The following is a 288,358-nucleotide window of genomic DNA, read 5'->3' as shown; positions in this document are numbered from 1 at the left end:
GACAGAAGCGCAGGTGGACTGGGTACTGGGAGTGTGTGAAGGCACAATGACCATAGGTCTTGGTGCAGGCATTGGCTGAAGTGTGATGTTGGCAGGGGCAACGTCAGTTTGATGGACCAGGACCGACACTGTCCCGGCTGGGAGACTCAGAGCTGGGGTGGATAGAGCTGCAGCTGCCCCTGCAGCCTCCCCACCCTGCCTACTTGGGGCAGCAGATGACATCGCTGCCCCAGATCCATGTGGCCTGGTGACACCAACTTGCACCGACACACGTGGCTTAGACTTGTTGACCTGGAAGTCAGTCTGGGAGTCATCCTGTGCCGGCTCAGGAGCCACAATGGGCTGGTCCACCAAGGGCTGAGCTGGGATGGTGTCAGCCACGTTTCCCTCAACCCTGGGGTGGGCATGGGTGTCCCTGATTGGTCCTCCACACATGGGGGTCTAGGGGTACCCTGCAAATCCTGGCCACGTCCCCTACCGCGCCCACCACGCTCACCTTTTAGAGGTCGGCCACCTTTGCCTCCCTTACCGATAGGTCGCCTCCCAACCATGGCACTGATGTTGGTGTGCGTATGGGAGTTGCAGTAAACAATTGTCCTGGGCAATTGGGGGTGAAAGGGGTAGGGTACTAGATGGAATTCGTACCCTAGTGCTCTAGCAAGGCTGTCTGTGACCCCTGGGGGAAGATGACGGGTCACGCAACGCACAGGCACCCCAAAAACAAAAAGTAACGTGCATGCAACCCTTCGTAGACCATGTGCGTGGAAAAATGAACCCGCACTACGCTGTGGCACCCAGAAACACAAAAACAAGCATACGCGTGTTACACGCAGCCTACAATGACCTCTGAAGGGGTACGCGACACACGGGGCAGGCAGAGTTGGTAAATGCGTGCACGACTCACCGTCTGCCTGGAAAAAGAGCGTGAAAAAACGCATGTGTGCGCATAGGCAACACCCCCGCCAAAAGAAGAGCTGTACGCTGTCTGAGGAGACAGGACAAAAGAAGAAGTGAACGCTGTTTGAGGAAACAGGCCCAAAAAAATAAAGAACGCTGTCAGAGGTAACAGGGAGTACGAACTTGAAACGCTGTGAAGTAATCGCGTGTGAACCGACAAGAAGTACAGAATTCACCCACTCGCTCTCCACGAAAAGCACGTACAAGGGAATGGGGTCCTACACGTACCTTTTAAAGCGGCCCACACGTACAGTGTCACTTACGCGTGTACGCGCTAAGGCCCTTTCCTCCAATTACACGAGCTGACACTCGGACGTGCAGTTTTTGGACGTGTACGATGAACATGCACCTGTGTTGATAGAAACGCCCGTGCGCGTCACTTACGCGCGTAGGCCCTTTCCTCGGATTACACGCATCCACATGCAGACGTGCAGTTTTTTCACGCACGCTGAACCACTATGCGCACGTTACGAGGGAAACGCCTGCGCGAGTCACGTCACAGAAGCGCATACGCGCTAAGGGACTTTGGTCCAATGAAACCACGTACGTGTGCTGACACGCTTATGCGCGAAGGGCCTTTCCTCGAATTACACGCTGACGTGCAAGATTTTCACGTGCCAAATCACTCCGTATCAAGCTGGCCACGCAACAACACACGGAAGACCACGCTCCTGCCCAGAAGGCCGAATTACTGCCCCTCAGATCCCCGAGCACTCTCCCACCTGCCATCTGCTGCTGCATGACTGCCTGTTGCCCACGTGCTCTGCTATTTGCTGCTTGCCCGTCAGCCAGGGGTGCAGTTGCTGTGACCACCCCTGCTGGAACCGAAGACTCCCGACTGGGATACCATCGCTCCACAGCCCAGCCCCAGGACCCAGTTGCCCACCCACTCCTGCCTCTGGGGTTGCCATGTCGGGCACAACACCATCTGGCACCACTGGCAACCCCCAGCCAGAGAGGCAGAGGGCCACCAGCTTCAGTGCCAGGGAAGTTGGTGTCCTGGTGGAGCAAGTCCTGGGGCAGTATGATGCCCTCTTTGGAAGTTTGCGCGCCGACAATGAAGGACTGACCAGGATCTGGATGGACATTGTGACTGCCATCAACGCGGAGGGGGTGGCAGTCCACGACTTACAACATGTCAAGAAGCGCTGGGAGGACTTCAGGTCCAGGACCCTCAACAAGGCCCGGCGCCTCTTGAAGGCAGCAGATGCCAAGGGGCGCTGGGGCCACCTGTCCGACCACCAGATGAGGGTCCTGGAACACATATGCCCAGTGATCCACGTCCAGGTCCTTGAGAGGCAGACCCATCTGGAGTCGAGCAGTAAGTGTACATGCATACTGATTGGACGCTGTGCGTGTGGTGGTGTGCCAGTAGTGTGCAGGTTGCACATGTGTTTTCGTAGGGCCATGTAGGGATGTGTATGAACAGGGCGTGAGGCTGCCACATGTGAGTCCTCTTAGGTGTGAGACACATCGATGGTGTATGTGTTGGTAAGCATGCTGTGCAAATGCAGGTGTGGGAGCACACATGTTTGCATTTATGTGTATGTACATTGGCATGGTTGTGGTGTCACACATGGATGGTGGTTCCTGCTGCATGTATCGGCACTGTGTACATGTGCATGTGTGTGTATTTGACAAGTGTGCAACTGTGATGCAACATGGATGCACGTGACACTGATATGTAGAAGGCTGAATGCCAGATGTGACATGTATGGTGATCGCATCATTGCGACAGTTGGAGGAGATGTAGACATGCATGTAAGTGTGGTGGCGTGTGTGCATGTCTAGTGCACTCCCTGTGTTTCATGTGATGTCAGCCTCACCTTCGGCTGTTAATGCTGTTGTATGTGTATGGATGTTGCTGCCTGGTGCAATATTGCTGTGGAAATGCTCATGTGTGTGAGTTGAAATGACATGTGTGTCGTGGAGTGTGATGCCATGTCTGAAGGTTGACACTGCCACTCATGTGCAACTGTCATGTGTGTATCAGTCCATTGTACAGTGCCCTGATGTCTGTGTTTTATCTCTCCCTGCCTGCAGCGTCAACTGATGAAGAGGGCGGAGAGGGTGATGTGGAGCACAGCGGCAGGGATTGCACCACCAGCCGGAGACGCAAGGCCCAGCTCCCCTCCCAGATTGTCATCTCGTCGGGGAATGAGGAGTCTGGTGCAGCGTCCCAGGCCGCAGCTGCCAAGGGTAGGTCCAAGAGGCAGAGGTTGGAGGTGGACTCCTCGGCAGCAGAAGGGGCAGCTGAGACCCCACAGGGTCCAATGGAGGAAGATGGCATGGAGTCATCCAGGTTGGTGGGGGGTTTGGTGGAGGAGGATGCCGCGGAAGGGACACACACGGGGTCTGGAGGTGGGGATTCCACTGGTGCTAGTGGTGCAGTGCAGGGGCAGGGACAGGAGGCAGCACAGGCAGCCGCAGAGGTGCCTGTGTGTAATCCTGTCCCTGATCCTGTCACTGCATCATCTGGCACCAGCAGGGATGCCTACGTCCAGACCCGTTTTCAGGGAGGGGATGAGCGCACAACAACTGGCCTTCCTCTCCCTGCGGACGTGGCTATCTGGGACTGTGTTGAGCCTGTCCTGGCTGGGATAGCGTTGCATCAACGGGGCATGCGAGATGACCTGCAGTCTTTTCGTGGAGAGACTGCACGTCGTCTTGCATGCCTCTTTGACCACGTTGACCTACTGGGACGGGTCACAGGTGCTGGATTCCTCCGTGTTCTGGACCTTCGTGCGAACCCCCCTCACCTGACCCCCCTACGCGCCAGTCGTCCTCCATGCTATCTTCCCACCCATGTATCACCTGGGTACCCTGTGGAGCTGCCCCTGACCCAGCAGCCAGACTGGTGGAAGACACATCCCTGCCACAGTCGGGAGTCGGACGTCCAGCAGGGGTGACCACCACGACAACTGCACCCCAGCCAGAGGAGGACGTGCAGGCAGCAAGAGCCGGGGCGCAGGCACAGCAGCAGCAACATGGTGGGAGCAATGATGGCTCGGGGCCTTCAACATCGGAGGGGCAGGCATCGGCCATAGGGCAGGAGGACCCCGGATTTCAAGTGTCTTTCGTGTGGCAGCAGTTGGGCCACGCCATAGATGCGGAGCAGCAGAGGGCGGAAGAGGCACGGCTCACAATGGTCAGGGCGGAGAACTCCATGCGGAGGGCCCTGAGGCGGGCCAAGTGCCTCGAGGCAATTCGCAGGGAGTTGGACATGTCGTCATCCATGCAAAACCTCGGGCCATGGAAGAGGACCGCCTCAAGGACATTGAGCGGGAGTTCGATGATGCCCTGGCCCGGGTCATCAAAATGTGAGCCGTCGGACTAGCCGCCCGCTGCCATTGTAAATAGTTAGATAGTGTTAGGTTTCCTTTCTGTTTTTGTTTATTTTGGGCCGCTTGGACAATGCACCACATTTTTGTATATAGTTCTTTATTAGGTAGTGTTTTTTGTAGGTTTCATTTCATTTGTTGGGCTCATGGACCCTGGATTGGTGATTTGTATATAGTTCAACAGTGGATGTTTCTCGTTTTTATTTTTATTTCACCATGGTGCAATGGATTTCATATATTTTTTTTCCCTTGGATTTGCTTGGTTGGACTGATACTTTGGACAAATTTTCATTTGGATTTCTTTGGATTCTGAATTCATATTTTTTATTTATTTCCGGACATGCTGCATTTTATTTCTTATTCCCATTATTGAGTGTTTTTTCATTACATTCATGTTGTGTTCAATATATTTTTCTTTCATACTTCGATGTGTGCTATTCTCTCATTGGTTTCATGCATGTCATGATATGGGTTTTCACATTCACTTGCACCCATTGTGTGTGTGTGATGGACATATGTTCATGTACATACTTGCCATTCAGGTTGTATCATGTAATGTCCATTTCTCTGTGGGTGGATGCAATACTTGGTTGGGTCTTTGGGCTGGGGTGGCGTGGGGTGTGATGTGGGTGGCCATGAGGCCCATGATTGAGGATCGTCATGACGTGGGTGCTGGGGGACATGTGTGGGACATGAGTGGGGGTCTGCTGGCAGGTGCCCCTGACCGCTGGGGGTTGGGGGTGCTGGGGGAGATGAGTGGGGGCCTGCTGGCAGGTGCCCCTGACTGCTGGGGGGTGGGGGTGCTGGGGGACATGTGTGGGACATGAGTGGGGCCCTGCAAGCAGGCGCGCCTGACTGTTGGGGGGTGGGGGTGCTGGGGGACATGAGTGGGGGCCTGCTGGCAGGTGCCCCTGACTGCTGGGGGGGTGAGGGTTCTGGGGGACATGTGTGGGACATGAGTGGGGGCCTGCTGGCAGGTGCCCCTGACTGCTGGGGGGTGGGGGTGCTGGAGGACATGAGTGGGGGCCTGCTGGCAGGTGACCCTGACTGCTGGGGGTGGGGGTGCTGGGGAACATGAGTTGGTGACCACTAGTGCAAGGTGACATGTGGCTTGGCTGGGGTGCATGCCCATGGTGGATGGGCTGCCTGTGGGACATGACCAGGGGTGCAAGGTATTCCCCTGTGGTGTGGGCTGCCTGCAGGGGCCGTGGAGGGTGTAGAGGGAACACCTGGGAGGACCCACACTGCCAATTCACGTGTAGGACTCCCCGCGCACCCCCGAAAATCACGTACCCCACTCTGACAGCAAAATCGTGTGAGAAACTTCCCGCGCACCCCAGGAATACACGTACCCCACTCGCACAGGGCCTATCGCGTGTGAAACTTCCCGTGCACCCCAGGAATACACGTACCCCACTAGCACAGGGCATTTCGCTTGTGAAACTTCCTGCGCACCCCAGGAATACACGTACCCCGCTCCAATTGCGTGTGAAACTTCCCACGCACCTCAGGAATACACGTACCCCACTCGCACAGGGCCTATCGCGTGTGAAACTTCCCACGCACCCCAGGAATACACGTACCCCACTCGCACAGGGCATTTCGCTTGTGAAACTTCCCACGCACCCCAGGAATACACGTGCCCCGCTCGCACAGGGCATTTCACGTGTGTAACTTCCCGCGCACCCCCGAAATACACGTACCCCGCTCCAATCACATGTGAAACTTCCCGCACACCCCAGGAATACACGTACCCCACTTGCACAGGGCATTTCGCGTGTGAAACTTCCCGCGCACCCCTGAAATACACGTACCCTTCTCCAATCACGTGTGAAACTTCCCGCGCACCCCAGGAATACACGTACCCCACTCGCACAGGGCCTATCGTGTGTGAAACTTCCCGCGCACCCCAGGAATACATGTACCCCACTCGCACAGGGCATTTCGCTTGTGAAACTTCCCGCGCACCCCAGGAATACACGTACCCCACTCGCACAGGGCATTTCGCTTGTGAAACTTCCCGCGTACCCAAGGAATGCGCGTTCCCCACTTGCACAGGGCATTTCGCGTGTGAAACTTCCCACGCACCCCCGAAATACACGTACCCCGCTCCAATCGCGTGTGAAACTTCCCACGCACCCCAGGAATACACATACCCCACTCACACAGGGCATTTCGCGTGTGAAACTTCCCGCGCACCCCCGAAATATACGTACCCCTCTCCAATCGCGTCTGAAACTTCCCGCGCACCCCAGGAATACACGTACCCCACTCGCACAGGGCCTATCGCGTGTGAAACTTCCCGCGCACCCCAGGAATACACGTACCCCACTCGCACAGGGCCTATCGCGTGTGAAACTTCCTGTGCACCCCAGGAATACACGTACCCCACTCGCACAGGGCATTTCGCGTGTGAAACTTCCAGCAAACCCCTGTTATACACATACCCCGCTCCAATCGCGTGTGACACTCCCCGTGCAGCGGGGTATGTGTATTCGGAGGGGTGCGCGGGGAGTTTTACAGGAGTTTTCGTGGAAATGGATTTTAGCGCACGCACTGGTGCATAAATTCGCAGGCGCACACCGTGCGCCAGCCGCGTACGCCACTTGTGCGCTGAATTCTATGAATTACCCCCCATATCTTAAAAAAGGCTTCTTATTTATGGTGTCCACCGATAGTTATGAGCCACTTTGACGTACAATTGAAAGGGAGGTTTTTCATCTACTGGAACTGGACAATATTTACTCGATGGAAAAAATATAATCGAGACGGGTTAGATTGCAAAGTATAAATACAACATGCATGGCTCTTATTTCTTGGTTGACTGATAATAATCAGAATATTTTCTATGCATTCCAATGCTTCAATTTGGGGGAATCCTAGTCTTCAATTGGCAAACAATTCTTTATATTGGAGTAGCTGGATTGTTAAAGGTGTTTTAAGGATTGAGGGCATTGTACAGGATGGACAGGTGATTCCCTTTTTGGAAATAAGGAGAAAGTTTTGATTGGATAAGAAGGAGCTGATTAGGTATAACGAGATTAGGGCACTTCTCTATCAAGGGCTAGGAATGTTATCAGATCCTTTGGAAATTGAACCGGTTTTATGTAAAGTGTTGAAATCATTTCCACGTGCAGTATCTACTTATGTTAACTTAATGCCTCCAGAGGAAGTTGTTGTTAAGTCTTGGGATAGATTGAAGGAGAAATGGGGAAGTGAATTACAATGCCCGATTTTGGAAAATAAATGGGAGAAAATACTGTAGACTGGTCACAGGAGTAAATTAGATTTGAATTTATGTCTAGTTCATCAGAATATTCTGGGTGATCTGTATTGGACACCTGTGCGTATGCATGAATTTGGTCTCCTAGATCATGAGGTATGTTGGGGTGTGAGAGAGAGAGGGGGGACTATGGTTCACATGATGTGGAATTGTTTGAGAACAATAGGTTTTTGGGGGGATGTATTAGATAGGATAGATGCAGTATTGTCTATTACTTTTCCTAGAACACCCTTGTCAACAATACTTTTGTCGGATAGAGGAAGATGTGTGACTGCTAGAAGGTATATATGCTGGGTTAATAAAGCTTTATTAGTGGCAGTGAATTAAATTCTACAATTTTGGAAGACTAGGAAAAAGACACTGGTTGGAAGATTGGGTCAATGATGTGCAATTGTTATCAGATTTTGCAAAAATATATGTATTATGGGATAAATCAGGAAGAATCTTATTTGGATATATGGCCATCTTTCATTGATTTTTATGGTGCATAATATTGAATTTGGTGATTATTAACGGTTATCTGCTTATTCATGTGGGTTATGATGAATATTAGGCATGCTGAATGAGGGATATGTGTATGTTTTATGAGGTATTTGTCCTGTGTGTTAGGTATTTGTCTTTGTGTGTTTTTTCTTTTTTTTCCTGTCTTACTCTTTTTCTTGCCCTTTTTATGTTGTTCTCCCTCTTTCTCTTGGTTTTAGATTTTATGTGTGCTTGCCAATTGTATATAGAGGGTGTATAACAATGGGTATAGATATTTTTGTTAACCTACTCACTGGATATTTATTCTTTTTTGGTAATTTCTTGTTTCACTTATTGATGATTCTGTAAATTCTGTAAATATTACAGTTAAGTTTCTTGAATATTATTGCCTGTTGTTGATCTTGTTACATGTTCTGTTGGAAAATATAATTAAAATATGCACAAAAAAAAAGAATCAGGATACGAACGAGGTGACATTGTGATTGAACTTTTCTTTATTCTATATCACCAGAAAAACCTATACTGTCCCTGACTTTAAAATCCCCATCCTCTTTAACGAAACATGTAAAACTGTGCTAGTTTAGGATGTCTGTTACAAACACGGAAGTCCTCCATCCAGAATTCTAACATTACCGGAGTTCTGTCTCTACCATTGTAAAGGATACACATACACCCAACAAGGGTACAGTTGTGCCTTGGCCCTGAGCAAATGACTGGTGGTTGGCTTCTGATCCCCAACCTGGTGTGTCTTTCTCAATATGTGCTTCTCTCCCTTGTGTGTAGTCTGAGCCGGTAGGCTGACTGATTCTCCCAGCTTATTTTGTATATACTGTTCACATCAGTCCCATAAATGTCTCTTATCTTCGGTCTCATGGTGAAACATATGGACTGTGTTTCCCCACTCTAACTGGTCTCCTGGTAGTCTTTCTCCAAAGAAAGATCTAGGTGTTCTCACCCGCTTGGTCATTCTTGGTCATTGTCCCACCTCGGGTTTTAGTTCCATTTACCCCACCTTGGAGTCTGGTTTCTATCACCCTGCCTTGGGGTCTCTGGTCTCTCATCCTGCCTTAGGGTTGTGTTTCTCTTACTATGCCTTGGGGTCTCAGGTCTATCACCCAGCCATAGGTTTTGGTTTCTCTCTCCTGGCCTTTGGGTCTCTAGTTTCTCAATCTGCCTTGGGGGTTTCATTTCTCTTACCCAGCCTTGTGGTCTCGGGTCTTTCACCCCGCCTTGGGGTTTGGATTCTCTCACCCCACCTTGGGGTCTTTGGCCTCTCACCCTGCACTACAGTTAATTTCTCTTACCCCGCCTTGAGGTCTCAGGTCTCTCAGTCTGCATTGTGGTTTTATTGGGCCTCTTCGCCCCTCTCCCGGTTCCCTGAAGCCACCACATACCTCTTTCCTTGGGCGGTTTGGGAGTTTAGCCCTGTGTCACCAACACTTTGGCTCTCTTCAGATCTTGTTGAACCCACAAAGCTTGCCCTTTCCCATGTCAAGGTTTCTGTGCGACCCTGGTGCTACCATGTTGCTATGCTGGTTCTCCGCTTCTCCAGTGGTGGCTGTTTTGCATGGCTCCTGTGGGCTGGGCATTTCCGGCTCCTGAACTGGTAGGACTGTAAATATTCCACGGGCTGGCTCAGCCATGGTTCCCTTCACCAGGTCTGGTGTACGTTCTTCCTCTTCATGCACCTCCTCCAACTGAGAGTTTCCTGTGCTTCTCTGGCTCTAGGCGGGGCTTTTCTTCTCTTGCATCTCAATGATCATTGGCTCTTTATCTCTTCCTCTGTGAGGTGGTGGCCCGTTCTTGCATTCTCTAGTTCTAGGTGAGTCCTGTGCACACAGAGGATCAGATACCATACTAGCAGTCTTACAGGAAGTTTTAAGTCATCGCACAATTTAAGACCCAACAAAAACATTGCGATCTTGAGAATAGGGAGGATTATTGATATTATGAGGATATTTCCCTGTCCTCTAGGGGGTATTAAGTTTAGTGAACTCATCTCCCTAGTCCCAAAAGGGGTAGATATCCCTTGGCGAGAAGGGACGAATACTCTGAATTTGTCACATGGTATAAAAATAATGTTCGTGCTGGCTGTGCCCCTAAAGGTCCATGCTGACTTCACAAATATATGCCTGTATTCCCACATAAGATCATACTCCCGTTGTTATTTCCCATAATGCTGTTAAAAAATGCTACGTTTCTGAAAGAAATCATGTCCATTCTGTCTGCACCAACGTAGGCCAGTATGTCTGCATAAGAACACTTACCATGTTATCTTTGCTAATAATGCCAGTAACAAAATATAACGGCAAATAAAGTAAACACCAGTGTAAGCCATTATAGCCATCTCAGAACATTGTGCTGGCTTTGCTATAATGTCAGTACAAAATGCAATGCCACTATATGAAAACACATCCATACTGCCTACACCATCACTATGGTGGTGTAACCACGCATTATGTTGTCTTTGATAATATTGCCAGTAACATGTAAGGCCATACAGAGAACACATATAGGCTAACATGGCCACATCAGAACCCATTGTGTTGGCTTTGCAATAATGTCAGTAAAACATACTATACCACTGTATGAAAACATGGTTATACTGTTGCACAAATGTAGGCCAGTAGGCCCACGTAAGACTATTAACTCAAAATGCCAGTAAAACATGCCATGCCACTGTAAGGAAACGCCCATGCTGGATGCCCCAAAGCAATACCCCCATCCACCCTCTCCTCATGTAAGAACACTCATACAGTTGACTTTGCTCAGAATACCAGGAAGAAATGCACTGCTAACAACAGAAAACACCAGTCAAGGCCAGAATGGCTATCTCAGAACACATTGCGGTTTTCTGGTAGGAACGCCCTCGGTGACCTTGGTGACTGTAGTAAAAATGGTGGAAAATTCAAATGGGTTTAGTTTAGGAGATGCGTGTGTGCATTTTGCCTGTCTACGAATTAGGTGGCTGGCTAGGCTCGACTAAGCAGCCCAAAGAGAGGCCAGGCACTTGGGTGGGTGCTGTTGGTGGTTTGCAATAGATTGCTATCGTATAGAGAGTCGATGTGTGGGCAGCTATAGCGAGTTCCTTTCGGATGGTAATCGCTGTATGCTAGTGGCAGAGGTGTTGAGGTAAATTAGGTGTTTCAGTTTGGACGGCTATGTGTGTTGCTAAACTGGATGTGCTTAGCTATGGCAGTATTGTGCAGTGGATGGTTGCATGGCCGTGCCTGCGGCCTGAGTCCACGCTAGTGGTGTGTATATGTACCATATGCTTGGAAGTTATTCGGCTGGAGGTTTCACGTTATAATAGGAAGACAGCTTAACAGGCCACACTTATATTTGGGATTCCTGTATAGTGGGAGAGAGGCCTAGATTTCACGCTGCAATAGGTTTTACAAAATAATATGCTGGGATGGGGGCTATACCTAGATTTGAGAACCCTGTACAATGGGAGAGAGACCTAAGTTTCACAATGCAGTTTCAGTACAAGAGTATAGTGGGCGAGAGGCCCAAGTTTCACAATGCAGTTTGAGTATACAAGAGTATAGTGGGAGAGAGGCCTAAGTTTCACAATGCAGTTTGAGTACAAGAGTATAGTGGGCGAGAGGCCCAAGTTTCACGATGCAGTTTGAGTACAATATTACAAGAGACAACACACCTAGATTTGAGAATCGTGCACAGTGGGAGAGCGGCCCAAGTTTTACAATGAAGTTTGAGTACAAGAGTATAGTGGGAGAGAGGCCTAAGTTTCACAATGCAGTTTGAGTACAATATTACAAGAGACAACACACTCAGATTTGAGAGTCCTGTACAGTAGGAGATAGGTCTAAGCTTCACAGCGCAGTTTGAGTACAAGAGTATAGTGGGAGAGAGGCCTAAGCTTCACAATGCAGTTTGAGTACAAGAGTATAGTGGGAGAGAGGCCTAAATTTCACAATACAGTATGAATACAAGAGTATGGTGGGAGAGGGGCCTAAGTTTCACAATGCAGTTTGAGTACAAGAGTATAGTGGAAGAGAGGCCTAAGCTTCACAACGCAGTTTGAGTACAAAAGTAGAGTGGAAGAGAGGTCTAAGTCTCACAATGCAGTTTGAGTACAAGAGTATAGTGGGCGAAAGGCCAATGTTTCACAATACAGTTTGAATACAAGAGTATGGTGGGAGAGAGGCCTAAGTTTCACAATGCAGTTTAAGTACAAGAGTATAGTGGACGAGAGGCCTAAGTTTCACAATGCAGTTTGAGTACAATATTACAAGACACAACACACCTAGATTTGAGAATCCTGTATAGTGGGAGCGAGGCCTAAGTTTTACAATGCATTTTGAGTACAAGAGTATAGTGAGAGAGAGGCCAAAGTTTCACAATGCAGTTTGAGTACAAGAGTATAGTGGGGGAGAGGCCCAAGTTTCACAATGCAGTTTGAGTACAGGATTACAGTGCAGCATTTGCTAACATTTCCAATTCTGTCTGAGTGAGGCATTTACCAACATTTCCAAATCTATTTAAGTGTGACTTTTGCCAACATTTATAATTCTGTTTGGGTGTGACGCAGAAAAAGTGGTGTATTAACCATATATAAAGACAGAGGCTATGTCTAGATTTGAAAGTCCTGTATAGTGGGAGAGATGCCTAGGTTTCACAATGCAGCAGGTTTCAGGATATAGTACAGTAGGTTTAGTTTACAGCAGACACAGAGGGTTTGATATATCCATACTTGATAGTAAAGTTATAATGAGCGATTGCTAGTGTTGAGTGTTCCCTAAGAGAGTGATGCAGTTGACATTCGCCTGGCAAGCTATGTTCCGAGGTAAAGTAATGTAGAGAGGCAGGGCTTTCTGGAGTAGAGTAATTGCTCTACTCCCCAGTCATGCCACACTCACTTTGGTGGTTGCTGCTGGTTGACAGCTGGTCGCTGGCTTCACTGGCTTCCCCTGCTGACACCGGCAGACACACATTGGAGCCGCCAATGTATTGGCCACCCTTTGGCTTGCGCCGCTTAGCCACAGGGGCTTCCGGGCAGACGGCTGCCCAGATCTGGTCCAGGATAAGGAAGGATTTGGGCAATAAGGGCCAGGGGGAGGGCGCGGGAGGCGGGACATGGAAAGGGCAAGCTGCGACGAGGCTGGGAAGCCCACAAGGGACCCGATATAAACTGGGCGCAATGATGATATAAATGGGGGTTAGGGGGTCACAAGCACACGCTCACCTGTTAGCCAAGATGGGGAATGGCACAGGGAGTGGATGTGCTGTGGGTTAAGCCAACAACAACACACCAGATGGATTTAGCCAATAAGGGCCAAGGGGAGGGCGCGGGAGGCAGGAGAAGGAAAGGGCAAGCTGGGAAGCCTGCAAGGGGCCCGATATAAGCTGGGGCACCATGATCGTACAAACAGAGGCGTAGCCAGGATTGTGTAACAAGTGGGTCCTGAAGCTTATGTAGTTGGGCCCACCACAGTGACATTAACATCTGTAAATACCTACACAGTGCTGCTGAGTGGGCATTAACAGATTTTGTGTGGGCCTTGCCTGCTCAGGCCCTATCCTGCCTACGCCTCTGCGTACAAATGGGGGGCAGGTGGTCACAAGCACACGCTCACCTGTAAGCCAAGATGGGAAATGGCACAGGGAGCGAATGTGCTGTGGGTTAAGCCAGCAACAACACACCAGAAGGATTTGGTCAATACGGGCCAGGGGGGAGGGCGCGGGAGGTGGTACAAGGAAAGGGCAAGCTGCGGTGAGGCTGGGAAGCCCGTGAGGGACCCGATATTAGCTGGGGTGCCATGATTGTACAAATGGGGGGGGTCACAAGCACACGCTCCCCTGTAAGCCGAGATGGGAAATGCTGAGTGAAAATGCAAGTGTAAAATTACTTTTAAGCTTTCATGTTCCTCTCCAGCTCATTGTCCTGTGAGGCGCAGGTGGACAGCAGAGCAGAGATAGCATCTCCGCTTTGCTTTCCTTTTCTATTTTAGGTGAGCACTTAATTTTACATCTGCATGAGGTTTTAATGCAGGCATAAAACAAATGGATTCCAATGGAAAAAGCCTCAAATTAGCATGTGCTAATGTGCAAGCAGATTCTATTGGAATCCATCAAAGATAGCCAACTGCAAAGCATATTTCCAAGCAGTGATTTATTTCTCTCAAAATAGACAATAAAAATGAACAGTAAAGGCGATTTCACCTTGTTTTACTCTTCACATTTACAAGCCACATGAAAGTGTTTAACACTGCATGTAGGGGACTACGAACATATACGTGTAAATGTGTGTGGTCCCCTGCATGCAATTAGCATATGTGTTAAAATGACCCCCCACTGTGTTAGATTTCCCATAATGCCAGTAAAACATACCATGCCACTGTAAGAGAACACGTCCATATTGACTACACTACCAGTGTAGGCCAATATACACGCAGAACACTAATGATGTTGTCTTCCCTAATAACGCCAGTAAAACATAATGTGCCACAGAAAGAGAACATGGCCGGTCAAATAGCACAGCGAGTAGAGCACTCGCTTTGGTGTCCCTGCAGAGCCTGCTGAGGCAGGTTGCAACCCTGGCAGGGCCAAACTCAGCCTTTCATCTTTTCGGGGTCGATCCATTAGCACCACACACCATGGGTGTGTGGCGCTCAGATACCTGAGGGTTTGTAGTGCTATATAAATGCTAAATTATTATTATTATTATGGCCACATTACCAATGTAAGCCAGTATGCCTGCTTAAGAACACGCAACATGTTGGCTTTGTTAACTCTTCCCCCTCCTCCCAGCCCTCACCTCACCAATCAGGTCTCCGTCTCTCTCCCTCTGCCATATGGGCCTCATTACACGTTGTGCGGTAAAATCCCCAAATTACCAGATTACATGGAGCCCTTAACGTGTCCGCCCTCGCAGGAGGGAACTAATAGCGTACCATTACGAGTACGCGGACACGAGCATTTCCGATAATGCCCCTGCTGCCTTGCCGCTAAACTCCCCCAAAAGTCACTTACCGTCTTCCTCGACAGTGCAGATAGCAACTCCGCCTTGACGCAGCATGCAAATAGCGGTGACCGCTAATAACGGTGACCGTTAAATACCGGAACCGGAAAAAGCGTCATCGCACAGGAACGGGAAAGAGCACGGCGGCCATCTTTAAAAACACAATCCATTGCTATCCTCTGCCCCCTGCACCTGTTTGTGTTACCTTGCTGTCTGAGATCCATTGCAACACCGTAACCATGCCCAAGGCACTTAAAAAAACCACAGACTGCCAGCGGAAGGAAAAGTTCTCTACTGAGGAGTTACTCATGCTGACTCAGACCTTATCGGACAATGCTGCAGTGGTCTTCGCAAATGACATGCGGTGGGAGACCCTCCTTAAGAAAAAGGCTATCTGGGCCGAAGTGGCAATGAAAGTGAGTGCTGCGGGCAGCAGCACGCGCACTGTTACTGAGTGCAGGAAAAGATGGGATGACCTGAGACTCCGGGTCAGAATGATCCTGGCAGAGAATCATAAGACTGCCACCGCTGGCAGATCTGGGTGGCTAATCAAGTTAAAGGAGTGGGAGGAGACATGCGCCAACCTCATCGGAGTCGAATGTATTGAGGGAGTTAGGAGGATGGAGCATGGCGTGGCAGACACTTCTGATGGAGTTAAGTGCACTGATGCAAGCATGCAATGTGAATGTACAGGTCCCCACAAATGTCAGCCCTGGATCACCTCATGGATGGCCAAACATCCACACATGCATCCCACCCTGCCCATGTCAGTGCCAGACCCAAACACACACACATGCACACATCAACAGAGCCAGGTGCCACACACAGCACTGCATGGATGAGCCACTGAAATGACACATCACCTGCATCCTTCACAATGAAGTCCAAATGGCCCCAACTGAATTCATGATGTAACCTGCATTGAGTACATTGAACCATAACCAATGACATCCCCTTCTTGTCCCCGACAGGGTCACATACAGACAGTGAGGAAGCATCCCAGGCACCCCCTGTGCAGAAGAAAAAAAGGCCGCAGCCCAGCGAGGACGCCCCAACGACATCAAGGGGAAAAGGCTCAAGGCTCCATTTGCACCGTTCAAAACATCGTTTGAGCGCCACTGCCAGTGCCACGCCAAACCCTACTGCCCCGCCTCTGGAGGTTCACTCCCTCCCCCCAATCACAGCCACCGAGGGTCCACCCTCAGCTGCAGCCAGTTCGGCAGGAGAGGCGGCAGCCATTGCCCCATTGCCTGTTGTGGATGAGCCTACAGATCTCGACCTGGCCATGCACACCCCAAGCCCTGCTGGAACCCCAGAGCCATCACCCCAACACACACCTGGCTCCAACGTCACTGGTGACGAGACCATGGAGGCCTTCAGTAGCCCCCCCAGAGCCTACATCTGTACACCGGCCAGCATCAGAATGCGCAGCAGCCACACCCCCACAGCCCGACACTGCCCCTGCCCTGGCCAGCATCATCCAGCGGCAACAGGCTCTCACTGTGCTGGTTGGTCAGCATGTCGAGGAGGCTGCCCGTCTCAGGGCGGAGCTCGGGGAAACATCCAGGCACTCCAGGGAGGGGATGGAGTCGTGCACAGACAGGCTGTGTGGGGAGCTCATACGCGTCCGGGAGGTGCTCACACGCATTTCGGATGCAATGGAGGGCCAACTCCCACCACCACCAGCACCAGGACAGTCTGCCACCTCTTCGTCCACCAGTTCGCGGCAGACAAGCCCACTCAGACGCTCTGCACGCACCACCAGGTGCACCTCCAGTCAGCCCCCAAATGCTGGTCCTGCCAATGACCAATAGGGTGTGAATGTCCATTCCCCTGTGTGCATGCCTGGACGCAAACATTATTGGAGACTCATGAGGGACAGTTGTGGGGGGTGGGGGGAAGGGTGTGATGGGACAGTTGTGGGGGTGGGAGGAAGGGTGTGATGGGATAGTTGTGGGGGCTGGGGGGAAGGGTGTGATGGGACAGTTGTGGGGGGTGGGGGGAAGGGTGGTGGGATGATTGGGGACTTGCACATTTTTCTGTTTCAGTTCATAAATACACTGTTGTTTGAGCAAAACACAGGCCTGGACTCCTTCATTGTGTATGTGCCATTTATTGACGCCAAGGTCCATTGTGAGCTAGCAAACAGACACCAGTGCATCACCAGCCATATACAGGTGACAGTACGAGTACATGTTACTCAGAAGATTTGGTTGATCAAATGCTGTCTCACAGCACGTCCCTCCTGGCTATCCCCTCTTGCATGACCTGCATCCCCTTCACCTCCATCCTCATCCCCATCATCATCCTCATCAGGTGCCTCCATTTCAACGTCAGGGGGCAGTGGCACATTCCGTCTGATACACATATTGTGCAGCATGACACATGCCATGGTGATCTTCGCCAACTTATCATGGCCATACAGGAGAGCGCCACCAGACCTGCTAATGCACCTAAACCGTGACTTAAAAAGTCCAAAAGTCTGCTCGATCACGAGGCGGGTACGGGTATGTGCACGATTGTATTCTTCTTCGTGCCTGTTCTGTGGGTTCCGTACAGGTGTGAGGAGCCACCTCTTCAGGGGATAGCCGGCATCACCTATATGGGGGAAGGAATGGGGTCCTGTTACTTTTCAACACAAGTGTGGCCTGTTCATATCACATACTTTGACCTATCATTGGGATTCATGTACACAATCAACTGCATAAAAGAAAATGGTCTGTGTACCTGCTTTGTGCAAAGGTGAGCGCAAGCCTGCAAGTAGACATGCCCCATTGATGCCTCTAACAGTAATTGACATGTTCTTGGTGAGGCCAGGTCATAGATGTCCCTGTGGCCAAGCACATTTGGTACCACACTGGTGGTGTGCTGTCCTTCCAACATTGCTGTTGCCATGCTGAGAGGCATCACTTCAGTGGTGCCATGGGATTGTGGTTCATTGCCATGGCTAGGGGGTATCCCTTCGCATGCATCGAAGGGCACAATGCATTGTTGATGTTGTGCTGTAGGAATGCTGCATGACTATGTTGACGGCATGGATGACATTTGTGTATTTCGTGGTGTGGAGTGTCGTGCAATGTGGATGAGGATTGATGTTTGATGTTACTAGAATTGGATTGTCAGCTGTGTTGTGTAGCATATACTTGCATGTCCGTTCATCTCAAGTACGTTGCTGCCCTCCCAGATGGACATTTGTGTACATCTGTATGTGCATTTGGGCGACGGACTACAGGCTACACCCAGTTGGAGTATCTATCTACCCCACCCCCCGAATGCACCCCCAGTTGGAGTATCTATCTATCCCCCCCAATCACACTGCCATGTGCTTGGCCTGCTACTCACCAAGTAGCCACGAACGTTGTCCCATTTGTCGCTCCATGTAGCGGGGGATAGTTGAGTTCCGCAAGACCATGGAATCATGGGTAGATCCTGGAAATCGGGCACAGCAATGTGTGATTATCTTGTTGGCGTCACATACCATTTGGACATTGATGGAGTGGAATTGCTTCCTGTTTCGGTATACTACTTCATTGTGATGTGGGACGACCAATTCCACATGTGTACAGTCGATGGCCCCAATGCAACTTGGGATGCCTGCCAGTGAATAGAAGCCAACTTTGGTGTTTGCAATCTCCTGGGCAGTCCGTGGCATGGATATGTGTTCGGGTGCATGCTTCAGGAGGGCATCGAGTACCTGGTTCAGTATGCGTGAGATTGCATCTGCCCCACTGTATGCTGGTAGGTTCCTGTGGCCAGGAAGTTGAGCACTGTCACCACCTTGAGTAGAGGGGGATGGCAGTTCTGATGTCTATGAGGCTCACACTGTCGTTGTGTATCATGTCCACGATGCTGGTGATGGTGTCCCGGTCCAGACGGTACAGGGTGTGTATCTGCTCAGGTGTTAGGTTAAATGAACTGGCTCTGATCCGGGGAATTGGTGGGTGCCTCTGTGGTATGATTAGGTGGCGTGGTGGTGCTTGCTGTCCCTGTCTAGCCCTCCTCCTCCTCCTGCCTCTCCTCTGTGTTGCCTGTTGTTGTAGCAGCAGCGCTGCAATCAGGTCCTCCAGGCCATGTAATGCAGCCAGTATTGGAACCACCTTGGTGTGGGAAGGGGTGTGGTGTGCTTCTTTTGAGCAGCCACAGTCTCCATTGCCTCCACCTGTGCTGATTTTGGCCACCTGTGGCAGGTGTTAACACTGCTTAGTTCTTTTAACGGGTGGTTCGCGATGGCGGTATTAGCGCCATGCCGGTAAGGGGTTTTGGGGGATTTACCATGCCGCTATTGCCATGTGCACTTGCCTTGTGATGGTGTGCTATTAGCGGCATGTCGTTATTTACGGGATGGCGGGTCGCACGCACGCGGACTGACCGCTATTAGTGGCACCGTACTTAGCGGTGCCGCTAATGGCGGTGAGCCGGGTCGTAATCCGCATGGGCATTTAATGTTACCGGTATTCCATTACCGGTAACGTTAAATCCCTACCGCCATCCGTGTAATGAGGCCCTATGTGTGAGCTGGCAATGTGGTGGGCCCCCACCCATTTACATAGTGGTGGTACCTTTTCCCACCATTTACCCTCTAGTCCCACTCCCACCCCAACGTGCCCACACACATCTTACATGCAAGATACACTTACACGCGATTTAACACCTTCACACAAGCATAAAGATCCCCTCATTATATACACACACGCTTGTTTTGTACACTTGCCTGCAATATGCATAGTGAGGCAGAAGGCATGTGCCTTTAGCGAGTGTGCACCGGCAAGTGGACTTACGCTATTGGCACAGAGATGAGAGGGTGGTGGCCCCTCAATTGCGTTACTTTCGCCTTTTGCTCACAGGTCTTTGGCTCCAATTGGAAGGAAGAAAAATCCCATAATGCGCAGTGTGCTCGTGGCCTTGCAAATACCACTTACATTAGGAGGTACTGGCAGACAGGAGCAGCACATTTCTATGCAACACATGTGAGATACATGTTCACCTAATTAAAGGGGAAGAGCGCTCTTCCGCCACCCGCACATAGGCCACCACGGTTTATAATGTGTGGCGATCCAGAACGAACTGCATCTAGAGGCAGATCTTGAAAAGGTGAAAGGGTAAAAGGTGGTAACATCTTAGTACAGCATCAGAATAAAACAAGAAATAACAAAATCAGCAAACAAGAAAAGTTTTTCAAGGCTTTCAGAAATGTTAATAGGAAAGGAAGGTTATGGGTATATCTAGGCAAGGCATTCCAGTCAGATGAACAGCGATCTCGAATCTTAAGACCCCTCTAGTCTTACAACCAGTCTTGTGGATGGTGAATAACTTCTTATTGTGTAACCCTAGGAACTGATTAGGCTGATTAGATCTTCTTAACCAGGCACGAGGGGATAATCCAGAGCAATGCACTTTTAAACTTAGAACATTATTTTAAACGGTATACTTTGATGCACTGGCAGCCAATGAGTGGCTTGCCGATAGCTGGAAACAGAATGGACGTGGGGCAGCCCATGAATGAGGGGAACTCCAGCATTTTGAAGGGATTGCAACCTGTCATGTTGGAACTCTGGACTGCCAACATTTTAGGCTTTAGATAATCAAGTTTGAAGTTAATTCTAGATTTCAACACCCACAGCAAACTCTCCTTTTGGTGAGCAAGAATCCATCCAAGTTGTTGGAGCTTGAGAAATGAACCTTTCACCCCCTCCCCTACCTGTAGATTGAAACTAAGGTCACCGTCCCATTGGACGCGCAAGTTTGGTCGAATCATAGTGGAGCTATTTTGGACCCAGCAACCAAACTTCCTTTTTTAGAAGGGTTTAGTTGCAGAAGATCATGAGCCTACATCGTCTGTTGGAGAGGACGATTTGACATAAACTTGTGCATTGCCCACATAAGAATGATTTCACATGCTACATACAGAACTTCCCAAAAAGAAAGAAAAGACAACGGATATGAATTTTTAAAGGTGGAAGGGACAACTCTGTGAACCCCAAAATCATCACGGACAGAACCAGATAAGAGATGTCCCGGTTTCACTTGCTATGTTCTGTCAGAGCGAGAAGACCACAACCATGCCACTATGACGATCCACTATGAGATCGTGACGCCATGTTCTACTGTATGATATACTGTCGGGAAGTCCAGCATCACCAGAGCTGCACCCCGGGACACAGTTAAATAATTCCCATGTGCACAACTAGATAGATTGGAACTAGATATTAACTAATGTTTAAACAACTACTCTTAAAGAATATAGCCTGGACAAAGCCCAAATAAATGGGCGAAACATTAGCCCGTGCTTGCTAATCAGTTTATGTGGGATTTTCTTAAAGGTCTTCACAATTAGGTACATGTGTGAGAGGCCTTTTGAGGTACACTCCTCTGATTAATCGATCTTTTCTGATGGTCTTAGATAATCTGAGTTTTTGAATGTGACCAGTGATTTCACATTATTTTGATGGAAACCATGTCATGTATGGGAACAACTGTCTTCAAGGATTATAAAATCATTTTCTGAAATCCTCAGCAATTGGTTTGGTCTGGATTTCTTTTTCTTAATATTTAACCTAGATTCTGACCATCTTGTGCACCCCCCATCCATTTATTGCACTGTGATTATTATTAGACATTTTTACTTAAAGAATTGTCAGATTCTTGCTAGCAATGTTTTCTTCTGTGACCTGCACAACATTTGTTTGCTCCCAAACAAGACAGCGCTATTAAAATATATAATAAAATAAAAATAATGAGGACCATAAACACATGGATACTGCAGTGGCACCTTCCAAACAAATGCACACATCCCACACTCACACTCAGTGAGTCAAACACATACATGCATGCCAACACTCACTGACACACATGCACACACTATAACAGAGCGCACTGTGGTGACAACACCAGTCAATGGAGAATGATGACCTCTGGTAGCCCAGAGGATTAATCTCTTTTGATCTTCAGAGGTAAGAGTGTATTTACTATGCAACAATTATTGTCCTTATTTTGTAAGTGTGCTACACAAGATCTATTCCTGTTTTGTCCTATTATATTTAATATTTAGCCCTTTTCCAGTCATCCACATCTTTTTCCCCTGAAGGAGGACTCTCAATAAGGGTCTGAAACATATAGAGGCTTTTTTCTGCACTATATAAGGAGCCAATTTCTTTTTAGAAAACTAAGATTGCAAATATTACTGCTCTTTCACACACTCCTGAGATTTATACGTTTTCAGTTTTATGATATTATATTGTGTTATCTGTTTGTCATTGGTGTGTTTATTAACTATGTTATTATTATGTATCTTTTGCACTATCTTGGACTTCTTTAACTGTCTATATGTAATTATATCTACTATGTTTAGGTTGTCCAGATTTCTTTATTAATAACTCATTACTCAGGAGAAAGGGTGAAGGTATGTGACAAGGCCTTGTCAAAATGGGGTCAGGATCCCTCCTCAGCTGGGGCTCGGAAGTCTACCAGGTTAATGCCAGAGCCAGTCCTACTCCTGAGGTGGATGGTGGCAGCAGAGAGGCACCCAATTCCCCCACCCCTTTCTGCCTACTTGTTTCTGTGCAGAATAATATCTCCTGCCTTGCATCTGAATTAATATGCCCGCCAGACTTCTCTTTCTGTTTCAGATGCAGAGCCCAAATAAAGAGAAGAGCATAGGAGAACATTGAGAGGTGAGGAGAAAAGCCAGGAAGATCTGAAGCAGCTGCCTCCAATACCAGTGATGCGTGTGTGTAGGAAATACAGTGTAAGGTGTGAATGTGAAAAGCATGTGAAAGGAGGGTGACAGAATTTCAGAGAGGTGGAACAGTAGTGTGTTAGGAGTGGTATAGTGGGAGGAGGAGTGGTATTAGGTGGAGGAGTAGTAGTAGTGGGAGGAAGAGTGATAGTAGGAGGAAGAGTGGTGGTAGTGGGAGGAGGAGTGGTAGTAGTGGAGGAGGAGTAGTAGGAGGAGAAGGAGCAATACAAGTAGGAGGAGAGTAGTGGAGTGGAAGGAATATTAGAATTGGGAAGGAGTGGCAGCAATAGTGGAAAGAAGGAGGTGTAGCAATGCGGGTAGTAGAGCAGGAGGGAAGAGAACCAGTCAACACAGAGCAGCCATACACTGTGGTGCTGCATTGCTTTATACCCAGAGTGTAATTCCATGGACATATGGTGAGGCCTCTTGTAAATAGGTAAAGACTCTTAGGCAGAAGGTGTCATGGTCAGTGCAGTGAAGCCAACTGCACTGACTCCCCAAGGACTCAACTGTGAGTATGTCAAGTGATCTGCATGTTACAAGGTGCATACAATAAACACCTTACAACCAATCTAGCATCCTGTGTTGATTGGGCCATCACATAGTTGGCAATGAGGACCAGTGACAAACTCAAGCAGCAACCATGAAAGGTGCCACGCCGCTTCAGGCTTTCCTCTAGTCCCCGGGCAGACCTATCATTCCCTGACAACAGTGCGAGCCATTATTCACCACTTACTTGGAGGATTTGGGAGGTACCAGATTTTCGGCAGCCAGGAAGAAAGCCATGGTACTCATTGCAATGGGTGCTGAAGGAGAAAGAATCATTGCATGCCTGTAGACGGAGCCTGCTGTGAGTCATGGGGACGACATGTACAAAGAGGCAGTTTTTCGCATCATAAAGCGTTTCTCTATCAAAGAAAATGTGGTCATACACAGGCTCAAATTCTATATTAGGAAGAAAGAAAGCAGTGAGCCTGTTGATGATTATATTACCCGCATGAGAGAGCTGGCGGCCCTGTGCACATTTGGGGACAATGCAGAGCAAGTAATATCTGGCATGTTGATAGTACACACCAATTCCTGCAACGTTCAGGACAAATTTATCCAGAAGAAGGAGCTTGACCTGGACAAGGCAATTCAGATAGCAAGAGCCGAGTTAGAGACGTTGATAAGATGCAAGGAAATGCGCGGATCCGCTCCAGCCCCCGAAATGGCGGCCGTCTAATGAAGAGACGCAGCGACAGACAGTCTCAACACTCCACCAAAGACAAGGGACCCAAGTGGAGAGAGCCTCAGAAATGCTAACGTTGCACCAGCACTTAGCGAGTGATAAGGACTGCCCCGCAAGGAACAGCGAGTGCTCCAAATGCAAGAGATTTGGTCACGTTGTCGTTGCCTGCACGTGGAGGGAAAAGAAAGTCACATACATCGAGGGTGACAGAAGTACGAGTGATGAGGATGATGCAGAAGACAGTCCCACAGTGATCATGGTGAACTCGACTTGCACCAAAAGAGAGAAACCTCACTGCATTGTGAAAATAGATGGTAATGAAACCTGGATAATGGCCGACTCAGGGTCAGATCTGACCATTCTCCCCATACAGACCTAAAAAAACATGGTGAGACGTAATTTGGTAGCGATCAGAAGCAGCAGGCACAAGCCCACAGTCTTTGGACAGACACACTATGACAAAAGTTTATTTCTCGACCGAGGTCCCGCAGTGCTGGGATGAGATGATCAGCATTAATTGGGTATTCGGTTGAACCCCAGCACTGATGAACAAGTGCTGTTGATCTCCTCAAAAGGAGCGTTGAACCTACAAAATGGCTTTACCATGTTGTTCTCTGAAGCGCCAGGGAAGATAAAGAACTATGTCCACAAAATTTGGCTGAAGCCGCACTCTGTCTCAGTGAAGCACAAAGTCAGGCCCGTCCCAGCAACGGCGAGGTTGGCACTATAGTCTCAACTCAGTAAAATGGTTGAAGAGGGCACAATTGAGACAGTTGAATCTTCAGAATGGCTAAGTACTTTTGTCCTCATCAAAAATACATCTTCAAATAACTTAAAAGTGTGCATAGACCCTCAATTTGGAAGTAGTCACTGACAGTTTTCCATTGCCAAGCATTAATGAAATAATTCTGATGATGAAAGAAGCAAAAATCTTTTCCAAGCTGGACATGCACGATGCTTACTATCAGATAGACCTGCATAAAACTTCACATCCCCTTACAGCATTCATCACGCATTTCGGCACATACCAATATACTTGTATGACCTTCAGGTTGTAGTCAGCCGCATCCAGAGAATGATGAACTCCCTGCTCCATGGCATCGACAATGTGTCCGATTTGCAGGATGATATCCTGGTGTATGCCAAAGACGTGAAGACCCATGACGGGGCACTGCGACAAGTCCTGAACAAGCTCCAACACGCATGAGTCTGCCTGCACTATGAAAAATGTGCGTTTGGAGCGAGTGAAGTAGAGTACCTGGGCTACCGCGTCTCAAAGGAAGGGGTTAGCCCTAATAAAGACCTCTTGCAGGCTATTGTTGATGCCCCGGGCCGGCCTCGAAGGATTAACTTTTCTCATTCCTGGGACTTGTGTAATACTACGCAAAATTTGTACCAATATTCTCTGAGATGATGTCCCTGCTGAGGGAGCTTCTAAGGAAAGGGGTGGAATACACATGAGATGCACAACAAGCGGCTGCACTCAACGAGGTCAAGAGGAGAATTCTGCATGACCCATGTTTGAAACCTTTCAACCCTGAACCCTGAACAGGAGACCTATGTGATGACGGATGCCAGAGCCTATGGGCTGGGTACCACCCTCACCCAAAGACAAGGAGACACAGAGAACATAGTCGCCTTTGCGTCCAAAGCACTGTCCAATTCAGACACAAATTATTCCACGCTCGAGAAAGAAATGTTTATGTGTGCCTGGGCCATGGAACACTTCAGGTCATATGTCTGGGGCACCAAGTTCCAGCTAGACACCGACCACAAGCCCTTAGTGCACATGCTCAGTCCTAGAGGGACGAATACTGTAACACCACAACTGGCAAGAATCACAGCAAAACTACAAATAAACACTTATGAAATCACACACATCACTGGCTCGAAGAACGCCCAAGCGGACTACATGTCCAGAGTACTCAATCGCAAAATCCCAGGCACAACGTTCCTTGAAGACGATTGCATCGTGGCATCTATTGGGGACCTAAGAGACAGGGGATTCATGGAAATGAGTGAGTCCCATTAGCAGGAAGAAATGAGGCAAGATGTTTCCCTGAGCAGATTAGCAGAGTGGGCCAGCACTGGTTGGCCCAGCAAGAGAGCAGTCCCTGAAGGCCTATGGCCGTATTGGCTTGTCAACGAGGAACTTGTAGAAATGGATTGCCTAGTGATGAGAGGGGATCAGGTAATTCCCTCAGAGGCATGCAGAAGGTCATATTATGTAGAGAACATGCTGGTCACTTGGGCAGCAACATGCCACAACGCACAGTGAGGGATGCCTAATGGTGGCCTGGCATGGACCAAGAAGTAAGGACAATGATTGAGAGGTGCCACAAATGTGCTAACAGTGACAAAAGATTAAAAGTGAGACAAGCACCCATGATCCCCACAGAAATTCCCTGAAGGGTGTGGCACACAAAAGGGCTGGATTTAATAGGGCTGCTGGAGGGAATGTTGAATGACAACAATTATGGAGTGGTCATGGTGGACTATCAGCCCAAGTGGGTGGAGATAGAATTCATACTGGATATCACCACTGCCACAGTCATCTGACGTAGTCAATGCAGTCTTTCAAAGAGAGGGGTTGCCCAAGGAAATTGTGATGGACAATGTCCAGTTAGTCCCAAGAGACATGGAACATTTTCTCAAGAAGCCCAACATCCAGCAATTGAGAGCGAGTCTTTACTACCACGCAGCTAACGGGCTGGTGGAAAGAGCCAACCAGTTTGTCAAAGGATCCCTACAACTAGCGAGTTTTACAGGGATGAAACCCTATCAGGTAGTCAAAGAGGCAGTGGTAGCACACTGACTGACCCCCAATGCCATCACGGGCGTCTTGCCGTTTCAGATGTCAAGGGGGAGATGGGCTGCATCCATGTTGGTACCCCAGTGGCTACACAAAGTTAGGCAGGACAACGGCATTGACATGAGTGAAATAGTGTGGAGAATACAGAAGAGCAAGGACGTCATGAAAGCACTGAGTGACGCGCACAGAGCCGTACATCACACAGAAGTCAATGAAGGGGATCTAGTAAAAATACCACTGCCCCACAAGGACACCACAACTGGCTCCAAGTATGGCCAGGCCATCGAAGTTACCTGGAAAGGCGCAAATCACGTGGATACCAGCGACGGGCAGAGGTGGAATCTGAAAAGGGTGGCCATGTACAAGAAAAAAACTAGGACAACTCGCACCTCTAAGGGAGTCGGAGAAGCCAACGAATCATGGGAATCAACCGATGGTCTGCAGCAACAATGGTCGGAAGAGAGGGAAGAAGAGAACCTAAGTGAGAGTGTCATGATGAGCCCTGCACCCTCAGTGAGTGAGCAACACCAAGAAACAACCCAACCATCCAAGGCTCAGGAGAAACATCAGACATGAACACTCCGACCCCTAAAGCAGCGATAGGCCAGAATCTACACCAACGAGAAAAGAGAAGACCAACCAAATACACAGGCTTTGTAAATGGATTAAAACAAAGCTGTTCTAACAAAAGGTGTATGAGGACTCGTCCAGTGAGATCTTGTAGCCACGAGATCTCATGAGGTTACGCGCAGCAAGCACGCACAGAGCCGGAGAGTAGGTAGTTGCGGAGCAGACTGCCAGGGCAACGGTCGTGCCCCAGCGCTCCTCCTGAGGTGGGGCCCTACTCCCACTGAGCAGCCATACCCCCTGGCGCTGCATTGCTTTATCCCCAGAGCGTAATTCCATGGCCATATGATGAGGCCTCATTGGAGTTCTTGTAAATAGGTAAACTCTTGTAAATAGGTGACTCTTAGGCAGAAGGCATCATGGTCAGTGCAGTGAAGCCAACTGCACTGACTCCCCAAGGACTCAGCTGTGAGTATGTCAAGTGCTCTGCACGTTACAAGGTGCATGCAATAAACACCTTATAACCAATCTAGCGTCCTGTGTTGATTGGGCCACCACTGTGGAGGCAGGAGAAAGTAGGAGTAAAATATCATAGGAAGGGGAAGGTGGTGGGAGCAGACAGGGGTGAAGGAGGTAGTATAGAAGGGAGAGATATGCATGGTTGTCAGTGGAACCAGATGAATCTTACCAAGTAGTTGTAAGGTACAACCCATAATTTTCCAATCAGAACACTCACATCTGGTGAACGTGCGGAAGGTTACACAGTCCCTAAGGGGCTTACAGAGCCTGCTTTCAGGGAACCAGCATCAGACTAACTTAGGTATTAGACAGTCGGGGCGAGAATAAGTAGAACTAAACAGGGGCTACAAAGGCCTTGGTTAGTGGGGAGGTCCACGGAGAGGTGAGAGAGAGAGGTATGCAATGGGGCCTGCAAAAACGTAAAGACAAATCCTGGAACTGTCATTGAGACTGGGTGTGTTTTCTGTGCTATCTGTGTCACTGCACATTGTGTTCTTAGAGAGTTATTTGCTAACACTGGTCATACCTATCCTGGAAGAACTTCAGAATTGAGGAGAATGTCTCAAAACAACGGGGAGATATTATTTTCAGGGATGAAAATACTGCCAGCTTCTATCACTCACGTTAATGGTGGATGTGCTTATGGACTGTTAGATGACGCAGGTTAACTCTCTAGACAAGCATGGTGTAGCATTCGAAACATTGTCATCTCATCAGGGGAAAGGGCTCTGTCCCTTTGAGTGGAAACGAAACCTGTGGAAGCTTCTATGCTGCGTGAACAGTCAACTTCAGTAGAAGCAGGAAACACGCATTGCAAAGCAAGAAGAGAATCACTAGTACAACCTCTGTCCTCTCCTGCATTGTCATGAGGATGTCCCAGGTTATCAGGGTAATGGGCAGAACGGTGTACATTAGCCAAATCCATGCCCAAGACCCTTTCTATGGGTATTGTGTGCAGAATATGTTAATGCAGTCTTTCATGGATGATACACACCAACCCATCAATGTAGGGCCAAACTTCCTACATGTATGGGTGAAGATGCATTGAAAGATGGACATGTTTTGATGCAATGGGAAAACTCAGCTCAGGGGGTTCACTTCTGTGTTGTCCATGCTCTCATGCGTATCGCTTGCAATGATAGTATGTGTTTTTTTCAGCCCAGGCTCCATGGAGATTGCTAAATTCTCCAGCCTCCTCGACCTTCTTGCACCCACTCCACCTGTATACCTATGAACATTCTATCATGCTGCCTACTGGCACCAGAACTGCAAAGCTTTGTAGTTAGGGGGAACAGGGTTCTGCACGTGGCAGATAGTTCTCTCCATTTGGAGGACCGGACTGCCTCTATTCGTGACCTGTCAGATTTAGGGTGAACCAGCACAAGACCCTTTTGGGCTGTAGCCACCACTTCAGTTCTGCCCTGAGTGGTAGCTGAACTGGAAGGATAATTTCATATGCCTGAGACTTCGGGTCCCAGGTGCTATGTGACATTAAATAACTAAAGCACCCTTAGAAGTAGTGTGAGTAATGTAGCAAGGCGCAGTGCTGCTTCAAGGGGATAGGTAGGTTTTGTCACAGGAGAATTCGTTGAATTCGAATCCATCCAATTCTTTTAAATGAATTTGTCTGGAAATATATTTGTGGGAGTAGGAAAGGGTAATAATTAAAGGTGAGGGAAAGTGGGGAGGGCTGCTGGGGTCTCCCCAGATATATTTGCGGCCAAATGAAATAAAAGAAAAAAGAAAACGATGGATTCGAATTTGAGGATTTCTCCTCAATGAAATCACATAGAACCGCATAAAGGCTCTACCTGGGTTGCAATATATCCAGCAGGCAGCCGATCTCTACAAGTTGTGATCAGATATTCTCTAGTACAGTTACACTGTAACCCTGTTCTCTAAATGAAGTGAGGCAGATTGATGTAAAGGGGCAGCTCGCGGCATTACTGTCCTGTCACATTGTAGTCGACATATTATAGCCCCACCGCAGGCGTTGCAGGATCCATTTAGATGTTATAAAGTCACATCCTTTTGTATTGCTGCTTGTATAGTACGTATGTCTTCCTGAGATGGCTGCAAAGCACTGTGAGGGCATGAAGAGCAAAGGAGGGAAAAAGAAAGGAAGTGAGGGAAGGGAGACTTTTGTACACTAGGGCGGAAGGAAATAAGATTTTACATCATGTCAGTTGCTTGTTTCGTGCATTTGCCCCCTAATAACTACTTCATGGCACTGCTGAGTGTCGGCCATGAGAGGGCAGTAAGGCGTAGGAGAGACGGAATTAGCAAAAGATTTAACTGTGTGCAATGAGTACACTACGAAAAACATCAACTCTATGTAGGGCCTTTGCGTGGAGACCCTCTGTTTCATCATTGAGTTTAGGGATAAAAGGAAGGCTACAATCAGAAAAGTAGTAGCATTTTTGGTTAAAGAAGGAAGCTCTCTTACAAAAATTGATGGGTGTCCATTGTGCACATGGGAATTATTTAACTATGTCCCAGTGTGCAACTCTGGTGATGCTGGACTTCCCGACAGTATATCATACAGTAGAACATGGCGTCACGATCTCACAGTGCATCGTCATAGCGGCATGGTTGTGGTCTTCTCTCTCTGACAGAACATAGCAAGTGAAACCGGGCATCCCTTATCTGGTTCTGTCCGTGATGATTTTGGGGTTCACAGAGTTCTCCCTTTCACCTTTAAAAATTCATATTCGTCGTCTTTTCTTTCTTTTTGGGAAGTTCTGTATGTAGAATGTGAAATCATTCTTATGTGGACAATGCACAAGTTTATGTCAAATCGTCCTCTCCAACAGACGATGTAGGCTCATGATCTTCTGCAACTAAACCCTTCTAAAAAAGGAAGTTTGGTTGCTGGTTCCAAAACAGCTCCTCTATGATTCGACCAAACTTGCGCGTCCAATGGGACGGTGACCTTAGTTTCAATCTACAGGTAGGAGAGGCGGTGAAAGGTTAATTTCTCAAGCTCCAACAACTTTGATGGATTCTTGCTCACCAAAAGGAGAGTTTGCTGTGGGAGGGGAAATATAGAATTAACTCCAAACTTGATTATCTAAAGCCTAAATTGTTGGCAGTCCAGAGGTCCAACATGACAGGTTGCAATCCCTTCAAAGTGTCCTTAACACTGCAATTAGTACATCCTAATCACACATCTTTCAAATGTCTATCCCACTCATTCATCAACTTTCAAAATATATTCTGTGAAAGAAAAAGAAAAGAGAGACATGATAGTGAGTGCTTATGAGAGATAACTATTAACATATTGCAATCTAAGTTTCAACTAACACTATCTCATTGCATACATCCATAACAAATTACATCAATCTGGAAACCTTCATCTAAGCAGTTGGCCCTGTTATTAGCCTGTGGTACCGGATTACACACTACTGGTCCCCAACTCGACCGGACACTCTCAAAAGCTATATCAGTTTAAAATCAAAGCAATCTTAAGCACTTCTCCCTTTGATATATTTCTTAGACTAGTAAGACAAATTGAAGTTTATTGTGGAGGCCCTGTCTTACCTCACTATTTATATTTAATCGCATCATCGCGTCATTCCGCCATTGTAAATGCTGTGAACTAGTGTGCGGTAAGATCCGCACACAAATCCGAGCAATACATGATCTATTGTGTCCACTTACCCTTAGTTCACAGTCATCATTACTTTTGTTTAAACTTCACTGGTGCCTCAGGTTACATTCAAGGTGTGATTTGGCATCACTTATAAGGCTTTCCCATTGTTCCAATTATCTTTCCAAAAACTGAATGAGACTTGGAGCAGTCCAGATTGCCACTGGGAGGAGCGTCCAAGGAACAGAGTGTACCAAGAGAAGTACTGTTTCTTTCCTACTTTTCTCCTTGTCGGCAAGTCTGGTTTCCAGTCTGGTGATGTTGTTACTGCGAGTTGGCCATGTGTCACCCATGTGTTTAGTTAGGACATCAGATAGACTGGTGGGGGTGTTGTGGTGACATTTCCTAGAGCAGACAATGAGTTATGCCATGATTTAGTCAGTTTCTTAGAGGAAGGTCATGTGATCAGCTGGAAGGTGTCCGAGGATTGCTATGATATACACGACCAGTAAGGCCTCCATCAATGTTCAGAAGTCTTAGAGTGGGAGGAAGAGCTTGATCTGGCAGAGTAGAGAGATCTTATACCAAGCTGTTTCAGCCTTTTTTTGTGATGTATTGTTGCAAGGATATTGTGCCAATTCTCATAATTTTGCACAATGTACTGTGGAAACAGATGTACACGTCTTCTCTAGTGCCCGCCCCCTAACCTCTGTCATATTGGAATAACAGCAAGAGAGTACTGTGTGTGACACCAGGTATCGTCCCAATTCTGCTTTGGAGACACTAGAGACGTTATGCCCTTAGACAACTGTACCGAATGTACCCTTGTACTGATGTGGTGGAAGGATGCCTGCCTACACCACTGGATTTAGAAGAGCTATAAGAAAAGTCAGACCAGAGCAAAGTGATGTCATGAAGAGAAGACACAAGGACATATTGAAACGATATGCAAATACTTGACGGACAAAGATGTAATTGAAGTAATAAGAGAAACACGTATGCAAGGAAGAAGAAATCATATTCATTAAGGAGATAAGTGAGAAGAGGATCAATACATTTATATACGCAGAATCGCAAGGCAGATAAAATATTTATAAGCTTGCGGCAGACATAAATATTATGCAATAAGAGTTGCGATGAAGAAAGAGATGGATGTCAGACTCGTGTTGAGATTGACCAAACTACCTCAGAGACGGACAACGGCTGCAGAGCTGAAAGGCTTGAAAGAACAGCTTTGTGAGAAGACTAAAGAATGCCTATTGGCCTGAGATCAAGGATGCCACATCTTTCTTTTTCTTTTTCAATGAGTTATTCACATATCTATTCACTCTTCGTGTTTGGACTATGTGCCACACATGTTTTTATTTTGCCATGAGCAATACTCTATAGAGCATGGCGCCTTACTATCCACTGGGCTTGGGTGTTCATTTTTGTTCTTCTTCTCTATTTCCAGTTGTTGTATTGATTACTTTACTCACAATCTGTCATTTTTCTTTTGCATTAACCTTGGGATAGGAATTGGAATGTTTTTAGTCATTTTCCAGCCATCTTTGGGTGGCTTTTTAACTTTAATTTCTGCCCCCCTTTTTTCTGTTTGTTTCCCTAGGGGTAATATCTTACACATCTGACCTTTGGTCCTGAGGAAGGCGTTTTCTGTTTAGATCTTCATGCCGGACCTGAACAGCACTGTAAGAAGTGGTTGGCAAGTGTAAATATATAAACTAAGTCGACTCTAGCCATACATTCTCAAACCCTACAAGGAACAATTATTGTTTTTTTTTTTTTCCTGGGCACCCTTGGAATGTACATTGGTGGACTTCCATAACTATAATAGGGTGAAAACTGAGTAATCTTATAATATCTTTTTGACATAGGAGAAGAATTTAAGTCCTGTGATACTCAGAGTTCTTGTTCAAATGGAAAGTCGTTCTTCTTTCATTTGTTTGTTTTTTCGAATTTTTTAGTTCTCATTGTTTTTGTTTCATTTGTTTTCAAATTATTATTGTTTTCTATGGTGCATGATTCATTCAGATGCTGTCAATTTGACTGTAATATGTTATGTATGTAAAGTTGAGCCTGTCTTAAGAAAACTTTGTAAAATGTTATTGAGGCTCATATACAAAAGATTGTTTTATGTTTTTCATTAAATAATGAGAAATATTGTTTCGTTTATGGTTAGATTTCACATCTAGTCAAGTGACAAAATTAAAGCAATGATCTTTTGATAACATAAATGACATGATTACATGCAAATAAGATGTTAATGTATATAGATAGAGAAAACGAGGACACCGTCTGGAATTAGAGAGTAGCATACCCAGACAGGAGTGATCCTTCTCTGAAATAGGTTTGTGCAAATCCTGTCAGGATACCATCTGGAATTAAGGAGTAATATATCCAGACTGTGGTAATCCTTGTTTGGAATAGTTCTGTGCAAAAATTGCCCGTTCTTTGAGGTCAGAGAAAACGAGGTGGGCATCGGTAACGTGTATACCGCATCACCATTAGTTTATACCCTGTGGGGACATTATCTGTTGTTTTTTGTTGAATTATTTCCCCAGTCCTCCACAGAGTAGGGGATTTACCCTCCAGTATATATACATCAAGGAATAATTGCAAGGCACAAGGGGAAGATAGGCTACGCACGCATGACATATTTATCTTAGATTAAGCAAAGAATAAAACATCTGCAAGTGCCAAACATTGAACAATTAAGAACTTAGAAAGCATATGTGAGATGAAACAACCAAGTCTCCAGAGGCCAAGAGGAGTAATAGCACCTAGTATAATTGAATTAAATAGCATCACAAAAGAGGACGAAATTGCCAAAATCGTGGTTTCCTCACACCTAATTCAAGACTCGAAAACAAGACCTATTCATTAGGCTCTAACTGAAGATAGTGATATACCCACACTCCCTTAATATTTCCAGAGAAGAGAACAGTCAGCAAGGTCAACTACAAAGCAGAAGAGTTGGCTTGGGGCTCAACTGATGAGAGATGGTAGGCTAATTGACCAAGTGGGTAGTAGTCTGACGTTATTCCCCGCACCTGGCTTTCGTTTTGCTCACATGCTGCTAACAAGCCGAAAGTTCAAGGTTGGGAGAGTATGGCAATCAATCACTTGAGCCTATGGAGCAATGTACTACAATAGGTGCTTTGAAACACAATGTACCAGATGTATAAGCGCCTTACAAATGCGCAATAAATAATGAAATGAGTACATGTTGCAGAAGCCAATCCGCTGATGTTATTCTGCTATTAATCTGTATTATACGGATTTAGAGGTAGTTTGAGGCGTGCCTACCAGGTATGGAGCAGCCAATTATGTTACTAACACCTAAACGATAAATAGGTATACATGTTCCCTTAAACAATCCCTCCACCTGATAGGTTTTATTATTTGTCACAAAGGATGACATCATAGCTGATGTACATCAAAGTATAAAGCCTTTGTTTAATCAAAATATCGCTTAGAGTGTGAGCTGCAGTTTATTTGCCCACCAGGTTTCCCTACTTTGTTGAGCTGATAATAAAGTACTATTTTCCCATATTCTTTGTGTCAGTCTTGTTATTTGGGTCTGAGATTGTTTATTGGTAATTTAATCTGGCACTTGGAATGCTTCAGGTGCTACTGAACATTTTGGTAGCAGTGCAGATGGTTCTGATCCAGTCTCCTGGGCCCAGGCCTAGAGTCTTGGATGCTTCACATCTTCCACCATTAGCCAGAAGATCCCGAAGTTCCCTGTGGAGAGTGGAGAAAAAGACACAAGTGTGAGGATAAAATTCGTTTCCACTCCCCGCAGGTTGCCTGTGATAAGACGGTAAAGTGGTCGACTGGCGAAGTTGATACCAAGGGACTCAAGCAGAGCAACGGATGTAACTAGAGCATCGAAAGTGGCGTATAAAGAGGAGGGATTGCATTGTAAGTGTAAATATATATAGTAACAGGATTTTTTGGGTTAAAAGAGAGAGAGTCTTACCTCGATTCTTGGTTCCAAGGAGACGGACGGACACGCATTAAACTCTGAGTAGGAGTATTTTATAATGGATTCCTGAGGCAAGGCCAAGATTAAGAATGAGTGTCAAACTCCAAAATGGGGTAAACTTGAGATGAGATACATTTACTGAAGACAGTAAAGGACGGTGATCAGAGAATTCAAAGTGTACATTTGTATGGACTCATACATATGTTAGCATGAAACTTCCATTCTGTTTAAATTAAGAGACATGAAATGATAGTAAGAATCCAGCTTGTTATCAGAGTTTATCAATATCAAGAGTTTGACGTCAATCAGAGGAGGATAAACATTTTAAAAGATAATAATAAATAAAAGAACATTCTTAGAGTATCAATAATCAAAACAGCAAGACAGTAAGAATCGATAAAAGTATAAACAAAAAAGGATACTATTGTGTAGGTTTTCTAATTGGTTAAAATGTGGGTTTTTGATAATGGGTGGTGATTGATGGTGCCTGCCTAAATCGATTATTGTGGTATATTTGATTGAAGTAATAAAATAATAAAACAAACTGATAAGTATTGGCAGTCGAGACCGACTTGTTATCATGGTGGTTAGACCCCTGCTGCACCTATGCAAGACACTACTGAGATACACACCAAAGATTAGGAAGTATCATTCTGAGTTTGTCAAAGGCATGGTTGATGAAATGTCTATGCTGTGGCTTCAAGAAGGTTCATTATTGAGAACAGTATTGCAACACATGACAATACATGTACATGCTGCACATACAGGGAATAAGTTATAGAAAAGGCTAGCCTTTTTAGAGCTATAGAAAATGTATCAGAGCAAGAAGGAAGAACCACCCAAAAAAGAGTGGATTCTTAATCAACATAAAGGTGAGGATGTAACGCCTCCCGTTCCTTTTTCTACTTCTGAAGACAAGAGCACAGATATTCAGAAACAGGAACTTTATCCACTAAAGGAGCTAAAGGCAGTGGCAGGCTATGTGAATCCAACATACAAACCCCCCGCTTATAACAGTGAAGACAACATAGAAGAAAGCAAGATCAGCAAATGTAAATATATGTCAACACGCAATGAATATAAGGAGTGTGAGGAAAGAAGGGATAGACAAATAGAGATAGAGGAAGAAGCTAAGAGGCAGAAAGAAGGAAAGGACAAATCTAAGGAAGTGACAATAGTGTAGAACAGATGGGAGGACAGATATTACTTTAGATGAAAAGGGTATTGATGGAGTTAGAGAAAGGGAAGAAAGAGAGGAATGGGAAAAGAAGGAAATAACAAGAGAGAGAGCATACAAAGAAGAGAAGGAAAAATAGAGGAAATTAAAGGAAGAACGAAGAAGGTATGAGAAACAAAAGAAAGAGATAGAGAGACCAGAGGAGAAGAAACAAGATGAGAAAGAAAAACAAAGATTGAAAGAACATAGGTTGTAAAGAAGGCAAGAGGAAGAAGAGAAAATGGAGATGAGAAGAAGGGAAGAAGAAATGAGAAGGTGTAGGGGGCAAAGGGATGATGAAATAGATCATTTATTTAACAAATGTATAGTGCCGATTGAAGCACAACAATGATGGGAAGAGATGGTCACAACAGCCCCGTAGGGAGCTGCAAGGGATATCGGAATACAGACATGGGCTGATGAGCAGGAGGCAGACGGTATAGGGAAAAGGATTGGGGATTTATATAGGCAAATGAGGGGCAAACATAGTTACAGAACCAAAGGGATTACTGAAGGATCTTTATTGAAGGAAGCAGAAGGCAGATCAGATGATGTAATAGCGGATGAGCATAGTACGCTATCCCCAAGTAGACAGATCTTGATGATGACGAAAGGGATGAAAGCAATATAAGTTGGGGTAGAATTATTTCAGACGAAGAGAGGGCGGAAAACAAAAGGACACGAAGGGAAGGCACATGTGGTTTTTCAATAGACCGCACCCTCACTGAACGTTTTTGGTCCCTAACTTTCCTAGCACCACTGGACCTGGCCTCCTCTGGATCTGCACTCCCTCTCTACAAGAACGCACCTTCCGGCTCTCCAACCGCGTGTGCACCATCATGGCATCCCACCTTCTCTAACTCCGCCAAGTCCGAGCCTGCTTGTGTGCTGGCATTCCATTGCTCTACTTTACTACCTGCCTACACAGGATCCTCTGCTGTTCGTCTTAGTGAGTTTCTTCGCTTTGGCTCCTTTTGGCCCCTGCCATACCTGGCCCGACCTGAGCACTGGCTGACACCGAGGTCTCCTCCCCCTGTGCTCCTGTGCATCAGACGAGCCCACGTTTCTTTGCCTGCAAACGCGCCTCCTTCCCGCTCCGGTCCTGTTTGATCACTTGGACTCAGCGCTGGATCCTTCTGCTGCTCACCTCATTAAGTCTCTTCACTTCGGCTCCCTTTGGCCCCTGCCGTACCTGGCCTGATCGGAGCACCGGCTGGCAGCGAGGCCTCCTGCCCCTTTGCTCCTGCACATCGGGCAAGACCACATTCTTAACCTGGCAAACGCGCCTCCTTCCCCGCTCTGGACCTGTTGAATCACTGGACCCAGCACTGGGTGTGTGCCCGATTTTCACCTTCAGAACTGCATCTGCCTGTCCTGAGCTCTGGCTAACAATGAGGCCTCCTTCTTCTGCAAGCCAGCATTTCGTGCCTGGTGAACGAGACTTCTCCCCCGTTACGGTCCTGCTGGATCACCTGGCTCCAGTCCTGGCGGTGCATCTGAATTCCATTAATTGGCCGGTGCCCTCCTGCCCAACTCCAGTCTGACCACCTGGGCTCCTTGCTGCGGGCACGCACAGTTCTGCGACTTTGCTCACACACCCTCAGCCCTGCACCTTCATCACCGCACAAGACCTACTGTATGCATGAACACCGTGCATCGCCCAGCCCTAGCCTGCTGGTGTCCCAGTCGTCTCCGGCCGGTGTCAGTGTGTACCCTGCCTACTTTGGTTCTTTTTACTAGCCGGTCCGATTGGATTGTTCGGCCCTCCAACTGGACTGCCTAGCTTCCTCCTCCTGGGCTCCAGCACCGGTTGCAAGCACACCTCCTGTACCTCCGAGTACGTATCTCCTACCTTGTCCCAGACCGGTCAGCGTATCACTTCTCTGCTTCCTGCTTAAGCCCTTCTTCCTGCTCTACCTACCGCCCACCATCTGCACTTCCCCTGCATGGACTTTCTGATGGGTGCTTAAGCCTGCCTGGGCTGCAGTGCTGCTCTTCTCACTCCTGACTTCACTGCTGATGCCACACTAACATCCCTGCTGCAAATGAATTCTTTGGGCGCTTAAGCCTGCCTGGGCTGCAGCGCTGCTCTTCTCACCCCGGACTACCACTGCTGATGGCACACTATCTACCCGGCTGCAACTGACTTCTGTGGTCCCTCTCCACCGTGAGTCCACCAGCCTCCTGCAGTCTACCTCATCAATGTTGTGGACTTGCCAGCGTAGTGCTTGGGCCTGGACTGTTTTGCTGCCCCTCTGGCTCTTACTTCCTCCCCTGCTGTCACATCCACGCTCCCTACAGCACCTGGATCTCCGTACGTCCTCTCCATCCTGGGCCTGCCTACTTCCAACTGCCTGCCTCTATACCTGCCTGGCCCTGCCATCCCACCACTTGTGTTCTCCTATCTGACGGCATCCACTGCTGCTTGCACTCCTGCATGTTCTACCACGACCAGTCCCCCTTACCTATTTCTATTCTGTGGCTGCCCCACGCCTCGGCCTACTGGTACTGAGACTCCTCTTAGGAGCCCGCTCCCCACTCTGCTCTTCCTGGCCCTCTCCTCCTTGGACCAGCCCTCCTCCAGTGACCCGCCTTCTCACCTCATTGGGTCCTACTCTGTGTCCAGCTACCTTCCCCTCCTGATGCTTACTTCCTACCCTACGCCACCCTTACCAGTACTGCCTGGCCTGCTTCTTATTTGCCCCTAACTCCACCAGCTCCCTGCCCAACCCTTCCAGCCGCACTTCCTTTCATCCATACCCAACAGCTCCTCAGTCTACAGTCCTCTAGTAACCCTCTAGTTACCTCTCCCCCCCCTTTCCCTTCTCCCCCTTGCCCACAGGGTTTCTTCTCTCCCCTCTCCCCTTCCCTCATTAGCCTCCTTTTACTAGTCCTCCCACCTTTTCCTTGTCTATCCATATCCCCCTCCTCTCTGACATGCGCGTTTCCTTATTCCACTCTCCTCTTTCCCCTCTCTTTTTGCTCTCACCCCCATCTCCTCACCCCTATCTATGGCCCCTTCTCCTATCCTTCTCCCTTATCCTCATGACCATCCCCACGCCCAACCTCTTCCCCCGCTCTAGCCATCCCCCTTCTACTCTTCCACATCGTCCCAACCTCATCTGTCCCCCCATCGTTGAACCCTCCAGCTTCATCAACATCGGCCCTCTGCAAGATCCCTCTGCATCAAGACTGCAGCTGTTCTGGACATGTTCTTGCGACTCAACCTTCAATTCCTCTGTATAACCGAAACCTGGATCCCCCTTCACAACTCGACTGTACCTGCTTCCCTCACCACCTGCTCCTCCTCCTTCTCTCACGTCTCCCGCCCTTCTGGCCATGGCAGCATTATTGGTATACTCTATCACCCTAAAGGTCTCTCTCCCCCCTCTCCAATGCCTCTTCCGGTCTCCCCTTCTTTTGAATACCTGTTCAAATCCTTTACTTCACCTCATGCCATTTCCTTTTTAATTATCTACAGACCTCCCGGTCCTCTCTCCTCCCTCTATGATGACCTTGACCACCTTCTTTCCCTCATTCACCCTACCCCCTCCTCTTATAGTCCTCAGTGACATTAATCTTCACCTCCGCTCTTCCCATCAACCTTCCCCTCTTCTTTCCATCCTTGACTCCTACCTCCTCACTCCCCTCCTTACTTCTCCTACTCAGTCTTCTGCTCCACTCTTCACCTTATCTTCATCTCTTTGTTCTCCTCTTCCCCTGTCTCCACCCTGGCCAACTATCTTTCTGATCATGCCTTACTCTCTTTCTCCCTCTCTCTGCCTCCCCACACTCCCTCCCCTTCCCACATTTCTTTCTCTCAACGTGATCTTCGTAACTTCAGTCCTTGTCTATTTTTTTATTACTGCTCTTCTTCCCTCCCCCCTCTTCCTGATTTCTCTTGTCTCTCAGCTAACAATGCTTTATCCTCCCTGTCCTCCTCTATCTCCTCCAGTCTCGAACAGCTTCATCCCCTCTCCTCTTTCCGGCCTACCTGCAAACCCTCTCAGCCCTGGCTTTCCCCTCACCTCCTGTCTATGCCCTGCCTCCTCTGTTGCCTTGAGCGATGCTGGCTCAAGCACTGCTCACTTTCTAACCAAACTTCCTATTTTTCATACCACTCTACGACTCTCTCACTCTCTCTATGACTCCTGCCTCAGTTTAGCTAAGTGTTCCTACTACTCTAACCTTCTCCAATTCTAATCCTCCCCTCTTCGTCGTATCTTTCAGACCCTATCTCGTCTTCTCTCCCCGCCAACCCCTGACCACTCTACCACTTCTCCCCTCTCCCCTTCTGATTTCGCTGACTTTTTCTCATCCAAAATTCTCTCTTTACGCCAAAATATCCTTCATTCCCCTTCATATTGCTCTCCTCCCCCTTCTCTCACCACCCCTCCTTCTCATCTGTCTTACTTCTCTCCTGTCACTCCTTCTGATGTTTCCCTACTCCTGTCCTAAGCTCACCCTACTGCTGCCCACTCTGATCCCCTTGCCACCCCCTCATTCCTAAGATATACCCTCTTCTCATTCCTTACCTCACCTCCTTCTTCAACATCTGTCTCTCCTCTGCCACCTTCCCTTCCGCCTTTAAACATGCTACCATCATCCCCATTTTGAAAAAGCCTTCTGCTAACCCCCTCCTTGCTTCCAACTTTCGTCCAATCTCTCTTCTACCATTCCTTTCTAAACTTTTTGAACACTTAGTCTACACTCAACTCTCTACCTTCGTATCCAATCTCTCTCTTCTCCCCCTTCTCAATCTGGATTCCGCCCTAAACACTCCACCAAAACTGCCCTCACTATGTTCTTAACTCCCTCCTTACCGCTCGCTACTCCAAGCAATCCTCTGTCCTCGTCCTCCTTGACCTCTCTGCAGCCTTTGATACCGTTGACCACCCCTTACTTCTCAACACTCTTTCTTCCTTTGGTCTCGAAGGCTCTGTTCTCAACTGGTTCTCCTCCTACCTCTCCAACCGTTCTTTTGCTGTCTCTTGGGGTGGTCGTACCTCCCCCACTTTCCCCCTGGACTTCGGCGTTCCTCAAGACTCTGTGCTTGGCCCCTTCCTTTTCTCACTTTACACTTCCCTTCTTGCCCCCAAAATGTTTTCCTTCGGTATCTCTCACCATTTCTATGCTGATGACGACCAGCTTTTCCTCTCCTTCTTTTCTTTCACGCCTGATATTCACCTTAATCTCTCGTCCTGTCTTACTGCAATCAAGAACTGGATGTCATCCCACTTTCTCTCGCTCAACACAGATAAGAAAGAAGTTTTATTCTTTCCCTCCAACACGCTTCTCCCTCACCCTCCTCCTCCTTTCATTCTCTTTCCCCCTACTAATCTCCCCATCTCGGACTCTGCTCGCAATCTAGGCCTCCACCTCGACTCCTCCCTCTCCTTTACCCACCACATTTCTCTTACCTCCTGCACCTGTCGCTATCACCTCCTCAATGTCCGTAAAATCCGTTCCTCCCTCACCTTCCATGCCACCAAATGCTTAATCTCTTCCATCATCTTCTCTCGCCTTTTCTATTGCTCTACTCTCCTCTTTGGCCTCCCCGCCTCACATCTTGCTCCCCTCAAATCCATCTACCACTCTGCCATCTGTACCCTTTGTCTTCTCTCTCCTCACAACTCCATTTCCTCTTCACTTTCTTATCTTGGCTGACTTCCCTTCCATTATCAACTTAAATTTAACTTCCTCTGCCTAGTTTTTAAATCTCTTCATGATCTCGCACCCCCCCACCTTTCCTCTCTCCTTTCGTTCTACGCTCCCTCTCGTTCCCTCCGATCAGCCGATCTCTTCCTATTCACTGGGGGTCATTACGACCCTGGAGGTAGGCATGCCGCTATTTGCGGCATGCCTACCCCCATTCCGGGTACCGGGTCCGGGTTCCAGGAATGGGGAAATACCGGGCCATTCTGACCTTGGAGGGCCCGGTATTTCCTCATTCCAGGAACCCAGACCCTGTACATCCACATTCCCCTTCGAGCCCCCATAGGGCTCAATTGGAATGGGGAGGATACAAATAACGGGCCAGTTAATGACGGGCCTGTTGTTTGCATCCTGGTCTGCTCGCGGGACCCGCTAAGGACGCCTGGTAAAACCAGGCATCCTTAGCGGGTCCCCGAGGAGACCTCGTAATGAGGCGGTAGGGGGTTAACGGGGAGATCAGCTCTACCGGCCCTGTTAACCCCTTACCGCCTTCCGTGTAATGATGCCCACTGTCTCTCTGTTGTGACTTGAGTGTCGTGTAGGCAGAAGAGGCCTCCGTCCCCAAATGCCGCACAGAGAGAACCTAAAGTCACTCTCTGTGCAGCCGTTGAGGCCACAGGCGAAGATGTTCAAGTCCGGGACAGCGAACCTCTGGGACCCCACGCTGCTGCAAGAAAATGCGGATTAAGTACCAAGCAAGAAACAGTAACCACAGTGTTTAGGAAAAACGGAAAGGTCTTACCAATCAGGGTCAAGGAAGAGGTAGTGAACCTAGTGGAGAGGTCCGGGACCCACGTTGACTGAAGTATCCCAAGAGGAGTAGTCCTCAGTTGTTTGCATGTTAGCAGGAGCTGTGGAGCTATGAGGCAAGAGGTCCAAAGAGCCAAGGTGCAAGAGGGAGATCCAGGAGGCAGTCCAATAACAGTCTGTGGTCAAGAGCCGTATATCACTGTGCAAACAAATCCAAAGGGGTAGATCCAAGAAGAGTCCAGTAGAGCAAGCCAGGTCGATTCCGTGAGCGATCCAAAGGTGATCCAAAGGTACGTAACGCCAAACAGGATGCAGAGCACAGCTGTGAAGCAACGAGTACCTGGGTTTCCGGGTTTAAGAACTTGCGCTTCTGATCACGTGATGCGCGGCTGGGTCACGTGATCGGGCAAGAGCATCACGTGACCTTACAGTCCCGCGACGCGGAAGCTCAGTGCTAGCCCTTCGCGATCCTAGGCACCAAGGTAATTGCAAATGAAGAAATGGTCGTAGCCTGACAGCCGTCCTGTTACGGACCAGGCGTGGGTGCGCTCGCAAGGTGTGTGAGAGTCCACGTGAGTCCCGGAGAAGGGGGGAAGAGAGGGAAGGGCGAGACGGGGGATGGGGGAGTGCCTTGGGGACCACATGATGAGGGATCGTGACAGAACCCCCCCCCCAAAGACCCACGACCCCGTGGGAAGGAAGGGTGATCCCGGTGGAAGCGAGCCACCAACCGGGGAGCGTGGACATCAACAGCAGGGACCCAAGAGCGCTCCTCCGGGCCATAACCGACCCAATTAAACCAGATATTGCAAGCGCCCCCTGCAGACCCGGGTGCCAAGGATGGAGGACACCTCGTACTCGTCCGGGGATGCCAAGGACACCGGGGCAGCAGAGGCGCGCAAGCGGGAAGGGGCCGGACACGGTTTGAGAAGGGAGACGTGAAACACAGGGTGGTCCCTCCAAGACCCCGGGAGAACCAGGCGGTACGTGACAGGGTTGATAACCCGGGACACCACATAGGGACCCACAAAAAGGGGCAAAAGTTTCCTGCAACCCACTAACCTCAAGTGACGGGTAGAAAGCGACACCCGGGAACCCACCGAGAAAGCCGGGGCCAACAGCCGCTTCTTGTCTGCCTGGGCCTTCATGGAAGACTGGGCCTCACGGAGATGTAATGCAGTCTGGGCGTGGATAGAGGACAGATCCCTAAGACAGGCACTAGCGGCTGGATTGGTGGAGGCCGCGAGGTCAGGGACTGGTAGCGTGCGGGGATGTTGGCCATAGAGGACATAGAAGGGGGAGAACCCAGTGGATGCATGAACCGCATTGTTGTAGGCGAATTCAGCGTGTCAGAGGGCACGCAACCAAGAGTACTGCTGTTGCAGGATCAAACAGCGGAGATATTGCTCCATGGTCTGGTTCGTCCTTTCGGTCTGACCATCCGTCTCCGGGTGGTAGGCCGAAGAGAACCGGACATCAATAACCATTAATCTGGTTAGAGCGCGCCAGAAGCGAGAAGTGAATTGAGAACCCCAATCAGATATAAGGACAGAGGGCAACCCAAAGAGACAAAAGACAGAATCAAAGAACAGGGTGGCCAGGACGGAAGCGGAGGGGATACCCTTACAGGGGATGAAGCGTGCCATCTTTGAGAAGGAATCCACCACCACCCAAATAGTGTTGTAACCCTGTACCCGAGGAAGTTCTGTAACAAAATCCATCGTTAGTGTATGCCATGGTTTCGGGGGTACTGGTAAAGGGAGAAGCAGGCCTAATGGGCGTCCCCTACGGGTTTTGCATTGTGTACATATGGTGCATGTATTGACGTAGCAATCCACGTCCCTCTTCATGCCCGACCACCAACACCAGCGTTTCAGGAGGGATAACGTACGGCGTTGGCCAGGATGACCATTCACAGGGGCATTGCGCGACCATTCCATGGCCATTTTGCGTGTATCGGCAGTGGGCAAGAATAGGCGGTTCAGCACAAACGGGAGACCATCCTGGAATACCGGATCCCACTCTGATAGTTGGTCGGGATGCAAGGACACCCACTTGCGTACCGCGTCCACTAAGGGCACTGAGGGGGTACATAGATAAATTACCTTAGTGTTGTCTAACATTGTGTCAGGGAATACCGGCAGAGAAACCCCCCCGGGAGAGCGGGACAACGCATCGGCTTTGCCGTGTGCGGAACCAGCCCGATGTCAGATCTGGAAGTCGAATGCCGCGAAGAAAAGATGCCACCTCACCTGTCGACTGTTAAGACATTTCAGGGACGCCAAATCCTGCAGGTTCTGGTGATCAGTGAACACCGTGACTCCATGCTTGGCGCCCAAGAGGTGGTGTCGCCACACGCGGAATGCGTCCATAACCGCTAATAACTCCTTCTCGGTCACGGTGTAGTGTGACTCGGGGGTGGTGAACTTGCGGGAACGGAATGCAACCGGGTGCAGACGACCCGTGGCCTGACATGCTTGGGACAAGACGGCACCAAGAGCGAAGGAGGAGGCGTCGGCTTCCACGATAAAAGGGAGTTCTGAGTCGGGATGCTGAAGGACAGGGGCTGTGGTGAAAGCAGTCTTCAGTGAATCAAAGGCCTTCTGTTGTGTATCAGACCAAAGAAAGGGAACTTTAGGACTGGTTAATGCGGTGAGGGGAGACACGATAGAAGAGAAACCAGAGATGAACCTCCTGTAGAAATTCGCAAAACCCAAAAAGGACTGAAGAGCTTTCAAGTTCGCAGGAATAGGCCAATCCAAAACCGCTTTAACCTTGGAGTAGTTCATGGACAACCCCCCGGGAGTGATACAAAACCTGAGGAAATCAACGTTATCAACGTGGAACAGGCACTTTTCCGGTTTGGCATATAGCGAGTGTTTTTGTAAGCGTGATAACACCTCACGAACGTGGCGCACATGCTCTTCCAGAGACTGAGAAAAGATTAGGATGTCGTCGAGGTAAACCACGACGTAGACATCTAAGATATCACTCAGGATGTCATTCATAAACCTCTGGAAGATCGCCGGGGCATTACACAACCCAAAAGGCATGACTGTATATTCATATAAGCCGTACCGGGTACAGAAAGCGGTTTTCCATTCGTCCCCGGAACGGACGCGGACCAGGTTGTAGGCTCCGCTGAGGTCCAGTTTGGTGAAAATGGTAGCGTGTGTGAGTCGGTCAAGCAAGGGCGTGATGAGGGGAATAGGGTACCGATCCTTCCTCGTGATAGCATTCAGGCATCTATAATCTACACATGGGCGTAGATCGCCTTCCTTTTTCGGCACAAAAAAGATAGGGCTTGCTGCAGGCGAGGTGGATGGTCGTATGTGCCCTAGGCTCAAGGCCTTCCTAATGTACTCCTTGAGAGTCGTTTCCTCGGATGGTGAGAGAGAATAGATCCGCCCTGTGGGAATCACTGTGTCAGGGAGTAGATCGATGGGGCAATCGTACGGGCGATGTGGAGGCAGTGTTTCAGAGGAACCACGATCAAACACAGTCGCATAATCATGGTATACCTGGGGAACGTCTGTCACCACTAACCCGACTACGTGTTCTGATGGTGTTTCTTGCGGATCCTGCATTGTAAGATGAGCTACAGCCTGAGCAGGATTGTTGCTGAGTGCGTCTGTGAGAAGACAGAAATGTTGACAGACGTCCGACTCAAAGTGAACCGAACCCAATTCCCAATCAATGAGGGGGTTATGTTCCTGAAGCCAAGGGATTCCCAGAATGAGCCCAAACTGTGGCATGGTAATAAGATCAAAACTTATGGTCTCCCGGTGTCTGGATTGTATGGTCAATAGCAAAGGGGCTGTTTGTTGTTTTACTGGGCCCGAAATCAAAGAAGAGCCATCTACAGCCTGTACTGGTTCAGGCCTGGTCTTGGTCAAGAGGGGCAGATTTAATAAACGGGTCAAGGAAATGTCGATGAAGTTACCCATTGCCCCTGAGTCGATTATCAGAGTAACAGGATGCGAAACGGACGCTGTGGGCTGTAGAGTGGCTTGTACATGAATGGGCCGGATACGCCCGAAAGAGGGTGTTGGGTTTGGGGTGTACGTGGTATAGCTCGATCCCGTCCCCGGTACTATGATCGAGCTATCTGAAAACCCTGGGGCTTGTGTTTGGGACGGCGTGGGCATTCCTTAACAAAGTGACCTAAGGTGCCACAGTAGTAGCAGGCGTTATTCACCCTCCTACGTTCCCTTTCTAGGGGAGATATCGGGCTCCTGACGCCCCCGATCTGCATGGGTTCTTGGGAGGAGTCAGAGGAAGGAACTGCCGTGTGAGGTGTGGAGGACTGAGCGAAACCTGCTTCCGCTCTTCTTTCGGACCTACGTGCGTCCACCTGGAGTGACAAGTCAACCAGATCCTGGAATGCAGTGGGTAATGAGGGTACTACTGATAAGGCGTCCTTCATGGGATTACTGAGACCCCTATAGAAGACTACTGCCTTCTTGACCTCGAGCCAGGAAGTTTCAGCGGAGAGCTGGTTAAAACGGGTTATGTATTCAATGAGGGAACCCCTATCCTGACACAAATCCAGAAGTTCCAGATCTCGAGACTGGACCTTGTGTCTAGTATCAAAAACCCTGGACATCTCGGTGACGAGGAGATCGAAGTCATATAAGGCCGGGTTGTCGTTCTCCAACAAGGGGTTGGCCCATGCAGCGGCCATCCCAGCCAAATGGGAAAGGGTGAACGCTGCTTTCGTGGTGGAATCTGGGAAAGCCTGAGGTCGGCACAGGAAATGTAACTTGCATTGGTTTAGGAAGGTCCTGAATTTCTTGGGGTCCCCATGGTATCTCTCAGGGGCTGCCAACGGGAACGGAGTAGGTAGTACCATGGGAACGGGGTTCTGAGGTGGGAGAATCGGAGGTGGAACGGGTTGGGAAACAGGGGGTGTGTCTCCAAATTCTGCATCTGGGGGTAAAGGGTGTCTGACACTTTGTATGTTGTCGAGACGTTGATGGATAGCCGTGTTGGCTGCTGCCATATTGGCTCGTAGCACTGTAATGGCTTGGACTATAGCAGTCATGGGGTCTTCAGCGTTCCCCTCCATTGCCTACACGACAATAGGCTTCACAGTCTGTTGTGACTTGAGTGTCGTGTAGGCAGAAGAGGCCTCCGTCCCCAAATGCCGCACAGAGAGAACCTAAAGCCACTCTCTGTGCAGCCGTTGAGGCCCCAGGCGAAGATGTTCAAGTCCGGGACCGCGAACCTCTGGGACCCCACGCTGCTGCAAGAAAATGCGGATTAAGTACCAAGCAAGAAACAGTAACCACAGTGTTTAGGAAAAACGGAAAGGTCTTACCAATCAGGGTCAAGGAAGAGGTAGTGAACCTAGTGGAGAGGTCCGGGACCCACATGGACTGAAGTAACCCAAGAGGAGTAGTCCTCAGTTGTTCGCCTGTTAGCAGGAGCTGTGGAGCTATGAGGCAAGAAGTCCAAAGAGCCAAGGTGCAAGAGGGAGATCCAGGAGGCAGTCCAACAACAGTCCGTGGTCAAGAGCCGTATATCACTGTGCAAACAAATCCAAAGGGGTAGATCCAAGAAGAGTCCAGTAGAGCAAGCCAGGTCGATTCCGTGAGCGATCCAAAGGTGATCCAAAGGTACGTAACGCCAAACAGGATGCAGAGCACAGCTGTGAAGCAACGAGTACCTGGGTTTCCGGGTTTAAGTACTTGCGCTTCTGATCATGTGATGCGCGGTTGGGTCACGTGATCGGGCAAGAGCGTCACGTGACCTTACAGTCCCGCGACGCGGAAGCTCAGTGCTAGCCCTTCGCGATCCTAGGTGCCAAGGTAATTGCCAATGAAGAAATGGCCGTAGCCTGACAGCCGTCCTGTTACGGACCAGTCGCGGGTGCGCTCGCAAGGCGTGTGAGAGTCCACGTGAGTCCCGGAGAAGGGGGGAAGAGAGGGAAGGGCGAGACGGGGGATGGGGGAGTGCCTTGGGGACCACATGATGAGGGATCGTGACACTCTCCACCCCCCTGTGCCCCTTCTTGTTTCCGCTCCTTGCCCCCCTACACTGGAACTCTCAACCTCTCCCTATCCGCTCCATTTCCTCTTACTCCTCTTTCCGATGCTCCTTGAAATCTTATCTTCTCCATTCCCCATCCTGACAACCCTCTTTTTCTTCCCTCTGGCATTCCTCACTACTTCCCTTTTACTTACCTCTCCCTATCCACTTCTCCCCGTCTGATCCTCCTTTTAATCCCCTCTTCTTCATCCCCCATTCTGACTTCCTCTTTACTTCCCTCCCACTCTTCCCCTGCTCTTCTGCTCATTTATTGACTTAGGTAAATTGTTCTACATACTGTTTTTGATAGTCTGTCTCATGTTTTGCAATTATGCTTCTAGTTTATTCTTTTCCAATGTATTCTTTTTGTTATAGTGTAAAACGCTTTGGCGTAAAGCACTACATAAAACATTAATGAATACAAATACAAATACAAATATCCCGATACATCAGACGTGGGTGCAATTATGACAACGAAAATGGGGGAGGACGAAGACCCTGTTGCTTTTATTCAAGTGATTCAAAAATGTTGGTGTCCCAAGATGAAAGAACCGTGGCATAAAACAGTGGCATTATTCTATCATATTTTATGTCAGGGACTGCCCGAGCATGTGCAGTGGCAGATGAAAAAACAGGTAGTGATGGAAGAGAAGCATTGGTCAGAGATACAATTGACTATTGTACACCATTGTCGATTGTTACAAGAGAAGAACAAAAAGAAAGCTGAATGAAGAAAGCAGGAGAAAGCAAAGCTAGCTCTGAATTTTCTTTCAAAATTTGCTATAGAAGGAGCAGTATTGCCAAGTGGTGAAGGTGTGACGATACAAGGTGTACAGCCAGCACAGTCAAGTAATGTAAGGTATTCTATAGATCAAAGTGGGTAAAATTTTGGCCATGAGGTAGAGGGAGTAGACCTAGAAGAGGACCAGGTGGATTTCAAAACTCTCAGGGGAGGAGGAATTAATGGACAACCGCAGCAATGTTGGAATTGTGGAAGGATAGGGCACATGGTCTGAAAAATGTAGAAGCAGAGGGGGCTGCAGCAGAACTAGCATGCTCCAAGAGGGGGGATGGGCTATTTTCCACAGTATAACACAGAACTGCAAGAATATTATGTCCAAGATCACATGCAGAATCAGACATGTGTGCCGCAAATACAGCAAGCACAGCAAGTTCCAATGCATGGACAGCTGCCACAAGGGCACCACAGCAAGCACCTATGCAAACAGAACAAGTGCAAAACCAGCATGTACAGACACAACAAGCAATGGTGCCACAATGGAATACAAACACAGGAGTCCCACAAGCACCCACACCCAGAATTGGGAGTGTGTCCATGGTAGGAGGAAATGCTTTCATGGGTACAGGGTTATATTTATATCCACAACAGAAAAGCCCACAGGGCGACCTGATGTGTTCAGTACTATCAGTGACACCAGACCCTAAGAGGAACCAAAGGTCAGTGTAACAATAGGAGGCAAGACATTTTTGATTCTTGTGCAGGGATTCTCTGGGACTATGGGTTTAGTTCCTTTTACTGATGAGTTACCAATTTCTATAGGCGAACATGATGTGTCTATGCCACTATTGTATACTCGGCAGACACCAGTTAACATATTAGGACCTGATTTGATGACAAAGTTAAATATGCCAATATCTTTTACTGACAAAGGAATAGTGTGTTCCACTCCAGGGATACATTATATGAATGTAAGAGAGTTTATATTAGAATTGTCAGGCCACAAGGCATTACGAGGAGTTCCATTAGATCCAGAAGTATTTTTATATGGAGTAACTGCTTTGTTACTGTGGTTACCCACATTGGTAGGTAAAATAATGAGGATACCTGAACATTTTTTATTCAGGCCAGAAATACCTATGGGTGATGAAGAAGGACAGGTTATTCCATTAAAAGCAGCACTAGTAAGAGAAGAAAGAGTGGTTGTCCATGGGACAGATGATGAGGGAAGAGGATGGATAATAGCTCTTGATGAAGGATATCAATTAACAGATTTGTCAGACAAAGTATTGTTTGGAGATTACTATTAAGATGATGAATTTGTATTTTTCATAAGTCTCACTTATTGGATTAAAGTAGAGAATAGAGAAATACTGCAGAGAATGGCATTGGTAATAAAAAAAGAAAACGTCATTTCCTTAAAGAAGATTTGGAAAAGGTGCCAAGCATCATATGGACCAGCATTCCATATGGTGTGGGCCTATTGAAAGGAGCAGGAGCAGTTCAAATCAAGCTTAAATCTGGAGCCAATTTACCACAAGCAAAGCAGCATCCTATGTCCAGAGAAGCAGATGAAGGTATATTTGAAATAATTTCTGCTTTAGTACGACAGGGAATATTAGTGCCATCAGAATCCCCATGTAACATGGCTGTGTACCCAGTGAGGAAATCAACAGCAGGTTGTGGGGATTTATTCAGGATCTCCATCCATTAAATAACATAGTCGAAGCAGAGTTTCCTCTGGTTATGAATCCAGCTACGATATTATACAATATTCCAGCCACAACTGAATATTTTACCATCATAGCTTCATACCCCTTCATGGAGACTACCAGAATTTGACTTTGTTTTCATATAGAAATCAGCACTGGAAACGTATGAAATGTATGAGACTTCCTCAGGGGTACTGTGAGTCCCCCTTGATCTTTATTAGGGTCCTTCAGATGGACCGTAGAAATGTACAACTCGACAGTGCAATAATTCAGTACATCAATGATATTTTGGTGTGCAGTGAGACAGAAGAAACATGCAGACAGGACTCAGTCCCACTAATGACCATTCTAGCAGAGAAGGGATACAAAGTACACAAGGCGAAGTTACAATATTGCCAGAAAGAGGTCCTGATCATAGGTCAGCTAATCTATCAAGAAGGGAGAAAAGTGACACATGAGAGAGCAGAAGCAATCACGAAGACTCCTAAACCAGAAGCAAACATTTTTAGGCTGATGTAATTATTGCAGGGCCGGGGTTTTTCATTATAGTGCACATATTCAGCCACTTTCAAAAGGATTTAAGGAAGCAAGGGTAGACAAAAATAAGATAACATGAACATATGAGCTGACTGAAGGATTTGAAGAGTTAAAAACAGCAATTTGTGCAGCCTCTGTGTTAGGAATTCCAGATCATAATGAACAGTTTTATTTTCACATTCAAATGGAGAAGTAATGACAACAGTCCTCATGCAGAAAATGACATTAGGACATAGACAAAAGCCATTAGCTGACTATAATGGGATTTTGGACCCGGTAATGAAAGGACATTATCCTTGCGAACAGGCATTAGCTGCTGCTACTTTCACGATTGAAAAATCTGCAAATATTACCATGGGGTGCTCAATGACGTTATTTGTCACACATTTTACTTATTTGCCATTCTAGAGAAGCCCAAAAGTACATTGACTACGCAAAGCGCATCAGGATGTGAGGTAATTATTTTTAACCCAGCAATCATAATTGTAAGAGTAGTGAATCCATTGACATTTATAGCACAACCATTAGGAAAGGAGGACTATACATGATTGCACAATGTATACTGAATTGTATGATGATATTCCCCATGTTAGAGAAAATGCTCTAGGACAGGGGGGCATTTTCTTTATTGGCGGTTCTTCAAACATTGACCAAACAATGGGAGAAAGACATACAGGAAATGCAGTAGTAAAGTTAAATAGGAGTGGTGAATTTGAAGTAGTGACAAGTGCAATACTGCCTCCACATTCTGCAGCACAGGCTGCAGAATTGGTGGCGCCTATCGTTGAACTCCAGAGATATGAGGATGAGGAAGTGACGGTGTACTCTGACTCCGCCCATGTGACATCAACTGAACACACAGGATTTTCACACTGGAAGAGGGGAGGCTTCCTCTGCGCAGATGGCACACCAGTGCAACATGCGTCTCTATTCGATAAACTCATTAAGGCACTAAAGCTCCCATTGCCTATCACAATGGTGAAGTGCGCAGCCCATACTAAGAGGTCAGACATGATTTCTCACAGAAATGAAGCCACAGATGTTGAAGCCAAAAGGGCAGCATATTTCCCAAACATTTCTGATTTCAAAGTAGAAAGTGTTAAGCAAATGTCAGTGCGATGTCTGACGGTAAAAGAAGGTTTTAATATGTTATCCATTGCACAGTTTATTGAATTACAAGGACGAGTCCCAAAAGAAGAGCAAGATTCATGGAAGAGATGAGGGTGTTCTTTATCCCCCACTTAGGCTTTATGGAGACAGGATAGCACTGGGAAGCCAGTTATGCCTCAAGCATTATTGAAGGTGGTGCTGGAGCAGCTTCACTTCCCTGCGCACACGACTAGAGAGAATCTTGCTGCCATGATCGCAGAAGATTGGTTTTCCCCAAACCTATTAGAACATGTGGCACAGTTTATTGAGAATTGCATTGTATGCCAGATATTCACGGCAGGACACAATTTGAGAACAGTCAGAGGAGCAATCCCCAGACCTAATGGTCCTTTTCAGCACCTACATACATATTATCTGAATATGTTGCAAACATGTAATGGATATAGGCATATGTTAGTGGTAGTATGTCCCTTTTCCAAATGGATTGAGGTAGGTCCATGTACACACCCCGATGCCACATGTTCTGCCAAGTTTCTCACACATGAGGTATTTGCTAGATGAAGTGTGTACACAGACCTGCGGTCTGATAATGGACTGCATTTTGTGAATGAGTTATTTGAACAGATTAATCTTTAATTAGTATCAAGTACAAGTTCTCTTCTGCCTATCACCCACAGGTGAATGGTATTTGTGAAAGGTTAAAAGGACTTCTTAACGAAAGGACAGCAAAGATTAAGATCACTACGTGATGTGCACATGCTGAGGTAGCTGTTGACAGCAAGTAGGAATTCCTCACGAACATGTTAATGGCCCACAATCAATGATCCTTAGGTTGTTCTTTCTGGAGTGTGCTCTGCACCCTCTGGAATTGGGGGCTTGAAACCTCTAGCCACCACATAGGAAGGAGTGCTCACTACACACAACTAGACATAGTGGTGTAGAAGAAAACACAAACTAGTACAGCGAGACAGCAAAACAGCATCTGTGGATTCCATTTACCTGTTTGCTTCCACTGCTGATGCCCCTTGCCATCCCCTACTCTTCCAGTAATGCCACCTGAGGGGGGAGTGCAAGATCTTAGCTCCCACCGCTCTATCGAGCTGCCCCTCAGCGGATCCAAGCCTGTGTCTTCCTGCTGTGACTAGAGTAACAATGGCAGAAAGACTTTGGTGCTTCTGGGACAAGTCAGAGAGCCTAAAAAATGAAGACCCTTGGCAGAGTCTCCCGGTGAGGTTGTAATAGATTTGGTGTTGCAGCATATACGTTTCTATCATGAACCATTTATATAGCATGCACTGCAAGCTGTCGTGTCTCTTTGCTCATTCATGCAACACCACTTGTGAGTCATAGTTCTCTCACAGCAAAGTGAAATGTAAGATATATCGCAACAATTCATACCAAACCCATGTCGAGGGCACAGTACTCCAGCAGCACTCTGAAACTATTAAGGTAATGATTTGGCTCAGTATAAAAGCATATTAACATAGCATAGTATATATTATATTATGTCGCGTCACTGCTGTGCACATCTAAAAGACCGCTGGGAGACATCAGAAGCCTCCAATCCCATGGGTCCACTTGACAAAGGACAACAGGAGACATCTACACATCTGCAGAGTGTTTTCCCAATATCCACTCTTAAGCACGTTTCATACGCTGGACTGGAGAGTGTCCACAGTGTGATCTGCTTGTGCACAGTTAGGGCAGGAAATGGGTCGCTACAAGAATGAGCTGCAGAGTAAGCGCTCATCTGGCTCACAAGTCTTGTGCAAGCTGCCTAAATGTTTAATTTCTTAAGAGCTCCATGCAGGAACAGCCCTCAAACATTCCATGGACAAACTTTCCAAATGACTATACTGTAGGGATTTACTGAAATGTTTCTGTTATGGTTAGTATTGGGACACATAAAAAGAACAGAGAGTCCAATTTGCATTACTTGATCAGAGGGGTTTCATGCTGAATTACGATCAGATATTTTAAATGTAAAATCTGATCATTCTTATGTTCCCCAAATGTTCTTTGCTTTTATGCAAAATACCAGGATTAGGTAATCTGAAGCGACAGGGTGCTGCTCCAGTTAAGGTGGAGACTCTGCCCATCAGCCCAGCTCAAAAGGGCATGGAATTCCCGGAGTACATTTGTATCCATTTTTGAATTCTGTGCTTGCAATGTACTTTGCTCGTGCTGTGTGATCTTGCATGGTGTCATCCACTTATGGACTGTGTCGGTTGAGTTTGCCTGTCTGCCGTTTGGCGTGCTCCAAATTTTATCTGTAGTATACGCACGGCTGGATCTTCTTGTGCATAAACTGATTGACTTGGGCAAGCGTTAATCTTCTTCTGCAGGGACCACTTTGTTTTAGTACAGTGGCATTTGCCCAAATGGGTGTGTGTGCTTATGTACAGGCTCGTCTCAGTGGGCCTATCTGTTGCAGAGAGATGCGCCTGACATATGGCTGACTGCTGGAGCACAGCCAGCCTGTTAGAGGGACGAGAATGAAGGTGATATTTTCCCAATTTCTGTATGTTATGTTAAATGCATTGGTAGCGTGCACGTACACCAATAGGCATCTCGGTGCGAGGATAGCACACAGTGATACAAATATGAAACTAGAGAAAGTTTTGAGATGATGACCGAATTGCAGATGATTTTTGGTATGTCTCAAGCTAGCCAGGAGGTCATTCCAAAGCTTACTAGCAGCCACTGAGAAAGCCCGCCCTCCATCCCCACACAGGCGGAATTTGGGAACCACAACCAGACAATCAATGCTGGAACAGGCAGCCCTGCCTGGAATGTAGGGCACACACTTCTGTACAGGAAAGCCCTCCTCTCTTGTGCTCTATTTTGTGGCTGGCGAGATCTGCTCATTCAAAGTATGATCTGCCTGCCCCTGGGGGCACTTAGCTGTGTGTTTACTCAGACAATAGCTAAGATTGCCAGACACACGGCTGACTCTGCACCAGCCTTACTAGCCTCGGGGGCATCGTCTGTAGGTGATAACCATTATTTCACTGTAGCCCAGCCCGCTTCTGGTGCACAGGTGGAGTTGGTTGTGCTCGGGCGCCCCAGCTTCCCAGTAATTGGTAGCAGGCATTGCTCTGTTTGAAGTGGAGGGCGCAGGGGGGCGTATGTGAAATTCCACAGGAGGTTCTGGACACAGTTTCCTCTTGAGTAACCCCCTCCCCGCCCCCTCCTCACTCCACAACTCATATCTTTGCTTCCCGTGCACATTTTGCTCACATATGCCACCAGGCGCAGCTTTCTAGCAATAAGGAGCACGGGATACAATCTAGGCGTGTGTTCGAGGCTACAGACTGAAATAGAAGTTCTCTCGTGCTCTTGACTTGAGACTCCTGAATTTATTCGAGGGTCCCGAACTTCACCCTAAACGGTTCGAAAATTCAGTCAGGTTTCAAGAAGTGAACTGTTGGTTGTTCACCCCCCTCTTAAGGTTCGGGGACCTCTGTTCAAAGCTTTGAAACACTTATTCGAGGCCCTGGGCTATTTACCCAATGCGCCTTGCCCTCCCGCAATGGGAGGTCCCATTTTAATGTCATTGCTGGTACTTCTGGGGTCTGCCTGCTGCTTCATAGGAGGGCACCCGAAGGAGGTGCGCGAGGGGTGCCGGTGTGTGCCCCAGCTGTGCCCGCAGCCCACCGCCTGTCTGGCAGGCCTTGTGCGAGACCGCTGCCACTGCTGCTTGGAGTGTGGCAACGTGGAAGGCCAGGTGTGCGATCTGGAGGGTGGGCAACCCTTCCACGGTCGTTGCGGAGAGAACCTGCTCTGCCAAATGGACCTCGTGGGTCTGGAGCGGGGTGAGGTGCCACAGGCCCGCTGCGTTTGCCGGAACCAGCGTGCCATCTGCGGCTCTGACCATAAAACCTACGCTAACGTGTGTGCCTTCAAGAAAGCGCAGGCAGCACAAGCTGTCGGTGGAACCCGGAACCTCAGCATGGCCGGCAGTGGACCCTGCCGGACAGGTAGGAATGTTACCCCATATATTATGCTGATAGCATTTTCATTAACCTACTGAAACCTATGACTGCTCCCAGTCCCAGTGCACTTTAAGGAAAGCAAAAATGCTACAAAGTGAGCAGGGGCCTAACAAGGCCCAGCATCTTTTTTTGGGGTGGGGGGCTCTGAATGTCACTTTTTAAACGCTGGTGGCGCGTGGGGGCGTTAACCCATTGGCCTGTTGATCTCCGTCCCCTCTTCCGCTATGCACAGGACGCTGAATATATATTACGCCTTCCTTTGGCCCATTGGGTGCATCTTCAGCCCAATTCATGGATGAAATTAGTTGCTAATCCTTGGATGTATGCTTCATCCTTGGTGGCATGTTGGTATCACCTGGCAGGTTTGTTGTGTCCTCTGCCACTCTACGTTTGCTGCTGATGCCACTTCTATGTAATGATTGTTTAAACGCCAGTACCTTGCTCTCCCATGCGAAAAATGTGACAGGCTCTTGCTGTAGCGTCCCATCCCTATCGACACCCCTGTGCTGATTGTCACGGCTGAGTGTCACGGGAGAGTGCTGTCTTCTACCTGAAACCTCCTCCATTTTGGCGGGCTTAATCTCTCCTGAACTAGGGGCTGCCTCTGACACTGAACGTGACGCAAAAGGCAATACAACTTTACTGCCAAGCGTGCATGTGACACGAGTATTTTCCATGCCAGGCACAACGTGTCTGGCTTAGATCGGGGTCTCTCAAGTCCTTCTTTTCCATACAAATATAAAGTTTTGAACACAATTTTCAAAACAATGTTTCCCCCTGTTTTCATAAAATTGTCTTTTCAGTCCAATATCGGTTTCTACATGTAATGTTTATCAAGTTATTTGTGTTCCTCGGTACATGATCAGTCATGCAATATACACATACATCGGCTAAACGGTTGCCTTAGAGGTCAACTAGGCGGGGGCTACTCGGGGTATGCCCAGGCAAGGCCCCAGCTCGGGAGCCCATCTCAGAGACTAGCCCCGGTCCACTTAAAGCCCTGATCATTTGGCTGTTCAGCATCGTTTCAAGGATTGCAAGAACTGCACTATTGGACTGTTTTCTTTCGATAAAGCTGTTGGAACACAGTGAAACACCTGTTGAGGATATATTTTTTTGTATTTTACATTTTTTTTAAGCTCTCACACACCCCTGTTACAGGAATTGTTTGTTTTTTGGATGCGTATTTTTTTTTTTTTTTTGTCTTAGTTGCGTATTTATAACGTGCTTAAACACCCAGAGGTTTCTAAGCGCGTACCCGGGGATCGAACCTGTGTTGCTTCGTGTCGTCTTCCTTCCAAGGCGCGCACGTTGCCGCTGAGCTGTCCTCCTGTTAGACTCCTCAGCCTCAGACAGAGCCATGCTGCCTGGTTTCTGTATGCTTGTTGGAGATGCAGGTCAACACCCTTGTCATGACACTCCCACAGTTCAGATCTCCTTTTACCCGCACTTATCACACTTTGAACATGCATGGTTTTATCAGGACTGCAACAGGGACCTCTACAATCGCCATGACTGTGAAGTGGTTCGAAATGCCAATTCTTTGAGGGGCACGGGATGGGGCGGGGGTGGAGGGGGGGTTTACCTATTGCCCTATCTTCTATGCCCAGCTCTGCAGCTACTTCTCTTGCCTTGTTATAAAGGGGACCTCCCTAGTATGGTGTACGGCAGAGGCGTAGACAGGGTTGGGCCTGAGTGGGCCAGGCCCACCCAAAATCTGTAAATGCCCACTCAGCACCTCTGTGTGGGCTTTTACAGATGTAAATGGCACTGCACTGGGCGCAACTCAGGGTCGGACTGGGACAAGAAATAGGCCCGGACACCCAAAAAAAAGTGGCCCACCCCTGGCCTCAAGAAAGTGTCCCACTCCTCGCCTCAGAAAAGTGGCCCACCCTGCGCCTCAAAAAAGTGGCCCTGAAACCATCATCCATGAATTGCGTCAATTCACGACTTTACAGAAAACCCTACTTTTGGAGGGTTCATGTGTCTGTTACATTACAACACAACTCATAAAATAACATACCTTTGCATAACGTTCTGTGACGGGGTGCACAGCTCCGAGGCACAGGAGTTACATGAACTTACCACCCCAACTGCGGTTTTGGGACCTGCTGCAAGTCGATGCTTATACAGGGTTCCGAACGCCAGCAGGGAAGGAGGGTTAGGCTGACGATGGTTGGATAGGAAGGGGGTGAGCAGGGAAACCGGAATGAGGTTTAGGGAGAGGTTATAGCATTGTTCCTAAGTACACTACGAAAAATATGGTTATGATTTCACTAATATGATATACATTTCATACAAGAATGGATCACCATATGTTAAATTAATATCTGTGTGTATAGATCCAGATTATTAAATTACTGTGAATGCAAGCAGACGTCCAAGGCCAAATGCCATGTTATTGTAAAGCACGCTTTAGCTCTTTTTATAGAACACATATGCATACAATATCACCCAACCTTTGTTGATACTCGTTTATCGACCTCAGAAAGATGGAAGGCTGAGATGGCCTTGGTGGGAGTCAAACCTGCAACCTGCAGATCACACACACATTGCAGCAGCAAGCGCTCAACCCACTGAGCTATCATATCGGCTAAGGTAAAATGAGCAATTATTCTGTAGTGGATACCATTACACTGGTAACTGAGATTTAACAGCAGACCAGATAAGTTCATCTGCAGGTCTGGTGCATATGTGGCCGCATGTCAAGCCAGCGTGCATCTACTTTCAGGCTTCAGAATCAGAGGTTGGCAAAATAGGGAAAGCAGCGCACTCACAGGACATCCCATAATCTGAGCACTCGTTACCTCATACATGCAAACAAACATCCTGAACAGCATGCCAGGCAGGGAGATGGGAAAGATAGACACATTACAACAAAGCATTCATTGTGGCACAATTAACTCAGTGTTTGACCATAGCACATCAAGTGGCCTGGCCACTTGATGTGCTGTGGTCAAATATTTCTACACTGTGCACAAGCTTTTAGGCACAAGGATTTTGTCAAGTGACCGAGGACACTGAGATGGAATGTCTTGTGATGATCGTAACAGAGACAATGGCAGAAAAAAACATGCTATTACTGCAACTTGTGAAAAGCAAAATGCATAGTCTGAAATGGTCCAATCTGTGCTGCGATGACAAAACGTCAAACTTACAAGAGCTGTGGAGCACTGGCCTCTCTGGGAAGTGGGCATATGCCTCCAGGCTCCAAAAGGCAGCTACTGTGGATTGAAGACCGCTGCTTACGAAAAGCAGACAGGAATGAGACCAATTTAGTCGTCAGATATCAGGCATGAACCTCAGTGATATTCAGAAACAGGCTGCTTTCAGCTTCAAAGCACTTTACATGTCAGATACGGTTCCTGCATCTAGCTCCATGATACTCGGGTTATTGACCTAGGTCTGAGGCCCGGGTTACGCAATTGTGAGCACATTTGGATGTGAACCTGCAATTTACCAACTTCATGCATACAGCAGCCACTTAACCCACTGAGCTACTTCCTTCTCAAAGGATTCAACTGTACTGCAGCTTGTATGACAAAGTTCAGAACCCTCAGCATGCAAACACACATAGAGACACATGTGTAGACTTCAAACACCCATCATTAACTGCTCTGGGCATAGCAGAGAAAGTAAAGAGCACAAGCCTTTTTGTGCATTTAGGCACAAGGATGTTGTCAAGTGACCGAGGATACACCGAGATGCAATGTCTTGTGACAATCGTAACAGAGACGATGGCAGAAAAAAAACATGCTATAAGTGCAGCTTGCAAAAAGCAAAATACACAGACTGAAATGGATGCTTACCTCAGCTCTCGGCCAGGCTCCTAGAATCTTTCTGTTTCCGCTGCCAGGCTGCCCAGCCATTCCCTGCTTAAGCTGCACTTGCTGCAGTGTTCTTCACGTGAAAGCTATGTCTGCTCCAGAAGACAAGGCAGCGCCAGGCTGCCCATGTCACCATCCTGGCAAGCTGCTTTCTTCCAGCTACAGACGGCCCTGATGCCAACCTGATGCCAACCTGGGGGGGGCATTCCAACAAAGATCACCATCGGCATTCCGACAAAGGCCAGCAGTTCTTCCATCTCCTACTGCGTGTGCCATGGCCCATTACCAGCAAACTGGCGAAAGCTCCTGGGAGCCTCTGCTCGCTAATGCCTGCCCTCTTCCTTTATAGTAAGATAACTGCCCCACCTTCGTGAAACTCTCTTAACATAAATCACTGCCTCCCCCATTGCTGTCAAGTTCTCACCATGTTTTCATTGCTCTTTCAACCTCTGCAGCCGCATTTTTATTGGCCCGGCGCTGGCGGACCCCAGGCACAACAACAAGTTGCTTTGAACTTTGCAAAGAAGTGCAACAAATCTGTTGCTTCCTGCAAAGTTGAAAGCAACTTAATGTGTGCACTGGCGCCACTTTGCCATGGTCCCAGCCAGGCACAGCCCAGCCCTGCAGGCAGCCTCCAGGCTCCTGCTGCAGTTGTTGCAGTGCGGCGAGTGCTTTTTGCCTTTTTTTTTTCTCCTCACACCGGCCCAGCGTGGGCAGTAACCGGCCCCCAGGCAGGAACATGCCCATTTCTTATCGGCCATGGGCCGATTCGCCGAGGGGCCAATCCATCCCTGACACAACAACATTAGCTTCAAGCCCCACTTGTTAGACAATCCTGGCTACGCCTCTGCTCGTTGTTGGACCAGACTGGGTGGTATCGACCATGGGCCCAAGTTAACAATAGGCCCTGTTGCCGTTACCACCCGATCCAGCCCACCTGCTCGGGTGTTATTGGTATTAACACCACAGATTATTAATGTCCGATGCTGGTAGCAATGTATTTGTTTAAATGAATGTGACATGCGCTATCACCACATCCCGTTCACTCAAACAAATACTCATCTAAAATGGGCGCAATGGAAATGGAAGGCAGGGTTGGATGAGGAGCACCTTTATCATTTCCATGGCGGCCCAGGATGCCAAAGCTGCAGAGCCAGCGGTGCTGTCGCCAGAGGAATTGGGTGAATGGGGTGGGGAGAATTTTAAGGGGGTTGGGTGAAGGAAGGGAGACCAGAGGGAGTGGGAAGGGAAGGGATGGTGGTGGAGAAAATGGCAGTGGTGGGCCCCCTGGTCCGATCTTGCTCAGAGTGCTGGCTTTTTTCATGGAATTCAGCATGTGATCCGAGCAAGCTGATTGGCTGCTATGCCTACACATGTGCTCCTTTTGTTTATTTAATTCCATGATAGTGGACTCTGATTTACAACATTGCGAGATCCAAGCGCAAGATGGTCATTTTACAACTTCCTGTTCTCCCTTTCACTTCGAAAGTCAATATTCCCTATATAAGGAACCCTAAACAACAATTCAGTGCACTAGGTCTCATTTAATGTTGTTGGCACCATGCTCTTGAATGTATGTCCCTTGTTTCCTATTTGTACTGAGTTAGAATAGGATCAGGTGTAGTATGTATTCCTTTTTTTGAGTTTTTCTGGGTTTTTCCTCTGAATTGTTTTCCTGATTATTTTTCTACACATCTTGGGAGAGCAGTTTGCATGCCATAATGCCAGTGTTCCGGCCTTCTTTCACTCTAGCAGTGATTAGGCATAGCTGCCAAGTGCCTACGTGTCATACGTGACAATGTGAGCCACGCATGGCTCTTAACTTTGCATTGTGGGATTTGTAGACCCATTCCTGCAATAGGAAAAACTGAACTACAAGTTGCAGCATGCAATGGGAAAACCAGGCCTGACTCCAAGTGTCACTTGGCAGCTATGCTGAGGCACTGGCTAGTGGGACAGATAGACCACATTTCCCTAAGGGAAAGAAGGAGTTGAAGCAGGCTCCAGTTTCCCCTGCAACTGGCAGTATATTATATGACCGGCTGATCATGTGTTGAGGAATACACATTGTTATTGATAAACATGACATGAAGTAAACCTCTGTTGGACACAGGTCACTATTTTATAATAATGGGAAACTATGATGAAAATAATGCTCAAAATGTGTTATTGATATGGAAAAGAAAGCCTTCTGTGATCCCTATCTTAACCAGACAACATGAGCATGGTATGCCAAAGCCCTCAAACGGGAATGGTGCCAGTGTCCTGCGGTGTAGACTGAGGACTACTAGTGGCACCCGGGTCTGTGTCTCTTTCGCTCTGTATTCTAAGAGGTTGCTCAGGGGATCTGTGTTGCCCTGTGAATCTTGCTGTCCACAATTCTGTGAATCTGCAGAATTTTAAGGGTGTTGTTGCTTTACATCTGTGCAATTTAACAAAGGTTTTTCCAGTGTGTGTCTATACAACTCTGGGCCCCAGCTGAAATCTGCTCAACAGTCCAAAGATCTTCTCCTCCTACTGCACGTTCATGATTCAGCAATCATCAGCAATCATCAGGGAGTCTGATTGGATTCAGGTGTACAGGGTTTAATCCCTCTGGTAAGTACCAGGCTTTAGCAAAAGGGAATTCCGGTATCTGTAGTGTACAACCAGCCAGGATCCAACTCTCCCCCAATTTTCAATGTCAGCGGGGAGAGGGTTGGGTGGAGTTACCAACAGTGTGGCACTCCAAGGTTGGGAATGTGTAGGCCGGGTGCAGTACCTCTGGAGTCCCAGTCTCCAGTTACATGTGCAAACAAAAAGAACGGTGGCAGGGGCGCAACTCTGGGTCCCAGCTGCAATCTGCTCAACAGTCCAAAGTGCACTTTCATGCCTCAGCAATCAGGGAGGCTGAATGGATTCAGGTGTAAGTACCAGGCATTAACAGCAGGGAATTCTGGTATCTGTAGTGTGGAGCCAGCCAGGATCCACCTCTCCCCCAAACTCTGGTGTTTTGTTTTCTTAATAACCCTTTCATTTGATAACCTATTGTACTCAAAATATGCAGTTTGGGGGGAGAGGAGGGCTTGACACACTTTTTGTTTTGAACATTTCATCCAAATCCATCCAGCAAGTCAAAAATTATTAGCAATAGAATTTTGGGGAAAAATGGCTGCTTTTTAATTTCTGAAAATCCTGTTAGCCTCTCTGCTGCAAAGCACCATCGGAGATATTATTATAATTGTGGAAGAAGGGGACTCCCCCTTCTCCAGCAAATATTTTGTAAAACTACTGGATGCAATAACCCCAGAGTCCCCACACAACCCCCAGAAATCCACGTCCGATTCCGTCCAGTGGTTTTGACTGTGCGCTTGAGCAAAAATTTGACTTTTTCCTTATGGCTTTTTTATTTTTTAATGTCTCTGTCTTAAAATGTCCAATCTGGGAGTGCCTGTGAGTACAATTTTATTTGCAACATTTCAGCCAAATCTGTAATAGGAGTCAAAGGTTATTAGCAATTCATGTTTCGGGTTTCCTATGGAATTCAATACTAAACTTGTTCTTGATGTTCTACTGTTTACTTTTTTTGATTTCTATTATTGTTGATTGTATTATATGGAAAATGTTATAAGCAAATTTGTAAAAAAGAATACTCAACTATATTGTGGCTACCGCCGCACCATCATATATTTTGGAGTGTTTGCTGAATTGCTGCTTAGGTTGCTCCTGTTATCACCTAACATAACAAATGTTTATGTAGAGCACACTTTCACCCCAGAGGGGCATCTTGGCACTATTGACAGATAAAAGATGTTTATTGTTACCCAACTTAATGGAACTTGACAGGTGAATGTCTGAGTGGACCTGCCTGGATTCAAACCTGTCACTATGAAGTCAAGCACCGGACCCTCTAGTGGAAGCATTAGTCCCCTGAGCCACAGACTCAGCTTGTTTTGTGTTGACTTCACAACTCTCCTGAGAGTATATATACAAAAGGTCTCGGAACCCTTCTACCAAGAACAAACACAACCAAATGACCTGTTCTCTGGGTAGGTTCTCACTGGGGAGGATCTACAACCACGTTTTAGCTCACTGTACCCAGAGATGTTTTTATGGGAGGGCAGAAGGGGCACTTGACCAGGGCCCCCAACTTGATGGGGGGCCCCACAAGGCTGCCTGATCTGAAGTAGTAAGATTTCATTGTTCACCAGTCTTAAATAGTACACGTCAGGATATTTTATGGGGTGCTGCTGAGGCTCTAAACCCATTGCCTTTCTGTTTTGACAAGTGCATTCTGCCTCGATCAAGTCATCATGTAATGCTTTCTGTGTTCACTGTGGTATACATAGTTTGTGTGTTCCTTACTGCACAACTCTGTAGCATTCTTTCCTTCCTGTGGAAATTATGTTGATCATGTGCAATAGGTAACAGTGAAAAGCATAGTGATGAATTGACTGCCACAATGGTTCAGAAGTTAGCTCAGTGTGTGAAGCACCCACTGCAGAAATATGTGTTCATATGCAAAATTAGAATATCACATTCCAGCAAGGCTGGCTGAGCCTTTCCTGTGTCTGAAGTTTATAAACCTGCCTGCATATGTACTTGGTTTTGCAGAACATCTGCTATTATCAGCAATGTACATGCACCAGATAGGGGTTGCTATAAAAACTAACTTATCATGCGTGTGATGAAGGTCTAGAAATTGGTTTGTTCAGATGGGGTGTTGTAAAACCTAGGCAATTGCCTCCAACAATGGCATAAACTGTTAATCCAAGAGGTGAATAAGTATCCAAATTCAAGACTATGGAACAAAGGCGTTCATACTTGTATCCTGGATCTGCCAGCAGACAATACAGTGATCCTGGTCAAATCCTCTACTATATCATTCATTACTGTGCTGTAGTCTGTGAGGTTTGCCGGTATCATTTAGCCCATTACTTGATCTTTCTTTTTATGTAGGCCATTTGGGTGGAATTGGTTGGTAGAGAGAAGAGAGCGGACTACATGTTCCAGGCCTCAGGCAAGCATATTTGAAGGAGTCTGTTGTTTGACACAAAAAAATGGTTTGCTTTTTGGTAAAAGTCAAAGGTTTTTATGCACGTTTATAGATGACAATGCCAAAAGCCATTGTTTTGGAAGTATTTAAAGCTTTAAAATACAAAAGACAAACCCAGATTAAATGTGTTAAATCAGATATATTGTTATGTTGGTTCGTATATACCTCCCTTGATGATGGAAAGAATGAAGCTAGAATCATTCCCATTTTGCATAACACCCTTTCTATAATATTTTGTTTAAAAATGGTCATGTTTGGTAATGTGATTTGTGTACTTTCCAAGTCCGTTTTTATAAAAGTAGATTGTTTTAGTTCATGGTAAGAACTGGAAAAGAAAGTGTTCAAATTCAGAAATTTCAGAGTTGGCACAAATCCCAGTTTCACCCCTTCACCTCTTAACCAATGTGTGATGCTGGGCATTTCATTTCATCTTGCATTGCCTAACCTCCCAATATTACCAGTCCCTAAACCTTTCAAAATTGTCAGCCCTTCCAAGTGATTTCCTTCTCATGGTATGATCTTCATAAAAACCTTATTCATGGTTTCACTGTGTAATAGTGAGCATATTCATATCACACACCACAGGCATTTGTTCCTTTGTTATATAATGGCAACACTATTTGAAGACCATATCCCACTTCTAATCTCAGTCTGTCTGGATAAAGACACCTTCTTGGTAGCTTCTCATCTGCCTCCACTATTCATGCTACGGTATGTGTCGCGTTCTCCTTCCTTCCACTTGGCGGTCTCTATCCATGCATGAGCACTTTTGCATTCTGTGAGGCAGCTAATGTGAGTTCTCTGTCTATTATGGGTTACATGTACCTTTTACATACTACATGCTGCATGCCTTCCTGGATGGTATTGATAAAAAGTATCCTGTATGTACTAGAACAGTAACCTCTTCCTAGACTGCTAATGTTGGTCTTCAAATGCTACTTGTTTATCATTCTGATTAGAGCAAGAATGAAGTTGGCAAGGGGACTTAAGGGGAGTAAACATGCGTATTATGCTGCAAGATAGCATATTAACTTATAGGTTGTGAGCGCGATGGGTGGGGGGCGTGACGAGTATTCTTGATCCCATAATTCCTTTGGTTTGGTGGAGGGGGGGCCCAAAGATGTCTGTGCCCAGGGCCCCAAAAGTGCTTAAGATGCCCCTGACTGTACCTTTCACAGAGGACAAATATCCATTTGCATATCAGTGTGGCCCCACCCACTTGGGTTGTCCAGCACCGAAATACTAAGCAATTCAACTCTGAACAAGAATAACAACAGCAACCCCAGACACATGCTTCGGCCTAGTCGGGCCTCACCAGTGAGGTGAAGCTGTGCCTCTCTAAGAACAGTGAGCAATGCGTCCACATCTGGATTACCCTGGGTAACTTGGGGTGAAACCCCAAGTCCCTAAACATATACACAAAGGTCTGGGAGACACCCTAACTGAGAATGGCCACTGCCAATTAACCTGTTCCCTGGGTAGGTTCCCACTTGGAAGGGTCTATAACCACGATTTAGCTCACTGTCCTTTCCCAGAGGATAAATATTAATTTGCATATCAGTCTGGTCCCACCCACTTGGTCAGTTCAGCACCTAAATGCTAGGCCATTCAACTTTGAACAAGAGTACCAACAGCAACTCCAGACATGTCCTTTGGCCTAGTTGGGCTTCACCAGTGAGGTGAAGCTGTGCCTCTCTAAGCACAGTGAGCAAGGGGTCCACATCTGGATGACCCTGGGTAACTTAGGGTGAAACCCCAAGCACATAATCATATATACAAAAGGTCTGGGAGACCCCCTAACCGAGAACGGACACTGCCAATTAACTTGTTCCCCGGGTAGGTTCCCACTTTGAAGGGTCTACAACCACGTTTTAGCTCACTGTATCTTTCACAGAGGAGAAATATTCATTTGCACATCAGTCTGGTCCCACCATTTGGTCAGCCCAGAATCTAAATGCTAGGCAATTCAACTCTGAACAAGAATACCAACAGCAACCCCAGACACGTGTTTCGGCTTGACAGTATACCCTGCCCTAGGCCTACTTTACCACAAAAGGCAAAGGAGGTACACCCATCGGGCTGTGTCTGTTGTACTTTTTTGATTGGGATCACTCGGAGGCGTAGCCAGGATTGTGTAATAAGTGGGGCCTGAAGCAAATGTAGTTGGGCCCACCACAGTGACATTAACATCTGTAAATGCCTACTTTGCACTGCTGAGTGGGTCTTTACACATTTGGGTGGGCCATGCCCACTCAGGCCCTACTTTGTCTATGCTTGGCTGAGTGTGCGGTTTAGCCACTTTTCAGCCCTGTACTCCTGCATAGCAAGTAGTCATTTCTTCACACCCTAACATTCCTTTTCCTTTTGGCTTGCCTTCATCATCCGCCATTTTATGAGGGGGTCCATGGAACTACCCAGCATTGAATTCTGGAGTGATCAGTTAAGGGAAACATGCACAATTAAAATGAATATCTATTATCAGAGGAATAATTACACTCCTACTTCAAAGCCGTGCACACACACATCAATCTACCTTTACCTATATCTTTTCAGCAGAACTGAGTTAATGTTGCATCCACAATGATAAAATAGGACAGCCATTAAACTATCACAACACACGTTGCTAGCCATTTGCAGTGTTTCATGATACTCTGCCCTTGGCAGATTGCCTTTACCGCGTTCACGCGATGAGACATCTCTCACTTAACTGCACACCCCTCTTTCCCATGATGCATCAGACATATTTATTTAGCTGCATAATTAAGCCTGATGCACGCAGCGGCCAGCGGGCTCTGAATAAAGAGGTCCGTGTGCACAATAATGCAGACAATTGCGCCTTGCAATCAGAAGGGGTGTTGTTGTGTGATCTAGTGTGCAGGGTAGAGGGATCAGATGAGACAAACAGCACTTGGCAATGCACAATCCTGAGACTGAAGGGACAATGTTGAGGATGGCTAGGGAATAAGGGAGGATAGCAGGCCGTTTACATCATTCCACCTTTTTTGTTTGAGGATTGTGTATGAACATGCTGTTATGGGCTCCCCCGCCCCCCCCCGTAGAAGGAGAGTAGATGTATCTTGGTAATTGTCATTAACACACTATTTGGGGCGATGTAGTCTGCTGCTGATTAGGATCTCCCGGAGATCTCAGCGTGCAGAGAGGAGGTGGCTATTTCTGAGACATCCACCTTCGGAAGTCTGCTGAAGCGTCAAAAGAAAATGAATGCATTGGTTTACAGTGTGGTTTGCAGAAGCAGTACCTCAATAATGCTGCGCGGTTAGCAGGGAAACTCCGGTTCGTGTGCATATTCCGTGCCCTTCAAAAGTGAGCCCTCCTGGGCAGATCGCTGGGCAAGGCAGATGGGCGGTTCTGGACATTTGGTGGCACTGTCTGACGTGACAAGTATTATGTTGGATGGTGGAGTGCAGGAATGTAATTGTGTTCTCAAAGTGCTGTCACAGTTTTAAGATAGGTTTTTGATGAGTCCCTTTTATGCTGGTTTTAGCTGCTAATTTTCTCTAGAAAACTTAGGAGCAGAGTTCATATAGATATGGGTGTAATGGGGCCATGATGGATGGAACATACAAAATAGCACACGTGGTTGAGGGGGATAGTTTATATTGCATTACAATGGAATTAGAGGCAAAAAGCTGCCAAAAATGGCAGCATTGTCTCATTTGGGTGGAAGGAATTTGGTGCCCAGTTATTTATTTGTTTATTTTCATATCATGGCTTCTAGGGAAAAGATCAGTAGGATTTTAGAATAGGAGTCATGATTTCGGGAAAGGGGGCAGTCTGCGCAGGTTGCAGAAGGGGATCAAGTTGGGATAGTCGAACATAGGATGTGTTATATTAAGGGGAGGTGAAATGAAGATAGCCCACACACCAGGTGAATCCATTGGATTCTTCTTTATTGAACAAGATATCTGAGATCAAGTCATGAGTAGAGAGAACCCCAGGCAGCAGAGCTCTTCCTTCCACTGGCACACACCCTTTCCCTCAACATTTCCACCTAACCTTTACTTGTGCACCTAGGCATCCTGACAGCCAGTGGTGTGTTTGAATCTTTCGACTGCCTCATTGGTTTTGGGGCGGTACAAAGATGTTTTTTCGTGGACTACACCCATACCTTCCAGAAAATCCTCTACTACTCTCCAAGTTAGTTGAACACCACTATCAGTCAACAATTTCTTCAGAAACCCTTCCCTTTGAAAGATTTTATTAAATAAAATACTACCGCTTTGGTATCCACTTCCTGTACCACAGTCACCTCTACCCACTTCGAGTACAGGTTCATCAGTACTAACATATACTTCGTTCTACCCCTCTCCCCTCCTAGAGGCCCCACCACATACAGTGCCACAAACTCCCATGGACGATTGGGAAATTCTAACAGCCAACGCGGCTGTGTACAATTCTTGAGCCTTTTGTCAGCTTCCCCACATAGCTCACACCCTTTCACAATTTCCTCCACTTCAGTATCCCCCAGGCCACCAACATTCACTCCTCAGACTTCGTTTTGTCTCCGTTATGCCAAAGTCACCATTACAAGCCCTATCCAAAATCCTTTGACATACTCCGGGGGAACCAACCTAATGGCCTTTCACAAAATATCCCCTTCCAAACACAACTCTTTTCTGACCCTGTGAAAAGAAAGGTGGCCTTCATTATCATTGTCTTCTCGACAATCGCCTCCTACAACCATTTCGACTACTCTTCTCAGCTCACCATCCTCTTGCATGGCTGCTGGCCACTCTTCCTTTCATACCTTGCCCCGCCACACACCAAATATAGCTGCTCCAAGGAACCATCTTCATCTTCCTCTAATTAGTACCCACAGAGAGTCAACCAGAATGTAAAATACATTCTGATTGGCTCACACCGGGTCGTTACCCGTCCGAGAATCCCTCGGCCGGGAATTCCCTGCTTTGTCCATGGCGGGGGGGGGGGGGGTGGGGGGGGCGTGACAGCCCCTCAGCCAATGAGGAGGCTTGAAGCAGGGCCATCCCCGCTCTGAGCCTACACACGGCTGGAGACTGTCATCGTCCCCCGCCGGGGACTCGGGTACATTTTAGTTTTATTTTCCCTCCCCCCCAGATTCCCCCAACCCCACTTACCTTCTTATCTTTGTTTTTTCGGGAGCGAACTTGCTGGGAACACTTCTGTTCCCAGTGCATCCGCTCCCGATGGCCGCCATGGAAAGGGAAAATGAACTCCATTTTCCCTTTCCCGGCAGCTATTTTCTGTCCTTTTTTTTTTCTTTTCTGAAACGCCACAGAGTTTCCGGACAGAAGAAAAAAAATGCGGGCCGGAGTACTAATAGCAATAGGCCCCGAGCCGCGGGGGCATTACCGAGTCAGGTAATGCCCCGGGGCCTTCGTCTATAAATATGGGCCCCGGGGCATTACCTGACTTGGTAATGCCCCCGTGGCTCGGGGCATATTGCTTTTTTCTAACTCCAATGGCTCTGATTATTAGCCCTGGACCTTGGTGATCCACTGCATAATCCTCAGTGAAATTCCTTCCAATCCTCGGTTACTGTACACTCCCACCAAAGGCATGTGATCAGTGCATATCAGAAATGTCCTTGCCCACAGGAAAGCTCTAAATGTATTCATGGCCGAGATCACACTGAGGTATTCCTTCCAAATGGCAGACTAATGTACCACCATGCCTCTAAGGGATCTAGGCACAAATTCCAATATGCAGTAAATACCCTGCTGTTTCTGCATCAAGACGGCACGCAACACATTTTTGTTCGCATCAGTCACTATCCAAGCAGCACAATGGGTATCAAAGTTCCCCAATGCAGGAGCTCTTGTTATCAATCCTTTAACATGTTTTAACTCCTCCTCACCCTCCTCCGACCATCTGAACTCAACTCCTCTCTTATGCAACTCCCTCATATTCCTACACCTTTCCGAAGTGTCTGGTGAACGTAGCATAGAACTTCTTTGAGTTATGATGTAGCCTCACCTGGTGATATGCTGAGGCCAGATCCAGTGTGCTAAATATCTTTGCCCCCACCATCAGACTTACCAGTTCTCCTATATTTGGCGATAGAAATGTATCCAGCACCACTGACCTATTAAGTCCCCTAAGATTGACAAATAATGTGACCTGTCCATTAGCCTTATGCACAATAACTGTGGGTGACATCCATTCTGAAGTTTCCACTGCCTCAGTTACATCCTGCCGTTTAAGTCTTTGAAGTTCAGATTCAACGTCTTCCCTCAAAGCTAATGTCACACTCCTCACTTTTGCCACAACTGGACCAGCCACTACCTTCAATTTAATCTTATGATTAAACCCTTTGAGGCACACAAGTTCATGTCTAAATATGTTTCCATGCTTGCCCTCCGGGATACCAACTTGAGACCTGTCATCCACCGCTATGAGGCCCATTACACTGGGATAGAAAGCCATACGCAAGTCACTGCTCATATCAGCCCAGCAAACTCCCTCCCTTCCTGGACACATACACATCTGCTATTGTAGTTCTCCCTTTGCGTTTTAATTTGGCTTAGAAACCCCCATTCAAATTGATATGGGCCCCACCATATGCATTGGCTTGGCCCTAGAAGTGTTTCTCCCACACCTTCAGATCTAAATTGGTATAATCTGAACCCGAATCCACCATCATTGGCACCCCACCCCACTCACATTCACAACAACATGTGGCATCCTACCCTTCCACGTGAGCTTCCCACTTGGCACACGGAACAGCTAACCCCTTCCACCTCTTCACCCCTATCACCATCCTCGACCACTGCACCATCTCAAACATTGATTTCTCTAACACCATCCTTGGAGAAATTTTACAGAACCTGCTAAAGTGCCCCTTTCTGCTGCATTTACAACAGTCTGCCCGGATACCTGAGCAACTGCCGAACTTGCAAAGTGGAATGCACTCCTACACCTGAAACGCCTTTTGGTCCCTTTGCTCTTTTCCATAGGAGAATAATATTCCTTCCTTCCCCTTTTTGCCCATTCCTTGCCCCCCTCAGTTGGGTTCAGACCTCTGTTGTCCTCCAGTTCCTTGACCACAGCATATTCGTTTACATTCAGGCTGGGTTCCTTTTTCTCTATCTCTCTGACACATTGCATTCTGTGTTCCATCCGTTTGGCTATGTCAAGTACTTATTCCAGGCTGGGATCTCTTTTACTCTATATGTCCTTTCTTATTTTGTGCACAGATAGGGAGAAATGGCATATGAGGAGGGACACAAAGCTTGAAGGTGTTCGGTTATTTGCCTACCCATTGATTGCCCATGGCTATGCTAATCGCTATGGCTATTCCCACCCAGTTCCTGCCCCTCCCAAATAACTCCTCATGGGAACTATTTCAGTTCGCTTTATTCAAGCCTTACTATAAAACTTTGCTCTGAAAAGTGCCTGCCAGCGTTTTTTCAGAGCAGTCTTCTGGGAGTTAATGACTTAAATGGAGTTGTAAACTCGCTACTGGTGTAATAAAAAAGTCAACCAGGTCTGCCTTCAGCCACTCGATTTATAAGCACTATGCGTGTCCCTCACTGAAGTCCTTTTAAAAACAAGTATTGGCAAAACCAACAACTTTGGTTTGTCTATATATATAATTCGCAGGCAATGCTATTCGATGGCCAGTTATTCGCACCATTTTACACCTGCTATTACCAATGACCAGTTAATACCACTACGCAGTGCCTGGCAAGTGCCTTTCCCATGCCTACACAAAAGCCCAAACTGTTGGCCTTGCCAATGCTTGTCTTTTGTGTGTCAAATGTGCCTCCAGACATGCACACACAAAGCGTATGTTCCTTTCAGTGTCTAAATGATGATGTAAATGAGAGAAAGAAATAAAGAATGCAAAATGTTTTTATGGCCCTGTGACTTGGCCACACACCATGAAGTGCCTCCTTCCCCTGCCACCCTGCAAGCAGTGCTGCCCTCTAAACCCCCCCGGTTGGGCATCAGGTGACCCCCCCAGGCTGGGGGTCCGGGGCATGTGCCCCATTTGCCCACCCATAAAAACGTCTCTGCTTGTGCTCTGTGATCTTGGGCATAAATTGATCTCTCACCCGCTCATCATATGACTGTGCAAAATTACACTTGTTAGCTAGTTCTTACAAAGCAGTCATGCAGTTCGCAGTCATGCAGTTCTTTCTACAAATCAGCTATTGCCATGTCACATTGTTCTCACATCCCAAAGTAATATCTTTGCAGAATAAAACTTTTCTTCTTCTCAAAGTGCACGTCCATTTTTTTTAGAATGACCTCATACACATTCAGCACTTCTCCTCTTGGCTCCTGTCCCTTCACACCTGCTGTCCACACCAACTCTGGTAAGCTCTTTGAAATTCGTCTCCCCTTCAAAACCTATGAAATACATGCATGAGGAGAGCCCTCCGCCTCTCAGTGCTGCAAGAGGGGCCATGGATATTGTGAAGAATCCTACGGATCCCTCACTGAACCCCTGCCTAAATTCTCCTCCCAGGTGGCCAGGCAAAGGCAGCCACTTCCTGATCCAAACTGTGGGGGTGGTGTACTGTGGAAGAATCATTTGAGAGGAGACAGGTCCCAGGAGGGGATGAGACACAGTATTTTTCCTCTAACTGGAATATTCTTCAAAATGTACCTAAAGAGGTATGGCCTATTGCCATTTTAATATCTCTCAGCCTCACATTAAATGTAAGGTTGTGGACTCTAAGGGTTTTGGTATCCCAAACTAAAGATCCTTCTCAATCCCAAGGGTGCAATGCAAAGGATTATGGAAATGTTGTCTTCTCTAAACCATCTTCCTGTGGAAACGCTACATTGTACAAACCCTCTTTTAAAAACCTTCTTGTCCCAGAATCCTAGACGGTTAAGCGGCATGTAGATGTGGTAGTCAAGCAAATAAACCCAGTAGCCATTGTAGTATCAGGCAATTAAGGCTAACAGGCTGCACCTGAAGCCTATTGTCAAACCTGTGAGGCATACAAGTCCCAGCAGGAAAGCAGGAGTAGAAGAAGCTGGAACAGAAGTTGGAATGCTGGCAGTAGTAGTAGCAGCAGAGAAGCACAAGTCTGGCAAATCACAAGAAAATTGCAGAATAGAAGGGACACCAGAGAGCGTGGTAAAAGCCAATTTCACCTGCAAGCTCTGAGAGAATCTTTTTCTGTTAAACTCTTAATTGCAGAGGCTGTACAGTGGAAGACATCCTGGAAGCTGTTTTCCCATTGTGAGCCGAGTTGCTGTGATTGCAGAGCCATGACAATGCAGGAAACCAAGGCCAGAAGCAGAAGGAAAGCCGAGGGTCTCAGAAGGAAAAGGAACTCCCAATTGAAATGGCCAGACCGTAGACACTCTTGTCTGTGGGTCCCAAGTAAGCCAGAAGTAGTAGCAGTGGTTGAGAAAGTCGGGGAAGCAGAGCAACCCGCAATTGCAGTGTCCTCATCTACACTTCGCGACCCTTGCCGGTAACTGTATTCAGCTCCCAAATAACTCACATACTGTTTAAAGCAAGTAAAAGTTGTTGAACACATTTGCAGTTGGCTTTACAATGGAATTGTAGCACTCACGCTTATTCTACTAGCTTACACACTCATGTGAGAAGCAAAAGGCAATTAAATCCATTGTTGAACTCTTTTCTGACTGACAGAGTGGTCGTGTGTCCCTAATTGAAAAGAAGGAACACTTGCTAGACCATACCCAAATACCTAACATGGACGTTATACCAGTTACAAGTAACTCTGAGTCAAAACTAATTCAAAGGAAGGTTGCATTTGCCCAGTTGTGTTTCCTGAAAGAAGGCAGAGTTGCATCCTTTAACATTACACAGTAATACAATTCTATTCACAACTTTAAACTTGAATATCTACTTTAAAGAGTGCTTACATGTGCCCAATTGTGTTTTCACTCAAAAGACTGAGTCAAATACTGTATCCAGTATTGTCATTCTTTCTAATTTCAAGAAGTAAAGAGTCTAAAATACTGAAGAGAAGAACACGCATTACCCAAGCCAAGATGCAACCCCTTTTTGTAGTGAAACCAGTCTTGCTAAGACCGAAAGAGCTATCTACCTACACGCTGACGCTGTCAGCAGTTAAGTGGCCTAAGATACAAGTGTGGCATTGCTACCTAAAGCTGGAAAAGTGGCACTATGGCTTCTGGGTCATTACTTGGACAGAAAAGGTGTGAGTAAAGCTGGGGAAGGGGAGTTGTGAAGAACATGAAGAAGTGAATTACAACCTGTGGTGCTAAAGACTACTGATGTTCGAGAGAAGTATGTCTTGTGTGCAGAAGCAGGTGGTTCTGATGGCAGTCAGAGAGAAGGAAGAAGCAAAGAGACTGCCCCTTTTTAGAAAGTCATTAAAAGGAAGAGTGCTTTGCCTAACTGAAGAGGTCGAAGTGTCTTGTTAGATCTTGCGTAATAATTCAAAAGTACGAAGCAGTTATAGTAGTACTTGAACTGTGGTGGTATACTAAGTTGTCAGCAGATGTCACATTGAAGTGGTTTGAAATAGCAACTTACTGTGGGACAAAGGTTACTGTTCTCATAGTAACGATAGTTGCTGAAATGGAAGCAGCTGCCCAAAGAGAAGGATCCTGACAAATATACCAAATGTACGGAAGTCCTAACCAAATGTCAAGTTGTAATTAAAGAGGTTCTAAAGAACTGTGTATTATTGTTATTGAGGAAATATTGTACCTTCTTTTGAACTGTGACAAATTATCTTTAAGAAGAGAAAAATTATCATCAGGACCAGGATTACCATTGGTGCTATTTTCTTTGCTGGAAATTGGAAAGGGATCTTTTCATCTAAGAGCAAAGAAGTAGAACAGTGGATTTTTGTTTGATGAACCTTTGCTTTGATTTAGAGTTGACAAGAATTGGTTCAAGACTTTTCTTTTCCTTTGAACATTTAAAGTTGACTTTAAAGCCTGGGGAACAGATCTTACCCAGGACAGGTAAATGCCATTCAGATATTGTTTAATAATGTTTATTGCATTGTGTTGATATATAATTTCTCTCATATGTTTTGTTGTTTAGAGTGAGGTCCAGTTTACCCATGCTAGAGGTTGTTCCCTTAGCCTGTAGAGTAGGCAGGGAATTCCTCAGTAGAGGCTTTGTTTGAAAATATTTACTTTAATAAAACGTCATATTTTGAGAAAACTAGAAGCTGTTGTCCGCCTCACATTTCTGACCCCTCGCAATATCCAGAACATAATCCTGGCAGTCTTTCTTCCATGTCTCCCATTTGATGGTAGGCTCCAGGGTTGGGCAAGAATTGTGGAGGCAGACTATCATTCTTCTATATTTGCAGAACCCCACTGAAGCTCAGCGTTTGTATTAGTCTCCCACAACAGACTCTGCTAATGTATCCTGTTATTGCTCCTTATCACTCTCCTGCATGACTACCATCAATTGTTTCTTACTGTGAAGGCTCCATTCCAATACGGTGCTGTGTTCATGGACAAGATGAAATATCTACTGCAGTAGTCCCTTTTCTGTTTATACTCACAGCTCCCCATGAAGCACACACAACTCTCTTGCCCAGCCATGCCCGTTTTACCTTGCACTCATCACTGAATGGTGTCCAGGGATCGAACGTTGGGTCCTAGATCGTAGGGAATGATGTGCTGGAACTGGGCAGCTACCTCTCCGACTTCTGTGCTGGCACAACCCTGACCCAGGAGGTTTGATGTACCAGTGCCACAGTGGTTCCTTTCGAATCTCTCAGCTGCTGTTCCAGCAACCTCTGCACCTGGCGGTCTCTTCCAGAGTCACTCCTTACTCTGAAGTGGCGTTGTCCTTGCTGCCTTCAGTGGCTGGCAGCTCCATGTACAGCAGCGCTGAGATCTCACTCCAACAGCTTAGCCAGCACTTCGGCAGCCTCCACACCTGTTGGCTTCACAGAGTTTAGCCAGTGACCTTTGTTTCCTGCCAGAGATGCAAAGCACGACTGCCACTGCAGCACTGATGTCAATACAGTGACCTCACCCTCACCCCAGTTGCCAATGCCTTGTGGGCTGCACACTGTGTCCACCGCCCTGATAGCTGAGATCAAGTTGTGGATAAGAGATCCCCAGGCAGCAGAGCTCCTCCTTCCACTGCTGGCTCCAAATGCCCCCTAGAATCTCCCTCTCTCAGTTTGTATCATACCATTCTAAACACACCTCTGGAATCTGGAATGTCCATTCTAGATTCTATCTGAACAGGTTCTCCCTTGGAACCTGAAATAATCACTGCCTAAGTATATACATATAAGAGAAGGGTTGGGGAGATACGAGATAGGGGCTGGCTCTCGATACTTGCTTTGACAGGCAGGGCTTGCTGCACTTGTCAGACTGAGGGGTCACGAATCGCAACACCAGGCTACGGTCTGCGGGAGCACTTTATTTGACAGTAGACAGGCCGATTGGGGGATAGAGATAATACCATTTGGAGAGAATGTTTCTCAGTGTCTGAAACATTGCCAGATAGCATCTACAAGAATACATGTTTAAAGTTGAATTTTACAAGTGAAATAAGATAAGAAAGGGAGGAGATCACATCTTCCATTAGAGAGGACAGAAAGGCAGCAAAGCGGAGAGGAGGACTTTTAGGTCAAAAATATTGGAGCGTGCTGTGAGGTGGGAAGAAAACAAAAGGGGCTGTGGCGGGTCAAAAGAAGGAGCAGGACACACTCTGGACATGTTGACTTTCCTTTAATGAAATTATAAAGAAAATGCCTGTCCCTATTGCTAGAGGGGTTTCTCTACCTTACTAAAGTAACGTTGGTCGGTTTTCAGAAAGTACAAAGTAAATGTCCTCACCCTGACACCAGTACAAACAGCTAAAGTTGACCAAAAGAATGTCTCTCATTGTCTGTTTGTTTCCCTTTGTGTCTTCTTGGCTGGGGCTTTCTCTCAGGGTTTTTTATCTTGGCTAATTATATTGTCAATAAACAAAATGTGTCTGTTTTAGAAATATGTTGCTTATGCTGATAATCTCTGACATTCTCTTGGAATTTCCTTCATGAGCTCTTGTAGCTCATCCCAACTGTTCATAAGTCTTTACTCGTTATAGTTTTATGCTTATAACAATTCTTCTGAAGACACTGTCTCAGAGTCTGTATTTTGCTTTCAGGCTTCTCAAGTTCTTGAGATCCAACCTTTCCTAGATGTTTTAAGACTTTATCTGTGTTAGAAATCCCCCTCTCCTGGATTTTCTCTACTGGTTCCTTTCTCCTGTTATATAACATACTTGGCAGTTTAAAATCATAATTCTTACTGTACTTTGTGGCGGGTCAGAAGAAGGACACAGACTCTGATCAGCCATTTCACTGCTATTTTTAATAAAGAACAAAAAAATAATGCCTATCTCTGCCAATACTATAAGGCGTCCCTACCTAACACAGATAGTTAAGGTGCTCGTCAGTCGTTGGTGAACCTCTTAAAGGAACCTGTGGTCTGTATCGCAAGTTTGCTGTTCAGTAACTGATCTTTAAATAGTCTCTTGTGACTTCTTTAATCCGTTCATACAGTTCTCTTAACACTTTCTTACTCTTTTGTTTTTTCTCCACTTGGGATTTCCTTTGTTCTATACTGATATCTTTTCCCTTGTTAAGGGGTTCTATTAGTTGGTTAGTTTTCTCTTTAACTCTTTTTCCAAAAGTTCATCTTCCATTTTCCCAGAGTAATGTTATCCAACCTTTCTTAGTCTCTCTCCCTTGAGGTTTATTTCTCCTTTATTTAGTTCACAACCTTTAGTCTCTGCATTGTATATATCCATTGATATGTATATTCAATTATCCTAATTGTCAGAATTTCCTTTTACAGTTGTGCTCTTTTTGTCAATGGGACTGTGTTTACTTTGACGAGTTTGATTACTCCTATAACGTTTATCATCCAGTCCTCTGACTTTCAAGATTATATTCTCAATCTCTTGACTAAGAGGTATAGGAATAGTTCTACAACAATTCCCTGTCCCTTCTCTCGTGTCCACTGTTATATTCACATTATCTTCACTGCCATGAGTATTAATACTCTTTTAATGATTCTTATTCACTTCTCTTATTCTCACTGTTATATTCTCATTATCTTGACTGTGACGAGTGAAAATACTTTTCTAATGATTCGCATTCACTTCTCTTGTTCTCACTGTAATATTTTCGTTATCTTGACTCGGACAGGTAAGAACTGTGAGGAGCCATGAATGAGACACAGACACAGGGGGTTCATGATTTTGGCCATACACTTTTATTGAAACACAAAAGGGGTTGGGAAATATCTCTCTGTTCCTACTCTAAGAGATATTTCCCTAGCTAACATACACCTAAGGGTCTGTCCAATGTCAAGATGTCCAAAGCAAGCTATCCTTACTATTCTGGCCCTCACATTCTAACAAAATTAACTCTAAGGTGAAAAGGGTGATGTCTTTGGCCTTGAGTGGTGTATAAATGTTCAAAAAGGAAATACGCAACTCCAACACAAAAAGTTCCAGAAGGATAGAGTTCTTTGTTCCAGAGGCTGGTTCCCTTCCTCTAGATTTCTTTTCACTCTGTTTTATACCTTGAAGAATATCAGTTCCTTGCGTTTCTCTTGATCAACAAAACAATTGGTATATAAAACAACTGGCTGGTGGTCTGTATCTTTGTAGGATACCTCGTGTACTCTCCTGGCAGGTTTTATCTTCTCTTGGGTATATTTGTAACTCAGCCTTTTGCCAGTCCTGCTGTATCCTTACCAGGACTTCCTTGACGGATGTATTTTGCAACTTCACCTTGCCTGTTAGGCTTCCTTACCAGGACTTTCTTATATGAATACTGTTGCAGCTTGCACCTGCCAGGTGTACTCTCCTGCAACTTGAATGTGCCTGGTATACTTTCCTGCCAGAGCTTTTTCTCTTTTGACTTGAATCTGCCTGGAATACTCTTCTGCCAGGGCTTTCCTCATATGTGCACTGTGCACACTTATAGACTTAATAGTCTCCTATATCTATTCTGTTATCTCTTGACTCTGCCAGGTATACTATCCTGCTACTAGATATACAGCATACACTTACAAACATGACAGTCTCTTAAATGTCCTTTTGCTTTGTCTTTTTAAGTAATATTCAGTTGCTTGTTGTTTCTCATACACTTCATTCAACGTTATTTGCTTTCGGGAGGATTGCAGACGCCCTGGTGTCCCCCTGCTTCCCTTGGGCGGACTCACCGGCTCTTGATGTCATGCATAGGCTCTCCCGCTGCAAGCCTGCAGCTCTTCGAAGTTCCATTTCTTCTTGCCGCCTCTGTGCCTCTCGCGGCTCCTGCTGTTCTGTGCAGTGTCTCTCAGGGATCATGCGGTGAGGAGGCTGCCTTTCGGCACTTGGGAATGCTCTGAAGCTTCTTGTCTACTTCTGGCGTTACTATAGGAGGGTCCCTATGCGTGGAATTTCACCATTAAATTAAAATAAATTGAAATTCCACGCATAGGGACCCTCCTATAGTAACCTTAGCAGATTGACAATTTAATATGCTCTGATTGAGTAGTTTTTGAGTAAACTAATAGGGTCTCACCCAATCTGCTCTATGTGTAGAAGTCTTGATAACACAGGATATAATGTACACAACTTGAATATCTTCTTACTCTGTAAGGCTCCATTCAATGTATAGTAGTCTTAATATGTCAGTTTGTGTGATTTCTCCTGCAGTCCACAAGGCTCACGAAGAAGAGGTGTTCAACCTCGAAACGCGTCATCCAGAAAAGTGGACTCTAACACTGCATTGCTTTCTTGTAGAATATGGGCCTCATTACACGGAAGGCGGTAATGGTTAACGGCCACCGTTAATGGTAACGGTGACCGTTAACCATTACCGCCTTACTACGAGGTCCCTTAGCGGGTAGGTGCTTTAACGCCTGCTTTTTGCAGGCGTTAAAAACCAACCCGCTAAGGGACCTCGGAGCTAATTATGGCACCGCAAAATTGCGGTGCCGTAATTAGCGCCTTCCCCATTCCCATAGAGCCCTATGGGGCAGAAATGGGAATGGGGAAGGGCAATGGCGGAAGGGGGATTTACCGCCCCACCAACCTTGCAATGGGGCGGTAAATCCCCTTTCCGCCAAGGCGGTGCCGGTAATTTACCGGCATGGTCCAGGGTGCTAATAGCACCCTGGATCACCGCCTTCCGTGTAATGAGGCCCTATATCTTGATTCAAAATCTATTTTTTGTTATGAAAATTGATTGGAGGTTTCCTTGTTGTACTACTCATTAGGATGAAATTGGATACAATTTGGCACTAAAATTTGCATTGAAATTTTGACTGTTTTGTACAGTACTTGAGAGTGTGCATGGGACGGGAGGATCCAATGTTTGGATCTTCTTTTCTCCTATGTAGTGGTTCTGTGCCGGGACCACAGTTCCTCACCTGCCCCTTAAGATTTCCCTAACATTGCTTTAATTTTCAAAAACATTATTCTTGAGTTTTGAAGAAGTGGTGTGCACTAACGTTTTGCACATGGGGGATAGGTCACCGCTGAGAAAGGAGTGATGACACCATCAGATTCATCACAGAACGCCTTTTGCAATGATTCTCATTCATTTCTCTTGTTCTCTTGTTCTCACTGTAAAATTTGCATGAGCTTGACTGTGACGAGTAAGAACACATTTATAATGATTCTCATTCACTTCTCTTGTTCTCACTATAACATTCTCATTATCTTGACCGTGATGGGTATGAGCCCTTTTTATAATGATTCTCATTCATACACCTGGTCTCCCATTTTCCCCATTACTTGACACAGTAGGGGACAACGTCACCAGGATTTCACTTTGCTTGGCTTGGGCTCTCTCCTTTGGTCCCTTGATTATTTTTTCCTCGCTCTGTATCTCGTACCCCCAGTCTTCCTCCTAAATTGATTTTCGGTATTCCAGGCACCGACACCTTATGCAATACCAGTCGTGTCATGATCTCTAGGCAGTTACCAGGATCGCCAGCCTAGCACTGGCTCTCAGTCATTGCACCAACACTGGCTGCTTCTCTCATTCTCCAACTGACAGGACGTGACTCTCTGATTTTGGCACGGCAGCTGTTTTGTATTTCGCAGGTCTTGCAGACTCTCCAGTCGCCTTCCCCTTCAGAGGTTATGTAGCCGTGGGTCATCCCAGGCGTATCTCTGCCTCTCTCTCTCTCTCCTCTGGCATACTAGCGTCTTTTGTCGCTCTTATGTATCCTCCTCGTCTCAGTTAAACATCTCTCTTCATTTAAAGTGATATTCACATTTTCTTGTGTACAGTAACACATATGCCGAGAAACAGATGAATGCGTCATCGATACCATTGGCCCCTCCCCTGCCTCTATACTGTAGGGATGTGAAAAGTGCATCGTTCGTGGCTCCTGTCCACTCTGTGTTGCCCTACCACAGTTATGAAAGATGGTTCTCAGTAAGACAACCCTACCGGCCCTACACCAGAACAATCGAAGAAGAGAAGAGTCTGCAAGCTCTAGCAGACATAAACATGCTGTAACCAAAGATGATGAAAGCAAGTGACATCACTGCTGAAACTGGCACAAGTAGACGCATTAGACACGAAGAAGACATGCATTCACCATGAAGTTACATGTACACTAGGTCAAACTGCATTTAGACATGAAGAATGTTCTTGCATTCAATAGACACTAGAAAACATATACTCAATATATACGGTGAAACGCAAGACACATGAGAATACATATAAATGTTGACCAAACGCAGAGACGCAAAAGTAACGAGTAGCCATTTTGGATCAAATGGATGACGCAGTTAAATTCCAGTGAATGGGAAGTATTGAAGAAGCCTCGAAGCTGCAGAAAGAATAGGCTCGCTGAATCAGCTAAGAACCCAGATCTGAGCAGACTAGAAGCTAGCTGCACAACTCCTGCCAAGGACATGGTAGAAAAGGGAGGCTTGGACTATCACCGAGGAGAACAGGAGATAACGATTCCCAAAAGCAAGGCACATTTCTTAGGCTGAACATAGGAAGAAGAATAGCTCATAAAAGTCTCTAGTAGAAGAGAAGGGTAAAGACACCTGCATTAATATGAGCTAAAATCCTAGTAAAGATGACCAAGATAATTCAAAATGTGGTATCCTCACACGGGACTTATAGTTGGAGAAAAGGGCCTATTCATTAATTCCAAACACAAATAGACTGATGCCTTCACTCCCCTCAAATTCTCAGAACAAAGATACAAAACTAAGCCAAGTTCAAAGTTAAAATTCCTGGCTTGCAGCCTGGGGAAAACAGAGATGGTGTGTTATAATTGGGAAAAGTAGCACCTTCATGTCTCTCCCCCTGCCAATATTGTTGTTCATGTGCTGATGACCTGTCAGGTAATCAAGGTTGGTGAAGCCAATGCCAACCAACTCCGTCCTCAATTAACGCTGTCTTATAATTGTTGCATTCACCAATCCAGTATTATAGAAATTACATCTACTCACTTCTATGAATTTAGAGTTGGTTTCAGTTGGAGCTAGCAGAGAAGGGAGGATAGGTTAGGGGCAACATGCTCACCTTGGAAGCAAGACGACACCGAGCAACACAGGTTCATTCCCCGGGTCCACACTTAGAAACCTCTGGGTATTAAGCGTGTTATAAATAACCTATAATATCACATCGTAGGGCATGATGAAAAGACTACCCCTCATGGATTGTGTATATAGATGATTCCCCTAACCAATCTCTCCACCCCATATGTTTTTGTGTGATCTAACATCAGTTATGGCGTGTTTTATGTTTTTATCCTGTTTGTCAAACTCAAGACAGGTGAGAGCTTGGAGATTTTTTATGTTTATTGCTGTCCCTGTTTTATATTGATTGGTAATAAAACAGGTCTTTGTCATTTACTTTGGCTCTTCCGTTTTTGGGCGCAGGATTTCCCGGCCTGTCTGGTCTGCTAAGTGCTGGCACTTTCAACCCCACCATTAAACGTAATTGTTCTTTATTCATACAATTCTTTAAGGTATATGGGTGAAGAGGTTATGTAAGGAGGGTTGTCGGGGAGTTCCTCACATGAATGGGAGTCCTTGTCCCCACAGGTGCAGTCTCTCACGGTGAGGTCCCGCTTGCCTCTACCTCTAGGGAGGGTGTTACAAACAGGCCACCTCCTTAGCCTCTGCGTAGGGCAGGGGGGTTGCCCCTTGGGGAGAAGGGACAAATGTAAGTGTATATCTCCCCCATTTCTCAAGACTGAGCTCCTGTGGTTATTTCCCCTCTTCCCAGGGTATTCGTTTCCACTTTTCCTCTGTTTCCCACTCATCCTTGTTTGTCAAGGGTTATATTTGTTCTTCACATATCGTCTTATTCGGATTTGCTGTTTGATTGTCGAACTTAGATCTTCCACGGGTTCCTCTACTTACAAAAGTTTCCCCCGGAAGCCTCACGCCTCACTCGTTCACCCCTGTACCTTTGTCTGCCCAGTGTGACTTTGCAAGGCACAGCTCTTGTTCGGGTAACTTACTTCGCGTTCTCGCCTCTCGGTCTTGGGTTTCTCCAATGTTCCGTTCCTTGCGTCTGTCGGCTGCAGTGGTCGAGGAACACTGGAGGGTGGGAACTGTCAGCACTCCCTACGTCAATGGTCTCAGCATTGTTAGACGGTGTCTGACCCACCACGGGATGGTCGTGCTCAGGCCACCACCTCAAACAGGTTTCCCCTCCCCATCCTCAAAACGGCTTCCCTGTTGTCTGCTTCGCCAGGCCTCTGGCATCTTGAGCTGGGGCTCTACATATTTGAACTGTTGCAGGTTCCGCGGCTTCCTCCTGGTCCACCTCCCAAAGGCGTGATTACTTCAGACGGCTCCCCCCTGCCCACTGCACTCTCTCTCCTTTTGTGATCCACTCGTCCCAGTTACATATAGATATTTTCTTAAAGAGATATTCTCCTTTTCTTCACACAACGTGTTTGACTCACCATTGCCTATAGCAAGGCAGTAGGAGGACACAGTGTTTTGGTTAAAAGGGAGTCCCATATATGCTGATAACCTGTCCTGCATAGGGAGTTCCCTTTGGGAATGGGAGTCCTTTTCCCCTAAGGGGGAGTCACTCCCACTGATGTCCCATTTGCCCAGACTCCTAGGGAGGGTCTTACGGAGCGGGCTCATCTTCCTAGCCTCAAAGGGTTTGACTCCCCCGTGGAGAGAAGGGACAAATACTCCTGATTCACCACAGGAATCATAGGTCAGAATGGGGCGCAGTAGTACTGAAAGAAATAGGAAAATTGGGCTACAAGGAGAATGCATGATCAAGGCTGAAAAGTCCATGGGAGAGGACATTGAGGTTCTAAGAGGTTGAAGGGTGGTATTAATTTAATGCATTAACAAACTGTTTAGGGTATTTTGAATTAGTAGCACGAGAGGCCTTGGAAGTGGACTATGTAAACAGAGATCAAAGCCAATAAATAAAACCTTCCATCAAACTATCAAGGACTGTCTGTTTCACTCTACATTGCTCCCAAAAGGGCCCTTAGCGAAGGGAGGACTCCTCCCCTTTCCTTGGATAACTGGGGATGTCATGTTCCTCGTGTCCGCATGACTGTCCACAACCGTTTTGGCTTTTTGACAACCTGTGCACAGAGCTTCAGAAGACCGAACACTAAGTAAGCCGTGATTGGAGTGCAAGTCCCCCGCCACCCACCAGTGAGTGCTTGATTGGATGTGACATCTGTTCTGATGAGTAAGTGTTGCTTGAGAATGTGAGGTTGGGGACGAAATGGATCTGGATGGAAATGTTATGTGTAGATTTTGCAAAAAACAAGGGGGTCCTGGGAGTCCCTCTCGCCAGACATTAGTCCCGGTTAGGAGAGAGTTGCCCAGAGTCTTTAGCTCACTATCTTTCACAGAGGAGAAATATTTAAAACATATCAGGCTTTGTCCTGCCCTAGGGCAGTCCAGTACCGAAATGCTAAGCAATTCTCCTCTGAACAAGAGTACCAACAGTAACCTCAGACACCAGACACATGTTTTGGTCTGGTTGGACCTCATCATTAGGGTGGAGCTGTGCCTCTCTAAGAATACTGAGCAAGGGGTCCAGGTCTGGATTCCCATAGTAACTTACAGTGAGACCCAAAGTTACTTAAATATGCAAAAAACAAGGGGGGTCCTGTGAGTCACTCTGCCGGACATTAGTCCCGGTTACGAGAGACTTACCAGGAGTCTTTAGCTAATTAATTGGGGAATCCAGACGTGGACCGCTTGCTCACTATTCTTAGAGAGGCACAGTTCTACCCTCCTGATGAGGTGCAACCAGACCGAAACACGTGTCTGGGTTTGCTGTTGATACTCTTGTTCAGAGGAGAAACGCCTAGTATTTCGGTGCTGGACTGCCCTAGGGCAGGACAAAGACTGATATGTTTTAGATATTTCTCCTCTGTGAAAGATAGTGAGCTAAAGACTCTGGGTAAGTCTCTCATAATCAGGACTAATGTCAGGCAGAGGGACTCCAAGGATCCCCCCTTGTTTTTTGCATGTGTAGATTTTGGCAAGTAAAGTTTTAAGAGTGGTTCTTGTTGCATTTGTCAAGGTATCTTCGAAATGTCGCCAAAAGGGTTTTTCCAAGTGTAACCGTTCAAAGTTGAATTTCACAAATACAATTTGTTAAGTGCAGGAGGAGGTCACCCCTGCCATTAGGAGGACAGGGTGTCCAGAAAGATAAGTAGGTGAGAGAGGAGGACCATTTTTGTCCAACACTTTGGAGATGTCCTTGAGGCCATAAAAAGGTAAAGGAACCGGTGGATCAGGATGGGGCTTGTAGTGTTTAAAGAAAAGGAAATGTTGGACTTGAAGGAGACCAGGCAGTCAGGCAGATGGGCCTGTGAAGTGTCTCGGGGTAGGAGAGGAGAGGGACTGGTGTATATTAGTAAACTGTTTCGGTTTCTTGTGTGTGTGTACTATGAGAGGCTGCGAATGTGGAATATGTAAACTGATATGACCAAATAAATGTGGCCTTTCATCACACTATGATTGTGTGGGACTCTCAATAGAATTGGCTTGACTTCAATGAGCCACTTGGCTTTGCTATATGTACCATGCAACAACCATAGTTCCCGTTGGGTTCTCCTGCTCATTACAGACTGCTTAGCAGAGGTAAGGGGAGCCCAATTCATGCTCTTGAGAATCTTACAGTTGTATCAAATTTGAGATTAAACCAAGAGACCTCTTCTAAAGAGTGGCTAAAGAGTGGCCATCTTTCCCGCAGGAAAATATCACTTTGTGCCATGCGGGCATCAGCACACCTGCTTTTACAAAGTTGAATGACAACATCGTTCTCTAATCATAGGGCACCTATTTCAAAGTTTAAGAAAACCAATAAGCGTACATCCTTTTAGAGTCACTAGAAATCTTTTATTTCAAATGTGGCTTATATTCAAAATACTTTTCAAAAGCTACCAAATTGAATAACGCCCATCTTCCAGGCATTACAAGTGGCCTGAGGGACAGATTTGGTAAACCTAAAGTACGTGCTCTCTACCACCCAGTTCCCTATCAAACACTTACAACAATAGTTCTTAGGTGAAAGAGGCACATTAGGAAAAGACAGTAATATTGACAATAGAGATGATAATTGCGTTCCAAAAAAGGTTAATTTTCAGTACTTAATACATATTCAATTCAAAATTAATTTCTTGCAAGGCAGTCCTTTTCAAGACAATGTTTATTTTGAGACAGCTGAAAATTCTTGCAGTTGTTCTGTATTTCAGTCATACAGAACAATTGTTTTTTGTTACATTCAATAATTTTTGTTCAAAGCAGTGTTTCTTCTATGACAGCTATGTATTCTTGCAATTGCTCTGTATTTTATTCATACAGAACGATTGTTGTTTGTTGCATTCAATACTGAAGAGAAAGAAAAACTAGATAGCCCCTCTACACGTGTTTCTCCATCCAGTCAGGATGGTTCATCAGGAGGGTTATGATGATCTAGTTAGATCGTATTCAAATTCAAAAAATTGTTTGTTTTCTGCAAATTAAGGGAACAAGACATAATAGACTTAGTTTCTTTTTTCTACCTATGTGTCCAATTAGAATTAAAAAGCTGCAAAAATAGATGCACAGCGTAACTTTAGTATTACTTACATCACAATTGGGTTTATCTAACGTTGATCCCAATTCGTTCAGTTCTGGCCATTGGCTCAAGTGGTTTGCCGTTAGGCTGATCTCGCATGATTTTAGCTTTCCTTGGCAATCATTAGCCCACTAAAAGTAGATAGAAGGATAGGCATGTGAACGGGGAATTCTAGGATGAAAACTGTGAGGGAAATTTATATGCATGCAATTCTAGTTATAATTACTATTGGATATTTTTACATAGCGATATGTTACTTCTAAAGAGTTTTTTGCCCGTTTCCATTTTCTCTTCTTTTTGTCTATAATTGTTACATTGATTAGTACAAACTCATAGATTCCAAGTTATGATGGTTATTCATGACACTTTTGGACTCGATTATACATTCATACGCAACAATTATCTTAATAATATAGAATACAGCATGCTGGTCATTCGTGCATTTATCCAAGAAAGTGTCCTAGTTCTGTGTCAAAGTTCAATCCGGTGTTACAGCAGTCTAGATTGCAAATCCAGATAGCTTCCCTCTGGCGTAATATTTTCTCTCGGATCCCACCCCTTGGTGGAGGTCGGACTAGTTCCAAGCCAAAGAACCTGATGTCATCTGTGCTGGTGTCTGAATGTTCCAATTCGACATGCTTTCCCAAAGGATATCTGATGTCATGATTTTTTATTGTTCTTAGATGCTCTGATATACTTGTTTTTAATGTTCTTATTGTGCTGCCCACATATAACTTCTTGCAGATGCATTCTATGGCATAAATTACATGAGTAGAGTTACAATTTATGAAGTCTTTGATTTCATGCTTTTTTCCATTCGGTAGATTTATATTCTTCTTGCCATTCTCTGAATGTTTACAAAAGTTGCACATTCAACATTTGTAGTTGCCCTTTAATTTGTCCGTTGTCCACATGTTTTGTCTTCCTTTCTGTGCTGATTCTCATTGAAAGTACGAGGGGCATAGGATCTGTTTGAGATTTTTGCTTTTCTGTAGGTTATACTTGGTTGAACGTCTATGTGGCTCCTCAGATCATTGTCTAATCTCAATAGATGCCAGTTTTTTTTCAAAAGAATTTCCAAAGTTTTGTGGTCTGCACTGTATGATGTTATGAATCTCATTGTGTTCTGTGATTCTTTCTTTTTGCTTTTGGATTTGTTTTGTAGCAAATCATTTCTTGATAGTTTCTTTGTTTTTGAGTATGGTTTCATCAGTTGTATTTTATCATAGCCTCTTGCTTGGAATTTGTTGATGGCTGTTTCCACATGTTTAGTCAGTTCACTTTCCTGAGTGCAGTTTCTTTTAATCCTGATGAATTCTCCTAATGGTATGTTGCGGATGATGTGTTGTGGGTGGTTGCTCTTAGCATGTAATATGCTGTTTCCTGCTGTAGGTTTGGTGTAAAATGTTGATTGAATTTTATTGTTGTCGATGTAGAGTTCCAGATCTAGAAAGTGCATTTTGTGCGGGCTTTCTTCCATTATTAGTTGTAGATTGTAGTAATTTGTATTTAGAAACTTGTGATATTCTTTCAAAGATTTGACATCTCCTTTCCATATGACCAGAATATCATCTATGTAGCGCCCCCAAAAGACTATGTTGTTGTTGTCGGTGAATGCATTATGGGTCCAGGCATGCTTTAGTTCATAATACCCCATGTATAAGTTTGCATAGGAAGGTGCGAACTTCACCCCCATGGCAGTTCCTTGCCTTGGCTTATATGTTGCATTGTTAAATAGAAAAAAGTTGTTATTGAGTACAAAGTTGAGCATTTCTAGGATCATGTTGTTCTGGTCCGGATATGATATTGATCTTGCTTTAAGAAAGTAGCTTGTTGATTCCATTCCTTTCAAGTGTAAAATGCTAGTGTACAATGCAGTGACATCAAAAGTAACCAGTCTGAAGTTGTCTTCCCAATAGATATGCTCGAGCTGTTGTATAATGTGCTTGGTATCTTGTACATATGATGCTAAACTGGCCGCTAGAGGTTGTAAATGTTGGTCTATATACGCTGATATGGGTTCACTGATTGATCCTATTCCATTGATGATTGGTCTGCTTGATGGGATTGTTCCGTATTTTTTATGTATTTTTGGAGAAAGTAAATTGTGGCAAGTGTGGGTTGTTTGTTTCTTACATAGTCAAATTCATCATCCGTTAATAATCCATTTTCATGCCAATCTGTACTCATGATGTTCCTTCATCCAACATTCCTGGCAGGGGGTTCTCTGTTATTTTCTCATAAAAAGTTGCATTGGTCAGATGTGCTTCTGCCATTAGTATGTAATCTGATGTTTTCAATGATACTATTTTGCCTCCCTTGTCTGCCTCTTCTATTGTAATTTCATCATTATTTCTTAATTCTCTGATTACTGTTCTTTCTTTGCTGTTCAAATTGTGCAATTTTCAGTCTAGTTGCTTTTGAGATAGGTAGTTTTTCCTTAGGTCTTGCTGGACAGCAAGTGAGAATATATCAATTACATTTTCTGTGGCTAGTTGAGGTGTGAATTTTGATTTGACCTTTAATTTGGAACTTTCAATTTGGCCGGTGTCAATATCCAGATCTGATGCAACTGTTGCCACCCAGTTCCCTATCAAACACTTACAACAATAGTTCTTAGGTGAAAGAGGCACATTAGGAAAAGACGCTTGTTATTCATAGGAAGGTATTTAGAATATTTCAATTCAACATAGGATTCATATTTTACTAGTTCTTCTATGTTTTTTGATTTTTCTTTTTAATACCACACAACACAGCAAACGTATTTGTACTTCGGCCACAAAGCAAACATTACTAACAAACTGCAGTAGAGGTTCTGGGAGCATATGCTGCTCAAACTAAACAAAAAGGTTTTGAGAGATTTGTGGAAGGTCACAAGGATAGATAGAAGCCAAATCTGTAATGGTAAAATGCATTACACAGTCAATGGTTTTGAATGGATAATCTCTTGCCTAGTGCCTTGCATGTAACTGTAGTGAATGTTGATAATGGGAGCAGAGATTCTGAGTGGGCGCATAGGGGCTTATCCTGTTCCCCAGGTGCCGGGGCCAAGGCTTGAAGACATGTAAGAGTCAAACACAAAGGGCCTCATTACACGGTAGGCGGTGGACCAAGGTGCTACTAGCACCTTGGTCCATGCCGGTAAAATACCGGCACCGCCTTGGAGGAAAGTGGAATTACCGCCCTATTTCAAGGTTGCCGGGGCGGTAATTTCCCCTTCCCCCATTGCCCTTCCCCTTTCCCATTTTTGCCCCATAGGGCATAATGGGAATGGGAAAGGTGCTAATTACGGTACTGCAAATTGCGGTACCATAATTAGCACCCTGGTCCCTTTGCGTGTTGGTTTTTAACGCCTGCTAAAAAGCAGACGTTAAACTACCAACCCACAAAGGGACCTCGTAGTAAGGCGGTAAGGGTTAACGGTCACCGGTACCATTACCGGTGACCGTTAACACTTACCGCCTTCCGTGTAATGAGGCCCAAAGTTTCAAACGTAATCCAGCAACCACTTCATGGGGCTAAGCAGATTCGAGACATGATCCCTTTTTTCTCCGACCATAGACTAACCGAATTTCAGCATTTTGGTCTCCAGAAGCTGTTGGAGCTGGTAGGCAGGAAGACTTACACTGAGTACATTGACACCTCCAATTTAGAGCCCGCCAGCTCTCCAAGAAGCATTTCTTTGGGGTTGAATTTAATGGTTTGATGAAGTTGACAGAGTTGATAGGTATTTTTAATGACTCCATTAATCAATAGTATGGTAGAAGTGGTCAGGCTGCTGAGTAGAAAAATTGGTGAAATGAAATACCAAAACATCAAAATGGTGCCTCTGTCCTGAATCTGATGGTTGAGTTGATAATATAACAAGTAGCTTCATTCCATATTCTGTTTACTTGTGGCTACTGTAACAGTGAATTTTACTCAATTATACTCAGCTTAATGCCCACCAAATGATAGAAACATAGATGTCTACGGTAGCCGCCAATGTGCTTGAGTTATCTGACTATATTGTCAGGTCTTGGTGCAGTATCCCTTGGATGGCTTGGTGGTAGAGAAAACCTAACTCCCGAGAGCTACGTACCTGTGATAGAACACTACACAGAATGCCAAGGGCTCAGGTGAAGGATCAGGAGCAGAGCGAACAGACTCTCTGCCAGCTGTAGGCAAAGAAAAGGCAACCAAATTAGATCGGGAACCAACGACACAATAAGACAAATGATATTAGCATAAAGAAGTCAATCATGACCCGCCTGCCATTATGGGGGTAGTCCCCGTGAAGGCGATAGGAAGGTCCAAAAAACATTCAGGTGAAGGGACAGGGGTGGGCGTAGGAATCTAACCTGGGCGGAACAAGGGTGCAGCTAGGAAAGGAGAGGACAGGAATCGAACCCTGATGGAACGAGGGCACAGCTAGGGTAAATCAGTTCCACAGAATCCAGAAGAAGGCAGTTTCAAGAAAGAACCAAAGTCACTAAAATAGTTCCAGGGTAAGGGTCCAGCACAATGATCCCAGGAGGAAAATGGAGAAATCCAACAGGAAAGTCAAAATATAACCACGGGCAGGTATAGGTCCAGCACCAAAGAGAACAGAACAGAAGACAAGATAGCCAGTAAGGGGAACCCAATTCAAATCCAGGGGCAGACTATGGATCAAAGGCCAGAATCCAGACAAACACCAAAGCAGATTGGGATAAGCAGCAGAATAACCAGTAAGAAGAAGCCAAGGTCAAGGGACATGGGAGCAAATTAATTTGTAGGAAACACAAAAGCTATGCACAGGAAAGGTTAAGGAGTACCCGGCTCTCCATTGTAGGCTTCTAATTGGTGCCGAGTGCGGGTGAGGAGCGCCACTCTTTTGGGTTGCGTGTTGCGTCATGCTGTAATGTGTGGTGCCCCACACAGACTGTTGGGGACTGTAGTACATGGTGAGCGCCTGCACCATGGCAACTGCCAGGTTTCCAAACTCTTCCAGTGTTCATGTTACGCCAGGGGGCCGCATGGTGGTCGGAACCTGACTGTACCCCTCTGCAAGGCCGTAGCTCCCCTAGTTGATAGGCGGTGGCAGACATTAAACAGGCAAAGAAGGTGGGGTGAATGGATGTTTTCTGCTTGTTCCCTGGTGCGATCTTCAGGATTGTAACCTTTCTAATCGACCAAGTAAAACCTTATGCCCTTCCAGATACGAGAAACCAAGAGAGCCTTGACTTTGAATTTGTCCACACCCTGCACCTTTTCCAGCTTGGGCCTAGAAGACAAACAGGTTCTCGGAAGGCATGGTTAATGCAAGGTTTTGTGGAAAAACACACTATGTTATTTGGCTGGTAATTGGGCACCTCAGACCGGTTTTTATCCGCCTGATGTTTGGCAGCCATTTGTGCTGCCTGTAAATGCACGCAGACTGCTGTATGTGTCCCTTATTTGTTGCAGACTGTCGCCTAAGGCTGGATGGGAACCGTGATAGAGGTGTCTATCAGAACTGAATGTGGATGTTGGCCATAAAGGGCATAGAAAAGCAAGGACACTGTAGAAACATGATTGGTTATATTTGATTGTATTTATTATAATTATGTTATAGCTCAAAGAGCTTTATCATAATATACGCAAATATACAAGCAAGAGTTAATAGAAATAGAATTGTGATTCAATGAAAATACAGTTAGCAAATAATACAGTACATTTGCATTAAAAGTTGAATTAAAAGTCTTATGAAACCCCATTCTTAATTTCACTGATGTGATATGTTAAGGAGCAAGAAAAATAATACACTCAACTACTAAGTTACTCACATACCTTTTGGATCAAAAATGAACTTCTAAATATTGTAAAATGCAATGTGCGTTGACTTATGGCCAGAATTAATATAATAGCGCCAGAAAGAGTCTGACTTGATAGAGTTCATAACATGAACAAAAGGGCTCAACCATTTAATATATAGGTCACCATGTACTTGGCACTCCGGCAGGACATGTTAAGAGGTCTCCAGCTTTGCCCTTACACCACACAAGCAACAACTCCTTGCGACTTTAGGTATGCTTGGTTCAGGTCCTATAGAGGCCAAGACTGGTAACTTATTTATTCTTAGCAGCAGAAATCTGTGCAAATCGGGGGAGGGACAAAGGAGTAGATAACGTTGTGGGGATTTGTATTTATGGACAATTAAGTCCACAAAATGTCGATAGCTGGGAAGCTTTGCAAGATGTGCATACTTCTCACACCAATCCCAGTGTTCTAGTTTTCTTACAAATAGCTTGGTTATCGTTCCAACCTGGGTCCCAGCACATAATTGCAAGACTGACACCTACAAGCGAGGGCAAAGTGTGGCATTCGGAGGTCGAAGACTGTTGTCCCAGTAACTTTAGTGTAGGGCAAATCGGAGACTTTCGAGCCTTTAAAAAGAGGAGGCTTCTACCTTTTATTACCTTGGCAGCTAGCAAGGTAAGCCCCAGCTCGAGACGATGATTTCTATAGAAACACTGGGGCCCAACCCCAACATCTTCTGCCAAAATTTGCCTTCCAAGATATTAAGCCGTGCAAGGTCCTTCATGGCTATGGCCTCTAATCCAAACAGTACAAAGGGACAGAAACATTGCCTGTATATGGTCATGATCCCATTGAGTGAAAACCCAGAGGCAGATCTAATACATCAATATATATCATGTTTATTTTCGAGGTTGCCTTGCATTTCCTCACTTCTTTTAATACAGCATAATCAGCCTTTGATGTAAATTTGGCCCCAATGTATTTATAGCTGTGCAATCTCTCGATGATGTTCCCATCAATTATCATAGTTGGGATTGCCACCTTTTTATGCGAAAAGTGCATTAGCTTGGTCTTTTCTAGGTTTAGGATTAGGTCATAATCCAAGGCATGTTGTAGCTGGACTTCCATTGATCTTTTTAGCCCTGCAAATGTGTGATCAAATATAATGAGGTCGTCAGCATATGAAACACAAGTGACTTTAATCCCCATTAATTTGGGTGGGCAGATTCTAGCCACTTCCAGGGCTTTAGGGAGTTCAGATATATAGATATTAAATAAGAGGGGGGCAAGGGAACATCCCTGTTTTACTCCCTGATTGATGGGCATGGGCGATGAAATCAGACCATTGTTATCGAGTCTCACATGTATTGAGGTGTTATTATGCAATCACATAATTGGCAGTAGCAGGTTACGTGGACATCCTAGACAGGTCATCGTGCCCCACAGAGTATTCCTATTAACTGTGTCAAAAGCAGCCATGAAATCAATCAAGGCTACATAGAAGCCCAGATGTCCTTTAGACTTGGCTGCTTTGACAAGAGTATCAAATAACCACAAACAATGTGGTCTGCCAGTGCCTGCCCGAAAGCCCATTTGGAAGTTGCTCAAAATGCAGTTGGACGATACCCAATCGGCTAGTCTGCCCAATAATAGTGATGCAAAAATGTTGCCGGTAGTGTCCAACATGGCCAACAATCTAAAATTCTTAGGGCACTTTTTCCGGCCTTTCTTGTGTATAGGGATTAAGATTGAGGCCCGCCATGATTGGAGAATCCACCCCTCTCCAATTACTTTGGGAAATACGCAAACAATAATTTCCTCCCAAAAGGCCAGGTTCTTTTTTATGACTGCATTAGAAAGCCTGTTCGGTCCGGGGCCTCTGGAGGCTTTTAGCGATGCGATTTTCACCCTGATCTCCTTGTGGGTAAATCTGATGTTATAATTACATGCTGTAGGCAGAAGATGGTTAATACGGAGGGTAGAGTCATAGAAGGTACTATCAATATGTGTCAACCACTCCGATTCCCCAATAGCACATATTTCCTCAGGAGGAGTGTTGGAGTAGAAATTCCTAAGAAATTTCCACAACCGTCGTGGATCCTTAGTTTTAGAAATATCTACCAAATATTGCCATTGGGAAGTTCTGCTAGTAATGATCCGGTCCTTAACCCACCGTCTATATCCGTTCTTAACCTTGTTCATATTGATCAAGACTTCCAGCGGAGAAGAGGCCTGGTTTTGAATAGTGCATAATTCCCTCCTTAATATCTTTTTGGATTCTCTAGTGACCTTGTCAAAACGATATTTCCTATTCTCTGCAAGCAGCATAGAGTAATGTATCTTTTGTGAGGCCAAAGTTCGAGAACTATCTTTAATTTTCCTCTCTATCTCATCCGCTGCAAGGAGTTTAGCCTCAGAGAGCCTGTTTTTACCCTACATATGCTAATACATACTGGCCTTCGCAATGGTCTTGTCGGTCCAGCATATCCTGCAGCCTGCACAGTTCCTTTCTAGTTCCCCAGACTGTCTCCAAGTGTGGATGGTGGTATAATTAGGAATATAGAGTGTAAGGATAGCATGGTCACTAAAATTCGTGTCCATGATTTCAAGCCTCCTGATTTGCGCTGCTGCAGTGGAATTGCAAAGGAAGTTGTCGAGGGTGGAGCCCTTAGCTCCGGCCCTCCAGGTGCTCTTACCGTGGAGATCGCCCGTTACTGTGCCATTCAACAGGGATAGGATATATTATATGTGAATTCTGCGGCTTGTAAAAGGAACACCTATGAATCCTGATACTGCAGACAAAGGTATCTGAGGTACCGTTCGAGGGTACCATTGGTTTGTTCGGTCTTCCTAATCGTTTGCGGGTGATATGCCGACGAGAACCAGGAGTCTATCAAAAGAAAAGCTGTCATTTTCCGCCAAAAGCAGGGAGTAAACTGGGATCCATGGTCAGTGGTGACAACAGACAGAGACAAAACAATCAGAAAATCTGTTGAAAAAACAAATGCGCTAATGCCTGAGCTGAGGGAGCCCCACGACATGGGATGAAACAAGCTATCTTGATCTATACGTCCACCACTACCCAAATCATGTCCATTCCATCAACTCTGGGCAATTCCACAATAAAGTCTATAGTGACATGAGACCAGGGTTTGTGGGGTATAGGCATAGGATGGAGAAGCCCCACAAGTATGCCCAGATAGGGTTTGCATATGTAGTCACTTGCATCCTTTTCACAGAGGAGATCTCCAGCGACGTAAGAGCTCAAAGGTTTTTTGCTGCCCCAGATGGGCTGTCATCCTTGACAATATTTCAGGGTTTGGTGTAGTTTTTCTTCTGTGGGCATGAAAAGACACCCCTGGATATAAGACAACCGGTCAGGGCTTCCACCTCATCGACATGGGTTTGCACCCACTTCAGTATATGCTCTTTGAGAGTAGGGGACAGGGTGCATACACAAATGACATTATTGGTCAGCAACACTGTGTCATTGACTCGTTCTGGGCAAGTATACACTTGTCTGTTAAGTGCATCAGCCTGACAGTACTTCGCCCCAGGACAGTAGGATACTGTAAAATCGAACGAGTAAAAAATAAACGCTAGTGTGCTTGTCCAGCACTGGTGCACTTCATGTTGCGAGAGCCTGGAGGTTATGATGATCCGTGTAGACTGTCACCTGATGTCGAGCGCCCATCAGATAGAGTCGCCACTCCTTGAATGTATCCTTTATGGCTAATCACTCCTTCTCCATGATGGAATAATTCTGTTCTGCCGGACTTCATTTTTAACTCGAGAAAAATGCCACAGAGTGCAAACGCTTCATAGAAGGGCACTCCTTTGAGATAATGGCTCCTATGACTACGGCTGAAGTGTTGGCTTCTACATCAAACAGTTTCTGAGGATCAGGGTGTTGTAGAACCAGGACATTTCCAAGGCCTCAAAGGCTTCCTGGGTTTGTTCAGTCCATACATATGGAACAGAGGGTCAGGAAAGATGCACCAATGGGGTCGCTAAGGTTGAAAGGGAGGCGATGAAGTGTCTATAAAAGTTAGAGAAACCAAGGAATGACTGTAACATTTTGACGGAACTGGGAGGAGGCCACCTACAAACAGCAGCAACCTTAGTCTTGCTCATCTGAAGTTCTCGAGAGGTTAATACAAACCTAAGGGACTCCACCTCTGTGGCATGAAAAGAGCGCTTCTGAGTTCTGGCAAGAAGACTGCTCCTGCAAGCCTTGCAACACTGCACAGAAGTGATGGATGTATTGTTCCATGGATTCTGAGAATATCAAAATGTCATCTAATTATATGACAAGATATTTATTTGATTTTTTTATTGAACATTTATTGGGCACCTATACATCAGAATTGTGCTTCAAGGCGCCACAAGGCTAAATGGGACGGGAACAATGAGAATTAATAACAATCACAGAACAGCAAATATACATTTGTGATGCTACTAGGCCTTAGGCCTTATGGCCTAGTGCAGTGAAAAGAAGTGCAAGAGGTAGGGATGGGTGGGGGGATTAATGGACTAGTGCTGGTGGTCCATGATCCATCATGCCATGAAACACGTCATTCATGAATCGTTGGAAAGTTGCGGGAGCATTTCATGATCCAAACGGCATTACTGTATACTCAAACAAGTCTTGTCGGGTCTTAAATGCCATCTTCCACTCATCCCCCTCTCTCATTATAATCAGATTGTAGGCTCCCCTCAGATCCAATTCGGTGTAAACTACTGCTTTTTGTAGTTGGTCTAGGAGCACTGATTTCAGGGGGATGGGGTATTGGTCTTTTGCAGTGACATCGTTGAAGCCTCTGTAATCAATACAGGGCCTTAGATCCCTTTCTCTTTTTAGTGCAAAGAACAATGAAAAAGAACAATGGGAGGCTGTCGGGGAGTTAAAAGGACAGATAAAGCCTTTCCTCAAGGCATCTTTTATATATTCCTGTAGGGATTCATCCTCTTTCTGTGTATGAGAGTACACTCATCCAGCAGGAACTACTGCCCCTGGAACCAGGTTTATGGGACAATCATATGGGCAGAGCTGCTCAAGCTGGCATTTATTGAACACATCAAAGTGTCGGTACTCAGAGGGTAATTCTTTGGACTCAACTCGAGTTACAACCCCCATTGTGTTTAAGTGTCAAGTATAGAGAGCACGGACCTTATTAGCAGACTTTATCGAGGTTGATGTATACTAAAGAATCTCAAGGAATATCTGACCCCTGAATATGACAGGGAACCATATAAAACTAGGGAAACCATCCACAGTGAAAACCCTTTGATGTTTCAGCAGCCAGATAAAAGTCGTAGAGGAGGCAGGAGTAACTTTCAAGGCTCACAGGCAGAAGGAACTCATACATTCGACCAGAGAACAAGACGGTAGCAAAGGAGTAGTGGAACCAAGAGGAACCCGGACGATAATTAAGAGAGTGAAGCAGCAGGAATAACAGGAGGGACAGCTGCAAAGAGAGAAAAGAGCCAGGGCGAGCGGGAGCAGGAGAGAAACAGGGAAGAAAACAGCGCCAGTGCCTCAAAGAAGAAGCGACGCGCCAAGCTTACTGTCTCTGCTGCCTATATCTGATCCATGGGAACACTACATGTAAGAAGCAGAGAGCACCATCTTGGAATCAACTTGAGCGCTAACAACCATACAGTGTATGGGATGAATCCTGTACCATCTTGTATGCCTCACATCAGGACAAACCACAGTCTGTTTCCATTTGTGTCAGAGAGACCAAGTGGGAGCTCGATTCCTGACAGTATACCCCCTCGTGGGAGAAGGGTACCTGGTTCCTAAGGATGCGCCCTGTGGAATCGCCTGAGCAAAGCAGCGGCATGCATGGAAGATGATGACTCCCATGTGCCATCAAAGGGTCCATAGTTTTTACAGTCCAAAAGGTATTGCAATCGGCCTTGAAAATTCTGTGAATCGCATATCCCAGCAACTTTGTATTCGAGGCCTGAGTCCGAAGGAGGAAGGGTACCTTTCTTGTCTCTCATAAAATGTGAGGTTTCATTTGGGACATATGAAATTACAGGATGTTTCCCCGACCAAGAAGCAGGCAGCCGAAGGCGGTAAGCCACTGATCCCACTGAAGACAATACTTTGAAAGGTCCAAAAAACTGTGGAGATAGTTTAGCCCATACCAACTGTATGGGCAAAACTTCCCCTGATGGTATGCTCCCTAGAGATGGAGAGATTGTGGGAAAACTTGAGGGATTAAAGCCATATGTACATTTGAAAGGATTCATACCCATTGTAGTATGCCCTATGCTGTTGTAAGTAGGTTCCACCAATGGAAGCAGATCTTTCCAATTGTCCTGTGAAGCTGAAATGAAGTAGCATAAGTACTGCTCCAAGGACTGGTTTAATATTGCAGTTTGCCCGTTGGACTTGGAGTGAAATCCTGAACTGAGAGCATGACGAATCCCCAGGTTCTTGCAAACAAGCGTCGAATATTTTGCAGTGTATTCCACACCTCAATCCCAAATTATTGTTTCGGGAAGACCATTCTGAAGAATCTGAGGGTGTCCTCACGTCTTACCCCAATATATCATCCTCCCAGGTGACCAGGGAAAGGCTGTCACTATTGGATGCTGGACCTGGGGGTAGATATGTGAGGGAGGACTACCTGGGTGGAGGAGACTTGGGGAGTGGGGATGAGGCTCCCTTGGGTGAGAAACAGTATCCCCCATTTCCCTTTCAAAATGAGTCTGACATCCCCAAGGCCTTTGTAGGCTATTACCAGTCCCTTCCCTATTTTTCCAGTAGATCATCCCCCAGTAAACACCAGTCAGGTACTGGGACGAGGAAGAGTCAAACCAGAGCCATACATCCTCTCTTTATTGACACACACACTTACACACACCAATTGGGTACTAGGACGAGGAAGATACCAACTAGAGAAATACATCCTCTCTTTATTTACATACATACTTACACATACCAATTAAGTACTGGGACGACAAGGTGTCAAGCAAGAGCAAGGCAGTACTCCCAAGTCAGCAATGAGCAGTCTAGTCCTTTCCGGACCAATCAACCTGGTGGGAGGTTTAAAAGCAGGAAGAACAGTGAAAATGGAGTCAGCTGTGGAAGCAGATGTATGGACTGTTGGACAAGAACAGACCTCTCCTGGAAGGCAGTGTGGCAAACGGAGTGCTCGAGAACCCGAGAAACATGCAGCGGGAAGCAAGGCCGAAGGAAGATGGATGCCAGTGCCGGACCACGGAAAGGGAACCAGTGTGACCAGGCAAATCTGCAGAGTGAGGCCCGAGCTGCGAGAGATGCATTGGTGGTGGGAGTGATTCCATGGAGAGCCGTAGTGAGGCACCACATGAGAGCGAGAGAGTTTGTCGCGACTGGGAGCTTTGCTGCAACGCCGTAAGCACCGACCAGTGAGTCAACCTAGAAAGGGGGCAGGCGAACATGTAAGCTTGTGAAAACCTTAATGAAAGCTGATTTAAATGAAAGCAAGTACTTTTTAAATACTGATCCGAATAAAAATGAAAGTAGGCACTTTTTGAAAACCGATCTGAATGAAAATGAAAGCAAACACTTTTTGAATACCGATCTGATTGAAAGCAGTTTTGTAGAATTTTCTGAAATAGGGAACTGTGTAATTTGAGAGAACAAGCATTGGCAAACAAGTCTTGGCACGCGCCATAAGAATATAATGAACTGTGTAACTTGAGTGAACAAGCATTGGCAAGAGCCATAAGAGTATGTGGGAGTGCAACAAGTGAACAGTGGCAAAACAAGCAATGGCAAAGCATCATGAGGATGTGAAATGAGAATAAACCAAGCACCACTGTACAGCTGAAGCAGGGCAACGTGCATAGGAAGAAGAAGCAAGTAAGGTGTGTCAGTTGCGTGACCTGTAATGGGTGGACCGTGTGGTCCGATAACTGCATCTAGACCGAGTAAACCCATCTATGGAAAGCCACTTAAATCACCTACAAAGAAGCTTGTGATTGAATATAAAGGACACTTCGTGTGATCTGAAATTAAGAAACTGAACTCTATCAAATTGGTGAAAGGTAACCAAACCAGAAGAACTGGGAAGTATCCTGTGTTGTTATGTAAAAGTTGAAAGGCTTGAAAGCATGGGGAAGGGAACCTCTTTTTTACATTGTGGACTATCTTGAACCTTGAGGAAGGGAAACCCTTTACAAGCCAAGAGCTGTAAGAAGCTCTGAACCTTTATTTGAACACTTCTCATGTTGATGCTGACATCCCTACACATTGTATACAAATAGATGTGAGGGCAAGTGTAGGTTTTGGATACAGACAGACATTTGCTTTGGACTTTCTTAGTTTAATTTAGGTCAGGAACATCCCACCCCAGCATAGGGACAGTTAAGCTTTTTTCCAACCCTCTTTTTGGTTTAATAAAAGTTTATAAGACAAACTTTCTTTCAATTGTCTGTGTCTAGTTCATGATACCTTCACACCGTGTAGACAAAAATGATCTGTAGAAAATGTCTGGCCATCTGAGCAGCAGAAGATATTTGAGGCATTGATAGAGAGTAGGCCATCTTTGTCAGTGAGTCCACTGTCGCCACAATGGCAGTATGACTTGAAGAAGGTGGTGAGTCAACAATGAAATCGGTTAAGATTTATTGTCAGGGTTGTGTTGGTAATGACGGTTGAACTAAACAAACTGAAGGGGTGTTGTCTAGATGTTTTGTCCTGTAAACAGACTATGCAGGTGGACATATAATCATGCACATCATGCAAAACGTTAGGCTTCCAAAGAAATCGGTTGATGAGATCCAAACTAAACCTGCAGGGACAGAATCACGACGCATCTGAAGTACATCTTCTCTTAATGTATAAGTTGGAATGAACAACTAATGCCCACGAAACAATAGGTCCCCTTCTTGCTGAAGTTTATTCCTTTGAATGTCCTTGTTAGTGGAAAGTACTGTTTTGCTCTCACTTTGAACCGTGTACAAAAAACTTGCTACAAAAAAGAGGAAGGGTGCTTCAGGGAACAATCTCTTGTGCGTAAAGTGTAGCTTCTTCACAGCTTCCTGTCTTGAGAGATCATCAACCAATACATTCTCTTTGCTGGGGATAATGGTGAAACAGATATCATAATGGTGAAAAAATGATGTCCACCTGGCTTGTCGGCTATTTCTTTTTTAAATGTATTTATTTTAAACCAGCGCACAGATGACAGCATTACAGATGAATAAAGAACACATTGTAAACCCCTGACCAGTTGTCAACAAAGAGCAGGTATAAGTCCCACCTGCTTGTACCCTACTTCACTCCCTCTCCCGTTCCCTGGCTCCACCCTCGTCCTGGTCTGGACCAGGGGATCTCAACACCGGATCGTCCTCTTCCAAGTCAAGGACGCTCCTGGCTTGGTGGGGTCTGTTGGTTAAAGCCGGAAAGTTTTGGTCATAGTCTAAGAATGGTACCCATATGTTCGAGAAGCGATGTAGAAGGCCTGCTTTGGCTGCTGATACCTTTTCTGCAATCAATATGTCCCACATTTTTATCCACCAAAGCGACATGAGTGGCCCCTCTGTGGTTTTCCAAGAGCAGGCCACTGTTATTTTCCCGGCCAAGAGAAATTGAGTCAGTAGCTTAGCTCGTTTACCAGATCTCGTATAAACTCCTAGGACCGGGACTCCTAATAGGATGGGTTCCGGCTCTATTGGAAGTGCCACCTGGGTAATGTCTTTCATGGTGGCGGCGCATTGCGTCCTGAAAGTTCTAACACTTGGGCATGACCACCACATGTGGAAGAATGACCCCGGCTGTCCACATTGACGCCAGCAGCTGGGATCTAGGGCCTAGTTGATGCGGTGAAGACTGAGAGGGGGGTAGTACCAGCGTACGAGTACCTTATGGGCACATTCTCTGTTAGTGATGCAAAAGGATGAGGCATGTGTCCACGCCCAAATGTCCACCCACGTTTGGTCTTCTAGAAGGTGTCCCAGGTCTACCTCCCATTGCAGCATGTATGGGGCCCTTGCGGAAAGGATGTCTTCCTGCAGAAGTTTATAGAGGGTAGACATTTTCCCATGCGGCGGGAGGTCTTTTAGGGGGAGCTCGAGGGTGTTGGGGGTGCGTATCGCAGCCTGATGGGTTAAGGGATGAGAGCACCAATGACGCAGTTGAATGTAGGGGAACCTGTCCGCCTCGGTTAGCCGGTAGGCCGTTTTGCACTGCTCAAATGTGCGTGGCTGGTCTCACTCGAAAAGTTGTCCCAGAGTTTCAAGGGCCCCGCAACCCAATTCCTAAAGTTCAGTGGGTGGAGCCCTGGGGAGAAAGCCGGGTTATGGAATATTGGGCAAGAGGGGTCCAGCCCCCTTGGGATGCCCCTATGCCGCAGAGCCCAGTCCCAGGTGCTAAGGGTGTGTTTAGTAGAGGACAGCATCCTCTGCCAGTGTTGGCGCAGTGGGGATGAGATATGCCGGAGGAAGCTCAGGGGAAGTGACAGGTGGGATTGTTTGGCCTCCACCCACCTCGGGCGCTCAGATGACACGAGCCATTCCCGTATGTCTGCCAGTTGTGCTACTGCTTGGTATTTGCACAGGTCAGGGACTCCCAACCCACCTAATTTGGCGCTGCTCATCATTGTTCGCTGGGGAATCCTCGCCTTTCTACCCTTCCAAATGAACCGGAAAATGTTTCTATGCAAGCGGCGGAGCGTGGGCAAATGGATCATGGGGGGCAGGGAAGAGCAGGCATACAGGAACCTCAGAAGCAGGTTTATTTTACAGGCAGTATTTGCCCAATATGTGAGATTTATTGTGACAACCATCGGTCCAGGTCACCTACCAGCTCTTTAAAGAGCAGTGGGAAATTTGCCCGATATACCTCTCCCAGACAAGCAGGAATTTGGACACCCAGGTAGGGGATGACTTTTTCATTCCATTGGACTGGACAGAAGGTTTCAAAGGAGTCCCGTTCTCCCGGCTCCAAACCTATCCCCAGGGCCATTGATTTACCAAAGTTGATGGTGAAGGCCGCTACCTTCTCAAATCTGTTGATCTCAGCAAGGGTGGGCTTTAACAAGGAGCTAATATTCGTGATGGAAAGCAACACGTCATCAGCGTAAAGAGCTATTTTGTGCTGGGAGGTGCCAATCTGGAGGCCCTTGACCTCTGGGTCTCGCCTGATTCTTTGGGCAGAGGGCTCCATAACCAAGGCAAAAATAGGAGTGGGGACAGAGGGCACCCTTGTCTTGTTCCACAAGTCAAGGGGATAGGGTTTGATAGGGAGCCATTGACCCTAAGAAGGGTCCATGGGGATTGATAGTTGGCCAGCAAAAGCTTTTGAAAGGTCGGCCCGAAGCAAAATGTTTCCAGGGTGAGGCGCATAAAGGCCCAGTCAACTCTATCAAATGCTTTGGTTGCGTCCAAGGCTAAGAGCACTAGCTTCTGTGAGTCTTGGGTCGCAATATCAATTAGGTTTAGGGCTTTGTGGATGTTACCTCTTGTTGACCTTTTTCAATGAAGCCAGTCTGGTCCGGGTTGATTATGTCGGGCAGGACACTCGCCAGGCGGTTCGCCAAATATAGCGTCTATGTTTAAAAGGCAGATGTGCCTGTACGAGCTATTGTCTTTGGGGTCTTTGCCTGGTTTGAGTAGAAGGCTAGTGATGGATTCCTGCATGGAAGGGGTGACAGAGCCCAATTCACCAAATGAGTTAAAAAGAGTGACCAGGGGGGGAATCAGGTGGGGGTGAACATTTTTATAGAATATAGTCGAGAATCCGTCAGGGCCCGGGGCTCTAGGCTTGAGGGATTTAATAGCAGCTTCGATCTCCTCACCTGATATCAGGGCATCAAGGCTTTCACGGTCAGAGTCTTTAAGCTGGGGAAGCGCTGCCCTTCGCAGGTACTCCAACTGATCCTCCCAGTCTCGTGATGATGCAGTCATTACCTCGGACAGGTGGGTCGCAGCCAGCTGAATCTTTTCCTGCTCTGCATATTGGACCTTGCCTTGAAACCTTATGATTGTGTTTATCCTCTTTATCTTGGCCCACTTCTCCACCAGCAGTTTATTCGCCTTGTTGTTCCTGGCGTAGTAACTTTGCTTGGATTTAGCTAACAGATGTGCTGTGTTCTCCGCATAGTGGGCTTCTAGTTTTTTCCGGGCCGCTTGCAAGACCGTTGGGATTTTGGGTACCAGCCTTTCGGTTTATGATTTGCTTAGCTTTTTGGACCTCCTCCTTGAGGATTAGTCGAGCTTGCCGTTTGCGTCTGTGAAATGCCGCCCCATGGGCTATTAATTCCCCTCGCACCACCGCCTTCATAGCATCCCAGGTGTTGGTTGGGGAGGTATCTTCATTTGGGTTTTCCTTGAAAAAGTTTTTGATTACTTTGGCGATTGCATCTCTCAGGGGCATTTCATTGAGAATAGGATCATACAGATTCCATCAGCGTTGCTTGATCGGGACTGGGTCATGAGCCCGGACGGCCAAAGATATTGGAGCGTGATCGGATAGTATCCTTGATCTGATGATTACCTCATCAACATAGGCCAGGATCTGCAGGGACGCCAGTAAGAGGTTGATCCGGGAGAATGTCCTATGCACATGGGAGTAAAAGGAGAAATCCTTCTCGGTGGGGTGAAACACCCTCCATGTGTCTACTACATCTAGAGTCCGGAGGAAATGAAGGAGACTGACTGCGAGTTTGAAGTCTCTGGGGGTCGGGGTGTGATCTGTCTTTTGCGGGATCAGGCATCCCATTGAAGTCTCTACCAATAATAATTTGGCCTTCGGTAAATGGAAGGAGAGAGTTGTCCAGTGCTTCATAGAAGGTGTCTTGTCCGTCGTTTGGGGCATACACTGAGATGAATGAATACAGCTGTCCAAGCAGGAGGCATTTAACCACCACGTAGCGGCCCTCTGGGCATTGCCGGGTTTCCAGTATCTGTGGATTCAGCCCCTTTGCAGAGAGGACCGCTGTGCCCCGTTTTTGGTGCTGCTGGAGGCCAGGTATTGAAGCGGGAAGTGCCTGTTGCGCAGACCTGCGAAATCCACTGGGAGAAGATGTGTCTCCTGTAGAAAGGCCACTACGTTTTCCCCATCATGTAGTCTTTGCAAAGCAGATTTGCGCTTGGTGGGGGAGTTCAAGCCCCTGATATTGAGCAAGATAAAATTCAGTGCTAGGTGAGGAGGAGGTGAGCATGAGGCCTCTGGGGGTCCCGGGCGATGGGACTGGGACAAGGGTGGGTTAGTCATCTCCTGGGAGTTTAGTTAGCATGATGTCACCTTGTGGCTGGGGTTTTAACATCGACCTCCAGTGCGAGGCTGAACCAATAACAGTCAACATTAACCTCCAACCGGAGGCAGGAACCTGAACCTGTGGAGCTGGTTTCTTTTTATCAGACATTCCCCAAGCCAACAGGGCCAAAACAGTCAATAATGTCTGAGTCCCACTCCAAGGGAAAATAGTTGACATGCACCCTGGAGTTGGGCATGGGCCGCGTGAAGCCTGCAGCGCTGTTGTTGTTGTGTCATGTTCTGGCGCCGTCGCTTCATTTGGGTGGATCATAGATGCTCATTTCATGTTATGATTCCTTTGTACTTTCGACCAAGACAAACGCCTCGACTTGGGGAGAGACGGCCTGGGTCGCCGCTTGGGTGGTCAGTTGTGGCGTCTCCTTGTCCTTCTGGAGAATCTGAACGAAGGATCGTAGCAGCGTCCTCGAGGCTGCTGATCCTACGAGGGGTTCCTTTGTAGGAGAACTGTAGGGCCATTGGGAAGAGCCATCGGTATGGAATTTGGTGGTCTTGGAGAAAAAGCATGAGAGACCGGAGGGCCTTCCTCTTCTGTATCGTCTGGAGGGAGAGGTCTTGGTAGATTTGAAGTGGGGAACCCTGCAATGTTAGCTTGTCTCGGGATCGCCATATTGCTGAAATGGATTCTTTGGTGGTGTAGAAATGTACCCTTGTTATTTCATCCCGGGGGGAGTCCGAGTCCACTCCTCGTCGAGGGCGCTGAATAAGTTGTGATTTATCCAGGTGTGGCAGCAGCGATTGGAAGAAGTCGCCTACATATTCAGGCAGGTCTTTATCCAGATTTGAGGAGGGAGCGCCCCGTATCCACAAGTTGTTACGTCAAGCCCTGTTTTTGAGGACTTCCTGTTTGAATTCGAAGATTTTGCTTTTATTAAGAAGAGTCTGGATTGAGCGTTGTACTTCCACGAGGGCTGTGGCGTGTTCCTGAGCCAAGTCTTCCACCTCTCCCAGCCTTTGCTCCGCGTCCGTGACCCTCTGGTCCGTCTGCTTTAATTTAGAGGTAAGCTCCGACATGCATGATTTAAATTCTGTCTTGATGTTTGACATAAAGGCCTGGATGTCTTCTTTGGTTGCGAGCACTCCTCTGTCTTCCAAGGGCTTTTGAGGCGTGAGTTTTGGGGGCTCATATTTTTTCTCCTTATCCGCCGAGAGTAGCATGGTCGTAATGTCAGAGTTCTTGGCAGGTTTAAGGTGCCCCAGATAGGGAATTTACGTGTGATCCCGAGGGTAGAAAGCGGAGGTGAGGGGAATTCAGTGAGGACTATTGCTCAAATTGGGAGGGAGAGATCTGCCACGTCACAGCCAGCACGCTACAGAGGAGAGAACCACCAGAAGTGTGCTTTTGATGTCTGGGTGGAGGGTTTATGTTTGAGTCCAGGACCTGAATGGGCCCTAGGGCTCCCGCTTATGTCTTCGCTGAATAGGCATCAGACGGATAGGAGACCGGTCTGGAGAAGAAGGGGGGAGGCCCCCAGGGCCTCACTGAGGAGATCAGGGCCTGTGAGGTGTTGGGAGCAGAGAGTGGCACAGTCCTTTCCGCCCCCCGCTGGACTCTGCGGTGTATGGCTCCTGGGTTTGGAATCAAAGTCAGCATGGGTGCGAGCTGGATTATTTCCAGGAGAGTCAACTGACCACTATTGCAAGGTGGAGGGGGCCAAGGTATCCCCAACAGACCTGTGATTTCAAGAGAGAATAGGGCTATGGGCAGAGGTGCCCCAGGCAGTGGCAGCAAATCCAGGTACAGTCAAGGTGGGGCAGTGGAGGTGGAGGGGAGAGTCCCCTAGGTGTCGCTGTGCTGTCAGTAAGCTCCCTGCTGACAATGTAAGCCCCCAGAGAGAGCTGGAGTGCACCAAGAGTCAAGGAAAGGCAAGGTGGCGGCTGCATGGAAATCCAGCGGTGGCCTTGCTTCTGGTGGGTCCCGGGGAGAGCCCGGTTGGCGAGTAGAAGCGAGGTTAGGCTGCAGGGGCCAGAGATTTTCTTCCAGGGAGATTGTCTATGGCGCTTGGACCATCACGCAGAGCACAGCGGGCCAGGCCGCTATGGCAAGGGGCGGGCCGTGCTGCAATTTGCCCCCGAGGGATGGTGGCATGAGTACCTGCTTTCTGGGTTTGGTTGCTGGGGGTCAGTTGAGTTAGGGTGGGGGAGGCGCGGGGTGCAGAGAGTGCGCCCCCGGCTGCTAGGCTGTGCCGAGGCGCTGAAATCCGCTTCTGCTCTCCAGCGGGAAGTGGCGATGTCCTCAGCAGGGCTCTGCTCTCATTCGGGTATCGGACGGGTCCTCCCCCCAGAGGGAGTCGTCAGAATCGGTCCCTGCCCTCGCCTATGGCCAGAACACCGGGGTTGAAGTAGTGGGGCTTCTCTCCCGCTGCGCTGGGGGCTGGCTAGTGGACAGGAGATAGCATTAGTTAGGGGGTGTTGGTGAGGTGGGGGCCGCTCTGAGGGGCAGATGGCGTCTACTGTAGACCTCAAGCGAGGTGCCATAGTCGAGTCCCCACGGCACGTCTGCCATTTTGGGGCGCCCCAGTGGCCGGAAGTCGCAATCTTTGCCTGCTTTGTTCTAAGGTTTCAACGAGCGTTGGAGGCTCATTCGCCATCAGTTACAGTCTTGGGATTCCGGTTGGAGCCATTAACTTTAGTTTCTTAGAAGGACGGCGGGAACATCATTTACTTGAAAAATGCTGCAGGCTTCATACGGTGGCCATCAAAGGAGCTGCCACATCGCTGGTGCTCCTGGCCACGCCCCCCTTGTCGGCTATTTTGACACTTTGCTTGTTAAACTGTATTCGTGTAATACCACCTTGATATGAATATTGGCCTAAGCCCATTCGTGTTGCACAGAAAACCACATTTGAAATGCTCCGATTTCTGATCAACTTCGCCACCATTTTAAGAATCATCCGCCATTTTGATTTTAACTTTTGCTTTGTGTTCTAAAATGGTGGACTGTGTTGTCAACTACAGGCGAACTGAACGACCTTTGAGCTACGTCAACATTTAGGCTGACCGAGAGCAGACTGTTCTGTGCAAAGAAACCTTGTGACTCGTTTGAACTGCAATCCAAGTGTTGTCTGCACTCACAAGCCTCATCCTTATCTGAACAAAGGAACAATGTAGAGAAAACTCAAACCGTGTGCTTTGGTTGTAATATATTGTATTCTATTGTCTAGACTTACTATGAGCCGGAGACCCAACACTGCCATTGTATCTTCATGGACAAGCAAACTTGTTAAATCTGTTAAATAATATTGTCATATTTGTCATATGAACTGGGCACGAACCCTAGCATGTAAATTATTAGTTTGGAGAGGGGCTGGACAATTATTGAAAACATTTATAAAACAGCTTGCATTAAGATGTCCAGCACTCTCACCCCTCACTGTGTCTACTGGTACACACTGCGAGGTATTGGGAGCCAGATAGCTACCTGTTTTGCTTTGAATTCTGTACAGAAATAAAGATACTTTTATCTTTCGACCCGTGATTGGCGTATTTCATTTTGTGGTACTAAGCCTCGATATTTCTTTGGTCTTTCAGATGGCGCCCGAATAGGAACCCTCAAGATTGATGTCTCCTCGCTGAAAAGAAGACGCGGCTATCGGACCGGGATCAGAGAGTGAGAAAAGGGGTCCCTTTTGTATGAGATGCAACACTTTGACAGTACTGCACGATCCGATCCCTGGACAGTGAGCAAGCAGTTCGAGAGGGCATCTTGATGAGGGTCCCCATATCGAGGTGGGCTCTTTGCCAAAATCGCCAACCACGAGGATCCTTTGTAATCCAATCGCACCTCCTTAGTCTTTGAAATCAGGTGAGTCGGGCCCTGATTCATAAGAATCCTGATATTGGTTGCAGTTATGCACTCACGAGTACAAACGACGGCAGGTAACACCAGTAATCTGACATGCTTTGGAAATTGTCTTCCTGTTTCAGGGGTTTATTCCACAGAGACAGACAATCTTTGGTACGAGGTCAACCGGTGCCACCTTTTGGGCCCACCGGCTTGTTTAATGTACTGTAAGTACGGCCTTAATATCATTGTATTTAACGATATTTGGCACAGACAAACTAGACATGCTTCCGAATTTCAGTGGCCAGTTCATGTAGTTTTGAAATTGCCTGTATAGAATATTTAGAGTCTATATTATTGAAGAAAAAGGCTAGGCCTGCAGCATTTGATGTAATTAAGGATTGGAGAAAGGAAGCTATGCAGCAACTTAAGAGTAAAGAGAAACACGCACGTCGACACATGTCTAACACTGAAAAAGCATTATTGTATGATCAACAGAAACAGTCGGAATCTATTAGAAGTATGGATAGGGCTTTTCAACTTGGAGTACAGAAAATATATCCGTCTCAGGATTTTCATACTTCAGACGAGCTAATCGATAAACTATTGAATAAGCGTAGGACTGTTGCCACAGCACCACCTCCTTATGTGACTCTCCCTGTTGTTTTACCTCTTCCCGCTGTTGCACCTCCTCCTGTTGTTGTTCCTTTTCCTCCTGTTGTTGATCCTCCTCAAGTTGTTGCGCCTCTTCCTGTTGTTGTTTCCCCTTCTGCATCCATGCCCTTACCGACAGTTGCCGTTCCCTTAATTCCGTTTTTACCGCCAGCTGTAGTGTCTCCACTGCCTATTGTACAAGATTTGCCTGAACTTTCTTTTCCAAGTGGTTCTGCTCTACTTGTAGCGATTGAAGGGGCGAGTGCTGATTCAAGCATAGTGACTCATAGTACAGTATCTAAAGCTAGACAAAGAGAATTGTATGCATGGGCTGAGAAATACATAGAAGAAGGTGAAAATTCAGCTGTCTTAACTGCAATGTCTGACCAAGAAAGTATTCCCGAACATAATATTTTGATAGAAGGGATGGGAATGCCTTTGGTTGATACTAGGAGTGATTTGACGGACATGAATGTCCCACAGGGGTTGAGGGATTTGAATGTCCTAGCTCGCTCAAGGGACACTGCGGAGAAAGTACATGAGCATGTTGAGAGGGTATTTGAGTTTAAGAGGGAGTTAGATCAGTTACAGAATGATGAAATAGATGGTTATAGAGTAGAAGCCTCATATGTGCAGAAACTATTTCTTCCTTCATGTAAACCAATGAGTGAAGAGACGCGTATTTGCACAAGAGACGCGCGTAGAGGGATTTCGGATGTTTCTATATTTCCCATTAAAGTATATGACACGTTTAGTCAGTATGCTCCAGCAATGCAAAGGAAAGTGTTACAGGTAATGGTAGAGTACCTACGGGATGGGTTTATGAAGACAAAGGTTTGTTGTCCCGCAGATTTGATGGTCATTTATAAGAGAGCATTTTCGCCCGATACTGCTTTGGCTACTTTGTCACTTGATTTAGCTTTGCTGCTTAGTGAACAATCAGAATTGCCTACTTCTCAATTGCCAATGAGGAATGTTCCTCTGACTATTGTTCCTAAAGTAGAAATTCCAGCTAATACTGCAACAGGCGCAGCAGCCACTACTATTGAAGCTCATTATGTCTCACAGTTTGTTCAGGTCCCATTGTCTAGACAGGAAGTGAATACCACCAGACAGACGATTCCAGATATTAGGAAAAATCCAACAGGATTTTATAAAGAAATTGAATCTGACTTGCATTCGTCAGTTTTCACGCAGGGTGATATAGACTTGATGTTCCCTGTGATCCTATCTGCTGACTTATGGAAACAGATTAGAACTGTAAATGATCAGGCAGGACTGGGTGACACACGGGTTAACTTGGTACGGATAGATGGAGAAAGGAATGCTGGAGAGAAACCACCACAGGTGATATTGACACTGCCAGACAGAATAGTAACTACATTGAAAACTTTAGTTCCAGAAAGAAGAATAGTTTGGGACAAGCTTACAGCTTGCATCCAGGGGAAATCTGAAGGTGCTACCAATTTTTTAATCAGTTCGAACAAGTGTTTTTGGTTTCAAGTACCGAGTCAGGAAAAAGGTTGTTTGTAGACAAATTTGTGTGTGGATTGTTGCCTGATTTCCAATTACAAATTATGACTTCTGAAAGTGCCTTGCAAGCAAAATCGCAGTCTGAAGTATTGCATATGGCTCAGTATTATGAGAATAGGGTTAATACTGTAAAAGAGAAGATAGAAAAGAAGAAGGGAGACTTGAAAAGAAAAATATTGTTGCAGCAAATAGTAAGAGGAACCAGAGGTGGGAATACACAGTTTAGAAGTCAATTTGCACCACAGAGTAATGCGCAAATGGGTCCTGTACACATGAGCCAATGTGCTTATTGCAGACGGTCATTGGCGAGCACAATGCCCGATCTCTCAGCAGCGATTAAATAACACGTATGGTACCATGGGTCAAGATCAAGAGGCCGTCCTGGGATAGGGGGCCCTGGTAGAAGTCAGTTCGCTCAGAATCAACAGTCATTTTCACAGGATAGTTAGCAGCATAGTGTTAATAATGGGAACATTTTTGATAATCCCTTGAACTGTCTATATTTCTGAGGATCTTGCATTTGATGATGTTCTGTTCCGTTAGGACAGCCCGAAGCAGAGTCCCGTCAATCAGAAAGGGCCCTACGCTGAGATGAAGGTGGGGAATAGGAAGCATCTATTTTTGATAGATACAGGAACACAGAAGTGTTCCGTTGATCATTTACGGGTTCCAGATATTCCACTGTCAGGGCAGAACAACATTTCTGTAGGGTTCTCTGGTACGCCAGTGGGTAGTCCGGTCTCTCAGCCAGTACCGATTTCACTGGGACCATTCACCGATTCATGTCCATTTCTTTTGACAACGAATTATGGTGAAAATTTGTTGGGGTTGAATCTGTTGAAAGAATTGAATGCTGTAATTGACTGTTCTCCGGATGGAGTGCATTTGACGATTTCACCTCAACGAACTTCTTGTTGAGGTGACGATTTCACCTCAACGAAAGATTTCACAATTCTTGACTAGGCCTTTACCGACTGAATTGGATAAGGTTCCGTCATGTTTATGGGTGGTTGATGATAATGACGTTGGGATTTTACAAATTGAGCCTGTTAAAATTATGTTGAAACCAGGTGTTAAACTACCGTGTATTCCACAGTATAAGATTTCAGTTGACGGTGAACAAGCTTTAAAGAGTATAGTTTCTGATTTTGTACATCGAGGTGTGATTGAGGACATTGCAGGAAGTTTGTGTAATAGTCCGATTCTACCGGTGTATAAGAAAGGGGATAATGCAATTCCTTTCCATTTTATTATTGATTTATGTGCTATCAATAAGATTGTTGCTCCACAATTTCCGATTGTTCCCGATGTGACTACAATATTGATAATGATTCTGGCTTCAGCTACTCATTTTAGTGTTGTGGATTTAAAGAATGCTTTCTTTAGTATTCCTGTACATGTTGACAGTAGATATTTGTTTGTGTTCACCCTAGGGGGGCGCTCATTTAGATTTAATTGTGTGCCACAAGGGTACACTGAGAGTCCAAGCATTTATAGTAGAGCTTTTGCCTTCCATCTGTACGTTGTTGCAGTATGTTGATGATCTTCTTTTAGCTGCAGATTCTGAAGTTGCTTGCAAGGAGGGCACCATGTTGCTGCTTATCCATCTCGCAGAACATGGGCATAAGGCTTCATTAAAAAAGTTTCAATATTGTCGACAGGAGGTCGCCTATGTAGGCTATCTCCTGTCAAAGGAGGGGAGAAGACTGATGCCTGAACGGATACAAAGCATCTCTAGCAGGTCTGTCCCAAATACACAGAAAGAAGTCAGAGCCTTGATAGGCATGACTTCATACTGTAGACAGTGGAACCTTAAATTTTCATTAATGATAAAACCAATGTTGGCATTGACAAAGAAGGGCATTTCTCTGCCGTTACCGTGGAACATGGATTGCCAGAAAGCTTCTGATCTGCTCAAGGCTATGTTGTGTTTAGCACCGGTTTTGGGCACACCAAATTACGACAAGGCCTTTGGCTGTGTTAACGCAGGAGCCTGGTGGAAAGAATAGACTTTGCAGTTATTTTCCCTCCATGCTTGACCCTGTTGCATGCACTTTGCCGAGATGTTTGAGAGCTGTTGCTGCTGCCGCAGCATCTGTAAAACAAAGTGAGGGTATGGTTCTGGGTCACTCCTTAACCGTGATGGTACCTCACTCTAAAAACGTTCTATTAAACAGAGCACAGACGAAACTTCTCACATCAGCACGATTAACAAGGTACGAGCTGATTCTATTTGCACCGCATATCCAAATTAAGAGATGTTGCTCATTAAATCCGGCCAAACTATTGCCTCTTCCGCAAGAAATTGCTTGCAGTGACAAGATGTCACATGACTGCCTTTATACTACAGAACGAGAGACTAAGGGCAGAATTGATCTAAGTGATACACTGTTAAAGGATCTACAAAGGGAGTTGTTTTCCGATGGCTCCTGCTTCAAACTCCCTGATGGTACATCCACTGCTTACGGAATCAATACATTAAGCGCTATTGTGGAAACCAAAAGAATTCCGCATAACTACGCGCAGGCTGCAGAGATTATTGCATTGACTCGAGCTTGTGAACTTTCCGAAGGGCTTAGTGTGAATATATTTACGGACAGTCAATATGCCTTTGGGGTGGTTCACAACTTTGGTCGATTATGAGCAGAAAGAGGTTTCTTGACCTCGCATGGAACTAAGATACAACATGTTACCCTGATATTTCGGCTACTTTCAGCACTTGCGCTTCCTGCTCAGTTAGCAATAATGAAGTGCGCAGCACCCCAGAAAGTAACAGATAATGTGGGGAAAGGAAACGCTTTTGCGGACAAAATAGCCAAACAGACTGCCACCGATTTGCATTCCAAAATGTATGTAATGAAAGAGGTCACTAACACTTGTGTGATAGACGTAGGAATTGGTTGTATAAAAGACATTCAGGCTGATGCCACTCCAGACGAACTTAAAAAGTGGGCTGAGGGTTCAGCAAGTTTAGATGATGAAGGTTGTTGGGTAGATAATGGAAAACATAAATGGATGCTGCCCGATGCTTATGTCACTGCTATGGTTACGATGGCTCATGGTGCAACTCACAGATGTGCCAAAAAGATTTGTAAATTGTTAGAACCTGTCTGGGTTAATGTGAATATTTCAAAAACTGCTGAGCGTTTTGTCCAAAATTGCATGGTATGCTTACAGCATAATGTTGGGAAAGGTACATTGACACTGAGGGGTATTTTGCCCCCCCCATGCCTTCTGAGGTTATACACTTTGATTTTATCGAAATGGAGCATTGTCAGAATTACAAACATGTTCTGGTAGTTATTTGCGCTTTCAGTAAATGGGTCGAAGCTTTTCCCCTAAAAGATGCCACAGCAATTACCAAAGCGAAAATCATGCTGAAGGAATATTTTCCTAGGTTTGGTTTGTCGAGAGTCATTTGGTCAGACAATGGTCCACATTTTATTGCTGCTGTTATCCTGCAAGTATGCGCAGGATTACAGATCGATAAATGGTTCCATTCGGCCAGACACGCTGAAAGTGCTGGTCTTGTAGAACGCCATAACGGTATACTAAAGAATAAGATAGCGAAGATCTGCGCAAAGAGCAATTTGAAATGGCCAGATGCCTTACCGATAGCTTTATTATCCATGCGGACGACCGCACATCAAAGACAGGGCTCTCTCCGTATGAGGTAGTCATGGGGAGACCAGCCAATATTTGGAAAGTACCTAAACCCAAGCGGCTAAAAGATGTAAAGCATCTGCTCCTTTCTGAGTACTGTGAGCAGTTAACTCAAACTTGAATTTGATTTATCAACAGGTGCGACACGAAGGTCCAGGTCATTGACTCCGACGTGAGGACTGGGTGCTCATCAAATCATTTGAAAGAGCCTCCTGTCCCGCACCTCGCTGGAGAGGACCTCACCAAGTACTCTTGGCCACACAGACCGCTGTACGAGTGGACGGGAAACGACACTGGATCCACGCAACGCACATCAAGAAGATTCCTTTTCCTCTGACCCATGACAAAGTGGAAGAGAAGGAGATTGTTCACTTTGATGCCCACCACGAGCCTGTTTTGTCTACGGAAATCCTTCCTGAGCCTGTGGGGCCTGGGGAGACTGCTGCTTTGCCTGCAAGTTCTTCTTTGGATCTTTCTTCACCATTGAGCAATCTTGCTTCCGCTTCATCACTTCCTTCAGGAAGCGACGATACTCTGTTCGCACATCACACCGTACCTGGAGTTTTGAGGTACGATCTGTGTCCGAGACACCAGGCATCAGCTGTGCCCAGAAGGAATCATAGTTTGAGCCAGTCCCTTGTCACTGTTTTGCTGAAAAATAAATAAGAGGCAGGGACCGGCAAAGTTACCTTCAAGCAAGATATGCAATGTGGTCAGGAGCCACCGATGGATGAACTAAAAGAGCCTAATGGAGAGGCTTCTAAACGGACTCTGAGAAACAATGTTCTTCCCTAAATCCACTCGTGCGGAGCAAGCCATTGGTCTTGTGGCTGATAAAGAATCCATTCACCAAGGATCATAGTCCCTGAGGACCCACTGTTTCCTCGTCATAGTACTGTTCTGTTTCATAGTTATATTTGCGTTTGGGTTCTGGTACATACAAAAGGGTGCATCCGCTTGATAAACTGTTACCCACTGAAATAATCCCCACTGTGTCTTCACCTTTCATGCATCTGCACACTCTTCCTCCTCGAGACTTCCAACATAGACAGGGTTATCATAATAACGCTCTCCTAATGATCATGAATGTGACCCATGCGATTCTGAATAGAACAAATTGCTGGGTGTGTTCACACTTGCCACAGCACAGGGAAAAAGGACTGGGCTGGTATATTCATCCTCTTCCTTTAACTACTGCATGCTATGCCTCGCTCAGGGTACTATTCTTTGGTCGTTGGAATAATAGTATTTCTGGGAACTTCGATGGGACTAATCTGAATGAATTTGAAAGGCGAGTCTTAACACCTTTGGGATGTTCTCCCTTTGCAAAAAGAAGCAAACTCAATGTTACTTCGATTAGGCCTTCTGATAGACTCTGTAGACCTTTTCAATCACTGATTTCTTTCAAGATGGCTCCTGTAGGCAACCGGGATGCAATGCCTCCTTCCTATACTATTAATCATAGCCCCAACTCGGTTTCTTTCTGTATACAAAGGGAAGGTTCTCAGTCAATGGGTACATTCGAGGGTTGTACTAACATTGCAAATCTAACCAGTGAGGACAGACCTTTGTATGTAGCAGACCCCGTTTACTTTGTTTGTGGCAATGAGGCCTATCCTTGGTTACCCAGAGATTGGCAGGGTACTTGTTACTTATTTATTTATTTTTTCTTTATTGTTTTAATCAAACTTAGATTTTTACAATATTTTCCTGTTTCATTATGTCTCTTAATTGTCTCTCGGACATCAGTTCAAGTCAACTGTGGTTTGTTGACTGTGTTGGGCTCGGACTCTGTGGAGGATTCCTTGTCTTGTAATAGAACAGTCACGATGTATTCAAGCATTTTGGCTGTTATTATTTGCCAGCTGGTTTTGTCGCCACCAATGAGTCGACACCACCATGTCGGTTCTTCCATCAATTGCTCCTTTATTGCTATCTGCATGAAAAACTTCTTTCTCAAAGCACGCGTCGCGTGACAGGTCGTTAACAAGTGCCGAATTGTTTCATGTGGCGGTGGCTCTGTGTCGTGGCAAAAACGGCAGTTTGCGGTTGGGGAAAGTCCTCTTATGTGTAGGATTTCATTTGTGCGAAAAAGATTCAGACGTGCTCTTAAAATCAGGTTCCGAGCCCATTTATTTGGGAAGATCTTTATGTAGTTTTGTAGTTTGTTTAATTTTCTTGTATTACCAGGAAGGTGTGCGCCAAGCCTTTGAGCTGAGGCTTGTTCCGTTGTCTTAGCCCAATCTGCTTCCTTGAGTTTTCGTAATATTCTACATGGATTGTGGATCAGTTCGTCTTCATCTGATGCAATAGAGTCCAGAAGACAGATGTTCTCTTTTTGCCAAGTTGATAGCATTTCGGATTTGCCTGACTCTATCTCACGCTTGATCAGGCTGTAGACCCCGTTGCCATCGTTCATTCTGCATTTTCTGTAGAGCATAAGTGTGTTGCAGGACACTGTGCATTGCATGGACTGCAGGCTCAGCTCTTGTCTTATCGCGACCCCAGAAGTCGAGGCCGGTAACTTGAGCACTGATTTCCAAAATGTGGCTTCGAGCTTGAGCCAGATGTTTTGTGGAATGGTCGGCATGGCTTCTGCTCCATATGTTGTTGCAGGTACTTATGTATCTTGTTACCAGGGGTATATGTGGCTACCACCACTGAAGTCTCTAGAGCTTGTCCCAGGCAGGATGGGAATGGTGACACGCCTTCACAATCATGGGTGATGTAGCAAAATCCTTTGTGCCATTTTGGGGACAGATAGTGAACTCTGAGGATATAAGAAGACTAGCAAGTGTACTGGAAAAGACCATCAATAGGACCACTGATATTCTTTACAACATGACGCTGGAGAAAAAGGCAATTAGATTCGCGGCCCTCCAAAATAGGATGGTGTTAGACGTCATTCGAGCTGAGCGTGGTGGGGTATGCAAATTGGTGGGATCTGCGTGTTGTGTTTTTGTACCTGACTCCTCCCCTAACATGTTCAAGGCAATACAAAATCTGCATACCTTGAGTACTGAAGTACATGTCCCCAAGGGAAACTGAAATCTTAGTGCTTGGTTCTGGGACTTACTACGATCATGGGGTTGGAAACTCTTTGCAGTCCTAATGATAGTTCTTGGTGTTCTATTGTTTTGTTGTTGTGTACAATGTCTCCCTGCCATATGTTCGGTGTTAAGAGGATGTAGTGCACAAGCGATAGGTACACTGGGACCAAAGGTACATACGCCAAGGAAATTGCTAATGCTTTAGTAATGAAGGCTATTGCTGTCAAGGAACTCATGGCGATCGATATCTCTGAAGAATGTGATTCAGGATGTACGGACCTTGAGGCGTGGGTTTTTGAGTAAAGCAAATGTTTGAGTAATGCTCTTGGCTTAGGCCAAAAGGAGGGTTTGTTAAACTGTATTTGTATAATTCTGCCTTGATATGAATATTGGCCTAAGCCCATTCGCGTTGCACAGAAAACCTTGTTTGAAATGCTCCGATTTCTGATCAACTTCGCCGCCATTTTAAGAATCATCCGCCATTTTTATTTTAACTTTTTCTTTGTGTCCTAAAATGGTGGACTGTGTTTTCAACTGCAGCCGAGCCGAACGACCTTTGAGCTACGTCAACATTTAGGCTGACCGAGGAAGACTGTTTGTTCTGTGCAAAGAAACCTTGTGACTCGTATGAACTACAATCCAAGTGTTGTCTGCACTCACAAGCCTCATCCTCATCTAAACGATGGAACAATGTAGAGCAAACTCAAACTGTGTGCTTGGTTGTAACATATTGCGCTCTTTCTTGAAACTAGGCTTAATATGAGCCGGAGACCCAACACTTCCATTGTATCTTCATGGACAAGCAAACATGTTAAATCTGTTAAATAATATTGTCATATGTGTCATATGAACTGGACATGAACACTAGCATGTAAATTATTAGTTTGGAGAGGGGCTGGACAATGATTGGAAAAATGTACAAAACAGCTTGCATTAAGATGTCCAGCACTCTCACCCCTCACTGTGTCTGCTGGTAAACACTGCGAGGTGTTGGGAGCCAGATAGCTATCTGTTTTGCTTTGAATTCTGTACAGAAATAAAGATACTTGTATCTTTTGACTCGTGATTGGCGTATTTCATTTTGTGGTACTAAGCCTCGATATTTCTTTGGTCTATCATGCTTGTTGTAGAACTTCCGGTTCTGGTGGTCAGCTCTCACCTCTACAGGCAATTGAGAACCTAAATGGAGATGATGCCATCCTTTCAGGCTCTCTTGGTTGCTAATAATTCCTTTTCCAAGATGTTACAGTTAATTTCAGAGGACAAATTCCTAGTTAGGTAGGCAACAGGATGTTCATCACCAGAATCGGTTGTTTCCTTTAGGACAGCTCCAGTGGCACTACTAGAAGTGTCAGTTTCCACTATAAATCAAGCCTGATCTGTCTACTGTACAATGGGGGCAGTAGTAAAAGCAAAATCTTCCTTTCATTCCTGAAAGGCCCTTTGAGCGTCTTCTTTCCATAAAAATCATCCTCCCTTTCTTCAATAAGGATGTTAAAGGTAGAATCGCTTGTGAAATAAAATTCTGATAGAAGATGGAGATTTCCGATTAGCCTCTGAATCTCACAATTGGAAGTAGGTGTTGACCACACCAGAACTGCTCTCTTGTTCTCAGGATCTATCTGAGTGCCTTTGGCAGATAATACATAACCCAAGTACGGTCCTTCAGACTGATGGAACAAATATTTTTCCATTTTGGCTAAGAGATGGTTCCCCCATTTCCCTTTCAAAATGAGTTTCAGATCTTCCTTCACGTGCTTCTAATGTTCATTCATAGATTTTGAAAAGACTAGGATATCGTCCAAATATACAATCACTGTGTGTAACAGCACATTTCAAAATACATGAACCATAAAGCTGTAGAGGAGCAGGTGAACATGTCATCCTTAGCTCCCGCCCCCTCACCTCCATCATATTGGAACAGTAGGAGAAGAGCCCTATGTGGGACACCAGACATTGTCCCAATACTGCATCGACTGTATGAGAGACGATATGCACTCAGACAACCGTACTGAATGTGCCCCCACATTGAATGAGTGGAAGGATGTCTACACACACCATTGAACATCGAAGAACTATAAGTGAAATCGGACAAGGGCAGAGTGACGTCATGGAAGATAGACACGAAGACAAACTGAAATGATATGCAAATACTTAAAGGAAAAAGACGTAACTGCAAGTGATAAAAGAAACATGTAGTTGAATATGAAGAAATCATATGCATTAAAGAAATAAGTGAGGAGAAATTAAGTGAATGTATATATGCAGAAACGCAAGATAGCTAAGACATACAGAAGCTTTCTGCAATAGAAAACCTAACGTGACAAAGGTGGCTGTGAGCCGGACTTGTGTTGAAACCTTCAAGCTATCTCAGAGACAGACCAGGGTTTCAGAGCCAGAAGAGGCTGGAAAAAAATCTTTGTGTGAGGAACAAAGAAGAGTCTGTTGGCCTGGGATCAAGGATGCCACTTCAAGGAATGATTGCAAGGCACAAAGGGAGTCAAGAGGATAAGCCATGTACATAAGAGATATTTCTCTTAGATTAAGCAAAGAAGAAAACATCTGCAAGTGCCAAGTATTGAACAATCAAAGATGCGAAAAGTATATGTATGGTGGAGTGAGGCCAAGCAGAGTAATGACACCTGCCTAATTAAATCAAATAGCAGTAAATAAAAGTACAAAATGGACAAAATCGTGGCCTCCTCACATGTGACTCAGAAGCCAAAAACAAGGGCTATTCATTAAGCCTCAGACAAAGGTAATGGTGTACCTACACTCACTTGAAAGTCCTAGAACAGAGAACAGGCTGCAAGGTCAACTATAAAGAAGAAGCCTTGGCTTGGGGTCTGACAGATGATGGACTAATTGGGCAAGTGGGTAGTAGTCTGACATTGTTCTCTGCACCTGCATTTCGTTTTGCTTACGTGCTGCTAACAAGCCGAAGGATCAAGGTTGGGAGAGAATGGCAACCAATCAGATGGTCTATGTAGCAACATGCTATACAGTGTTGCACAGGCCAACCTGCTGCTGTCATTCTGCTATAATCTGTGTTATACGTATTTAGAAGTGGTTGAAGGCGTGCCTACTAGATAAGGGGAATCCAGTGATATTACTAATACTTTTATGATATATAGGTATATGTGTTCTCTTAGCCAATCCATTCCCTTCAATAGGTTTTACAGTTTTCCACGTAGGATGATGTCATAGATGACGCACATTGAGGTATAAAACCTTTTTGTAATCAAAATTGAAGTGTGAGTGGGTGGACTACAGTTTGTTGTTCACCAGATTGATCTACTTCATTCGAGCTGACAATAAAGTGGTACTTGCCATTTTCATTGAGTATGTCCAGTTATTTGGGTCTGAGATCATTATTGGTAATTCCATCTAGCACATGAGACGTTTCAAGGTGCTAGCGCACAGAGCGCTAGAATATTGCAGGAGCATTGGCTAAACCAAAGGGCATTATACAATATTTACGATGGCCAAAGGGAATACGAAAGGCGTTCTTCCACTCGTCACTAGTTCATATTCATAATAAATGAAATGCCCTGCGTAGATCCAGTTGTGTGAAACATGTAGCACCTCTGACAGCTTCGAAATTGTCCAGATCAAAGGCAATGTGGGTAAATCATGGATTATTTGCGCCAAAAAATACGGGATTTGTGCGCCATTCTGTCCGCAAATCCCCATTTGTTAAACAGGGATTTGCGGGCAGAATGGCGCACAAATCCCATTTTTTTCGGCACAAATAATCCATGAATTACCTCTAATGGGTTCTTATCCGGAACTTTGATTTTATTTAACCCACGAAAGTCATTGCAAGGTTTTAGCTCTTGAGTATGTTTCTTCACAATGAAGAACAATGAAGCTCCAGTGTGAGATTTAGATTCACAATAAGGCCATTGTGTAAGTTGGTCTGTAAATGTTCATTTAAAGCTTCTTTCTCAGGCTTCAACAGAATATACATCTGATAAATGGGAACTGGGTTTTGTGGTAGTAGTTTGATGGTGCATTAGTAACTTCTGTGGGGAGGTAATTCCTTCAATTCAGTTTCTGAAAAGAAACGTCCTGAAACTCGTGATAGGTTGCTGGTAATAGACACATTGAATCTCCTTGGGTTGCTTTGAACTTCCTTCTAACAGAGGTAGTGGGGCTATGACCAATGCAATGTTCAGAGCCAAGGAATAAGGATCCAGCAGTCCAATTTATCAAAGGGTTGATTTCAGAATCTTGCCTTGTTGTGAATTCTTAACCAAGGTAAACTCAATATAATGGGATAACGTGCTGCCTTGATGAAATCAAAACTCAGTTCTTCGATATGGGTTGAGATCGACATCTTCAGTTTGGTTGTGTTTTCAATAACAGGTCCAGAGGATAAAGGAGTACAATCAACACCTTCCACTGTAACATTCATGTTCTTGTACAAGCGTGGATTCCCATGACAATGAGCCCATTGATTGTCCCAAAGAATTCCTGCAGCTTCACTATCAATTAATGCAGGGTTATTTTCAAGAGAAGTTTCTTGAAATTGTAGTGGCACCTTCAATGCCACCATCAATTGTTCCTGTGCGTCTTTGTCTGCGATCGGGATGAAGCGTTTTCTGACCGTCTATGAGTGGCTATTGGACAGTCCCGCACCAAATGATCCTTATCCGCGCAATGTATGCAGAGACCCTGTGTTGTTCTTTGATTCCGTTCTTCTGAAGACTAGGGCCCTCTGGTCATTCCCAATTGCATGGGTCCTTCCTCTGATTGAGCCTTGACTGTCGGTTTGACAACATTGAAGGGTGCGCAGGAGATTCATTTTTTCTTTCGCTCTGAATGCCTTTCTTGTAACTGATATTCTAATTGCACTACCAATGTAATCATATCAACAAGATTTGTCGGTCTGGGAAACCTAGCCACTTCATCTTTTAACTCTTCAGACAATCTTCGCCTGAGCAGCGTCTGTAAGGCATCATCTGGCCACGCGGTGTCAGTTGTCATTTGTTTAAATTGTGTGATGCATGACTAGGTATCCATAGTACCTTGTTTCAAGTCCAACAACTGCTCCTGTGGGGAAATGGTGATTTCTTGACAGCCAAACATTGCATGGAGGCTAGTGATAAATACCGGATAGGAATCCAAGAAAGGATTGTTTGTAGTGACTAAAGGAGTTGCCCATGCCAGGGATCTGCCGGCTAGAATCCTGTCACCAAACTTAGCACGATCTGACAGGAAAAAGAATTGCTTAAATGAAAATTGTATTGTACAGACATCCAAAAACTCCTTTAACTTTTTGGGATTGCGATCATATCTGCATCTAGGCAGTCCCCTAGGCGGTAACTCTGGAGGGTCACAGGCTTGGTTTACCACCTGTCTTAGATGATGATTTCGTTTTTGAAAGCCTGGACTTCTATAGTGAAGGCGTGTGTGGGTGCAACCAATTGTTGCATTTGATCCATTATATGTATGTGGGCGTCGCTTGCTTTCAAGTATAGCGAGCACTGACCTTATCTTTACACAATGTTCTCTCAGGGAGAATGGCTCCCTTTTTCTGGTGTGGTTATGTACAATTTCCAATAGAACCAGACTCCCTTCCCCTGGTTTCTACACTTCAACTCTCAGACCAGGACCAAGAGAGTACCTTCCTTCTGTTCTGGTTTGGCACAGTTCAACACAAGGCCAGGGGGAATGACTCCCTTCCCCTGGCGTCTCCAGCTCGAAGTCTCGGTTCAGGACCAAGAGAAAGCCTCCGTTCTGTTGGTCTGCTTTGGCACAATTCAACACAAAGCCAGGCGGAAGGCCTTCCTTACCCTGGCATCCCTATCATACCTTCTGTTTTGGTACCAGGAGAATGACTGACTTTTCCTGGTATAGCTTGATACAGTTCCTTCTAACTGCTTCCAACTTCATATTCACTTTGTCTCTGTGACTTCTTTTCAACAATGCCCCAAATCTTATCCCATGCCCTTCTCTGGGTTCTAGTAGTTTTCTCTTGACCACTGTGACGGGGAAGACTTCTTCAAGAATTTAGTAGACTTATCTCTTCCACTATAATGATGAATACTTTCTCTATGCTTTGGTTTACTTCTGTTAGGGTACCTTCTTGTATGGCCAGGGATCTCCTCCTTTCCACTGTTATGGTGGACAGGGTCCCAGACCCTTCCCTGGTGGCCCATGGCCTTCTCTTCCCCACTTTTGTGGTAGGCAGGTTCCCAGACCGTTCCTGCTGGTCAATGGGCTTCTCTTCCCGACTGGAACAAGGAGGAGGAGGTTGGATGCACTCTTGACCCTTCAGGAGTCTGCCAGCAGTATGCCTTGTACTAAGCCAGGTAGGGATTGCTTGTGTGCCTCCTGCCTGTGGTCTTGCATCCCCTCCAGGTCTCCCATAACACATTTTACCTGCTTTTGGGCTGGGTATCCCAGCGGGGCTTCCACGGATGGCGATCCGTCTATTTGGTTGGCTCGGCTTTCCCCATATGCGGCACTGTGGCATCTCCACCTGCTGGGCCGCCCGACTCTTCTTGCCCTTAGCGTTGTGCACGTGTCTGCTCCTGCGGAACCCTGTGAGGACTCATGCAGTGTCCTTGATCCCTCTTCTCCTTGGGTACTCATCCAGATTTTGGATTTCCCACGCTGAACCCTCACCCGCGTCTGTTGCTTCTCCCAGCAGGCGCTGCAGCTGAGCTCTGCGCTGGGGTTGACAACTTTACTAGTCCATTGTCATCTTTTTTACAGTGTAGCCCGTTCTTGGGGGCTGTGCTGTCAAAGTCCCTTGTTACTTTTGGCAGGTTGATCTCTATGCCCCCTCTGGGCCACCCCGTCTTAGTGCCTGTATTGGGAGCTGTCTTTCTGTTTTCTGTGTTCTTGATGCTTTTGAGGCCATTTGTTTCTTTTGCATCAGAGTAGTGTAGGGTTCTACTTTCAACAAGAAGGTTGGGGATGGAAGGATGGACTAGAGAATGTGGAGATGCCTTATTATTCCCTGGGCTACCTCCAAGAAGGTTGTCCTTGTCACTAAGGAGGGAGTCCCTCCCCATGAGGTCCTCCTGCATTAAACCACCCATAGGTGTACTATTGGGTAATGGCCTCACCTCTCTAGCCTCACAAGAAGGGGCTCCCCCTTGGGGAGAAGAGAGGACACCTTGTAAATCGTCACAGCTGGTAGAAGTCCAGCAACCAAGAAAACATAAGACAACCAAGCCTGCAAGGGAAATCTAATTAAAATCCAGGAATCAAAAACCAGAACTCCAGACAAATAGCAAAATAGACAGGGATAAGCAGCAGAATAACCAGGAAGAAGAAGCCAAGGTCGAGGGACATGGGAGAAAGGTGATTCATAGGAAACACAAAAGTTACTCATGGGAAAGTTTAAGAAGCACCCAGCTCTCCGTTGCAGGTTCCCAAAGGATGCCGGGCGAGGAGCGCAGTGATTCCGGGTTGCATGTTGCGTCATGTTTTAAGGTGGGGTGTGCCGCATGGGCTGTTGGGAACTGTAGTCCACAGTGAACGACAGCGCCCAGGCGCCATGGCAACCACCAGGTTTCCGAATGCCTCTGGCATTCAGGTTGCACCAGAGGGCCATGCGATGTTTGGAATTTGATATACATGAACCTGTCTCCTTAAAAAAACAGTCCTTTACTTCAGAAGTTCACGCATACTGTCACCTTTAAGTTGCTGTGGTGTAAAAGAACGCCAGCCGCGCCCAGCATGCTCAATGGAAGTTGTACAGCAAACCATCTGGAGGATGACAGGCTGGCTACCCGTGCCCTAACAAATGCTTATGAATAATGTATCTTGTGGCGGTGGCAATTAATATTAGTTGCAGAGAAGAAGCATCTGAAAGTGGCATGATCTCCTGGTGCTGACAGACAGAGTTAGATAGCAGTTATTTTGAGCAAAGAGACACGATTCTGTGGCAGTCAGTCTGCAGGAGATTGGGGGTGGCCCACAGCGCGAGAGTCTTGTGAACAGGTACATTTGAACGAGTTACGTGTAAAATGCGGGAAAGTAGGTCCACGCGATTTGCATTTCTCAAGGAGAACTGCGTCTATAACAGACACGTCGAATCAACCTACTGCCCTTGTTTGTCAGATGACAGTCTTTGGGCCTCATTACGAGGTGGGCGGTAAGGGATTACCGGCACCGATAAGGGCACCAGTGCCGGTAATCCCTTACCGCCCTACTACGAGTTCCCTTTGCGGGTCCTCCCTTAACGCCTGGTTTTTCCAGGCGTTAAGGACAGGACCCGCAAAGGGACTTTAGAGCTAATAACGGTACCACAATTTGCGGTACCGTTATTAGCGCCTTGAATGGGGAATTACCGGTCCTGCCAACCTCGGAATGGATCGGTAATTGCTCCATTCACCAGGGCGGAGTCGGTAAGGTTTTGGAGGCAGCCATGGCGCTAATAGCGGCATTGTTACCTCCAATCTCGTAATGAGGCACTTTGTCCTTCATAAATACCGGGACGCAGAAGGTAATGGCTCGAAGTGTAGTTTATTGTGCAAATCCAGTCTCTTCAATATTTTCACTACTACATCACAATGTTGGAGGATCACAAACTGAATGCACAAACAAAGCACTATTTGTATCATTTGCTGAGCGTTGGCAAACAGACTGCGAATAAATCCTGCATATTGTAAGGCGGATCAAAAAGCGAATGTAAACATTGTTCTGTTGTGTCATGTGTATTGTACAATCAAAATGCAAGCTAGAGCGTTGCCCTGTTTCGTGTCATGTGGTCAGGGCTGCACCCAGTGACACTGCACATTCTGTCACGTGCTTTCGCGGCCGCCGCCCCTGTTTGCTATCTTGCCCTGTTGCATCACTGCTTGGTGCAATGACAAACAACAGTTCTACTGCGTTTGGCCTCCCGCTAAAACGTCCCAAGTTATATTGCCTGCTGCTCTAGTTCTAGCTATCCCTGACGCCTACTAAATCGAGGGGCCCAATGGAAGCGACTGAATGGGTTCACCACCCTTGAATCACTGAAGATGTGATGGAGCTATTGTTGGAATGAATAGTGCAGAAGGTCTGTATTCAGACATAACATCACACTCATTTGTGGGCAAATGGCCCAGGGACAACGTGCTCGCCTTGAAAGCAAAACGACACGGAACAGCACAGGTTCGAGCCCCGCATCCGCCCTTAGAAACCTCTGGGTATTAAGCCCGTTATAAATAACGTTAAAATTAATGCGCTTTGAAACACTTGTGTATAGGTGCCATAATCATGTTAAGTTGACATAACGCTGAAGTGCACGTCTCAGGAGACTGCCTATTGCTTACTGTTCTTTTGCCCCCAATGTGTCTGTGCTGAGAACTATCTTCATTATGAACTTCATTAGCTAATTAGCCATTGCTATGAAACATGAGGCCCATAATGCATTTATATTATACTTGATATACCGTGTTAAAATGTGATATATTGCAACAGTGTTGTCCTGCCACTGTTCCGTAGTGTTAGCAAATTGCGCTTCAAGGGCTCATTACAAGTACAGCAGTGTGGTAGAAAACGGCAATAATACTCTAAAAAATGGGGATTTAAACCACCTACCACCACTTGTAATCTGGCAGTAAATCTGATGGACCAAGTGGCGGTAAAGGTAATTCTGTTTGATGGTATTCCGGCATATTTACCACCGGAGTACAGCCAAACTTGTAATGAGGCCCAATATTTCTTTTTTTCCCCTTTTACCCCATGCAGTGGCTCTCTAAATTCTTAACCTGGCCCCTTACATAGCCTTGATGTTCCGATTGGCTTTGCTGCTACTAGGCAACCTACAACCATTTCTCTTTACAGGAAGAGGGAGAAACCAATGGCTGAAGCTGGAGTCTTTGGAGGCATGTGGTTTTTTCTAGTTGTGGTGCGCCATTAAACATATTATTAAGTTGTTGCACATTAAAATTCTTGGTGGTCTAGTGTTGCATGTATTTACCCTTAAATAATGCTTTCTGTTGCATTTCCTTCCTTAGCCTCTGTTAAAAACCGCTATTGGTCTAGGGGTGGCATTGGGTGCATTGGGTGGGTGCATAAGGATAGGTGAGTATTAATGACAAGCAACTTGGTGCACCTGAGTTATACCTCCTCTAGTGAAGGAATACTGCCCAAGCCACACCTCCTCAAAGCTATCTCAGATGCCCCTTATTCCAACTCAAAGGGAGACTAAAATAATTCCTGGGACATTCAGAGAGTTACACAAAGTTAGTTCTAAATTTCTCTTAGAAAAGTGAACACTTGCACCGGCTGTTTAAGAAAGGAACTGCATTTGCCAACGTGAAGTCTTATATTGTGTGCGATGTCTTGGAACGTTTGACCTTGAATTGTGCACACACAAGACTTTTAACAGAAGCAAATATGTGCTGGTGGCAAACCGGGCACAGTAAAAGAAGGGCACCATAAATATAGCTGTCATTGCATCAAAGCTCATTGTAAGTTCCCCAGTCCGGAAAAATTCGGGTAATTCTGGCACCAGCATTTTTCCACACTGGGGAAAGACAAGTTGGCTGGTGTAGGCAGTGATTTACTGGCAGGCCTGACCTGCCTGGAGTTCAGGCCTGTATCAGCAAATAAATGCCAGAATCACTGGCACCGGTACAACCAGTGCCAGTAATTCTGGCAATCTCATCCATGGAGTCCTATGAGACCCCATGGAATGGAAACATACCAGAGTTTCTGCTGACCGCAATATCCCGGTAAGGATATCGTGTGGCGGAACAGTAAGGCATTTTTGCCAGTATCCCGTACGAATTACCGGCAAAACTATAATGAGGGCATTGTCTGCATCTTAACAGAACTATTCTGATAGAAAGAGAAATGTTAGACTGTGCTTGAGCAAGGGTCTCCTGGATATGGATACACAAATGCCATCTGCTGACTGACACCATCAGCTGGTGCACATGATCAGTACAGTGGGCATCAAGTCATCCAGAGCGAGCTTAGCAAGGCGGTTGGTGAAATAAGAAAACGCTCTTGGTTTAACATGTTCCAGGGTAAAAGAATAGTCCAAATGGGTGCCTGTTGCTTCTGCCCTGCAGGGAGATTGCACCCAGAGCATTGTCGAATGATGAATGTGCAGTTGCCTCCCAGGAAGACATAGGCAGCAAAAAAGCAGGGAAGGGCTATGGGCAAAATAGCGGGTTACTATGGTTTGCCCCCACTGAGCAACGCCCAAGTCAAGCAAGATAAGATTAACTGCTAACAATGAGCACTTGAAGGAGTGGCCTGGATGGTGGAGTGTTAATGGAACATAGGGGTGAGGGCCGTCTTGCGGCGACGTCCTGATCAGACCTTTTGCTGGTGAATCCAGAGTCAGAACTTCAGGCTGGGATCCCCAGGATGCCCTTCCCCCTATAATGCATGAGCTGTGGAGAGGTGGGGGAGTGTAGTATGGTGCATAAACTAGGCTGTGGCTAGAGCCGGGTGTGTGCTGCAGTGGCTGAGCCCACCGCTGCAGTGTGTAGACTGGTGTCGAATGCTGCACCCGACCAGAGTCTTGTCTTGGGTAAGTGAGAAGACCGGCTACGCTGGGCGTATTTGCAGGGAGGAACATGACTGCAGGGTGGCTGTCCCGCTGATTACCACACACTCGGAGTAAGGTTGGAGGCGACAACACCACCCAGAATAGAAGGAAAGTGGCTGGTGAAACCTAGGCTGGAAGAGGTACCGCGCAACCTAGAACCTTCCGGTGAGCAAGACCTTTTGAAGCTAGCCTGGGGGTGGGGCAATTCATGTTGTCTCTGACCCCTGTGTTTCTATTGCCTGGATGGTTGACGACTTGATCATCAGACGGGAAAGCCCAGCAGCTCATCTGATCCATGTGCACAGATTTATAATATGGAGTCTGCAAAACATACTCAACTCTGGGAAAACTGAGGGAGGCAAGAAGCGGGGCAAAGCTCAGAAGAGGGCCATGTAAGGAATTTTCCAGCTGAGATATTTGAGTGTCCGTTCTCACTTGGTAGACTGCTGTGGAACGCCGAGTGGTGGCACGCATGACTAGTCAGTCAAGAAGGGTTCAGAAGGGGGCACTGGAAATGTATTTGACCCTCAGAGACCCAGTGGTCACAAAAAAAGTGGTCACTGTTTGCACTCAATTGTGCAAACAGCAAAGATAGCAAACACAGGGGACCTGCATTCGGAGGATCAGTTTCCCACTATGGGCACCCCCGTAATTTTCACCAAGGACGATCGAGCAGCAGAACTTTGGAAAGACATCAAACATGCCATGGCTGGATTAAATGAACATATGAAGAAAAGCCTGGTGAATCGAGATGGGAGCTTCAGCCCGTTGAGAACAGAGTTGCTACTGACGAGGACCCAATAACTGATCACTCCCCTGAAATCCCCAAGTTTCAGGGAGATATCGCTGCCCTCAAATTGTTGACGGCACAGCTCTTGGACAGGTGTGATGACTTCGGAAATAGATGCCGCAGAGGCAAACGGCATTTGAAATTTGTGAAAGAGGGTGCTCAAGGAGAATATTTGAACAGAATATTGGGAAGCTTCTTTTCTTCCCATGTACCTACAGGTAAGGGATTTGACTTAACCATCGATATGGCTCACCCTGTAAGCACAAACCCCACAACAGATAAGCAAAAATCCGGAAATCTTTTGGTTAAATTGCACTCATATGTTACGAAGGAGAATGTCCTTGCAGTTCGCGTGCGAACCAGAAGATTGTGCATGAAGACATTATACTAGACATCTTTCATGACTGATCCACTCGTACATCCTGAAACGACAAAACTTTATTATTTTGTATATATTCTGTGATAGGTTTAAAGTTATTTATCGGTGGGTTTTCCTGGGTAGCCTCACTTTCCTGTACAATGGAACTCGATAGCTGATTTCCTCGGTGCAAGAGGTTGCGTGCCCTGCTGGGCATTGAACCTCCACTTGTTGCATTAGGGTTGCAAGACCAGCAAAATCCCGGGAAAAGAGGTTGGTCGCGTGTGGGACGTAGACAGAGGAAGAACAGCACATAGTCCTATATCGATCAAAGAGAAGACGCTGCAGAACACGTAGGAAAGATGAACGCTGGTACATATTCTAGTTGTTCGGCTTACTAGCAACTGACGTATTGATATGTTATGTTAGACATGCTACAGCGCCTGGTCGGGTGGAGAGAATAGGAGCAGTGTAGGTGGTGGAATTGTTATGTGCTGTATAAATAATCAGTGCTATCGCTTTGGGAAGAGCGAGGAACTCCACACTGACCCTAATCCCGAAAGCAGGAAAGGACAGGAAGCTGTGCAGCTCTTATAGGCCCATCCCATTATCTAATGTGGATGTTAAGATATGCACCAAGATTTTAGTGACTCGCCTAGAACTTTTTGCTGACTACATTTTCGTGGGGACATTTTCACATAGAACCAATTACATATCCTTGTGGAAAGGATTAAAACATTGTTCAACCAAAAAGCAATTTCTTAAACCCATGGTCGTACAAAGTGGGCTAATTATACTGTTGTACAAAGGAAATGGGAGGAGGAACTGGGGGCGATGAAGATTGGTTGGGAATGTGGGCCACATCTCACATGTGTACCGCGTTAAGAGCTGCCATACCAGTTAATCCACCTATGCTACCTACCTCCAGCCATACGACATACCATGACAAGTAATGTGGTTGGGGTTCCCTGCTTCGTATGGGGTGGTCCTGTCTGGAGTATCAACCATTCTGGGGAGAAGGACAGAGTTTTATGAAAACCAGTTTAGGAAAGGAATTACCGAGGGATCCGGGGGTGCTGCCCTGGGGAATCCGCTAAGAGATCCATATCTCCTAGACATCATCCGGAGAAGATGAATCACATCAATTCTACTGGGAGTGAAACTGATGACTGGGGCGGATTGGGTAAGGCACGAGGCTCATCTACAAACAAGTGGCTGACTAAGCTTTGGCAGTATTGGCCATTTTTGGCGAATGACATTTTCCCAGAATATGTTTATTGCAGATTACTTTTTTTTTTTAATTAATTTTTTCTGCCACTATTCTTTTACCGCAAAATATAGATAGTACGTTTGGGTTAGTTACTATCGTACAGGAGTGTGGGGAGGCAGGAAGGGGATATAGGCTGTCTGCTGTAAAAAAAGCAGTAAAATCGACATAATAAATTCTGTGAAACTGCCATTCGGCAAAAAAATAATCATCATATATCGGCTTTGGCAAGTAATAGTGCTTGGAAGGCTGACAGGGGACGTGCAACAAGGCAAATATAGCCTTTGAGAAACCAGGTGACCACTATTATGTTACATGAGTTGGAATAATCGACAGGTTTCGAGCATTGCACCTATTTGGCCCGAACTGTTCAGACTATTCAGACTATGTGTGTCCTCTTGTCTTTGTGATTTGTCCTGAAGGCTAGAACCCCTGTACACTCACTGTTACTTTCAGATTTTATAAAAGAGGGGGGAGTGGGAAATAGGGAGGAATATATAATTGCTCGTATGTGATCAATCTTAATGCCAAATGATATGCTGTTTCTGTACGAATTCAAAATCAATTAATCGTGTTGGACAAAAAGAGGAAGAAAAACGGTGTGAAAGGGATTGAATTGACAGAATGGACTTTTGACATTTCCCTGCAAAGAGTGTGATAAGATGATTGGGGAAGGCTGACTTGATGAAAGACTCCTCTATCAGACATTAAAATCGTCCAGGCAAATGGTTCAAAAATCTCTGTAACGGAGCATGTGGCAGTTACAAGTGACACATCCACTCCTCCTTTAAATGTTAGGCCCTTCCTCGTTGCAAATGCACCAAAAGGACACTAAGGAGACACCCTTATTAAAATTAGAGGAAGAGAATTACATTGGTGGACTTGGATGGATGATGCTGTAAAGAGTGCAGTAAGTGAGTTAAGCAAATCCCACTCAAGGCAGATTTGCAGAGAGAGGGCATCACATTGGCTGATAGTGCAGATACCCTGCTCACCATAGTGTTTGCACCATTCTAGGTCAAATTACCATTTTCTTTTCCTGACTGGAAAAATAATCAATTGAGAAATATTGCTCCATGACTGAACACAGCAGTCTTTCTAAATCAAACTGTCGCGCGCCTGCCGCACACAAGTGCGCGCTGGGGCTGACAGATTCACCAGGACCGGGAAGCGGAGTAGGAGGAGAACGGGTAAGAGTGTGTGTGCGTGTGTTGTGTGTCTGTGTGTGTTTTAATTTGGGGGAGTCTTAGGTGCGGACGGAGGGGGCGGGGGCTGAGAAAGGAGGGTTCGGGGGCAAACCCCCTGATTTTGAGGTAATGCCATAGGAGAGCGTGGGGATAGGGATAGGGAGGGCCAAAAAGGGGATCAGGGTTATACCCCCTGAATAAAAAAAAAACACACAGGCATGTCCTTTTCCTGCTTTCCGAGGGCCACACAAAATCGACTGAAAAAAAATGTTCTTTTTTATGTGTGACCTTCAGAAAGCGGGAAAATTACATGGAACTGTTTGCACCTAACTGAACACCTGACATGGCAAACATAAATTCAGGACTGTTTTTAAACTCTCTTACTGCAGACTTAGCCACAGGAGTCACTGCACCCTTAGAATTGCACTATGTGTAAAAGTACATTTGTTTTCATCAATTAATTAGCAACTTTGAAGGATGCCTCTCTAAGAGCATTTGCATTGTAGCGTTCAGTTTACCTACTTTTTTGGATCGCAGACAGCTGCCTTTGGGAACATTATTTTCATGTGTGTGTATTCTTACAAAATGCCTCTCAATGTTTCTCTTTTTTCCCCATGGCAACTTGGGCATTGTAGATCAAAGGTGTGCACATTGTCTTTATATGCTGGAAGAAAAAAAATCAATTTCCCACTTTGGTTGGAAATGGTACATCTTTTGCCTCTTGTTAGATGGTGCATCTGCATCCAGGATTTCAACATGGGTAGTTTATTTGTGTTATTTGGGGCTACATGTGCAAAAGAATTCAGCCAAGGAAAAGTAAGTCAAGGCCTACTTTGTTGACTACTCTAAAAGTTTTATGTTAGAATAATTGTCAACATTGAAAAAATGAACATCTGGAAACCATGTGATCAAGTTATATGCAAAATAAGTGTAAATCATAGGTCTAAAAAACGTTCAGTACCACATAACAACTCAACCAGACAATTTATATTTCATTATATTAGCATCTTGAGCAAAGAGAGTATGGTTGTAGCAATGGTGACGTTCCAGTTTTCCGTTGTGACTGATTTCTACACATAAATACAGACGGAAATCAATCTGCCTTCTGTTTGTATTTATTTATAAAAACTGAAAAAAACTGAAAAAACTGAAAAAGAGGTCTTTCTGTCTGTTTGTTCTCTATGATGTCACTCATACATTGCAGGCTAATCGTATTGCAGATTGGCAGCATGGAGGGTGTAAATGTTGTATTAAAATAGCATTAACGTTCTTCAAATTGCTGACAGCATATATCTTAAGGCAGCAGCAGCAGTCACAGGAGACAGTCACAGGAGAAGCCGTTTGTTTTTATGGAAAAAATTGAGCTAGCATTTCTTTCTTTTATATGGCAGCATGTGTACTTTAATAAATGCATATTTTTATTAGAACAAATACAGAAAAATACTAGTTGCGAATTATCTTTTTATATGACAAAAAATAAATGTGGGTAAATACAGAAAAAAAGGCCAACAAATAAATATGGATAGATACAGACAGAAATGGCAGAAAAATAAATACCATAAAAGCGGAATCTTTATTCACAATGGGCGGCCACCTGCCTTTTATGAAGGAGGCAGTATCACAGAGAAGTGCTCACAGAATTGCTGCCTCGCCCTGCAGAATCATGCAGGTCATTCTGGTGCATGCCCAGTGGGTCATGCCTGGCTTCCACGCACAGCTCTTTCAGATATATTGAGGGCACCAGCACCACAAAATGGTTTAAAATGACAATTAGGACATATTGTTTGCAATCACATTGACATGTGTTTTACAGTGACAGTGTCGGCATAGCCCACGTACTGCTGGTGACAAGACATTTATTGGAATTTTACATGTGTTGGAGAATTACTTGGTAGCGGCAGTGGAAGGGGCAGTTCCCTGCAGTTGTGTGAGCTAAGCTAAGCTGAGTTAAGCTGGTCTATGTGGTCGAGAGGAGATCGAGAGGAGGAGCTCTGGTGGCTGATGCCGACGCTGGTTTTTAAAATCTCTGCTAACTCAAGCGTCAGTGGATGGGGCAGCTCCCTACAGTTCCCTTGAATCATACCTGTGGTACCCCCAGTGGACTGTGGATATACATTGCCTCTGAAAACCTTTTGAAAACCCATTTTCATTCATGTGAAAACCCTCTGAAAACTAATTTTCATTCAAGTATAGAGTAAATGGAGAATGGAGTAAACAGAGAGCATAATCCCTCTGTGACTGCCTGCCTGCCTGTCTGCCAGCGCATTCGGGTCTTCAATCATCATCGATTTGAAAGCAGCTGATTTTAGCTGTAGCAGACTGAAAATTGACACAAATTAAAGAGAACAAATACTTTGTTGTGAGGTGGCAGTAGTTTCATACAAGGCTGGGAAAGATCTAAAGCAGCTGACTCACATAGCGTAGCCTCCCCGTGTGCGTGTTTTTTTTTTTTCAATTTCCCCGACTTTCAGCAACACAATTCACAATTAACTCACAGCTTGAGTCAGCCCGAAGCAAGCCTGAGGCTGAACTAAGGCTTTATTTCCCTAAGATGACATCCGGAAGCTTTGTGTGCCCTGTACTATTGATGGCTGTATAAACAGTGCGACTGCGCCCTCGCCAACAACTGAGGCTTCATGACTCAGCAGTGCGGGCATTGGAATTCACGGTGAGTGCTGCAAACCCCCATCCCTGAACGCCCCTTTGTCAGGCAAGCCTACGCTCCAAGGCTTGTGTATGTCGAAATCACCCGCTCAGCAGTCTCTGCTGTCTAGGGACCTAGGCTTAACTGATGCAGAGCTCCTAGAAGCCGATACTGTTTTTGTTGACCCAGTCCTGGAGGTACTAGTTCTGGAAAAAAATACGATCAGCCTGATGACTTCTGAAATGGACACTATGGGCTTGAGAAGCTCCATGGACTCCATGAAACATATGGCTCGGTTGATGATGTATGAGACATTTGTCCTAGGGGTTGGGTTGGAGGAACCCTGTGTACAATATGAGCCAGTGTGGCAGGGGGCAAGATCCTCAGAACCCGTCACAGACAAGGAGGGTTCAAACTCTTTTTTGGCAGCAAGATTATCCCGGGACATTGCGTCGATAAAAGTACAAATGGAGCAAAACAAATTGGGTGGCTCACGTGGCACACTCCGATCCCTGACAACTGTCAATAATATTAGTCTGCTTATTCTGAAGGACTTGGATCATGCCCTACCCCCCCACCCCCCACATCTACTTTTGGTACCAATTGATCCCTTCACACTGAACCCAAAGTGTAAATGGTAGATATTTAATGGCTGACTCTGTGGTCGAGTCGCGAAATCTCTCCACTTCGACTTCTTTGGCTTCTACAACTCCGACTCGCTCTGTGTTCTCTCCTTTGGTGAATGCACATGCAGCTCACCTTTCTGCTGCAGTGGCCTTCCAACTATAAAATAACATCATGTCATCATTAACGATCTCACTGGCTCCATTTTTGAAAATGTTTTAGACTCTTAATGACAACTTCAAAGATCAGGCAACGCTACTCACTATGGGCCATTCTAAGTTGATCTATCTGCAATTGTTCTCTACAGCTGTCCAGACAAGGCTAAATTATGAAGCAGAAACCTCTGGCCAGTGGCTCTGTGACCTGGCGAGAGGCGAACATTCTGATAAATTGCTTATGATGGAGGCGATCTTTGAATCTTTAAAAGGACTTCAGGCTTCAAATAAAATGGTCCACGCTGGCAGTAACATGAAATCTAAAACGGAGAACGCCAACAAACAATGTATCCCATTCAAGGATCAACAGCATAAGGTGAATAGCGCGGAGGGTGAAACACAACATCTCGAAACGTCTTTGGCTTCAATTATTACGAGGCTTCCTCTGTAAGAGTCACGACCGGTTTTGTGCATCAGGAATTACTTTCTGGAAAGGACGATCAATAGCTTAATACTGTAGAAATCGTGCCAAGTGTGCTGGATGCGTCTCTTGTCCTTGTGACTACATCAGGAAAGATTGATGCCCTCCAAGCCCCTAAAAAGAGCCTTCCTGGATTTGCTAAGCCAAAAGGGCAAACTTGTACCACTAATAGTGATGTTGGCAAAAATAAAAATAAACCCACAAATATGCAGAACACGAAAAAGTCGAAATCCAATGGGTTTAGGGCTTTCTTGCATAACCTGAGAACTACTTCCCCGCTAGGAAGAGATGGCGTGGTTAAATTACATGGAGGTAGGTTACCCTTGTCTTGTTTAACAAATAAAATAACATTACAACTCATGAGACACACTTGCCCTCCATTAACATTTTGCTGGATGGGAAAGACCAGGCAAATGATAAGGATATAAATACTCTCTTGGACATATTGGAATATTCATATGATGAGGAGGAGGCTGACGTAGCTGCACAGAATGAAATCTCTTTGCCTTTAAATAAATCCGAGAACAATAACCAAGAGAGATTCCCTACCTCTCCCCTTGTTCAACAAATCATACCATTTGTCCCTGCAAGTCTTCCCTCCTTTTAAATTTTAGCGCAGAAACGCTGTGCGGCAGAAGCCAAATACAAAGCCAAGGCTCAAGATTGTGTATTCAAAGGGAAATATGAAGTTTTAGTGATACCTATTAAACCGGAACTTACAAATGGTATAACATTATCTTTGCAAAGATTACTTTTTGCTGGCGATGACCCAATACTAAATCGAAGGACCACTTTACCACCGTATTCCAAAGCTACAATTGATCAAATATGAAGATATACAGGTTGTAAGATTTGTGAAAGAACTCAAGGTCAGATTAAGTCATACTCCACTTAAGATCATTCTGGGTGAAATCTTCTCTTCTGGATGCTACTGATGCCCTGCTCTCATTGGGGTTTGAATTAAGAGAAGGTGCGGCACAAAGCAGGGCCCCTCCTAAATATGAAAAGCGACCTGAATCCACACTTCAATCAGTAAAACGTGGGAAAGGTAAAACTGGTGCTATTACTGATGGAAAGAATATAATTAACCATCAAAAGGAAAGGAATACCCAATTGAGTGTGACATTCATGTGTGGGAATGGTTGTGATAGGAAAGTTACTGGAAATCACGATGCTCATTCTTTTCCCGGAAAGCAAGACGACTGGTCCTGATTAGCTGGGCTGCTAGGGGCACCTAATAAGGAACAGAATGAGGATGTGGATGACCAAGGGACCTTGGTACTGGCCTGTTGGAATGCCTGGGGTTTCCAACATCTTTTTGTGACGACCAATTTGATCTGGCCTCCTATGATATTTTGTGCCTACAGGAAACATGGTTGCAGGCATCTTCAGTGTGTGATGGGTTCTCTGTTTCCCTAAATCCGGCCCAAAAAGGGATAAAGGGAAGACCCTAGTCAATCATGCTAACACTGATAAAAAAAATGGCCAGGGTATGTATGTGGTAGTTTCAAAAAACCTGCACCCCTTCATTCAAATGTTAACACTGAATTTTGATCAAGGTCAAGGCTGAGATCCTAAAGTGATGATTTTGTTTACATTCAAATATCTTTGTTAAATGGGTGGGATATCTAATGGATGAATCATACATGCAATTGAGTGACTCCCAATTTATCATCTGTGGTAAATCCATTTTATTTGATATTGGACAGCTATGCTTTACTCTCCAGTGCCGGAGCATCTTTGCCTTAAGACAAAGTAGGGATGTCAAAGCACCAAAATGCCAGGGGTATCGGGTGACAGCTCACACCCGATGACATCAGAGGAAGTGGCATCACATCACTTTTTGACCTTCACGGTGTCACCAGAGTTGATGTTGCAAGGCTTTTGACTTCACAAGAGGTGATATCACTGATCAGAACAAAAACTACATTTTTTACAAGATTGATAAAATAACAAAATGTTATGCAAGCAGACAGTTATTTAAGTTACCAACTATATCTTAACTAGAGTCCTGCTGACATGTGGTAGAAGTGCAGCCATTTTTTAACAGTGGCACACTGAAAAGTGGCCGGAGGTACTGCCTTCTGATACCAGCACCGCCTCAGGTAGGCAGTTACTGCCATGTTCTGCCAGCTATAGCCTCGCTTTCTAGGCATAGTTATCATAAGCAATGTACAACTCGAAAATGCCCAGTTGCTGCCATCATATGAGAAGTGTAGCTTTGTATGCTCACAATTCTTATGCCTATTATAGCCTCACATGCCAGGTTCAACCCCATTTGCCCCGATACTCCCATCAGAAGTGGAGGCTCACAAGACTGGATACGGAACTCCTTTTCTAGTTAGAGACTTATAATCCAGATTTAGCCATGATAGGCAAGTTACAGCATAACATGTCCTGGCTTTGCCATTCTATGGCAAGCCCAGTTTCAATTGGTTTGGTAATGTCATCATGTGCATGATACATATTTACAGGCTCAGGTCTGATGATTATGCCTGATGATTATGTGACTTGCAGCCTGAAATGCCCTAATACATCTCTGACATTGCAACAACCACATTACAGTGCCACAGTGTGCACACATATCCATGCCCCAACACATATCAAATAGTGCCCCGACGTTTGAAGTCTTGTACACATTTAATGTACAAACATTAATATAGATAAACAACCAAAGATGCAGGTTAGTATATATTATAACTGGAACACAGATGACGGGCTGACCCATCTCACCAAAACGAACAGCCTACACCCGTCACACTCATGTCTGCAAAGCCGAAATCAAGAAGGTCAAAAATCCTTTTACGGGAACAGAATCGCCACTTGGCATTCCAGAGGGTCTTCAAGACATGGCTATTCCCCCTTGCACCCTGACAAACCCTTCCCTCTTGAGCTAGTCAATCACTCCAGGCAGGCTGGGTAAGCAATGAACTTCTATGCATTCACTGAAGGATGGTAAGAATAATCTAACATCTCCAGCAGAACAAAAGGGAGTCCATGCAGCATCTACGAAGCCAAGCAGCCAGCAACAGCGGATGGGTACGTATCACACTCTATGCTTATGCAAAAGAGCCGATGGCAAGGCCACTCACCCACACACATCTGCAACCATACTCCATTCCCAACAACCTATTGCACACCACCCCTGCCATTAGAATGCAGCTACCGCCACTGCGAAAATTCTGTCTAGCTGGACACATGATGAATCTACTTTTCTCTTACTCTCTCTTGTCAACTTCAAAGCACCCATCCACTTGCCAGCTCGATATGGGTAGCTAGTAGGAACCTGACCACCCCCTTCCCAACCTTGCTTTGGGCAAAATGCGCACACGCATTCTAAACTCCTCTGGCAAATTTCCCATACCTGGACTTCGGTCCCCGAGGGAGTTCAACCTACAGCATGCGGCGACCATACCAATGGTGAAAGGCGTTTTGCAAATGACAGCTCATGATAATTCACTGTGCAGTGACGCTGGGCAAAGGCTGTTTTTTAATACATGTTTTCACTTCCTTCAGACACTCAATAAAACAAAATATACTAATCTGATGCTTGGCTGTTTATTGATCAGGACGATAATCCTTTTTACCTATGCTTTTGCATGTATGTTATATTGTTGAATATGGTGCATACAACACTGCAGCACAAACGCAAATGAAAATAGGGGTATTTTGGCTCGATGAAATACTAACATGTCCTTACCGGTGCCCGGTATCCCTTTGCGCCAAACTTGTAATGAGGCCCAATGTCTTGCTAATGTAAACCGGAAGATCACAAAGCAAGTCTGTGATGCAACACACCACTTGATGGCACCAGAAACAGCATGACATAAAGGCACGCTAACAATTCAGCATGGCACAGCATAATAGTGTAATGTTGCAGAGCAACATATATCCTAAAATAACACAAACAATATTCACATGACAAAACATTACTTAGCGCTGCACATCTTTACAGAAAACAGTATAGCATAATGTGTACACCATATCATACAACATCAACTAACAGACCCCAACAACACAACCTAGTTTAGTACAATCATAAAAATTTCACAACATAACATAGTCAAACAGTACACACATAGGCACATATCAGCACTGAAAAACACGGTATACACCAAATTGTTCATTTACAATTGTTCCAATGAACAATTGACCGATTTTAAATCTATACATTAGATTTACTATTTGTACTTCTCCACACCACTAGCTTACTTTTTTCGGTCATCTAAACCCCAGTTTAGTAGCACATAAATTTAAGAATACCCATCCCTACAAGTTGTAGTTCCCAATGCACAATCACACACCATTACATACATCTTCATCATCTTACTCAAACACTCATGCACACAGCACACATACATTACAGAACACCCCAACCCATACCTTTTTTATTTTTTTCAACAGACCCTAAAGAATGCCTACCAAAAGTCAAGTCAATAGAAAGCAATGCAAAAGTAGTGCAAATGAAAATAAAAGTGTCCAACATAAGCATCCATCTCCAGCAGAATTTGTAAAAAAAGTTGAAACAGAACAGCTAATACAGTCATTTAGTGAAACACAAGAAGTTTCAAGTACAAAAACGTTGCCTCCTCTATCAAAATGTAAAACAAACCAAAAAACAATTAACAGAAAATCAGCTATCACTACAGATAAAACTGCTTCTTTAAATTTTGATATAGTGCAAAGTAAGCATACCAAGAAAAGTATTTTAGCCAAAATGTACCGTCACAAAGTCCTTCAAAATCTTATAAAAACAGGAGAGAAATCAGGTTCAATGCTTAAAACCTATCATAGGAAATTAATCTTAGAAGCGTTGATAGACAGTGCAATTCTTCTCAAAAGAAAGTTATTTATTTTAGTGTTAAACAAAATGAAACCACTAACAAAACTAATAACTAAATTACAAAAAAGACTTCTCAATAAACGAAATGTCAACAGAAAGAACTTCTTAAGTATCTGCGGAGGTGAATGGAATCACACTACGAACACAGCACCATACTTTAATGAAGAAGCGTACAAACAAAAGCAAACAAATACAATTGCCATACATAGCAGTGGTCGAGGTTATGAAAAAGTGAATAATACCATAATGGAACAAGAAGTACTCCTTACAAATATATGCCCTGAAAACTTAGAATTACCCCTCCATTCAACTGAATCAGAACATCTAGTGTACACATGGCCATGCACGTCAATGTGTAACATTCCCAAACAATTTTTCAAGTCTTTACGCCAATTCCTCAATCAATATGTAAAAAGCAAAGACTAAATGCAAATTAAACTACTGCAAAATATGGGTACCTGTCCAGTGCGCAAGTACATAGGACTACAAGGTCATTTATTGGCCTGCATTACAGGACCTACTTGTAAAACCACCTTCCATGATATGAAAAGGATATCAACACATCATTCAACTATAAGAAATCTAGTCTATAAACTGTACTATGCTAAAAGTCCTGCTTTAGCACTAGCACATTTAAATAACATTCTTCTACATGGTACAGCAAAATACCTATTTGAAGAAATTGACTATATCCAAAATAAATATTTTGTAAGTGAAAGCCACTTACAGAATTAAATAGCTTTAAACCAAATTAGCAACAATTCTACACATGGCAACCTTTTACTAAACACATACCAAAAAGAAATACTAAAATTTAAAAGTACATCAGCTGAAGTACTAAACCATGTGTGTGTGTGTTGCGGCAGAACTTTTTATAAAAGTAACACAAAAACTGTAGACCTATCATACAAAATAGAAGACAATGAAGATTCTAAATGGTTTGAATTAGCTCTCTATCTTGTAGCAGAAAACAAATACGAAATAACTGACCCCTTAATACTTTGCAGTTACTGCACTACAAAACTTGACAACAACCAAACTCCTTCATGTGCTATCAGAAATAATTTGGAATTATACCCACTACCAAAACCCCTACAACAACTTAATTTATATGAGAGCATCATAATTCAAACAGTGCACCCATTTCAAGCAATAATACGCCTTCAACCAAAAACAGCAAAATTACCTCCCTCTGAATTGGTAAAAGGCATTTGTGGAAAAGTAGTTTATTTACCATTAGATTTAAAATAAAATGTGCATACTCTAGGAGTGCAACGGAGTGCAACGTCCAATGCAGCAATCTTTAATTATCTTAGTAAATGGCGTACCTACAAAAGACAAAAAAATATGGCAACAGCTGGTAGATTTACATAAAGTTAGACATGTCTTGCAATACCTTAAAGAGAATAATGAATATTACAAAGAAATTAATATTGAAGAAAACTTGAAGGATACAACTGAAATAATTCAAGAAACACAAGTTGCACTCTAATGACACCATAGAAGATGCACTGGAAACGTACCAAATGCGTCAAACTAAAGGATCACCAATCAGCATATGGGAAAAAAGTATAGAAGCACATGCTTTTCCTCTACTCTTTCCTACTGGCAAAGGAGGAAGGTACGATGATAGACCTATTCAAATATCTGCTTCAGAATACTGCTCATTATGGATGTATTCTGAAGATCCCAAATTTAGATAAAATGTGGAATACATATTCCACCTACTCTTTGAAAGTGAACTAGCAACTTTATGTTACAGAGTTGCACACATATTAAAATCAGGATCACACTTTCAAAATATGACAGCCACACAATTATTACAAAAAGTGCAACAAAAGGATGAGGTTTTACAATCAAATATTACAAATTTATTAGCAAATGTGTGTGGTACTAAAGAGTACTGGTTTCGATGTCATGGAGATGTACGTTGTATGATCAGAAACCTTGCCCCACCCACTTGGTTTGTTACATTAATTTGTGCATATGCATGGGAAGATTTACATGATTTCCTTCGCATATCAAACAAAAACAAAGCAAACATAGGTATACTAACACCTGGAGAACTTTGTTCTTTGGATCCTGTTAATGATTCAAGATATTTTCACCATCGCTTCATTGCTTTGCTACATTTTATTTGTAATAAAACTGTTCCTCCCCTTGGAGAAGTGCAACACTTCTTTTGGAGAAAAGAATACCAAGCCAGAGGAGCACCACATATCCACATGCTTTTGTGGATTAAAGATGCTCCTAAATTTGGTCAAGACAGTGATGCCACTGTTTTACAGTTTATTGAAAAATATGTCACTTGTGAAATTCCATTAGAAGCAACAAATAGTGATCTTCATGCACAAATTTTACAATTTCAAAGACACAAATGTGGAAAATATTGTTGTTGCAAATACAAAAACAAAGGGAAATACTACAACAAATGCCGATTTGGTTTTCCTAGACCATTTACAAATACAAATCACTGGGAGTGATTCCCCTTTAGGTAAAAGGAATCCCATTCCCATGGGGAACAACCTATACCCAGTGTACTCTCTGCCTATATGGGAGTAAGTCATTACAAGTCAGGCGTTAAATTTCGAATTACAATTGACCTTTTCACAACTGACTTTTCACAATTGACCAAATTGTGAAGGTCAATTGTATCATAAATGCGGGGGGAAACCCCCCGCAACCTAAAACCCCACAAAACCCATATATATATATATACGGTAGTGGCCATGTAGTTATGGTTAAGTTGCTGTTTCCATAGGAAGAGCACTTTTTGGGCGGCTTATAACTTTGCTCTCCCTGGACGGATCCTCACCAAACTTTGCAAAAAAAGTATTTGGGTCACTCTGAATTTCTTTGCAAAGTTTGGTGAGGATTCGTCCAGGGGGGCAAAGTTATAGGGGGGGGTCACAAAACTTTTTTTTCCCATAGATTGAATGGGAAAATATTTTTGCTCGCATCTACAGCCCAAACCGCTGGACGGATTTTCACCAAATTTGGACCAGGAGCAGCGGCTTGGTCCCGAAAGCGTGCTTTTGCAAATTTGGTGAAAACCCGTCCAGTCGTTTTTTTTAAAATGACCAAAAAGTAAGTCAAAAAAAATGTGTGATATCTGTGTTCGGTCAGCGGACACACTTCCCTGTTCGCTCCGCGGACAGTGTCCTGATTGGCCAATCGGCTTGCGTGATGTTCGCGGGCATGCAACGTGTTCGGTGATTGGACGGCTTGGAGCGTGAAGCGCGTCAGATTTTCGGTAGCGCCCGCCATCTTGGATTCGCGGTCGTCCATGCATCGCTCGGTGAAACTTTGTTCAAAATGTGTATTTAGTAGAGTGTGTTGGTGTGTAGGAGTGTTTGGGGAGGGTGGGAGTGTATGAGTGGACTCGCTGTGTCCTGAAATGTTTGCAAATATGAATGGGGGTTGTGGCTGACAAGTTGAATGTGTTCTAAGAACACTCGCGGTGTCCTGAAATGTTCGCAAATAAACAAAATGGGGGTGTCCTGAGGACGCTGTCCGTATTGTTCTCTGTGAAGTTGAATGTGTTCTAAGAACACTTGCGGTGTCCTGATTGTTCACAAATAAACAAAATGGGGGTGTTCTGAAGACATTTCTAAGAACACTCCCGGTGTCCTGGAATGTTTGCAGGGGTTGTCCTGAAGGCGTAGTCAGTATTGTTCGCTGGCAAGTTGAATGTGTTCTAAGAACACTCGCAGTGTCCTGAAATGTTCGCAAATAAACAAGATGGTGGTGTTCTGAAGACGGTTCTAAGAACACTTGCGGTGTCCGGGGAATGTTTGTAGGGGGTGTCCTGAAGACGCTGTCCATATTGTTCTCTGTCAAGTTGAATGTGTTCTAAGAACACTCGCAGTGTCGTGATTGTTTGCAAATAAACAAAATGGGGGTGTTCTGAAGACGTTTCTAAGAACACTCCCGGTGTCCTGGAATGTTCGCAGGGGTTGTCCTGAAGGCGTAGTCAGTATTGTTCGCTGGCAAGTTGAATGTGTTCTAAGAATACTCGCAGTGTCCTGAAATGTTCGCAAATAAACAAAATGGGTGTGTCCTGAGGACGCTGTCCGTATTGTTCTCTGTCAAGTTGAATGTGTTCTTAGAACACTCATGGTGTCCTGAAATGTTCGCAAATAAATGAAATGGGGGTGTTCTAAGGACACTGTCCGTATTGTTCTCTGTCAAGTTGAATGTGTTCTAAGAACACTCGCGGTGTCCTGAAATGTTTGCAAATAAACAAGATGGTGGTGTTCTGAAGACGGTTCTAAGAACACTCCCGGTGTCCTGGGATGTTCATAGGGGGTGTCCTGAAGGCGTAGTCTGTATTGTTCGCTGGCAAGTTGAATGTGCTCTAAGAACACTCGCAGTGTCCTGAAATGTTCGCAAATAAACAAAATGGGGGTGTCCTGAGGACGCTGTCCGTATTGTTCGTTGTCAAGTTGAATGTGTTCTAAGAACACTCGCGGTGTCCTGAAATGTTCGCAAATAAACAAGATGGTGGTGTTCTGAAGACGCTTCTAAGAACAGTCGCGGTGTCCGGGGAATGTTCGTAGGGGGTGTCCTGAGGACGCTGTCCGTATTGTTCTCTGTCAAGTTGAATGTGTTCTAAGAACACTCGCGGTGTCCTGAAATGTTAGCAAATAAACAAAATGGAGGTGTTCTGAAGATGTTTCTAAGAACACTCCCGGTGTCCTGGAATGTTCGTAGGGGGTGTCCTGAAGACGTAGTCCGTATTGTTCGCTGGCAAGTTGAATGTGTTCTAAGAACACTCGCAGTGTCCTGAAATGTTCGCAAATAAACAAAATGGGGGTGTCCTGAGGATGCTGTCCGTATTGTTCTCTGTCAAGTTGAATGTGTTCTTAGAACACTCCTGGTGTCCTGAAATGTTCGCAAATAAACAAAATGGGGGTGTTCTGAGGACACTGTCTGTATTGTTCGTTGTCAAGCTGAATGTGTTCTAAGAACAATCGCGGTGTCCTGAAATGTTCGCAAATAAACAAAATGGGGGTGTTCTGAAGACGTTTCTAAGAACACTCGCAGTGTCCTGGAATGTTCGTAGGGGGTGTCCTGAAGGCGTAGTCCATATTGTTCGCTGGCAAGTTGAATGTGGTCTAAGAACACTCGCAGTGTCCTGAAATGTTCACAAATAAACAAAATGGGGGTGTCCTGAGGACACTGTCCGTATTGTTCGTTGTCAAGTTGAAAGTGTTCTAAGAACTATCGCGTTGTTCTGAAATGTTCGTAGGGGGTGTCCTGCAGTGTAGTGCCCTGAATTGGTTGTGGCTCCTGCATGGTAGATTATACCTATTGTTGTGAAGGTTTTCTTACCAAGTGATATTTGACCATGTGTGAATCCAGTCAGCTTGCAGTTGTTTTTGGTATGATCTGCATTTTAACGTAGACGCATTAGTATTACGTATTTACTATGTGTTTGTGTTAGTAACGTGGAGCGATTATCCGAATTGCAGGTAGAACATAATCTACCATGGTTTGCATTTTGTACAAGTTGCTGAAATGGAATGGATTCACAATTAGGTATTCATATATATACAAAGCGTTCATTGGGGATTTGTTCTTGTGTCACATTGTTGCAGAGAGTGCATGTATGTTTCCACATGTATGAAATCTGGAAGATTTCATTTATAGGTATGTTTTTGTTTTCCAGTACTTGTAGTAAGTATATTAGAAATTCTTGTGGATCTTCCTGCGAGTTTATAGTGAATTTCGCCATTCCAGCACAGTAGTCCAATTGTTGTCTTATTCCATAAACACTATATGTGTGAAGTACTAACATTTGCAAACACGATGGTTCTGTACTGTGTAAGTAAATGTTGTCAACAATTGGCGGTAATTGAAATAGAATAGTCATTGCTACATTTGCGTAGCAACTTACACCAACTATATTTGAGAGTTTAAATGGACCAGGTAGTTCTGTATCTTTGAGGAAGTACCTGGTTTACTTTCCCTAATTGATTCTTTTTTGCTTGTTGTACTTGATGAAGTATTAGTTTCTTTTACTTTCTTTGGAGGATGTGCAGTGACATCCTGTTGCATTTCTGTTTGATTTATTTTTCTTTTATAACGTTTTACTTTTTGTGGAATGGATATATGTGTTTAGATGGGGGGTGTATAGTGAGCGAAGTCTATTGTATTCTAAAATGCAAGGAACATCAGCGTTTACTTTACTTGTATCAAAGTTGATTAGAAATAGACCGCCAAGTGTACGTAAGCGTGATAGTGCTACGTAGCTCATGCCTTCTTTAAAGATTGTGTTACCAATATCTATCATTGCTTTGACTAGGGTAAGACCTTGTGATTTATGAATTGTGACTGCGTATGCAAGAGTTAGAGAAAATTGTTCTCTGCGTACATACATGTCTTTGAAGAGAAGGAATCGAGCTGTTGAGCATCCTATCCTTTTTACTTCTGAAAGTTTGTCAAAGAGAATATTGACAAACTGAATTTTGTTATCACGTGGGTATGTTTGAAAGCCAACAACTGTACCCAGTGCTCCATTAACTAGTCCTTGGTACACGTCAAGGTTACGTTTAAGCATTACTCTGCAATTTAAGGATCATTTTAATATATGTTCTAAGCCTGCTGTGTTTGAGATTGATTTTTCTAAACTATTTAGTCTTGTTGTGGCTTGGTCACACATAGGTAGTGTCATACCATGTACATCTAGTTTGTCTGTGGCGCTAATTTCCATTATTGGTTGCATTTCTTTACTTAACATTATTTCATTGAATGTGAAACAACTTGCAAGAGTTGGGATTAAGGCCATACAACTGACATTTTTGTGGGCTAATTGTTCCATAACATCTGTAGCACATGCATTATCGCCATAAAGTGCATTAATGTGCCGGGTTTTCAATATTGCTTCTGCTTCTTTAGAAAGTATACCAACTCTGATACTTTTTAAGATGTTGGCATAAGTGAGATCTGCAGATTGCCGCATGTTTTCTGTTAATTCTCTGTATTGGAAATGTTGCCAAAGGTTGACATTTCCAATGCTGCCAACAGTTTTATGGCAGAGTTTGTGTCCTAATGTTTTAAAAATAGGCTCTCCTTTTACTGGTGTCAATTGAAGAAGATCTCCGAAAACAATAATGTGTTTTCCTGCAAAGAGCTCTTCATAGTTTGTTTTGAGTACTTCTTGTAATCTGAGGCGAATCAAAGCCATTAGGTTGGAGACCATACTCACTTCATCTATTAGCAGCATTTGTTTCAATACTCTGTGTAGTTCCATTGCAGGTTCTGCAGAAAGTTTGTAATAGTCTAATTTGTTCTGGTTTTCTACTGGCAATAGTAGTAATCAGTGTAACGCAACACCACCTATGTTGTAGGCAGCTAAACCTGTGGGGGCAGTGACAGCAGCTGACAGTTTATTGTTTGTCAATTGTTGAAGGAACTTACTGATCATTTTGATTAGGAATGTTTTGCCAGAACCAGCTTCACCACTGACGTACAGTAGTATAGGTTTATAATTATGGCAGGAACATTCTTTATTTTCATGTTGTACACCATGTGCAATTTGTTTTGTTACTTCTTGAAAAATGCTATGTTGCTCATTGTTTAGTTTTGATTGTAGTATAGTTAAGTCTTCTTTATATTCATACTGACACATGGTGTTTTCTACTTCTGTCATAGCTAATTCTGCCTCATTTATTATTAGTGGTTCTCCCAGTGGTTCTTGGCTTCCTGTTACAGAAGGTTGACTACTGTCAGGAGTTTCTTTATCTAGTTGGGCCTGGAGTTCTTCTTCGTGTTGCTGTTCATTGTGCAACATTGTTTTGTACTGTGTTAAGTTTACATCAGTTATAGTGCTTTCATTTGCTTTGAAAGCATCTTCATATGAGTCATAGTTATCTAGTATTTCTTCTTCTTTTCTCAATGGTTTAAAGAGTTGTAACAGGGACATGTAATATACTTCTTTATGTTGAGGAGTCTTTAATGACAATTTGATATGATTAATTAAATTTGGTTTAGTGAGTTTAACTAAGGTGCGTTTACAGTTTGTCACTCTGCATTTACCTTTTTTTTCATCAGATTTTATATTATTTTTGTATGTGTAGTTTTGGGCTATGTGGTATAGACACATGGTTTCCAAAGTATTACTTCTGTTTGGGTAGTATGTGTCCAATACATTGTTTTTTAAAATGTCTTGGCTGTTGGGACCATGTTTGGCTATTGTTTCTATATCTTCGCAGGATTTTAGAACTCTTTTTCTAGATTTAGCTGGACCAAGAATTAGCCATACTATATTTTCAGATTTACCATACAATGCAGTACCAGTTAAACGATCAGCTGCTTCATATGATCCACATTCTCTATGGGAGAGCATTTTTATGCCCAAGCTGTATAATTTCTGAGACACTGTTTTATCTGATGACAGGTCATTCCAGAGGACTTGGAGCTCTGTCTTTTCGGCTTTGGTTAAGTATGCTGTGACATATTGTGCAATTGGAGTAGAATTGTCTGCAATGTACTGCACATCTATGTTTGCATTCCATAAGTGGGAAATGATTGCATTATAATCATTGATATATTTTTCTTCTTCTTTTCTTTTTATGTAATATGTATTTTTAGGTGACTTACCTTTAACACTATGGGCCTCATTACGACTCCGGCGCTGGACCATGGTGCTATTAGCACAATGGTCCATGCCGGAGTCCGGCATGGTGGATGGCAGAATTACCGCCCCATTCCAAGGTGAGTGGGGCGGTAATTCCCCATTCACCATTTGCCCTTCCCCATTCCCATTTTTGCCCCATAGGGCATAATGGGGATGGGGAAGGCGCTAATTACGGAACCGTAAATTAAAAAGCAGGCGTTAAAGTGTGAATCAGGTGTTAAGGGTTACCGGCGCCGACGGGAGTGATTCCCCTTTAGGTAAAAGGAATCCCATTCCCATGGGGAACAACCTATACCCAGTGTACTCTCTGCCTATATAGGAGTAAGACAACAGGACATCTATGTGTTTGAATAAAGATAATGCTCAAATGTCCTCCTGCTTGACAACTTGTAATAAACAACATGCCCCTTCTCATTAGAGGAACGAGAATAAAGGGGCAATGACCCTTGAATGGAGGAGGAAAAACCCAACGTTGAGGCAGGACTCAGACGTGAGAACGTCGGCAAGGAGCAGAGCAGCGGAGCCAGCTGCAGCATGGAAGGACGCAGATGTTTGAGGGAGACACCATGGGCTGCACAAGGAAAAGCATGGTGCCTGAGAGAGAGAGGCTGTGCGAAGTGACCTGGACCTGGAGGCGCAACTACATACAGGATGTGGTGGGCCCGGAGCCTATCAACAGCTGATCAATCCAGGGACGGAGGGCGTACTGGGACCTGCGCTCTCAGACTGAGAGCCAACAAGAGCGACAGAGCCAAGATGAATGGAACTCTGTTACAAAAGTAACAAATTCTGTTACTTTGAAGAAAATGTTGGTGACAGAATTTCCGCCAAATATCTACTGCACCAATGTACTTGTATTTAGGCTCTAATCAGAAATCCATAGAAGGAATGGGGTATTTGGAAATATTTAGATTTAACTAAATTAAATGTGTCTATACCAATCAAACAGTGGTCAGTAGGGGCAAACACGAAGTGAGGGTTCTTCCTGGCATTTCAGGGCAGTGTGTCCTTCAAGCAATAAGGTTCCAAAACCTAGACTTACAAGACCTTGGGCCTCATTACAAGTAGGGCGCAAAGGGATACCGGGCACTGGTAATGACACCGGTGCTGGTAATCCCTTTGCGCCCTACTACGAGTTCTCTTTGCAGGTCCTTCCTTAACGCCTACTTTTAGCAGGCGTTAAGGACAGGACCCGCAAAGGGACACCGGGGTCAATAACGGTACCGTAATTTGCGGTACCGTTATTGCCGCCTTCCCATTGAGCCCTATGGGGGCTCAAATGGGAATGGGGAATGGCCCTGGTGAATGGGGAATTACCGGTCCCTCCGATAACTCCATTAACCAGACCGGAGTCGGAACGATTTTAGAGGCAGCCATGTCGCAAATAGCGGCGTGCTTACCTCCAAAGTCGGAATGAGGGCCCTTGTCTCTTCCCTGGGGCACCTTATTCTAGAAAACAACATCTAAATGAGGTGCAAATGCAAAGTCTCAAAATCCCTAATCTTCACCAGTCTTTAAACTTCACGCTACCCGAGTCTATAAAGAAAGTGACTTAAGTACTGGCCAACCAACAGTTTAAAAACCTATTCATTACAGGTCCATCCCTAATCTATCAAAGCAATGATTGCAGAGCACATTCTGGGAAGGCTCTTCTTTGGATCACTCACAGTCCAGACTTCTTTCAGTCTTCCTGCTTTCTTCCCTGCTTCTAGAAAACTTGTCCCAGGTTTCAGATTCAATGATTCATTGTGTCCTACTCTTTTGGCACTACAGGAATTCATAGATGATCCCTCCTGGACTTGTGTTCCTTTTAGGATTTACAGTTTGGTGTTTCTTGGATCTTGATCATTCTCGGGTATCACAACCGATCCCTCACTCCTCTTTGTACCTTTGGTTTCTGTCAGTATCCACTACTTGTCCCTTCTGAACCTCCGGTTTCAGGATTCACAACAGGTCCCTCCTGGACATGAATTTCTCAGTATTTAATGGATATTTCTCCTCCCTGTTTCATGGTCCTTTTCAGGCAGATGATCTTCTCTTGCTCTCCTGTCATGGGCCTGGGTCCTCTATTTTAGTTATCCCAGGGATCACTATTGGAAATCCCACGTTCTGCCTTTACAGTTCCCCCAGGAATTGAGAGGGGATGGTAGGCACTTCTGGTCAGCCCTCCTTCTCCAGGACTTCCAAGCGTTTACAGCTCTCCATCTCTCCTTCAGTCTTGCCAGGCTTACACAGCCTTCCTCCAGGCAGCGATCCTTTCGAGCTTTTTCTCCCCAGCAGGCTCCTTTTGTAGCGAGAGAGCGTCAACAGATATGTCTGCTACTTCCTGGTCCAAGATGCTGAATAAGCTTTTCCACGTAATTGTATTCCCATGAGGCTTTCTTTTTGTCCATAAACTGATCCCTGATAAGTTATTCTCCAGGCTACTATGTTTTATTCCCTGAAATTGATTTGTCTCACTGATACCCTTATTGCCACTTGTAAGTTGTTGTCAGTCACACTTTGGTATTGGCCAATTACTTTATTGTTCCCATTAGCCTGCATGCTGGGATACAAGGTTTCTGAGGCCCCTGCAACTTGCAGAACCATCTTGGAAATCCCTTGCTCTGTGTGATTGACTCCTCTGTGTTTTGTGATGTCCCTTCCTTGGCAGGTTTGTCATTCCAGTCTGTGGACCGCTTTGTTGCTGCATGAGGTGTTCTGGAAACTGAAGTCCTCTGATTGACAGGCCAGGGTACCTTGGCAAGAAAGTGAGAACATTTTTCTGGGACTCCTGGTGTGAGTATGCGATCCTGTGCCCTACGTGTGAGGTAATCACACCTCCACTCCCAATGGGCTGTTGTACAATTGAGGAGGCTACTGCTCTTGTGACCAGGTCTGCCATTCAACTGCCCTGCCCACCACATGTTTCCCGCCTTCACGGTGGCTACATAAGAACTTCAATGCCAGCTCCAGACAGACCGTATAGAGGAGGCTTCTGGTCACGTGACCAGGCCCTGTAAACTCAGCTCCCCTGCCCACACTCGTTTCCTGCCTTCCTGGCGGCGACCTAAGGATTCCATATCAACGCATGGCCTTCAGCATGAGGAGGCTGCTAGTCACATGCCCAGGCCCTGCCACTCAGCAACCTCATCACCACTCATTCCCCCACCTTCCAGGTCGCTAGTTAAAGACTCCGGGCCAGCTGCAGATAGACATTATTGAGCAGGCTGCTAGTCACATGACCAGACCATTCCACTCAGCTACCCCATCCACCATCAGTTTCCCAGCTTCCTGACTGCCACATAAATAATCCAGGCCAGCTCCAAGTAGAAATCATAGAGAAGGCGCCCTGCCACACAGCTGCCCTGCCCACCAACTATTTCATCATCCCTCTTTAGTTGTCCTCAGCAAAGGATGGATGAAGACAAGGGGCTGTTTGTCCCTGATAGGGCCATGGGCGAGTTATTCAGCCCCTCAGACACCAGGTAGGCATCACCATGTGTCTCCAGCCACCACAACCTATCCCCATTATCTCCAGGTTTCGCACTGCCAAGCGCCCAAGACCTCTGTCAGCTAGCTTGATTGACCTCATCAACATTCCCTGTACACTCCCTACTGCATACTCCAACAACTTGAACTCTCCCCCTTCTGCTGATTAACTCCCTCTCTGTAGTTGCTCACGCCATAAATATAGCTGATCTCATATCCTACAATGATCTCAATGCCATTTTTATCACAGAAACCTTGTTCACACCCAACGCCGCTCACAACTTCAATAGGTTCCTATCTTCGGGTTACTGTATCCAACATACTGACTGCATGGGGAAAGTCAGAGAGGGAAGCAGTCATCCATAAGATCGTCCAGCCCTGTATGATAATCCTGACACTTACAATGGGCTCTTTTGAATTCCTGTTGTGTCGGCTTCCCCTTACGCACATCGATCTGGTCACCTCCCACCTCATCTGCAGGCCACCTCAGGGAAGTGATGATTTTATTGAAGACTTCCCCAACCTTCTCACTCGAGTGAAGATCTTCGTCTTTAACAACATCTTTATCAGAGACTTCAATGTCCTCAATTCTCAACCAGCTAAATTCTGCCTGACTAACTCCACGTACATCAAACAAATCATACTTTCCACCATTCATGCCCCTCCTGACTGGACTGACCATGCTGCAATCCCTCTACTCTCCCCCCCCACATCATTGCCACATAAAGGCCAGGCCAAGTGCCCCGTGATTGAACACGGCTCTTTCAAGAACACCACACTAGACAACCTTGAGACAAGCTTATCCTGTCCAGTCACATGGGATGCCTCAGCGCTTCTGGAATCATTCAGCCACTACGCCAAGGAGGTGGCAGATGCCCAAGCACCCCTAACGACTAACCAGTTCAAACCAAACCATCCATGGTGTTATACACACCTGTATTCATCTCCAATAAATGCTTGATTAGGTCTTTGTAAAAACGATGCACAAATATCACAGCTCTGACTATCTCACATCCCTCAAATCCCTGCATGCCCAATGCAGGCATATGATCTCCAAGGCTAAGATTGCTTACTATGCCCCCACCGTTGAGGCAACCCCTAACAGAAGCAAAGCATTATTCTAAGCAATCAAGCACTGTGCCAAGCCTTCACATGAAGCATGGTGCCATCTTCTCAAGTAAAATGTGACGGAATCAATATCTTCTTCATAAAATCAGAACTCTCATCAACTCTTCCAAGTTGAACAAAGTTCTGCTTTCCCTCCCCACTTGCATTCTCACTCCTTGGACCAGGTCCACTCTCCCCCAAAGAACTCTCAGATACACGTGCCTCCTTCAAACCCATAATTTACAGGGACAACATTGTCCCAGCCAGCCTCATCAAAAAGGTTCAACAGCCCAGTGCTCAATGCTCTCCTCAGCATTATGAACATGTTCCTCTGTAAGGGCTCATTCCCAGATGCAATCAAGGGAGGTCTCATACAACAGCTCTTTAAGAAGCTCAAACCTGACCTGGAGGACCTACCTAACTACAGATTCATCACAATCCTCTCGTTCTTTGGGATAATCATATAAATGGTATTGCATTCCAACTACTGTCTAAAATCAAACAACTCTGCCTCTTCCATGACTACCAGTCCGCTTTCCTACACAAATGCACTACCGAAACTGCCACCATCCAAGTGGTGGCGAATTTATTGCAATTGATTAACAGGGGGGCTTGTGCCCCCTAGTACTCTTAGACCTCTCCACTGCAATTAACACTGTTGAGCATCAGACATTCCTCAGTGAGAGGAAATTCTATGCTGGTACTGTCCTAAAATGGTTTGCTTCCTACCTATCCAGTAGACACCAAGCTGTACAGATGGGTCAGTTCAGACCCAAATGACTCCCAATCACATGTGGGATCCTCTCCCCAATCATTTGAATCTATATACAACCTCTGGAGATTTTACTGAAAAGACACCAACATAGCCATTTATTAGTACTCTAATGACACCCAGCTTTACCTTGAGGTCAAATGCCCCCAGATATGACCTGCCTCCTACCTTAAGCTTAACCCCACCAAGATCTGATTGATCCCTAAGGATTATGGTGCAGAGTGCTGTGAATTTTATATGTGCCCAGGAATAATTATATAAGGAACACTTTTGGCTACATATTTTGAGGGAAGAGGAATGTTGAAATATGGGTCGCAGGTGCTCCAAGGCTTGAATACTGATGCTTTTGCCTGGGTTGCAAAGGCTACCTCTGGCCTCTATTTCTGGCCACCGCAAAGTATTTTCTTTGAAATGGGTGCTGGTCAGAATGGAGAGTTGCTGATGTGTTGAGTCTTGGTGGATAGCAGTATTACACAAAGTCAAAAAAGATGATGCCATCTTCATGCCAAGTGGAATTCGAGCCACAGAGGCCACTGTAAGGTTGTGTGATGTCTGCAACCTTTGGATTTCACAACAGAAGGGACGTCTTGAAGGAACTTGACGTTAAGGCAGCAAGGGCACTGAGCACCCCCATGGAAAATATGTGCAGGGCAAAAGACACTCTTTTTCTAGCTGTAACACAGTGGCGCTCATTTTCAAATGTGCTGTAAGGGCAATGGAAGACGCAAACGCCTTGCTTAATGCTTTTACACCTTCCATTGATCCCACGGCTCATTTTCAGTCATTTGTATGGCGGAGAGGAGGGGCAGAACGAACACAACTTGCACTTCCGCCCTTCCTCGCCGCCGTTCCAACACACCAGCATTTGTGCAGGCATGCCTTCTCATGCTGGTACAAATGCTGGTGATCCCCACAGAGCGTGCCGGCTTTATGCGCCAGCATAAATAAGGCAGACTCATAGGAATCCATATTAATTTTCGGGATCCATGGTAGGGAGCGTTTACTCATTGCACGTGTGTATGCTGCATGTTTGCACTCTGCTGTGCAGAGGACCACACTTTGGTGGCGGGAGACGCCTATGTGTATGTCTACACGTGATGGTTCCCCACTGTCAAGTTACAAATTGGAGTAAAATGAGCCCCAAAGTGATGTATCAGGGTCTCCTTCTCGTTGTATGTGGATGTGCGTGTCTGCACCTATCCATGAGTGTGTTTTTGTGTATACAAGTCTGTGCTTGGAAATGAATGTGGGCGGGCCAGTGTGCTTTTCTGTGTGTGTGTGTGTGTGTTTGTGTGTATGCAGGGTTTCCTTCACTTTACCGGTAAGACTTGCAGTGCAGTAATGCTGTGTGGCAGTAACAGAGCTGCTGCTCCCCACTGCATTCAGGATCGTAACGGAACTGCTGCCACTTTACCGCCACTTTTTGCCACACCTCTGGACTTGTAATGAGGGTTCTGCTCCTGCCACAATCACAGAGCGTTTTCTTGCTTTGGCGGGCGAACGCGCCAGCGAAGGTGGCATGGCGGGCGCCGCCCCTTAGTGAGGGTTGCCCAGCCGACCTCCTCCCCCCACTCCTCATACGGGTCAAGGGAGGCAGGGATGGGGAGGGAACACGAGAACCCGCCCCCGGAAGCGGACGAGAGCCCGTGAAAAGTGGGGGGGGGCAGGAAGCCGAGGGAGGGACCGGCCCCATAAAGGGACAGGTTACAAGTTCCAGCACATTCTCCCTCAGTTTCCTGCCTCGCCTGTTCGTGGATTCCGGATTTCGTTTGTGATGTGATGTGTGGAGATTGTTCCAGTTACTGAAGTGTTCCGGTGAAGGTTGATGTCGTGGTTCCAGGAGGAAGGAGCATCAAGGGCAGGGAGAAATGCGCGGTCGGAGGTAAGTGTGGGGGAAGGGCAAGGAACAAGGCTGTTCTTTGTGGGGTAGCGCCCATATGGCCTTGTTAGCTCCCACCTTCTCACCGCTTATCTCGCCTGGGGGTGGGTGGTCGGGAAGATCATGATTGGAGGCCAATGAGTGACGGATACGAGGTCACTCTATACTCTCAAGCTACAACCCAACCCTTTCCTTGTGTTCACCTCGCTATTCCGTGTCTGCCAAAGCTGTGGACCCCAGCCTGAGTTTTGTGACACAACTTCCCCCACCTTGTACTTTCGCCACCTCAGAAAGAGTTTCGGGTCTGTCCCTGGCTGCCCATCCCCCATGGTGGATGCGCGCCACCTGCGAAGAGCCGCGGTGACGTCACTGGCGGGCGGGGGGCTGCCATATAAGCACTCGAAGCGGGTTGAGAAAATATTCTCTCTTGGACGGTAATTTCAGAACTTGTGGGGGCGGCTGCAGGTAAACTCGCGCTAAATCGGGCGAGGGTGGGGAGAAGGTGTTTGTGTTGTCTCTTTGCCCCAGTGTTAAGAGCTGGCGCTGTTACGGCCCCCTGCGCCTCGGGAGTGCCCTGCGTGTACCTGTTTGCACTTGTCCTCCGCCACCTTCTTGTATGCCTCCGCCTGCTCGGCTCGGTCTATGGCGTTCTCGTCGTCGAGTTTCAGCGGACGGGGTGTTGCTGGCGGAACCGGTGTCAGGGAGCGGCTGAGCGCACACTAGGACTGGCAGGCTGGCGAAGTGAGCACTCAGTGTTTTACAGTTGCTTTAAACTCATAGAGAACTAGAGTGGGTATTTTGGATGCTGCGGATGGCTTCCCCCGCCCATTCCCTTTTGTTTTCTTTATAAAAAAAAATAAAAAAAGAAAAAAAAGAAAATTCACAATTCTCTCCCTACGGTATTATCTGGGCATACTTCGCTAGAGTAATCTCCAGCGGTCAGCCAAGCTCCATTTTTGGGCCGCTCCAATTTGGTAAAGGGGACACAAAGCTGCTGTTTTCAATTTTAACTTTCCGACAGAAGCAGGTGTTGACATCCGAACAGAGCAGGCTTCAACCAAAGCTCATTACCCCCTCGGCGATATAGGCTCTGAGTTGTTAATCTGGAGGCGCCTGTGTGTGTGTGTAGAGTGTTTTAGTTGCTTGTGTGGGCTGAGGGGTTGGGCTTGCTGTCAAAGACACTGGTTAAGCTATGTTTTGTGTAGCCTGAGGCGGCTTAAAGAGGAGTGGGGTTCTAACATTACAAGGCGCCGGCTACAACAAGCTTTCTGGCGGGCGAACGCGCCAGCGAAGGTGGCCATGGTGGGCGCTGCCCCTTAGTGGGGGTTGCCCAGCCGACCGCCTCCCCCCACTCCTCATATGGGGTTCCAGGAGGAAGGAGCATCAAGGGCAGGAAGAAATGCGCGGTCGGAGGTAAGTGTGGGGGAAGGAACAAGGCTGTTCTTTGTGGGGTATCGCCCATATGGCCTTGTTTAGCTCCCACCTTCTCGCCGCTTACCTCGCCTGGGGGTGGGGGTCGGAGTGCGGTAGAGGTGCGTTCTTGATAGTGGTAGGCAAATCATCAGAGGGAGAGGTGCGCGGGGGATTTTCTGGGTATAGTGGTTTGGAATTGTATGGCTGGACGGGTGGGGAATTTGGTGGGCATGGCATTTGCTGATAGCGTCGGGTTGCGGTAACGGAGTTCAGGAGGGGGTACGATTGCGGGGAGAATACAGAATACGGCATTTGTGTTGCAGTGGGGTCACGGTTACCCAGGGTCGCGGCGGGCAAAGGGTGCGGGGCGTAAGGAGGTTGGAAGGGTCGGGCAATTTTGGGCAGCACGATGTGCCCCCTTTGTCCTCACATCTGCGCCGCCGGTCATCCTGGGGGCTCTGCTGGCGGGAGATTGGGAGGAGGCTCTGGTGTTTCAGCAAGGGGGGTTGCGGTTCCTATCGGTCAAGGAGTGTTCGGGTATTCGTGGGTGATGGGAGTACAACCAGAGGTTTGCCGGTATGCGGGGATCACCAGTTGCGGGATTGCCACCCCTCTGTAAGGATCCACTCCGCATGGATGAGTAAAGGGAAGGGGGGTTGGCAAGCAGCATGAATGGGCCGTTGAAGGTGCACCGGTGAAAACTCGGGGGCGGGCGTGGGGAATCGCAGCAAAAGAGACCAAGCTTGAATCAGATACAGGGTATGGGGTGCGTAACTTCAACAGGTTTGGGCGGCCGTGTTTCGTTATAGGCGCGTGTTGCAACAGGCCGCTGGGGTTAGGGACAATGGGCTAGTTCAGTGAGTGGTGCCCAGCGGCCCCAGGAAGGTAGGCATTGCAGGGCACCCCAATTAGTGGGCTGGGGCGTGCTGACCCAGTCCATTCTTAGCCTCGTGGCTAATGGCGGCCGCAAACAAGGGGCGAGGCGCGGAGGGGGATGGTGTGCGCGCAAGGATCTTTTAGGGATGCATCAGAAAAGTGGCATCATCCGCAGCATACGGGGGGTTGCAGAAGCCAGTGCAGCTGGGTCATACGGGAAACGGTGTAGCAAACAGGGTCCTGCTAACTCGGGGCCACGCGCCCGTACATAAGGGTACAAGACTGTCATGCGGGTGCTAGCGCTATGACGCTGGAGGTGCGGTGAGACTTGCTCACGCGTACACGTATAAATATGGGCATTTCGGCTTGTCCCCCCGCCCCCTTATCTTCAGTGAATAACATAGCGAGGCGGGGGCAGGGGCGGGAGGGATGCATCACCTGGAGTAGAAGAGGGGATAAGAGAAGTGCAGGCAACACATGCTCTGTAAAGCGCTTAGGTTTTAAGGCCCTATACAACAACACATCGTATTATGGTTAATCACGCTCCGAACAAAGAGCAGCGTTTCAGTTTTAGCAAGTACATTCTGCCCCGATCAATTAATCATATAATGCTTTCGGCGTTCACTGCGGTATATATAGTTGTGCTTTGCCTGCAGCCCAACTCCGGGAGCATTCTTTCCTTCCTGTGGCAACTATGTTCTTCATGGCCAATAGCCAAATGTGAAATATTTCGGCAAATTGAGTGTCTCAGTGGGTTTTATACACGCTTGTAAACAACAATTTCACAAGCCAGTGCTTTGTAATTACGTAAAGTTTCAAAACACTTAAGACCAACCCGGATTGATTCTGTTAAATCACACTGATTGGTATGCTGGTACTTATATACGTGCATGCTGATGGAGAGAATGTAGCCAGATTCATTCCGTTACACCCTGCTATAACATTTTGTTTTAAAAAATGGTCATGTTGGGTAAGGTGGCTTACTTTCCAAGTCTGTTTGTTAGATTGGATTAAGTTAGTTCATGGTAAGAACGGGGAATGAATGTGAGCAAGTGCAGGAATTACACAGTGGGCACACATCCGAGATGCACTCCTTAACCAGTGTGGTAAGGCTGAGCATCGAATTTAATCTTGTATTGCCTGGCATCTCGAAATTGCCTGTCCCTAACCCTTTCAAAAATTAGCAGCCCTTCTGAAAGATCTCCCTCTTATGGTATGACATTCAAAACAGCCTGACTCATGGTTTCACTAGTTATTGTGTTGCTTCCACTATATTAAGGAGCATTGATATATTCCACACCACAAGCACTGTAATCTGTAATCCACTATCCACGCTAGGGTATGTGTAGCTTTCTCCTTCCTACCAATCGGTCTCCTCTAGCCATGCTTAAACATGTCTGCATTCTGTGAGACAGCAAACGTGAGTTCCGTGTCTAGTCTGGGCTACATGTAGCTGTTACATACAGCCCTGCATTAATACTCCAGGTCGCATACCTTCCTGGATTCCAGTATAAAAGGTCTCCCGAATCTATGCTAGAACAGATGTAAGCTCTTCAAGACGGATAATGTGGGCCTTCCAAGGGTACTTGTTTATCATCCTGATTGGTGCACGAGGGAAGGGGACTTAAAGGGGGTAAACATCATTGCCGGAAGCTAGACCACACGGAACACCCCACATTTGTCTCGAGCCCCCTCACCCCAAGCAGAGAGTGCTGGGGAGTGGGGTGCTCGGTCTGCTGCAGCGGGGGGCGAAGTGAGGTATAATATTAAAGGGTACAGAACTGGGCGCCACAAATTGGGGTTGCAAGGGTCAGGGCACAGATAAGGTGTGTCCGTATGGCACGCGCTGTTCGAATACACCAACAAATTAATTACTTATCACAAAGCAACTCTACCGGACGTGGAAGTGCGGTTCAATAGCCAATAAAACTACAAGTTAAGTATCATAAGGTATCGCTGCTGCAGGCACAAAGTGCTGGTCCAGGAAATATGGCACGATGCCAGCTAAAGTCACCAGGGTATGGGTCGGGGGTCACTCCTTCGTGGTCAGGGCAGCTGCCAGAGCACGGACGGCGTTGTGGTACAGTAACTTGGGGCCCCGGAATACACAGATCAGTTGGAGCACCAAGGGAGGTTTGGCATGCTAGAGCAAAATGAATACTAAGAATGGAGTGCCCTGTGCAGGCTGGGGGGAATTCTCCGCCGCCGGCAGCCAGCAGAGAGTCTTGGAGGTGTCACAGGTCAATCCCTTTAGCGAAGCACTGGCAGACCCATAGGGGAATGATCAGCCAACAAGATTAGATTTACAGCGCCCCAGGAGTACTAGGCTCGGGGGAGGCCCTGGGAAAAAGGGGAGGGATGCAGGGGACTTGGGAGCCAATTCCAAGCCCAAAATTGCGGGGGTGGGGGGATAAACGAATAACAAACCCACAAACAAAACCATCGAGGGAAGTCGGTCGGGGGGGAGCAAGAGGAGAATACGGGGGGCTCAGGTAACAGTGACAAAATAACAGCAAGGGGAAGTCTTCATGGAAGGAATGGGGGCATGAGGGGAGGGAGGTGGGGGATCCAAGATAGGGCGGCAAGGGAATAGAGAGAACAGGGGGGAGGAAGCCAGCCCCAAGGAATAAGGGGGGGGGGCAAGGACCAAAAGCTGGGGGACAGGAGACGGGGTATGGAAGAATAGGGCTGGGAAGTCTGCCTCTGGGGGGAAATGGAGCTAGGATAGGGAGGGACAGAAACGGCAGGGAGGGGAGGTCTGGCGGGACCCGGAAAACGGGGCACCTGGTGAGTGGAGGAGCAAGCGAGGGAAGGAAGGAAGGAGAAGGGAGAGGGTACACGCTGGCAGGGGGCACCGGGCCAGACTCCACAGGGAGGCCTGGGGGGAGAGGGAACTGGGAGGATTTAGGGGCTCGGCAAGACGGAAGGGAGACCTGTGGGGCGGCATAGATAGGATAGGGCTTCCGGTACAAGCGGCACTTGGGGGACGGAGGGGGAGACAGAGTAGAGTAGAAAGGACTCAAACTAGACGGGCATCGCAAAGCGATGACCATATAGGCAGGCAGAAAGTTGTGGGCCGGCACCCGAGGGCGGTGTCGGCCTTAAATGTACGGATGTGGGATGTGTAGCGTTGGGGCACTTGTGGTGGTGCCGGTATAGGAACCTGAACACTAGCGAGGCACCGCGTGGCTGCCGGTTTTTACCTAGACCCAAAACCAGGACACGGTGCAAGTGTCAGGGGAGGGGGGGCAGGGGATTCCCAACAAAGACCTAGAGCAAAAGGGGGGGCCTGGGGCAAAAAATGTCGGGCATGGGAAATTTACAAACGGCCAGGGGTAGAGAGGGGTGAATAGCAAGGGCCGGGCTCAACCTGAGGCGTCCACCGGACGAGGACGGTAAGGGAGAGGGGGGGGGGGCTAGGGATACCTAGGTAGCCGCACACAGAGTAGAATACCTGTGGTGGTGAATTACGGATCGTCTGTAAGATAACTCCAAGACTTTATGCAAAATAAAGCTGCTGAGGCATTTCACTCTTCCAACTTTACAAGGTGTCTGTGTTGTTTCTTTTTCAACATGTAATGTATGACATATGCCGGTTTGCGTGGGGGTTGGGGGGAGAGGGGCCATGGGCCCAGGTCATGGAGGAGGGGGGAGGACGAGGCACTGGGGTGCCCACGCTAAGGCTGTGACTTGCCAGTCAGACTTGGAATACCTGTGTTTTCCTCGCTCTGAATGCCAAAATGAATGACCGCTGGTGGCAATGCCTCAGAATGGTGAAGCCACAGTCAGATGGGCAGCCAGGAGTGTCTAACAAGTGGAGCCTGAAACAAATGTTGTTGGGCCCACCTCAGTGACATTAACATCTGTAGATGTGCACACACCGCTCCTGAGTGGGCATTTACAGATTTTGGGTGGGCCTTGGCCACCCAGGCCCTACCCTGTCTACACCTCTGTCCACAATGCCATCCAACACTGATGCATTTGTTTGTGTGCGACACACGCGCCAGAACGTCAGCTGAACATCATTCAGAATGTTTAATCTATAAAGTTAGGCGTAGAGCGCATTTAAAATAAAATGAAACCCTGCATGTGACTTTCTACAGTGCCTCGGGGAGGCAGCTGGTCTATCTCTGAGCTCTTGGTAAATAAACATCTGCCTCCTAGTGCGCCACACGGGTCGAGAGGATGATTGTGAAGTAAACTCACCAAACCGCATTCTCTTCTGCCAACAACTGGGCTCAGTGAGCACCTGACCGAGTCCGTGTTTTGTGTTGTAGACTGCCAGTTAAATTCGTTTCTGTGTCGGTGCACGACGAGGCAGGCTGCCTGTCAGCTGGTGCGGGTCGCGACTTGCCACCTTAGAGTGCGCAGGGACAGTCAAGCGTGTGAGTTGAGAGCTATGCAGTGAACTGTGGGAACATTACACAACCATTAACCTACTCAAGACACATTTCCCAAAGGGTGTTCATGAAACACATTATCACACAATATCGGCCGATGGTGAAGACAGAGGCCGACTGGGGTATCTCCCAAACCCTGGTGAGCCAGTCTGGGGCTGGATCTAAATAGGACCCTCTCGGTGAAGAAAAACAGATTTTTCTTTTTTAAAACACGCCACCGTTCTCCTCATTCCTTCACCAGGGTTGTGTGGAAGCAAACAACTACAGAGAAGAAACTGCAAAGAAGGCCAGTAACACGTTGCTCATAGAAACTTGCCTGCAGCGTTAGCACCTGCCAATTTCCATTAACAAAAAATGACACTTCATGCGGCTTGCTCGCCTCATGACTCATTTCGCTCTAGGGGGTTCTTGGAGATGGTGCTCAGTGCAGGTTCTCGCCAGAGATTCCAGGCCCCTGGTGGTCTTTGACCCTGGATAAGGTAACAATAGTCTCATCATAGACAGTCCCTGCTGCCCCAGACAACCACAGAGCTTGCCAGCCACATGCAGCAGAATTCACGAAAACAATTCACGAACAACTTCTTCGTGGCCATTTTAGAATGGTGGCAGGTTCCATTTCCTGCACGACAGGCTGCAACACATTCTGCGTAATGTATTTAAAAAATGCATTTTAAAAACGAACTTGACGTTACTTTATCTGGTGCCCATAACTTGCCTCCTAAACTAGGTTCACAGCATGTTCACTGGTTAAATTATGCAGACGACTTTGCCATCCATCTTAGATCAACACCAATAGGATTACAGAATACATTGCATGCACTTGCTACTTATGCCAGAGAAAATGATCTCCAGATAAATCAGAAGACAAAAATCATGGTATTCGGATCAAAGCAGGGGATCACATTGATGCGTTGGTATTTTGAGGGGCGAAAATTAGATCTAGTGACATAATTCAAATGTCTAGGGGCTATGATCTGTATCAAAAGTCTCCAACGTGCCATTGAACATAACATTTGTAAGAAAGCCATGATCAAGTTTTATGCGTGAGAAATGGTATAAATATGCAGGGGGGTAATTCCACAGCCAGGATTCATGCATGCATGCATTCATTCATTCATTCCTTCATTCATTCACTCACTCATTCATTCATTTTGTCATTGGCTGAAGCGCCTTTCACCATAATTATGGTCCCAACTCGTTTTTGGTTGAACGCCCTCCAAGGCACCGGAGTTAAAAAATGTAGGAGAATTTGGGCGATGCTATTATGCATGTATGCATTTCAGCCATTAAAGTTATGTGAGGGTGGCCAGGACCCTACTAGTCACCCATGTCTAAATGGAGTGTGTTTGGGCGCAGCAGAGGTGTACTATGAGACTTAAGTGGGGGTTGTGTTTAAGGAGATAGAGAGTTTTGTTGGAAGCTGTAGTTCGAATTGTTTTCATGAAAAGTAGCTTCATTCTTATGGCCGAGGTAATGTACAATTGTGTTTGTGTTATATGTGAGTGCAGGGTGTGTGGAGTGAGACCGTGCCTTTTGCTAAATTGCGAAGGTGCAGTGTGCTAAGTTTCATAAGCGATCTAAGTGCTAGATTAATGCATATTACTCACCCTCTGTATTACTCACCCTCTGAGAGGTTCTTAGAGTGAGAGATTGCCATTGCTAGTTCCATCTAGTGCGAAAACAAGGTCCCCATTACATGATTACATGCCGTGGCATGGCACACCTTCCTGTGCTTCAGAGTTACATGCAGTGCCAACCATGAGTGAGGGGTCAGAGTTCCCTGATTGTCCTCCTGCGGGATGATCAGCATGATTTTCCCATGGTGCATTTTAAGTGCAATGAATTGCCCACCTTCCAAGCCCATATGAGTTCAGTACCTGGCTCACGCTCAGGATTCGTCCCAGGTGCAAGTTGCTGGAGTGACTACATGAGTTCTCCATGTGTGCTTGGCGTCCAACAAGGAAGGTTGGATGGCAGAGCAAAGCGGTTGAAAGGAAAGAAGAGGCTAGTCGCTCACAGAAGGGCAGGTGGGGGGAGTGTGCGGGAGAGGGAGGGGGATGGGGGATTGCAGGATGAGACGTGTGTGCGAGAGGCACGGCAATCCGGAAATATGGGGGAACATTCAGGTTTTGAGGGCTTTCCTAAAGTCCAGGTGATCCTCTACGAGGCACAGCGAGAGGGCAAGGGAGTTCCATAAAGTGGGTGTGAGGACAGAGAAACAGGCACCTCCGAATCTGGAGAATTTGAAAGGAGGGGCTACCAGGAGGAGCACAGAGCCTGATCTGAGGATTCTGGTGGGCGGTAGCAAGTGAGCTTGTTTTGGAGGATTTCCAGGGCCTTTGTTGTGAATTGCGTGGTGGGTAATGTGCATGGCTTTGAAGGAGGCCCTACAGATGATGGGCAGCCAGTGGAGTGTAGTGGAGATGTGTTCTTTGGGGAAGAGGGCGAGGAGGAGCCTTGCTGCAGGGTTTTGAATCCTTTGGAGCTTTTGCAGTTGGTATGTAGGCACGCCCAGGTAGAGGGTGTTAGAGTAGTCTAGGCGCGTGAGGATGATGGCCATGATTGTGGAAACTCTATGGGGGTAGGAGGCATAAGGAAAGATCCGCTTGAGGATGCAGAGGTGGAAGCTGCACGATCTGGAGACTGCATTGATGTGATGAGGAACAGGTGGTTGTTCGTCATCCAGAGGTCAATGTATGAAAGGCAGGATGCGAGGTCTGGGTGGCGTGTGGAGGGGGATTTGGGAATCTTGAGGATGAAAAGGGTGTCGTTAGCATAGTTGTAACAGGTGAGATTTTGCGAACGGATGAGCTTAGGGAGGGGTGAAAAGTAGAGGTTGAAGAGGAGGGGCAGAGACAGGCTCCCTGGGGGACTGGGTGGGGGAGGCAGAGGAGAAAGGATGGAGAGAGACGATTTGGGAGTAATCAGAGAGGAAAGAGGATATCCATCTGAGGGCACAGTCCCTTATGCCCAGGTCAAAGAGTCTGTTCATGAGGATGGAGTGGTAAATTGTGTCGAAGGCTGCTGAGAGGTCAAGGAAGATGAGAGCAGCACAGCCCTCAGAGTCTGCTGTTCTTTTCAGGTCATCCCAGATAGAGACCAGGGAGGATTCAGTTTCATGCAGGAGTCTGAAGCCATACTGGGCCAAGAAGACTGTGGGCCTAGGTGAAGAGGCTGAGCTGGGAGTATGCCGTGCAATCTAGTAATTTGGCTTTGAATCAGTTGTTGGTGATGGCGCAGTAACTGGAAGGGAGGAGGGGGGACAAGTGAGGGCGTTGAAAATATTTAATGACAGTATTGCACAATGCATTCTATATGGGCTAGAGACCTACAGGTCTTTAAAAACATAATGGCTTAGCACCTTGGAGGGGAGGCTGTGGAAACCTGCTCTTGGCCTTGGCCAGGGCACACCTAGACATGCAATCAGATTGCAGTTGGGTCTCCCTTCATTATGCATTTGATTTGGAATAAAAAAAAATGCCTTGTATTTGAAAATGTTATACTGCAAGGAAAATCCAATAATAACAATATTTAGTAGACTAAGGATAACCTAGACAGCAATAGTTCACTTTGCAAATTTGTACAGTGACATGAAGCTGAAGCATTCCATAATAATATTGACTGGCAAGCTGACCCCAATGCGCATCTTGTGGCCCTAATTAAGGGGCTGAAAATTCGAGCTTTTAGATGGGACTGGGTCAGAAATATTGAATATCTTGCTACAAAAGTAACACTTGCAGAGTATACAAGACAAGTTTCAAAATACTTATTACGCAAGGTTATATGAAGGTGATCCCAAATAGCGATCTCTGGAGATTCACTCTGCAATTATGCTTGAATCAGCTCCCTTTTCTCATGATCCCCGGTACGAGAGAGAAAATACCCAGAGACAAACAAACGTGTAAGTCGAACTATAATTTGGAAACAACGAGACATCTTCTCACACAATGTCCTATACTGAAGGAAAAATATCACAAAGCATACAGTCAATTCATCCATGAAATTAGGAATATTGAGGGCAATGCTTTCTGGGTATATTGTGTTTCTGGCACGACAATGGTATTATTAGTGGCCCTAGGGGATTTATGGTTACAGATGATGGATTTAATTACTAAGAACAAACTGATGAGTAATGACCGACCTAGGTATTTGTCTTGGGGAATTTATATATAAATGCACTATAGGAACGTGAGATTTAATGTATGCAATTTCCTATGCGTCACTCATTTTTTTCTTAAGTAGGGTTATAGGTTGATATTTTATATTTGCATTTTAAAGGTTTATAATTGTACTGTGATATATATGTTGTGGTATTTTTCTATAAAGATGTAGGAAACGTTTTTTAATTATAACGCTAAATAAAATATAAAGAAATAAAAGTGTATTTGAAGGAACTGGAATATTTGTACGTTTGTATCACTTGATACATTTGGACAAAATGAAGGAGTTTCATCTGCAGTCAGTTTTGGATTTTGGGACCAATGGCACATTGTATAGAGCTTGATAACATTTGATTAATGGATATTGTTATGATATGATATTTTATTTGTATTGAGCCAATACACAAGTGTTTCAGAGCGCAACGAGGCAAGGGAGCAGTTACAGACCCAAGTGCAGGGGTTGCCAGGAGGCAGTGCGGGTGTGTGGCTGGGAGGGCAGGCATCTGGGCCTGAAATCAGAGGGTAACCACGTGCCCGGTGCCAAAGCAGACAGATTAGCAGGGGAGAAGAAAAACAAAACCAGACGCAAAGAACAAGGTCTTTAGGTGCTTTGGAACTGAAGATGGTTCTCCTCAAGTTTCAGAGAGGCAGGGAGGTTGTTCCAGAGGGAGGTCCCAGCCGAGGAAAGGGCTCTACCCCAAACTTGTTGCTTGGAGAAGCGACCAACCCTGAGGGAGTTGGAGGTGAAGGAGCGAAGAGCTCGAGTAGGAATATATTTACGGAGGGAGAGTTGAAGGTATTGTTGACCCGGCCCCAGAAAGCCTTGTGGACAATGCAAAGGGTCTTGAATTTAATCCTTAAGGCCACAGGGAGCCAATGAAGGGATTTCAGGGCTGGAGAGATACGAGCCCGGGGCTACAGGCCAAGGACAAGTCTCGCAGTCCTGTTCTGGATCAGCTGCAGAGGGCGGAGAGTGATTGCAGGCAGATTTAGAAAGTGGCTGTTGCAATAGGCAAGCCTAGAGAGAACCAGAGCTCTGGAGACAGTGAGCTTCTGGGGGAAGGAGAGGAAAGGAAGAATATCTCTGAGGAGGTGCACTTGGTAGTTAGACTTTTTTGAGACATCAGAGATGTGAGGAGAAAAGGAAAGTGTGGAGTCGAAGATGACCCTGAGGTTCTTAGCCTCGCAAGTGGGAGCAGGGAGAGGGCCAAGGGAGGCCAATGATATTCCCCACCCTGTATGTAGGTTTGTAGTTCAGATGGACCGAGTGTTGAACATGCATACAAAAAAAAGGGCAGCAATCAACAGTGGAAGAGTTAAGGCAAAGGGCCTGTGGGTAAGACTGACGAGGGCCCTGGGTAGGTGGGACTTGGGGGCAGAGTTTAGGGTGGGAGGAGGTAAAGGCTCTCATGAGTGCAGCAATGATGCACTTTAGGGATAAATGTTCTATGCTTTTTAATTTGTCTTTTTCTATCATTGTAGTTGTGTGCTGTTCAGAGTTATGACTCCGGCTGGAAACTGCCTAGCCACCCAGGATATTGATTTGCCCAGGATCACTCAATTTGACATGCATATTGGTTGACATGTAAAATGTCACCCTATCAGTCGGATAGGGATATATACGATCGAGACATTAAAACTCACAAATATACATTTCTCAGAGAAATGCCCTTTCAGTGGCGAAAGATCCTTGATCTATTGACCTATGCAATGCAAGTGGAAAATCTGCTGTCCACTTTCATCCGCTCATCCCTTCCAAAATCACAGGCTCTCCCAAAATTTTCTCCTTCCTCTTCCATCCGCTCCCTTTTCTTCATCCATAAGCCTGCCTGCTCCTTCCACCTTCGATTCACTGTCTTCCATCAGCCCCCATCCATCTCACCTTCCATCCACTTTCCCATTCTCCATAAGAATCACTATTACCACAACATGAACAATTAAAACTCTGCACCTCAGTCCCCTGACAAGAGACTGAGAGGAGAATTCCACTTAATCATGCCCAAGAATAGAAGTTATGTACCTTGTATTCAACATGTGTGCATTGGCTATAAAAAGCTGCAGAAACCCAAAGCAAAAGGGAAGGAAGAAAAGTAGTGTGGAAACATCAATCGACTGATTTTCTCTTCCCATATTCTCTTGCCTTCCTATTGCATCTGCTTCCCCTTAACGTTTACCCTGCAGTCACCTTCCATTCACTCCCCTTTACCACAGTTCCCCTTTACCACCATCCCATACACCTCCACTATTTCTTCTTGGCCTGGCGGGGGAGAATCAAGGATGCCTCATCTCCTCTGAGAGGACTGCGCAATGAAGCCCCCAACCCTCGTTTCATCTCCCCTTCAGTGTGCTCCAACAACGCTTCCTGGATCACTGTGGCTACTCCCAGTAGGTTATGGATGAAGAGCTTTGGATATAGGGATCTTGCTTTGAAAGACACACCCCTGAAAAATGCTGCAGCATTGAATGGGATATTTTGTGGCTTAACATTTTTTTTTTTAAAGCACAACATTTTATTTTTGCGGCATTAAATTGAGGCTATGAGATAGTGCTAGCATTCGTTATTATTATTATTATTATTATTATTATTAGGGTATTTATTGAGCGCAGACAGAACGCTTTACAATCACAGGGGAAGCAGAGAAATGGTGAGGGATGGTGAGGGATGCAGAGAAACAGTGGAGTGAGGAGCTAGCAGGGGAAGGGGAGGGCAGGAAATTTGTCAGTAAGGGATCTGCGAGCAACACTGGGATCAGATCACCCAGTCTCGGATAGGGTGGGGAGTGGAGGGTATGTGGATCTAGGTGTTAGGGAGGAGTCATTCATGGAAGAGGAAGGTCGACTAACTGAACTGTAGAAGCAAGAAGGTGAGTCTGATGTTGACAGGGAGGAGGTTCCAGAGTTTTGGGGTGTAGACAGAGAATGCCTGTCTTCTGGTTTTTTCCTTCTTGCACTGGTGTGAAGACGCAGGTCCAGGTGTGGCCCTTATGACCCCCACCTAACTCGCAGCCCGAAGGCAGAGAAATGAGAGCTGTACATCACTCACGGGCCCTTCATCACCAATGTCGATGTATCGCAGATGTGAGAAACGTTATTCGCTTAGATAGCCATTCAGCCCATACCCGACTGACAACATGGAGGAGAGAGAGCTGTTATCGATCAAACTGACTATACCCCCAAAAAGCTGATGATGTCACTACTGACATCACAATGTTGATGCATTTAGACATGGCACATAGGCATCCATGCATGAAGCTACAAAGACACTATTCGTGTATTGCAGATAGACACGAAACAAATGCTTATGACTCATGGCAGTTAGAGGACTGTAACACTTACAACAGTAAATCTTAAGCTACGCAGAAACAGCAAGACACCAAGAATACATACAATCCACTTGCACATGCTTAATTGCGACTAACATGGACGGTCATATGAACAATGATGGAAACCATAGGTGCATTGATTTGAATTGGGAGAGCAAGACGAATTTCGAATACATGGAGAGGCTGGCAGCCTGATTCAGCTAAAGGCAGACAAACAGCGCTTCCAGCAGAGATACTGTGCGCTGCCTTGCCAAGGACGAGCAGAGAAGGAAAGCTTCCAGTTTACCAAGGTGATAAGACACCTGCAAGGATTATAGCTAACATCCCCACAACTACAGACAGGAGAGTTCAATTTTGTGGTCCCTACACACGTGACCCAGAAAAGCAGGACAATGCCTATTCACTTGAGATAGATGCAGGAAAGCTGTTCCCATCGAACCAGAAGTGGCAAAGATACAATTACTATGCAGGTTCAAAGCTGGATGAACACTCTCAGGGCTTAGGTGATCAGAAACGGCAACATGTGGGAACATGTATTATAAAAGAGAGGCCAAATCCCAAGATTTTTTGTTATCGGGGGAACATTTCTCAAAAAGGGACGATAAACGTGTAAGGAGAAAACGTGCCGGGGTACGGCATTAGAGAAATGAATACCCCTCACTGCTACGATCCTAGAGAGAGTTTGAAATGCCTAGGGTCACATACGTAAAGTTTTACACAACAACATTTACATAAGAGATCAGCAAATGTAGAATGCCAGACGTATCAATGTACATGAGATCACATTTTTAATAGTTAGTAGAAAAGGTTAAAAGGGCAATTTTATACATTTATAAGATACAAAAACAGAGATACAATGACAACATTGTAATCCTTGTATCAGGCACATAAAACAAGGCTACAAAAAAACAACAAAGACAAAACACAGGAAGCGCAAATTAATACACCCTATAATCCTATAAAGTGATTGCGAAAACGCCTAACTATTAGACGTTTATTGAGATACGAGGTGTCGACATGTTTCGGCCAGTGGTAGAATTGGACATTTTCTCAGGTGTCCATACAAAAATGAGTGTAGTGGCCATCTTCAGGACAGGTCATTTCTTCACAGTAGGCCTTATAGGTGCTTTAATGCTGACATCATGGATTTATTATCACAGGGTCGAGTGTGATCAATACAAGGTCAATCAATGGCTTGTAGTAATTGCAAACAGGGGGTCCTTAGATACCGAATCTGTGGCAGAGAAACATCTAAATGTGTTCATCCAGGTAAATACCAGAGTAAATTTGCACAATGAGCATTCTAGTTGTTAAACAAAGGCAGTGGTAATGTAATTCGAAACACTGCGGCGCCGGGTAGAAAAGTCGGATTTAGCCAGCCCAGAAGGCTCTGGTGCTTAAATTCTCCCACAACTCCCACCCAATCCAAAAAAAATCTCAACCACCCCCACCCAATCCCCTTATATTATTTATAATCCAAAACCAACCCAATACATACATAAAATAACTAAAATTATATAAAGGTCAATTGTGAAGAAGGTCAATTAGGACCACTATAATTAGGTCAATTCGGAAAAAGGTCAATTGTGAAAGGTCAATTTGGGTCATACCAGAAAATGCATATAGTATGCTATGGCTTAGGAAATCTAGTAGGCCACGACAGACCCAGAGAGACCCTGAGCCTCAACGAATGCTATGCAATCAGAACTCTTGTGGCAGGAACAAAGCCACTGCCTAGGTCGCAATGTTGCAGATGACATTCCTCACATTTAACCAAAGTAACACCGGCTGCAGGAGAGGTGCGCTCCCTAACAAAATACAGAATATTTCAGAGACCCGAACTCACAAACGTGGTCTCCAAGCACGTGATCTGACCGAGCTGAGGAGCTGCCAAGGTTTGGTGGCTGAGAAGAGCTACCTGTCTCACCGACCAGACAATGGCTGCAACAAAGTTGATATATGCACGACACAGTTCTGCGTTGGGAAACGGAACACTCTCATGGCAGCTACGGCTTACACACGGTTATGATGCTGACACATAGTTGCGCCTTGTAGAACATAATTACACATGTACCATTCACAGGTGGCCCGCAGTCTGGGGACATCGGTTGTCCCAGGCTTAGGGGCTCGTGGGTCAGCCAATCAAAACCAAGGACCCCAGGGGTGGATGACGGGGGTCACTGGCCAATCATGGGGCCTGCTCAATGTAACATTTTCAAGGTAGTAGTTTTCGGGGATGGTCCAAGCATAATACCTAACACAGCCTTGTCCAGTAACTTCATGTCTCTATAGGCTCCTATGTGGGACCTACAACTCAGCGACCTATCCCAAGTGGAGGTAGGATTTGGGGAAGGTTCCAGAGACTGATGCCAATTGTGACATCACAGGTCATCAAAACTGGCCTGCAAGCCAGAGTTCTCTGAGAGATGCATGAACTTTCCTTCACACATGTGATCTGTGTGGTTTACTGGCTATAATAAACCTCAGTAGTACCTTGCCTCTCGTGTGGACCTGGTGTTCTTAATTGGGCAAAGGGAAGGAGTTAGGCCTTCCACGAGTTCACACCTGCGGGCTCCCAGCATGGCTTGATCTGCCTGGGGGCCCCCCTAACAGAACATGTTGAAATCCCTATTGGGGGTCAAGTAAGTATTGACGATTGCAAAGTAACGTGTCAAAATGGGATACACACCTTCAACATTCATGTAGATCCATCCCGCATTATCAAGACAAAATAAGCAAGTATAGCACGGAATGGACTTGTGATACAGAGGACAAATTGGCGAGGCCATGCGCAAAGACGGAAGCTTTTCCAAATGTGTACAGCAACATATGACCACATACTTACATGCAGCTTATAAGTGGAAGAAGATTTAACAAGGGGGGTCCTGGGAGTCTCTCTGCCAGACATTAGTCCTGGTTACGAGAGACTTACCCAGAGTCTTTAGCTCACTATCTTTTCACAGAGAAGAAATATCCCAAACATATCAGTCTTTGTCCTGCCCTGGGGCAGTCCAGCACCGAAATGCGAGGCAATTCTCCTCTGAACAAGAGTAGCAACAGAAACCCCAGACACGTGTTTCGGTCTGGTTGGACCTCATCAGTAGGGTGGATCTGTGCCTCTCTAAGAATAGTGAGCAAGGGGTCCACGTCTGGATTCCCCTAGTAACTTATTCTTAGAGAGACACAGCTCCTCCCTACTGATGAGGTTCAACCAGACCGAAACACGTGTCTGGGGATGCTGTTGGTACTCTTGTTCAGAGGAGAATTGCCTAGCATTTCGGTGCTGGACTGCCCCAGGGCAGGACAAAGACTGATATGTTTAGGATATTTCTTCTCTGTGAAAGATAGTGAGCTAAAGACTCTGGGTAAGTCTCTCGCAACCAGGACTAATGTCTGGCAGAGGGACTCCCAGGACCCCCCTTGTTAATCTATAAGTGGAAGAAGGCAAGTCATCAATTGGCTATATTAGAGCTATGGAAAATGTTTCAGGATGAGGAAGGGGACCCAACCCAAAAGCATGTCAGCGTAATGTGGGAGGCGGATTGCCTATGGCTCCCCCTTCTCATTCTCAAACTGAAGACACAGACCCAACAGCAGAAAGTCAGGGATTTTACCCCTTAAGGGAATTGAAAGCAGTGGCAGGATATACCAATCCCGTTTTTGCACCACCAGGATATAGCAGCAAGAACACACTTAGCAGCGCAAAGCATGCAAATAAAAAAGCAAAAGCTATCAGCGGTGAGCATAAGGAGCGCAGAAACTTGAAGCAAAACTGAGAAAAGATGATGAGGGACGGATAGGACTGAAGAGAGGGTCCCGGGAATTGCCCTAATGTCCCCTATGCGACTGCCAACCTGCAGGATGAAGAATGAATGGTGTAACTCGTTGTTTGGCCATTTTTTTACCGGCACCCGGCAATGGGCAATTACTGAGGCATTCTAGCCCCGGCGAACCCGGTAATTGCCCATTGACGGTAATTATTAGTCCCCATTCCCATTTGAGCCCTATGGGGATGACGGTAGCACCGGCACCGTTAATAACGGTGCCGGTGCTACCGTGAAGGTCTGTGAGCGGGTGCTGGTCCACCAGCCAGGTCAGACCTGGCGGGCTGTAAGGCACCCACTCACAGACCTCGTAGTTTGCCGGTCCGGAAACAACAGTACCAGCAAGCTTACCGGTACCGTTGTTTCTGGACCGGCAAGCTTGTAATGAGGCCCAATTCAAATTTACTTGTGGTGGTAAGAGAAGCTGTTCCTAACAAGGCAGAGTGAAATGATACAAGTGTTGCCCACCAAAACTGCGACCTGTAGGCACTCTCTCAGGCTAGGTGATAGATACACAGAGCTCTGGGACCAAAAAGGTCCCAGGCCTTGGAGGTCCTGCTCTAGCCAATCCAGAAGATCCATTTGTGAGGTGATATAAAATGTTGCACGGGCCAATGGCCTTCCTGCGACTCTGCAACAATGTATTTTGGGAGCTGAGATTGCTGGAGAATTGTCTTTTCCTGTATGATCCCTGTCCTATGGAAAAATAAAGACAGTAAACTTTGCCCCATGGCTGAATCTTCCATGTGTGCATTGGGGAGCTTTGATGGGCCGAAGATACTCTGCTAATTTAGGACATTGTTATTCCGAATCCCCTTGTGTACTTCAGGACATAGTGCAGATCATGAGGTGATAGTCCCGACAGACTAATGGGTAGGCAGACAGATATTGCTTATACTAGACAGGTAGACCACAAGCGAGTTAGGACATATGGGAGTGGAAGCGCCAAATTATAAAGATGCAGAGGAAGAAGCTAAAGAATGGGCAGAGAAAATGGAGGAGGTACATAGAAGAGAAAAGGAAGAGGAGGACTATGACAGGTTGAGAAGAGAACGAGAGCAAGCAGAATAAAGGGAAAGGGAGAGCCAGAGGAGGTGGCAATGAAAATGGCAGAGAAAGAGAAGGAGAGGTAGTCGCAATTAAAGAAGGAAAAGAGAAGGTTGGAGGTTGAACGACTCATTAAAGAGTGCCGATACAGGGAAAAAGAGGGGGATAGGAGACGTGAGCAAGTGAGAGACGAAAGTAGAGAGCGACATTCTAAGAAAGTTATGGACATTAAGACGGACTTGACACGTCTAAATGACAAGGAGGGAGAAGGAATACGAAGAAGGATAGGGGATCTTTATAGGAGCAGAATAGACAGTTTGGTTGCCCCAATGGTGAGTAGGCCTGTACAATAGGGTCCTTTTTGAGGGGAATGCAAAGTTGATGAGCGTAGAGGGAGAAGTTACCCAGAATATGCTAAATAGATTGCAGACAGTAGGAGGTGCCTTTGTAGGAAGGGGCAGCACAAACAACTGGCCAAGGGGATGTAGAGGAGTACCACTGGGAAGAGGGTTTGGATATCTGATGCAACAGGGCGGTGACAGTTTTAATGAGGGAGACCCAAAACCAATCGGGGGTGCAATACAATGCTGGCTGTGTGGAAGGATAGATCACATGTGATGAATGTGCAGAAGCAGGGGAGGAATGCAACAGAATGGGGGAATGGCACACCAGCCAACATATCAGAGAGAGCAAGCCGAGTATTATGCCCAAGATCACACACAAGCGCAGGAAAACATGCCCCAACCGGCACAGGCACAGAGCATGCCAATGCAACGATAACAGCTCATAACACATGCACTACAAGCACAGGAACATATGCAGCCACCTCAACCAGCACAGGAAGCACTGATGCAGCAGAACATTGTAGCGCCGACACACACACAGACTCCACGATGCAGACTGCTGTAAGGAAATTGGGAGGGGTGACTTTAGTAGGGGGCAATCCTTTTACCGGGACAGCAATGTCATTATATCCACAATAGGACAGCCCACAGACAAACCTGCCATGTTCGATCCTATCCGTTACACCCAACCCAAACAAGGAACAATGTATAGGGGTGACAACAGGTGACAAGACTTTCTCTTTTCTTGTGCATACAGTGGTGACATGATCCTGTATTAGGGAGGGGAGATATCCGATGCCAGGCATTGCCATGAATGTACAGGGATTCTCTGGGGTTGCAGATTTGGTTCCTTGTACTGACAAACCTCGGATCTCCATAGGAGAACACAACCTGACTATGCCATTGCTATATTCCTGACAGACACCAGTTAACATAATTGGTAGGGACAAGATGAGCCGACTTAACATGACCATTTCTTTCACTGACCAGGGGATAGTGTGCTTGACTCCAGAAATTGACTACATGAACCTGAGGGAACCTATCCAGGTATATTACGGGCAGACTGTACAGAAGGGGGGTGCCAGCGAACCCCAAGCTTTTCCAATATGGATTGGAAGTGCAATAGTATGGCTTCCAGGGATACAAGGCAAGTTGCTACGCATACCCAATGAGTTCTTGTTCAGAACAGAGGTTCCCCTAGATGAGAAGGAAAGACAGGTGATACCAATGGACTTGGAGGTGGTCATAGTGAGGGACGAAAGAGTAGTATTGCATAGGACTGACTACACAGGAAGAGCATGGAAGACAGTAATCGTGGTGGGAGAAGGGCACAGACTGACTGACTTGACAGATGAGGAACTTTTTGAGACGATCGTTCAGATCAGGAGACAGTGTTTTTCATGCCATTACCCATTGGGTGAGGATACATTACAGGTAAGTACCAGAGAGAATGGTTTTGCTGAAAAATGCTCTACCACCATTTTTCAAGGAAGATCTGGTGCGAGTACCCAGTTTTCTATGGACTAGTAGTCAGTATGATGTGGGACTGTTAAAGGGGATAGGAGCTGTCAAAATAAAGCTCAAGCCAGGAGCTATCTTACCAAGGGCGAGACAATAGCCCCTATCCAGAGAGGCAGACAAAGGCATTTATGAGGCATTCGCCGCTTTAGTAAAGCAAAGCCTTCTCCATGAAGAACCTGCTGCATGGATTCAGCAGTGTTCTGAGTTCAGTGTTATGAGCTCCAGTGCAAAGTGCATCTTGCCTGCCACTCCCTACAATGCTGTCTGAAGACAAGGGCAGCATTCACATTTGGCCTGCAAAGCTGTGTAACAGTTTTTCCTATTTGTGAACCCTTGTGCCAGGGCTCATTTTCTTCCTTCTGAGACTGAGCTTTGTAACCAGTGATGGGGTGGAGTACCGTGAATGTGAGATTGGACATTCCATGCGCACGGTAGGCATTCTTGATCTGCTATCCTCTTCCATCTGTGCTCAATGAACTTTCTGCATCAATGGGACTACTCCCACCTTGCAGAAACTGAAGGTATGGAACTGCTATACTACCAGGTGAATGAAAGCACCTTTGAACGAGGGAAGGGCCCAGAAGTCTGTTGCTGTGCATGACATGTGATTTTGCACAGAGGACATTCCTTGTGCTTCAGGACCTTCAGAGACATTGGGGTAGATTTTCTTGGACAATCAACCAGGAATTCTAGCCGTAGGTAGATCGCTAGATGAACGATGTTCTTGGGCCGACAGACATTGCTATCATGGACAAAAGTCCAGGAAAGCCCTGCTGGGCACAGGATCTGTGTAACATTCTGTATGCTGTTGTACGTGCAATGTAAAATGTGGAGTGTGGAATGGTGGAGAAAGTGGAGAAAGGAAAGGCAGTCAGAGAAAAAATTGTGAGCTTCTGGTGAAGCCGGTGTACACTAGATGTTACTCTCAATAAAGAATAGTCTCCTTACCTGATCTCAGTCATCATTTCACTGGTGAAAAGTGACAACACAGTGGCCACACCGAGTAGCTGTCATTGGAACCCTTTCAGCGTGTGTCTGCAGAACAGTTTCGTCCTGTCGTGTTGCTGTCATGTTGCTGATTCCGCTGCACACTGGTGCATCCATGCAGTGACTCCTGGCTGTGGTGAGCTGTTCTGGAGTGTGTGTGTGACTCTGCCTAGATCGACAGGCTCTTGTCTCTACTCTGACTGAGAATCCGCGCAGACAAGGCTGACAAGTAAGCGGCCCAGAGAAGGCTCTGTACAGCAAGTAGGAAGGAAGAGGACCTGTTTCAAGTTTGGTGACAGCACGAGCCAACAGGCAGAGTGCACACTATAGCTGCTCAGCACAGTGAAGCGTAGAGCCCGAGGAAAAGAGCGTGACATAGCCTTGAGGTGTGTGTCATTGTTAAAACACAAAGGAAAAGACCTTGCGGCAGGCAGTTGTGTGCCACCATATTGGATGCCAGGACAACCTGCAAACAAAGGCGTTTGTTATGGCGTGCCATTGTGTGCCGCCATATTGGCTGACATGACAACCAGCAAACAAAGGCTCTCATTTAAATGGTATAAGCCACGAACAAAGTCTTTTCCTCGTGGCAGTGTTTTTGTGTAATTGAAGGTGCACAATAAGGGATTAAAGGGCACAAGACACATGTTGAGAAAAATAAAACAGTGGTACTCTAAGACAATGGACAGTAAGGCAGTTGTTTTTGATAGAAAGTGTTAAGATACACTTTGGAAGCAGTGCAGCGCCTGCATACTCAAAGGCAAAGGAGAGACCAACATGTCCCAAGCATACTTGCAAGCATATGATTAAGTATAAGCTCCACTGCAAAGCAGTAGAGATTAAGATACGTATGAGTCGTAGTGCAGAAGGAAAGCCTTCAAAGTGGCCATGCAGAGTGTACCTCCGCCAAATTGTACATTGGTATACTCAGGGGGAGCCCAGCATACCCTGGAAGCGCTGGAAAAAGGATTTTGACCATTATGTAATGGCCATTCGTGGTTTGAACTTTGCCAAGGATTTCAATGCATTGGGCCTCATTCCGAGGTTAGTGCTAGCACCATTACCGGTACTGTGTCCGCCCTGGTTCAATGGGGACTTACCGGTCTAGTCCGACCTTTCCGGGACCGGTAAGTCCCCATTGAAAATGTCAATCTCCATTCCCATTTGAGCCCCTATAGGGCTCAATGGGAATGGGGAGGGTGCTAATAACGGTACCGTAAATTACGGTACCGTTATTAGCTCTGAATTCCCTTTGCGGGTCCCGTCCTTAACGCCTGCTAAAACCAGGCGTTAAGGAAGGACCCGCAAAGGGACCTCGGAATAGGGTGCAAAGGGATTACCGGCACCAGTGTCATTACCGGTGCCCGGTATCCCTTTGCGCCCGGGTTGTAATGAGGCCCATTGTGTGGGATACTATGGACAGGAGCAATTTGAGAATATTCCACCCCTATCTGATGAGGAATCAACAAACCTGTCAGAATATGAAAAGTGCATAAAGATGCTGGATAAAAATAATGATAAATCTGTGAGTATCATATTGGAGAGGTATAATTTTGGGAAGAGAAAACAGCAGCTAGGTGAATCCATGGAACAGTATATAACAGCTCTTAGGGGTTTGACAGCCTTGTGTGAATTTGGGAGTACTCTAAACAAAAGATTACTGGATCAAATCATGCTGGAATGCAGTGATGAAAAAGTGAGAGAAGCCTTGTGGTTGAAAAGTAACCCCTATATCGATGAAGTCATTAGGGTGGCAAAAGAAGTAGAGCTTGCACATATATGTATAAAATAGTTAGAAAAGACAGCTGAACCAGACACAAAAAAGGTGGGAGAAGTACAAGTTATGAAAGTTCTAGCAGTACAAGGGAAATGTTAGACACGAAGAAACAGGGATCCAAGAAAGAAGGATTTTAAAAGGGAATGGGGAGATTGAAGGAGAAAAAGGGTGAAGAAGAAAGGAAAGGGTGTTTTCCATGTGATAGTTTGCATCGTTTCGCCAGCAGTGAGAAGTGTCCTGGCATCAAGGCACTATGTAAGAGGTGTAACAGGCGAGGCCATTTCACTAACTGTTGCAGACCCAAACGTGACAATATTGACTGTGTTGATGATTTAAGTGAAGACTTGGATGAATGTACCTGCATCATTGATAGCATAAGTGATGATATTGGTATCAATGAGGATGAAGTGCCGATGTTGAAAAACATATGTCCACTATCAAGATTGAAAGATGGAACATAACAATGGGGATAGACTCTGGAGCTAAGTATATGCTGATGCCCAAGGCTATTTTTGAGGCAAATATGTGAGGAAGCATTTCTCTGAATGAAGTAGACATGAAACCTTTAGCATAAGGTGGTAAAAGAATTGAGGTGGTGGGATGGTTCTAGACTGTCATGCAATGTAAGAGCAGATCAGCGAAAGGAAAGGTGTATGTCTCCAACAGGGGAAGTTACCCACTTTTAAGCTGGTCCCATCAGAAAAGGTTAAACACCAGACTTGATCCGAATGCTGTGGAACCAGTTTATGCTGTGGATAATATCAGCCGAATCACAAGTTTGGCTGAATTTAACCCCAGCTCTGAGCTGCGGCAGGAAAATTCCCATTTTCGGGCGCAATTAGCGCTGCGCTATTAGCGCGTGCTAATTGTGCTGAAAATTCCCCATTGGGTACAATGGCCCCAGTGGGGAACGGGGAATTACCGTTACCACCAAACCCGTGATTTGGTGCTAATAGCACCGGAGGCTTTGGCAGTAACGCCATTAGCCCGGGCCGTATCCCGGCAGTAATACCGACGGGATAGCGCCCAACTCGTGATGAGGCCCATAAATTGTCTGTGAAAGGAACGCATCATATGGTTTTGGGACAAATCATGCATCCTGCAGTTTTCAGAAAAGAATTGGGTAGAATGAGAGACAATATGCACAGAATCAGAATGAAGTCTAATTCTGTTTCAGTTGTGCAGAAAATAAGGCCAGTCCTGTTAGCTGTCAGATTTGCTGTGAAAGAAGAGTTAGAACTGGTGGAGAAGTAGGGTGTGATAGAGAGGATTGAATCTTCTGAATGGGTTTCTCCTCTGGTGATTGTGCATAAACCGAATGGCAGATTGAGGCTCTACAAAATATACCCAATATAACGGATATGTTGGCCACTATTAGTGGTGTGAAGATTATTAGTACTCTGGATTTTAAGTCTGCTTACCATTAAACTGTATTGCATCCGAGCTCCAGGAACATAACAGCCTTCATTATTCCAGAAGGTTTATTCCAATGCAAATGGATGCCTTTTGGTTTGCTGTCTGCTGCGGCAGTATTTCAGCGTGTCATGTATCAACTGTTTCATGATGAAAAAGGGGCGTTGTGCTTACAGGATGATGTGTTAGTGTGGAAAATAGTTGAAGAACATGATGCAACACTGAGATATATTCAAGGATGCTGGTATAACACTTAGTAGAGATAAATGCAAATTTCACAAATCTATTATACAATATGTGGGAAATGAGATTTCAGAACAAGGTATTCAACCGAAAATGGATTTGGTGAATAGTATTCTGAGTTTTCCTAGTCTCACTGATAAAGAAAAGTTTGTATCCTTTCTTGGAATGGCTGACTATTATTCCAAATTCATTCCAGATCTAGCGAGCAAGTCCTTTAATATGAGGAAAGTGGTAAAACAGGGGTGAGGTTCCAGTGGAACAGTGAGTGCCAGCAAGAGTTTCAAGGGACTAAACTCGCATTGAGTAAAGCTCCAACTTTAAGCAACTTCGATCCAAGCAAGAAGAGTGTGTTGATAACAGACACCAATAATTACGGATTAGGTGCAGTGGTGTCTCACAAGGGTACGAGAAAAGATGATAACATTGCATTTGCGTCCTGAGTGTTGAAGGATGCAGAAAAGCATTATTCTACGACTGAAAAGGAGTTATTGGCGATGAACTGGGCCATTGATACGTTTAGACCTTTTTTGTGGGGTGTGAATTTCATCGTCAGGCGAGATCATAAGCCTTTGAAGGAAATATTAACCATGGAAGGGTTGGACAAAGTGTCTTTGATGATTTGCAAATGGGTTGCCAGTTTGCAAGATTATATTTGGGAAGTAGAATATGTGGCGGGTGTAAAGAATAAAGTGGCAGAATGTCTTTCAAGGTTAACGAATGTGGTTGAGGACGCAGAAGAAGATGATAGTAAAGAGGATCAAGTGCTAGACATTACCCAAGAAGTCATTTCAGAGGGAGAATGGTAGGAGGTGATGTTGGCAGATGCTATTTTGAAGGATGTTAAAGAGCGACTTAGGCGTGGTGTCAAAAGTAGTCAGATTAGGAAAGGAGCCATTCCCGATGCTGTGCAACATGTATTTGATGAACTTCTCATTAAAGAGGGCATGGTTCTGAGGGGGGGACACGTTGTTTCCTCTGGATGAAGTGAGAGGAAACATTTTGGAAATGGCGCATGAGGGTCCTCAGGTCATGACAAAGATCAAACAATTGATAACACAGGATTTCTAGTGCCCTGGGATGGATTTGCAAATGGAGAGGATTATCAGGGATTGTTCAGTGTGTGATGATGATGCTAAAGGGTGTGTAGCAGAGTATAACAAATGACTTTAATGTCTGCTTCCTCTGTACCTTGGCCGCTAGTAGGTTTAGATATTGTAGGGCCAAGAAGGAGTCAAGGAACATTGAGGTATTGTATTGTACTGGTGGATATGTTGTCTTGTTGGGTGGAGATTTCTTGGGTACAGGATATTTGTACCAAGGATATTATCCCATTTTTGGATGGGATATTCAAGAGAGAGGGGTATTTTTTTGTTTGTTATTTATTTATTGGGTACTTATAATGCACTTATACAGCAAATGGTGTCTCAAGGTGTAACAAGACAAAGGGGGGGGGGGGCAGAGAAGAAAAACAAAAACAGTCCTACTAGTCATTGGGCCTCATTACGGCCTGTGCGGAATGGGTTAACGAGTCCCGCTAATGGGTGCGGACCCGTTAACACCATTCCGCACGATTACAAGGTCCCCTCGCGGGACCCGTTAAGGAACGCCTGGTCAAACCAGGCGTTGTTACCGGGTCCCGTGAGGGGAAGAGGGAGCAAACAACGGGCCGCTCGTAATCGGCCCGTTGTTAGCTCCCTCCCCCATTCCCATTGAGCCCTATCAGGGCTCAGATGCGAATGGGGAAGGCCTGTGCCCGGGTTCCCAGAGGGAGGAATTACCGGGCCTTCCGTACTCGGAATGGCCCGGTAATTCCCCATTCTGGGAACCCGGTAAAGGAGCCCGGTTTGGCGGCAGCCATGGAGCTAATAGATCCATGGCTACCGCCAAACTCGTAATGAGGCCCATTGTGTCCTTCGGATCGTGCAAAGTACAATAACAGAAAGTGCAGGGGAGTGTGGAGGCGGTGGTAGTGCCGGTCAGACTGGAATGTGCTAATGCTAAGGAGGGAAAGGAAGTGCAGGTCAGAGTGGCGAGCGTGCAATTGCTGGTGGGATGGATGGGAGGGGAGGCCAGGTGGACAAGTGCCCGGGGAATGCACAGAGTGCATGGGAAAGAAGGTCCATGTGCTAAGTGCGAAGGAAGGGGCTGGGTGGGCTCAATAGGGGTGTATGCCCAACAAGGCTAGTCCAGGGGGAGGGAGAATGTTAGGGCAAGTCCATGTTGGGGGGGGTCAGAGGAGAATAAGTGCTGGGGTACACTGGTCGAGGAGGGCATGGTGCCCTGTATGCATCATAAGGAACCAGGCAGTCAGTCGAAATGAGGCAGAGGGGGACATTAGCTGGGGAGGAGGAAGAGAAAAGGAGGGTCTTCAGAAGCTTACAGAACTTAAGGAGATCCAGCTCAAGTCTGAGAGGGGCAGGGAGGCCATTCCAGAGGGAGGCACCTGCGGAAAAGAGAGCACTGCGCCCCCCCCACTCGCTGCTTAGAAAGAGTTTGATCTGTAGAGAGTTGGAGCTAGAAGACCAAAGGGCTCTAGCATGGAGGTATTTAGGGAGAGAGAGTTGGGTGTAGTAGGGTCCCAGGCCCCAGCAATCCTTGTGGATGATGCAGAGGGTCTTCAACTTGATCCTTGCAGTAACCAGGAGCCAGGTGAGAGCTTTTAGGGCTGGAGAGATGCTTTCCCTGGGCTTGAGGCCAAGGATAAGTTTTGCAGTTCTATTCCGGATTAGTTGAAGGGGGTGAAGGGAGGATTTAGGTAGATTAAGGAACAGGCTGTTGCAGTAGTCCAGTCTAGGGAGGACCGGATCTCTGAAGACATGCCTCATTACGAGGTAGGAGGTAAGGTATTACCGGCACCGGTAAGGATGCCGGTGCCGGTAATCCCTTACCTCCATATTCCGAGGTCCCTTAGCGGGTCCCTTCCTTAATGCCTGGTCTGACCAGGTGTTAAGGACGGGACCGCTAAGGGACTTCAGAGCTAATAACGGTACCGCAAATTGCAGTTCCGTTATTAGCTACTTCCCCATTCCCACTGAGCCCTATGGGGGCTCAAATAGGAATGGGGATTGGTTCTCAGAATGGGGACTTACCGGGTCCTCCAAGGTTGGAATGACCCGGTAAGTACCCATTCCGAGAACCCGGACCCGGTATGCGGTAAGGGGGTAGCCATGGTGCTAATAGCACCATGCCTACCTCGTAATGAGGCCCATTGAGTTTCTGGGGAAAGGTGAGGTAAGGGAGAATGCCTTTGAGGAAGTGCAACTGGAAGTGGGCCTTCTTGGCAAGGTCTGTGATGTGAGGAGAGAAGGAGAGACAGGAGTCGAAGATGACACCAAGGTTTTTTGCCTCACAAGAGGGTGAGCGCAGGGGACCCATGGAGGGCGGCCACTAAGTAGAAGGTAGCTAGGGTCCCAATGAGAAGGATCTCAGTCTTACTGGCATTAAGGTAGAGATCATTAGCAATGCACCATGCCTGAATAGCAGTCAGACAGTCGGGAATGAGAGAGGAAGAAGAGGAGGCAGAGGAGTGAAGCTTGAAGGAGAGCAGTGTATCGTCAGCATAACACTGCAAGTGAGGCGAGAAGGCAGAGATCAAATGGGCTAGAGGGGAAAGGTAGATGTTGAAGAGCCACAGAGAGATGATAGAGCCCTGAGGGACACCACAGGTGGAGAGTGTGATGGAGGAGAGAAAAGAGCCCTGTTGAACCTGGTATGGTCGGTCAAAGAGGAAGGAGGTTATCCAGTCCAGTGCCAGGTTTATGAGAGTGGCATGATTAGCCATATAAAAAGCAGAGTAAAGGTCAAGAAGGATGAGAACGGAAGGAGAGTTGGAATCGGCAATTGAGAGCAAGCCTTCACGGGTGTTCAGGAGTGCAGTGTCTCTGGCTGCTCTGAAGCCAGACTGGTGGTCGTGGAGACAACCTACACATTCAGTGTGGTGGATCAGCTGAGACATGACCGGCTTCTCCAAGAGTTTGCCCAGAAGGGGGTAATGGCAGTAATAAGCTGGGCAGGATGGCTCCCTGATTAGACGGCAAAACACTAAGTAACATGGAATCAGTGCATATGGTTTTTTACATCCTTGTAGCTCTCTTGCTTAACCAAAATGCTCATCCCTTCAATAATACCTCACTATTCACTTTGAGTAAGGGTTGAAGTCCCCACGCGGGCGCACCCTTCCCATATCTGCTATTGCTTGGTCCTTGCTTCACACTGTGCACAATGTGTATATAGTAGAGAGAGGGGGAGAGACAGAGAGAGGGAGAGAGAGAGAGAGAGAGAGAGAGAGAGAGAGAGAGAGAGAAAGAGAGAGAGAATTTTCACATTTGTAAGTGAGAAAGTGAAAATGGGTGCTGCCAGCACAGACTAGGGTTAGGAATGTGGGGAGAAGGCCACGTTTTGCTTTGTTATCCTTTTCCATTCCTTATGTCTTTCATGTCTTGTCTTGCCTTTTCTTGCCATGTTATGTCATGCTGTACCTGGCTATGACTTCTTGTACTATACTATGTGAGCGCCTCTTTCATTCAAGTTGCACACATTCGATTTCATTGGCCAGGACCACCCGCCTGACTGTCCAATGAAACCACTCAGAAAATCCAACTGCAAGGCCAGTCACTCCTAGATGGAGGAAGATCCTGTTAGGTCTCCAGCCCCCTGCCAGGGTCACCCCCCAGAAACCTGGACTGGCAAAAGATGGGGTTACTCTAGTTGTATTATGCCTAGGCAACAACTTCCTCTCACCTCCCATTAGGTACCGATCTCTGGCTGCGAAACCTGAGGATTTCTGAGTTCACGCGAGAAGATCATGAATACCAAAAGGTCATGTAAATGTCAGATGTGCCTCTGCCAAGTCCACGGAAAATACTTACCCCCAATTTGCGCTGTATGGCTTCATGTTGTTCAAGAAATAAGGCCCACAATTAGCGATTTCGTTGCCCCTCAGCCCAGACCTACAGCCCCCACTGCTATTCAAGTACAGCTATAGAAACACAGGCCTGCCAATACAATGGATTTAAATCCCCACCAGCAGTATTCCCTGCTGTGCTAGTAGTACACGGCCGAATGTAATCAAGATACATTTCTTGTGTCTTCCCCATTGCAGCACCGGAAATTAAGATACCACCCCGGGACCAGTTCAACACGTCTGGACAGGATGCCATCTTCTTGTGTGAAGTCGTGGCCTATCCCATGGCACAGGTGGAATGGCGGAAGAACAGACACAATGTTAGCCTGCCTGGGGATGACCCGCATATCTCAGTCCAGGTGAGTCCCAGCCAGCTACTCTCCACCTACAAACCCATCTCGTGCACCAGGCTAGATCCAACAAGAAGTTTAAGGGACACTAGCCAGACTCACACTAAATAAATATATAAAACATTTGCAACCCAGCCATCAAACAACACCTGCCATATTCCCACTAAAGAACTGCCTTGTACAGATAGCACCTCAATTCAAACACACCTTCTTGAAGATGCGCTAAGCTCCTAATAACGACCCTTCATGAATGCAATCTAGTTTTTCACTAAACAACATTGTGCAACACTTCCACCCTCTGCCAAAGGAAAATTTGAAACAAAAGATAGCCTCCCAATCACAGCCTTTTTTTTACATCAATCACTTGTTGACTATAAGTCAGTTTACCATTAAACACCACAGTCCTTCTAATGAGCAATCTATAACACCATCCACAGTCCTTCTAAAGAGCCATCTGAAACATCAGTCACCCTCTCAGGAAAGAACCCTGCTGTTCTAACCTTCAACTCCCCCACTAAAGACCCTTCTTGTCCAACCATCAACCTGCCCACTAAAGAACCTTGTAGAACACTGCCACCCTCCAATCTAACGAACTAGTGGCAATTAATTAACCTCCCGCTAGATAATCTCCTGGAACTCTTGTCAGGCTCTACATAATTCCATAAATCTTGCACCCCAAGTCCTCAATAAAGAACCATTCGGTCCAAACAATGAAAAATAAATGTAAAGAGCATTCAGGATCATTAGACCTGGTGAAAGAGAAGCTTCCAGAACTCCTTCGAACAACATCATTCCTTTAAGAGTGCATTATGGTATAGGGTTGAGAGTGGGTATCTTTGGACAACAGCATTAAGCGGAAGTGAAGCCGGGAACAAATACATATTGTTTATATTTTATTAACTTGAAAGTTTTGTTTAGTGGTAATCACTTATCCTAAGCGTGATCTTCTGAGTGATTTACAGAAGAGCACATTTTGCACCGACCACCCTAAAGCGTGCTAGGACGTCATGAGCCTTAAACGTCTGAAACACAATATAACAGGGCTTATCTTGGTACATAACGGGGTGTGGGGCTGTAAGCACCTTTACAGTACATACCCACAAGTTCTGTGTAGCTCTTCAACGTTAACCCATTAAGGGTCTTATTACCGAAACTATGCACTGGGGCAAGTGCAATTTTGCATAGTATTACCACAAGGTGAACAATTGCTCTTGTGAAAAAACATTCTTTCAATGGAGTTTTGCACCAGGTCAAACTCTGCCCTAGTGCTAATATGCAATGGTATGAACACTTGGACCAACTTTGCCCTAGTGTTAATATGTAATGGTATGAACACTAGGTCAAGCTTTACCCTAGAGCTAATATTTAATGGTATGAACACTTGGTCAAATTTTGCCCTAGTTTTAATATGTAATGGTATGAACACTAGGTCCAACTTTGCCCTAGTGTTAATATGTAATGGTATGAACACTAGGTCAAGCTTTACCCTAGAGCTAATACTTAATGATATGAGCACTAGGCCAAACGTTGCCCTAGTGTTAACATGTAATGGTCTAACCCCTAGGTCAAACATTGCCCTAGTGTTAATATGTAATGGTATGAATACTAGGTCAAACTTTGCGCTAGTGCTAATATGTAATGGTATGACCACTTGGTCAAACTTTGCCTTAGTGTTAATATGTCATGGTATGAACACTAGGTCCAACTTTGCCCTAGTGTTAATATGTAATGGTATGAACACTAGGTCTAACTTTGCCCTAGTGTTAATATGTAATCGTATGAAAACTAGGTCAAGCATTACCCGAGAGTTAATACTTAATGGTATGAACACTAGGCCAACATTTGCCCTAGTCTTAATATGTAATGATATATGCACTAGGTAAAACTTTGCCCTAGTGCTAATATGTAATGGTATGAGCACTAGTTTAAACTTGGCCCTTGTGTTAATATGTAATGGTATAAACCCTAGGTCAAACTTTACCCTGGTCTTAATATGTAATGATATGTGCACTAGTTCAAACTTTGCCCTAGTGTTAATATGTCATGGTATAAACCCTAGGTCAAACTTTACCCTGGTCTTAATATGTAATGATATGTGCACTAGTTCAAACTTTGCCCTAGTGTTAATATGTCATGGTATGAACACTAGGCCAAACTTTGCCCTAGTGTTAATATGTAATGGTCTAAACCCTAGGCCAAACATTGCCCTAGTGTTAATATGTAATGGTATGAACACTAGGTCAAACTTTGGATTAGTGTTAATATGTCATGGTCTGAGCACTACGTCAAACTTTGCTCTAGTGTTAATCTGTAATGGTATGAACACTAGGTAAAACGTTGCCCTAGTGCTAATATGTAATGATATGTGCACTAGTTCAAACTTGGCCCTAGTGTTAATATGTCATGGTATGAACACTAGGCCAAACTTTGCCTTGGTGTTAATATGTAATGGTCTAAACCCTAGGTCAAACTTTGCGCTAGTGCTAGTATATAATGGTATGACCACTCGTCCAAACTTTGCCTTAGTGTTAATATGTCATGGTCTGAGCACTACGTCAAACTTTGCCCTAGTGTTAATATGTAATGGTATGAACACTAGGCCAACATTTGCCCTAGTCTTAATATGTAATGATATGTGCACTAGTTCAAACTTTGCCCTAGTGTTAATATGTCATGGTATGAACACTAGGCCAAACTTTACCCTAGTGTTAATATGTAATGGTATGAACACTAGGACAACATTTGCCCTAGTCTTAATATGTAATGATATGTGCACTAGTTCAAACTTTGCCCTAGTGTTAATATGTCATGGTATGAACACTAGGCCAAACTTTGCCCTAGTGTTAATATGTAATGGTATGAACACTAGGCCAACATTTGCCCTAGTCTTAGGGCCTCATTACACGGAAGGCGGTAATGGTTAACGGCCACCGTTAATGGTAACGGTGACCGTTAACCATTACCGCCTTACTACGAGGTCCCTTAGCGGGTTGGTGCTTTAACGCCTGCTTTTTGCAGGCGTTAAAAACCAACCCGCTAAGGGACCTCGGAGCTAATTACGGCACCGCAAAATTGCGGTGCCGTAATTAGCGCCTTCCCCATTCCCATAGAGCCATATGGGGCAGAAATGGGAATGGGGAAGGGCAATGGCGGAAGGGGGATTTACCGCCCCTCCAACCTTGGAATGGGGCGGTAAATCCCCTTTCCGCCAAGGCGAAGCCGGTATTTTACCGGCATGAGCCATGGCGCTAATGGCGCCATGGCTCACCGCCTTCCGTGTAATGAGGCCCTTAATATGTAATGATATGTGCACTAGTTCAAACTTTGCCCTAGTGTTAATATGCCATGGTATGAACACTAGGCCAAACTTTGCCCTAGTGTTAATATGTAATGGTCTAAACCCTAGGTCAAACTTTGCGCTAGTGCTAGTATATAATGGTATGACCACTCGTCCAAACTTTGCCTTAGTGTTAATATGTCATGGTCTGAGCACTATGTCAAACTTTGCCCTAGTGTTAATATGTAATGGTATGAACACTAGGTCCAACTTTGCCCTAGTGTTAATATGTAATGGTATGAACACTAGGCCAACATTTGCCCTAGTCTTAATATGTAATGATATGTGCACTAGTTCAAACTTTGCCCTAGGGGTAATATGTCATGGTTTGAGCACTAGGCCACACTTTGCCCTAGTGTTAATATGTAATGGTCTAAACCCTAGGTCAAACATTGCCCTAGTGTCAATATGTAATGGTATGACCACTTGGTCAAACTTTGCCTTAGTGTAAATATGTCATGGTATGAACACTAGGTCAAACTTTGCCCTAGTGCTAGAATGTAATGGTATGAGCACTAGTTCAAACTTGGCCCTAGTGTTAATATGTAAGGGGATAAACCCTAGGTCAAACTTTGCCCAACTGTGAATATGTAATGATATGTGCACTAGGTCAAATTTTCCCTAGTGCTAATATGTAATTGTATGAGCACTAGGTCAACATTTGCCCTGGTCTTAATATGTAATGATATGTGCACTAGTTCAAACTTTGCCCTAGGGGTAATATGTCATGGTTTGAGCACTAGGCCAAATTTTGCCCTAGTGTTAATATGTAATGATATGTGCACTAGTTCAAACTTTGCCCTAGTGTTAATATGTAATGGTATGAGCACTAGGCCAAACTTTGCCCTAGTCTTAATATCTAATGGTATGTGCACTACGTCAAACTTTGCCCTAGTGTTGATATGTAATGGTATGACCACTCGTCCAAACTTTGCCTTAGTGTTAATATGTCAAGGTCTGAGCACTAAGTCAAACTTTGCCCTAGTGTTAATATGTAATGGTAGGAACACTAGGTCAACCTTTGCTCAGGTGCAAAAAAACACATTGAAAGAATGCCTTTAACACTAGGCAATCAGGCTGGACTGGCCTACAGGGAACTCTGGAGATTTCCCGGTAGCTCTCTGCAGCCTGGGCCTCTTTTGTATGGTATTTCCAAGTTTTCCCATATGAAAAGAATAGGACTTGTTGAAAATATGTACTTTGCGGCCACTTTGAACATTATTTCCAGTGCCTCTTTTGGTTCCCAGTACACACCTTTAGGCAATTTTGCCCTAGTGCTAATACTATCAAAACTTTAACGTGCACCAGTGCAATGTTTCTGTAACATGGACCAGGGCGTGATGTGTGCAACAAAAGCTGTACTGCACTCATGTGCTCGAAGCCAGAGCATTACCTTGGAAATAGCACACTACAACCATCACTTCTGCAGCATTGCTGTAGGGATACGGCAATGTAGCATGCACAATCCAAAGTATTAACACAGATATTCCACCAGAGTACTTAAATAATACTGCACAATAGTGGCTAAAATCGTCTGCGCGACAATGGGAATGGCGCAGTATGAAATGGCTGTGAATCTGGTCCACTGTAATGCAGTATTCCTTCGGTAATAGACTGTGACGCGGTATAATTACTTTCATATCCACAGCATTTCTATAGGAACACGACTTTATAGTGCGTCAAATACACAGCAACGCCATGGGATCAGGGGCACACTATGTGGGAACACCACAGTAAATGCCCAGGTGCAGTGGATCAGCCAGGAAGCCAACTCCTGGTCAGGGCATGTATATTCTTCAGGTGTGAAATATTTTCCCAAGGTGTCCAAGCATCGCATGAACCAAGTTCTGTGCGAGACTTATCAATATGTCTCTTATCCTTAAAGGTGTGTCTTGCCTTTTTGCACCTCCTGTGACACGAGCTCTTTAAGACCCTTTGACACCTCTTTTAAAATGTCTTCATCCGGGTTCCCAATACCTCATGTGCCAAACAAGCTCTTGCCTGTTCTGCACCTCAAGTGGCACGTGTCCCTTTGAGCTTCTCCCTGGGGGACAAGTGCTCATCTTGCAATTTCACAGAGGTGTTGCTAGGGGGGGCTGAGGGGGCTATAGCCCCGGATAGAAGCTCAGAGGCTACAACCAAAAAGGCTAGCTAGCCTCGAGTCCCGGCAGTCCCGACATTAGCCACAGATCTTTTCCAGACCTAGCAACACCCCTGCCACTTCAATACCGCTTGTGAGAATTGGCCAGGCCAGCTTCTCAGCACTTTACAGTGCAAGTACTTCACTAGCCTTTTCAGCAATGCCGAGTTCAAGTGCTTGTGGCAATTGCTCCTTTCATCTGTTCAGCACCTCATGAATGAAGTGCTACATTTATCTTTACTGTACCTCATGTGGCAAATGCTTCTTACATTTCAGGTGGAAAGTGCTCTGTTCCCCTCCTTAGTGCCTCAGGTGGCAAATACTCCACTCAACCCCTCCCCACTTCTTATGGTAAGTGCTTCTTCCACCTCTTTAGAACCTCACTTAGAAAGTACTCTTCTTGGCTTGTCAGTGAGCATCTCTTGTGGCAAGTGTTCGGCTCGGTTTCTCCGACTCTAGGGTGCCTCATCACCTCTCAGCACCATGGCCCTCATTACAAGTTTGGAGGTGTGGAAAAAGGTGGCAGCAATTCCATTACTGCAAATTTTTCTGCACCGCCAAATTATAATTTTTGGCAGATTTACCGCGCAGTAAATCCACCAGTGGTAAATCTACCAAAAATCCCCATGGAGTCCCACAAACTCCAAAAACTGGGGAATTACTACAACTTGTAATCCTTTGATAATTCCTCGGGACCAAGTGTTGGTAACATTAATTCTGTTTGGTGGTATTTTGGCAGATTTACCACTGAAATACTGCCAATCTTGTAATGGGGCCCACAGAGCACAAAAAAAAGCTCTGGCCACGCAGTGCTGAAAAGGTGAGATGAGCACTTTCCATCTCAGGTGATGAGAAGGTGAGAGGAACCCTGGACACATTGTGCTGAGAAGTTTATCAGTAGCTCTGCGGAATTACTGCTGAACTAACGCCAAACCGAATTACCGTTACCACCACTTGGTCATGTGGATTTACCGTGGGATCAACAAGTGGTGCTAGGCAGTGTAAAACCCTATTTGCTGCAGTCCATAGGACACAATGAGGATTTTGATGGAATTTTCACCGGTAAATTGCAGGATTCATTTCACTCCGGGCCTCATTATTAGTTTGGTGGTATCTGGGTGGTAAATCCACCCAGATACCACCACATTTTATTACGGTCATCATCACTTGGTCCGGCGGGATTACTGCTCGATTACAAGTGGTGGTGTAAATCCCCATTTTTTTGAGTCCATATGACTCATTAGGAAATTCTTGGCAGAATTAACGCAGCAGTAATTCCCCCACTGTAATTCTCCCAAAAAAGGTCCAAAAGTCGACAGATTTACCTCCAGTTCATAGCTGGAGTTGAATCCTCCAACTTTCCACCCACCTCATAGTTGGGTGGTGCGGTAATGCAGCAATATATGGTAATACCCTCCCATTTAACCCGCATTGCCTTACTCGAAACGAGACCCTGCATGACCAAACTTGGAGTTTGGCCGAGCAGGAAAGGTGGCAGTAATTGCTTTGCTGCCACTTTTTTAGTGCTCTGACACACTCGGAATGAGGCCCACAGTATTTGAAATCCACCGACCAGACTACAAGCAGCCAGCACTCTGAAGCAGCCACCGTGCTACGGGGTGCATTTATAAAAAAATATGACATCTGCTTTGCAGTCTAATTCGTCTGTCCTTTTCGGGCACTAATGCTTGCCAATCCCGTATGCGATTGCTTACATTTTTAACACTTGATAAGCATTGAAGCTATGCTGAATTACACTCTCGCATGCCACTCTGCTCTCAAATAGTTTTACTTCATCATTCAGAATGGTACTCGATGCTTCATTATTACGACTTGTAAGACTGCGCTGCATTATAAGCTAGGCTGTAATGGTAAAAGAGGCAATCATTCGGAATATTGCCTTTTTGACCTCAGTGCAAATTATTGGGGTTGTTATGAGTTGGGCGGTATACTGGCGGTAAATCTGCTGGAATTCCACCCAACGTGATTACCATTACCGCCACTTGGTCTGGCAGTATTACCACCGGATTACAAGTGGCGATGTACATCCCCATTTTTATTTTAGTCCATAGGACTCAATGGGGCATTTTCGGTGGAATTACTGCAGTGGTACTGCTGCCGCGGTAATTCCACAGAAAATGTGCAGAAAGTCGGCGGAATTACCTACAGCTCAGAGCTGGAGATGAATCCTCCAACTTTCCACCCAACTCATAGGTGCGCTAATGTGGCAGTAACGTTAGACCTGCTGCTTTTTTACTGCACCGCCCAACTCGTAATGATGGCCACTGTGTTTAGCAATGCATACATTTAGAAACCACCTGCTTGGGCATTGTGGTAACACCCCTATGAAAAGCAGCAGTAACAGTGCTGACAGAATTACTGTATGTGGTAATTCCATCTCTCCCAAATTGAGTCTCATAGGACTCCATAATGGGGAATTACGCAAACCCTAGGCTGGGAATAATAGATACCACCTGTGGCTGCCTCAGAATGGTTCTTGCCAACAGTCAGTCATTCTATTAGTGTTTGCATAGGTCAGGAAACAAAACTGCTGAAGCAATCGGTTGCTATTTATGTTTCTGATTTTTATAGACCGCACATTCGCCGGAAGTCTCTTGGTGCTAATTGAATATGTAAAGCCAGTAATTAACAAAACACGTTGAAAAAATAAAGATTTCTAAGAAACGTTTGTAAACCAGATGAGTCGAAACAGACCAAATTGCAACGGGTAACAAGTTGCCCACATAGGGCCTGTGTACCAGGTAAGCAAGACTGATAAGTGTTTTCCGACAGTATGTAGGCACCTTTAGGAGAGGGGCAGACCAAGGACTCCATCATAAGTTTGGCGATCCCAGTGGTAAATCCGCTGGGAAACCCCCAACGTAAATAGCGTTACTGCAACTCGTTCAGGCTTATTAGTACCAGATCCCAGGTTGTGAACAGGGTGTTACTCCCCATTTTGTTAGGAGTCCATAGGACTCTATGGGGCAGTATCAGCGTTATTTCGGCCGGCGTTAATAGTGCCCTGGTAAAAGGGCCGCAAATGGGTGGAAAGTGGCAAGGAGGTAAATCTGCTACTTTCCGCCTGAACTCAGGATTGGGTGGAGCAGTAATGCAGTAGTAATAGCGTTATCACTGCATTTTTACCGCTCCGTCCAACCCCTGATGATGCCCCAAGAACGAAAAATGCATGGGGGAATATATTAGTACAATTTCTTTATAAGAAACACAGGACGATGAGGCCCTGTGCATAATAAGAGAACACCCTTAAACGAGAGTCACTGCTGAAGAGAGAACTAGTGGAGAGGCTGCAGACAATGGCGAGGGCAGGGAAGGATTTGATGTGTTTTGTGTGTGCAAGACAGAAGGCGAAGAGCAGCAGTGATACGTTATAACAGGCATTGGCAATGGCAACAGTTTTGGCTTTTGTGTAGGCATGGAAAGGCATTTGCCAGGCCAGGCACTACCGTAGTGGTATTAACTGCCCATCAATGGTAGCAGCTGCAAAATGGTGTCAGTACCTAGGCTTATAACAGCAGTGCCTGGCAAAGGCCCAGGGGCCGGGAGGAAGTGACCCAACACCACGATTAGATTGTTCCAGGTGTTCCTTTGGCATGGACTCTGATGCCTCCTCTTGAAGGGGCAAAGTGAGAGTGGGAGGGGGCAGAAAAACGCAGGTGATATGGGTCTCCCCCTTGTAAAGGGGAAAAGAGCAAAACAGCTAAAGAACATGGGGGGCCAGAGCATGAACGTCCCGTGTCGCGGGAAGAAGGGGCCTGATCTTGACCTGGGAAGTGAGCCAGCTCCTGCTCCCGGATTTGTTATCTTGGTAGGACAGGGGTAGAATCATGAGGTGGAGGGGCAACATCCATTTGGTGTGGGAGGAGCCTAAACCCCCAGGAATTACATCATGTAGCATTCCAAAATGGGACAGCCTTAGGATTTCGGCGCCCTGGGCGGCAAAAGATGTGTGGGCCCCCCTAATTTGTATAAATAGTGACATCAGTGATATCACAAAATGAGTCATGGGAAGTTAAATTAGAAACATGTTGCCATGCGTAAGGTAGTAGACAAATACACTGTGACGTCCAGTATATGAATTGTCAATATTAACATTTACCTATGTGGCAATACTTTGGTTAAGTGTCGAAACCCAGATTTGAGAGCAGTCTACAATTCAGGAACTTTTGTACATCTCTTCCCAGATGAAACTGGCAGAAATACTGTTTGCAAAAGGTCTTTTGAAACTTTGGTTTAAAAACTCTTTCTGTGGAAGGCATTGCAAAAATATGGTGACTATGTTTTGTTAACTGAAAATAACTGCTTTGTTTCACGATTGTTGTTATTTTTATTGTGTGTATATTTGGACACATTGTTCAAATTAGCAATATGCTTTGATTTCAAAAGCTGCAGGTAAGGATTATATAGACTGTAAAAAAAAATAATGGCAAATAATAACTACGTTTATCAAGTACTGCTCACTGTAATGTGTGAAAAGGTTACCTGTTTGTGTTTCAGTGATTGAAAAATCGCCCCCAGGCCTCTAGACAAGTCCGATCTATGAAAAAGCCTCGTCAAACAGGGACCTCTCCCTGTTCTTCCAAAACCATCAAGGACCACATTGACACTCTCGCTCCTGCCCTGGCTGATTTCTGTGACCACTCCTTCACCTCAGGAGCCTCCCCCTCCCCTCTGAAGCACTCTCATGTGCACCCTCTTCTCAAGAAACCCACAGATGACCCTTCTTGCCCAACTAACTATAGCCCAATCTCCATCACTCCTTTTCTGGGCAAACACTTGGAAAAGCTGGCCATCCCACAGCTTAACTTTCACTCTGATTCTGTTGGTTGATTCCACAACCATCAGTCTGGTGTTAGAGTGGCCAGAAACACAGAAACTGCTCTCCTGAACATCAGCGAAGATCTGCTCTCCAACCTTGACTCTAACATTCCCTCTTTCCTTATCCTACTCGATCTCTCATCTGCCTTGGAAACGGTCAACCATACCATCCTACTCAACCATCTCTATGACAACATGGGTATCTGGCCTGACTGACCTCTTTCCTCTCTGATCGACCCTCGCAGGTCCAACTTGGGTCCTTCCTTTATCTCCCTTTCTACTTATGGTGTTCCCCAGGGGTCTAAGCTCTCACCTTGGCTTTTCAACCAATACATGGCAACTCTCGCCCACCGCATTGCCATTTTCTGCGCCAATTTTCAGTGCTATGCTAATGATGCTCAACTTATTTTCCGGTGTGTCTCGCCACCTCTTCTCCTTCTCCCATCTCTGATTGCTTATCTGTCATTCAGGATTGGTGTGCCACCAATGATCTCTGCCTGACTGACAGCAAGATGGAGATCCTCCACATCAGCACACCTTCACCCTCCTTTCCTGTCACTCTTTTGCCAGCCTCCCTTGGACCTCCTCCTACGCCTACCTGCGAGACTAGGAACCTCAGGGTCATCTTTGACTCCATGATTTCTTTCTCTGCCCACATCTCTGATGTCTCTAAAAAGTCAAACTTCCTACTGCACCTCCTCAGAGGTATTCTGCTTTTCCTCTCCGTCCCCCCGAAGCTCACTGTCTCTCTAGCCCAGGTTCTCCCTAGGTTGGATTGCAACAGCCTCTTTCCAAATCTACCTGCTTCTACTCTCTGCCGTTTGCAACTTATCCAGAACAGGACTGCAAGACTTTTCCTTGGCTTCATGTCCTGGGATCATTTCTCTCCAGCCCTGAAATCTCTCCACTGGCTCCCAGTGGCTGCAAGGATTAAATTCAAGATCCTTTGCATTGTCCACAAGACTTTCAGGGACATGAGCCCAAAATACTTTTCAGCTCTCCCTCCATAAATACCTTTCCTCCCGAGCTCTTGGCTCCTCCACCTCTAACTCCCTCAGGGTCAGTCGTTTCTCAAAGAAACGAGCTGGGGGGAGATCTCTGTCCTTGGCCGGGGCCTTCCTCGGGAACAGCCTCGTTGCCACTCTTGAAACTTGAGGAGAACCATCTCCAGTTCCGGAAGCACCTCAAGACCTTCCTCTTTGCTTGTGCCTTCTCTCCTCCTCTCCCCTGTTGATCTGTTCTGTCTCGGCATCATGCACCTGGTCACCCTCTGACTTTCAGGCCTAGGTACCTGCTCTCCCTGCTACCCACCCACACTGCCTCTTGGCAATCCCTTGCACTGGGGTCTGCATCTGTAACCCTACAGTCCCCCGCCCCCTTTTTTTTCTGCACTTATCAGACACACCCTGTCTGTTGCCTTAAACCTAGCACTTGCCACATGCTGGCTGCACTACCACTGTTTGTTGCTTTTATTATTTATTTATGTTTTATTTCTTTTTATTCCTTTTGCTCAGAACTTTGCACTTCTCCCCCTCTCCCATGCACATTCCCCTTCCCTCTCCCATGCAGTTGCACGTTCTCAATGTCACTGGTTCTAGTAATATATTCATTTTGTTTCTCTCCTTGTTACCCTCCCTTGCCTCATTGCGCTCTGAAACACTTGTGTACGAGCGCAATACAAATAGAATATCACTATCAATACAAATGCAAGGTTCATATATGATGCAATACAAAAATTTGCCTGTAAATGACATTTACTTTGCTGCTGAAACTTCAAAATGCCTGTACATAACACTTTCTAACACTCAGAATCTTGCTTGGCGCTAAAATTCATTTAATCTAATGAAGCACTGTGAATTTATAAGGTCCTGAAATGTTAAGAGCAAAACATTTTCTCAGCAAAACTGGATTGCCTGTGAATGACAATTCCTGTCAAAAACCTGTGTGCAGCCACACTGGGCTACCTGTGAGTGACAGCCCCTATCAAATGGGCTTTCCTGATTAAACTTTAAAGTTGTCTAAAACTAAAGATCTGACGGAATAGCAAATATAAAAGGATTGTTGCTGAAAGGAACACGGATCTCAGTTATTTTGATCCCACATGTTTAAATCTAAGAATGTCATCTGATGCAACAAGTTTGTTTTATGCTGGATTTCAAGTCAAGAAGTTAAGAATTAACTTAGGCTGGCTGGGCCTGCAAGAGATTGAAAAACAGGTTTACACCCAAGGGGAGGGCATTCCTCTTAGCAGATACTCACTGACACCTGATAATTGTGGGGTAAGCCAGACTTTTGTCTGATACCAAGGACTGAACAATGGCAGATTCTCCAGGCCAGGAAATGGACATGTGAAAAGGTCGTAAACTAGGCTTGCAGAAGGAAATCCCAAAGGTGGGGGCTGCTCCTTGCCTCCAGAGACAGACAAAAGGCTGACCATTTGCTGCTAAGAATATGTAATGAACATTTTTTAGAGACTTATAACTCGCTATCCGAAGTGGTGAAAAATATAAAAATGCAGATTTGTTACTCTAATTTTTGGCCCTACATTTCAAAATGTGGTGGAACTGTGTAGCATATTCTGAACAGCAATGGCAACATATGTGGTTTTATGAAACTGTATTTATGCTAGAATTGTTAAACTTTGCACACACATTCTTATGGTGAACACGCATATTTGTGGAAATTTGGAGAAAGTTTGGAAAATGTGTTCATGGAGAAATGGACAAAATGCTGCAAAAAGACGAAACAAGGTCTCACAGCTGTGGGATTTTGATGAACAGATGCTCCATAAAATATATAATCCCTGTATGTGATTTTCGTAGAGGTTACAAATGTTTAATTATGTATTTAGGACAAAATTCGATTTTGATACTAGTGGCTAGGGGAAGTTTCTAAGTATTGTGAAAACCAAACCATAAACTTGATATCATCTGTCTTTGATCCAATCACTCGGATGCAAGGCGGAGATGAGGCTCTGATCGAATCCCAGTTCTCAGGGGCGAGTTTAGTTAAGCCGGTCCATACACCCACTTTTGTGATGTCATTTTGACATGATAAATAGGGACCTGTGACAACACATAGGACAGACTCTCTCTTCTGATTCCAGTGAAGCACTCTGATCCAGCGTTCAACATCCAGCTTTAACATCCTTCCAGATCCAGATGCCAATCCCCAGGCCAAGCAGTAGCTGAACCATGTTCAGCTAGGCCTCAATCTTCAATTAATCCTCAACTAATCCTTACAACCCAGTGGAGCGCTGTGGTGTGGGGAAGAATCCTGAAACTATCTTGCTTGCTACCATAATGCTTGCCTGCTGAACTCACAATCCTGCTGAGCTGAAAAATCCAGAATCAAGAAGGGCAGATCCCATGCAGTTCCGGTGACCGGCCTAGCTGATCCTGTCCCGCGCCTGATGTGCTGTCCTTCCCTGATAGACCCGATCCATTGACCAGAATCTTGACGGGCCTAAAATCTTAAATCCCAGTGGATTGTGAGCATTAACAGGACGCTAGAGAACTATTGTATACCTTGCCTTATCTTTTTCCACCCTAATCTCTGAACTATCCTTACTTTCATAACCAGTAACAGTGTCAAAATCTTAGTGCTATCTTATTCTGTCTATTTGCTAAAGTGTCAGTTCCATAGTCATGTTTATTTGTGTAACTCTGATCCAAAAATCCCACTTCGAGTGTTTGGACTGGTTTCGCCGGGGACGGCGCTGGGGATCTGTTACTGAAGTCATGAATCAGTATCAGAGCTTACTTCGTCCCAACCTGGTTGTCTAGCCTGCATGCTTTAGTCTTGAGTAAAAGCATAACCCATATTTTCTGATTTTAAACTGAAGTTCTTGTCCAAATTCGTGTCTTTATTTCCAAAAAACACCTCTCACTAAAACCTCCATACCTTCCTCAGTTTTGAAGATAGAAATGAACTTTCCCACTGTTACCTAACATCCTTAGCTATCTCCACAACCCAAATCCACATTGCGAAACAGTGGGCCTCATTACGAGGTAGGAGGTAGCCATGGTGCCCCCATTTTTAGCACCATGGCTACCCCCTTACCGCATTCCGGGTCCAGGTTCTCAAAATAGGGACTTAACGGGTCATTCCAACCTTGGAGGACCTGGTAAGTACCCATTCCGAGAACCATTCCCCATTCCCATTCGAGTGGGGGCTATTAGCGAGCCCGTTATTAACTCCCTGGTCCCTGGTCCCTTGGAGGATCCCTTACCTCCAACCTCGTAATGAGGCCCAGTGTCTTTGACCCGTTTTATCAAAAATCGCATAGTAGAAGTTTGCAGCAAATTTACATTTTGCAAAAGTTTTACTCGTGTGAATTGTCTTTAAATTATTTCCCACTTTGCCTTTGAGATTCCAATTGTTTCCTTTTGATGAAATCATTGCTTGTGATTGGTTGCATTTGTTCAAAGCGGCTCCCGTAGAAATTAATAATAATGTAAGCATTTTTGGACTCATTTAGTGTTTTTGCTTAGCCAGTTCCAAAGACATCCTGACAGTTGAAAAGTCAAATCCGTTTTTCTCTTGTGTTTAAGGGGGGAAGGTGGGGGTGATATTCTGTTTGATCTGTATTATTCCTGAGTACCTGCTCTCTCCTCACATCTATTTAAATTGCTTATTGGTGGGTTGAGGGGTGTTGCAGGGGTAACCTCTAACCATAGTGCTATGTGTTCCAAACCAAAGCAAAAGTATTATTTTCTTTGCTGCATTCTTTTTGTGTTCATTACTTGATTCCCAGTGTATTAAAGATATTGGGCCTCATTACACGGTAGGCGGTGGAGCAAGGTGCTGTTAGCACCTTGGTCCATGCTGGTAAAATCCACCTTGGAGGAAAGGGGAATTACCGCCCTATTCCAAGGTTGGCGGGGCGGTAATTCCCCCTTCCCCCATTGCCCTTCCCCATTCCCATTTTTGCCCCATAGGGCATAATGGGAATGGGGAAGGTGCTAATTACGGTACCGCAAATTGCGGTACCGTAATTAGCAACCTGGTCCCTTTGCGGGTTGGTTTTTAACGCCTGCTAAAAAGCAGGCGTTAAAGTACCAACCTGCAAAGGGACCTCGTAGTAAGGCGGTAAGGGCTAACGGTCACCGGTGACCGTTAACCCTTACCGCCTTCCGTGTAATGAGGCCCATTGTTCATTGTCCTTGTCACCACTTGGTGATTGTTGTTACCTATTAAAATATATTGTGATTTTAATTTCTAAATAAATAAACAAATATTTACCATTCCAAACTAGCCTGATTCCTGGTTCAGTGTGACCGGGGGAGGGGGGGTATTTTGAGAAGGGTGTGATATGAGTGGTATATCATTCAGAATATTGAACTTATAGACAAAAATAAATAAGGGTTTCATTTGCGCACTATATTGCTAGGCGAGACCTGGGTGTGTGCCTGATTGAAATCCCTTACAGCTTGGGGGCTCGTGTCCGGGATCCTGAATTTGACCTACCACTCATGACAGTCTAACACAGCATACTAGCCGGCAGAGTACATACACCTTGTTGGGTTGGCATGCTGTGCTACACTGTACAAGCACCCTTCAAAAGAAATACTCAAAAGATTTGGGCCTGTTTGCAAAAGTAAATTAACTCTGAGATAAGTCAGAAGGCAATTAATATTTCTGAAATGGCAATCCCAGAGGAAATTAATATTGCTAGGGAACACTTCCTGCACAAACTGTTTGTCATGGGTGAGTGGCCAGAACAGGATGAACAGGTATGGCCGCAGGAAATAAAACAACAAGTCACTGCAATCGACCTTGATACCTGGCAGGACAAGGGTCCATTACATCAAGCACTTAACGAGCTGTACACGGCCCCAAAAATAAAAGAAGAGCAGTGTAAAATTGCCAAAATAGCGGCCTACCTGTACCTCCACATAGGAATCATACAGGAAAAGCATGCAGACAATATAGATTTGACAAAGAGGGAAGGGGAAGCACTGCAGAAAATCCAGACTAATCTGGACTCTGCAGAGCAAAGGCTCCAGGAAAGTCAAGAATCAGAAGCAGAGGTTGGGCAGTATATCGCCAAACTAAAAGAAGATCTGGCTATCTCACTGCAAAAGAATGTAGAGCAACATACCCAGGTACAGACACTACAAAAAGAGTGTCAGGAAAGGTTTGACTCTTTACAACAGAGTCAACAGAAGTTGGAGCAGCAACTAACCTTTAACAGAGCCTGCGCGGAGCAGGTAGTCACCCTACAAAACCGCATAGAATCCTTGAAAGAGGAAAATAATAAATTAATTATTAAAGACATCCACTCTCAAGAGGAATTTGATGAGGAGCGCCAGAAATCTAGTGCATTTAAAAAACAGAGGGAGGACCTGGCTGCACAGAGGGGCACTCTAACTCAGGAGAGGGACGCCTTAGGCCAGGAAGTCAGCCAATTAAAAACTAAGTTAGAGGAAAGGAAGCTTGCCCTTCAGGAGTTTAGTGAAATTAAAACTGATTATGAAAAGCTACTAGAGCACACCAGGCGGGTGGAGGATGCTCTGGTAAAGAACACTCAGGCCAATAAGGACCAAACTCAGGAGGTGAGTCTCCTGCAGCTAAAATTGACCGAGTATTTCCAATCCAGTCAAGAAGTACAGAGAGACCATGAGGCTCTCTGTGAAAAGAATGACAGACTCCATAAACAAATAGCCACGCAGGAGCAAATCATTGAGACCAGTAAGGCCATAATAGAGGAGCAAAAGGGTCAGATTTTGGCATTTCTTCAGGGAATATGGGCTGAAAGAGATGAGATAAGAAGGGACAGAGAAACCCCTGAGCACAACCTCAGGACCCCTGTCATCAGGGACTTTAATCCCTTCAGTTCCATGGACTCTGCCACCCTCATGTCCGCTGGCTCATATGAACCAAGGGCCAATGGGATGGTAGACTTCAGCACAATGGGAAATATGGGACTGACAGATCAGCGCCTCCCAGAAATGGGTGGGTGGGCATCGCTGTACAGATTGCCAAATGTTAGGGCTAGCCTCTCTGATCAGGGAGACTCCAGTGAGGGGAGAATCAGATAATTGGATCCTCAAAAATATTGCCTACCAAGGGATCAGTCTGTCAAATTTGGTGGGGAACTCCATGAAACTAGACCCACCAAGAGTATCTTAACCTCTTCCCAGCTAGGGCAGTGGGTGGGGTGTACTCAGCCCATCCTGGGAGCAAGGGAGAGTCAGAAGACTCTTCTTAGTACCACAGGTCTCAAGAAACTAGGCCCCCACATTCTGCAAGCTATTCCCATGCCCGCAGAATCAGGGAGAGCCTAGAGGATCAGATAGCCATCTCCTGTAGCAGTGCCTCTGAGTCAGAGGATGAGTGAACAAGGGTGACTAAGATGAAAAAGGCCAACAAAATTAAGAGGGCCCTACTGAAAGACCCCCTGAAACAAATCAAGGCCATTAGGAGCGTCATAACTCCTTATCATAAAAATGCCAAATATTCAATTTGGGAGCACCTCGAGTTGTATGAACAAATGATGGATACTTTCCACCTGAAGGATAGCCAAAGTTGCATTCAATATGTCAAGTGGACATTTTCCCCTGAATACTCCATCTTCTTTGCGGGGCTGGATGATCAGAACCACTCAAGATGGTCCACCTATGGGGCGGCCATCTTAAAGCATTTCTCCATACATAGAAACCCTCAAGAGGCCCTCAAGGCTGCCTACAATCTGGATTGTGGGGGAGACCAGCCCCCACAAGAATTTGTACAAGAGTTAAAACGTGCCTTTGCGCAGACCACTAGGAGGGTGCGCACAGACAGTAGGGAGTTCATAAATACCTTCTTTCATGCACTCCCTAAATACATCATGACCCAGCTGGTGAGGGACTTTCATGAGAAGAGATCACTAGACTGGGCCATTGAACAAGCAACTCACATTTATGAAGTGCAGAAACCGGTAGAAAATAAAAGTACCAATAAAAACCCCAAACAAACCAATACCCCTGCTGCTGCTAAGGTGCCGGAGGTGAAGGTTTCCCCCATTTTAGATCTGGAAATGGGGGGGCCTAAAAATACTCCTGTGCAAAGCCCTCCTAACCAAAGACCCAGAAGGCCCTCGGGCCAATCCCAGACAGGTAGTCAGGGAGGTAACCCCCAAATGGGACCTCTAACTCCCCTGACTATATCAGCCCCCGTTACAAGGGCACCAGACCCATCCTGGGCTTTGTGTGGACTCCCCCAGCCCAACAGGGGGGATCCAACCAGGCAGCTGCAACCCAGGAAACTTCCCTCCTAACCTTCCCCAGGAGGCGAGTAATCCCCCAAATGCCGGGTTGAGTTTCTTTCCCCGGTACCCGCCAAACATCAACCCCCAAAACAACCCTTCTTTCTTTCCCCACTTTCCTGAGCCCAGACAGCCCAATCGGGAGAGCGGAGGCCAAGGGTGGAGGGGTAACAGAACTATCCCAACCAAGGGTATTATGGGAGAAGGGACAGTTACCCTTCCCGTGATCAACCTAGGATAGACCAGAGAACCCCGTACCAGCCAGAGTGGGTGTTCCAACTGGAGCGCCAGGTCCAGAACTTGTCACAGGATCTGGGTCGCATGTTGAGGGCTCAGCAGAACCCTCAGATGAACATGGCAGCCCAGAACCCCTCAAATCAAGGGTCTGGTACTCGAGAACAATGACGGGGAGAGAACCCTGACAACCCACCGGTTCCTAGGGAAGAAGCACAGGGGGAAAGGGTGTGTAAAGCCTTAGAGGAAGCTTCCTTCCCCACTTGTGAAAAGCCCCAGCAAACCCAGGAACCAGAACTAACATTTGCTGCCCCCGAAAGTCTGCAACCTAAGGAACGGAGGGCGGGTAGGAGAAATAAAGGGCCTAAAAAGACCCATTTTGTGGAGCAGGTTAGAATCTTCCAATTTGGAGGAGAGGGGTCCTCAGAGGATTATGGGAAAGGATCTTCTCCTTCAAGGATGGGGGAACTCCTCCCAAAGAAAAATGGGTCCTGAGAGATCCTAATCCAGACTGGGTAAATGTGGGGACTGAGTTAAAACCACCCATCATTGAACCCCAAAATGACCAGCCAGAAAATTACCTGGCCCAAACCAATTCTGGTGACTGTGTCCAAAAAAGGGGGGGCAGCCCAGAGTCAGAACCAGGGGAGTCCAAAACTCCCCCAATATCCAACTGTCACCTTTTTCTTACAGGTTCCCAAGATCCCAAACAAAATCCTGCCCAAATTACCCCTCAGTCAGAATCCAGAGCAAATAAATTAACCCACCAATTGGACCAAAATGCGCATTATCTTTGCCCCCTTGAGGAAAAGGAGGGAAGATTTTATGCCCCGGTCCAAATGCAAGGGCAATGTGCTATTCCAGCACTGGCGGACACTGGATCCCAAGCAACTTTGCTATCAAAGAGGATCTTTGAGCAGCTAAATTCAGGAAGGGGGGAAGATACCAAATTCCTCTCACCCCTCTTCCTGGACAGTGCCAGAACTTTGACGGGAAGGACATTTCTGTTCAAGAGTCTGCAGAGCTTCAAATTAAAATTGGGCGACACAAACTGAAGCACCCGGTCCTAGTTGTGGTGCCAGAAGGAACCCCCTGTCTATTAGGGAATGACATCCTCTGCAGGCTGCCCCCCTAATAAATTGTGTCAATAAGGTACTCTGGACCCAGACTCAAAGGCCAATTAAATTGAAACAAAGCGTCAACCATGTTAGTCTAAATGGCACATGCCACATGGTCAAACAAAAACTGGACCAAATCAGGTTCTACTTTCAAAACAATGACATACCCGACGTCAGTGTCATAGCTGTGGGACAACCAACTGGTGATGAGAACGCCTCTCCATTTCTGCAAATCAGCCTCCCTTCCAGTCTCAAGTGGCATTCCACCCTGGAAGGGGATACATTGAAATGTTATACTAATGTGAAATCAGAAAGTCCCAAGTACATAGCCAAAATTGATGTCAAACCAGCACAAAACTTAGCTGGCATTCTGAAAAAGGGTGAGCAGCTCTTCCTCCTGATTCAGTTAAATGACGGGAAGGAGTCTGTCCTCGCCCGAGTTGACTTGAATAGCGAAGAAAGCTTAATCAGCAAAGTATTATTTAAAAAACTCCCAAAAGACCAGACCCTACCCACCGTAGAGTCAGTGCAGCAATGGGTATGGGACCTGGAAACGCCCCGCTCCAAACATCCTCTGCTTAGCAGTTGCATGATCAAAATTTCTAGGGATGACAAAAGCATAGTACATACTTGTTGGGTTGTGCGAGGTGTTCCTTCCTCCTTTTATATGAGTTGTGACCTCCTCAACCAACTGGAGATTAATTTGGACCCCAGTTATTGCCAAGCCCGGTCCCAACTGGAGAGTAAATCTCAGGGTCCTGGCAAACCTAAAGAAAGCCTTCCGGTCAGCACTAGTGCTATGGTAGGAAATGGAATTTCAGAAATGGAGGAGAGGTGACCATCCCGGGTCTCACCTACAGAATCCGCATCCCCAAGGGCAGTTTGACAGAGGGGGAAGACAAGTGGGTCCACATAAAACAGCTAAAGAGTTGCCACCCCAGGCACACTTTGCGGCAGGTAGAAGAGCTTACCGGAAACCCAGAGGGGGGAATTGCGGACAGCTAGAACATTTTTTAAATATTCATTGATTACACCTGAGCAAAAGGAGTAAATGATCACTGAATATAGATGGGGAATATTGCCAATTGTTAGGGAATGCAAGTGTCTTTCCCACTGCTGAGATCCCCCGAAGATGTGTGGGTACAGTAGTGGGAAAATTTTCATAACCATGTTATGTTCTATTTTCTAGTATTGGCACTAAAATCCCAAGAATCACCAAGGAGGACCACTCAAGGACTGGGAGGAAAAACCCAAGGAATCCATCCCATCCCAACCCGAACCAGAGATGAGAGTGGGTTGCCTCAATCGCTGACGGGAGAAGCAACTGAATTTCTCCACATGGGCAGAAAAGAACATCCCACTCTCCCGACTCCCCCTCGACAGGAAATCAAAACGAAGTTGGGAGGGGGATTTGTGGCATGTATTCACTCACTCTGCTATACTATGCGGCCTCACTCTGCTATCTCTGGTGTGAGAAACAGCAAAAGGTCGGCAAAACATTTGTGCGCGCCAAAACCTCCAAAACCGCATTTTCTACACACAAAAAGATGGCTGCACAACCTGCCACCCATGGTGCATGTGTGGTGGAACAGAGCACACGCTGCAGAAAAAGTGCCTGTGGGCTCCATGACAACTAAACATATAGTGCAGAGGGGGCAGCAGCTCTTTGCAAGTGAAACTCCAAAATTTGCCTTTAAATGACATTTACTTTGCTCCTGAAACTTCAAAATGCCTGTACATAACACTTTCCAACACTCAAAATCTTGCTTGGCGCTACAATTCATTTAATCTAATGAAGCACTGTGAACTTGCAAGGTCCTGAAATGTTAAGAGGAAAACATTTTCTCAGTAAAATTGGATTTCCTGTGAATGACAATTCCTGTCAGAAATCTGTGTGCAGCTGCACTGGGCTACCTGTGAGTGACAGCCCCTGTCAAATGGGCTTTCCTGATTAAACTTTAAAGTTGTCTAAAACTAAAGATCTGCCGGATTAGCAAATATAAAAGGATTGTTGGTGAAAGGAACACAGATCTCAGTTGTATTGATCCCACAGGTTTAAATCTAAGAATGTAATGTATCTATGTCATCTGATGCAACAAGTTTGTTTTATGCTGGATTTCAAGTCAAGAAATTACGAATTAACTTAGGCTGGCTGGGCAGGCCAGACTTTTGTATGCTACCAAGGACTGAACAATGGCAGATTCTCCAGACCAGGAAACGGATGTGTGAAAAGGTCGTAAACTAGGCTTGCAGAAGTAAATCCCAAAGGTGGGGGTTGCTCCTTGCCTCCAGAGACAGACAAAAGGCTGACTATTTGCTGCTAAGAATATGTAATAAACATTTTTTAGAGACTTATAACTTGCTATCCGAAGTGGTGAAAAATATAAAACGGGCAGATTTGTTACTCTAATTTTTGGCCCTGCATTTCAAAATTTGGTGGAACTGTGTAGCATATTCTGAACAGGAATGGCAATATATGTGGTTTTATGGGAACTGAATTTATGCTAGAATTGTTAAACTTTGCACACACATTCCTATGGTGAACATGCATATTTGTGGAAATTTGGAGAAAGTTTGGAAAATGTGTTTTTGGCGAAATGGATAAACTGCTGCAAAAAGGCTAAACAGGTCTCACAGCTGTGGGATTTTGATTAACAGATACTCCATAAAATATTTAATCCTTGTATGTGATTTTCGTAGAGGTTACAAATGTATAAATATGTATCTAGGACAAAATTTGATTTTGATACTAGTGGTTAGGGGAGGTTTCTAAGTATTATAAAAACCAAGCCATAAACTTGACATCATCTTTTTTTGATCCAATCACTCGGATGCAAGGTGGAGATGAGGCTCTGATCCAATCCCAGTTATCAGGGGCAAGTTTAGTAAAGCCGGCCCATACACCCACTTTTGTGATGTCATTTTGACATTATAAATAGGGACCTCTGACAACACATAGGACAGACTCTCTCTTCTGATTCTAGTCTTGAGTCAAAGCATAACCCATATTTTCTGATTTTAAACTGAAGTTCTTGTCCAAATTCGTGTCTTTATTTCCGAAAAACACCTCTCACTAAAACCTCCATACCTCCCTCAGTTTTGAAGATAGAAACGAAATTTCCCACTGTTACCTAGCATCCTTAGCTATCTCCACAACTCAAAACCGCGTTGCGAAACAGTGTCTTTGACCCGTTTTATTAAACATCGCATAGTAAAAGTTTGCCACGAATTTACATTTTGCAAAAATGTTACACTTGTCAATTGTCTTTAAATTATTTCCCACTTTGCCTTTGAGATTCCAATTGTTTCCTTTTGATTAAATCATTGCTTGTGATTGCTTGCATTTGTTCAAAGCGGCTCCCGTAGAAATTTATAATAATGTAAGCATTGTTGGACTCATTTAGTGTTTTTGCTTAGCCAGTTTCAAAGCCATCCTGACAGTTGAAAAGCCAAATCTATTTTTCTCTTGTGTTTAAGTGGGGAAGGTGGGAGTGATATTCTGTTTGATCTCTATTATTCCTGAGTACCTGCTCTCTCCTCAGATCTAGTTGAATTGTGTATTGGTGGGTTGAGGGGTGTTGCAGGGGGAACCTCTAACCATATTGCTATCTGTTCCAAACCAAAACAAAAGCATTCTTTTCTTTGCTGCATTATTTTTGTGTTCATTACTTGATTCCCAGTGCATTAAAGATATTGTTCATTGTCCTTGTCACCCCTTGGTGATTGTTGTTACCGATTAAAATATGTTGTGATTTTAAATTCTAAATAAATAAACAAATATTTACCTTTCCAAACTAGCCTGATTCCTGGTTCAGTGTGACCGAGGGGGGGGGGGGGGTATTTTGAGAAGGGTGTTATATGAGTGGTATATCATTCAGAATATTGAACTTATAGACAAAAATAAATAAGGGTTTTGTTTGCGCACTACATTGCTAGGCGAGCCTGGGTGTGTGCCTGATTGAAATCCCTTACACTGTAGGGCTCGGAATAATAGTTACATGGTAAGTAAACTGGGTATTCCCTTGGCATGTAGTCCCTAGAGTAAAGCATACAAATGTATAATATTGGCAAATTGTCCTCACTCAGATTCAGTGGGAATAACCTACTCCGAGTCGCCCACATTTCCAGTTCTTTCAGGTATTGACCACGTTACTGTACTGATATTTTACCGTTGTCTATTTCTCCGTTCATTCAGCACTGAACGTTATGCCTGATAGTTCACCTTTTGTCCCTTTTGCCTTTGCCAGTCTAGGGGAGGACCCTTGAAGTATGAGCTGTCCAGCTGGCTCCAGATTGAAGGAGTGACCCTGGAAGATGCGGGGACATACGACTGCATTGCACACAACAGACTCGGCCGTGTCACGGCGCACGCACAGCTCCGCGTGATGGCAACAGGTACTTTCAGTGCACCAGGCTTTCACAGAGACATCTCTAACTTTATCTTTCTGGGGAATGCACATCTGGCTGCAGGATTGATTGACAGCATACCAGTGTATTCTGTATGTGTGTACCACATGACCACACACAGCCATGTTAAGAATGTGTACACGGGTGCTCACAAATGTGAAGTATGACAGTCAGTGATTTTGAGGACCTGTGACAAAAATAGTTTTAGACTTTGCCAGTGAGTCCCTGGTAGCACCTGGACATGTAAAAGTGCAAGAATAGTTGCAGTTAGTATAATGTGAGTGTGGCTACTGCTTTAAATTACAGTGTTGGAAAGTTTTAGCATCTAGATTTCAAGCATCCAGTTGTACTATTTTGACAAGCAGGACGGTGTGTCCACCGGTGCATGGAGAACAAGTTGAAAAAGGACCTTATTACGAGTTTGGCTGTAATTCCAGAGGAACATCCTTTACCGTTACAGCCACTCACTTTGGCAGAATTGCCACCAGATTACGAGCGTGGCAACAACGGTGTTAGTCGCCATTCCTGGAGTTCATATGACTCCTTTTACACAAAATGCCACGGGTGCTATTTCCCTCTGTGGTAATTCCTCCTGTTTTTGTCATTAAAGTGGATGATATATGTCTCCAGCACTTGGCTGGAGCTATCTCCCACATGGCTGAAGGTATCTCCTCCACTTTACATTCAAACCTGGAATTTGGCGGTGCAGGAAAAGTGGCAGTACATCTGTTGCCACCAGAGAAGTGGCAGTAAGAGAACTGTTAATGAGGCCCCATATCCGTTAGTGCGAGTGTGTGGATGAATTCCTTAAGAGAATTGCACTCCAATCGAACAAATCCCAGCACGTAACTCCTTAAAATAGGGAAACTAGCCCGACAATTAGCAAGTCCTTATAGTATCCAGTTTTATTAAATGACCAAAGTTTTAAAAAGAGAAAAACATAGTACAACGCGTTTCACGGCGTCCTCGCCGCTTGTTCGCATACATATAATATCGATTTTCAGGTGATAATGGTACGAACCATAACATATGTGTTGTTACTCCACTGACTTTCCAAACTAATTGAAGTTGTCAACTTACACATCCAAGTTTAGTGCATGAATATATGTAATGGACACCTGTTTCAGGGGTAGTGCCCTGCTGCCTTTAGAACTTTGGCATTACCCGACGAGAAACTGTATTTCTGTTTCTTCATATTTGTCCTTTTGTTTAAAAAAGCCTGGCACTTTACGTCCGTCCATCACGCACAGCAAAGTCACTGCTTGTACTGACACCACCATGCTTGTGCATTAAACATCCCAGCAAAGCATCGTCACATGTAATGATGTCACTGAGCAGCATTTATGTCATTCCTCTGGACATTTCTGGAAGCTGTTGTCTTGTCCAGAGTGATAGAGTTTGTATTGACATTAGAAATGGTCTTATACTCATTGGCTCATATTGTAAATGCTATTCACAATTTAAAAAACCTTGTGTAGGCACATCTCTACTTTTCAGCTCAATTATAACTGATGGACCTGATAAATAACCATTAGTAATTTCTCAAATTTAAGGGAATGAAAAATGCATCATGGGACGCCGGTGTGTAACGTATAATAGCATTACTGGCCAACACCCGTAGGCTGTCCTCATAGGCAAACAGTTCTCGGGATCATGATTTTCTCAGCGCATTGGCAGTATCTGGCGGCATACAAGATTGTATCTCCTCTGATCCGAATTGCTCTCTGCTGACCTCATGCACAAAATGTATGTATCACGTTCTTCCCCTCTGAGTACAAGTAGAGTATGGGGGGCATACAAGCTTACATCTCATTTGATCAAAACTCCCCTACACTATTATGTCACCCAATATGTATGGTCAACTTATTTAATATGGCTCTAGGTAAAATAAATAGTCCGTGTTCTCTTTTATGGAGGTTGGTCTTGGTTGATTCTGTTTCATAACCTACAGCCCACTGCAGAAGAGCCCATTGGAACTGCCATGTCTATGTTGTGAGCTAACAAAATGTTGTACCATAGGACCTGTCAGAACCTGATTTTGAATTCAGCTTTTGGACACCATTTGCCTGGTTTTCACTTTTCTCTCTTTCCTACATGACAGGTGTCCATAGAGCACGCATTCACACCAGTAGGAGATCTTCACACTCATGACAGATGTGTATTGTTGCCCAACTTAATGATACTCATTTTATCGACCTCTGAAAGAGGAAGGGCTTAGTGGACCTGCCGGGATTAACACATATGACCTTGAGGTCAAACACAGATCCATGTAGTTGATGCATTAGTGCACTAAGCCAGAGTCCCTTATCACAGGGGCACGTAATTGCATCACCATTTTGCTGGTGTAGTTAGACAAAATACTCTGTAACTAGTGTTCTGACAAACCTATTGCAATTGCTGTGCCCCTCTTAGTAGGTTTACACAGCTCACATTGTCCACAGGAAAGAACTTTGCATAGCTCAATTTCTTACATTACTACTTCTCTTGTACACGAGTCTGGAGGATTCAGGGGTTCTGAACATCCTTGAGGAGTTTCCATTTGTTAGAGATGACATTTTTCATTCGGTTGGACCAATTCAAATACATACAATACATTTATGTTCCTGAGTTTGTTTCTGTGCTTTGGAATCTAATAGAGCCTCCTTATTGTTGTTGCATGCTCTTTTTTCCACTTTTCCCACCAACCTCCTTGAGTACCCTTTCTTGATCAATTACGATATGCCCTTCTTACCTAAATGCAGCGTTCCTTCTCCATGCTCTTCCTTTAATCATGTAAACTGCCCACAGCACAGGGTTTCCTGAATATATTTTGGTGGACGCTCTCCTAATGGTATAATGAATGGCTATCAATGGATTTATGGAATGGCTTCACCTGTGTTGTCTTGTCTAGTCATAAACCGTGATATCAAAAAAATACTATCTGTCAATATTCATCATAAATTTGAACTTTATGTATTTTGCTAACCGAGACATTACAAATAAGGTTTCATCTCCTGCTGCTCCTTGCCAGGTGACTATCAAATTCTTGATGGAATGTTTTCATAGTGTTATGTGTTTTACAAATCGGTTAGTGTCTGGATATAACACGAGCTCTTAAAACATCTAAATAAATACATTGACTATATTGGGCACCAAAGTGGTGCCCATAATCGCCCGCTACACCTGACGGTAGAATGTGCCCGTAGCCATTATCTGTTAGTGCCATTAACACACGCTGAATGCGTTGGGTGTGTTATGTTCCCTTCTTTTTGGATAGATTTGTTCAATTACTGTTAATGAAGCATCTTTTTAGTATCTAGCAGTGTTACAGCAAAGCTTATGAGCAGGCGTATTAAAGAATTGTAGACATGGCCTTGCAGTATATTAATAACTTCAGTGTTTCCCCTGCCATAGGACTTCCTATGCGTAACATTGGTTGTCAAACAAAAGTCAGAAATTTGGATGAGGGCTCCAGTATTCAGTGAAAAGCCAAACTGTTGGGTGGTGAGAGGATTGATGGAACATTCTTTAATTTTTGGCAAAATCTAAAAATATTAGGTTTCTTCTTTACAAATACATCAGCTACCTGTTTGCGTACTGCTCCTGGTGTGAAACTTTCAGACATTTCGCCAATAACATCACAGAGCCTTAGAGCAGCGTCATCTGTCAGTTTGACATAGCTCCTGCCATCACTTAATTGTCTCTCATTCAACATCAATATTACGACAGGTTTGAAAAGAGCACAAATAAACCTTTTCCCTGCAGTGTGATAGTAGAATAGGCCATTTCATGCAAAAGGCCACAGATGCACAGCACCACCGAGTAGCCATCACTAGGAGTTCACCTTCACATGAGACACACAGCAACACACTAGAGATATACAAAAGAGCTGAACAAGCTGCCTTTTCCTTTATAGGAAGACATTGGGGGTCATTACAAGTTTGGAGGTAGCCATGCCGCTATTAGCGATTAGCGGCATGGCTACCCCCTTACCGGGTACCGTGTCTGAGTTCCTTAAATGAGGAATTACCGGGCCATTCCAACCTTGGCGGGCCCGGTAATTCCTCATTCAAACAACCCGGACCCATTACATCCCGATTCCCATTCGAGCCCCCATAGGGCTCAATGGGAATGGGGAGGGTGCGAACAATGGGCACGTTAATAATGGGCCCGTTGTTAGCACTCTGGTCTGCTCGCGGGACCCACCAAGGACGCCTGGTTTTACCAGGCGGCCTTAGCGTGTCCCGCGAGCAGAACTCGTAACTAGGCGGTAAGGGGTTGACGGCTCCGGCACCTTTACCTGTGCCGTTAACCCCTTACCGCCTAACTCGTAATCCCCCATTGTGATTGTTTTATAGGGCAGTGCTATTTAATATATACCTTTATTAACCCACGACTGACAGCTCCTACGGATGGAACAAGTAACCACATACACATTTCACCCTCATGTGGAATCATCAGTGTTGTGTTGATTGACTTCCTTGACAAGGTGACACTTTAATAGGCAATTTCAGCCCAAAGAAACATTCACACACACAGCATCACCTAGTAGCCATCTTCGGAAGTTCACCTTCAGATCAGAACCACGCAGCAACACACTATGGGATATGCAAATAAACTAAAACACTTGTGTTTTGCTTCATACAAGAAAGCTGTCCTTGTTTTAGAGGACAGTGCTATTTTATACATAGATTTATCAACACAAGACAGACAGCTCCCAAGGATGCAACAAGCAGCCACATACATATTCAAACTCATTAGGGATCTTTGATGCAGTGCAGGTGAACATCCTTGAGATTGAAGTATTGGTGCATCTTTACTGTACCCTATCATTGTGTTGGTAGGCAGGACAAAGGCAAGAAAACACCCTCTTCCTGCAATGTAATGGTAGAATTGGGCATGTCAGCCAAAAAGAGAGAGAGTCACACACACACGCATGCACCCCCCGCCCCTAGCCCAGCCCCCATCATTAGAGGTTCACTCACAGTATAAAGCAATTCAGTAATACACTATTGTTATGCACACTAATTGAAAAGCTTGCTTTTTCTTTATTTTTCGAAAATGTCATTGGGCCTCATTCCGAGTGCGGCGGTAAGGGGTTAACGGTACCGGTAAGGATGCCGGTGCCGCTAACCCCCTACCGCCACATTCCGAGGTCCCTTAGCGGGTCTCACTAGGGCCGGCTGATTTTACCAGCCGCCCTTAGCGGGACCAGCTAAGGGACGAAGGAGCTAATAACAGGCCCGCTATTTGCTCCTTCCCCTATGGGGGCTCAAATGGGAATGGGGAATGGTTTTCGGAATGGGGACTTACCGGGTCTGCAAAGGTCGGAATGTGCCAGTAAGTCCCCATTCCGACACCACGGACCTGGACACGGGTTTGGAGGCAGCCATGGTGCTAATAGCTCGCAATGACCCCCATTGTCTTATAAAACAGTGCTATTTCAGTGTCCTTCATTCCGAGATTGGAGGTAGCCATGGCGCTATTTGCGCCATGGCTGCCTCCAATACCGGGTCCGGCACAGGTCTGGTTGAATGGGGATTTACTGGGACATTCCGACCTGTGTGCACCCAGTAATTCCCCCTTCAACCAACCACTCCCCATTCCCATTTGAGCCCCCATAGGGCTCAATGGGAATGGGGAAGACGCTAATAACGGGCCCGCAAATAGCAAGCCCATTATTAGCGCCCTGGTCCCTTAGCGGGACCCGTAAAGGACGTGTGCTCAGACCACACGTCCTTTACGGTTCCCACTAAGGGACCTCGGAATTGGGCGGTAAGGGATTACCGGCACCGGTCTCCTTACCGGTGCCCGGTATCCCTTACCGCCCAACTCATAATGACCCCCAGCGTCTTAAATGTCTCCCGTATTCCTCAATATACTTCAACCAATCCAGGATAACAATGGCTCCTCCCTTCTCTGACTTGCATATTATGATTTTTTACATTTGTTTCAGGGTCTTGTAAAGACTTCTTTTCCTTTTTACTCAGAATGTGATATAGGGGTGTTTGTTGGGAATCTTCTAGTTCTACCTGTCATAAAAACGGCATTCTCAAAAGTCAGAGACTCTGGATGATGCCTGTGTATGGACGAGACAATAGCAAAACGATCCCTTAACTCAGTGAGATTTTTAATATTGAACCTGTCTTTGTCATTGAAAAATTGTTTCAGAGGAATTTTCCTAACTATTTGCTGGAACTCAGTACTAAATTTGTCATGTCGGGTATTGTAGTTCTGTAGGGTGTGTATGGGTGGGAAAAGGGAGCGGGTGGGAAGTCACGTGTTGGGGAGAGGGGTAGTCGAGTTGGAACGAAGTCAGAATAAAGACGTGTTGGAACGCATCTCTGGCTCCGCGCCATTTCTTCATGCGAAGCGCGGCACCTGGCCTTCCACCACTGGGTAGTCCCTGGGGAAAGAGCACAACACTGGCAACGAGGGGGTGATGCCACATGCATCAAATATGGTGAGTGCAAGCAGGTCTTGCGGCACGCAACCTGCTGGTGAATGGGCCCACTCGCCAGCACAGCACTTCACAGGAGATCCGCACAGACGTCAAGGCATGTCGGCTACCAATCCTGGTGCCGCAGCGGTGATTGGTGGCGTGAGTAGCATTGGCACAGGGCCAGCTGGAGACAGTTTTTGTACCTGATCTAGGCGGCTGCCATCCGGCCCACATATCCAGACCGCAAGCTTTGCTCGTGCCTGTTCAGGCGGCCGTGGGAAACGGCGAGAGGTGGAAAGGGACAGAAGGAACCACCCCACACCTGTAGGTCTGAAAGTAGGGGCATCACGGTAGAGAACAGGGGAAAGGGCAACAGAAGCCACACATCAGGGATTTGGAGTTCCTGATATTCCAGCCACCCTACCCATGACGCTGCAGACACAAGGCCTACATAGAGCGCAAGAGTCGCTGGCTGTCCAGTTCCCAGGGGCATTTGACATATTAGACACCAGTAACAAGGGGCCCACGATGGGCGAGATGGAACAGGGACTTTGATCTTTAGGTAGGGGCCACAGGGCCCGTTGAAGACGCACGGCAGCAATGCTTGCTGAAACTGGCAGTAGGCCCTGCCATGAGGCATATCATCGATGAACTGCCCGCAGACTCCATCAACACCATTCAAGGCCTAAAATAGGCACTAGCCACGTATTTCACGCCACACACAAATGTGGATTACGAGAGGCATGTATTTCATAGTACAAAACAGTTGAAAGAAGAAACCAGCGATGCCTATGTCATTAGGTTGCACACGAAAATGAAACACTGTGCATTTGGTAATTACTCAAACACAGAAGTGCTGCGATTCCAGATAATAGCGGGATGCAAATCCCAAGCATTTCGGTGAAAACTACTACATAAATCCAGAACACTAGAGGAAATGCTGATGCTGGTGAGGGGGAGCTGGCCATGTATTCTCAAGTGGAAAGTTTCACTAAACCCAAAAGAGCGACAGCGAACCCCCCAGAAACGGTCCACAAGCTGCAGAGAGCATACCGCACACAAAATTAATAGTTCTGCTGTGTGGATATGAATACCCCATGAAGGGGTATGCCCAGCAATTGGGCAACGATACTTGGTGTGCAGAGAGGAAGGACACTTCAAGTCGGTATGACGCATAGCCAGAGAAATGGTGAAAGATGGGGGAGAGGAACACCTGGCAGATCTGGAGGCAGCACAACCAGCACAACAGTGACACAAGCGTCTCAAATTGCAGCGCAAATTCTTGGGAAGCAAAGAGAAGGAAGGAGAACCGACCAAGAGTCGGGTGACAAAATACCAAGAAGAGAGAGAAGGAGATATCAAGCTGCCCCACCATGACCGGAACAGCGCACCAGGCGGCACATTTGGTATCTAGTTGAACAGACCCCTTTGGAGACAGAAGCAAGTTCGTTGGAAGGAGAACAAAGAAAAAAAGGATATCTCTATACATTAGGCAACAAGACGGTGACAGAACACAGTCCTACCCTGCTGATGACCTTAAATGAGAAACCAACAGAATTCCTCATCGACACTGGTACCACAGTAAATGTAATTAGTGAACAGGTCTAGCCACAGACGCCCAACTCCGATCAGCAAGAATGGACATATATCCTTATGGGGCCAAGACCCATTTCTTCAGTCCTGTGGAAGGGGGGAAATATATGCTTTCAAATATGGATGAGTACTCAAGGTTTCCAGAGGCACAACTAGTGTTGTCGACAGCAGCACGTCACGTAATCACTGTGCTGGACCAGATCTTCAAAGCCTATGGCATCCCACAACAGGTCAAGAAGGATAACAGGCCCCAGTCTACATGCCAGGACTTCAAGACATTTGGGGAGTACATGGGGTTCCAGCATCATAAGATAACTCCACAGGCCAACGGGGCGATTGAACGTTTTATGGCCAATCTGAAAAAAGCCCTCCAATTTGCACACCTCACGGAACAACCGTATGAACAGGTATTCCATCAGATGCTGCAGGACTATTGGAACACCCCACACAGTTCCACTAGGAGATGCCTGGCAGAAGTGATGTTTGGGAGAAGCATACACACGCGCGTACCACATAATAAGACTATGAGCGACAAATACACTAGTGATGAGAGCCTGTGAGAAGGAGATGATCTAGCCAAGGAGAAAAGGAAAAAATATGGAGACAACAAGCGAAGAGCCACGGACTGCTTGTTAGGAGTGGGAGAGGTAGTGATAGTTAAATAGCCTCGAACCAGCAAGTACAGGATGCATACCATGAAGATCCCCCGCAAATAGCGCCATGACTACCACCATACTCGGAATGAGGGCCAAGTTCTATGGTCTATAGAAAAAGAAAGCTTAAAGAGGAGCATATGCTAATTGACTGGTGTTTGCAGACTGCCTAACCCTTCCCACCTCATCTGCAAACTCACAGGTGATTGTTTTGCTGCTCATGGGATACTTTGTATCGATGAGAGAGAGAGAGGCTCTGAGACTGAATCACTGAGACTGAGACATGGGACCTGGATGCAAGAGGCCAGTGGTAGGAGGGCAGGGTTGCAGGAGGTTTTGCTGTAACTATATTTTATTCAGTGTGCATGTGAAGTATAGCAGAGGCCAGAACTGTAGACAGTTGCGCTAGAGGTTGATAGAACATTTATCATACCCTTTCCCTCTCTTGCACTGCAACCCATAGAATACAGCTGAGTTCCACGAAAAAGTCTGTATGCTGTCCTTCCTAATCAGCTGCTGAAAGAATGCTGAGATGAGCGAGCCGGTCCCCTGATGGATCACGTGACCAGGGGACTGCCACTATTCCACACACGGCTGGGTGGGACACTTAGCAGCTACTTGCTTGGAGCTGAGAGGGAACAGAGTTGCAGTGTTGCTTGTGGCAGAAGCGGCTGCCTAATTGTTCACTTTGCAGGCCCTTGGTTGCCGTATTTGATGGAGAAAGAACAGTGATAAGCCCTGATCCCACCTGATCAGCTGTTAAAAGAGGGCTGGGTTGAGCGAGACGGTCATCTGACTGATCATGTTGTTCCCTCTTGGAGACATAAGCTTCTTGACAGGGTGTTTTCACCTGGGCATTTTACTTAAAGGCGGTTCTGTAAGGGCCTATACACTGCCCTGCCCGCTTTTGCCTGTTTACGCTGGTAGGCCGGACTTAGATTTATTGTCCTATCATCAATTATGCTGTGCCCTAAACAAATGTTTAGTTTGCTCGATGCAGTCATAGAGACTGGAGTAACAGATGGAGGAGTTATATCGACTGATACCTTAAATAAGAGAACTATGAGTCAAGAAATGCGGTCCAACATCAAGATGGGCTTGTTAAAAGTTAGATCAAAAGTTAAACATACCACCAATATCCATGATTAATTATAGAGGAATAACTAACACGATTATTTATTGCAGAAACATGTCTAACACAACATTTCCCAATTAAATTAAATGCTTCCTAAAGTATTCACCACACATTGCATAAATCGGACAAATAAACGAGGCGTGAGGGTGGTGGTGGGGTGGTTTCTTTTGGCTGTTCTTTGCCACAACCTTCAAGGGAACTGTAGTTTTTCATCATTTGAACTCCTAACTTTTATATTGACTGCAGGAGCAGATTTGTCTATGCTGATAACAATTCTTTAGCGCCCTCCTAAATATGATACTCAGTTTCTAAATCAATTTTAGTCTTTTTGTGAAGAACTGTAATCTGTTTCCTCAAGATGTATTCTTATGGGTGATTCTAATCTACACTTAGATGACAAAGATGCTACCTATGTTCAAGATTTCTAAATATTTTAGATGCACTGGGTTTCCAACAATGACCAGAAGGCCCCACCCATTTAGCAGGTCACTCATTGGACTTGGTGTTAGAGTTTTATATTGATTTAACGAATATGCCAGTTACACCAGTAGTGTTGTCTGGCCATGCTTTACTATAATTTTGGTGCGATAGAGGGAAAAAGAGCATAGCTCAAGTTACTTCTCCAAATGTCACATGCCCTAAGTAGCTTCCTCGTAATTTACATTATCTACAGTCCTGTGATCTGCAAGAGTTCTATCGTTCTTTGTTAGATCTTGACCTAAGGCTCACCCCAGAGTTGCTACCTACCCAGTTCTATGATGCATTATTGAGTTGCCTGAACTTGCTGTCACCTTTACAAATAAAATGAGGTAAGCCCCTTTTAAAAAACAATAAGCATTGGTTCACCTAGGGACTTAAGGATTTAAAAAGAAAGGGTTGTCAGTTAGAGAGACACTGGCGACATTCCCGTCTAAACACTGGTAAAGAAAAAGGTAAAACCCCTCTTAGAATTTATAAAAAAAAGCCTTACTGCAAGCAAAGAAAACATACCTTTCAGAATTCAGAAACAATAGCAGGGAAAACTCGTGTACCACTGAGCTATTTAAAATGTAGTAGGAATTGACTATTCTGCCACAAACCACAAATAAAATCAGTCTGACTCAAGGATTTACTGATAAATTGCCCTTATTTTTCAAACTAATGTCACAAAGCTTTGTGAATCTACTGCAAGTGAATCTAGAATTGATGCCAGCACTGTGGACCCCCCACAGCCCATATCATAGAGCATCATCCTTTAAGTGTTATGATCTGGTGTCTAGGGCAGATGTCACAAAAAGAGTGCAGGGACTGAAAGCAATAGGATCTTCCTTGGATGAACTTCCTCCCAAAATGTATGAAGGAACATATCCTGTTGCTCGCTGAAGGTCTAGCTAATATTATCAAGGCTTCTTTTCAAAGAGGCATCTACACATTAAAATGAATGGAATCACAGGCCACCCCTTCACTTACAAAGGCTAATTTAGATCCAGGAGGGCAAATATAACATTTCTGGCAAACATCTAACCTCCCCTTCCTAATTAAAATCATGGACGGAGAGGCATCCTTCAGCTTTCACAATATCTAGAAAAGGGTGCAGTCCTAGTTAAACTACAATCTGGCTTCTGGTTCTTGCATAATACAGAGAGAACAGCACTTTAAGTGTGGGCAAAGCTGTAGGAACTCAGAGATAGAGGTGCCCAGCTGCACTGATCCTTCTTGACCTATTGGCAGCATTCGATACAATTGAGAATGTGGGGGTTCCACACGGATAAGCCCTGTATCCCCTTTTATTTAATGTATACATGTACCCCTTGGCTCAGATAATAGAAAGATGGGGTCTTAAATGTTAGCTATATGCTGATAACACACAAATATTGGTTGACTTCCAAGGGGACTCAAATGAGGGCAATACAGTGAAGAACTCTCTAGGATCTGGTCAGCGATGGGCATACCAAAGAAGTCTATTGCTAAATTACAAGCAGTACAAAACCGTGCAGTGCACTATTTTTAGTGTAAAGAAATTAATTTCACCACATTACACAAGCATGGCACGAGCTAGGCTGGCTACCAATTGAGTCACTCTTTGAAGAACCGGTGCTCATATATATTTGGAAGATAATCAACGGCCTAGCGCCTGAGTACCTATCTTTCATGGTCCAAAATTATCTTCCTAGTTGGCCTCTTAGATCCTTGTCCAAAGAATTATTGGTTGAGAGCAAGTCCCTCAAATCCACATATGGAGGAAAGATGATGCAGTCTTTGGGATGCCATATGTGGAACATCCTTCCAATATCAAAAAGAAAGAGTACTTCATTACAGAATTTCAAACATCGGTTGAAAGCGCATCTCTGTTTGCTCTCAGTGCCTTATATAAATAGAGTTATGGCTTTTCTTTTCCTACCTCTGACATAGTATATTTAGGTGTCTGATTCATGGAAGTGTTTTATGATGGTGCAATCCCCTAGGAAAACGTTCCATGAATCAGGCCCTTAATGTTATTTAGTTACAGTCTGTAAAATGTTTTTCATGTCGTTTTGGTATTTATTGTTTGTATCTCTGTGAGCAGCGCCTTGAAACTGGTTTGATCAGTAATTTGTAGTTCTCAAATACCTTTACTTCTACTACATAGTCACTGACATAGCAGTCATCTCTGCGCCTGTACACAATGCTTTACATGATTTTTATAATGTCTTAAACTAGAAATCTCCACTAGTAATTAAATAGTCACCAAATTCTAATTACTATTTGCATGCAATGTTGTGCTCTTTTATTTCCATGTTTGCTCAGACTATGGTCTTCGGGAGGGCCTTTCACCCCAGAGCGCTTCAAAGCCATAACAGTGACAGTAGGTGCTATACAAATGAGAAATATCACTATTCGTTTGAGTTATTGTGTGTTGATTTTACACTTCCTAACAGAACAATCTGTCATTTGTTCTGTGTAGAGGTTTCATTGGGGAAGGTGCGATTTTCTTCTATCAGTTCACACACAAACTTGCTGCTGAAAAAAGGGCATTACGCAAGCTTGTTAAAGTGAAACATGTATTGCTTTTTTCAATTTGCTTTTCAATAATTCTTTACTATTTTCACATAAGTTAGTTTAGCTGAACCATGTCACCTATCTTTTTATTTCATTATAACAAATATCTGTTAAATTTTATCGACACCAACAGAACCTGAAAAGGACTGACGTCATGCAAATATAGCATCGACAGAAACGCCAAAATACTGCGGCCATTTTGAAGCAGTGGGCCTCATTACAAGGTTGCTTGTCCGTACACAACGGTACCGGTAAGCTCACTGGTACCTTTGTGTCTGGACCGGCAAACTCCGAGTGGTGCCGTGGATGCTTTTCATTCCGCCAGGTCTGTTCTGGCGGAATGAAAGGCACCCGCGAGCACAGCAAGCCTGTAGCACCGGCACTGCTATGAACGGTGCCGGTCCTACAGGCATCCCCATTCCCATTGAGCCCTATGGGTCTCCAATGGGAATGGGGAAGTACTGGCTCCGGCACCCACGAAAGGGCAATTATTGGGTCTGGCTCAGCCGGAATACCTCGGTAATTGTCCATTCACGGGTGCCGGACTTGCTTGCCGGTATGGAGCTAGCCTTGCCGGTGTTACCGGCAAGGCTACCTCCAACCTCGTAATGAGGCCCAGTGTCAGCATTTTGTCAAAACAATGTGGGAAAAAAGAAAAATCTAGAAGGGCCAGCCGAGGGTTAATATGGCCTCAAAACGACCTGTTTTCCCGTAAATACATTTGTTGTACGGTCTGCTTAACAGTAAACTGTTCTGTGTTGCTAAACAAGAAAGTACTCTTTGATTCTTTCCTGCTTTTAATCCCTGTCCAACCATAAAAATTAAGAGATTTTTGGCCAGATAGTGAAAATGTATCATGATTGAAATGTGCACCTGTCTTTCTCAAAATGCCTGTTTTTCTCGGAGCTGTCTCTCTCCATGTTGATCATTCTCGCCTACTTTCTTGTGTCTCTTTCTCACTGTCTGTCTAATCTTCCACCACAGGAGCAGATCGCCCTTCCACAGTCCCCTCTCCTCATGTCCTGGGGGATATGTCTTCAGAGTACGAGGATTACTACTGAACGTGGCTGCTCCAGATCAAAGCTGTCTTGAATTCTTGGCCAATGTTTCCGGGATGAATCCCCAAGGTGATGCATAATTCTCCTCAGTGATTCAGACCTCCCAGGGACAGCTCAACCTTCTCAAGAACTGTTCACCGGTCAGGTGCATTATGAATACATTCATCATCCCAGAATTAGGAGCAACCTTTGAACAGTGCAGCGATCTTCAGAAGCAGGCAGTTGTTTCTTTCGTTGATATGTCTCCTAGGCAACACACAGCTGTTACTGTTTATGATGTATATCTAAACTATCAACAAGTTGAACGTCAATGTCTAAAAGACACCCTTTCTCTGATTTGTACTGTGAGAGCAAATTCCTATTCTTTATCATGGCTTGATGATCTACCAGTGGTGGAGCCAGTGGGGCTCTGGGGGCGGGGGAGGCAGCCCTCCTGGCTCCCCCCTTGTGCCCAGTGCACCCCCCAGCCTCCTGCTTCCGTCCTATTATCCGCCCCCTCTGGCACCAAAAGCTTTCTCCCCCACTGCGATCTCGATAAGTATACAGTAAATGTAATGTACTTCAATAAAAGCAGAACGTTTCCCACTTCACTTTAACCTCCCCAACTCCAGAAAGACGGTCTGTGGGATGCACCCTGAGCTGTGTGACTGTGCTCAATCAGTCCCCACTTTCTGCCATGTTCTTGTGTTGCCCATATTTCACAGGCGATGAGAACGGCATGCAATCAGAAGATCACAAGCTTGAATCGTGGCAGATCTGACTCAGCTTTTCATTCAATCAAAGTCAATAAAATTAGGAGTGGTGAGGTGGTTCAAATAACACCTCTTGTGTACAGATCTACGAAGCTTCAGCACTAGCAGTTCTTGTGATAAACACCATGTCATCGTTGTCTCATACAGAACATTGCAAGGCCCGGACTCAGTCCCTGAGAGGTTGTCTAATCCCCAACCTACCCTCTCCTGCACAGCCTCTATGCTCATTCTTTAGGTTAAAGGTGAGTATTCTTACCTGTTCATGTATTGGACTTTTTTTAGGACCTCAAAAGGTTTAAGTGTAGTGGACACTCAGGACTTGAAGGTAAATAGTACATTAATTCCAGTAAATTGCAAGATTTAATGTACAGTTTATCCAGATCTACTCAAATGTTTAACAAAGCACAACCCTCCACCAGGATTGTCCTCAATAAATACCTCAACTCCATTATGAAGTGCCCTAAACAATTCAATTCTCTTACACTTGCTGCAAAAGGCATATTTTCTCTAGTCATTGTCCCTAAAAGACGACCTTATAGTGAGCATAAATATCCTGTGATGAAGTATTGCATCCCAACATTTTCAAAAGTATATCCGCGCTTTAAAGCTAAACCATTAAGCCGTTCTCATACAGAAGAATTACACATTGCTGTGTTCAAGGTGACCAGTGGAGTCCAGAAATACTGCATATAATTTGACTTTTAGTAGCACTGTGTACTTATGGATCAAAAAGAACAAACTAAAACGCTGATCTGCAGTCCCCTGGTTTTTCTAAAACCCTGCCTGTAAATTGGTGATTATATGGTTTGCATGTGCCCACTCTTGAAGGTAACTTAGTATAACCTTCCCGAATATTTTGCCTGAGCCGTCCAATAGGGAAATCGGACGGTAATTGGCCGGCGAGTCTCTTCCTCCTTTCCTATATATAGGAACAAACAATGCTTGTTGCCAGGGGGAGGGCACCTTTCCAAGTTTGATGATGGCATTAACAATTTTACACAAAACAGTCGCCCAGATCCTAATTTCATCCAGATATAAGTCAACTGGGACAACATCTGGTCCGGCTCCTGACCCTTTTTGGGGATTTTATTGCCCTCTCAATGTCCTTCGGACTGGCATTAAAATCTACCATCCCTTGTGGTGCTAACTCTTCAAATGGGATGGCAGCGGTACACTCTTGTGCCTGATCACTATACAGACTACAGTAGTGAGACCGCCATGTATCTGAGGTAATACAAAAGTTGAGATCATGTTCACCCTTTAGATCCTTTCCAGTGATCAGCTTCCAAAATAAAACATTGTCCCTCTCTTCACTGGCTTTCTGGAGCTCACTCCATTGATTTGCGACATATTCTTTCTTTTTCTGGGCAACTATGTTTTTATTGTCCGCTCTAAATAGCTGTATTTTACCTTTGTCCAGCTTAGCCCCGAGCCTGACACTGTTTATGATTTTCTTTTTTGCCCTTCGACAATCATCGTCGTACCAACCCCCTTCATCTAGGACTTTCTTCTTTACATGGTGTCTAGGTAGGGTAATAAATGGCGTGCGGTTTCCCTTAAGTACTTCAAATTCAGACAGTACATCGTTATCAGGGCTATAGGCACTACAGATAACTCCAAGATTATTCACGATAGCCCGATACATACTTGCTTTCAACACTGTATCCACTTTCCTTGGACGTTTTACAGCATTGTGGCCATGCCGAGTTATGGATATTTCCTGCGAGTTAATCTATGTCTGGCAACCGCCCACCTTAATTTTGTTCATTGAGATCCTGAATCTAATTGGCTTATGGTCACTCTCAGATCTTTCCATAACCTCGGAAAGGAAAAGGGAATAATACATGGGCAGTCCCAGAACATGTGCATTAAGTGCTTGTCTGGTTGTGGCATCTGGGACAGCAGTGTGTAGCGGTATGATACGTTTGTGACTAGTAGCTGAAGTTAGCAGGAACGATCGGGAACGGTGTCCCACTACTTTTATTTTTTACTGTTAACAGTTCCACTACATTTTGCAGCCATTTCCACCATTTCGGAACTGTTCTTTGTGAAGTTAAAGCACACTTCTCCACTTTATCACCGAATATCTTATACAGCTTAACCAAAATCTGTTTCAACTCAATTGGCTGTCAACCAGCATGACTACAACCCTTGAAAAATACGTTGCACGTTGCTCCTTTGCTTCCTACTCTGTCTCCTGCTGGAGTCACAGTTCCACTACTTTCTTGGTACACCTTCTATCACTGTTCGTGACAGTCTGTCATGGATTAGGTACGTCCTCTGACGGAGACTGTACTTGATCGCTCTTATCCTTTGGTTGCGGGAGACCGCCTTAGGGTGCAGCTGTACAGTGTACCACTGTGTGTCATCAAGACTCATTCCCAAGTCCCTCACCCATGCCCATCTGATTGGCTGCTCCTCGCGTGTCCCTTTCTTTAAGATGGTGTCATATATGGTGGCTATTGTTAATGGGCCCTTCCCCTTCTCGTGAAGAGACGTCAGGGTAGTCATGTGCCGGTTCCACCATTGACACACTATGACTGTCATATAAGCCCGTAAAGGAGCACAGGAGTCCATCTCTGACATATCACCCCATAATACCAGTCCGTCTGCCTTCCATATTGTGCGCATTTGTTGTGTGTACCCCATCGGTTGTACTAGTCTGACTCCAAGTGGGTGATATGGAGAATAAGGAACACCCAACATCAGTGCTCTGAGGGCCCGAGCCCAGATCTGAACACCTAGGATTAGCTCTGGGGTCGTTTCACTGTCTAGTGGTACCCATAATGCCTCCTTCATGGTAACAGGGACAACAGTACTCCCCAGAAGTGCAGATTTGGCTCTCCTACGCCATAGCACTCCAAGACAGCGAACATCCACCGCCAGCCAACTGTGTTGAATGCCTTAGCAGTGTCCATGGACAACACAATACCCCCAGTGCCCGCACCCGATGTTTCTGCCATGACATGGTGATGGCTGCATAAATTTTGTGTGGTGCCCCTACCTGGGACAAAGCCAGCTTGGTCCGCATGGACCAATTGTGGAGTAATGGCTTCAGTCTGTTAGCTATTAAGCTTCCCAGCAGCTTTGTGTCGGTATTCAACATGGAGAGAGATCTAAATGAACGCCATCTGAGGGGTCATTTCCTGGGTTTCAGAATGGGGACTCTTAGGGCTTCTGTAATCGCCGTAGGCAATTCCCTTATGTCGTAAGTCTGTAAGTATGTTTGTAAGAGCAAGCCTAGCAACTCGTCATGAAATGATTTATACAATTCGGTCGGAAAGCCATCAGTCATGGGGGTCTTATTAGTAGCCAGTGTGTTCAGTGTAGTTTGCATTTCATGCAGTGTCACTGGGCTATTGAGAGTTTCTGCTTGCTTTGGGGAAATCTTCGGGAGGTCTATTAAGTCTAATGGGTCATTTGTTTCCTTCTGTGGGGCCCATTCCAGTCAGGTAATCAGGGTTTCATAATAGGTTTTGAATGCTCCATTTATACCATGTTGTTGGTAGCATAATCCTCCCTTGTCTGTGTTCAAGGAGAGGATGGGCGTGTGGGGGTTCTTGGATCTGAGCAACCAAGACAATAGTCTTCCAGCTTTCTCTCCCCATTCATGATTATTATTATTATTATTGCATTTATTGAGTGCGGACCTGGCTTCGAGAAGCAACGGAGCTCTTTACAGAGGTGTACAACATTACAGATACATAACAGAGTGCTTCTCAGTGGTAAAAACAGAACAGATATACACCAGGGGTAGGATACAGAGGGGAACAGAGATGGGGTACAGCTGTACTGGTTGGCGGGGAGGAGAGGTGAGGTGGCGTCTAGCAAGTCACGTGGCACAAGGGACAACGTGATGTCCTAGGTGTTGAGGAGGAGACACTCCTTGAAGAGGTGGGTCTTGAGGTGGGTCTTGAGTTCTTTTCTGAATTGTAGGAGTGTGGGGCTAGTCTGATGCTGACTGGGAGGAGGTTCCATAGTCTTGGGGCATAGGCAGAGAAGGCTTGTTTTCTCGTCCTTTCCTTTTTGCAGCGGTGGATTTCAAGTCTGCATGTGTCCTGGCTTCTGGTGAGGCGCTGTCCACCAGAGATGCAGAGTTTCCCTGCGAGGTAGCTGGGTGACTTGAGGGTGACTGCCTTATAGATCATGCAGCAAGACTTGAAGGTGATTTGTATGCGCAGTGGGGGCTAGTGAAGGTCGATGAGGGTTGGGGTTATGTGATTGCATCTGCGTAGACACTTGATGAGGCCTGCTTCTCAGGGGAAAAAGGGAGGGTGACGGGAGCCCTTCAAGAAGTGCATTTCCCCCATCCAGGTAGGGTAGGACCAGTGCTTGAACAGTGGATCTAAAGCTGTCAGGAGGGAGGAAGGGCTTGACATTTTGCAGGAGGGAGAGCTGATACCAAGCTGTCTGAGTGTGTCTTGAAGGAGAGGTGTTTTTCGAATGTGGAACCCGAGGGACTATGCGCAGGAGGTGAGCTCGGGTATGAAACCCTCAGAGTTCACGGTTGATAGCCAGGTCTGTATTTCTGGGTGTTCGGTGTTGTAGGTGAGGAGTAGGAATTCAGTCCTGGAGGGGTTGAGCTTCAAGTATGCACTGGACATCCAAGGCTGTATCAGCGAGAGGCAGGTTTTGACCCTATGGACCCCAACAACCTAGGTTCACACACCTTGCCCTTCCCACCCTACCTGAGACTCAGTGATCTGGCAGCATGGCGAAGCAAATCACTGAGTCACAGGTGCTTGGGGAGTGCAGGGTTTGTGGACCTAGGTGTTAAGGGGGAGCCATTCCTTGAAGAGGAAGTTCTTGATCTCTTTCCTGAACATGAGCAAGGCAAGCCCAGAACTGAATCCAGCTTTCTTGTGGAGCCAAAGACATTCTATCATTGGTCCCTGTCATCCATTTCCCTTCTATGCTCATTCAATTGATGAATTGATTTTTGGGGCCAACATAACTAGTCTGTGAAAGGTCAGAGAAAGCCGGACTCATTAACCTTATCTGTAACCTCACTAGGGGACAATGTCTACTCTGTTCTTTCATTTCCTTGGTACCTGCACCTTATGGCATAAGAACAAAAAGCCCATCCTCCTCTGTTAGCTCCCCACTTCTTTTTTCTCTGCTTCCCTCACTGTGTTCTTACCCTCATTATTGGAAAGCACTCTGTTGCTTCCTGAAGCTAGGTCACTCTTAATAACTACTGCAAGGATATAGAAGTAGGAGACCGACACACAGGTGGCATACTTTTGGCTATAGACTTATATTAGTGAGTGCCTCAACTAATACTAAGGAAACTGCCAGGATGTCAATCTAAAGCAAAGAGTCCACCATCCTGTGTCAAAAGCCTAATTCCATCCCTTACACTATAAACTTCACTATAGAAAGTGGGGTGCTCTTCTTGGTCCAGCAGAATGGCTCCCTTCTTCTGGCCAACAATCCAAAGTTCAGTTATGTGTGAAGCAATCCAAATTGTTCTTCTCCAGGAATGTAAATCAAAAGTCTCAAAAAGGTTTTTTCAGTGTATTCCAGCAAAACACACAAAACAAAAGTCTTGTATATTCACAGTATTAGGAGGATGACTCCATCCTCCTCACCATTCTTTGGTTTCTCTTCTTCCGAAAGAGCTTTTAACAGATGTTTCACAAAGCCAAGCTGGCACTTCCCTCCTCTTGGTTCTTTACACAATGTTCATCAAGACCAAGTGGTATGTCTCCCTTCTCCTGGTCTTTCTCAAAGTTCCTCAGGATGCCAAGAGAATGATTTGCTTCTCTTGGCTGGTTCCACAATGTTCATAAGAAGGGGGATGTCTCCCTTCTCCTGGTCTTTCTCTACGCTCCGCAGAATGCCAAGAGAATAACTTCCTTCTCTTGGCTGGTTCCAGTGTTCACAGTCTACCTGGTTCACTACCCTGCCAGGTCCTGTGAATAGGATGATGATCCCAGACCCTTCTCAGTTTCTCTTGTTCCTCAGGGGTTACACTTGGTTCACTATCCTCCCAGACATTCCCCCTTGTTGGGTCCCACCCCTCCTTATTAGTTAATTTTTTCGTCTCAGGTTCCAGACCCCTTTTTGTATTGGTTTCTTTCTCTCCTTCGGGCCCCAGACCCCTTTGGCATAGGCTTCTCTCTCTCATGGGTCCCAGGCCCTTTTTGTATTTGTCCCTTTGGGTCCCTACCCTTTTAGCAAAGGGTACTCTCTCTTTTGGGGGCTTACCGTTGTCTCACAGTTGTGTACAGGGTTTGATTCCCCTCTTCGGGGTCTCCAGATCCTTCCAGGGACTGCAGTGTCTTTGCAGCGGCCCTCTGCTGCTAGGCTGTGCGGCCCAGGGGGTTCCTTCGTTCCAGTCTTCTCGTTCCACTGGGTGATTCACCACCTGTCTCCCGCTCCAGCCTTTCCACAACAGACATTCTGGTGACGTAACTGCAGGCGGGTATATTTCTCGTACTTTCCTTTGTACAAAGTTAGAATCTCCCGTTTCCTCCAGGGAATGCCTCTCTGATTTGGAATTCCCTCTTCTGTTTTCAAGGTAGCTCGACCAATAGGAATCCTATGACAACTAACGGGAGGAAAGCTCAGTGGCAACGCGCGGGTCTTGGAAGCAGGACCACGCTGAGCAAACACAGGTTTAAATCCCAGATCGGCGCTTGAAAAAATTAATGAACACACGCGTTATAAATCACCTGCACTTCCACAATCCAATGAAACTAGCACCTAGGCACCTACGGGTTATGTGTGCTGCAAATAAAAAAAATGTAAACGAGACGGTTCAGTAGAGGTGCTCTTTATGCTTCCACACTTCTTCCTCGTCACAGTATTGATGTTGAGAACTCCCAGTTAGTCAGTTGGTCTCTTCTTCATCTCAGGACATGCGGGATATAAGGCCCTTGAGGAGTCCACACTCTTCCTTGTTTCAGTACTTCCTGCCTGGCTGGTATGGCCAAGGCACATGGGAATACTAGGGAAGGTATTGGTGGGAGGAGGGTAGGAAAGTGTGTCAGAGTTAGGTGGGCTATGGGGATACCACATTCTCCCCAGTTTGTCACTAATTCCATAGGGGGCTCCCCTCCCCATGAGACCAAACCACTGAGTACTACCCCCAGGGGGACTATCGGGTAGCAGCCTCAACTCCCTGGGCTCATTGGACGGGGCTCCCACTAGGAGAGAAGTGACCACATCCGGGGATTTGTCACAATACCCTAATAATAATAATAATAATAATAATAATAATAATAATAATAATAATAAGATTTAGCCAACACTGATTTGTTATGTACATGGTCACAGGAACAGAGTAGACATAAGTAACAACAAGGTTGGTGTGTGTACTGACATCATTTGACATTTGGTGCAGCACTGTCCTCTTCATCCTGTAAAGCCTTTGGGAAGCAAAGTGACCAACTTCGTATGAGGAAGAAGAGGATGGATTTTTGAGGTTTATATTATAGTCATTTAGCTAATCAGACCAAGCGGGCTAGTTGTGATGGCATCAGGTCATTGATGACAATAAACATAATTACTTTTCTATTATGTCTGTAGTTATAGGATCATTGTTTTGTGAGGTTAACTGGATGCTGAATATTGAGTTTTGGAGGCACACGCCCAAAAAGCTTTGTGGGGAAGGTTTTTCGAACAGTTCATAATAATTAATGTCTCATTGGTCCCATCCCTGTAGAATTCATTCTTAGATTCGATTTAGAAGCCTGTTGACCAATGAAGGCCTGCAAAATCGGAAGAAAGATGTGAAGTCAGCGAGGTTTAATCAAAGATGGATGCCAGCATTAAAGATGGGTAAGAGTCGGACCATGGCATAATAAGTAACATCAACTACAAGATAGAGCAATCAAGAAGGGAAAAGGTTGGCGTCACAATAGGAGTTTTAGCAGTATAAAACGGAGAAAGGGGCAAATCTTGCAGGTGCTATACTATTGGTTGTTAAATATGAGGGAAAGGAAAAATATACCTTCCAGTAGTCTCTCACGATAATTTAAGTGGACGACTTTGTCTTAGAATATTCATAGATATGTTACCCCTTGTCCTGTTTGTGCCCTTTATGCCCAGAGTATGTCTTTCTATGACTGATGGGTGGGATTGATAATACCCTTAAGAATAGTCATACAAAGATTTCTGACTTTATTGAGACATATTTGAGGGGGAATTGTTAATCATGGTTATAGCTCAAACCTTCTTGAACATGGCACATTTCACACCTTTCCTCCCTGTTTTCAGTTGGCCTGCGTGTTTCTGGTTGATATATTATTTCTTCATGGGTTTATGAAAAAGATAATTTCTGATTAAGGCATTTCAAAATTTTAGGGAACCGTTTGTGAAGCTTTTGGTGTTGAACAGACCATATACTCCGGTTTTCATCCTCAAGCTAATGGCTGGATGGAGATGTTAAATCAGATATTGGAACACTATTTGCTCTATTTTCCTAGTGCTACACAAGCTAATTGGAAAGCTCTTCTTTCCTCGACTGAGCTTGCATATAATACTTCTAAACGTTCTGTGGCTCTGGTGTCCCCAGTATTTGGATTGTATGGTATGCTTTTTTCATTTATATAGTATTTTCTTTTTATAAAGATAGGTTCCTGTGTCTGACTCCTTTATACAATAATTACATTATTCTCATAGTTGGTGGCAGAGAAATGTCCTGTAGCCACTGAGACTTTCAAGAAAAATGCATATAGGATAAGAAATTTACCACAAGAGTAATCTATTTGATGTCTTTGCGGTGTCTTCATGCTCACTTTTAACCTGTTATGTTGGCTCCCTAGCTTCCTGAGGTCTTTGTAGTTCGGTCCCTTATTAATCCAATTGGCCTTTGGCTGCCTGTTCACTGGAGGATTTATGAGGTGACTCAGGTGCCTCCTGTGAAACCTGCATAACAAGGACCTTTCAATTTCAATCCTCTTCCTCTCCCTCCTGTTCCAGTGGATGGCCATGTGTAATTTGAAGTCTCTGAAAATTGTGATGCATGAATTGGTCAGGATTGCCTGGAGCATTTGATACATTGCAAAGTTAATCCAGTTAGTAATAGGTCTTGTGCGCCTGCATCTTTGATGGACACTCTGCAGTTCATTGACAGTGTTATTATCGGTTTCCTGATGAGGCCAGGAGGGTGTTGATTCAAAAAATGGGCTCCTGGTTATGGACCTATTCTACCCAGGAGGGTTACTTTAAGACAAAAATTACAATTGAATAGGTACAAAGAAGAGTGCTCTAATGAAAACACACTGTTTCACCCCTTATTGCCCTCTGCATTAAAGGAGAAAAAGAAAGAAACTCACTTTTTTTGTTGTTTGGAGAAAATAATAGTTTGTTTATCTATGCAGTTGTAAAAATCAACATAGAGTGAACAGTTCTCCAAACAACATAACATCACACGGTTTAATGAAACCAACCGTACAGGCTTATAGGATATATTTACAAACACATGGGGTCACATAGTTTGACACAACAGTCGTGTAAGTAATACAAACTCAATCAAAATACATAGTTTGTTATGGTGATTCATATACTTCAGTATAAAACAACACAATTAGACAAAGTAAGCAACAACAGACAAAAAAAGGGGTTTGTGAATTGACAATTGGTAGTGGACAGTCTACACCAAGGTGTTTCGGCCGTTTAGGTGGACCAATTATGTCCCAGCATATGTACGGCCTTCATCAGGACGAAGTGCTGCACGGGGTGGAATAGGTGCTGTGGATAATTATTTCCACTGGCACGAATTTCTAGTATTACGCCAGGCGTGGGAAGGATCTTAGGCTTTCGAGCCCCGGAGTGAGTCAGCACATCCCTACAGCGCTCTCCACTGGCCCGCTATTTGTGATTCATGCACAAAGGTTCCCGCGTGAGGACCGCATATTTAAATCAGAGTCCATCCCACTCCAAGATCCTCACAAGTGAGGATTACACTAAGATCCTTCCCACGCCTGGCGTAATACTAGAAATTCGTGCCAGTGGAAATAATTATCCACAGCACCTATTCCACCCCGTGCAGCACTTCGTCCTGATGAAGGCCGTACATATGCTGGGACATAATTGGTCCACCTAAACGGCCGAAACACCTTGGTGTAGACGCACCCCGAACAACAGTGCATTGTCACTGTCCACTACCAATTGTCAATTCACAAACCCCTTTTTTTGTCTGTTGTTGCTTACTTTGTCTAATTGTGTTGTTTTATACTGAAGTATATGAATCACCATAACAAACTATGTATTTTGATTGAGTTTGTATTACTTACACGACTGTTGTGTCAAACTATGTGACCCCATGTGTTTGTAAATATATCCTATAAGCCTGTACGGTTGGTTTCATTAAACCGTGTGATGTTATGTTGTTTGGAGAACTGTTCACTCTATGTTGATTTTTACAACTGCATAGATAAACAAACTATTATTTTCTCCAAACAACAAAAAAAGTGAGTTTCTTTCTTTTTCTCCTTTAATGCAGAGGGCAATAAGGGGTGAAACAGTGTGTTTTCATTAGAGCACTCTTCTTTGTACCTATTCAGGAGGGTGTTGATGCATGCTTTCATGCCTAGCCCACAACGAACAATAGACCATTTCGGTAAGTCGGTGCCAGCATGGCATCTGCTGGTGTCAGGACCATCCATAGCCCAGGGGCATTGTGTCTGCAGGGCCTCCAAGGTGTGGATTTCTATACGGATCTCGACAGTGTAAATTGCCAGCATGGGGACATGTGGTCGTAGAATCTTTTTAAGTAGGTCGATGTGGCCGGATGTACGTTAAAATAACGTATCCCAAAAGATCTAATTACAAAATTGCGGAGCCCACTTGCCCGCATTTTGTAATTCGATCCTTTGGGATTGTACCTGTTTGTCCCCCACACTGCCTTTAATGTATGCGGGGGACACCCCTGCAAACCCTGCAAACCATAATACCGAACTGAGGGAGCAGGGGACACCCCTGCTCCTGTTTGGTATTATAGGCTTTGATCTAATCTACCATGCCAAATGCACACTAAATGATCATTTGGCATTTTAGATTCGATCTTTCGTGCAATCCCGATGTGGCCATGTGCAAGACTTGCGCTGAGTGCAAAAACCTTTGGGTTTATTCAAAGGAAACAATCTGACTAAATTCAAAATGACAGAGTATGCACAGTATTCTGGAAAGGGACCTCAGTCCTGCAGTGAGTGTGCTTTTGTTTCCTAACCCCATCATTATCATGTTCCCCTGCACCGCCCTGTCTCCTCTCCTTCCTTTTCACTGTCACGCTGCCTGTGGGCGTCTGGTGCTCCACCAATCACTGTACTATAGATATAGAACTCTCTCAGGATGTCTCTGCACTGGGAATGTGAATGTACACAGCCGCCCTTGCATTGAGACCGGGCTCCCCCCTTTCAGCCCCTTCTCACGGCTCCCGGTTTTGTAAAGAGGAAGCATTGGTTTAGAAATGAGAAGCAAGACTCAGGTGTTGAAAGTAAGTTATTCTCACACCTCGATCTTGAGGGTGTCTTAATGGTGCCTTAATGAGTACATCTGATTCACAGTTACAAACAGTTTAATGTTTGGGTGAGTGCTATAAAAAATTAAAGGACAACCCAGCCAAGTGTGAATTATATACTCAGTGATTCAAGCATGCAGCCATTTTGTCACAGACACATTTGTCGAGTATGAAGATCTGTGCTCATTCTTAGGTTCACAACATGCTGATTTTTTGCACAGCAGCCAGGAACTCTCACTGCCGCGTTTTGCGCCGTTATTTTGCCTGAGTACAATATGAGCGTATTAGACTGTCCTCCTTGGATTTATAAGCTTCTATCATAAAATAGTTTATATAGTTTTCCAGGTTTTGATAATGTGCTTTGCTCAGTAAGACAAGTGTTACATTCTTATTATGACTATAATATATACTGAAAGTGATCATTAGAAACGAACGTTATAACATTTTTAGAATAGCCAGGTTACAATGTTAGTACAATTTTATAAATTCAATTTTTGATATGGCTTAATTTGTCAAGAATATACACTGTTTTGTCTATTAAATTCCTGCCTTCTTCCTCAGTGTGATGGTATATTCCTACAGGACAGGCATGATGACAGTGTGTGCCTCCAAGAACCTCGCCCGAACCCCCTTCAGGGGATTTACGTCTGTTGCTGCTCCACTCCTTCAATCCATCGAATACACCTCTCTCCTTCAAGGGATCTGTGCTTTTTCTCTGGTTGTGCTGCTGTCAGCAATGGCTAGGGTGGCCAGTGCTTGCGTGACAATGGGGCGCTACTCACAGGGATGCAGAGACAGAGAGAGAGGGAGAGACGGAGAGAGAGGGCGAGGAAAAGAGACGGTGCTAGATTGGTGTATGATACATCGGGTACAGCTAGTAAATAAATGAATGGGGCCTTCTTAGTTGCAGAAACAGAGCTTAATTGTTTACCCATCACAGTGTCTGCAGAGTGCAGGTTTGGACACTTTCCTTTCTGGCTGAAGTTGTGGATGTTGCTGCATTCCCCTGTTGTCATGGCTGTCTATTGCACTCACCCCTAGTCCATCCTTGGCTGATGCTTAACACATATGTAGTTGGCAATGGAATAGAGGTATTTTGCATCTCTTCCGCTCTTCCTTGTGATGCCTACAACTCCTTACCAAATTCTTGTTTTTCCTGCTTTAACGTCTGGTTGGTCTCTATTGCAGTCTAGTGATTCTTTTTATGCCACTGTGATGTTTCTTCCTTCTGCCCTCCCTTTTCTTGCTGCACTTTTCAGAGCATTCAAAATGGTTCGGCAAAAGTTAAATTCCTTTCTCCATACAATGGAGGAAGGGTAAACACCAGAACATCAAGCCACCTACATTATCTCTCCTGGTATTGTACGATTTGACCGTATCCAAACGGTCGCATGTACAAAAAGTCCTAAAAATGTTACCACCAAAGGTTCGAACACCAAAAGTTGGAACCTTTGGAGGTAGCATTGTAGGTAAGTATTAACAAAAAAAAAAGACTGGGAGGGCTGCAGGGATGTCCCCCTGCAACACCCCGTTCACTATACTTTAGAGTATATACTTACTTTATACTTTAGAGTATAGTGAGCGGGGTGTTGCGGGAGACACCCCCGCAGCACACCCGAACCCCCCCCAAAAAACGGTGGCTGCAGGGGTGTCCCCCGCATCCCCCGCTCACTATACTTCAGAGTATAGTGAGCGGGGGTAGCGGGGGACACCCCTGCAGCCCACGTAAAAAACAAAAGAGAGAGAGAAAAAAGAAAAGGGCCCTGCGGCGCTGGTTCCCGATCACAGAAGTGAAAGGGAACTCGCGCCGCAGGGACTCGGCCTGAAGAAAAAGCTAAGTAGGGTATGTTTATGTTGGGGGTGTGGGTGGGGGTGTGTCGTGGATGTGTTGTGGGTGTGGGTATGGGTATGTAGGGGTTGTTTACGTGAGTTTGCATGGGAAATGTGCAAACTTGTGATGGTTCGCACATTTCTCATGTGAACTTTCCGGCCGCAGGAAAATGAGCCGCGGTCAGATCACGTAGATCCTCTCTCCTTGGGGTGATGGGCATTTACAGAATACCTGGGGTTTATGGATTTCTAATTCTACATTATTCCCTATTTGAGGGTATAGAGTGATGTGCCACACATATTTAAATTTCACTTCGGGTCCAAATACACAACAGTCTTTATGTCACCATTATACTCTCCTAAATAAGTGATAATGCTGGCCCAATCATTATTTTGGGGGATTTCTTCATGACCTACCAATAAGTGCATTTTAATCAATATTGTGGTTGGACCAGATCAGAGTATCCTCAGGCTTTGAATCTTTAAATACTTGTTTTAAATCATGCTGCTGTGGTTACAAATAGAATTTGCTCCAAGATGCAGTTCAGTTTGCCCGGATTGCATGATATAAATCCTAATTCCTGTGCAGGTGAAGCAGCATGGATGTGACTCTGGGAAGGTGGGGAGGCAGATGCCATTCTCTGGCACTTCTTGCTTGGAGATGAAGCGCACCAGAGACGAATGTTAAATGACTGGGCATCATGCATTTAGGGCTATTAACCATACAGTGTTACTAACATCTGCTAGCCTACGCAATGCTTGGGGAAATTGTAATCGATTTAAAAAGGCATTTTTCTAAAACTAGTTACTAAAGACGATCGAGCTTCGTATTGCTCAATGAACACACTAAATGATGTGCTCCTGGAAAGCCATAGGGGGTTAACTACAGAATCGAGAAATGAGTAATACTGTGAACATTTTTGGTATTAGCCTCAGAGAAGGAAGTATTGCATAAGTTTAATAACAGGGATTGTTTGGGAGTGGATCTGGAGAAGGACAACGTTTGCTACAGTGCTGCACATCTGCTGGTCGGAAGAGCACAATTGACAAAGGAGTTTGTCTGAGTTACATCCATATTTGTGGTCGAAAAGAGAATGTACAGTTTTTCAATAGTGAGATTCTGCCTCTGTTTAATTTGCTATTGTCGGGGATCTAACATGATATCTTCCTGTAATCCATAATAACGCCTTGTGGTGAGTGGTCAGTATTTCACGTACTAGATGAATTTGCATTAAGTGTTATAACCTTTTAAAATGAAGGATTTTGCTCAGCACTGCACACTGTGAGGTACCAGAAGTAAGGCTCAGACACAAGGGTGGTATGTCTTTGGGTACAGACTTGTATTGCTCACAAAGGTGTGGAAAAAGGCCTCTCTATCCTAAATCTAAGAAGGTTTTCCCTGCCTCGAACAAGCTAATGAAAACAGGGTGCCCAAAAATAAAACTCTGCCCCAGTCACGTCCCCCAAACCTATTTCTGCCCCTCACTCTATGAACTTTCAAAATGGTGCAGGGATGATCTCACTCTAAAGAAAATAGTGTTAATCAAACAAACGTAAATGTTTTCAGCCAGTCGAGCTTTCAAAAGTATTTAAAAAACAATGTTCATTAAAAAAGTTCCAATATTAGGCAGTTACTCCTTTCTCCTAGACTTCAAACGGGACAAATGTCTTTCCTCTCTTCTTATATAACACACAGTGGTCTTCCGAACAATAATCCAACACGCTTCTCATTCTTGGGGTTTTAAACGCCTTTTGTTGCATTTAAAAAACAAAAAGGTTTGTATTTATTAAGTACATATGGTTGAAAACAAACTTTCACACTACACAATTAAAATGAGAAACAGTACAATACATTTATATAAAAACGTGCTATTAGTCATATAGTAAATACAAAACCACACAGTGCCTATTTCAACTAATACAATAAATTATTCATTAATAAGATAAGATATACTCTGTATCAATGCCTATTCTGGTTGCAGACCTCGCTCTAAGGAAATGTGACATATTGCAGTTTATATGTGGTTAGAGGTAATCAGTTTAACTTTCACAATCTGCAAGATGTGAAATGCTGCAGCAGTTATAACCAATGATTCTGCAGAAAATATGGCGCTACAGAATTTAACAGATTCAATGTTACAAAATGTGCGCTAGCCCTTGTTGTACAGAGGGCGCAGTGTGGCACATTGTATGAGACAATGACATGCTGTTTCAACTTTTCTGACACAGTATCTACATAATCGCTGGTCCCTAGGACTGTCCATCCACACACCAGTTTTCTTTTTTTGGGCCTGGCAAGACTCAGTTATTTCTTATGTTCTCCTTCTGTATCATCTAGGGCTCCAACCTCTGTTATTTCTGATTTTGATTATCTTTGGGCTCCCAGACTCACAACACTTGAAGGGTCTTGGTATACTGTCCTGCCAAAACCCAGCTAGTTCATATATGTTCCTTTCTTTTCGTATAGGGCTCCAGCCCCTGCTATTTCTGATGATTATCTTTGGGGTCCCAGACCCTTCTATCTATAGTCTCTCTTTTGAGTGCGGGTTCCAGACACACAATGCAACTTCGGGCTCGCTTGGTTTACTCTACTGCCAAACACAGCATTCCTTTATTTCAAACTTGCTTTCAGACAAAGTCCTTGACTCTCTAATGTGTTCTACTTCACGTGATTGGGAGTTCCATTCTCGCAAATGCTGTTCACAATAGCCTGGTTTACTCTCCTGCCAAGCTAACGTTCCTTTTATCTTGCGCTGACTTGTTATGCATTCATTTGTCACATATCCATTATTGGTCGGGGTACCTACTCCCCTGGTGTTCCAAGTTTCTCTCAGTCTATTAGACGAAATGTTCTCAGCCCATTATTTGGTCTTTTCTGTGCTTTTCTCAGCTTTTCTCAGACCTCCTCTTCCTTCCCACCGGGCTCCGTACCTTCATCCTCAGTTTGCATCCTCTAGGCTGTGACATTCCATCCTGAGGCTCCGATAGCCCTCGCGCTTGTTCTTGCTTCAGTTTCTGGTTTGCAGTATTCTACATCCTTCTTATGGTTGGTCCTTGCCTTGGCGTTGCTGTAGCCATGGTAAGACGCACTTGTGTCCTTTCAGGAAGTGAGCTTTGGAGTAGCCGGCCTCTAAGCTGCGTTTGGTCTCTCTCCTTCCCTGGCAGACTGCGTCTTCTCTCCATGTCTGTCTCGCATGTCTGTGCCTTTGCTCTGCAGCTGGCAGCTTCATTTCTCAGGTCACAGCAATCCGGAGGGATCTCTCTCTGCTTCTGAGCTGTACTACATTTAAACTCTGCCGTTGAACTCCCCTGAACCAATGAGATTCCCAGAAGAACTAGATTGCTCACTTCAGTTTACCGGAGTGATCTTCATCGTCGCAGCCCTCTTCCTCATCTCAGTACTTAGTCTCAGATATACTAAGTCAATTCTGGTTTGCTTTTTACTCTGCATTAATGAATGTGAGGGGAATTTAATTCCTCACAAGGGGTTAAAGGACTGTCAGCGGGATTATACTGCGTCTCCTGAAGAGGATCGTCCTCGGTCCCATGAGGGGCTTCCCTTACCAGGTGATCCTCCCACTGCGCACTGCCCCTAGGGGGATTAATGTATTGTGGATGCACCACCCTGGCCCCCTGGAAAAGGTCTCCTCCTAGAGGAGAAGGAACAATATCCTCAGTTTCATCACAACACATACAGCTACCATGAGGCTATGATATTGTAGACCAGATTTTAAGCTTTGAGTGGAAGAGATTAAATTAGACTTTTTTTCCAATGACGGTTATTTTTGTAAACATGGAATAGCCTAATTATGGTTGTTTCGATGCAATTTGTGGCACTGAGCTCATATATTCTTGGCAGAATGAGAGTTTAACATGATGCGTGTCTGTTGTGAGGGGTCAGAAATGTGAGGCAGACAACTTTGTGAAGATTTTTCAAAACATGCCATTTTATTAACTCAAAAGGTTGGACACATGCCCCACTATCCCTAGCCTCACAAGGATTTCCCTAACTAAAGTAAACTAAAGGAAACACTCAAACAAAATGTTTCTGTCCCACACACTTGTACATACAACAACTCAACAAGGTAATATATGGTAGTTCAAATATAACGCATCTATCAGTTATGCTCACAATCTGATAACTGTTTCTCCTTATAATCTCAGTGAATTCCCCTTCCCCAGATTCAAGCAGTATTCTATTTAACAGTTCCAAAAGAATAAGGGAATCCTGTCTTATAACAAAGTTCAACTTCAGTACTTTTGGTTCCAACTTGACAACAAAAAGTTCCAACTTGAATTCAACCAACAGTTCAAAAATGTTCAACAAGGTTTTCCTCTTTCCACTTGTTACAGAGAACGTGAACAACTTCTTCTCATCAACAAGGTCTTCCTCTTTTCCACTTGTGCTAAATAACTCAAAACAACTCCTCATAAACCAAGAATAATTCCATAGTTCATTAGGATCCACAGGCATTGTCTTTGTCAAGATTATTCTGCAACAGTACAGAAAACACTTGTTTAGACAATGGGCCTCATTACGACCCTGGCGGTACGGAGTGAACAGCGCCGTAAAAGGTGCCGGCACCGTTCACTCCGTACTGCCGCATTACGAGTTCCCCTCGTGGGACTCGGTAAGCACGCCTGGGAAAACCAGGCGTGCTTACCGGGTACCGCGAGGGGAAGAGCGAGCAAACAACGGGCCATCTTGTAATGGCCCGTTGTTTGCTCCCTCTCCCATTCCCATTCAGCCCTATGGGAGCTGAAATGGGAATGGGGAAGGACCGTGTCCGGGTCCTTGGAGGGTGGAATTACCGGGCCTTCCGAACTCGGAATGGCCCGGTAAGTCCTCATTCCGAGGACCCGGACCCCGACCCGATTTCGGCCAATGTTAGATAATTCTGCAGCAGTTCACACAACACTTACATGAGTGATATAGGTTTGTCAGGATAATTTGGTAACAATTCATATAAACATTTTAGTGGTCCTGCCACTTCTTCACAACTTTTCACTACCACGCCACAGTACAGTACTTCATAGACTTCCACCTGGTCCACTCACCTGCCAGGCCTACTACTGTAATGTGCTCTGCCCGGGTGTGCTTTCCTGCCAGGACAGAATCAAACTACTAACTACTTCTGTGGTAAAGGTTAGCTTCCAACAAGTTAGCAATGTCTTTTTCTCCACAACATCAAGTTTAAGTATTCTTTTTGGATAAACAAGAGACACACTAGTGCTATTTGTTGCACTCTTGTGTTTGCCACATGCAATGCAGGTTATGCTCCACATCTCCTGAACATGTCCTGTTAGAAGGATCACCCTCCTGCCACTCATTTCCCCACTTCCGTAACAACCAAATGCTGACAAATGTTCTCTCTCACTTTTACACTTCTTTGGCTTCGGCAATGTGGGTTGTAGCCAGCTCCTCTTATGACCTCCTTTACATATGGGCAATATGTTTTACGAACACTAACTCTCTTAATTGCCTCCTCTTGGCTTTGGTAATGTTGTTTCTTTTAACTAGTGTGATTCTCTGATGACTTTGGCAATAGTTGTTTGTATTAGTTTCTTTGAATAATGCCCTCTCTTGTTGCTGGCCTTTATCTTGACCCACATTAATGCAACCACACCTCTCTGCTCTATTTGTCAAGTTCTTATTTTGCCAATTTCTTCTCTTTACTCCAGCAAGGTTTACAAATGTATTATTAATCGGCTTTGCATCAGTTAAGTATTCAAAATCAGAGTTTCTTTTCCCCTTCACTCTCTTTGTAATAGTTCTTTGGTTATGGCACCCTGGCTTAGCTAGGGGCGATCATAGAGAACTCAAGGGTTACAACACAATAGTGAACTCACCGGGTCTGGGGTGCGCATCCGTTCGATCCGCTGCCTCTAGGTCTTTTGCTGCTGCTGCTTCACGCGGTCCGGCCAACTGCTTCCTTTGGTCCTCTGTGGCCTATGCCCCTCAAATAAGTTTCTCTGGTCCAGAGGCTCTACGGTGCTCACCTGGCACTGGAGCTTGCCTTACTTTGGGCAAAGCTAACAAAGTTTATGCTTCCCGCAGCGTGCAACCTCTGCAATTCAGGTCTCTTGGGTGAAAGCTTCCAATTTAAACGCTTCCCGCTGCGCGTCCTCCACAATGAAGGCTTAAAGAAGAAGAGACCCTCTCAGGACCAGCAACTGCTCGACATACGACAGTGGTCCCGGCGTCTCCGCTCTTCTCCAGATTCTGCCTCTGCTTCTGCTACAATGTGGAGAGACCATGACTAGTCCACCTCCTGCTGCTACTCTCCTTCATGGCCTGCACATGAGGGGCATTTTATGCCTCCCAGTCTCCTTCAGGTGTGGGTTATGATCATTAATAGGTTGAAACTTGCAGTTTTGTGCCTCTGCAGACCTCTTCCTTGTGGTGCAAATACTTTGTGAATTGTGGGACTTGGACTCCACAATGTAAAAATCAGCTTTTTTAATTAAAGGATCAACACCAAATCCATTTCTTTCCTTATTTATATTCCCTAAAGGAGTATTATAAGGATTTAATGAAGAGCTGAATTTCACTGGGAAATTATGGTTTTCAGTTTAAGTTGGTATTTCATTTCTTCATGTTTTATTTATTAACTTCCGATAAAAGAAGCAACAACAATACAACTATTCATTCTTTGAACATAACATGCTTCTCACTGTACATTACTATATAGGCAACCATTTCAAGGTAGCCTTAATTCATCTTATTATTTACATTACTCCAGTTAAAATAAATTATTTTTAAACCTGTACAATTGCCTCAGAAATCAATTTTCTTTGTATAGTGAATACCAACACAGGACTAACATTAAAACCACCACAAGAACTAAATACACTAACAATAAACCAAATGAACAACAACCAACAAAAAAAACAAAAAAAGGCAACGTAAAGAGAGATCCAACTCATCATACCTGAATTCCTCAAACTATACTTTTTAAAGACTCATCTTTAATATTCCCCTGAGAATCATAGGGGTTTTCATCCATATGAATCTCAGTGATTTTAAAAGGAGTTTTCTTACTCCCAATACATCCATAACTGGTAATCATGGTTTTCACCCACATGGAGCTAGTTAGCTTGGGAAAATTAAAGTTTTCTCTGACAGCAAGCAATTACATATTCCGCTGTCCCCGATACTTCCTTCTGTGGTGAAGACAAATACTGTGTCTCCCCCAACAAAGTCATCCTGTTCCTGTGGGGCTCTTCTCCTCCCAGGTGATCCTCCCGGCTAATACCACCCCCAGGGCCAGGATCAGGAAGCATCTGCCTTTCCCTGGGCATCTCGGAGGAGGCTTTAGGCAGGGTCTTTGTGAGGATTCCTCAGAATTCATCACAATGTGTACATAAAGAAATGTGCTTTATTTTGATATGTTAAGGAAAAAGCATTCAAAGATGTATGACAACATTGGTTTTTGACTTATAAAAAAGAAGAATAGTTAATTATCAGTTGTTGTCTCGCATTGAAGTTGTTGTTTGGGACAGTGTAATTTGAATGCAGTCATTGGCCTTTTCAATTTTTTACTTGTTTTGGCGATTTAACTAGCAGAATTCCTGAATGTTTGAAATCCCTTTTTTTTTCTCCAGGTTTGGCGAATCTGTTTAACGTTGAAAAAGTCAATAAAGGGAAGGAAGGCTCAGGGAAATCAATTCAATTCTAATACCAGAGAGATTAGGGAAGACATTGGTCACCTTACCACATTGTTTAATTTGTTGCAAAAGGAACGTGACTCTTCAGGCACGTTACTCAGAGATGATCCATATCAAATTAACAAATCAAATTAAAAGCACTGACAAAAAAGAAAACAATTGCAGAATCAGGATGAGGGCAACCCCATTTTATTTTGTCAACATGAGTGGAGGATTCCTAAAGTCTGTCAAGAGGGACAGGGACCCATTTTACCAATTGAAATCTCTTCTTCTGAAAATGTATTACCAGAAGGCCAGAGAAAGAGTAAAGATGATGTATTTGAAAATAAATGGACAATTTTGGCTAAGGGAAAACAGTGGTGTGCATGATGTCACATTTTCAGACACACAGCGCTCTTTTGGACAAAAACTGAAACTACACCTACCACATGTTTCCAGTATGAAAATGGTGGCAATACTTCAGTACCCCCAGAACAAATGTATCACTATGTGAAGCACACAACCCCAATGGATGGTGAAGGCTATGTTAAATACAGTAGACCTGACCCTGAACATGATTAAAAATATTTAAAAAACATGTTTATAATAATAACCCCAAGATTAATAAATGTAACGTGGAGTGCACCAATACGGATCATGATTTATTTAAAGTGTCCAAAAGTAAAAACAAGTATTCACATCATACTGAGTCATAAGAAGTAGGTGATGATGAAGAACAACGGTGGTTTAGAGGAAGTTTAAATAAAAATGGCAAAACTGAACATGGACGCAGAAAGAAGAAGCTTGATAAAGAGCTTTTCAAGGTCGTAAGACATAGTTGGAGATAACAATTAAATCAAGCAATTTAGCGGGCCTGTTGATGGTCAGGAAGCAAAACCTGGAATTATTTTAAAGATCAATTGTGTCAGCATTTTAATCCATAACCTTCGGTCCAAGAGACTGCTATGGTTTGGGAACCAAATGAGTTTCAACATAGACTCCGTAGGGCCTTTCTCCAAATCAAACCAAAAACTAGACATAGCGTTGCTCAACTTTCATAGTTTATACCACGATATTATCGTTCTATCAATTGGATTACTGAACAGGCGGCGCTTGTGTGGGAAGTCATTGGGAAACCTCAAAATGCTGGGAGCAATTAAAGTAAGCCAAGAGAATGAGAAATGAGAATGAGAAAAACACAAATTCTGGCACAGGGGTAAAAGCCTCAGAATTTAAGACCAGTGTAAACCCAGCCTTCAAGATAAATAAAAGCAAGAACGATGTTCAGAAAAGTCAATGGAAGGCATCTCTCCATGAGAAATGTATTCCTAATTACATCTCACTCAGTTACAAAGGATCTCAGCCTATCCTAGGGTTCTCTTTAACTCGCAATGTGCAAAGAAATCCTCAATCTCTGGCTTCTTTAGGGGGGCTAAGAGAGTTAGATTGACTGATTTATTGATTTATTGATTTATAGAGTGCTTTACACCAAGGCTGTAAGGCCCATGTCAGAAATCCTTCCAATGTCTCCAGAAAGAGAAAATGACCCTAGTATGAGATACAGTGCCCGACCCAAATATATGACAGAGAGGAGGCAACCCACAATATTGTAACCCTGAGTTCAATCTAAGTTACTAGACCTATGCTGAAGCCATTGCAAAGAATCAATTTGACCCGAGAATGACACCAAGATCCTCTCCCAGGGTGAACCGTGAGTTTAAAGATAATGCAAAATAACTAAGATCTCCTGAGCAGAATTTTTGTAACTATAAAAGGGGAGGTAGCCAAAACTCAAACCAGTACATGCCTAGCTTCCAGAGATATGAGCCTAGCAAACACCAGAGATACCGATATTTAGAAAGGCAGGATAAGAATGCCCAGCAAACGGATCTGAAAATTATTCGGTAACACGGTCAATAAAGCACAACCTGTATCACAAAATGAATACGCTACTGATGCAACACAGGTTCCAACCAATTCAGTGACTAGTCAAAAGAATAATTGAACAAGACCAAACAGGTACCCAGAGGAACCATTCCAGAATTGTACCAGTTGGTGCATTTGGGGTTGGCCCCAGCAATAATTCTAACCAAAAGGAGGGAGCCACAAAGCAGGACACAAGTAACGAAAACATATAGAAACTAAACAAGGGAGTCAATTGTGATCTAGAACATAACAAATGAAATGCACTCAAGACAAGAGAGGAATTGTCTAAACATAGGAATCAGAAAAAATACGCCATCACATCAATTCAGTTTCATTGGAGAATCAAAAGAACAAAGAATAAGGTTAAAGATCGGCTATAGTATTAAAGTTACTAAAAACACCACAGAGGGACACTTTGAGTATTTTTTAGTATATCAAGTAGCAAGGCAGACCGATAAAGTGAGGATGTAACACAGTGTAATTACAACGTATTAGTGGTGCACAAGTGTGCCCAGACAATTGAAGACAATTTGGCAACTGCATGCAAAGAGGTGGGTCAGAAGGTTCAAGATCCAAATAACATGGTGCCAGACAAGAGAAAAGAAAGACAGAGTATAGACACACCAGAAGGAAAAAGTAAGAAACAAAGTCAAAAGATTCCTATTTCAAAAGCGATGATGGTTTCTTCATCTTCTGATGTACCTAATTATTCTTCTAGTGTCACCAATCCAGGCACCAATGAATAGAGTCTAACAAATCAAGATTCTTAGTATTGCTTCACTGCTGAATTGTTTGATGATGAGCAAGTAACAGGTACAGTAGTGTGACGAATCACGGGATTCTGCCACTTCTCCCCAGGGGGGAGCCTTTCCCTGTGAGGCTAGGGAGGAAAGACCACTATGCAATACCCTAGGGGTAGAGGCAAGTGGGACCTCACCGAGAGAGACTGGGACAAGGACTACCATTCTGGGGAAGAACTCTTTAAGTCACATCCAACTACACCTCCTTCCAGAACATCTTGGGAAGAAGAATCCCTCAGAATGTGTTATAGTCATCCAAAAACTATAATAGTACCTGTAAAGGAAAATTTTAATCAGACTGAAACGGAGAAAAACAATGGATGAGTAATGATCATGAGTGAAAAACAAAGGAAGGACTTCCATGCTATGCTGAGGATGTCCCACCGCAGCGTAATAGGAGGAGGAGGTGGAGACCTGCACAGGGAGATCTCCTGCGATTTTCAAATCGGCTCACAATGCGAAGCAGAAGGAAGATCGGGCGTGCAGCATCCAATGCAGACCGAAAGCCCAGGTACAGCAGTGGAAGCCTGACAATGAAGAGGAGAAGAGAAGTGAAGTATTGAAAGGGACACAAGACATCCCTACCCAGAATGAGGAACAAGTGGTGGCGTGTCCACAAACAAGCCGTGGTGGATGAGTCTGTCCATTAACTACCCAGGCACCACTTTTGCAGACACAGAGCAAAGTGAACTGAGGGAAGAAGCCACACAGAGCTCACACGAGAAACTGTAAAGAAACCAAAGAGCTAACTGGACAGCTGACCAGAAGGGTCCCGCAGGTTCGTAGCAACCAGTGATGTTATCCCTGAAGATTCCAGGTAACAGGGAAAATGGAAGACCCAGGATGAAGCCTAAAGATAACAATTGGGACATTCATACTCGTCCCAGTCCACATAATATATCGGGAGTGCCTGAGCAGGAAGATAGTTATTATTAGGATGTTCATACTCGTCCCAGTCAAGATACCATATGGAGAGTGTGCGAAGAGCAGTACAAATACTCAGACTCGTCACAGTAAAGCTAAAGTGTCCCACATTTATTTATTGTTTTATTTTATTGTTTAAAGCACGACATAGCTTGAGAGAAGCGGAGCGCTGTACAGATTGTTAACAGTAGCGCAGTATTGTGAGGTCTGTGCATCAGTATGTGCAACCACTGGAATTAGTCCTTGGTCAGGAGTTGTTGAACGAGCCATGTTTTGAGAGATTTGCGAAATTGGAGAATTGTGGGGGCATTCCGAGCCGACTCTGGGGTCGAGTTCCAGAGGGTGGGTGCATGACAAAAGAAGGATTGTTTGAGGGTCCTCTCTTTGTGGACGAATTGTGATTCAAGCCAGTCTGGTCGATTTGCTGCGCAAGGAGTGTGTGCCACCAGATATGTGGAGCTTAGCCATGAGGTATGCTGGTGTGCTATTCGTGACTGCTTTGTAGATGATAAATGCAGTCTTGCACAGTTCCTGGCTTGGAGTGAAATCCAATGTAGTTCACATAGGATAGAGGTAATTTGGTCAAATTTCCATGCTCCCATAATAAGAGGTACTCCAGCGTAGTGGACTGCTTTTAGGGGCACCAAGTGAGCAGCTTGGAACCCTGTCAGAAGAGCATTTCCCCCATCGATGTGCAAGACCACAAGTGCCTGCACTGCGGTCTGGATGTCCTGAGGTGGGATGAAGGGTTTGATTTTTCGAAGGGTAGAGATTGGGCCTTCTTGGCAATTTGTTTCGGGAAAGAAAGATTATTGTCAATGGTGAAGCCTAAGAATTTTGCTGAGTCTCAGAGTTGTGGATCAAATCCTTTTAGGTGCATAACATTGAGCCATTGTTGGACAAGTTGTTTTTTATGGTTCCATGTCATTTCATCGCGGGATGTTTTTTCGCTGGGTTTTTTACAGTTAATTTTTTAATGAAAAAACCCATCAAATTTGTCTTACATTTATTTTTGGGGCTCCCCCCAAACCCCCCATTCACGTTCAGTTTTTATCTATTCCCAAACACCCACATCCCTTATATATAATTTTCTAACCCCCCCAAAAAGAAATTAGATGGGTTTTTATGTTAAAAAATTCGTGGTAAAAAACCCAGCAACAAAACATCCCGCGATGAAAGCACGTTGTACCGTTTTTTATCGGGCGGACTGATGAGGATGAATTCAGTCTTGGATGGGTTTAGTTTGAGATAGGCAGTCAACATCCAGGACTGGATGCTGGCGAGGAGACAAATTATGTCCTGGACGTGTTTTACTCTCATGTACAATTGAGCATCATCTGAATCCCAAATACATATAGAGAATGGGAATCACCACTGGAATGCTCATACTCATCCCAGTCAAGATGAAAGATTAGGAACAGATGAGGAGAGCGAGAATCATTATTTGAACACTCATACTCGTCGCAGTCAGGACAGAAAATCAAGAATAAGTAGAGGGAGAAACTTTACTGGAATATAGCTATTCAAGCGAGTCAAGGAAAAGAGTGGACATTGAGTAAAACCAAATCTTCAAGTGTAAAAGAAGAGAAGAGTATAAAGAGCCAAGAAACAAGACAAGAGTAATGTGTAAAGGTGAAAAAGGAATATTCAAAGAGGAAGGATACATGAAACTTGTAAAGATCAAGTGTCAGAACTGTGCAATTTGATAAAAGTAGGTACTAAGAACTACTTAAAGATCCAATACTGACCTGAACGTGGCGAAGAACCAGCTCACAGGATAAGGGAGTCATTCTCCTGTGCTTTATGTTTTTCTAATAGTGCTACGGTCAGAGTTGGGTATATTCTGGACAGAGGACTGATATTGATTTTGGACTATGACCGACAAGCAACTTAGTTAGTTTGGCTACGTAGGGAACACTTTTAGAGTTTTTGCATTTTTGTTTAATGCACCTGTACTGAAATGGCAGACCAGAGTCAACGTCCATCTTCTGACATTCCACCGTAGGTAAATTCAATACAGTCTGTCCTTCCAAACTGTCTCTTATGCAGGATGAAGGAAGTGTCCAAGAGCGGAAAGAGACACAATTTAAGATTGCTGTTGTGTACACAGAATCCCAAGGTAAGGCTATATGTGAGGGCACTGAAGAGCCTGAGAAGGGCAGTGCACAGACAGTCCCAAGAGCAATGGTAGGTAAATGATTTGCAAGCATAGAAAATAAGGAATCTGAAAATAAAGACGTATCCAATAAAATAAACAAGGCCTCCTTTCACAAGCCTCTCTGTCTTGCAAAGGGTATGGCAGGATTGAGAAAAGCTAGTCCTGAACTCAGTAGTAATTCTAATTTCGTCTGTACCCTGAAAACAGTTAATGACAGGCCTTATGCACCCATTACTATCCAGGGGCAGTGCAGTGATCACATAGATCCTGGTGCTGTGATCGATAGATAGACGACAAAGGAGACATGCCTCATTTCGCTATCCAAGACATTTCGCTATCCTAGTTGACACACAGAACTATTAAAACAATAAATGAGGAAAAAGAGAACGAGTAGAAAGTCCAGTGCACACGTTTCATGGACATGGGATACCAACAGAGGGAAGTGTTGAGGTAGATATCAAGGTAGGAAAACTCAAACTCAGACATCCAGTGATGGACACATCAAATCAGAAGACACCATTTTTGGCGAATGATCTTTTAAGCTGAATGATCACATTGATCGAGTGAATGTGGTGCTGGGTATTGTACAAAAATGTCGCCCTCATTTGTGTGCCCCTGCAGTCACAGTGATTTTGGAGGCGCACAAAATTAGGGTAACATTTACTGCGCCCAAGCAGAGCAGGGGTTGCACGGGTGTCCCCGGCTCTTCCTGAGAGCAGTAATGGGGATCAGGGGTTGCGGGGGTGTCTCCCGCTTACCATTTCGGAAAGCGGGGGACACGTAAGAAAAAAAAGAAAGAAAAAAAAGAAAACCACCCTGCGGCGTCAGCTCCAACCCACGTTAGTGGGAGGAGCTGACACTGCAGGGATCGCAGAGTACGGGCGGCACACTTCTGGGTGTGCTCCCCTAAAGCTAACTGGAGTGGGCGGGTTGGGAGGCGTAATGCAGGCCAGGGGAAGGGGGCACAGTGATCCATATGATCACTGCACCGCGCCGTAACTGGTGTCGGCATTTTGGCCGTCGCAGTTACGGGCAGTGCAGTGATCACATAGATCCTGGTGCTGTGATCGATAGATAGACGACAAAGGAGACATGCCTCATTTCGCTATCCAAGATCAGAAAATATCTGGTTTGGATTGACGAGACAGTGATCACAGAACGGTAGGAAGATCTATGATGAAAGTCTGTATAGGCTCCAACAAAATGTATCGCAATGCATGGATTGTGAGATATACCAAAAAGTAATTTTACCTAGGTGATGACATCTTACATTGGATGAGTGCGGTAATTAATTAGCTAAATCAGCAAGTCAGGTCTAGATTTAGTGGTGATCCCCACGACTTTGAAAACCGAGGGAAATCATTCATTCATGCTGAGATACTGCCATACACAACTGAATTACAGTTGACGAAAGAGGTATGCATTCCAGCATTTACAAGGCAGTTCATGTAACCTTGAAGCAGAGAAAAGGTCAAGATACCAGAGAATATGTTGCATTTGTGACTGTTCATGACAGTCTCTGGCGACATGGTCTAACTTGTGATTACCCACCATTCCTGTAAGTCACAGACAACCTGATTAGGATCCAAGTAGAAAATGTAAGATGTCTAAGTTTCAACCTTGAAAAGGGAACTTCCATTAGAATTCCCATTAGCGAAAATCATTACACTGAATATTTGAACAATATGTTGATTGGAAATGGGCCTGAATTATCTGTCAACAATGAAGGAGAAAGACGTAAGGTTTTTCACACAAGGCCTGAGGGAATATTTTCACATACCCACATGAAGCCGAGGATGTAATATGTCAACCTCAAGATTACTGTGTACTTTACCAATTGCACAATGGTAAATAAGAACAAGATAGTAAGGGAAAATCAAAAGAACCTGATGTAAAGAGAACAAAAATGTTCTGTTAAAAAAAGATACTGCCACTGAGTTTGTAGAAATTACACAAACCACTCCACTTGAAGATTTTCCAGAGTCTGAGAAATTGGTAGAGGAACAGGTACAGCAAATGCAAGTTCCAATGTCAAAGAAAGAGAATAGTTAAGACAGATATTTTTCTCATTCAAAGATGGGTTCTCCCACAATGCACATGGCTGTGGCGGTACGTATTTTCATTTTAAAATGCTACCTAAAGATTATGAGATTGAGCAATTTTTTGTTGCCAGTATCGATTTTTGTTAGCTTGTCTTGAATCTCTATCTGAAATCATAAGTACACTTGAATCCAAAGGATTTGATTTGATTTGACAGGCATTTCTATAGGGCAACGTTCGCCTGTGGACATCTTGGTGCTAACCTAGCAAGAGGATGACAAAACACCAACTAAAAAAAGGTTGAGTCTTCAGAGCTTTACGGAAAAAAAGATGGTTGGTGGTAGCTCTGAGAGAACACGACAGAGAATTCCAGAAGCCGGCTGCTGCTACGGAAAAGCCACGGCCACCAATGCAGCAATATTTCCCTGCAGGAACGAGCAGCAGACTGGCATCGGCCGAGCATAAGGCCCGTCTAGGAACATAGGGCCGGAATGTAACCTGTAGGTATTCTGCACCGCATCCATTGAAGACTCGGTGAACCAAACATAACGACTTGAAATTGATGCGCTTGGTCACATGGAGCCAGTGGAGTTGGATCAAAATCACAGAGATATGGCAGCAACAAGGAGTAGCTGTGGCTAACCGTGTAGCAGGATTTTTAAGAACCTGAAGACGTTGCAGGTTATAAGCAGGTTGAGCCAGAAAGAGAGAGTTGCAATAGACAATATAGGAAGAGACAGGAGCAGACACCACAAGGGCGTGAAAGTGTATCGGAATAAAAGGCAGAACCCGACGTAGGAATTTAAGATGAAAATGATCCCATTGACAAATGGCGCTAACCTGTGGTTCCGTAGACAGGGAGGAAGAGAATTCCACTCTGAGATCTTTAACAGTAATTACCGGTTTCGGAAAAGGGCCAAGAGAAGAGGGCCAGAAATCTGGGGTCCAGAGTGAGGAAGCCGTGGTGTGGCCTACTACCAGCACCTCGGTTTTGTCTCCATTAACTTGAGCCAGTTGTTTTGTATCCATTCTCCCACAGCCTGAAGGCACACCAGAACCAAACCGCTGACTCAGGGATGAACAGGTCAAGGTGCACCAGGATCTGCATATTGTCTGCATATGAATAGCAGAGGAAGCCGTGGGAGAAGATCAATTTTGTCAGCGATTGAATGTAGATGTTAAAAAAGACAGTGGAAATAGCAGACTCTTGGGGGACAGCACTGGAGAGGTTAAGCACCACAGAGAGGAAAGGGGGATGTGAGAGGGTTTGACGACTATCCATGAGAAAAGAAGTGAATCAAGCTAGGACGGGGCCCAAGGAATCAGCTCCGAGTAGGCGAGCCAGCAGGATACCATGATCGATTGTGTGAAAGGTGGGCAATTGATCAAGCAGCAAAAGAGCGCTAATGCCGCCTTTGTCATGGGTCCATGCTAGGTCGTCCATAACAGAGACCAGGAGACTGTCAGTTCCCTACCCTGAGCAAAAACCAGATTGCAAAGAATGGAAAAAATAAGATTCTTCGAGAAAGGGGGTGAGCAAAGGACAGACTAGATATTCCAAAAGCTTCATAAAGAAGGGGATTAGATAAATGGCCTGGATGTTTGCTGGGATTAAATGGTCAATGGAGGGTTTTTTCAGTAATGGAATAACAGTAGCATGTTTGAGGGTGTTCACTGCCATAGTGAGAAGGTGAATAACATGGGTTTTAATAATGCTAAGTGGAATCGGATCTTGAGGCAGGAGGACTTAAGTCGACAGATAGCAGCCACTATATCAGAGAAGAAGGAAGGGAAGACAGACCAGGATGCAGTTGCAGGCGGCCATACAGAGAGTGACGGCGGGGCAGCACAATGAGGCAATCCTGAACTGATATTAAGCCTAATAGTTTTAATTTTGTCAACAAAGAAGGAAGACAAAGAGTTGCAGATTAGTGCTTCCTGGACATATCACTTTCAATACTTCTATTCTGGGAGCCTTCAAACCTATTGGTCAGTGGAGATCGTGTGGAGATCTGAGAAAGCTGAACATACATTTTCCAGTTTCAAGATGGTCGCTACCATCCATTGACCAAGATTTTGCACAGATCCAACATTTTAAGATATTCATCACTTTAGATTTAACTTCTGTCTACTGTTATGTAGAGTTAAACTAAAGCTACTCAGCCCATGTTTAGGTTCACATTCAAATCAAAACAACTGTATTGGACACATATGCCTTTTGGTTTCATTGAGTGGAAGTGAATATGACATCTTCCTGCATTAAGGCTATGCCAGACGAAAGAGGCAATCTCCTTTACAAGACTTCTAGTACGTCAGTCTTGTGTCAGGAACAAGAGAAACATAAAACAGCGGTAGTAAAGCAACTTCACAAATTGGGTGAAATTTCAATGAATGTGCAAGTGCATTGTTGACAGCAATATGGGTGTTACAGCATTTTCGAACAACCATCCAAAGTTAGAGGGTAATAGTGTAAACTGCAGAACAACCTTTACAAAACCTTTAAAGTAAAAAAATAGGTCTAGAAATCTTTCTAATTCTAGTTTTACCACAATGATTTTTATAAATTCAAGGTTTTCCAGCTGAAGTGAAATATTAACTGAATATAAGGAGCCTAGTTGCTCAAGGTTTGGCAGAATTGCATGACTGTGCACAAATGAAGAATACTGAAGAATTTGAATGCAATGATAATCTTGAAGATTACCTGAAGTCACCCCATAAAGAATTTGATGAGGACATTCGTAAAAACCTTCCAGTCTTTCACATGGATGGCTGCTCCTTACATATTTGAGAAGGAGCTCTTTGCTGTAATAGGAACTGTCTGTGTCAGCAATTACAAGATTCTGCTGGATGTAAAATTGGTGGAGTATTCAAGTGGCTGAGCTGACTACTATCTATAAAGTTATAAACACAGCAGTCTGGAATCAAATCAAATCATCAATAGTAATTGGTGATTCAGATTATGACAGAAATTCCTTAGTACAGTACCTATCAGCCTGCAAGGCTAGGAGAATGCCTATAATAAGAGCATTCTAAAGGAGGGAAAAGTAATTCAAACAATTGATCATTTGGTCAATGAAAATGGAATTACTGTTTACTGCAAGAAACTCAAAGGACATTCCAATGTACAAAGTATAGATAAACAAGGGACTGATTTAGCCAACCAACTGGCCAAAGAAGATGTTTTAAAAGGGGAATATATGTAGATTCACTATCTATTAGAGGAAATGCAGATACCAGTTATTGCAGGATCAATTGTACTCATCGCTGTCATTGACAACACTTTCCAATATGTTTGAAAGGTTTTGATGATCATGCAAGCCAAATTATGATATGGCTATTTTTGTAACTGTAGAATTCAATCACCTCATTTCTATTTGTAAGTAGACTAAATTTGGTTGATTTTGATATTTCATGGTCAATGATTCTAATAATGTTGCTCTGATTCTTTTTTAATTGTAATTTGGTATAACAATGTAACCTTTAACAAGTTCATAAAACAGAAATATTGCAAAAATATCACAATATCACAATAGTAGCAACATAAAATTATCAAAACAAAAAAAACAAAGACCATTACAACAAAATAATAAGCAGTGTAAAAATATCACAATTTACTAAGTACGAAAACCTTGTTACCTTCTTTTAAAAAATGTATTGCGGCAATCACCCATTATTATAACCATGTCAATTCATAATGAGTTGCCACACTCTTTCAATAAGAACCTTGCCACAATTTTGAAGCAGGTGACTACATTAAAACATATACCTTGCCACCAAGGACTGATAATGTAATAAAATGTGGCGTAAGATTTCCACCTGATCAGTCATGGAATAAAACATGCAAGTCCTCCAAGCTCTGGGAGTTTTATTCCTAGCACTCATTACTTTGTTGGTAGGGAGCACGTTTAGCCTCAGTCTCATCACCTGGGCACGCCAAGAAGCACTTGGAGACTGCCTCAAGTACTCTGAGTAAACACACACTGCTCTGACGTCAATTAACAGGTCTACACAAGAGTGGTGAGTGCTTACTTTATCAATAGTATGGAACCAAACCCATTCTTTAAGTTTCCTCTTTAGTTTAGTTGGGTGATACACAACCAAATCTCTAAAGAATCCATACCTCTCACAAACACTATAACATTCCATCTTCCATGCGTTTAAGGCAGCCAAGGATTTATTTTCCAGCAGCAACATTAATTGCCAACAAATCAAACCCACCTCAGCATAATCTATATTCCTTAATAGGGAATGATTTTTCCAGAGAAGATAGAATTTAATTGACGATAAGCCTAACTCGTAGCAGATTATAGCCGCAGGAATTCCATTAGTTAGGTGCAATAGTTTCCACCAAAACATCCCCTCCTGGGCCTCACAGTCCAAAGGAATGGGAAGACTCAACATCTCACCACGGTATGTTATAGTTGGAAGTACCTTCAATCTATAAAAGTCAAGAACTGACATCAAGGAAAAATGGCCATACCTTTGATTCACTGCAGACGCTTGATTAGCCAACATTAACATTTTAGAGTGATAATGGCCCTGTGACTCAATTTTGTTGTGAAGTTCAAACAGTCACCAACCCAGGTATACAACATCTGGAACTCTTTCCATAATCATTCCACTCACATTTCAGCTGAAGTTCTTATATTTAAGCTTCATGCCTGGCCTAAAGACAAGAATCTTAAATTTGATCGTGTTAATTGTTAACTTGTTTAGATTTGCATATACTTGCAGTGCCTCCAGTTTATGCTGAAGCCCAATCAGCGTATAATCAAACAGGGCCAGATCATCTGCATACATCAAGTAGTCCAAACAAGAAATCAGTAGGCGCAGAGAGAAACTTTGAATGTTCTTGAAAAAGCTGCCAATGTCAGAGAGAGGCCAAAACAGTCTTGCTTGAGACTGCGGGTCATATTGATAGAACTTGACAGTTTACCCAGATCCTTTAGCCGCACTCTGATTGAAGCATTTGGGTACAAGGCAACAAGTGTCGCAAGCAATTTAGCTTGACAACCCCACTGTTTAAGCTTAGTCCATAAGCTTAGACAGCGGAACCGCTCTACGGTGTCAAATGCCACAGAGAAGTCAATAAACGCTATGTATAAGGGTCTAGACATCCCCATGCCTTCCATTTTCAGCAGGCGCACAAAAAAGGCATTGGCATTAGTGCCAGTTCCCTTTTGAAAGCCTGCCTACAGCGGGTCTAATCGAACCTCATGTCGAGCACAATCTGTCAGCATAGATTTTAACAGGAACATCTAAGAGGACGATGGGCCGGTAGTTACTCGGGAGCAATCTTTGACCCTTTTTATGGATCGGGACAACTATAGATTTTGCCCATGATTTTGGCATACTGTCCAATGAGGTGATTCTACTGAATATTATTCCCAAAATGTGGGTCCATAGATAGGGGTCCAGTTTCAGCACTGCATTTGACAAATAATCAGCCCTGACGCTCGGGAGTTATTACTCCTGGTGATTATACTAACAATATCCTTCTCAGAAAATCCCAGATGCCGAGGACCCCATAGCAGACTCAGAAACCGGTCTTCAGCAGTAAAGTCCTCTTTATAGACTTTTGTAAGTGCTCGATCCACCCTTGCTCCCCTATAGGGTTGATCCGAGCATTAGAGGACGGGAGAGTGCTATTATTAATCGTACAGGTATAATATAAATGAGCATAGAAGTTCACTTTTTTATAGGGGGCTGTGTAGATGAGGACCAACACAATCAATAAAAAATACAAGTTCCACAGGCAGCTACCCTCCTTTTACACACATACGCTGGGGTAGTCCACAAGTCAGAACATAGAGATCTGTCTTACACTATTTGGACAGTAGTACAGGGTTCAGTGAGAAAATACATATTTTAATCAATGTACACATTTAAAAACACAAACATCATAATAAAATATATAAAACAAAATCATTGCATCTGACTGACAGATGTTGCATCCAACTAACATGCCATACTCGTTCTCTATTGTCTATCTCTTATTACTGAGAGGACAGAGTGTGAGGTTAATAATGGAGGTGAGAGGCATATTAACAATAAATGCACATCTAATGACCCTCTCCATTTCGTGTCAACACAACTTGGTGTTTCTGGTTCCGGGACATAATGCCTTCATTGATATATTGGTATTGTCGTGCTACACTTGTGGTTCAATATCTTGAAGCAAGTGGATAGATAAAACATTCTTATTTGTATTAGATGCATGATTCAAGGTCTTTCTTCAGGAGAGTAGCTATATCTTTTAATATCCTATCAAAATGTATATCCTTGCATATCATTTGATTCTCATTATTCTGTTTTGATGGAGACTTTGGAATGGTTGAATCACATTCAGCAAAACAAAAGAGGTGATGGTTGGAAGGTTTAGAATGAATCTTAACCTCTGGCATTGCTCTGGGCAACCCTCCAGACCATCGTTCTTCGCCTGCCAATCCATTACAAAAGGGGAAAGACCATATGCAAATCCGGCTTGGTCCCATCCCCTAAGGGTTAGTCCAGCACCAACTGCTAGGTCACATCCGTCCTGCACAAGACCACAAGCATCCCTATACATGTTTCAGCCTTGATGGGCGTCATCAGTGAGGAGTAGCTTGGGTCTCTAGGCCCAGCGGCACGGGACCCACGTCTGGGCATACCCGTCCCACTTGGGGTGACAATAGCATAACAAAAGAGGTGATGGATGGAAGGTTTAGAATAAATCTTAACCTCTGGCATTGCTCTGGGCAATTCATTCAGTACATTTGAATAATCTGCTTTATAATAGGAAGCGCTTTGTAGACATTCTCACTTTGATTCTACTTGACTAATAGTCAACTCTTTGGACCTTGGTTACTTTTTACTGTTTTTGCTGTCTATTACAGGTTTGATTTATGCACATGCTTTGTGAACATACTTGAAAGTGAATGATCTAATAAAGTAGGAGATTTAGCTCTAGTTGCTGATTACACGGACTTACAGGAAAAAAGTCAGTACTAGGTGTTCTCTCTAAGATACTAGCAGAAGTACCCGTTCTCCGAACGGATTCTGTATACAGACATGATAACACAAATCCTGTAGGTCACTGTTCGGATTCACTTATCATTTGATGTGCGTTGCACCCTAAAATAAACTACACTGAGAATGGGCACATATGACTGACTGACATACCTTAGAGCAGACATGTGGGGGAAGCGAGAGTTGTGTAAGTGGTTTCAACCCAGCACCCCACCTAAGTCAATGCCTAGTATGGGATGCCCAATTGAAACCCTTATTTATATATTTTTATGTCAAAAGTTCTTTTATTTCTGGATGATGTACTCTTATATAACGCCCCTCTCTTTGAATCTCCCCCGTTCTCACTGAACCAAGAAGTAGGTTTGTTTTGCAAAGTTAAAAGATTTATTTGAAGAATTGCACAATATATATCACACTTTTATGAATATGAATAATATCTAAATATCACGCTTATTAATATCTATACAATGATCAGCAATGGGTAATATGACAATAATGAACAATCTCTTTAATCAATTAGGAGTAGGAATAGGAAGAATAAGGTAGTAGAGTATAATTTTATGTGGGTTCAATGAAATGCAATGATATGAAATTAATGCAACACAGAAATTAAACTTGATATGAATTCAATCAAAGACAATGTAATCACTCTTTCACCCTGTTATTACTCACTCCCCCCAATATGCAATATGAAGAGATGGAATAAGGGCACACAGGTTTCAGGAATAACAATCAACAATTGCAGTTTCAATCCTGATTCCCCCCAGCAAGCTTAGAGAGAACAGGAATGATTTTAAAACAGGTCAAATGCTTTTAAATGTGGTTTGAAATGAATGGGAAAATGCTAAAAATGACTTTAATTCGCTAAATGGGATTCATAACTAGTGAGAGTTGCTTTGGATAGGTTCAGGTAGACACTAGCAATGATTGTTCAAGGATTAGCAGATGGAAAACGAAATTCAGAAGTTGAAAGCAAGAAATAGCTGTTTTTACATGTGGAGAAATTGAGCTAAATGCAAAATCGCAGCTAACTTTTCAGCGCACGAAAAACGCGATTACGTAATATAACTATAAGGGGATTTTAGCTTCAAAATGACATTTAAATTTCATTCCTAGCATGTACGGTTCAGAAGTTACAGAGGTTTTAGTAAAGGTCGATTTTTCTCAAAAAAGTCAAGATATTACAAATGGGATTGCGCTTTTGAAGATTTACCAACAAGGATGGGCTTATACTAAGGGGCTATGAAGATGCAAGATAACCAACAGCCAGCCACCAGAGAAGCGGGGCCTCTGCTCTGACTTTTGTCCGCCAGGACACTTCACTTTCTTCAGAAAAATATCAGCGCACAGATGATTATCACTACAATTATCACAGGATTATATGGATGGGAGAAGGATTCAGGATAGACACAAGAGATTCTACAGTGCAGTTATGGATATGTTGGAATGGGTTGGGTAGGATTACTTAATACTAAGAGGTTGGTTTTGGACAGTTCTATGCTAAATACTCACAACCATGGTTTGTAATGGGCCCATCAGAGATCTGGTCAAAGGTTTGGCTGGAGTTCACTCGCCACCGCACCGGTCTCAGGCGCTTGGTTATGCTCTCAGCAAGGCACTCTGGTCTGCACAGCCTCTTGGACTGGATCTGACGGGTTCTGTGCTACAGCTATGCTCCACTGATCTGGATCTCGGGGTTCTAGCAAGGGTTCTTAGCCAGAAGCAGCCAAAACAGCACAGCCTGGCTGTTGAATTGGTTAGGCCCGTGTAAGTTTAGGGGTTAAAATCAGGTTGCAGTATTTTAAAGGCCTGCTGAGAAGGGTTCAGCTTTTTGGGTTGGGCCTCTGCTTCAGGGTTCTGGAGTCTGGATCTGGGTTCTTCCTGCAGAGCGCTTCGCCGGTAGATCAGTGATGGGTGAATGTGTGTGTGTCCTTTGCCTTTCCTCAGCAGTCCCTATTTATGTATTTTCCAAGGGGGTGGGCAGGCTGATTATACTATGCCCAACCCTCTAAGAATCTGATAGGTCAGAGGATTCCCTCTCTCCTGATTTGAGAAGGGAACAGTGTGTCATGATGTGTCATGTTTATGGCCCAGGGAGAAAACCTCCCCTTTGTTTCTGTACAGTATATCTTATTTTTCATAAGAAACATATTTCCAATATCACCAACTTGTTAATAATACATATTTACATTACAGATTCACTAAGGTACGTTTCTGTCAAAGCCTCATGTTCCTACGAGTTTTGGTTCACAAATTACAGTTTTTCGCGCTTCTGGTGGGTTACCCATTTTCAGATCTTGCCCAATTTTTTTTACATATATGCACATAACATCTGGGCATATCTTAGGAAATGTTCATGTTCCTAGCATAATCACAATAGCTAGAATATGAACATTTTCGTGGCTCAGACTCTGAATGTCGCACAGATTCGAAATTAGTTTTAAACTGTGAGCGAACTTTTCATTTTAATAACCTCTAAATTTCATATTTTTATCAGTTCAGTACACTTTTCTATGAGTCTTTTTCTTAAATATACAGTTTCAGGGCTTTTTGAATCCAAAAACGGTTTGTTTCCGCCTCCAAGGTCTTGGCTGGGCCAGAGAGTCACATGAGCTTGTATTCCTGGGCAGTTGGTTTCAGTCACACCCAAATTAGCATTTTCTTTCACTTCAAGAAACCCATTGTCTCTTCATCAGAGCAGCAGAGCAAGTCTCCTCCTCTTCTCATTAGCATCCAAATGAGAGATCCTCTCCTATTGGTGGGAAGGAAAAGGGTGGTCTGTTCTCAGTGGGGGAAAACCTCTTTGAAGTTTAGCTGAATCAGGTTACCTTACAGTAAATTGTGACATTGTTCCTTGTAAAATTTAAAGTTACAAAATTAAAATAAGCAAACATATCTTCAATTCCAGTCTTTTTCAACATGAAATTTAAGTTGTGGCAACCTATATAGCATTTGATGGAAGTCCCTTCTTTCCCCAACTTGGATTTTGAGACACAAGCTTTAACATGACAGATTTAGAGATCGCCAGCTTCTGACAGAGGCGAGTAGCGGTTTTGCGCCTATTTCAACATCTTTTCCCAAGCAAGCATTTTGATTTTCTTCTGATAAATGTACTCCTGCTAACAGTATATTTATGTGGATTCTTGAAGTAGAATGATGTTTAACCCCCAACAAGGAGGTTGGATCTTTTGTGTGGTTTGTGAACCATGATTTCTGCAAATTTGACAACCAAGAAAAACGGATTTCCAAACAGCTCTGTGTTTCTTTTGCAATCAGCATTTCTTTTTCAAGTAGTTTCAGGCTACTCTGTGGGTAGCCCAATGGTGGGTTTTGGCCGTGGTCTCCTGTGTTACCACTGACATAGGCAAAAGTGGATTGGCAGTCTATTTTTCAGGTTTTTCTGCACACTTCTGAGTGATTTTAGCATGCATAATGCTTTCCAGCGGCCATTCTGATGTTCCTGATGCAAGCAGCGCACAGGAATGTTGCAGGGCCTGGACTAGTGGGTTAAAACATCCCACAGTTGGTGTGCTGCTGCATACTGGGACCTTCTGTGCTCTCTCTCCACCTGTCGCCTCACCTTGGTGTGGTGCAGTTCGTTGCGGTGCATTGCAGTGCAAATATCTTGAAAACCGTGCATCCTAGGGCCTGGACCCCAAGTTTTGTTCCTCGTGTCGAGATCGGTCGAGAAACAACATTTTTTGTTTCCCTTCCCGGTGAACATTTTTTACGTTTTCTTCGGCGGGCACATTCTCACAAAAATCCTCTGGAAAAGTAATTTCACCTGATGTGGCAAACGCTTTTGTTTCCCATCCCGGTGAACATGATTTACGGCTTCTTCGGCAGGCACCATCTACCAGACAACCTCTGGAAAAGTAATTTCACCTGATGCAGCAAAAATGTGAATTGATATTGAATAGAATTAATATTTTATTTCTATCGCGCTCATACACAAGTGTTTCAGAGCGCGAAAAGGTATTAAACAAAAATTGGGGTCCTATGCTCTAGACAACGCAGTGTGTTGTCATTATTCATTTTGATTCAAGTTATATATTTATATGCACAGAGGTCATAAATAGAAAATGGGCCTCATTACACGGAAGGCTGTAACCATGGCGCTATTAGCGCCATGGTTGCCGCCGGTATTTTACTGAGTCTGCCATGGTGAATGGCGGAATTACCGCCCCATTCCAAGGTGTGCGGGGGCGGTAATTCCCATTCACCATGGCACTTCCCCATTCCCATTTTTGCCCCCATAGGGCTCAATGGGAATGGGGAAGGCGGTAATTACGGTACCGCAAATTGCGGTACCGTAATTACCTTCAGTGTCCCTTTGCGGGTCCAGTACTTAACGGCTGGTAAAACCAGCCGTTAAGGTAGGGTCCCACAAAGGGACCTTGTAGCAAGGCGGTAAGGTACCAGTAATCCCTTACGCCATCCGTGTAATAATGAGGCCCAATGTGTCTAAGAGAATACACAGAGTTTACACATTGTTTTAATGCAAACACAAAAAGTAATAACTGGTGCATATTCAATAACAATACATAAAAGTTGTGTATCTGGAAAAGTGAGACTATTCAAGATTACACAAATATTTTGAAAACTTCAAAGAAAAATCAGAGAAAATATAAAAGACAGAAAAACACATAAGTCAATTCAAACAGTAATTTCCACTCTTGTGAAGTAGACTTAATACTACTCTGAGATAGATCCAGAATGTCTATCCATGTGCTATTTAGTTTTTCAGTATTTTGTTGGCACGATCAATTAATGATCATGTCTTTTGTGTGCCTACGTGGGTGTGACAAATCAAAACATTTTAGGTAGTACTCAGGTGTATATTGAGTTAATGAGCACTAGAACATGTTTCGGCGTGCCGGTAATTGCGACATCCATGTTGAGCCTTACTCAGGGCGGGCGAGCCTAATAACCCCTTTATTTCAAACAGGGGTATTCAGGATGTGTGATGTTTTCTCCAGACACGGAGGTTCCTATGCAGGATGGACAAGGTTCTCTCTTGAACAGGAGGTGTATCGAAAGGTATACACGGTCACTGGTGCGTGGTTTCTTTAGCATCAGTATTGCTGATTTTTGGTTCCTTTTTCAAATTATATGGTCGAGTCTGAATGCCAATCAGGGGATCCTGTTCAACTGGACCACTGGTCTTCGATAGCTTTATTTTCCGACCCAAATCGGGGTGAAGCTGCAGAACGTTTTTGCTCGTAGAATGAACATGTGGTTTTCTTTCCTAGTGCGATCTGAATTGTAAATCGCTGTGCATCAAGCAGGAGGGTGATATTTTATGCTGCGCTGTGCTTGAAACCCATCTGGCGGCTGCTGGTTTCACGTTTGTTGCGTTGCCAGAGTGTCCGAGCATGACAAGGCAGGGAGGGGAACAGGGGAGAACAAAACAATGATCTTACTAGGCCCATTGACATTGAGAACGTGCAAGTGCATGGGGGAGTGGAAGGGGAAAAGTGGAAGGAAGGGGGAGAAATGGAAAGTGCGGAGCAAAAGCAGAACATAATAAATAATAACAAATAAATAAATAATAAAACCAACAAAAGTGGTAGTGCAGCCAGCAAGTGGCAAGTGCTGAGTTTAAGGCAGCAGACAGGGTCGGTCAGATAAGTGCAGTAAGAAGAAGGGGGGGACTGTATGGGTACAGAAACAGACCCCAGTGCAAGGGGTGGCCCGGAGGCAGTGCGGGAGGGTGGCAGGGTGAGCAAGAACCTGGGCCTGGAGGACAGAGGGTGGCCAAGTGCACGGTGCCAAGAGAGAACAGGTCAGCACGGGAGAGGGGGTCAAAGGCAGAAGCGAAGAGGAAGGTCTTGAGGTGGTTCCGGAACCAGAGATGTTTCTCCTTAAGTTTTAGAGTGGCAGGGAGGCTGTTCCAGAGGGAGGCCCCAGCCGAAGATAGCTATCTACCCCCAGCTCGTATCTTTGAAAAACGACTGACCCTGAGGGAGTAGAGGTAGAGGAGCAAAGAGCTCGAGAGGGGAGGTATTTGCGGAGGGATAGCTGAAGGTATTTTGGACCCAGGCCCCAGAAAGCCTTGTGTACAATGCAGAGGGTTTTGAATTTAATCCTTGCATCCACTGGGAGCAAATGGAGAGATACGATCCCAGGGCTTGAGGCCAAGGACAAGTCTCACAGTCCTGTTCTGGATTAGTTGCAGAGGGCGGAGAGTAGAGGCAGGTAGATTTAGAAAGAGGCTGTTACAATAGTCCAACCTAGATAGAACCAGAGCTTGGGAGACAGTGAGCTTCTGGGGGAAGTAGAGGAAGGGCAGAGTACCTCTGAGGAGGTGCAGTAGGAAGTTTGACTTTTTAGAGACATCAGAGATGTGAGCGGAGAAGGAAAGTGTAGAATCAAAGATGACCCCGAGGTTCTTAGCCTCGCAGGTGGAGGCAGGAGGAGGGCCAAGGGAGGCCAGCCAGAGAGTGAGGGGAAAGGATGTAGAAGGTGATGATGAGGAGGAGCTCAGTCTTGCTGGCATTTAGACAAAGATCATTGGTGGAACACTAATCTTGAATGGCAGTTAGGCAATCAGAGATGAAAGAGAAAGAGGAGGGCAGCCTGAAAATGAGTTGAGTTGAGTGATAGCACTGGAAATTTGAGCAGAAAATGGCAATGCAGTGGGCGAGAGCTGCCAGGTATTGGTTGAAAAGCCAGGGTGAGAGATTAGACCCCTGTGGAAACCCAGAGGTAGAGAGGGAGATAGGTGAAAGGAAGGACCCCAATAAGACCTGGGAGGGTCGATCAGAGAGGAAAGAGGACACTTCTGGAAAGCTACCAGCCTTCACCTTCGCCTCTCAGGTCCATTCGCCTCTCATACATTTTCTGTTTCCCTTCCCGTCCTAACAGGTAGGTATGCAAACTTTGGTGCAGATTGCTGAAACGGTGTGGAATTGTATAAGGAGCAATGCTTTGCCAAGCCCCAAAGCCATAAAAATTTTGACTTTTGGTGAAATCCGGGGAAAGGGGTGGGGTGTCCAAATGTCATGTTGCCAGTGATATACGGAGGGTCTTAACAGGTGATTATCTAAATTTCGAAATTATTGAAATGGTGTGGACTTGTATAAGTAACAACGCTTCACCAAGACACAAACCCACAAACAAAGGTTGACTTGTGCTGAAATCCAGGGACCGGGGTGGGGTGTCCAAATGTCATGTAGCGAGTATTGTCCGGAGGGTCCTAACAGGTAATGATGCAAAATTCAGTGCAGATTAGTGCAATGGTGTGGAATTGTATAAGGGACAACACTTTGGCAAGCCACAAACTCACAAATCCACAAATCCTGCCACAAACCCACATATTTTGACTTTTATATTTATAGATATGCTGACCTCGCCTTTGAGGTGATAGGCCTTCTGATCTTCTGTTTTTGAAGCTAAATGATCTATAGAGGTCTCATTCCTACACTCTAGTGAGTTAAAACAATTTGGCGGACATTGTGCTGTTAGCAAGGGTAGAGAGGAGTTTGTATGTAAATATGTTCTATGTACAGCGCTACATAAATAACACATCATTATTATCATTGGCACCGCTCTATGTCATAGATGGCAATACATGTTAGAATTCTCAATTCCACTTTGCATTATGTCACGGGTCTCAACGTGCTCACCGACCACTTCCTCTGGTGAATCCTATTGAGTTGTAACAAGTGGGGAAAACCCTGAGGTCCTCTATGTCAGGTTCACTGTTCACAGGTCTGCGGCTTGACAGTGTGACGCCAGTGTGCGCGCACCGCTGAACTGCACTAAATGCCAGTCTGCGCGTTTGTGCCGCGTGCACCATGCCATGCACGTAGCTGTTTATAGCCAGTAGCTCAATTGTGGCTGCAAATGTATCACCGAAGTTGCTCAAAGGGAGTGCTCCTCCCTGCAGTCTGTGCTCTGCCCCAGGTAGATGAACTCCAGCAAACACTCATTCGCCAGCCGTGTGCAGCACGCACCGTGGCAGCCCATCAGCTGTGCCTACCCAGTAACTCGTAGCTGGGAGGGTGTGGCCATGAACGTATCTCCCAAGCAGCGCAAAGGAAGTGCTCCTTCCCACAGTCACCACACGTGTGCAGTATGCTGCATTTATTTTACATCTACACCCTGCAAGGTCCCCACAACCTGTGTACCTTCATTTCGCCTCCATTTTATTGCATCCTAAATCCCAAGCATCCCTTTTGTCTTTTGATAAAACGGCCCTTTTACACGTCCATTGACATTCTATTCCCTTCGCTGTTTGCAAAAGCCACGTTGTTTGCAAACATAGCAACATTCAGTAATTTGCATGCATTACTGTTTCATTTCTGATGGTTTTTCTGTAATCCTCAATGGATCCCTCCCAGATTATTAAACGATCATTCATGAAGGGGTGCAGAGCAGGGCTGCACTAGTTAGGTGGGATTGATCCCCCCACAATGCATGGCCTTTTTCCACCTAACCATAAACAGGTCGTGCATTCGTCCCCAGATCTGTGCCCTAGATTTCGGGGTACTACTAGTTGAGCTCAAAGATGAAGACATTGGTTTTCAAAATAAATGTCAACACCTCCACAAGTACTGCAGAATTTGTAAAGAAACTGGCAGATGTTATGCTTCGGGTACTAAACACATTATTCCATCTCCAACCATTGGATTATCTGCATAGTGGTGCCTAAACTGACATTGCCATGCATTCAATAGGATTGTTTGAATGTTTTCATTTGACACTTCAGACTCGTGTATCTTCTGGTTTTATTTTCAATTACAACCCGGCTAGATAATCTCTGAAGGCTCAGAATGCACACTTGATCACTTCGTGCATGCAGTGTTTTGATCTTGATTATGGCTGTTCAATACTGCACCACCCATTGACCTCCAGCTTCCCCGTACTTTACTTTAAGGAAAAGGACATTACTTCCAGGTATTGTCCTATTCTGTCTGTTTTTCTGGCTGCTCCTTTTCCAGAAGTAGAAAATGAAAGGGTACCATGCTTGCTTTTTATGTTTGGCTATTAGATGGAGCAAAACAACCACCTATAAACCGAGGCAGCTTTTGGCTATTAGGTGGTGCTAATGCGTAACCTATAAGCCAACACTATTGCGTTGCAGTAGAGCTAGGAGGGGGATGGAATTTGAGGAGGGACGCCAAGATTTTTGTGGTTGCTTGTTTATTTACTCACCTTTTGAGCTTACATCACCATGCTAATCCCTGTGGCCATTCCCACTGAATACGTGGCCAAAACACATCCTCCTGGGATCTTTTTGAGCTAGCTTTAGAAAGCACTAACATCAAAGTGTGTGCTCGAAGTGCTTGCCTATCTTATTTCAAAGCAGTCTTCTGAGAGTTAATGGCTTTATTGGAGCTGTAAATTCGCTACTGGTCTAATAAAAACGTCTTGACCAAGTATGCCTTAGCCAATTGATTTATAAGCAGTGGGCATGTCCATCACAAGTTCTTTTAAAAAAAACCATTGGAGAGGCCAACAGTTTTGGCCTGTATATGGGTATTAGATAGCCATTTGCCAGGGATTGACGCTATTTGGCAACTGCTACTGTCTGGTCAGTTAGGGCCAATATGGCAGTGCGCGGCAAATGCCTATCCCAGCCCTACACAAAGGCCAAAGCTGTTGGCATTGACAATACTTGCTTTTCATTTTGGAGGAACACAATCACAATTTCTTTTTGTCTGATCAGCAGTACTGCAGCCCACATTAATTAGCCCTTGCTTCACTAGGGCTTACAAACGCAGGCTGGTGGGCCATTAGAAGTGAGTACAACCTGCTGTGTTAATGCGTAAATATTCCTTAAACCCCTGTTCTCTTTTGTGGTACAACCATTTCTTCCTATTTTGTCTGGAGACCAGGCCTTCAATGTATACAATGTGCAATACCCACATAAAGAGCATAACAATATATCCATGGACTCTGATGAACATGACTGCATTTGAGAATATATAGGAAAAGGGGGCTCTGCCAATCAGGTGCCTGGAAATGCAGGCGAGAACTGCCACCAGCCACCTAAGCCCCTTCTCCAGGTTCTGCCATTTTGTTTTAGGTGCCTCAGCACCTTGGTCCAAGGACAACACCTCCTTTCCACTAATTCCTCTCGCCCACCTCGTACAAACCTGCTCTTCTATGGTTCCTAATTCCGGCTCCCCTGCTCCTTCCCTTTCAGGCTGCCATAGAAATGGAAAAGGGAGTCCTTTCCTGTTCACTATGGTGTCAGGCATTCCTCGAACGAAAAAAGCAGTTAAAGTGCAGACTTAGCTTGAGAGCAGCGGAGCGATGCACAGGGTGTGGGGAAACAGCATTTGGGCTTGCATCTTTTAACAGAAGCACAGTACTGTGAGTTGCGGTCTATATGTTGGTATGTCTGTCCGTTGGAATTAGTCCTTGGTCAGATGTCAATGACAAATCCGTGTTTTGAGAGATTTGCAAAATTGGTGAATTGTGTGGGCATTCCGAGCCGACACCAGAATCGAGTTCCAGAGGGTGGGTGCATGTCGGCACGGTGATGTTGACGCGCATCCCATTACGCACTTGCTTCATCCCGCCAAACGCCATCTTGGATTGGTGTACATTGTTCATTGGAAATTAGAATTGCTCGCTTTACCATGAGCTATCATTCTTGCTATATTGTACATGTGTTGTCAATTGAGACTGGCATAACCATAGCCTTATTTTGTGAAAACGATCAAACCAGTATTAATGTTGCATCAAACTTATTGTGTATGCCAGGCTGAACGGGTCATCGTAGTTAAGCTACACAACCCAGACAAACCATGTTTTTCTAAGTAATCTCACTTGATTACAAGCAATTTTGTGCCATATTAACATCATCAATCATTCATTCATAAAAAGAGGCTCATTTCTTTATCGGAATTTAACCCTGTGAATCAACTGTCTATCAGGCAAATCCAGGTTGCTTCACATTGTCTTAAAAGTGTCTCACAATTCCAACCTCTTGGTGGTTGGTGCACTCTTGCTAAACCAAAGAATTTTATATCACCGATCCTTTCTTGTGGATGTTCTAATGGACCTGAAATGTTCTGCTATCCTGTTTTTCAGAGGGCGGATTGTACTGTCAATATACAGTTTCAGACATATGCATTTTATAGCATAGATCACCAACTTCGTGTTAGAATTGTGTGGGCATTCCGAGCCGACACCAGAATCGAGTTCCAGAGGGTGGGTGCATGTCGGCACAGTGATGCTGACGCGCATCCCATTACGCACTTGCTTCATCCCGCCAAACGCCATCTTGGATTGGTGTACATTGTTCATTGGAAATTAGAATTGCTCGCTTTACCATGAGCTATCATTCTTGCTATATTGTACATGTGTTGTCAATTGAGAGTGGCATAACCATAGCCTTATTTTGTGGAAACGATCAAACCAGTATTAATGTTGCGTCAAACTTATTGTGTATGCCAGGCTGAACGGGTCATCGTAGTTAAGCTATACAACCCAGACAAACCATGTTTTTCTAAGTAATCTCACTTGATTACAAGCAATTTTGTGCCATATTAACATCATCAATCATTCATTCATAAAAAGAGGCTCATTTCTTTATCGGAATTTAACCCCGTGAATCAACTGTCTATCAGGCAAATCCAGGTTGCTTCACATTGTCTTAAAAGTGTCTCACAATTCCAACCTCTTGGTGGTTGGCGCACTCTTGCTAAACCAAAGAATTTTATATCACCGATCCTTTCTTGTGGATGTTCTAATGGACCTGAAATGTTCTGCTATCCTGTTTTTCAAAGGGCGGATTGTACTGTCAATATAGTTTCAGACATATGCATTTTATAGCATAGATCACCAACTTCGTGTTACAGTTGATAAATTCTTTCATATGGCTTTCTTGTCCATTGGGCATCTGCATTGTTCTTTTTCAATTTTCTGAGAATTGGCATTGTGTACACTTCCTACACTTGTAGATTACTCTCAGATTTGTTGAATTCCACAGTCGGGGTATAACCGTGTTAAGTTTTTGAGCCTGAAAATGGGATTTTTAGCTTTGCGAAAAGTTATGCATGGGGTCTCATCCAAATGTACGATTGGATCTTCATCTAGCTGTAGGATCGGCCAGTGCCTTGACAGAATATTTCTTAGGTGTTTGGATTCCGAGCTATAGGTTGTGATAAACCTTATTTTGTTAATTTCAACATTTGATTTCTGTTTGACTTTGTTTTGTAGTAGATCTGTCCTTGTCCTGTGTAATGTTTTGTTGTATGCTTGGTTAAGTTTCCGAATTTCATAACCTCTTTCTTTACATTTTTTCGTAGCTCTTGCTGCATGTTTTTCCAGCTCTTTGTTTTGTATACAGTTGCGTTTAATTCTTAGGAATTCACCACAAGGTATATTGTTCATAATGTGATTCGGATGGATGCTCCTCGTATAGGTCTGATCTAAAGAAAAGTGACATTTGGTTGATGTTGATCACATTATCAGGGCATGCAATGCAGGAGTGCTTTCCCTACGGAGACAATTGGGAAATGGAGGATTATCATGTATTCTTTGCTAAATCGCAGAATTACCCTCAAAGGAAGATCTCTGGATCTCACTCCAAAGTTTACCTTAAAAGGTGAATTTTCTTTCTAAGTAGTTATTCCGGGGCCCACAATCAAACTTCCCCAGCTTTTCTGCTTTCAGTTTTAGGCTAATTTATTACAATCACATTTAGCTTGAGATGTGACTGCTTGCTCATTTTAATTTAAGCATTTGAAATTCCCTATTGAAAGTCTTTGATTATTCCCCTCAATTACGAGAAAGCATTTTGCCTCAGTTTGTTTCCATTGATCATAGTTTCTTTTTAAACACAACCCCGATGAAAACCTTGCTGTTTATCGGGTCCTCAAAATCCAGTCGATAAGAGCCAAATCCACTCCATGATTTCAGGATATCCTCATAAAATACATTTCAATGCAGTGAATCTCATCAAGAGCTGTTAACATAGTCAGTGGCTTTCATAAAACCTGGTGTGGTTGGGACCTTTGAGGATCGGACTTGAAGACACTTGGACTATCCCTAATTTACAGATATAGGGCCTCATTACAACCCTGGCGTTAAGGGGTTAACGGCGCCGTAAAAGGCTGTGGCGCCGTTAAACCCTTAACGCCAGATTCCCACTTTAACGCCTGCTTTTTGCAGGTGTTAAAGTCCATCCCGCTAAGGGACCTTGGTGCTAATTACGGCACCGTAATTTACGGTGCCGTAATTAGCCCCTTCCCAGCCCTATGGGCCAAAAATGGGAATGGGGAAGGGGCCATGGTGAATGGGGATTTACCGCCCCGCCAACCTTGGAATGGGGCGGTAAATCCGCCATCCACCATGGCGCAATCCGGCATGGACCATGGTGCTAAAAGCACCATGGTCCAACGCCAGGGTTGTAATGAGGCCCATAGACTTTGACCTCTAGACTAATTCTGCAATCATGGGAGTACTCCGTGGAAGGAAAGCTTTAGAATATTGGAGCTATCGGTGGATAGGTTTGTTCGTGAAATATAACCGATGTCTTCCCCTATTCCCACCTTTAGTAGGTTGGAAGCAGTGCTCCTCTACTTTTTTTAATGACGTGTTATCGTTCCTATACGTTTATTTTAAAAATAAACCGTTCTGGAATGGTTTCGTTTTAAAATAAAAGTGTAGGAAGACGTTGAAACTTGCACTTTCACTGCAATGCACTGCACGTTTCCTTAAGCAGCAGATGCATGTGTTTGGAGGTTTCTATTGTGTGTGGGAGTGGACGTGATGGTGGGGTTTGTGGGGAGTGGGTGCAGGCCAGCAGGGAACATAGTTCCACTACTTCTTTTTGTACACTTTGACCACTGCCCAGAGGTGAGCGCTTACGTCTGCACTTACATCCAAATAGGACACTCGTGGAAATTGCCATCATTTGCACTGCGGAGAGCAAAAGAGAAGCATAAAGAGACGGTGGGAGCTTACACTTCTCTGTAACGCCTAAATGGCAGGCAGCGTTTACAACATGTCATATGGCAACCGCCTGCTTTTTGCTGGTTCAGAAAGCAGGCAATTTCCATATGAAATCATTGGTTTTTACGCTAGCATGAAATACAATGCTGGCGTAAAACCAGCTCGTTTTTGAAGACGGAGGGCAAACGGGAGGTGGAAAATGTAACTCCCGTTCTGCTCTCAAAACAATTAAAATCCCCTAGAGGGTTAAGACAGAGTGTTATTCCTGTCTTGAGCCAAGGGACCCCAAAATGAGTGCTAATGTTCCCTTCGGATTTCATCCAATTGTTTACCACAAAAGAACATTTAAAAAAAAAAAAACAATAATGAAGCCGAAACTAATGCATTGTGGTACAGATAGGAGTGAGATGATTCGTTAGGAGGGACATACCGTTGTGGGTGGTGTTTGTCTATGTACCCACCCACTGACTGTGCACGGTCATGGTAATTCCTATAGCCTTTCAGACCCACTGCCTAGCCCTACTCACCCAAAACCCATCCTTCTGCGTTCTCTCTGAGCTATCAACATCAAGCAGTAACATCACATTTTAGCCTGTCAGTGTTAATTCTAAGCATTGTTCTGTGAATTAATTGATTCATTGCAGGTGTAAATTGCTGCACCCGTGTAATAAAAATGTATTAACGACGTGTACCTTCAGCCACTTGGATTCAATCTGTTCCTTTGTGTTAAAACAAGTATTGACAAAGCCAACAGGTCTGGCTTGTGTATAGGTATTAGCTAGACATTTGCCAAGCACTGCTGTTATTTGCCCAGGTAACGGCACCATTTTCAAGATTTCGCTGTTGTGTGGCTGTTCATACCATTATAGCAGTGCCTAGCAACCGCCTATCCCATGCCTAAGTAAAGGTGTCAAATTGCTGGCTTTGAGAAAGCTTATTGTTTATTACAAGGGCATAATCACGCTGTTCTTTCCCTTTTACACTAAAGTAGTTCATTATGGGCGCATGTAACCTGATATAGGATTGTTTAGCCTTTTTCAGTTAGTCTTTAACATGCCACTTAAAAAGTATCTGTATACTCCGCTCAACCACGTGACAGAATGTTGCCTTCATCGTTTTTCACTGAACACAAAAAAGTAGAAATGATGTGTCCCCTTACTTTTTCCTCTTGAATGTCTCTTTGCTTTTGCCCTGCCCCACAAGCACAGCACCTTGATTGGGGGACTGACTAAAGTTTCCCATTCTTTCAAGGATTGGATTTATTTTCTCCAAATAGAATGCTTATTTAAGTGGTTTGCTTAGGAAGCAAATGAGTTGGTTCGGTTTAGTTAACTCACTTTATTTTAATCCGACCCTAAGCCCATTTGCACCCCCATTCCCCACTTCCACCGAGACAGCATACAATATAATGAAAGCTCAAATGTACAGTAATGCGAAGTAGAGACTGCCCGCTTTGCCTGTTGTCACCACTAGAGGGGGCTGTTGCTGTTGTTCAAGGAAATATATAGTGGTCCAAATCTGTGAATGAAAACTGTATCTTCGGTTTCCCACTGATAAGGTATTTTTGTCAGATGCAGTCATGCGCAGTAGAGACTGCCTGCTTCTCCTGTTGCCACTGCTGAACGATATATAGTGGTCCTAATGTGTTAATGAAAAAATAAAAAATATTGGTTTTTAAAAACATGAATTACAACCAAATATACCACATAACAGATGAACACTCTAAAAATGTTTCCCCTCACGCACTTTGGCCCGTGTACACAGGCTTTGACACATATCCGCAGACACATTTCGAATGAAAAAAAAAACGCAGCTGAAAATGCAGAATTTTTGTATTCACATTTTTCGACTTTTTAGCAAAATAATAGATGAGGAGTGTGGTAAAGGGATATAATAGGGTAAGGGGTGTTGGGGGCTGTGGTGGGTGTTAAAAATCGAATTAAAAAATCCAGCATTTTCTGCCTCGGCATTTTCTTTTCGATCTTTTCATGGACAGCCCTTTACACTAGTATATTATAAACTTGTACCTCTCTCCAGGGGAGTTGCTAGGTCTGGAAAAGACCCGGGGCTAAGCTGATGTCAGAACTGTTGGGACTGGGGGCTAGCTAGTCTTTTGGCTGTAGCTCCTGAGATTCTATCCGGGGCTACAACCAAAAGATCAGGGGCTATAGCCCCCTTAGCCCCCCCTAGCAACGCCCCTGCCTCTCTCCAATGTAATTCATGACTTAAGCTATTTAAAGGCATTTCCTTTTCTAAATTGTAGTCTTTCATAGAATTTGAAGTTGGCAGTGTCTTTCGGGCAACTGTAATCTGAAAAACAGGAATGACGAAATCAACCAAAATCGTAGTCGTTCGGTTGTCATATTTAAAATGAGGTTGAGGTTAAAGGCCTATACTGGTCAGAACACATAGACCATTCCAAATATTTTTGAAACTGGTTTGGTGTGGGGGGGGGTGTCATACTTAGGAAATAAAGCCTTTTGATTTGAAACACAAGACCTTTCTCTGCACTTCCACAATATGAAAACACTGTGTGAAATTAATTGGAAAGTGAAGTTAGATGTTTAGATAGCACATATGTAATTCGTAAGCTGCTTTAAAGCGCTAGGTGCAGCATTCTTGAAGAGAAATAAAAGGTCCTCGTGTGAAATCTGGACATATGTCTTGCATCTTTAGAACAATGACCCTTCTGTCTACAGGGCTCAGGGCCGTGTCTGTGTCAGCTGGCAGAAGATGAAACGGGCACCCTCCCACGAATGGCGGCTTCGTTTTGCAGGAAGTGGTGACAGCGGTTCTAAGCCATCATTTTAAATTTGGACTTGGTCTAACTTTGAAAAACAAATTAGAATTTGTCAAAAAAATATAGGCTCGTGAAATAATGCTCACCATCAAACTATAAAGGAACCACATTCAAATCGGGGGTCTCCCCTTTCAGTGTTCCAACACATAAAATAAACGACTGCAACATCCTTCCAGAGCACACGTAGGCCGTGCAAAAACGTGTTTCAATTTTAATGTTGCTTATCATTTTCTCTTGAAAGGCTTTGCCCTTAAAGATATCCTATGCATGCTATGTACACACTATTTATTTATTTATTGTGTATTTAAAATGCGCCTATACAGCAAAAGGTGTTTCAAGGCACAACAAGACAAAAAGGGGGCAGGGAACATTGATGAAAAAAACAAAAACCGTCCTACTAGGCCCTGTATCATTCGGATCGTGTAAGTGCAGTAACAAGATGTGTGGGGTAGAGGGGAGTAGGAAGTGCTGCTCAGGTTGGAAAACGGGCCCATGGGTTAGGCGTGTGCTAAGGGCAGGCCAGGCGGACAAGTGTCAGGGGAATGCAGAGGGTGCAAGGGAAAGAAGGCCTGTGCGCTAAGTGCCAGGGACAGGGCTGGAAGGGCTCAATGGGGTGCAGGCCCAGCCAGGCTAATTCAGAGGGAGGGAGCCCAGAAGGGCAATTGCAGGTTAGGGGGGGTGCCAGGCTAGTGCAGGGGTAGACTGGTCGAGGAGGGCCTGGTGCCCTGCAAGAAACAGAAGGAACCAGGCAGCCAGTCAAAAAGAGGCACAGAGGGACATTAGCATGGGAGAGGAGAGGGAAGGAGGAAGAGGAGGGTCTTAAGAAGCTTCCGGAACTTAAGGCGATCCGGCTCATGTCTGAGAGGGGCAGAGAGGCCATTCCAGGGGGAGGTACCTGCGGAGGAGAGAGATCTAACCCCCATTCTCTGCTTGGAAAAGCATCTGATATTCAGAGAGTTGGCGCTAGAAGACAGAAGGGCTCTAGCAGGGAGGTATTTAGGGAGAGAGAGTTGGGTGTAGCGGGATCCCAGGATTCAGAAAGCCTTGTGGATGATGCAGAAGGTCTTGAACTTGATCCTTGAGCAACCGGCAGCCATTGGGGCAATTTTAGGGCTGAAGAGATTTGGTCCCTGGACTCGAGGCCAATGATAAGTCTTGCAGTCCGATGCTGGATTAGTTGAAGGGGGCAAAACGAGGAATTAGGCAGATTGAGGAAGAGGCTGTTGCAGTAGTTCAGCCTGGAGAGGACCAGAGCTCTGGAGACATTGGGCCCCATTACAAGCCTGGAAGTATGGAAATAAGAGTGCCGGTAGCAGCGTGCCGAATGTACATGATTATTTCGTATACGGACATTTCGAAGACGAAAATGCCGAATTCCAAATGTTCGAATTCGAAATAAGAACCCCGCAGCTAAATGGCTTTTGTAGACCGTAATCTCCCCACCAACTTACTTACCTTTTGGCGGCACACTTTGAACGTGTCAGCTATGTGATCATGGTCGAGTGCTATGGTATTGCAACTCTAGTTGAACCTGTTTTGTATGCAACAAAATCGCCAATAATAGTATACAAATCCTAAGGAGGTAGGACTGCCAAATCATGCCATTACAAAGCCTCATTTAAACCGTTAATCATGTATACCTGTCATGGAGCTCTCCATTTGGATTTTTGTATTTTGAGCTCATCTATTTTGCTATATTGGTTAGTAGGGACAGCTTTCTCCCTCTTTCCCTTTTATGTAGGCGGGTCAAAGTGAAGTCATTTCCCATTTTTCTTGATAGCCTTCGCCATCTGTGTGCTTTTTTAGAGTAAGATTCTACATGTAACAATGGAATATCACTATCCTTAAACTTAGGTTTGAGTAGGTTACCCCTATCAACAGTGAAGGCTTTGGTACGCGCTTCAGTGATGATTTCCAAAGGGTAGCCCATGGATACATATCTGATTTGTTTTGATTTTTATATTTATACCGCATATATCCCAAAAGGGAGCCTGGCAGCGAACTGCATCTGGGTGCAGATGGAGTTATAATTAAATAACAGCAGATTACCTATGCCAGTTTACTTAGAGAACTGCTTGAACAGATGTTTTCAGTTGCTTCCGAAAAGTTGTTAATTAGTTTCCCATAACTGTAGAGGAAGGGAGTTCCAGGTGTAATGGCCTACAGAAAAGAAACGTCTGTCATCCATGGGGGTGGTTCTGGAAGGGGGGATTACCAACAGACCCTTTTCCATGGATCGCAGTGTGCGAGTGGGCTGGTGACTAACAATCCTGGATGTCAAATAAGTTGGAACAAGGCCATGAATACATATAAAAACGAGGCATACAATCTTAAACTGTATGCGCTTCTGCACTGGGAGCCAGAAAAAAGTCTCTTCCGGAACTCTGATATTGGTGCTTTTTGTGATAGGGAAAAAATCAATCGCACCACTGAATTCTGTGTGACGTGAAGCCGATGAAGTTGGTATTTGGGTCTACCAGCCAAACAGGGCGTTACAATAGTCTAATTTGGTGTTTGTAAGATCTCCCACCACCATTGGATGATTTTTCTCAGAGATGATTTGGTTGACCTGTAGGTTGCAACTCATACTGGATTGCCAGATACAACCCAGATTTTTTACTGTCTATATATTTAGTATCCATTCCAAACAGGGTTGGACAGGGTACCAAGTTCAACACATTGGTCAATTTCTGTTTTTGGACCAAGGACAATAATCTGCGTCTTAGAAGGATTTAATTGGAGTTTATTTTTCACTCTCCACGATTGAATTCTTTCAGTGCATTTTAATATACACTACACTGCCTCCAGAGGCTGCCTTAGACGAAATTATATCTGCGTATCATCCATATATGAATGGTAATGCATATTGAATTGGGCAAATATATTATGTAATGGGCGGATGTATAGATTAAACAATATTGGAGACAAGGATGAACCATGCAAGATTCCACAGCTAACAGGCAGGGCTTTAGACAGGTATGAGCCTGCCTTGACCTGTTGAGAGTGATTAGACAAAAAGGATGCAAACCATTGACCGGCCTTATCGGACATATGTGCCAGTGACGAAAGTCTGGATTTAAGTATGCCAAAGTCCACTGTCTTGAAGGCTGCTGACAGGTCAAGCATGACAAGCATTCTGATATCACCATTGTCAGCAGTCTCGAGAATATCATCCCAGCCGGTAAGTAGGGCGGTCTCTAAATCCTGATTGGTAGGGGTCTAGGGTGTTATTTCCTCCAGGAAGCCCTGTAACTGGGTGGTAACAACCTTCTCCAGGATTTTTGCCGGCCGTAGGAGACCTGCAATGGGACGATAAATAGTAAATTGTGGTCCAAAATAGGCTTTTTTAACAGTGGAGTCAGATAGGATTTTTTTAATTCAGCAGGTACATAACCTTGAGCAAGTGAGGCATTCACCAGGAGCTGAAAAAGTTTGCCAAGAGTATGAGCGTGCTGTTTGACCAGGTAAACTGGGATAGCATCATAATTATAAGTGGTAGGTTTAAGCTGAGCAATCAGTCATTCAATACTATCTGCTGTCTGCTGTGACAAAGGAGTCTCTTTATTGTCAGAGTCTATATTCTCAATAACAGCCTCACTACAGGGGGCTATTGTATGGGCATCAATACTACTTCTAATAAGGTCTATTTTTTCTGAAAAAATGTATTAAAATCATTGTCCATTTATTTTTTGAGATTCTAGTTAACTAACTTGTCTACAGGTAGGACCAGAGAAATTTGCGGTCGGCCCGCTTCTAAAAAAACCACCCTGGACCCCTTGTCACCCAACAACCACAGGCCCATAACCATTGTCCCGTTCCTGCTGAAAATACTGGACAAATCGGCCTATGTACAAGTGCAACAATTCATCGAGGAGAACAAACTCCTCGGGCTACGGCAATCTTGGTTTCGCCCAGGCCACGGCACCGAAACAGTCTTACTTGATCTAATGGATGATGCAAGAGACTCGGGCAATCCTGCTCTACTCTTACTCCTAGACCTCTCTGCATCATTTGATCTCCTTGTTCACAATGTCCTCTGCCATCACCTGACCTCGACAGCCAACTTCTCACCCGATGCTACCCGCTGGATCACATCCTTCTTACAAGGTAGGACCATGCAAGTCTTCTCCGACCTAATCTCCGCGTCACAGACCATCATCTCATGCAGCGTGCCCCAAGGATACTGCATCTCGGCCACCCTCATTTTTACAAGGCCTCTCTTCTACATCCTGGATTAACTAGGTATCACCTTCATGAACTACGCGGACGATACAAAAGTGCTCCTCCTACTAACAGGTGACTATGAATGGGACGCTAGAGCCCTCAACACCATTTACACTACCATCCAAGCCTGGATGGCCCTGAATGGACTTTTTCTCAACAGTGGCACAACTGAGCTTCTCCTGATTGGGTCCACGGAAACCCTAAAACATCTCAATACTCAATTCAGCCATTTCACTATTGATAACATCAAAATCCCAGTCTCCGATGCAGTCAAAACGCTTGGAGTTTACTTAGACGGAAACCTCACCATGACCAGACAAGTCAATGCCATTGCCTCTGCCGTGGCATACCACACTAAACTCCTAAATGCAGCTGGTCCTTTTCTATCCAAGGACAATTGCCTAAACATTACCAGAGCCAATAACAGGGTCATGACTCGACTACTGTAATGCCCTGGGCATGTCAGCAAAAAACATGGAGAAACTGCAGGTTATTCTAAAAAGTGCTCTGCATGCTGCATTAGGCATCCCCAAAAGGGAACACATAACCTCTGCCAGGAAACTGGCACACTGGATATGTCTGCCTAACTGCCCCCCCTTACCTGTACCAAAGAATACACTTATCCGCATCCACAAGACCAATCAGAACTCCATACCCCAACAGGCTTACAGTTCCCTTAATCAAGCGTGTCAGAGCAGGTGGAGCCTGCTTCCCTTACCTGGCAGCCCTGCAATGGGACGCCCTTCTGCCATCTCTAAGAGCCAAAAACTCACACATGGCTTTCCGCAAAGCGGTCAAGACGCTACTCTTCACCTAATCACCACCATATGCTACATATATACCACGCTTTCAATATCACCTGCCTGTCACGTATATTGCCTGCCTAAAATGTATATTGTATGCAACTAATCTGTATTGACTTCAAAAGCATCTCTGATGCCACATGTAACTAAGCTCATCACATGTAACAGCGCCTCGAGGCCCGTGGGCAGTTTGCGCACTATATAAATCTAAATAAATAAATGCATCTGCTAATGGATCAAAGATACTATTAGTTCCTGAAACTATCGGTCTGAAGGGTGGGCGTGTGTCATTCTTGTGTATCTTTGGTAAATCATAGAACATTGCCGGCCGTAGGATACCTGCAATGGGACGATACATATTGGAAATGTACTTAAAAGAAATTCCTCAGTTTTAGCTGTAATCCATTCATTTTCTGCTGCTTTGTCAAGAGCGTTCCTAATGATCATGCTGATATCATGCGTCGGCTCACGTTCTAATTTAGTGCATGCATATTCATTAAGTGGTAGTGTCAAACAACTCTCATGATAAAAACCAGTGTCCATCACAGTGCTGGCCCCTCTTTATCAGCAGGTTTGATCGCCAATGTTTCATCTTTCGATAAACTGTCAATAGTCATAAGCTGATTACTCTCGATGTTAAGAAAAGTTTGCT

The 288,358-nt window shown here is 45.1% G+C and overlaps 1 protein-coding gene across 1 annotated transcript; it reads left to right on the top strand.

The window, feature by feature from the left end:
• Positions 1–56,517: 56,517 nt before the first annotated feature.
• LOC138491290 (kazal-type serine protease inhibitor domain-containing protein 1-like) lies at positions 56,518–230,000 on the top strand. The gene is made up of 4 exons (XM_069617721.1): positions 56,518–57,279; positions 191,058–191,218; positions 215,373–215,520; positions 229,337–230,000. The coding sequence occupies exons 1-4, from the start codon at positions 56,832–56,834 to the stop codon at positions 229,411–229,413; spliced, it is 834 nt and encodes a 277-aa protein (XP_069473822.1). The 5' UTR covers positions 56,518–56,831; the 3' UTR covers positions 229,414–230,000.
• Positions 230,001–288,358: the final 58,358 nt, after the last annotated feature.

The sequence above is a fragment of the Ambystoma mexicanum genome, chromosome 10, assembly GCF_040938575.1.
Source record: "Ambystoma mexicanum isolate Mex_15411 chromosome 10, UKY_AmexF1_1, whole genome shotgun sequence".
In the NCBI taxonomy this organism is placed as follows: domain Eukaryota; kingdom Metazoa; phylum Chordata; class Amphibia; order Caudata; family Ambystomatidae; genus Ambystoma; species Ambystoma mexicanum.
The sequence above is the reverse complement of the archived record's forward strand: the minus strand, read 5'-3'. Positions and strand labels throughout refer to the sequence as shown.

Bases quoted from the DNA above. Each gene is read 5' to 3' on its own strand.
- LOC138491290 (XM_069617721.1), top strand. From the start codon at position 56,832: ATGGGAGGTCCCATTTTAATGTCATTGCTGGTACTTCTGGGGTCTGCC. The intron at 57,280-191,057 runs GTAGGAATGTTA...TCCCCATTGCAG, and splicing joins CAGTGGACCCTGCCGGACAG to CACCGGAAATTAAGATACCA. The intron at 191,219-215,372 runs GTGAGTCCCAGC...TGCCTTTGCCAG, and splicing joins ACCCGCATATCTCAGTCCAG to TCTAGGGGAGGACCCTTGAA.